This window comes from Lethenteron reissneri, chromosome 39, assembly GCF_015708825.2.
Source record: "Lethenteron reissneri isolate LAM-NWPU_2019-01 chromosome 39, ASM1570882v1, whole genome shotgun sequence".
Classification (NCBI taxonomy): domain Eukaryota; kingdom Metazoa; phylum Chordata; class Hyperoartia; order Petromyzontiformes; family Petromyzontidae; genus Lethenteron; species Lethenteron reissneri.
The window spans coordinates 5912965-6201322 of record NC_083817.1 but is presented as its reverse complement, the minus strand read 5'-3'; the positions used below and the strand labels follow the sequence as shown (position 1 = coordinate 6201322).

At 46.8% G+C, this 288358-nt stretch overlaps 2 protein-coding genes and 54 non-coding genes across 60 annotated transcripts; 12 read left to right on the top strand and 44 right to left on the bottom strand.

Annotated features, from left to right (window-relative positions):
• The first annotated feature begins 66253 nt into the window (after window positions 1-66253).
• LOC133352049 (phosphatidylinositol 3-kinase regulatory subunit gamma-like) lies at window positions 66254-216005 on the top strand. Of its 5 annotated transcripts, none has more exons than XM_061567769.1 (16): window positions 66254-66874; window positions 70685-71576; window positions 136034-136126; window positions 137151-137228; window positions 149745-149873; window positions 152802-153012; window positions 156136-156221; window positions 202565-202679; window positions 205098-205196; window positions 208029-208209; window positions 209549-209674; window positions 210882-211024; window positions 211268-211444; window positions 211570-211644; window positions 212415-212585; window positions 213527-216005. In XM_061567769.1, exons 2-16 carry the CDS (start codon window positions 71222-71224, stop codon window positions 213735-213737), a joined length of 2250 nt encoding a protein of 749 aa, XP_061423753.1. In that variant the 5' UTR covers window positions 66254-66874; window positions 70685-71221; the 3' UTR covers window positions 213738-216005. The 5 variants fall into 5 exon arrangements, with proteins under 5 accessions (XP_061423753.1, XP_061423751.1, XP_061423752.1 ...); XM_061567767.1 differs by having other exon boundaries at window positions 212412-212585; XM_061567768.1 differs by having other exon boundaries at window positions 66254-66901; window positions 212412-212585.
• A 5987-nt stretch (window positions 216006-221992) lies between these two features.
• TRNAQ-CUG (transfer RNA glutamine (anticodon CUG)) lies at window positions 221993-222064 on the bottom strand. The gene has a single exon. It is a non-coding gene; the product is annotated as a tRNA-Gln (tRNA).
• Window positions 222065-235433: 13369 nt separating this feature from the next.
• On the bottom strand, window positions 235434-286784 carry FBXO4 (F-box protein 4). The gene is given in 12 exon segments (XM_061567738.1): window positions 235434-235725; window positions 235728-235775; window positions 235778-235898; window positions 235900-236031; window positions 236033-236130; window positions 236784-237001; window positions 238382-238419; window positions 238421-238461; window positions 239315-239553; window positions 241004-241227; window positions 285810-286404; window positions 286477-286784. Coding segments are annotated over 11 exon segments (1494 nt in total). The 5' UTR covers window positions 286071-286404; window positions 286477-286784; the 3' UTR covers window positions 235434-235651.
• On the top strand, window positions 245055-245126 carry TRNAQ-CUG (transfer RNA glutamine (anticodon CUG)). The gene has a single exon. It is a non-coding gene; the product is annotated as a tRNA-Gln (tRNA).
• TRNAQ-CUG (transfer RNA glutamine (anticodon CUG)) lies at window positions 247288-247359 on the top strand. The gene has a single exon. It is a non-coding gene; the product is annotated as a tRNA-Gln (tRNA).
• On the bottom strand, window positions 248077-248148 carry TRNAQ-UUG (transfer RNA glutamine (anticodon UUG)). The gene has a single exon. It is a non-coding gene; the product is annotated as a tRNA-Gln (tRNA).
• TRNAQ-UUG (transfer RNA glutamine (anticodon UUG)) lies at window positions 248595-248666 on the top strand. The gene has a single exon. It is a non-coding gene; the product is annotated as a tRNA-Gln (tRNA).
• On the bottom strand, window positions 250734-250805 carry TRNAQ-CUG (transfer RNA glutamine (anticodon CUG)). Its single transcript has one exon. It is a non-coding gene; the product is annotated as a tRNA-Gln (tRNA).
• Window positions 251400-251471, bottom strand: TRNAQ-CUG (transfer RNA glutamine (anticodon CUG)). Its single transcript has one exon. It is a non-coding gene; the product is annotated as a tRNA-Gln (tRNA).
• On the bottom strand, window positions 251992-252063 carry TRNAQ-CUG (transfer RNA glutamine (anticodon CUG)). Its single transcript has one exon. It is a non-coding gene; the product is annotated as a tRNA-Gln (tRNA).
• On the bottom strand, window positions 252506-252577 carry TRNAQ-CUG (transfer RNA glutamine (anticodon CUG)). The gene has a single exon. It is a non-coding gene; the product is annotated as a tRNA-Gln (tRNA).
• Window positions 253145-253216, bottom strand: TRNAQ-CUG (transfer RNA glutamine (anticodon CUG)). The gene has a single exon. It is a non-coding gene; the product is annotated as a tRNA-Gln (tRNA).
• On the bottom strand, window positions 253637-253708 carry TRNAQ-CUG (transfer RNA glutamine (anticodon CUG)). The gene has a single exon. It is a non-coding gene; the product is annotated as a tRNA-Gln (tRNA).
• On the bottom strand, window positions 254134-254205 carry TRNAQ-CUG (transfer RNA glutamine (anticodon CUG)). The gene has a single exon. It is a non-coding gene; the product is annotated as a tRNA-Gln (tRNA).
• TRNAQ-CUG (transfer RNA glutamine (anticodon CUG)) lies at window positions 254725-254796 on the bottom strand. The gene has a single exon. It is a non-coding gene; the product is annotated as a tRNA-Gln (tRNA).
• On the bottom strand, window positions 255331-255402 carry TRNAQ-CUG (transfer RNA glutamine (anticodon CUG)). The gene has a single exon. It is a non-coding gene; the product is annotated as a tRNA-Gln (tRNA).
• Window positions 255828-255899, bottom strand: TRNAQ-CUG (transfer RNA glutamine (anticodon CUG)). The gene has a single exon. It is a non-coding gene; the product is annotated as a tRNA-Gln (tRNA).
• Window positions 256419-256490, bottom strand: TRNAQ-CUG (transfer RNA glutamine (anticodon CUG)). The gene has a single exon. It is a non-coding gene; the product is annotated as a tRNA-Gln (tRNA).
• TRNAQ-CUG (transfer RNA glutamine (anticodon CUG)) lies at window positions 257025-257096 on the bottom strand. Its single transcript has one exon. It is a non-coding gene; the product is annotated as a tRNA-Gln (tRNA).
• On the bottom strand, window positions 257522-257593 carry TRNAQ-CUG (transfer RNA glutamine (anticodon CUG)). Its single transcript has one exon. It is a non-coding gene; the product is annotated as a tRNA-Gln (tRNA).
• Window positions 258113-258184, bottom strand: TRNAQ-CUG (transfer RNA glutamine (anticodon CUG)). Its single transcript has one exon. It is a non-coding gene; the product is annotated as a tRNA-Gln (tRNA).
• On the bottom strand, window positions 258719-258790 carry TRNAQ-CUG (transfer RNA glutamine (anticodon CUG)). Its single transcript has one exon. It is a non-coding gene; the product is annotated as a tRNA-Gln (tRNA).
• On the bottom strand, window positions 259216-259287 carry TRNAQ-CUG (transfer RNA glutamine (anticodon CUG)). Its single transcript has one exon. It is a non-coding gene; the product is annotated as a tRNA-Gln (tRNA).
• On the bottom strand, window positions 259702-259778 carry TRNAQ-CUG (transfer RNA glutamine (anticodon CUG)). Its single transcript has one exon. It is a non-coding gene; the product is annotated as a tRNA-Gln (tRNA).
• TRNAQ-CUG (transfer RNA glutamine (anticodon CUG)) lies at window positions 260373-260444 on the bottom strand. Its single transcript has one exon. It is a non-coding gene; the product is annotated as a tRNA-Gln (tRNA).
• On the bottom strand, window positions 260964-261035 carry TRNAQ-CUG (transfer RNA glutamine (anticodon CUG)). Its single transcript has one exon. It is a non-coding gene; the product is annotated as a tRNA-Gln (tRNA).
• Window positions 261570-261641, bottom strand: TRNAQ-CUG (transfer RNA glutamine (anticodon CUG)). Its single transcript has one exon. It is a non-coding gene; the product is annotated as a tRNA-Gln (tRNA).
• TRNAQ-CUG (transfer RNA glutamine (anticodon CUG)) lies at window positions 262176-262247 on the bottom strand. The gene has a single exon. It is a non-coding gene; the product is annotated as a tRNA-Gln (tRNA).
• Window positions 262673-262744, bottom strand: TRNAQ-CUG (transfer RNA glutamine (anticodon CUG)). The gene has a single exon. It is a non-coding gene; the product is annotated as a tRNA-Gln (tRNA).
• Window positions 263159-263235, bottom strand: TRNAQ-CUG (transfer RNA glutamine (anticodon CUG)). Its single transcript has one exon. It is a non-coding gene; the product is annotated as a tRNA-Gln (tRNA).
• TRNAQ-CUG (transfer RNA glutamine (anticodon CUG)) lies at window positions 263830-263901 on the bottom strand. The gene has a single exon. It is a non-coding gene; the product is annotated as a tRNA-Gln (tRNA).
• Window positions 264421-264492, bottom strand: TRNAQ-CUG (transfer RNA glutamine (anticodon CUG)). Its single transcript has one exon. It is a non-coding gene; the product is annotated as a tRNA-Gln (tRNA).
• On the bottom strand, window positions 265027-265098 carry TRNAQ-CUG (transfer RNA glutamine (anticodon CUG)). The gene has a single exon. It is a non-coding gene; the product is annotated as a tRNA-Gln (tRNA).
• On the bottom strand, window positions 265524-265595 carry TRNAQ-CUG (transfer RNA glutamine (anticodon CUG)). Its single transcript has one exon. It is a non-coding gene; the product is annotated as a tRNA-Gln (tRNA).
• On the bottom strand, window positions 266015-266086 carry TRNAQ-CUG (transfer RNA glutamine (anticodon CUG)). Its single transcript has one exon. It is a non-coding gene; the product is annotated as a tRNA-Gln (tRNA).
• On the bottom strand, window positions 267272-267343 carry TRNAQ-CUG (transfer RNA glutamine (anticodon CUG)). The gene has a single exon. It is a non-coding gene; the product is annotated as a tRNA-Gln (tRNA).
• Window positions 267878-267949, bottom strand: TRNAQ-CUG (transfer RNA glutamine (anticodon CUG)). The gene has a single exon. It is a non-coding gene; the product is annotated as a tRNA-Gln (tRNA).
• Window positions 268375-268446, bottom strand: TRNAQ-CUG (transfer RNA glutamine (anticodon CUG)). Its single transcript has one exon. It is a non-coding gene; the product is annotated as a tRNA-Gln (tRNA).
• On the bottom strand, window positions 269369-269440 carry TRNAQ-CUG (transfer RNA glutamine (anticodon CUG)). Its single transcript has one exon. It is a non-coding gene; the product is annotated as a tRNA-Gln (tRNA).
• TRNAQ-UUG (transfer RNA glutamine (anticodon UUG)) lies at window positions 269963-270034 on the top strand. Its single transcript has one exon. It is a non-coding gene; the product is annotated as a tRNA-Gln (tRNA).
• Window positions 271319-271390, bottom strand: TRNAQ-UUG (transfer RNA glutamine (anticodon UUG)). Its single transcript has one exon. It is a non-coding gene; the product is annotated as a tRNA-Gln (tRNA).
• TRNAQ-CUG (transfer RNA glutamine (anticodon CUG)) lies at window positions 271768-271839 on the top strand. Its single transcript has one exon. It is a non-coding gene; the product is annotated as a tRNA-Gln (tRNA).
• On the bottom strand, window positions 272499-272570 carry TRNAQ-UUG (transfer RNA glutamine (anticodon UUG)). Its single transcript has one exon. It is a non-coding gene; the product is annotated as a tRNA-Gln (tRNA).
• TRNAQ-CUG (transfer RNA glutamine (anticodon CUG)) lies at window positions 272957-273028 on the top strand. Its single transcript has one exon. It is a non-coding gene; the product is annotated as a tRNA-Gln (tRNA).
• Window positions 273989-274060, top strand: TRNAQ-CUG (transfer RNA glutamine (anticodon CUG)). Its single transcript has one exon. It is a non-coding gene; the product is annotated as a tRNA-Gln (tRNA).
• Window positions 274721-274792, bottom strand: TRNAQ-UUG (transfer RNA glutamine (anticodon UUG)). Its single transcript has one exon. It is a non-coding gene; the product is annotated as a tRNA-Gln (tRNA).
• Window positions 275179-275250, top strand: TRNAQ-CUG (transfer RNA glutamine (anticodon CUG)). Its single transcript has one exon. It is a non-coding gene; the product is annotated as a tRNA-Gln (tRNA).
• TRNAQ-CUG (transfer RNA glutamine (anticodon CUG)) lies at window positions 276211-276282 on the top strand. Its single transcript has one exon. It is a non-coding gene; the product is annotated as a tRNA-Gln (tRNA).
• Window positions 277539-277610, top strand: TRNAQ-CUG (transfer RNA glutamine (anticodon CUG)). The gene has a single exon. It is a non-coding gene; the product is annotated as a tRNA-Gln (tRNA).
• On the top strand, window positions 278168-278239 carry TRNAQ-UUG (transfer RNA glutamine (anticodon UUG)). The gene has a single exon. It is a non-coding gene; the product is annotated as a tRNA-Gln (tRNA).
• Window positions 279021-279092, bottom strand: TRNAQ-UUG (transfer RNA glutamine (anticodon UUG)). Its single transcript has one exon. It is a non-coding gene; the product is annotated as a tRNA-Gln (tRNA).
• On the bottom strand, window positions 279978-280049 carry TRNAQ-CUG (transfer RNA glutamine (anticodon CUG)). Its single transcript has one exon. It is a non-coding gene; the product is annotated as a tRNA-Gln (tRNA).
• On the bottom strand, window positions 281277-281348 carry TRNAQ-CUG (transfer RNA glutamine (anticodon CUG)). Its single transcript has one exon. It is a non-coding gene; the product is annotated as a tRNA-Gln (tRNA).
• Window positions 282281-282352, bottom strand: TRNAQ-CUG (transfer RNA glutamine (anticodon CUG)). The gene has a single exon. It is a non-coding gene; the product is annotated as a tRNA-Gln (tRNA).
• TRNAQ-UUG (transfer RNA glutamine (anticodon UUG)) lies at window positions 283015-283086 on the bottom strand. The gene has a single exon. It is a non-coding gene; the product is annotated as a tRNA-Gln (tRNA).
• On the bottom strand, window positions 283918-283989 carry TRNAQ-CUG (transfer RNA glutamine (anticodon CUG)). The gene has a single exon. It is a non-coding gene; the product is annotated as a tRNA-Gln (tRNA).
• Window positions 286785-288358: the final 1574 nt, after the last annotated feature.

Below are 288358 nucleotides of genomic sequence, written 5' to 3'. Positions count from 1 at the left end.
TCAGCTTGATGGATAAATTATAAAATATACGAGAAACTATTTTATTCTACCAGGTAAGGCCCTCTTCTTGGTTCTTTCGGTAAAGTCACGTAGAAGGGAAATAAAAATTAAAAAAATAAAAATATTATTTCCCTTCTACGTGACTTTACCCTGCAGTCACGAAAGCTTTAAATCGAAATTCAGGTAAGGCCCTCTAAGCTCTTTTTTAGAAGTGACCTGGCCGCAAATGATTGCTCAACAAAGTGGTTCATCACGTGGAAATGTATAGCAGCCAAATACTCTAAACGCACCTTTCTAAATGTGAAGGGGAAAACCGGCGAACACGGGGGGAAAATCCATGCGACCAGGGGGAGAACATGCAAACTCCAAATATACAGGCGTCAGGATCGAATCCACGACCTCCGTGCATACCAGGCGAGAGAGTTAACATCTCGCCACCACAACACCCTCATTGATGGAGCCCACCGGGGTCCCGTTCTAGCCCAGCGTTGGGAAAAGCCTGCCATGCTCCCTGCGGTGGGCCAACCCCACTCACCACCCCAAGAGAGAGCTGGGACACACGCGATGAGTCTCCGCGAAGGCTTTAGATGAAAGCAAAGTGGTGCCTCACCATTTCTCACCGTTCGGTTAGATTTCATTACAGTTTAACACGTAGGCTTTTCGGGACCAATGTTATTCAAAATAAAGGGAGGGGGGGTTTGTTTAGATTGTGTCAATATACATGTGTCGTTAACCCACCACCAGGGGCGGTTTCTTCATTAGGGCGATTGGGCGACGCACCACCAATGTCATTCAACCACAGAGTCACGCTAGCCGTCACTGCAGCCTCTGGATATAGTCCAATCAGCGTCATGTCACGTTCTGTGGAGTACCGCCTCTTTTTGGGGATTTCACTCCGGCTGAGAATCGCCCCGAGTGGCCCCATAGACTTACATTCAAAGATGTTTTTTTCGACCGGGGGGCGCTGCAATGCATTCTCTATGGCTTCCGGGAGGGCTCGCCCTAATGTGCTTACGTCATCATACGTGCTTACGTCATCATACGTAAGCACGTTTCATCCAACAATATAATTTGTGGCCACCTAGTGGAATCTTTAATAAAATAAACTTGAGTGGTTTGTTTTAATAGTGAGTATTTTTCATTAATATTAAAGAAGTGAAGTTGCCTTTACATGCTTAAGCTGTTAATTTATCCATTGCATGGGTGGACCTTATCCTTATCAATCATCCAGACATTTGCCCCCCCTGAGAGATTTTGCAGGAGCCGCCACTGCCCACCACCACCCGACACAGCCAATTAGTAAGGGTTGTCGCGTAAAAAAAAACGTGCCAATTAATCATTACTTCAGCACACCATTGTGTGGCAGAGTAAACCATTTCCGGTGTGCTGAACTAGTAACTAACTGGCAATTTTTTGTTTACGTGACAAACCTCACTAATTAGCTGTGTCGGGTGGTGGCGGGTTAACGACACATTTATATTTACGCGGTCTCACCCAAAAAAAAACCTTCATTGCGAATATTGAATTACGATGCAGGCACACACACACACACTTCAGCGTGAGAATGAAGTATTTGACTTGTCCTCTGGAGTATTCCATGAAATGGTTTTTACTTAAGTCTGTTATTGCAGATGACGTGCCATCGATATGCGGCACCCACGTATCGGTGGCGTCGTTTGCTCGTACCGCGTGCCCAGTACAGCACCGCTGGCAAGCGGCCTCGTCCGATCACGAATCTCGTACCGGGCTGTTCCAGTACGGCTATGCGCATTGTGCCTCTCTACGGTGTGGAACAGAGGTCACTTTCAGGGATCTGGTTCTGTGATATCCGATTCCGTGGGCCATTCTCTAACACGATGGAGGGGGGGGGGGTGAAAAAGATACTTGTGAACATCTCCAGAACAGGACTTCCCTATTGGGCGATGTATTATGTCATATCGTAAAGGGTTTTTTTTTCTCTACAATAAAATGATGATGATGATAATAATAGGAGGGAGGTAGAAATATCCAGGCCGTTATAAATCCGCTGCTGTTTGAATGTCTCCCCCGCGCCGTGTCAGGCACGGAGGTTGTTTTTCACCATACTTCAGTTTGTTATTCTTCCCCGGCAACTCCAATTAACACGGTCGGCTGCGTGCAGTGCGAAAGAAGTTCACCATGCATACGTACACACAACATGCACCACTGAAAGCACACTCGGGATAACACTTCGATTATTTTATTTACGTTCAGCAAGGTCTAGCACAGCGGTTGGCCCGCTGGTGGTCAGTCAAGCCATGGGAAGTGGTCGTTGGAAATGTCGCAGATACATTTGAGTTTTTCACGAACCGCCAGATAATTTTTACTGCACGGCAGCCCATGTCCACGTGGGATTTTTTCGTGTCTTTTGGCTTGACAGTTGTCCGCGGGTCCACAATGTTTTGGGAACCTCCTGGTCAAGCAATTAGCGACCCTGAGTTGGAATTTACAAGCACAATTGCCCAGTGCTGTGAGCATTAAGCCGGGGCGGCGAGGAGGGAGATTTACGAAACAAAAGGGCAGGCAGCTCGAGACAACGTAGCAGAACATCGCTGATTGCGCTGACCACAATTGAGCTTTCTCAGGTGCGGCGCTGCTTGGTGGACTGACCAAAATCTCCTTGAGGGTCAAGGCCTTTTTCTCACACACGCTGTTAAGAAAATAAACCCTTCTCCCACAATCGGGGACATTGTTGTTTTGGTAATCCCCGGCTTGAGTGGCCTAATTGTTTGACAGTGCCTAACATCGCTAAGCTCGGCCTCAGGCTAAGCTCGCACGATTAATTATTAACCCGAAGTGCGTTTACCTTGACGGTGTAAATTGAATGTTACACGCGTTAACGTGCGACATTACCGTGGTTGAACTTTAGCGAAATGTTAAGCGGCGCAACTGTTGGACCTGCTCGTTGCCTGTTTAATGTCAACGCGGCGCATTGTGCGGTAATTTCGTGTTGATTGAATGTTAAAGCTGGCGAAGGCGAAACCATGGCCTCGGTTGGTAGAGTGGACGCATTGCGTTATTTGTTAACAGGTGGTTCGAGTCCGTTGATAATCATAATTTTCGTTTAAATGAAGACGTGAAACACCATTTCTATGTAGAAATAGGAAACACGTTTTACAAATTACAGTACAATATAATTATTTACATCCCTCTTGAATCCATTACTGGATGAATGGCTCTCCATTCTGTGGAGGTAGTGCGACTGTTTGACCATACTTCACCAACCTGGTGAGTGCAGGAATGAGGGGACGGAATCGGTTCAGATATCACTCGGCACAAATGTTGGCCGTGGGCGGGAATCTAACTCAGATCACAGAGTTTGCGGTGCACTGTGGAATCCACTGCATCATTGCTGCAGCCAGTTTTACAAATTATTTTAAAGGCCTCCACAAAAACCACCTGGAGTGTGCTCAGACTCATCAGATCCTAGAAGCTAAGCAGGCTTTGAGCCTGGATAGTGCGAGTTGAGCCACCACCATCACACATAACCACAGGTGTTATGTGTGGTGATGGTGGGGTACGTTATACGTTGGGATCAACGGATGAGATGCCCCTTGCAAATGTGAAATTATGAGTAATCATTCTGTTGCAGGAAGCGTGTAGCAGTGCATAAAAAAATCCGTGGTTGTAATGAACGCGAGACTAGAGCTTTTGTTAACACAAAAAGGTGCTGGTTCTAATCTTTAGCGATGCGTCGTGTATACAATTGTAAACATTTGCTTCCGCTTCAACATTCCTCCGATTTTGCCGAAAAAAACTCATCAATTGGGATATTTTCCCACGATTTGACACCTTGAATTGATTGGCTCTGTCGGGTGGTCGAGAGTTATTGATAAACATTTCATTGTACCTACACAACGATCTCACCAAAAATAAACGAATTATGAATCCATTGTAGTAGTTCATTATACGTCCACGTACATCCATGTTCCCCACCTTAACATACCCCAACTGACCGGCATGGTGAAGTATGATGTAAAAAACACAAGTCCCACAACGGACAAAAGTAACAATCCACGCAAAGGATGATTTCTGGACAGCAAGACACTCCATCGTGACGATTGGATCGGTCTTCCTATCATGCCTTGCGTGTCACATGGCATCACCATCCATATCGTATTAAAAGTAGCAATAGGAAAATGAGACAACTGTATGCCGATTTCATCCTCGTTAAGAATCATCAGCAAAGTATATCATTGCTTACTCCTGCTGCCTTGTCTCTTTGTGGACAGGGGCTCGCTCATCACTCAAACCCAACCGGGTCGGAATAACCGAGCAAGCATAGCGATAAAGCAGTAGAAGTGGAAACCACGCGTGAGTGGTTTATGAATTTGAAAATTTTAATTTTAATATTCAGCTCGATTAAATCTGTCCCGGCGATGAAAGTGCTCGCAAATTTAGGCCAACTCAGTGCGCCCTAAGACTCAAGAGAGACCGTCCCTCGCGCCCTTCATGAAATTCATCCTCCACCAGCGTCACAGCCAAATTAGCCACCCACAACCATCATGCATCATACGCGCCATGAAATGCAAGGTGTCGTGTGTGTGCGTGGGTTATATTGGGTTCATCAGCGATGTTGTCCATTAAGCTTGACAAAAGGCAATTGCAGCTGCAGGCTGTTGAACTATGCAATATGTAATATGCATTTTAATTGCATTATTTATCTTGTGTACAATGAAAATAATTCGAACGGCAGCCGAGGTAATTTATTTTTCAAATAGTCTTCACGTGATGAATAACAAATAAATAACTGTGACCAATAAAATAAATGTCGCGTAGATTTGCGCCGTTGTGCTGTGTGACTCGCTACGGTTTTCGGATTTTACCGCGCATTGTCCGGCATGGACGCTCGACGTTTCGCTGTAAGTTGCTGGGAGCTTCTGCAGGGACCGAAGGACCCGTAAACACACACCGGTGAACAATGCAATGAACGCACGCTCTGCAAGATTTGAACGGCAACTTTTTTTTTGCGCGCGCGTTTTGGTGCTGTTTTTTTTTGGTTGGCTTGCTCGTAACGCGGATTACTGCCAAGGCACAAAAGCCAACGGACCTCCTGTGTTTACATACTCGGGGAATGGCGTGCCATCTTTCAGATGTAGTGAGCCGTCGCGGGCACACGAAACAGGCTCGCGTTACAGGTTTGGTGTGCATAACTCGTCTGCAGGAACACGTATATATACATCCGTACATATACACATGTGATCATACAGCCACTTTTACGCACCATCATATATTTTTTATAGCTTCACGCGTATCCTCTGTGGGACGCTATCGTATCTTTCTCGTGACTGCAATTTAAACTTGTCCAGGATTACTTCCGTTAAAGGCGTGCGATGTAAAATGATGCCAGCTGCCGGGTTCATCGTTTTGAATGTGGGGTGCGCCTGTTCTGCCTGTGTAGAATTAGTAATACTTTACAGCCTCCATGCCTCTTCCACTGCTATATTCTTAGGTTTTTTTCTCGGTAAAGTCACGTAGGTAAAAAATTAAAATTAATAAAAGTAAAATAAAAATCACGACGTTTCGGAGGCAACACAAGCTTTCGTCTTCAGGTGGAACCGTCACAGCACGATAGCTGTATCAAGTGAGAGAAATTCCAAGAACACAGTATTTGTATATATACTGGTTGAGGGTGGGAGGAGCCAAGGTAGGCCCTGAATATTATTTTTGTGAGGTTCGATGCGGCTGAAGCACGCTGTTAGGAATGGGCCTTTGTTGTGTAAACTAGGTGCGGATGATGTAAAGGTGCGTGTTAAAGGGACTGAGCCTTTGTTTGTTATGTAGAGATGATGCGTTAAAGGCTGCATGTTAGACCTTCCCCGTGCCATTTTGGTAATTGGGTGAGGCTGCTCCGGGAAACCGGTTCAGGTGTCGCTCACCGACTGATATTGACCGTGAACGGAATCAAACACAGATACTTGCAAAGAGCAGGAGACCCTTCACTGCGATGGAGCCATGCGGGGGAAGAGGGTTCAATTAGCAGCGAGAGCAAAACAATATTGCCATCGACATTTGCACGTATTCTTGTTTAGAGAGGTTTTTTTTGTTACAGAGATGCTGCCGTGGGTGTAATGGTTAGCAACATCGGGCTTACATTCTAGACGTTTCTGGTTTTGATTTTATCTCTGCAGTGGCGGTTAGAATTAAATTCCACCACATTTGTCCACCCAGCAGTATAAATGGTGTACATACGTGTCCAGGAAAAAGCCTAATGTCAGATACCTAATTTAGGCCATGTTGCGAATTAACAATACTCTACAGCCCTTTGTCAATCCATCGTTGGATGAAGGCCTCCCCATGCTGTATCAGTAATCGAGGTTGTTTGACCATACTTCACCACACTGTTCTGTGCGAGTTGTTTAAGGGGACTTTGAGGAACGGTATGAGATATCACGCACCACTGATGTTAGAAGTGGCCGGGAACTAAACTCAGGTCACGGGTTCATGGCTCAGTGTGCTTACCACATACCTACTCTTTGGTTATTTTGGGAATAGTGACATAGGTAGAAAAATAAAATAAAACAAAAAATAATTTATCACGACGTTTCGATCGCAACACAAGCGGTCGTCCTTAGGCAGAAAAAAATAATCCAGCAGTGGAACTGCTGAACCAGCGAGAGAGCTGTTACAACAAGAGGTTATTGATGTGAAGATGGGCAAACAAGCAGGGTCTGAGCTGGAAAAGAATTCCATCCCCGAACGCAAGCACGTCAGTTGTGTTAATGGGGGAGATTAGGGAGAGATACTGACATACATTGTATACGAATGCACGTGTAGTGTCAATGATTCGGAGACGAGGTTTGTAGGAGGGCACCTTTTATTTAGAACATTCACGGCCTCGCCTGCGCACTCTCCACAGTCGCTTAGCCTCGCCTGTACACAACACTCGCCATCTAACACCGACGGCGCTGACTGAGACAGCCAACAACTATCAGACAGCGCAATATCTAACGAAGGCGGCAACGACGACGGCGACGAGACGACAGCAACGACGAGACGAATCCAATCCAGTAGGGTCACATACAAGACCGCCTGCCTCTGCCACAATGCCTTCATATCCGCCTGCCCGCCGTAGCTTTCTTCTTTATTGACAACTTGCAGCTCAGCACACGGCAGATGCCTGCGCAGCGCGACTCACGACCTCCTCTTGATACCAAGATCCAGGATGGTCATCGTGTCTATGCGCGCTGCTTCTCGGTGGCAGCCCCAACAGTCTGGAACAATATCCCTCTGCACATTCGCAGCATCACCTCAATCGCCTCCTTCAAGAGAGACTTAAAAACTCACCTCCACAATCATGCTTTCGAGCGACTCTGAGCTTGGCTCCGCGCCTCTGAGTTGTGGCCACTACTTCTGCAAATTTGCGCGCGTTACAAATTGGACTATTATTATTATTATCCCAGAACCGGCAGCCTCGAGCCCCCGCTCTCGGCTCCTTTTATCCTCCCAGCGTGGCCTGGCTCCACCCTGGCCGCGCCTCCCTTCTCGAACCCACCAGCAAGTTCCAGGGGCCTCCAGGCGGGGTCCTCCGTGATCCTTGCCCCAGCTCCTCCGCCCTGCCAACAAAGACAAAGCTCCCCCATATAGCCTTAACAGACTGTAGGGGCAAGTGCTGTTAGCGATCACCTAAAAAGGCCGGCACGGCACACAAGGGGGGTGGGTGGCCAACATCACGCCCGGCCGCCTTTGTCTTCCCAGTGGCGATGTTTACACATCGCAACAGGTACTCATTTGAGGCTTAGTCGACCTAGGGTAGACCCAAGACCCGTTCAGATAATCGTCACTGGTGTTGGCCGTGAGCGGGAATCGAACCCGGGTCGCCAGGTTCGTAGCGTAGCGCTAACCGCTACATTATCGCTCCCCTGCCAACACACCCGTGCACACCTCTCACCGGTGTTTGTGCTGTCTGTCCACCACAGTTGCCGCTACTGTCCACCAGCTGGCGATATTACACTACACACATAATAGACGAATGCGGTTGAGTTTGGTTTCATGGCATTGATTAGATATTCTCGAATTATTGATGCATTTCTATATTTCGTCCATCATTCACTATCGTCGATTGAATTCAGCGTTCGAAATCTGAAGAAGAAAAACATTTCCGACACAGCTGTAGGTGTGGATGATGACACAGCGGCATCAACGACACGATGTTGAAGTTCTTCAAGGTCCCTTGCTTTGCTAGTGTAAGACTTTACTTTTTAAAACCCTCCAGATATTCAAACCTTATGGTGTTAAGTCGGATGAACGGGCGGACTTGTCATTATGTCAGACAATGGGATTTCTCCTCAAACAGAAATAAAGTACCATTCAATACTCACAACAAACTAAAACGTATACGTCTAATGCATATATTCATATAAAATTTATGTCAACATCTCGAATAACAATTAAACTATTCAACTTTATTTTTGGTTTATTAATTTTCGGAGACCCTGTGTATGTAAAGTACGGTTTTCAAGGTCCAAGTAATTATTTATTGTTTCCCCTCACGTAATAAACGGCTCGTTTTTCTGCCAGTGGAATTAATGTCACTTTCGCAGCTTTCACGGGCATGCCAGCGTTTCCAGGAAAGCGGTTTACAACAATAACTAAAAATCTCCCGCGGCGAGCGAAAACAAGAGCGTTTTATGACATGCGGAGCGGTGAAAATCCACCACTTCCTGCGGAATTTTGGAAGACCCTGTCGGGACCTCCGTGGACGGGATGGTGAACAGGAATGGTGAACAGAGATGGTGAACAGAGATGGTGAACAGGGATGGTTAACAAGGATGGTGAACAGGGATGGTGGGCAGGGATGGTGGGCAGAGATGGTGAACAGAGATGGTAAACAAGGATGGTGAACAGAGATGGTGGGCAGGGATGGTAAGCAGGGGTGATAAGCAGGGATGGTGAGCAGAGATGGTGAACGGGGATGGTTAACTGGGATTGTAAACCGGGCTGCGCGATGCCACGCGCGTGCACGTGGCATCGTGCAGAGTGCCCACCGAGGATGCAGCAGTCACGCGCCGAATTGCCGAATGCGACAGCCGAACATTTGTGATGGTCTCCAGAACAGGCTTCCCCCACTGGACGATGCCTTACGCAATATCGTTAAGGTTGGCTCCCCCCCCCCCCCCCCCCCCGTTCTGTACAATAGAATAATAAGAAGACGAATGTCCAGGTCTATCCGCGACTGGTTGAATGTCTGCCCCACGCCGTGTCGGACGCGGAGTTTCGTTTGACCATACTTCAGTTTGTTAGTCCTCACCCCGCACCTCCGTTTAGCGCGGTTGGCTACGGTACGGCGCGAAAGAAGCTCAACGTGCATCCATACCACATGCCACGCTGCTCGGTACGGGTTGACGAAGGAGAGTTCAGGGGGAGATGAGACGGTGCGGCGGCTGGGGGTGTGCCGGACCGGTTCGGAACTTTCCCTCGCCGTGGGCAGTTTGCAAACTCTTTTCTTCATGCGGCATGCAAAACCACTGCACCGCCGACTGAATATAGTTCGATAAAATGTCATATCTTTTCGAAACGTGGCCTATGGATTACGCAACTTTCCTGTTGATCGATGTCCGTCGGTGCTGCGCCCAATTCCGATTGAAGGTAGGGGGGGGGCGCAGAGAATGAGCGACAGAATCGTGGGCCCCCCTTTTTGGGGGTACCGACGGCAAGGGATGTGCAGCGAGGGTTCTGAGGAAGGGGAAGAGGTCGCGGGTCGTGTTTGAAAAGTATGAGAGGCGTGCGGGGGTTTGGGGGGTTCGTCGTCGGAGCGGAGTTTGCGTCTCGCAGCTCAGGATTGGGGAAACGCACGGGCGCGTTGATTTAATTACACTGGAATTTGCCGAGGCCAAGGGTTTAATGACCAAAAGGCACCCCACCACCCCCCTCCCAACCCCGCTCCCCCTGAAATATTTTAAGCTGGCTGTTAAAGGTTTCCTTAATAAAAAAAAACGGAAGAAATATTTATGATGGGAATTTTGCACGAAAAAAAATCCACGAGAACCCTCGCTTTTTGCATCTCCCGTGGAGTTGAATGACTGCTTGACAGGACAAAGACAAAGATCCCCCGTATAGCCTGGACAGCCTGGACAGACTGTTGGGGCAAGTGCTGTTAGCGAGCACCTATGAAGGCACACGAGGGGGTGGGGGTTGGCCAGCACCACTCCCGGCCGTCTTTGTCTCCCCAGTGGCGATGTTTACACACCACCACCGGGTACTAATTTGTGGCTGAGTCGACCTAGGGGAAGCCAGGTACCGGTTCAGACAATCGTCACCGGTGCTGGCCGTCATCGGGAATCAAACTCGGGTTGCCGGGTTCGTAGCGCGGCGTGCTAACCGCTACACTACTGCCCCCTTGACAGGACACGGACACAAGAACACACACATCGACTGTTGCCTCGGCTGTTGAAATCACGCCTAAAGTTAGGTTCTATGGGCTGTCATCCCCAACACCGTTTTAACGCACGCGAACCCGAAATGTGCCAACGCGCATTCATGTATTATATATATTCGGCCCAGGTTAAATAAGGTAAGGTGGTCAATTAATACCGGCCCCGTGGCTAGTTGCATTAAATTAGAATGTGTTACATGTTGGTTACAGATTAACTGATATTCATGTTGGGCCCCATGAATGCGGGAACTACTGATTAACTCGGATGGTGCAAGCGGAGGTCTCTGACATCGCGTAAGACCCCGTGTTAGGGGATAAAATTCGCGCTGACATTATTTCAGTGCCGAGGTGCACTTTTGAGATAGGCATCTTTGGAAAAATATCTTCTACATCACGGCCGTATCATCAGCGTACATCGTGCCGCTCTCATGATATCATCCGTGACATTTTTTCATGCTTAGATTATTGTGAGAATTAGTGAGAGAGAGAGACGAAAAATTGCTCTAGCCGTCACTGTCAGATATGTCCTTATGCAGGGAAATTACTGAGCATGCAAATGCAATTTTACAAACAACTGCCACTTCGGTCTGTCTATTTGCAGATTTACAGACAGGTGAAAAACATGTCTTCGTTGTTTTCCAGATTGGCTACGTATTAACAGATGTTTGGCAACCTTGGGAAAGATCCTTTGCCTATTCAAATCGAATGTTTTTTCGTGCCCTAGTGCGTGCCATTTTGGACTGCAAGTATAACCAATTATTTTGTAACCTTTAAATTATTCAAGAGAAGTTTCTTTGCATATTTTTTGTTCCTTTTTTTTTTTACAAAATCCTAACCCTTGGGTCTGCAGTCACACGTGAGAGAGAATGCCATTTTCAGTTATGTTCAATCGTTGCTAATACATCTCACAATGCACCCAAACAAACCCTAAATCTTCCGTAAATGTTCTCGTGTCGTAAAACAACACTGTTTGACATCGATCACTTTGTGGTGTAGCTGTGTGGTCAGATATGTTTTAACCCTCCAGTGCTTGAATTATTAAACACCAAAAAAATGTTTTTATTGATGTCATGTGATTGTTAGTCAAAACGACCCTTGACAAATATGCTGAACATTGTTAATAAAATGTATTCGCAAAGTTCTGATCGTGTTCATTACAGTGAACACTGAACTTCAACCAGCTGCTGCCATCTCCAATGCCAAGGTCAGCGTCACCCAGTATTTTCTGCTGTAGGAGTCATACATTTCACACGAAATAGATGACACCTCATGGAGAGGACAAGCACACACCATGTGCACCGTTTGCCGAAATGACAAAAAATGAGAGCAGTCCATCACAGTGGACGAGATGCATGAGAGGGTTACAATATCGATTTAAAGCTTTCGTGACTGCAGGGATTCATCTTCTTGGTTCCTTCGGTAAAGTCACGTAGAATGGAAATAATAAAATAATAAAAATAAAACATAATAAAATAATTCTCACGACGTTTCGGCCACAACGCAAGCAGCCGTCCTCAGGTGAACCAAGCCTGGGTTGTGTCATTCAGACGCTGTCTTCTCGACAGACCTGTTCTTCACCTGAGGACGGCTGCTTGCGTTGTGGCCGAAACGTCGTGAGAATTATTTTATTATGTTTTATTTTTATTATTTTTATTCTTTTATTATTTCCCTTCTACGTAACTTTACCGAAAGAACCAAGAAGAGGGTTACAATACCTGAAAAAAAATGTTCAGGTATTGATGATATAATCAAAGTTGCACAAGCTGTCCGTAACTAAAAACGACAAGAGCCGTCGATCGATTGCTGTCCATGACAGTCGTGCCATCGACTGCCAAACCGATGCACGTTATACGATAAGTAACGATTCGCTGGCTATTTAAAAAAAAACGGTCATGACAAAACATTAACAACAACAAAAATCATTCTCCTCAGACCCCCACGGTGTTGTGTAACATCTCCAAACTGATTAACTCTCTCTGGCATCTCCGCTGTATGTTTTGTGGTGTAGATCCATTGCCAGAAACACCTACAGTTGTATATATTTGTGTTCTTTTGAGGCCAAAGTGCTGTTGGCGAGTGTGTTTTTAACTATTGTTGTTGTTCACGTGAGACGCGTTGTGTAAGAAATACTTTTCAAACTCCCTCGTCTCCCAGCGAGTCTGTGTATCTCAATCGGTATGTTATGTAATCTCCATTTACATACACACAGGCTAATGAAATCCACATTTACATGCATACGCACATTAAAATCTGCCAGTTGACTGTTTTTTTATTAATAAGGTTACAATATCGATTTAAAGCTTTCGTGACTGCAGGGATTCATCTTCTTGGTTCTTTCGGTAAAGTCACGTAGAAGGGAAATAATAGAATAATAAAAATAAAACATAATAAAATAATTCTCACAGCACGATAGCTGTATCAAGTTACTTGATAGCTGTATCAAGTTACTTGATACAGCTATCGTGCTGTGACGGTTCCACCTGAAGATGGAAGCTTGTGTTGCCTCCGAAACGTCGTGAGAATGATTTTATTATGTTTTATTTTTATTATTTTATTATTTTACTTCTACGTGACTTTACCGAAAGAACCAAGAAGATGAATCCCTGCTGTCACGAAAGCTTTAAGTCGAAAGAACATCCTTGCTTCAATTCCCGACTGGTCCGCCGATCCGTGTGGTGTTTGTATATTGGCCCGCCTCTGTTTCTGCACGGGTTTCCTCTGGCTTCTTTGCTATCCTCTCTTAGCTAAACACGCACCCACAATGTATACTGGTTTGCTGGTATAAGCTCAACAACCGCAAGTTTTTTTTTAAATTGGAGCAAGGCGAGCGCTTCCACCAGGGTATACTGGACTTTGAACGCCGCTACCAAAGACAGTATAACGAGAACATGATGGGAGACTACATTTGGGGGCTGATTCGTGAAAGTGATTTACAGGATAATCGTAAATCTCAAACAACTATTCACTTCTCATTCTTCTGTAGTCATTTGTGTATTACTTTAGTATAAATACATGTTAATTTGTATTAATATGTTGGGTTTTTTCTGACTTTATGTGAACGAAAAGACACAAATTCGCCCGTGTTCTCATTTAAAATAGGTACATTTCAAAATATCACTGTCCTGGTCACAAAAGCAAAGTTTGTGGGGAGTAATAGCCATTTCTATACTTTTTAGGCATAAGCAATTACGAAATAGCACTTACTACCCATAAACAACAATTGTGTTACATAGTGTAATCGTCAAGATCGCGGTTGTATCACAGTCGTTAAGACAGACAATGTATGCGAGTTTGTTGGGAACCAAACTGGGATCGCCGGCTTCGTAGCGCAGCTCACTAATACGGATGCTGCGGTGGCTCAATGGTTCGCTCAATGGACTTGTCAGAGATCCCCAGTTCGATTTGATCTCCCGGCCTGGCAGTTGCAACAATGTGGCAACGTTTGTTGAAGCCTTTTCCCCCTCTTCGGGAAGGAGGCCTAGGACCGATTCAAATATTCGGTACTGTCATTGGTCATTGAGCGAGAATTCGGGTTTGTAGTACAGCGCGCTAACCACTGCGCCCCCCTCCCCCCAGTATGTAATTACACACGCGCGCACACACACACACATATATATTCAGAGTAATCTGAAGCCTGGAATGGATGAGCGCCACTGCCCTGAAACGGATCTAATTTTACAGGTAAAACCTGGCGCGGGAACTCGGCTCCTGCTGGAATGGAGCCGTATTGACAACCGTCACCAGGCTGGCCTTGAAGCATTGTTGGGTCCAGTGTTATTCAACGGTGCAAGGATTTTTTTGTTATGTTAGCAATATAAATATATAAACAGTGGGGGGTTGGTAGGGGGGTTTGGCAGCAAACAAATCCCCATGAACTGGGATCGTTGTGTTTGGCCGGTCCCATAGTACAGTGCGCTAACGACTGCATCACTGCTGCCCCCCGTGTGTTTGTGTTTATATACAAATGAGGGTAGCGCTCAAAATATGTAACTGGCATTACAAAAAAACACAATAAACTTTGTAATAAAGCACATTTTCGAGCAATAAGTAAAAGTATAAATATATGCTGTACGTACACAAACACTGGCCGACTCACTGCTATGTTGACCTCACTTTCAGCTTGCTATTCCCATGGGGTATCAAGCTAGCCACAGCCACGGCTGAGAATTGCAGCAGCAGCAGCAGAGGAGCTTTGCGATAATAAAAAAAAGAGAAAAACAGGCCGGACCTATTCACATCTTGCCCTGGGACACGGCAAGCTGGGGTTAGCATAACCTTTCGTATGGGCATGCAAAATTCTCAGGGTGCCATGAGCGCAAACACAAACCCATTCCTCGATAGAGCGATCAGACTTAAATCACGCCCCTGGGGCGATTCACTGTAACTGTGAGAGGGGTGCACGCATCGCAGTGAACGCAAAACGTAAAGTGCAGAGCTCTCGCGTTGCCCGCCCACTCTGGCTTATGGGCGTTATGTAACGCCAAACTTGCTGATCGTACACAGCAGCTATGCTCAATGTAAACATGGCCGATTGCGTGCTTATCGCTAAACACAACACACACACACGCCAGACACTTTATGAATGAGACCCACATTTGCCAAAAGCATTGAGCTTTGGCGGTACCAGCAGCGTCGGATTAGTTGGGGTGTTTTTTGTGCAGCTTTTGGCCATGGTTGAAAAGTACAAAAATCCGCTCTGAAATTATTTCACTGATAAACTAGGCGGTGGGGTGGGGGGCGGGTGGTGGGCCGCCCAACACAAACCATAACAGGTGAGATGATACGAGGAGCAAAACTAAATAGGCATCGTGTTGCGTGTTATTTACAAAAAACAACCAAGGCGCCGTACGCTGCTGCGTATGTACCTTCGTAGAAGGGATTCAATGGACCGTTACACTGGCCACGATTAGAAGAAGGCGTCACAGTCACGCAAGCCCCAGCCTGGTGCGGACAGACGAACGGCGTTCAGTCTCCCACGCCAGCGGTCAAGCTCGTTCATCGCTGGATTCGCTCTTCGGAGTTCATGGGGTCAGATTCCTGCAGTCCCACTTGCGTTGTGTTTTAGTTTTCTCCTCTTGACCTTTTTGACCCGTAAATGAGTTGATGGTGAAATATATGTTCGAGGTAAGCGCCGCTGTGAACGGACGTCTTGTGGACCCCGTCTCTGATTCAGTGAAAAGTGCCGGCTTCGTTCTCGGCCCTGTAATAGTCAATCGGTTAAAATCGATTCTCAGACACCCTATCGAATTGTGGATTATTCTTAATGTATTTTTTTTAATGGATTGTTTTTTTTTTACGTTTAAAATACATAGAATGCATTGGTGGGCAGAACCCTGAAATAGGTGGGGCAACCCTGACATTTCTGCTTTTATAATAGGGCTCTAGAATTGTAATAATAATAGAAAAAAATACTTTTTCCGGTAAATCGTCAAGAAAAAACACGAATTGACAGAGTCTCAAGTGGGTGCGATCAAAGGAGGTGACATCGTTCGTATTAGCTCTCCGCAACCTTGGATACGGAGCTGAGCGTGATGTTAAAAGCGTCTTAACGTGACCGCATCTCAAAACGCTATCCGGTGAGCAGAGGAAAGACGGAAGCCAACTGCTCCTCATCCGTGACTGTGCACTTTTAAGTCGAGATTGAAAGACTCATGTTTCTTCAGAACTGCTGTTTTGTGCTGAGTTTGTTGTCCTTCCCCAGCACCTCCGATTAGCACGGTTGGCTACGTACGGCGCGAAAGAAGTTCTACACGCCCACGTATTTGCACAGGGGCCGAGAGTCAGCATGGCATTTTTTTTATTATTATCTACACTAAAAATAACAATGCCGTTTTTCAATTCACTGCTGAATAAACGCCGCCCCTTGCCATTCCAGTTCATGCGGGGGGGGGGGGGGGGTTGTTTGACCGTACCTCACTCACTCTGCTGGTCAGTGCAGAATGGAGGGGGAGCGAGGGAGGGCGGTGTGCCAGAACCGGTACAGATATCACTCCACTGACGTTACCTGTGGCCGAGAATTGAACTCGGTTCACGCGTCACCAAACCCCTCCAACGCAGCAACAACAACAACAACAACAAAATCATCGCGCACCCCAAATGGCCTTGTGCGCTCATTCTGTTTGCCCGTGTCACCTGCTGCGCCTGTGCTTGCTCCGTACAGAAATGGAAAACTCTCAAGTGGAGCAGCTGCTGACAGTGACATGCATGAGCTGTCCGTCGTCGTTTACTTGCACGCGAATCACCTCCGCGGTGTAGTAGGGGACAGCTGTTAGCGACGATCTGTCACCACTGCTATTGTTCAGCCCCCTGTGGACTGTCAGCACCTGCATGCGTGTGTGTGTGGGGGGGGGGGGGGGGGTGCAGTAGCAGCAAAGACAAAGGCGGCCGGGCGTGGTGGCTGGCCACCGAACACCCCGCGCTCGCTAACAGCACTTGCCCCAACAGTCTGTTAAGGCTACACGGGGGATCTTTGTCTTTGTTTTGTTTGCAGTAGCAGCAAATACAACACAAAGTCGCAGACAGGTACAGTTATGCACAGCGCGCGTGGGTGTGGGTGGGTGCGGGTGGAGCGTTGGCGCACTGCGCACAACGAACCCGGTGACCTGAGTAACAGATCCCGGCCATGACGAACGTCGGTGGCGAATATCTGAACCAGTCCTGGGCCTCCTTCAGGTCGACTCAGCTGTAAATGAGTACCCCGGTGCAGTGCGTAAAGAAATAAACACCGGGGAGACAAAGGCGGCCAGGCGTGGTGCTGGCCACCCACCCTCTCGTGTACCGTTCCGGCCTTCACAAGTTCTCGCAAATAGCACTTGTCCCAACAGTCTGTTACAGGCTATACGGGGGATCTTTGTCTTTGTTTGGCGAGTGGTGACACGGTAACGTATTGGTCAGTCTGTTTGCACCAATGCACTCCGAAACCGGCAACCTGGGTTCGATTTCCCGGGGCACGGATCACATCGGTGGCAACTGGGGGAGAGACAAAGGTGGCGAAGCAAAATGTGCTGGCCACACAGCACCCAGCCAGCTGCCTTAATAGGTGCTCGCTAACAGCACTCGTCCAAGCAGACTTCATGGCTCAACAGGGGCCTTGCCCCTCTGTGTGTTTGCGTGCGCGTGTGAGTAATGGACTGGCGCCTTTCTTTGCCGTGCCATGTTCCATCGGGGAGTTTATAACTGTTTTTCGTTGCGGCGTTACCAAGAGCAGAAGGAAAAAAAACACTCGGGCACAATTAATTTTTCATCGAATGAATTGCTTTAACGGAATTTCAATTAATTATGTGCACCCGCCCACCCTGCCCCCCTCCGCTTCCCCTATTGAAGCAACTTCTCTGACCTTCTTGAGTGCGTTCCTTCCACCAGCCTCACTCAGGAGCTGCACTAAATATGTTTGTTTTTGCGTGGACTGTTGGGGGCAATGGTTGTTAGCGAGCACCTATGAATGCAAGCACGTTGCACGCCCCGACCGCCATGCACAGAGACACCTTGACCTCGAAGCAAAGCGCAGCAACAACAGCCGCGGCGAGGTCACCCACGGACGCTTGTGCCAGGCTAAGTGCACCTTGGATTCATAGCGCGCACACGCGCGCGTGGACAACTATAATAACACTGGTCAACAAAAAAAAAATTCTGGCCTGGATTTTTGTATCTGTTTTAGACTAATTTCAGGGTGCTGATTCCAAATCTGATCTCAGATTTGCTCTATCACATCTCATTTTTATGCTAGTGTTAAAATATGGTGCTGTATTTTTAGGATAGTGTGTTTATAATATCATTTTATGTAGATAACCACATTTATTTAATATTTTTCTTCTGCAGTTTTTATTGAAAATGCAATATTTGATATCTCAAAAACCTGATGTGATGGACAAAAACTGATGCCAGATTTGGAATCAGCACCCCGAAATTACCTTAAAAACCGTTGGAATACCTTATGCCAGAAAAAGTGTGTTGACCAGTGTAATGTCATTTTTTACAGAATAATTCGTGCAAAATTGCATGTCAAAACCGCTGAACATTGCAAACTGCAGTTTTAGAATACGTAAATAAACAAATAAGGGACGAGAACACCAGAGCACTGAGCCGACTCTTATCAGGAACTCAGCTGCCAGTCACGAACTGTGCTGCCAAGATCCCCCGTTTCGCTTCGTAGACTGTTGCGATAAGTTAGCGAGCACCAATGAAGGCCAACTCACTCGCCAGTGATGTTGGCCGTGGCCTGGAATCGGGTTTGTAACCGCAGTGTGTTACGCCACCACACAAAGACGGCGTTCACCCCCCCTCCCCCCACTGCCACTCGCTCTTGAGGCTGAGTCGACCTAGGGGCGGCCCACGATCTCTTTAAACTAACTTCCACTGATGTTATCCGTTGCTGGGGATCGAACTGAGGTCATCGGGTTCGTAGCGCGACCCGAGTTTGATTCCCACTCACAGCGAACATGCAAAGACAAAGAACCACCATATTTTTTGGGGTCTTTCGGTAGAGTCACGAACGATTGTGAAACGTCGTAGTTTTTTTGTTATTTTTAGCTATTTTCTTTGAACCTATCTACGTGACTTTACCGAAAGACCCAAAGAATATGAATTCCTGCAGTCACGAAAGCTTTAAGTCAAGACAGTCTTAACAGACTGTTTGGGCAAGTGTTTTTTAGCGAGCACATATGAAGGCCAACACGGCACACGAGGAGGTGGGGTGGCCAACACCACGCCCGGCCACCTTTGTCTCCCCCACTGGCGAAGTTTTCACATCGCACCAGGTACTCATTTGAGGCTGAGTAGACCTAGGGGAGGCCCAAGACCGGTTCAGATAATCGTCACTGGTGTTGGCCGTGCGCGGGAATCGACCTCGAGACGCCGGGTTTCGTAGCGCAAAGCGCTAACCACTGCACCACCGCTCCCCGCAACATGCACACAAAAGATAAAGGATCCCCGTATAGCCTTAGCAGACTGTAGGGGCAAGTGCTGTTAGCGAGCACCTATAAAGGCCGGCACGGCACACGAGGGGGTGGGTGGCCAACACCACGCCCGACCGCCTTTGTCTCCCTAGTGGCGATGTTTAAGCACTGCACCAGGTACTCATTTGAGGCTGAGTCGACCTAGGGGAGGCCCAGGACCGGTTCAGATAATCGTCACCGGTGTTGGCCGTGAGCGGGAATCGAACCCGGGTCGCCAGGTTTGTAGCGCAGTGCAGCGTAGCGCTAACCGCTGCACCACCGCTCCCCGCAATGGGCACACGCACATTTTCGGGGTGCTTTGCGCGCATAGCAAAGTGAGACACCTCAAACACACACAGCTCCCTTCCACCGCAGCATTGAGGCCAAGTCTTATCAAGGACTCAGCCGCCTGTCACAAACTGTCCTGCCAAGTGCCCCCAAGCTGTTTTCTCTACAAAGAACGCGAGTGTTCTTCACCTGTGCTAAGTTGAATCCCCCCCCTCCCTCAGGCAAAGGACAGTTCACTTGCGTGCGACACACGGTGACCAGGAGAGTGAGAGAGAGAGACAAAAAAGACTTGCTTTTAAATGTACTGTACTTGTGTGCGTGTGTGTTTTATATTATTATTTTATTTTGAGTGCTTCTTGTAATACAAAGCACATGGACTCCTTTGGCTGGTGACCAACACTTGAGTCCCGATATTTAACATTAGCGGTTGAGATCTATAAAAAAAAACACGATGCCTCGTTAACTTGTGGCCTGTTGAGCAACGCGAGGATAACGAATATGCACAGCCTATAGTTTTACCGCTCGCGAAGGATTACATTTGTTTTATTAATGAGGCCTTCAACCCGTTTATGTTTGTAATTTTCCTATTTTTTTACCCGATTGTGCGAATGGCAATCGTGCATTAAGGTGAAGAAGCCATTCCGGATTTCGTGCAGATCAGTGAAAATCTTACGTATTCGAGAATAGCCCACCGAAGCAGACATGACAGAACTACGTTTGAACTCCCCTCGGGTGACCTCTGGTCCACAGAGGAGGGGGGCAGCACTTTCCCACCGCCCCCCCCCCCCCCGCTCCGTCACCGAGAGAATTGTTGATCGTGCGGCGGTCTCGAATTCGCAGAGGTGAATCGAGCCAAAAATCAAGTGCACAACCAAAAATTTAATACGATGGGTTTTTTTTTTATTGTGCAAATCATTGGCGACCAGGCTGAGCTCATCAAGAAAACTTGAGAGCCCAGTTGAATCACAGGCAACACAAATCTGGCTTCGATCCCAGGATCTCAGAAGTGCCGGATCAGCGCTCTGACACTATAAACTACACAACTAAGACTCCCCCTCGCCTCGTTTTATTTATTTATTAAGAACGTTGCATTGAACTCTGTTGAATTTGTCGGCAGTGTCTTTCCTGACGCCGCTCAGCGCACCGTACGGTACCTTCACCTGCGATTGCCTGCAGGTAACTCTTAACCGCTCCAGCCAGCTGTGGAACGGCTCCAACCAGTCAGGTCCGAAGCAGCTGACACTCGAGGGCGATCACATTTGAGAGAGATTAAAAGGCGTTACAATTGTGTAGTTAATTCAGTAAGCTTTGTTGGGGCGGGGGGGGGGGTGGAGGGCGCCCCAATAACCAGAGGCGATGCGAGCCCTGGCGATGTTTATCGCCATCCTCTTTGCTCCGGCGGGAGAGTGTGGGAACGATGGCGAGGCTTTAAAAAAAGAAACATTGGAAGGGCCCTACTACCGGCGTGGGTTCATATTTTGTTGGTCTTAATTGCATTTTCCAGCGTCCAAAAGCAGACGCCATTTCGCTGTCGGTGAAAGCAATCGGCGGAGTAAACCTGTTGCTATTAATCACGAGAAACGGAGGCCAATGTGTCCCGAGTGCATCGTCAAGAAACTATTAATTATTTCATCGATTAAAATTGATTCTCGTGCTCGCGGTACATGCAAAAAGATGATGAGTGTGAGAGTCAATTATTCATGTGCGCGAATTTCATGCAAAATGTTATCTTTCGGTTGATGGGATAAACAAGAGGAAATAAAAGTGACGGAATCATTGAGACAGAACGAATGAGAGGTGCAATCCGAATTCAACAATGGGAATGTATATTTTTTATTCTTGAATTTAACCATGATCCCGAATTGTGACAGTTCATATTGTGGCATGGGTGAAGTGCGTGACACTTGGCGCAACAGGTAAAATGATGACGATGAATGAAAAATAGCAAAGCAATAAGTGATGAGGGTTTGTGCAAAATTATATGAAAAGCAAGTTATAATGACGATGATGTAGATGCGTTAAAGATGACAAAGCAAACGATGACGATGGTGATTATGAATAATATAATTTTAAAAACAGTATAAGTAAATGATACTGATAGTGGTGGTATAGCAGCGACAATGATGATGCACGTGCAAAATGTAAAACGGCAACAGCAAAATGATGATGATGTATGCATGGAAAACGACTCAACAATGAAACGGTAATGCTGACCGATGATGCTGTGTAGAGAGAAACAAAAACGGCACAAGCCTGCAAATGATTACGATGGCGATGACGATCCGTAGCGAACACAGCGCCAGTAAACACATCGCATTACCGCCATCGCATCTAGCCCTGGCAGGCTGTGGCTTTTGTAACATGTCTGCGGGCTGCCACGTTTATCTCCGATACTGCAGCGCCGACCGGCTCTGCTTCTCGTTGTGCATTGCTGCGGCAAGGCTGCGTTGACCAATGCACTCCTAAGGTGGGGGGGGGGGGGTAGGGGGGGGCTGGTCTGGGTCTCTTTGCATTCCCGACGTGAGCGAGGATATCACAAAGATGTCATTTTTGGGGTCATGCTCGCTCGGGAGTGTATGGAGCGGCCACGGAGAGAAACTGATCGCTGCGGTAATGGCAGTTGTGGTGCACGTGGCGTGCTGTGTTGCATCGTGGGAAGTGTGCACACTGTGGCGGCAGCTTTTGGTGAGAAGGAGGCCTTTCATCCAGCGGTGAAGTGATTAGTGCTGCTGCTGATGTTGATGATGATGATGTTGGCAATGATAATATACGTGTGGTTTTGTGTAACGAAAAAAGAAAATAAATTGTATTAATAATATACATTTTAATAATAAAAATTTTATATAAAATAATTTTTAATAATAAAATTTATTTATTTTATACCTACGTGACTTTACCGAAAGAACCAAAGAGTATGGATCCCTGCAGTCACGAAAACTTCAAATCGAGATTTAACGAATGGATGTTTGTTAACTGTGCGACGGTCATTCCAGGCTAAATGGTGGACCGATGTTGTGTGTGTGTTTAACTTGATAAATATTACAGAAAATATTGGCAATGGAATTATTGCAGACAATATTGCCAATACAATTAATGCAGAAAATATTGGCAATACCCTGGCCAAATTAATTACTCGGACATCGTTGCTATATTCATTCATTGCACGCGCAATTTTACGTCGAAGTTGAACATCCCTTAAGCTAGATTTGAAGCTTTCGTGACTGCAAGGATTCATACTCGTAGTTTTGTCGGTAAAGTCACGTAGGTAAAAAAATTAAATTAAATCTGGCTGTGACGGTCCCACCTGATGACGGAGACTTGTGTTGCCTCCGAAACGTCGTGATTTTTATTATTTTATTTTTATTAATTTTAATTTCATTTTTTTACCTACATGACTTTACCGAAAAAACTAAGAGAATGGATCCCTTAAGCTGACAAAAAGCTCTGAATGTTATCACGTTTTATTTAACATCGTTTTTTGCCTTCATTTGCTCTACCGAGAAGAGGCGCCGCCAAGCGCGAGAAGCGGACCGGCGTACGAGCGCGCGCATTGAGAAGTCTTTGGCCGACGAAGACCCAAACGCACAATTCTCTCAACTCCCTTCTGGCGCGTTCACCTTCTGACCTAACTGAGCTCACCGCGTCTCTGACAACGCGACAGCTGCGGGCTTGCCTTGACCACTGCCGTCATTAAACCGTGCGCGCGTTCTCGCGCTCTGCCACCTTCTTTCCACACGACAGCAAAAAAAACAATGGCACAATAATCAGCCCCCCCCCCCTTCCCCTCGTTCTCAATGTCGTCGGAATGTGTCACGAAAAAGAGAGAGCACGGACGCCGCTTCCCGCACGGGTTTTGCACGAGATCTCGATTTGCCCGCAGGCGCGCATCGCTCGCGATGGACTTAATTGCGGCTAAGTTGAGTGCACGTAAATTATATTTTTTGTATTCAAACACCGTGAGTGCTAGATTTAGTTTTTGCTGCCACTCCCCCCACCACCACCACCACCACCGCCACTTGCATAGCCAATCTATAAGTGGTGCTATTGAGGATAATAATATTAAGGCATTTTAATCCTCAACTCACAGTGGCCCGGTGTGATCCCGCGCTCTTATGTGTTGACTCCATTAACCTTTTCGAGGCAGGGAGAGTTAATCCCCGTTTAATACTGCCTGGAATGCAGAGCATTCATTATTATCTTTAAAGGAATAAAAAAAACCCGCTCACTGTTTTGAAATGCGACTCGCGATTTTTATATTTGCATCGGCAGACATTCTCTCGTTGCGTATATGTCCCTTATATTTAATCTCATTTTTATTTATTTACGAAGATTATTTAAAAGTACCCGGACGTCGTGCATTTGTGTCTGTGTCACTGTCACAATGAATGACTATGTGGGTCTGCGAATGTTATGGAGAGGCAGTGTACGAATTTAAACGATCATTTACAACCATTTTCCAATTTATCAATCCTTGCCATGTCGACCATGGAGGCTGTTTTGTCATACTTCACCAAACTGGTCAGCGCTGGATTAGACAGTGGTTCAGGTAGCACTCACCATTTACGTTAACCGTAGCTGGGAATCGAACTCAGGCGGTTGCGTCTGTAGTACAATGCGCTAACCACTGCACCATCACTCCGCTCCTGAAATATTTGTATGTGCATGTACATATACAGCCATCTGTCAATCCACGGCTGAATGCAGCGCTTACCATGTCATGAAGGTCAGACTAATTAGCAGAATGCACTCTAAATATTGCCACAAATCTTCGGTATGATTGTGGTTATCATCTATGATTAATGTGCTGACCTAATGCTTTTTGCGGCTTACAGTCTGGATGATGGTTTTTTTGCCCGTATCGATCTTGTGTGTGCACATGCAGACATGGTTAAATGAAAAATAAGAGATAATCTCAGTGGAGCTGGGACATCTGTTATGGCAATGTGTGCACATTTCCCAGGCGTGTTTTCACCACAGAGCCGCGGTAATCTCATTGAAACTTGACGGCGACGAAAAATCGATAATTATTTTGCCACGCGTTGCGCCATTCGCAAGTTGTGTATACGGTGAAAGATAAACGCAGTGACACAGTACCACACACTGTACTATAAACTCCCCATGACCCGATTTCAGTGATGAGTGATATCTGAAAACGTTTCTGACATCCTCCATAGCCTTCCTTGCCAACTCGCACTAACCAGCGTGGGGAAGTATGGTTTTAAAAAAAACCCAAGATCGACATGGCATGGGGCAGCCTTCATTCTTTGCTAAATTGAAGATGTCTGGATACTTCTTATTACAATACAACACAATGCCTAGGTAATCCTCGGCAAAACTTACAATATTCATTGTCGGTAGGGGTTTTATTTTTTGCTTGAAACATTTCGCCAGCTTGTTTTCAGCAAGTTTTGCGCACACGTCAGAGGGAACTGGAGTGTACCTAAATAAAAATACGTGCCCGTGTGCACAGCTCTCTAACCAAATCTGCGCACAAAAAGTTCAGAGACCCTGGCTCTATCTCCGAAAATATGTGTGTACAGTACAAGTATGGTCCTTTGATCAATCCACTACTGGATGAGGCCCCCTCCCCCACACCTTGTGGGTTTTGCGGAGATTATTTAACAATACTTCGCCACGCGTGCCATTGGTCGATAAAAGCTGGGAGCACAGCCGTGGAAACATAGACAGATGTAGCTCCAATGCCTTCCTTCTGCCGATCACATAGACCCTGCTAGCCCTATGACAATCTGCGCCTGGCAGGAAGGCACCCACACAAACACTACCCAGGCACAAGCTGCCAAGGAATCCGAGAGCTGATAACCCAGTAAGCACAGAACGTTGTGCCGGCGTTCGTCCAAAGGTTCCGACCGGGTCAACGATGGCATGTATATTGGGAAAGATCCGATGGGTTGCATGTGATTTTGCGTGTCAATATACATTTAGTTTAACAAATATTCGGTAACTTTTTTCTTGCAGTCTTTACCGTCAGAGCAAGCGACTGTACAGTATATGAAGGGTTAAAAAATAATAATTCCCAAACCAATTTCCATCGGCCAAAGGATGGAAGCCTCCACGTTGTATGTGGCTTTTTGTTTTGGCCATACTTCACCACACTGATCATTGGTTGTAGGTCTGGTTATGATAACACTCGCCGCTGGCTGGCAATCAAGACTGTGATCGCAGAGTTCATGGTGCGGCTTGATAAAAAAAAAACAACCGCTGCACCACCGCTCAAAATGATCGTGGTTTTTTTTTGTTGTTACGCGGAGTTAAATAACATTTCTAAAGTTGAACAAAGTCCCCCGTACAGTAAAGGTATCACGGTCACCACTCGCAATGTGTGGCACGGCAGGTCCCGGTACGTTCGACACTGGACCACGTGGTCATGGTCTTGACCCTGCTACTGCAGGTACGGGACGAGACTGTCTTGCTGCGAAATCAGTGGCAATTTCGCAAACATTCCGGTTAGAACTGGCTCGCGCCTGCCATATTCTGGAACCGATTACCCCTCCCTGGACGCATTCTCCCTCTCTCACCCCCCACCGCCGCCAACCAAGAGCCCTGCCGCCTTGTGCCAAACCTCGTCCCCCACCCCACACCACCCCGCCCCAACCTCCCTCCCGCGCTGCCCTTCCACGCTGCCACCACCACCACCACCCCCTTCACGGCCAATGCTCTCAGTGCCTCCCCCCACACATACTGGAGCCGAAGCCCTTTGCTCACTCACCCGCTCACTCGCTTTCCTCTCCCTCTCTTCTCAGCCTCCCTTTAGCCGCCACCCCCCCCCCCCCCCCCCGTGTGTTTTACAGCCGTGAGGTTTCGACCAGAGCAGTATTTCTCGAATTCAAAGATTGCTGCCCTCTCTTCCACCTCCACCCACCCCGCTCAGCTCATGCGGAGGAGCTTTGACTGAGGTTGTATATAACACTCTGGGATACGTCTCAACGCACGCTCCATCCATCCAGAGTTATAAGCGATCGTGGCTGGCCTGCAGTCATAGCCCACGCTTAAACATCGCTCTTTGCTTTGCGGTTCATGCGCAACTTGCATTCCTTTACGTACGGGTACGGGCGATTGACGTCCATAAAGAAGCAGTGAACCAATTAATGCAGTAATATAAACAATAGCAGTGGTCGTAATGGCAGCGTTATGACGGTGATATTATTCGGAATGATGCTGTTGCATGCATACTGTACCTGATTAATATACGTTGTGAATCTAGGAGCCTGCTGCGTGTGATTTTGATACGTAATTACATGTGCATGCTCTCGATCACAATTATATATAAAAACTTCGAGGCAGGTAGAGGTCATCGATAACAGTCATGATCTATCCAATGCCACGGTCCTGCAATACAACCGTGCGTCTTGCTCCTGCATGCAAGACGGACGTCTACGATAAAGAGCTTCATAGCTCATCGGATTCCTCCAGCATAAATACATATTCTGAGTCTGATATCGTCACTCCATCTTGGCGGTGGATGTCCTCCCCGGCGTATTCCCTCCTGTGGCTGCCACGATTATTCTTACCCACCGGCCATCATAACTTTTAGCCAAGATGTGTTCCCTCTGCCAGTCGACTTTTATGAGCGGTATGATGTCTAGAACTTACGTTTGTTCTCCGATCCAGGTGTGCGAATTTTTTTATCAGTGTAATGTCAAGCATACACCGCCATATGTGCCTGTACATATGACTATAATCCAACGCCTTAAAGCTCGGGTTTGGTAGATTGCCCATAGATTGTGTGCGGAATACACCAACCTGCATAGCAGCCAACACAGCGGCGTCAACTTGAAGTACAGCATTGTTGCTGAGATTCATGCACAGCTTTAATTTTACCTCGTAACGTAACTTCCATCACGCAGCTCACTTCATGCATTAGTTCATCATCCAGCCATTTGAACGCACTGCGCTATTTTCTTAGAGACTTAGTGGTCATTTCAAACATTGGCTTGCGAGCCAGACCAGTACTTTCTCAGCCAAAAGGGATGCAAACGTTGATACAAAACCTACGGTGTGTGTTTTTTTTCCCGGTTCCATCCACACAAAAGTGACCAACACAATTTTAATTCACGTAGGGTCTGATGGCAATAAAATCCCGAGCTTAACACAATTGTGCGTTATGGTAGAAGGGTAGTGGGAAGGTTTAGTTGGGGAGGGGAAACGTGCGGGAGGAGAGGGAGAGAGAAAGTCTGTGGTATAAACTCTTAGTTATTTCGGTAAAGTCACGTAGGTAAAAAATGAAGTTAAAATTAAATTTCGATTTAAAGCTTTCGTGACTGCAGGGATTCATCTTCTTGGTTCTTTCGGTAAAGTCACGTAGAAGGGAAGTAATAAAATAATAAAAATAAAACATAATAAAATAAAATAATTCTCACGACGTTTCGGCTACAACGCAAGCAGCCGTCTTCAGGTGAAGAATGAAGACGGCTGCTTGCGTTGTAGCCGAAACGTCGTGAGAATTATTTTATTTTATAATGTTTTATTTTTATTATTTTATTACTTCCCTTCTACCTGACTTTACCGAAAGAACCAAGAAGAAGTTAAAATTAATAAGACGAAGCAACTGGGCCCAGCACCATCGACGAAAGCCAGGGACCTCTGTGCCAGGACAACCAGGACAGCACCACCAAATAGTGGGGCGTCCTGGCTCTCTTAAATTAGGAATTGGCCAAACATCCCACAAGTATAAACCTCCCAAACAAATGTCTTGAGACTGTTAGAATGTCTTTAGACGAAATACAATATAGTTCATAATTAGTTTCTTTTGGATTGTATTGTGTGGGTGTAATGCCAATTTTCAGCTATATCCTCCACCACCCGACAGAGCCAAGCAATTGGAGTTGTCACGTCATGGGCAAACATGCCAATTAGCTGATAATTTGCATTATACTTACACGATCTAACCCAAATTTAAACTATAACTCATAATACTGGTCGTGAAACCGTATGTTTAAAGTGAAACAATCACGTTTGGTTAGAAGTGGATTTAACATCTTTAACCTTCACACAACGAAATAATGGAACGTTACAGAGTCCAGGAGCTGCCTCACTCTAGAGTGAGGAGTGTGGTGGTGCGTATCTGTAATGAAACACTTTTGGAAGCAAGGGGCTAGTGAATCACATCGCTCTGTGAAGCCTCCAAACCCGCTGCGCTGTACAGTGGCCAAGAAATCAAAGTTGCAGTCAAGAAAAATGTGTTCATGAACCCACGTGTGCTGACTTTTTAACCGTCATCCCCGCGTGTGCGTGAGGTTTTTTTCTTCTCCAGGTACAGGGTAATTTCCTTCGACGCGCAAATTTTTTTTCACGAAAAAAAATGGCCAAATATACCAACACCGAATCCTCGTGGGAAGAGTATTGATACTCAGTGAAGCGTTTCGTGAACGGAACATCAAAGCGCGTTGATCGTTCTTCTCCCACAAACCTGTCACAATGGCACGTGACGACAGGTGACGTAAGAGAACGCACAGGAGGGAACGTTCATTCGGCGAGTTAAAGACGCAGCCACGCCACCGTCGGCGGAAGGGGCCTCCACTCGGGCGACATCTCGAGAGGGTAGTTTGGCGCACATTTCCACACTGGACCAAATCTCGATTTAAAGCTTTCGTGACTGCAGGGATTCATCTTCTTGGTTCTTTCGGTAAAGTCACGTAGAAGGGAAGTAATAAAATAATAAAAATAAAACATAATATTATTTATATTACTTCCCTTCTACGTGACTTTACTGAAAGAACCAAGAAGATGGACCAAATGTCATGGAAGAGGTGGGAGTTCCCGCACTCGATCGACCCCACCGCACAGAACCCTCCACATCAACTAACTGTGGTGAAGCCATTTGCGTTGTTGGGTGAACAGAGGCGGTGGAGGGGTATGTAACAAAGTAATTTTCTTCATTCTAGATTTGAAGCTTTCGTGACTGCAAGGATTCATACTCTTAGGTTTTTTCGGTAAAGTCACGTAGGAAAAAAATCTAACTAAAATTAATAAAAGTAAAATAAAAATCACGACGTTTCGGAGGCAACACAAGCTTCCGTCGTCAGGTGGAACCGTCACAGCACGATTGCTGTATCAAGTAAACTTGATACAACAATCGTTTGCTTTGCCAAGTAAACTTGATACGACAATCGTGCTGTGACGGTTCCACCTGAAGACGGAAGCTTGTGTTGCCTCCAAAACGTCGTGATTTTTATTTTTAATTAATTTTTATTTAAATTTTTTACCTACGTGACTTTAACTTTCTTCATCGTTTTCAACAGCCGCGGCAGGAGATCGAATGGCGCCACCAACCTCTGGATTGCAAGTCCAGTGCGCTGACCACTACTGTACTGTGGGAGCTTATAATTTGATATCCGCTGCTTAATTAACCCATTTCACAACAACCCCAGAAGGGGCAGCGGTGCCTTTAAATAACTGCCCGCTCTGCGGATGGGGATGGCAAGGATTAACGTCCGCTCTGCGGTTTGTTTGTATTACCCAGAGGTTTGGCGTCCAAACTTGCACCGCCGTGCATACACGGGGGGGCCTCCGTTGGGCCTCGACCCAATGCAGCTTGCGATGCAAGGACACCGTGCTCCCGTTGGGCTCCCGTCACGTCTAACGTTTGTGTACCGTGTCACGCACGGTTATAATAATATTTATAGTCTTTATTTACGGAGGAACGATTCAAGAGAACCTACGAAGAGATGGGGGTTTTTTTTTTTTGCACCCAGCGTCCTACTTTGGATGTTTGGCCAATTCCCTTTTTAAGTATTTTTTGAGCATTTGGAAAGCGAAGCGCCCAGGCAATAACCCAAATTTATGGGAGAGGAAAAAAATGCACGGTTTAATAAATAAATGAAAACAAGTACATTTCTTAACCGAAAATATTAAAATCTTTCGGGTCCTTCACCTCACGGGTGGAATATTTTCCTTCAGCAGGAAAATCCAGAACTGGCTTTGAACTTTCTACGTCTCGGCAGGGTTTGGACTGTTCAACAAATTCACAAGTCGGTCACAAACCTATGGGGTTATAAAGTCAGAATCAGAATTTGAATTCATACTGAAGGAATCAGATGAGCTATGAGGCTCTTTGTCACAGAAGTCAAGTAGTTTCACAAATGTCCAGTCGTAAAGGCACAGCCCTGAAATAACTTTCTCATGCCACTGCTGGCTGACAAAGCCTCGACTATCGGGAGCTCCGGAGAGCTGATGTAGAGGGTATATTGGCCTACTCTTCCACGCTGGCCAGATTTCTCAGAAGAGATGAGAGTACTCACACTCGACCCCACCAACACGCGAATTGCCGAAATACCAAACTGCGGCGAACCCATTTTAAATCCTTTATATTAAGTTCACTTGCTTGCTTGCGCGCTTACGACCGTGCAAGTCTTTCGGTCGTTTTTTAACCCACTTCCCGTGATCCAATCGAGCTGACATTTTCTACACAGACTCATTGTGCGTGACAATTAATTTTCGTGAGAAAAAAAAATCCAAAATTTTACACTTTTTAGGAAAATGTTTTAATATTTAATTACCAATTGCTTAATGGTGCCAGGCAATCATCTGACCCATAGGTGGCAGCCATCTCAAGCCAGAGGACGAGAGGACTCTAGCCGCCACGCATATAAAGGATTTATAGTGAAAAACTTAGTTTTTACGGGTACATTTTTTTACAGCTGGGTGGAAAGAAGCAGATTCAAGAAACTCACGGAACGTCTCAGCTGCCACGCAGGGATATATCGAACGGGCGAATTCATGGATCGCAAGCACAGTGCGCTAGCCATCACACACCGGGGTAGCATCCGCTTGCCTGTTGGTTGTACCGCTTGCTAAATGAACCTCGTTGCTCAACTGGTAGGAGGCTGCATCCGTTCAACACCCTATTCCTCATCACCCGCCTGCTCCCCTCCGCTCCCCCCTATTTGGCTGCGCTACAATCGTGCGCACCACACCACACCCGCCCCCCCCGTAATTACGCAGCCCCTTGACGCACGGGGCTCACAGAAGTTTGAGCTATCGATGCTTCTGGATCGAGCCTGCTTCCTTGCTCTCTAATTGATTTTTCCACTCAAGATTAGGGCAGTGTATCACCGGGGCATCGTGAGCTGGGGCGGGCGGGCGGGCGGGGGGGTGTAGACCCAGGCTCATATTTCCATCCAGCGGCAATTATTGGGTTCAGGCCGGGCACGCATGCACGCGTTTACAAAAAAAGCACAAAAAAATTGGTCCTGCTGGAAAATCCGCTGGCTGTTGCAATGACCGTTTCGACCAATGTGGTATGCATATGGATCCGTTTGTTGTTCCTTCCCCACCTCCCACCGCACCTCCGATTAGCGAGGTTGGCTCCGTACGGAGCGCGAAAGACGTTCAACATACATGTGTTGTACGCAAGCCACTTGAATCTTGTCCGTTTTGTATTCACGTGCGCATCCATTTTGGCTGAAAAAGTAGCCGCGTGGCTCGCAGGCCAATGTTTGAAATGGCCACGAATTCTCAAAGCAAATAGCGCATACACCCAGTGCATTGCAGTAGCTGGATAAAGAACCGACTGACGCAGAAGGTGATCTGCTTGATCAAGGTTACAAATAAAACCATGACAATTCACAGCCCTTTGTCAATCTACTGCTAGATGAAGGGGACCGTCCATAAATGACGTCACGCGATTTTGGACGATTTTTTACCCCCCCCCCCCCTCGTCACACGGCGTCACAACAAGTCAGACCCCCCCCCTCAAATATGACGTCACAAAGCTCTGCCCCCCCCCCCCAAACCATATTTACATTTTGAAAATAAAACATGCTTCAAATCGCTTTAAAGTATTGTCATTGTAGTGCGTATGTAGTGTGGCGCTGCACTCTGATGTTGTCGGAGTATTGTTATAACAATTAGTGTTGTTATAACAATTCTATATTTACTTAAAATTTCGCATTTTGATGTGACGTCACATTTCTCATCTCAACCCCCCCCCCCCCCTCGTCACACATCGTCACAAATGTTTGACCCCCCCCCCACCCCGAGGTGCGTGACGTCATTTATGGACGGCCCCAAGAAAATAAAAAACGTCCCCACGCCATGTCAGTCGTACGTCTTGTTTTGACATACTTCGTGCCACGATGGTCCGTGCGGTTTCACGGAAGGTGGAGTGCTAAAAGCACCGCTTGCGTTATCGCTCGCCACTGAGGTGAGCAGCCACCGCACCAGGAATCGAGCTCAGGTCGGCAACGTTCATACTCCATATTCTTAGGTTTTTTTCGGTAAAGTCACGTAGGTAAAAAATTTAAATTAATAAAAGTAAAATAAAAAATTAAATAAAAAAATAAAAATCACGACGTTTCGGAGGCAACACAAGCTTCCGTCTTCAGGTGGAAACCGTCACAGCACGATTGCTGTATCAAGTAAATGAGAGATTCCTTAGAGATACTACCCCGTATATATACTGGTTGAGGGTGGGGGGGACTTCACCGAAAAAAAACCTAAGAATATGAATACTTGCAGTCACGAAAGCTTCAAATCTAGAAGTTCATACTCCAGTCCACTAAACCACCGCGTCACCACTCGCGTGATAGTTAACGATGTCGTTATTTCTCTGCGAGTTCGTGCTGCACGTGCGGTTGAGTTACACATAATTAGCTTAGAGAACGCAAGGGCCATGTCCGTGCAGCATATTGCATGCTCATGAGCATCGTTGAATGTGTAACACTGCCATCCCACATATCCCTCGGGCAGAAGACGTACATATGTAGCTCCATATGGTGCTTCTAAAGGCATTACCATGGCAATAACATTCATTTTGTTGGCTGTGATGTGTTTGCCTGTTATTTGTTTATTTACATGGTTTATTTCATTTTAATTTTTCAGCTTGAAAACGTTTGATTGGCCACTGCGCAGTTAGTTTTACGGTTCGGGTTGTCGCCGCGTGTTGTTCGGAACGACGTCCGACGTTTCGATCCACGCGCTGAGAGATTCCTCGGGCACGATGCTGCGGACAGCTGTCGAGCACGACCGCGGAAACCTGCGCATCAGGGTTACGCCGCCACAGTACGTGGAGTGGATGTGGGAGGTGGCCCAGGATGGGATTGAGTGGAGAAAGAGGACTGGTAAGACAGAAGACAGCCCCCCCCCCCTACATGAGCACAACAAATAAAAAAAATTGGTTTATAAGATAAGGCCCACTGAATCTATATGGATTATTTTTCAGAAGCGACCTGACTTTCACAAATGATATCTCAACGAAGTGGCTTATCACGTGTACATTTATATCAACGGCCAAAAACTCTGAACGCGTGATGTTGATTCTAAATGTGGAGGGGAAAACCGGAGGACCCGGAGAAAAAAATGCACGCGGCCACGGGGAGAGAGACACACGCAAACTCCGAATATACAGCCGGCACCGTCAGGGTCAGGATAGAACCCACGACCTCCCGTATACCAGGCGAGGTAGTGAATACTCTCGTCACCGCGGCTCCCCCATTGTAAGGAACAAGAAAAGAACGAGGGTTGACAAATTGCTGATGCTGTTGGGTCGCTACGTGAGTGACATACCGTCCTTTGATTCTGGTTTCACAAGTTGAGTTGTGTGTGCCATTCACACACATCCAGAGGCTGCCTGTGTTTTGGAGAACTCTGATAAGGATGACAATTTCAATGCATTCATGTTTATCTATTTTGTTGAGAAACCTGGAGCAACTCATTTGTATTCCCAGATATATTACACTTGGAACAGAAAATAAACGAACAAATATGCAATTAAATTATTTGCGCAGGTTATGCAAGATAAGTCATGAGAAACGACGTAAATGTATCTTGTATATATCGTGCCTCACTGTGTGGCACATTGAGGTCCATGATATTGCTCAGCGCGTGCACGTAAAAAAGACAAAGGCAAAGATCCCCCGTATAGCCTTAACAGACTGTTGGGGCAAGTGCTGTTAGCGAGCACCTATGAAGGCCAGAACGGCACACGAGGGAGTGGGTGGCCAACACCACACCCGGCCGCCTTTGTCTCCCTCGTGGCGATGTTTACACATCGCACCAGGCACCCATTTGAGGCTGAGTCGACCTAGACCAGGGGTCGGCAACCAAAATAACAAGAAGAGCCATTTCTTTCCAATTCGGTACAAAATTCAGTATTTCAAGAGCCGCAATGCATCTGAGTACATACTGTACATACGTACATATCGTCAAGAAGCAGCCCGTAAAGAGCCGCATGCGGCTCCGGAGCCGTAGGTTACCGACCCCTGACCTAGACCCAGGGCCGGTGCAGATAATCATCGGGGGCCGTCCATAAATGACGTCACGCACCTAGGGGCGGGGGGGGTCAGACATTTGTGACGCCGTATGACGAAGGGGGGGGGGGTCAAAAATCGTCCAAAATCGCGTGACGTCATTTATGGACGGCCCTTCACCGCTGTTGGCCGTGAACGAGAATCGAACTCGGGGACCGCCGGGTTCGTAGCGCAGCGCGCTAACCGCTACACCACCGCTCCCCCGTGTGTGCATACGGACGCGTGTTAGGGACACATCGCTCCGAGGGGATGATGTGGTCAAGGACGGAGTGGCGGCCAAAGAGGAGGCATACTCCCCCGCTCCCTCTCCCCTCCCTACTCTGGAATCAGATACGCCGACGTCCAGGCCACGAGAGATGGCGACGGCTCGGGGGGGGTTAGACCTTCATCCAGCAGTGGATAGATCACGAACGATGACAATGATGTCATCTCTTGACCAATTCAAATTCTGTTGAGTGTTACATCCCCCCCCTCGCCCGCCCTCTCCTCTCAGAGTTTAATGTATTGCCTTCAACTAGGCCGGATATTACCAATGTACCCTATTCAAATTAATTGACTCGCCGTTTTGGCTGAATATGCTCGCTCTCTCTCTCTCTGCTCAGGGGGTGTAACACATGGGGTGGGGCAGATTTGCGTTCACTCGAGTGGTGTGTGGGTTTTTTACTCCTCCTTTTTGAACCCTCTGGCCTGTCCGCTGCCTTTTCCCCCTTTTTCTAACCCATTGATGCCGCCGTCACGGACCTAGCGGAGGGGGGCGGCCATCGGTGCGCTCAGGTGGACGTGAAGAGGTAAAGAAGAGAGAAGGGCTTTTGTCAACCGCGTTAATATTTTTTTTGTCGCTTGGGGGGAGGGGGGAGCGTGGCGGTTTGCTGAAAAAAAGGAAAAGATACACCAACGTGTTTGTACTGACAGAAGCGACGGGGTTTTTTCTTAGCAAATTTTATTTATTTTTGGGTTAAATCGCGTAAATATATAAATATGTCGTGAAACCCACCACCACCCGACACAGCCAATTATTTAGGTTTGTCACGTAAACAGAACGTGGCCAATTCGTCACTAGTACAGCACTAGTGTATAGTGTAGTGTATAGTGTAGCGTATAGCAGAGGTGTGGACTCGAGTCATGTGACTTGGACTCGAGTCAGACTCGAGTCATGAATTTGATGACTTCAGACTCGACTTGGACTTGCATAACAATGACTTTGTCCCACCTCTGAGGTGTGGACTCGAGTCATGTGACTTGGACTCGAGTCAGACTCGAGTCATGAATTTGATGACTTCAGACTCGACTTGGACTTGCATAACAATGACTTTGTCCCACCTCTGCCGTATAGTGTAGTGTATAGTAGTGTATAGTGTAGTGTACTAGTACAGCACTAGTGTATAGTGTAGTGTATAGTGTATAGTGTAGCGTATAGTGTAGTGTATAGTGTAGTGTACTAGTACAGCACTAGTGTATAGTGTAGTGTATAGTGTAGTGTATAGTGTAGAGTATAGTAGTGTATAGTGTAGTGTACTAATACAGCACTAACCGGTGTGTTGGAGAGCCAAGACATAACATTTACAATCCGAGTACGACGTTTCGCCAATAATTACAACTAGCTTCATCAGGCGACGTGTTAAACTAAAAATGAATTGTTACCGTCTTGTGGAGCTTTTGTTTGGCATTCCTCATGAGCCCGGAGGAGTTAAAGCCACCGTGGGATTGTTGGGCCCGTCCTCAGAGTCACTGTCAATTTTCACATTGAGCAACATTACGATTTTCTTCTTTCGGTTTTTTGTCCCTTTGTCAATGTCAGGGGCTTTTGTGCAGCAACAACAACATTCTTTGAAATGAACAGGCTTTCCAAGCATTCCAAATCGGTACAACCGTTCACGATGGGCGTTTTATTTTCCAGGCCGAACGTGACTCGTGACGCTCTTGCAGAGAAATCAGCGGCATCAATTATTGCCAAACCAAACAAACCATTCTGAGTGTAGATGGACCCAAGGCGATCCGGTGGACTTTAGCAACAACTCTTGAACCGTCTCACTCTTAACAGCTGCATGCGAGTTAATCTCGTTTTCACGTTTAGGCCTTAACAGATAATAAAAGAAGGGAATATATAAAAATATAACAAAATGTATACTTTCCAACAAAACCATCTGCAGTGCAGTCCTACGTGTTACTTGGCACATTGTTTTCTGTGGCAACGTCTGTTGAAAGTACTCTATTAAAATTGTGAGCTCTTTCGAGGAGACTGAAGCACAGCTGGTGCAAGCCCTCCATACAGACGACTGAAATAACATTTTATAACCGCATTGATTTACTGGTGATTTATGATCCCAGGAATTATAGCTGCTTATTGTGGTCACAAGTGGGTCTTTACGGAATGATGTGAATCAAAGTGTTTGCTTTGAAAAGTTTTTGGTAAAGTTTAAAAATGTGCTGTTTATACAGTAAACACACCTTTAAAATTAGACGTGTCGTGGTAGCAATGGCATTAACAAGAATTACCTGTGCTTAGCATTCTTTCCAGGGGTTATTTAGAAAGCACTCTCTTTCAGAAAGGTCTGGAATTCCGCCCTATGTTTATAGGTGCGTAGATTAATTTTACGCCCGTGGCACTCCAATGGTAGTTTATTCAGCTAAATGAACTAAAAGTTTAATACGATTCCGCTTATAAAATTTGTAGTTAATTCTGTAAATAATTCTTAAAATGTATTTATAATATTATGTTTATGCTGAGTGTCTACTGCCGCTGTGTCGTGTATAGTGGTCGGAGATCCTTGATGAAAACCTCTTTCTGAATGTAACAATGATTATTATTATTACCTAAACCCATAAAGTCGGGGTGTTGGGGACGCACGACTTTAATCCAACACTTTGAGGCAAGGGTTCACGGATCACGCAGGCGGCGAAGGGGGTACTAGTACAGCAAATAGGTTCATGAACACTGCCTGTGTGAATATTTTCAGTCGCATCTCCCTCGTATCGTACATCTTGCGTTTTGTTTTTGGCATACCAGTTTTCGCCTACGTGCCGACGCTCCTCAAAATGGGATTGGCCAAACTTCGATCGATAATGTAATTTTGGTTGTGATTATTATTATTGATATTAATTACATACTCAAATGAGTGTCTGTCTAAAAGAAAGTGTCAACAATTGTGCGAGAGAAATCGTGGCTAAATTAAATTTCCCTCGCACCAATGGAGCTAACACCGTTCATCAACTCAACGCTTTGCCACCATTTGCATTGGAATATTTGCAAAAACGCTGTTTTTTTTAATATCACAGTTGTTATGCAAAGGCTGAGCCATCCAGCCACCTCACACTATACAGGGGTGGCCTTGAAGTCAGGACACATAGGAGTATTTAATTTATATTAACGCTGGCCTTAAAACGCCTCCAGTTATATAAATACAGACACAATTTCAACCGAGAAGATTGGTACAAATTGAGCAATCGTTGCAAGGACGTTATTAACCAGTTTAAGCCACAACGGGCTGTGATGTTCCCAGCCTACCACCTTCCGATGTTAGTTGTTATTTTCAGCTCTCTGATGTTTTGCATTAACAGGTTAAATTTCTCTCACTAACGCAGCGACCTCGCATGCCATCCTCGAAGCTGCTGCTTCACGATCTCACATTAACATGCTAATCTCTCCCATTAACATACTCATCTCTCACATTAACATGCCAATCTCTCACATTAACATGCTCATCTCTCACATTAACATAGCCCACCTTGGCGCACTCGCCGTGAAGGAGTATCGGCGATCTTGCATTGCGATGCTAATGTTTGCCTGGCAGCCCTGTGATTGGTAGAAAGCCACCACCACCGCCTGCGGTCGCTACCCACCACTTGCATTGGCATTGGCTGCTGACATTTGGGCTAGGCCCATTTCAAACCTTTATAAGCAGTTTGTCTTTAGAAACTAACCCCACTTTTCCTGATGACGATCGCTTGTGTTGCGATGTGCCTGCCCGCCGTACCTTTCTTCATTATTGACGACTTGCAGCTCAGCACACGGCAGATGCCTGCGCAGCGCGACTCACGACCTCCTCTTGATACCAAGATCCAGGATGGTCATGTCTATGCTCCGCTTCTCGGTGGCAGCCCCAACAGTCTGGAACGCTATCCTTCTGCACATTCGCAGCATCACCTCAATCGCCTCCTTCAAGAGACACTTAAAAACTCACCTCTACAACCGCGTGCTTTCGAGCGACTCTGAGCTTGGCTCCACGCCTCTGAGTTGCGGCCACTACGTCTGCAAATTTGAGCGCGTTACAAATTGAACTATTATTATTAACGCCCTGATTTTTTTTTCTATCTACGTGACTTTACCGAAAGACCCAAAGAATATAGTTTATATGTATGCTAAAGAAGGCAGCCGTAATCTTTAAAAAGTCCTAAATTAATTTGAAAAGAAAATTCATGCATGCAGTAATGTGAATGTAAGTCGGTTTGAACATTTGGTATAATAAATCAATTAACCCTAAGTGATTTGTTAATATAGAGAGCCCTATGTACCCTGACTTTTGGGACACCCAGTATTTTAAGAACACAGACATGCTATCTGAAATTGTAATTCCCGTCGTGATGGAATATCTTGCCTCCTCAAGCTGGCTTGCATGATGAGTATAAACAAAAACATGGGTGCTACTGCAGTGGCAGTGGTGTGTACGCAGAGTAATAAAATAATGCATCATAAATACCCAAAGCATTCAAATATAACACTGGCCTAAAGTGGACAGAAATATAATTCGGGTAATGTTTCAGATGACGGCCCTTCTTCATAACAGAAAAAGGGTCATTGGCTGAAACGTTGCCTCATATGTATTTTTTTCATCTCTAGGGCGGTGTTATTGACAAACGGTGATGAGTCTACTCTTTGGTTCTTTCGGTAAAGTCACGTAGGTAGAAAAATAATAGATCACGAAGTTTCGACCGCCACACAAGCAACCTGAAGCCAGTTGCTTGTGACTTTACCGAAAGAACCAAAGAGTATAGATTCCTGCAGTCACGACAGCTTCAAACCGAGGTGTTGAGTATTCTGTCACACGGTGCGACGAGCCACTCCTGGGTGCGCGCGTGCAATCGTTTGGTCCCTCAGTCTCGGTCTGAACACAGCACTTTCGCTGCGGAGTCTGCCACCTGTGGCACTCACCACTCAAGGGCTGCCTAACATTGTTTGATTCTCGGTATCCCATTGTAGGGTTGAACACTTGCCAGCAGTCGTGCTGGCAAGTGTTCAAGAAGGTGATTGGCTGTAATCTACCAACCCTTGAGGACCTGCACACTTTGAGGACCCTGAAGCGAGCGAGGAAGATTGCGGACGATTCCTCGCACCCTGGATACTCTCTGTTCCAGCTACTCCCCTCCGGCAGAAGGCTGCGGTCCATCAAGACCAAAACCTCACGTCATAAAAACAGTTTTTTCCCATCTGCTGTTGGCCTCCTCAACAAGGCCAAGGGCTTAAAATGACTTTTACACTTAAAATGACTGTTACACTTACTATAACATTTTATCTACATAATTACACCTTGCCATACTTACAACGTGTAATCTTATTTGTATTTTTGTATTTTAAGATTGTTTAATACGGCTAATTAACATTTTACATTCGCATTTTATAAGGTCTACTTATTCATAATTTTAAAGATTTTAGCCCTTTGGTATTACTTATACTTTGTAACGTTAGTATAGTTAGAGTGTATACCTTTTATATAAGTTAAGATTCCTACTTGTTCCATGTATGCACCGTCCTGCCATAGTGAATTCCTTGTTTGTGCAAACTTACATGGCGATTAAAACCGTTTCTGATTCTGATTCTGATAATCAAATTGTGTTTCCAGAGTGACCGTCGAACATAATGCATGCTCAAATGCCCTTTCTTGCTCGAGCATTAATGTTTTCACTTTATTTTTTAAAATAATTATTTTAAATGTGTGTGCGCAGACATTTTAATGTTACATTTGCTATTTTAAATGTTACATTTTTTACTTTAATGCTCGTGCCATCTGGATGTGGGTTTTTTTTTTGCCGGCAGATTAGTTGGCTCTGTGATAACCGCTCCGTGACCTCGTTTCTCATAACCAGGAATTTTTCTAAAAATGTTTATCTTCCCAGTTGTGCTATTGGCATGGTGTCATCAGACGAAGCATCCATCCGCATTGCCAGTAGAGCAGTGCAATCCTTCATATAAGTAAAACAAGCCCACGGAAGCAGATTCCACAAAACTACCTCTTAGATCCCTTCATGTGACCTCTCATCCAGACAAGTGGCAGGGCAGCAGTTTCCCACTTTGCCCCATCACTGATAATCTCAAAGCACGGAGCTTACCAACTCAAGTTGCGCACCAAATTGAACGTGATGTCGTTTTTTCGTGCAATAATTCATTGGTGACTAGGCTGAGACCATCAAGTCATTTCACTTGAGAACCAGATTTAATCAAGCCAGCAGGTACTTGGATTCGAACCCAGGATCTCAGCTGTGACATCTCTGAGTCACTCGGACACACAGGAGCAGGCGACCCACGGGGGAAGTTGTCCTTCCCGTTGGGGGAGTGCACTCTGTGTGTGTGTGAAGGGGTCCTGAAATTGACTTCAGGACGAAGGAATTGTCCACATTTTACAGAAGATAAAACATTTGACAGATACCTGGTGCATTTTCCTGGCCACTGAGTTTGTTTCCCCGGAATTTATAGTAAAGCTACCGTGTAGTTGTGTATCTCCCAGAGGTGGGACAAAGTCATTGTTATGCAAGTCCAAGTCGAGTCTGAAGTCATCAAATTCATGACTCGAGTCTGACTCGAGTCCAAGTCACATGACTCGAGTCCACACCTCAGAGGTGGGACAAAGTCATTGTTATGCAAGTCCAAGTCGAGTCTGAAGTCATCAAATTCATGACTCGAGTCTGACTCGAGTCCAAGTCACATGACTCGAGTCCACACCTCTGGTATCTCCTGTGTCAAATCTTGTCCGATCTCATGAGCTCGGCTGGGCTGGGCCTGGATAGCCCTTGAACGGGTGTGTCCACCATGCAAAACAGGTGTTATAGGCTTGCAGGTACATGTTGCTGGCAGTGAAGCAAATCCATTGTTGTAGAGTACTTTAGTCTATGCGTCCAATGTTTATATTCGTGACCTTCACCAACCCACACCAGCGTGATGAACCCCCACGAGCAGCCGGTGCACAACAATGGGATTGACAAAGGGCTACACATGTTCATAGTTACATAACGTTGAGTTACGTAACGTTGTCCATTCTATGTTGAATGATATACAAAACATGTAAGTCTCATTTCGGTGAATGGTCGTTCTCACATCGAATTCTGCGGTCATTCCTTCATCCGCAAGAGCGATTCAATTCCGGGGCTTATCGGCACTTTCACTTTATATGCGAGTGACATGAAGATTTAAAGAGGTGTCCTGGGGGTTATCCAGGACTGCACGGAGTGAATTGGAGGACACTACAACGCCTATTTAATAATGCAACACCGTAGTTTGATGATCATTTTTTTCAAGACTGAGATGAAGCGTCGAGGAGATATATTTTGTTTCGTCGGCGTCTATGGGAAAATATATTACTGTGTCGGAAATAATACATCTGGGTGCGCTCTCGTATTGGTTAAATAAAGGTTATCCAATCTTAATTTTGGAGCTTTCGTGACTGCAGGAATTATTCTTTGGTTCTTTCGGTAAAGTCACGTATAAAGATAAAATAATAAATTAAATAATAGCATACGACGTTTCGATTGCAACACAAGCAATCATCATCAGGTATAATGAAATAGCGACACAAAATCTAACCAGAAAACCATAGACAGACATATAAGCAGACAGATATCACCAAGATACACAGAGAGAGCAACACAGGTACAGAGAAGGGTGATCGTCTCTGTGGGGTGGCCTTAAATAGACAGAGGGGGGCGGAGGCAGAGAGAGGGAGGGGTTAGAGACAAAATTTACATATCAATGAGTACGAAGAGACGCGTAGTAAAGTACGCAGGCTTAGAGGGAGAAAGAACACACTAAATTAAACAACCTAGCAAAGTATCGAAATGTTATGTTAACCAATTGTTCTTACAGTGTTTGATAGAATACTTGTCAGGCCATTGTCAATCCAATGCTGGATTAATGCCTTCTGATGCCATGTCAGTCATTGGGGTCGTTTGACCATACTTCACCACCCTGGTCAGTGAGAGTTGGTGAAGAGGACGGGCCCAGGACCAGTTCAGATATTACTCGCCCCGCTGATGTTAACTATGACCGGGGAATCGAACTCGGGTGGCCAAGTGCATAGCGAAGAGCGCTCACCGCTGATCAGATAAAATAGATATTTCAATAGCTGGTCAAATTAAAATATATCAGATAGTAAGTGAGGCTAGTGCCCAATGAGACCAGAAGTCTTCATCGAAGTTTATTTAATGAAACACCAGCGAAACGGCGGATTCCAAAGTGTAGAAAAAAATCAACGTTCGAAACATTTCCAGCGACCGAATTGCATGCGATCCAGTTTGAGGCCGAGGCACTGCGCTCTCAAATCTCATTACACGGGTTTTAGTTTTATATGTATATATGTTTATGCATGCTCTCGCAAATACGCAGCAGGCAGGACGTTGAGAAAGCTTTGCATAAATCAACGGCGCGCGCGCAAATTTTTTTATTTTTTTTTATTTTTTTTCTCATTCGCAGGGTGACGTGGCGGGTCACTGCTGCCTCGCCGCCTTCAACGCGAGCGCGGTCGTCAGCAGCCCGAGAGCGCGAGTCGCGACATTCACGTGAAGAGACCCAAATCAAACGCGTCCTCTCAATGTACCTTGAGCAGCAACAACAACAACAATGATCTCTCCGCTCACGCCCTTTTTGCTCACTCACGGCTGTGTGCGTGATGTTTTGTTTTTTATCGTTCGTCGTCGTCGCCCGCCTACGTCCAACGGCAATGGGAAATTAATTAGTTGGCCCTTTTGATTACGTCCCAGGTCATTTGCTGACGATGTGTTGAGTGTGGCTCCACACTGGCCCAATGAAGCGTGCTTTTACCGTGACGCCGACAAGCGTTCTTGAGCGTTCGGAAGGTAAAGGCGCGGCCCTGCAATTGCTTGCTCGCACCTCTGCTGGCACAAGGGACTCCACGAGAAGGGATATCTAAACAAAAAAAACAACCTCCCCACGGTATTTGACCTATTCTTCCATGCTGCTCATACATCTAGGAATAGGTGGTAGTTACCCACACTTTAGGCCGCCACGCAGAATCCCGCGATCAACTCACTGCGGTGAACGCGTTCGCATTGCTGGCTGGACAGAAGCAAAGCCCCGCTAACTGCTGGCTCACGCCACGCTGGCAGAAGGGCCTTTAGAGAGCCCCTCTAGAGGGTAGTTTGGCCTACTCTTCCACGCTGGCCAAACGTGGGAGTCTCCGCACTCTACCCCCACCACACAGAACCCTCCCTGTGGTGAACTCATTTAAGTTGTTAGGTGAAGGGGGGATTGAAACAAGTTGCTTCCTCGTTTCAACTGCCGCGCCTGCAGGAGATCGAATGGAGCCGGCAACCTCTGGATTGAAAGTCCAGCATGTTGACCATTCATTACACTCCTTTACTGTGGGAGCTTCGAATTTGGTAGCCGTGGCTGAATTAACCTATTTTTAAATCCTTTATATTAAGTTCACTTGCTTGCTTGCGAGCTTACGACCGTGCAAATCTTTCGGTCGTTTTTTAACCCACTTACCGTGATCCAATCGAGCTGACATTTTGCACACAGACTCGTTGTGCGTGACAATTTATTTTCGTAAACATTTTTTTCCAAAATTTTACACTTTTTAGGAATTTTTTTTTAATATTTAATTACCAATTGCTTAATGGTGGCAGGCAATCATCTGACCCATAGGTGGCAGCCATCTCAAGCCAGAGGACGAGAGGACTCTAGCCGCCGCGCATATAAAGGATTTATGGTAAAAAACTTTGTTTTTACGGGTTAATTTGTTACAGCCCCCAGAAGGACAGCCGCGCCTTTAAATAACTGCCCGCGCTGCGGATGGGCATGGCAAGGATTAACGTCCGCTCTGCGTTGCCGGAGGTTCGCGTCCAAGCGCACACACTGCACAAGGCCTCCGATCGGCAGACCACCTGCCAATCGACGAATTGCGGTGTCCTCATTGGTACTACTTGTTGGACAGAGGTGGCTGGCGGGGGTGGAGGCGGTGTGGAGTGCAGATTTCAGCAACATGTCGCATTGTTGCAACTGCCACGCCGGGGGTGGTGGGGGGGTGGGTGGAGTTGAACCGGTGACCTCTGGATTATTCATCGTGCTCACCATTAACACGACGGCACCACCCTGATTCACGGTTTCTCTTTATTAATCGCAAGTGATGAACGCAATTTAATTCAAACAAATGGGCGCACGTTAACGTTCAACTGCGCAAATGTCACGAACTGAAAAGTCGATTTTATTCGCGTATGGATACGCTGTAAATTGTATTTATTTAAAATTCACTCGTGAATTCAGAGGCGTCCTGGTTGTAAAATCATCCGTTATAGCAACGTTGATTGAGGAGCACAGTGCATGTTTACAACACGGCCGCACTGACACGCTTATGTGAGCCGACAGATGCGGTTTAAAGCGGACTTTAAGTTAATTCCAGAAATTTGAACCACGATCCAACATTTATTTGTTCCGAATATTAAATTTGACAACTTTTCCATTATCGCGGATGGAGCTGTGCACGAAAACGGAATTGGCCGAGCACCGCTGCGAGGTTTCGAGGTTACTTAGGGGTAATATATTTGATTGACTATATGAGTACATAAAATTGCTGCGAGCCTGTGAGAATAATGACCAGGAAATAAATGAAGTTCTTCAGAGGTTGAACGCGTGCTTTGCAGTGCGTGTGATTTATTTTCGAAATGCGCTCATGTTTGTTGTGACATTCGAAAATAAAACATGTTCTATACACAATACTGTAATGACCTTTGATAAAGATTAAGGTGCAGCCGTGCAATTGCTTGCTCACGCCACAGCTGATGGGATCAATTATGGCTTTCTCTTCCACACTGGCCAAATGTCTGAGAAGAGTTGGAAGTACCCACACTTTACCCTACCATATGTGACCTACCGATCGAATAACTGCGGTTTACCCGGAGTTTGGAAGATAAAGAAACGCTATATACACACACATCAGAAAACATTGTCAATGTTGAGTCGGATTTGTGTCAGCATGTGGTTTGTGTGTACGTGGAGAATGTAGAACCTTCTGAGAATGAGAAGCTATATTTACATTTGTCCTTATCATTATTATAAAATGTTTTGTGTTGACGAGTTGGTAATCGAAACTTGCGTGGAAATATGACACGTTATACGTATGTGAAAATGAATAAGTTGCGAGTCTTGTATACATTTGATGCATAATACGATTGCGTGAATTTTTTTCAAGGTTGCGCTGCGCGACTCTCCGACGGTGTATGTTGCACCGCGCGTTCGACGTTTCGATCCACGTGCTAGGGAGCTTTCCTCAGGCACGATTGTGCCGCATTTCCCGAAATAGCTGCCAGCACGTGGTGCTGGCAGATACTTCGCGAAACATGGCACACCGTGCCAAACAACACAGGGCAGCAGAACCCCGCAAACACTTCGGGGAGCGATCATTTTAATGTCCCTTTCATAAACCTTTTCACTACCCCCAAGACACCAAAGATCCCCCCGTAAAGCGTCACGACCCCGCACACGCACGCGCACATGCGCCCAATACAGTGCCTTTGTACGTTCCTTACACTTTCTAAAATCTGCCCCTTTTGAATGCGCGGTCTTTGCAGCTCGCAGCTAAGCCAGAGATCAGTCACAACATCGGTTGCGGCCGGGCGAGCCGGCCGAGCAGCTGCCACCCCCTTCCCCACCTAGCTGGGGCTCGTTCCCCGCGTCCCAGTCAGGCGGGTCCGGGCAGCCCTGCGGAGCCACGCGGGGGCCAAGCGCGCACGCCTGCGCGTGTGTCTGCCAATGCCAACGCCCCTCGCTTCGCCCCTTCACTCCGTTTTGTCCTCCCTTCACAATGCGTTTCGCTCGGATTCTTGTTTCTTCTTTTCATGCCTCCTTCTTTTTGTTGTTATTATTTCCCCCCCCCCTCCCACACACACACACCCCGATGCCCCCCCCACACCCGCCGCTCTTCTGTCTCGATTATTTCCACAGATGGCGCGAAAGGAGCTCAGCTAAACTTGGCCGACGTTCACCTTCCAGAATATACTTCTCTCGCCGATTGATTGGGAGTTCTTTTACAACTTTCCCCGCCGTTGTGTTTTGTGTCACGGTTATTTTCTACCTTGATATGCACGCCCTGGTGTATTTCCAGCCGCTGGCACATCAGGATCAGGACGGAATGTAGGCAGGGGCTCTACGGTTGTAACTACCTCGCTTGGTAAAAAAAAAGGAGATCGTGGGTTCGATTCAAATCCTGACACCTGTATATTTGGAGTTGTATGTTCTCTCTCCACGTGGTCACGTGAAAGTTTCTCCTAACCCTCCGGGTTTTCCTTCCACATTTAAAATCCACATGCGTTTAGAGTAGTTGGCTGCCGTACATTTACACATGATAAGCCACTTCGTTGGGATATCATTTGTGGCCAAATAGCGATATATCTCAGTGGGCCTTACCTGGTAAAAATTTTAAAAAAGAAATAGGTAGAGTGGCCACCTGTTCAGTTTTTTTTCTCTCCTTGGATTGTCCTACATTTGAGGCAGCTACTTAGTCCTGGAAAATGTGTACGTCTTCAAGATACATTAGGAGTACCGGCTTTTTTTGCAAGTTGCCTAATGATGCAGGAACCCAGAAAATAGGTAGGCTTTCGCGAACCAATATCATCCATCACCCAAAACACCTCTATTGTGAACCCAGATAATGTCACGCATATAAAGTTCTCCGCACTTCCGCTGTTGTGAAATATTCGTCGTATTCCCATGATATGTCCCGGTTTTGTTTGCACCTCAGGGGTGGCAACGGAAGATGTAAAGTTGCTCAGTTGGAAGAGCAGCCACTGCACCGCCTGCGTACCCAATGGTTACGCCACTGGTTCAAACGGTCATTTTAGAATGGGGAATTTTGTCCTCATGTTTCAACATCGGTCATTGTTTAATTCCTTTTTCTACAGGACATGTTTCAACATCGGTCATTGTTTAATTCCTTTTTTTAAACAGGACAGTCCGCATGTGTTATATTTTACAGTGGAGATTAATCGTGCCCATGCCAGGCTCACATTTTTTATATTAATCAAAATAATAATATAATTTGTTTATTCAGAAAGATGTTTGTCCAGTTCCCTCGTTTCGCGTTTGAGATAAACCGGAAAAACCCAACACGCATACGAAGGAATGGGACTCAAAAGTCTAGACAGATGTAGATCGGGAGCCACTTGCTCTACTGGCAAGTTCTGGCCATCTCACTACCCAGCATGCTTCGGGGTTTCACCTATCAGCATGATCCATTGCTAAATGAAACAATTCGTGCAAGTACTGTAATAATAAGAAAAAGTTAGTATGTAAATTGAACTCCTTTGGCACCGTACGGAGCCAACCACGCTAATCGGAGGTTATGGCCCTTTGTGAATCCATTGCTGAGGTTAAATGCGACATGAAATACTATTATAGAGTATTAAACTTTAGAATTAGGGTATATGAATCCTGGCCACAGCCAACATCAGTGGATATATGAAACAGTTCTGGGCCTTCCTCCCCCCGAACTTCACCAACCCGCATTGACCAGCATGGTGAAGTATGGTCAAACAACCCCCATAACCGACACAACATGGGGGGGTGGGGGGGCTGTCACCCAGCATTAAATTCACAACCGGCTGCGAATGACGTTGTTTCTTACGACGGATTGGACAAAAATGGAAGTGCATTTCTCAATACTGTAGACACGCACGAGCGTGGGTTCTGGACTGAGCACGGAGTGTTCAGTAAATATTTGAGATGTGCGCTGCGGCGAGCGAGAGATGTGACTCTGTTAACGAACACAAAGTGTGCCGTGTTCACTCTGAGCCGAGCGGGTCGCACGCATGGTCAGCGTCCGTGGCACCGTCCGTCTCGTTAGGGGGTTGGGGTGCCTCGCTCCGGCTGTCGGTTCGAGCCCAGGTGTACGTATGTCCTGTATGTTGAACTTCTTTCGCACCGTACGTAACCAACCGCCTTGAGATGTCTCTTACTATCGGAGGATTTTTTGGGCCAAGGACAGCGCCGCGCCGATGTTTTCGCCGGCCTTGCACGGAGACGATTTGAGCGGTGGCATCGCTGCCGTCGGCGTCGAACGCTCGCACGAGCTCGCGAGCAGCGGTCTACATCGGCGTCCGAATTATCGCCAGTGGCCATGGTCAATCCACTGCTGGATGACGGCCTCCCCCGAGCCCTCGCCATATATCATGGTCCCGCGGCGTAACAATCCACCCGTCACATGCACACGAGCTGGTTTCGTCCACGCTGGACATCCTCTCGGATGGGTTTAAATTTTTAAGGCCAAATTATTTTTTTCCACTTTTTTTCCATTCCTGACTGCAGTTGTACACAAACGTGCAAATGCTCCGTGCACGTGGAGCAAAAAAAAAACGTCGGACATCATCCCGAACAAAAATCCGGTCATTCCTCGCAGCAGCGGGGTATTTTGGCTCGTCATCAAACAAAGACGGTCACCGCATCACGAGCTTCCAGATGCGCTTCTGTGGCCGTCTGGAATGCTCTTCCTTCCGACATTACGAAGCCAATCATCTAGTTTGAAACCCCATTTCTTTACAACTGCGTTTTGTGTTTAGTTTGTTGTCCTTCCCCCGCACCTCCGATTAGCACGGTTGGTTACGTACGGTGTGAAAGAAGTTCAGCATACACACAACACGTGACACGACACCAAAAACGCATAGGAGAAGCGTACACGGCAGTGGTGATCGGCAGAACAGAGGTCTCGACGGACGGCTTTGTGCGCACGCGTAATTCATCATCAAGACCTGGGCACGACGTTGAGCATGCTTTGGGATAACGTAAGCGGTCATGGCGGGTTGCCATGAGCTCTGAGTGTATGTTTGTATTTTTACTTTGTATGGGGTTTTTTTTCCCCTGCAAGGATTCGCCAGCACACATTGCCATGTATGTCCACCATGTACACAACAGGTACATCGGATCAGATTTATACAATCAGGGCTCGTGCTTTATGCATTGCATAAGCTTGCCTTGGCTTACCCGAGGTCACAGGTTGTCATTCAGAGAACGAGGTCGAGGATTTGTTGACACACAGAGTGTGGGGTTGATTGTTTTTGGGTAATTTGCCTGTGCGTCCGCGCGTGTCTCTTCTGTGTGCCTCTGTGTGTGTCGATGTGTGTGGGGATCGGTAGTGGAGCGGTTAGCGCGCTGCACTACACAACCAGCCTTCAATTCCCGCTCACGGTAAACACCAGTGATGATTATCTGAACTGGTTCTCCCCTAGGTCGACTCAACCTCAAATAAGTACCTGGTGCGGTGTGTAAACATTGTCGCTGGGGAGACAAATACGGTCGGGGGTGATGCTGGCCACCCACCCCTCCTGTGCTGTACCGGCCTTCATAGGTGCTACTCACAGCACTTGCCCCAACAGTCTGTTCAGGCTGTAAGGGGGATCTTTGTCTGTGTCGGTGCGTGTAATATTGACGTTTCATTTCATCATGCGTTCAGTCTTTCATTAGTTCATGTCGTGTATTTATTAATGCGCAATTGTCAACGCAGATCTGTCCAGGCTTGCCGGTGTTGTGAGTGCTAATAGACTCTTTGATGGCTTCGCTACTGTCGCTCTTCCAAACACAGCCATGAGCAACCGAATGAACATTATTGCACGACTCTGTGCGTGTGTGCACACACCGACAGTGAGGCTAATACTCCGCCATTTAATGTCAGAGGCCGTAAGGGATAATTGCAATTCTCTAGGCGTGTAATGATTCACACATGTAACGTGTGCGTATCTTAAATGTACTCTTACACGTGCAATTCGCATGCACGTATCGTGACTGTGATGTCATTCCAAGAGGTGCATTGTAACATGCATTGTTGTTCGCGAGCACCTATTAAGGTCCGCCACAATATACTATACATATTATTCTTGGATTTTTTTCGGTAAAGTCACGTAGGTAAAAATATTAAAATTAATAAAAGTAAAATAAAAAATAAAATAAAAATCACGACGTTTCGGAGGCAACACAAGCCTCCGTCTTCAGGTGGAACCGCCACAGCACGCTTGCTGCATCAAGCAAATTACTTTACCGAAAAAACCCAAGAATATGAATCCTTGCAGTCACGAAAGCTTCAAATCTAGAACTATAAATATTGTACTGCTGTGTTGGCAACTGCATAATTAACAAACAATAACCCATTCGTCAATACCACTTTGGCCGTAAAAGAAACAATGTATCAAAGGCAACTCTGTAAAGTGTCGTTTCCAACTCTTATTAACTCTACCCTTATGTCGTCTATATTAATGTGCTATGAATTAGAATATGTATATATACTGCAGGAATCCGATGAGCTATGAAGCTGTTTTTTTCACAAATTAGGGATGAGCTGCCAATGCCAAAGATGTCACCTCATATGTATTCTAGTGTCCCTAAAAGCCACGGTGTTATTAAGTTGTACACAATACAGGAGGCCGTGTGGCCAGCACCACACGTGGACGCCTCGGTCTCCCTCGCCGCTGAGGTCATCACACCGCGGGAGACAGGTCACCGTTTTAGGCTGAGTCCACCCGGAAGACGCCGCTTTACACTTCGTGTGCAAAGCCAAGAATGTCACCCGGGTAGCTGAAATTCTACCACAAGGGTACACAAACAACCGCACACACACAACAACAATAATAATATTAAGACTAAGACACAGGCGTGAGGTCAATTTTGTACGTTCTGGAAGTGAGACATTCGAAAAAAATATTGCATCAAAACTGATTTTTTTTTATTGCAATTAAGTTTTTGTGGGGGAAGCGGTCGCACGGCCGTCTGTGCCTGGCTCTGTGAATCAAGTGACCTAAATTCAATTCCCGCAGTCAGTGATATCTGAACTGACTCACCCTTCACCAACCCCCGCACTGACCCGGGTGGTGAAGTATGGTTAAACAAAAAACTCCCATGAGCTACAACGCAGGGGAAGCCCTACATCCAGAAGTTGATTAATGAAGAGCAATTAATTCACGATCACATTTCACGTAAATTACTCCTTTCATACGACACTCATGAAAAGGCACAGCAAGACTTTAAGAGCTCCCAAATATTAGACGCGGAATACATCTTTCGCCTGCGCTTCGAATGCACGTATCTCTCGCGTTCCAGAAAGGTCCACTTACACTTCGCCATTCAGGAAATTTGGTGCGCAAAAAAAAAAAAGGATTTGATCGGTAAACAGCAGATGTTGCCATTCAACGGTGGGTCTCGGGGGGCGAACGTATGGCGAAGGGGGGAGCAGAAGAACATGCTGGAAAACTTGGGCATTTGTAGCTGGGGTGGAGGATGGGGTGTCAAGGAGTGGGGGCCAAAGCTGTGGGAGGGGGGTGGTAAGCGGCCGTGTGTTATTGTAGGACCGTGACAATGTATTTGTCCCCGCGTGAAGGGTGAAGCTGGGAGAACTCGGGGGCTAGAAAGGGGAGGGGGGGAGCTTCACACGCACCTCATGGCTTGCGATGGCAGCAGGGAAATGTACAAATGATGAGAGAGAGAGAGAGAAAGAAAGAAGAAAAATCTGTTGAATTTAGGAGCCTGTACCGCCGGTTCTGGCGTTCACACAACCCGAATAAGTCAAGAGTCTGCGAGGAAGCGGAGGGGGGTAATGGTTTATACGATGACAAGTTTTGGAAGTCCAAGTTGGGCGATTCGTTCATTAAACCCTCGTGACACATTTAGGTCAACCTTCTCATCCGTAGAATGAACAGCCGTAGCGTTTGCTTTTGATAGATTATTTTTTTAAAAAGAATGAATAAAAAAAGTAAATTCTTATTTTAAAGCAGGTCACAATGTGCCTTTTGCAAGAAACATCTCATTAGGATCTAAAATGTGTATAGATGAACAAATTATGTATTACATTTGAGCTCACTGCATTATTTTACCCTTTGCAAAGAGAAAGCTCCCGAGGAGCTAAAATGTCCATCATTCGCGTGCTGGTTTGAATATTATTGTTTACACACTCCTATTCTCCAAGATGCACATTTCGCCCAAAAATATTTCCAAATAAAAGTCGAGGGTTCGTCTTATAATTTAGAGAACATTATTGTCTCCCAGACTACGTGTGTTAAATCGAGCCGTTCAGAATCACATTCTGGAAGACTCTTCTCCATAGCAGTTCATTAGCGCCCAGAGAGGGGACACGAGACACATTCAGAATCATCTTCCAAAAGACATCTCTCCCCATTTTAAAATAGCGCGTTCATAATAGCCTCAAGGAAGATGGCCCTCCATAACACCATATTCTTTCCGCTTAAATATATTTTTTTAACTTCTTCTCAAAATAAACGTAAAAATATGGGTTGCATCTCGCTTTCCAGACAGTCTCGTAATCCAAAGAGTAACGTTTTTCGAGCCACAACATTCCGCAACAAAAAAAACCTCTGCGGCCTTGTGGTGGCTGATGTGCGTGACCCCGGTTTGATTTCCAGCGTCTTTACCCTAGAGAGGGCCTCCCCTGAGGACTGCTGGCATGCCGATGAGCACCCGGTCCCTTTGAGCGCCAGCTGGAAAAGGCATGAACGTGGGTGAGGCACGGGGCTTGCTGCATGAGGCTCTCCGCTCCCTTGTGCCGGCTGAAAAATATTAATATTAATAATAATGATGGTTTACCTTGGCCCACGGCTGCCAGGGTCATTAGCACAATCACGGAGAAAATGATTTACGCATACGCCGTCTGTCACTGATGTAAATGGATGGCTTAATTTTCCCTCGTGCAATTTGCGATGCATTAATTGAAATGAGAGGCAAAGAGAAAAACACATTGATTTGCTTTGTGAGCTGAATTGTATACCCTGCCGTTCATTATTACCGTCGTTGTATGGGAGGTCGCCGTGGTGGAATGGTCACGACGCTCGATTTGCAATCCAGAGGTCATCGCTTCGATTTGAACTTCTGGCACGGCAGTGAAAGGAATGCTGCGAGCTTCCTGAATTCCCCTGTCACTGTTCACCCAGCAGCGTACAAAGACAAAGATCCCCCGTATAGCCTTTAACAGACTATTGGGGCAAGTGCTGTTAGCGAGCACCTATGAAGGCCGGCACGGCAAAACGGGGGGTGGGTGGCCAGCACCACGCACGGCCGCCTTTGCCTACGTAATGTCGATGTTTACACACTGCACCAGGTACTCAAATTAGGTTGAGTCGACCTAGGGGAGGCCCAAGACCGGTTACGATAACCGTCACTGGTGTTGACCATGAGCGGGAATCGAACCCGGTTCGTAGCGCAGCGCGCTAACCGTTGCACTTCTGCTCTTCACACCCAGTGGTGTAAATAGGTGCACCTCCGTTAGCACTGTTGGCCACGCACGATCCTAAAGAAGCTCAACATACACGCACTCCAGTCGATCGGCAAGTCGCGTGTAGTGGAGTGAAGTGTGGGTACTTCCAACTTCTTCCAAAGACGTCTCGCCCGCGAGGAAGTGTAGGCCAAGTGCCTTATGGCGGGACGCTCTTCCACCGACAGTGGAGTGAGAAAGTAATTGCAGGGCCGCGCCTTTAGTTTAGGATAATGCTTCAGGAGCAGGCAGTGTTCAAAGACCAGGAAGACGATGTTCCTTGCATGAAAGCGTGTGCTGAGTCGTATTGCCACGTGCGCTGTTCCTTTCCTGCTTACTCGCAGTGCTAGGCTCCGATGTTACTTGCGCTACCTGGGCACTTGGGAGAACAACATTTTGCTGAAGATGCAATTCGATTGCCGTGTTGTTCCATTGTTCTATTCTTTTTTTAAAGACCTAATCGTACCCTCAGGAAATGGTTTTAAAGTCTCAGAGAAAGGTTAAGTCGAAGGTAGTCTCAGGGCAATGCATCTTAAATCTAGATTTGAAGTTTTCGTGACTGCAGGGATCCATACTCTTTGGTTCTTTCGGTAAAGTCACGTGGGTATAAAATTAAATAAATTAAATCACGACGTTTCGATCAGCAGGAGACTTGCTGACATATGTCAGCAGTTCTCCTGTTATATCTGTTCCACCTGATAACGGTCACTTGTGTTGCGATCGAAACGTCGTGATTTATTTTATTTTATACCTACGTGACTTTACCGAAAGAACCAAAGAGAATGCATCTTAACCTTCACTGCAGCCTGCATCCCTGATGTTTTTATTAGTTTAAAATGTACAATGTTAATAAATACGTAGGGGTTTGATGAAACAAAGTAGTTGTATTTCGATTTAAAGCTTTCGTGACTGCAGGGATTCATCTTCTTGGTTTTTTCGGTAAAGTCACGTCGAAAAGAAATAATAAAATAATAAAACTAAAACATAATAAAATAATTCTCACGACGTTTCGGCCACATCGCAAGCAGCCGTCCTCAGGTGAAGAACAGGTCTGTCGGAAAGACAGACGCTGTCTTTCCGACAGACCTGCTGCAGTGCATTGTGGCCGAAATGTCGTGAAAATTATTTTATTATGTTTTATTTGTATTCTTTTATTATTTCCCTTCTACGTGACTTTACCGAAAGAACCAAGAAGAAAAAAAGCAGTTGTACTTACGTGTCCGTTGCCTTAATTTGTGTTTTCCATTATTTACCTTCGAAACATATCTGGCCACGTCTCGCACCGCCAGGTCAGGAACCACTGTCCTCGTGAATGATGTCGTGAAGTTCAACGCGATGTGCACACATCTCTGCGGAGTAACGAGGGTTACCCGCCTCCTAAAGTTTGAATGGAATGTCCAATATCTGACCTGACAAAGCACGCAAAAGCATTGAATGAGAAAGTCACTTCCTGCCCAAAGTAACTTTTTTTCCCACCGTGCTCATCTCCAGTTTACAGCTTCAGAGCCAGTGGTGGAAACTGCAAAGTCCTGCGCCGCGTTGGCCGAGTCTAAGCCATAGGACAACCACTGTTGACTCCCCCCCCCCCCCTCCCAAAGTGGTACCCAATATATTGCCTCTCAAAGGAATGATCGGCTGAGTCAACCCCTACCAAACCAGGATGTTAACTCGTAACCTTCCAAACTATTGCGAGCCGCTCGCTCTAGCACTGGGCTACCTTTGCCTTAATAGGCCTGTATATATAAGAGGAGGGTTGAAGCATTTAGAGAATTGGACGCTGTTAAATTAAGGCGCATTGCGTGAGTCGTACTTACAATGAGTACAGTTATTAGACAATTCACTGCTGGATGAAGTTATCTCCCCATGCCGCAGTGGTCATGGAGGTCATTGGTGACGATGTTTTTAACTACACTGGTCGCACAACAATATAGCATTGCATCGACATGTCATACGCTCAATATTTAACACAGCCTTTAATTTTAACGTTTCAAATCTCCATAATCCGGATGTGAATTGCACCAGTAGAAATTTGCTTAAGTGTTGTCCAAAATGTATTTTGCATGCAGGGTGGGCGAGAATTCCGTATACTCCCCCTCCCCCCCGTCTGAAAGGATATCATGGCCCCACAAAGCTGTAGGAGTATAGGGACTTCACGTTCCATCCGGAGTGAAGAGGAGGGGATCCAGGACCGGGTCAAGATGTCACTCGCCACAGATGTTACCCATCGTGCGGTTTCTAACTCGACGTCGTTGGATTCGCAGCGCAATGCGCTCGCCGCTTTAGCCACTGCCTCCACCTGACTTCCCACGTGAGTAACGTGAACGGCGTATCGTCGTCTGCCGCATCATCTTGATGTGGCTGCTACGAGACCTCGTTGATTCACCTCTTTCTGCTCCGTCAACCTGAGTGCAATGAAGGTCGGAGCGCCGTTGCAAGTGCTTCGTGGAATGGACGGACTGCTGATCGCCTGTTGTCCAGACAACCCCAAACGCCATTATTTATTCATTAACATTTATTTCTTAATTTATCCCCCTCCGCGCGCACGCCACGACAGACGCACAAAAAAGTGCTCTTGTGCCGCCGCTCGGGCGGTTATTTTGACGAGCTTCATATTTTTCCACGTCGGATTGCGTCGCCTAGCAAATCGTGCCTTTGTTTTTTGGACTCTGACCTTGAAAGTTGGAACATAAAGGCCCTGCCGCGCACAGGGCGTATACCAACAGCGGTACACGCTGAGTCGCACAGGGCAGCAATAGCAGCAGCAGCAGCGGCAGCTTCTCGCCTCTACTTCTTTCGTAGGGATATGAATTGAGCAGCAACTATAACGAAAATGGAGTTGTCAATCCAGCTGCTGGCTCCCGAGGGCGATGAACGGGTGAAGCCAACTTTCGTGAGCCTCGGAGATCGCTCGCGGTAGACGCGAATTCGTGATGTCTTCCACTGTTCGTTGTTGTTGGGTGATCCTTTCAGCTTCCACTCAGGGTTAGGGTGATTGCACCTGCAGTTCAGATTCGATGTAATAAGACAGCCCGCTGCTTGTGGGGGGTCAGGTGAGCTTGCCGATGGCTTGGATGGTGGGGTCAACGATTAGATGTGCATGATTGTTATTGATGATGGTTGCATCCTCCCAATTGTTCCTCCACAAGTCTCCCATGCTGCCCGGCGTATGACCGACTTATTCTGCATTCTTACCGAATGGCTTTCTCAATTTCAGGCTCATTATTCTTGAGGTTGTTGAGCTCTGTTTGGAGCAGCAGCAGCAGCAGCAACAACAACACCCCACAGGCATCATAATGCCGTATCAGAGGGCCAACCTCCGGAGATTGGAGTTCGGTTTCAGACCCAACAAATATTGGACTCCAATGTGAACTCATTACCTCTGAGTTTGCCCAGCCGCCCGAGAGAAACGCGTGCGTGGGCTGTGATTACTCTTGTTAACGAGGCAGTGGGAGGGCGGAAAGGCAGGCTGTTACACGCAGGCAACACTGCTGACTTGTCCTGAACTTTTCAGAGCCGTACTTGGAGCGCGGTCCGCCGAGCTTTACAATGCATGCCGGAGGAAATAAATAATTTCCTTTGCTCCTAGCGCAGCAGTTTGCCAGGGTCTTTGGTAACAAAACTCCGAATTACATATGTCCCTCAACCATTTCACAGGGCTGTGTATGAAAATAATACCGAGGGGATATTTTAATAGCAAATACACCTATGTATATAGTATTTGGCAATTTCGTTGGTTATTACCGAGCAACTGCCAATGTTTAAAGTCACCGTGCAGCCCTCTGAAAGGGAGCACGCCTACCACGTAATTGAGTTGCATGGCCACCGTTTCATTATCAACATCCATGATCTCGCCACTGTTGGATGAATGCCACCTCATGCCGTTGCAATGCCCTTCAATCCCTCGACACTACGATCGATTCATCTCAGTCCTTCTTCACTTGGGCTGATCTCATCCCTCCACAGTTGCAAAGTTGGGCCTCAATGTAAATATTACCATAATAAAAGTCAGGTACAAGTTTTTGCTCAAGAAAACGCAGCTGTAAAACAGAGCAGAGTCTCTATGAAGACATGGGGCCACGCCTGAGAGCAAAATTATATTGCAACATTTGAAGGTGGTTGTAGTGTTTGTTATATGCTTATCCTTGCACGGCTCTGGCTTGTTAGCGCATATTTAGGCGGGTACTTGCACGCGCATATATTTTATGGCAATACTGTACAAAGGAGTTTATTCTCTCACGTGTAGCTCAAAGGGTCGTATTGATGCTGACGGGGGGGGTAGGACAACAAAGTAAAGGTGCAGCCCTGCAATTTGTTGCCCACGCCACTGCTGGCAGAAGAACCTCCACTGGACGGAGTTCTGGAGTTACTATAGAAGGCCGTTAGGCCTACTCTTCCATGCTGGCCATACATCCTGAAACAGGAGTACCCACAATTTAAACCCAATATACACGACCTGTCTGGCGACTAGTTGTGGTGTACCCCTTAATACTGATGGGTGGACATCGGCGTGGAGGGCGATGTAAGAATCCTGACCCACTGATTCAACTTCCGTGCCGGGAGATGGAACCGGCACCTGCGGATTGCAAATCCGCAGTGTGCCAAGCATTACGCCACAGCAGCAGAGGTGACGGGGGGGGGCTCACTTATTGGACTATCTTGCCCAACCTGGCTTTGGCTTTCATAAAACAAATGATAAGGAAGGAACGGATCCCATCTCCGAGTACGTCCTTTGATGAGATGATGAAATCAGTTTATGTGCTGAGGCCAGGAGTTGGCAACCAACATAACATGAAGTTCATAATCAACGTTTTTGGGTTTAGATCGCGTTATTTATAAATGTATCGTAACCCTCCACCACCCGACACGGCCAATCAGTAAAAAAGTGTCACGTTGACAAAAAACAAATAGTTCACTACTTTAGCCCACCGGTGTGTTGAAGCGTGAAACCACAACATTTACAATTTGAGTACGACGTTTCGCTGGTAATTGCATCCAGCATCATCGGGCAATTCGCCATTTTTTTTCGAATTCGGTAACAAAAAAAACCCTCAATATTTCAAGAGCCGCAATGCAATGTGAAAAACGTCACGAAGGAGTCCTTAAAGAGCCGCATGCGGCTACGAACCCGCAGGTTGCCGACCCGCCGTGCTAGGCGGACGAGTAACATCGCAGGATAATGAGAGATGGCGGTGGCTTATATTCTTAGGTTTTTTCGGTAAAGTCACGTAGGTAAAACATTAAAATTAATAAAAGTAAAATAAAATAAAAATCACGACGTTTTTGCTGCAGCAAATCTGGCTGTGACGGTCCCACCTGATGACGGAGACTTGTGTTGCCTCCGAAACGTCGTGATTTTTATTTTTTTATTTTATTTTACTTTTATTAATTTTAATGTTTTACCTACGTGACTTTACCGAAAAAAACCTAAGAATATGAATCCTTGCAGTCACGAAAGCAGCAAATCTAGAATGGCGGTGGCTTTGTTGTAGTTCATCATCCAGCAGTGGATTGAGCATGGCTGCCGACGACGACGACGACCACGAACACGATGAATGCATTTTACCTTTCTTTTCGCAACTTGACCGGGTTGCCCACTGGGTTGCGGCATTCCTCGCCCTTTGGGTCACGGTGGAATGGCTTGTCGGAAAGGGGAACGCCTCGGATAAGCCTCGCCATTTAGCGGCGGCAACCTGAGCCGCGATAACCCCTAATTGCGGTCGGCTTGCCACCTGCTCGGAGAGCCGTGGCGTGCTGAGCTCCACAATATGCGCATTATGAGCTGGCGTATCCGCAATTCCGCATTGTCAAATCGCGCACGGCATGGCCATTATAGTGGCCGTATGCTTGGAGACGCTGAGAGATGCACACACATACACACAAACACAACACGGGACGTGGAGTTGGAAGGATAATATCGCACAGTGCCACATCTTCAACAAGCAAGTGCGACGTAGGTGTTACTGTAGGGTTTGTAAACCTCTGGGGCGCAATAAACCCGGACATATATTGGGCGCAAGAATTTCTCACGTTGACTGAAGATGTCAAAATCTGATTATTATTTTATATTGAAGGAATTCAATGAGCTATGAAGCCTTTTTTTCCCCACATATGTCCGACAGTAATACCTCACCACTCAAGACTCTGCATGTAGATGCAGTGTCTTGAATAATGACGTATTATTACGCAACTGACAAAATACAGCACTGGGAAGACTTACAGATTTCCCAAGACAGCGACAACGACCTCGACATCAGGAATATCCTGGGAAAACCAGGAAAGGTGGGAAAACATAATGACCTGCCTGGGCATCGCTAGAGAGCTGTTGTGGTGGGTGTAGAGAGCCAAAGCTCCAATCAATTGATGTTAAATAGCCTAGAGTCCACCAACGAGACAATGACAAAGATCCTCCGTTCAGGCGGCAAGGGGCAAAGTGCGGTTAACGAGCACCGATTCTATTCGGTACGGAACACACAAGGGGTAGGGTGGCCAGCACCATCGGATGTTCGCACAACACACGGAGAACTCATTTACGTCTGAGACAACCTAGCGGTGACCCAGAAACAGACTGCATATCGATCCAGAGCAGTGGTTTACGGTTTGCTTCCATCACACAGCACCGCTTTAGATGTGCTAATGATAATTATAGCCTAATTATTTTATCAATATTTGCTATCTCCATGCCCTTCCTGCCTCTCCCGGCGTTTTCCTATTTTTAAATCCTTTATATTAAGTTCACTTGCTTGCTTGTGTGCGCGCTTACGACCGTGCAAATCTTTCGGTCGTTTTTTAACCCACTTCCCGTGATCCAATCGAGCTGACATTTTGCACACAGACTCGTTGTGCGTTGACAATTTATTTTCGTGAAAATTTTTTCCCATAACTTTACACTTTTTAGGATTTTTTAAAATATTTAATTACAATTGCTTAATGGTAGCAGGCAATCATCTGACCCATAGGTGGCAGCCATCTCAAGCCAGAGGACGAGAGGACTCTAGCCGCCACGCATATAAAGGATTTATAGTGAAAAACTTTGTTTTTACGGGTTAATTTTTTGGCTGTATGCTTTAGAGCACGCCTTGGTAACTCCGCGCAGACATCATTCGGCGGCTGCAGAAATTGCACGAGGATGGGGAAGCTGCGAACACCGCAGGCTTGGACAACTTTCCGCAGGACAAGAATCATACGCGGCGCAGTCGGGCGTTCAGCAGCTGCAATCGATACGCGGGGGTCCTTAACAAGAAAGGATCGCACCTGGAAGAAACCACGTGTTCGTTGATTGTAAGTCGCAGCCCCTGACCTCCCTGAAGCCAATGTGAAAATCGTGTTTTTCTTTTCCACTCCGTCTCAATTTTCCACTTTCTGCCCGTGCCCCTGAGCATTCCCCAAGCGCAAGGGAAATACAAAAAAAATCAAGCAAAACAAAAAGTAAATGTCGAGCACCCTGGTGCTTGTTTCAACCTTAATGTTCAAACTTAAGGAAGTAGGTATTAAATGTATAACGCTGTACGGTGATATTCGATCAATCAGCGGCAACTCCAAGGTCACCACGTGATTGCTTCCAAGCAACATCAAAGTGGAGGCGCTATCCCACATATTCACCGTGCTGGTTTTGGCACAAAAAAAATAGAAAACCCCAAAGCATGAGTCCGCATCTAACAGATGGAAATGAGGTGCGCGCCAATTAAAGGTGTCTGATTTCATTACTTAGCAGCGTAGTGCTCTGGAACAACAAAGCACTGATTATAGTGCAGCACTAAAAGTCAAGTGGCTATTAAAGAAAGGCAGCCTTTCTTCGTGGCGTCACCCTTAATGATCGCTATCAAATCGACTCTCGAGTCCCGATGGTGTGTAATGCCATTTCAAAAAACAAAGAGACGTATCAATACAATAACGATTAGCCACGTGTGTACAAATATACAAGGTCGATTCCATAAAAAAACAGAAGTACAGCATGGCACAGCATACCCTAAAGATCACAAAATATAACAAAAATCACACACTCATCATACTCGCTTCTCTAGTTTCTAAATGTGCTTGCACAGCCCTGTGGCGTGATACATAAAGGACTGAATTTCATTGCTGTATCCAACGTGCCTGCATTGTGTCTGTAATTGAGTTGAAGTGGAATTGCCTGAAGGATGCCGCTGTGGTGTATAATGGTTAGCACACATGACTTGAAATCTAGAGGAATGACTCTTATAACCTTACACCCCTTGGGTTCTAAATCGTAAAAAAAATGTATAATGTTAATAAATACATAGGTTTGATGAAACAAAGTCGTTGTATTTACGTGCTCCAGAAAAATTTGGCCATGTCTCGCATCCCCCAGAAAGGGCATCTCACACCCCCAGTTTAAGAACTACTGATTGCGAGAATCGCCGTTTTGATTTTCCGGCGAGGCAAATTTCTTAAATTCCTACCCCCCACGTCGCCTCTGTCCACCCAGCAGTAGAAATGAATTAGCCGATCGGCAAGTCGCGTGTGGTGGGATAAAGTGTGGCATACTCCCGCCTTTTCCAAGATTTATGGATAAATACCCTCTAGAGGGGCTCTCCAGAGCTCCCCCAAGTGGAAATCCCTCGACCAGCAAGTAATTGCAGGTCTACACCGAGTGCCGGATTAAGCTAGTTCGGGGCCTGTAGCATATGTTATAAAGGGGCCCTAAAACAGAAATATGAAAACACAAATGTTTTACTTGCAATGTAAAGCAATTGTATTTTTTCATTTGCTATGCAGCCAGATAATACGACAAATCGCTAACCTTAAACACACAGTCGTTCATTAAAGTTGAAGGCAGTATAGTACTATAGTAATAGAGCAAGTGCAGAATCACTCAACCGGAATTTATAGCTTGAAAGCATTTAGCGCGGGGCCCGTAGCATTTGCTACTTTTGCTCCGAGGATAATCCGACACTGCCTACATATACATCGCCGATGTATATGTATCTAATATACGGTATATTGTTCCTCCGCTACTGGAGAATCTCAACATAATTGAACTTACTGTTGTTTATGGAGCAATTGATTTCAATTCGCATTAAACAATGCTACTGGCATATATGTTTTATGTCCCATATGTGCCACCAGACAACAGTCTATTGTTCTGTTTTTTGGCAATGCTTTGAAGAACAATTGCATGTTTAATACGGTATCCGTGCTCCAAAAGCACAGGATATAGGCACGATGCGGTTATTGTCAACCATTACTAGAAAAGCTAAGGTTATAGTGGAACAGCGGTGCATTTTTTAGTACACTGTGCTATTAAACCCGTGGCCTGAGTTTGATTTCCAGCTACAGCTAACATCAGTGGCGAGTCATATCTGAACCAAGACAAAGATGCCCGAGTAGCCTTAACAGGCTGTTGGGGCAAGTGCTGTTTGTAAGCACCTATGAGGCCTGCACGGCACACAAGGCGGTGGGTAGCTAACACCACGACTGGCTGTTTATTTACACATCGTATTAGGTACCAATTTATGTCTGAGTCGATCTAGGGAAGGCCCAGGATTGTTACAGGTAATCGTCACTGGTATTGGCCATGAACTCGGGTCGCGGGGTTAATAGTGCAGCACACATGACTGACTGCTGATGAGTCCAGGAGGGTGAAATCAGTCAAGACTTTGAGTGGTTAAACTAATGCTACTACTAGTTGGCAGACGTTTGGAAGGCTAATAGGATGTGGACTTAATAACATATGATACTGTATGGAAATTGGCTGATGGTCTCAAAAAGCGAAACTAAAAAGTAGTTTTGAACGTTATGCATAACAGAAATAATCATATGTGTGTTCTTAAAGTGTACAAGCTGAAGGGAATAACATTTTAAATGAAAGTGTTAAGCTTTTTTCTACTACTTTAGCATAATAATAACTCGAAGGTCTCGTAGTAAAACTTTGCCAAATCGCGCAAGTTTATAAACAATAGTGGCTTTTAGTACCTTATTATACAAAAATGTAAATAATTTAAATTACATAAGGTTGGCTGATTTTTCCCACCAATAGTAACAGCCCAGCTTGAGGTGAAATCAGCTTGAATAGGGCACAGCATTCCTGCAGGATTATTATATATATTTTTTGCACTTATTCCAGATTCATGCTGTGCCCAGTGTTCACAAATACCGGGGGACATTAACAAAAATGTTCCCTTTTATGTCACTAAAGCCTATGGAACTGCAATTCAGTGACACACATTTCAGAGAACACTGGTTGTGTTGGTAAATTTTTCTTCGTCCTTTCAGCGGATTATTCTTATTAATATGAATGGTTATTTAGTGGTAAGTATGATTTTAAGTAACATGATCATTCATCTCAAACTTCGAAGGCGTGTGCGTTTGCGATGCCATATTCCGCGCTCCTCCGAGAGCGTAAGTTAAATTTCACCCAAGGAGCAGATGACCCGTAGACCGGCAGTAACAGATTATATTTATCAGAGCCTGCATAAGTATTTGAGCTTCTCAATAAAAATAATTTCTCATTCTGCTTGACCGTGTCTCGCGCTAATTTTAGTTTCTCGAGCACGGCACCAGACGCAGTGTCACAGACCACCCATCAACATAATCATCCACTGTTGGATGAAGGTTTCCTCACTGTCGTTGCCATCCCTCCACTGCCTCTATCGATGCCATCATCCGCCTCACCTCCTGCACAGACATCGCCTGATCTCATCGCTTCAACTACTCGGTGGTCATGCTGTCAGTCGCGTTTCCCTCGTTTTGGATGGCATTCCATCTGCAGTCCAATCAGCATACAGTATTGAGTTTAACACGTATGCTCTCGCCACCAATATTATTCCTGACAAAGGTTTTTGGGTTCGAGCGCGTAAATATAAATGTGTCGTTAACCCACCACCACCCGACACAGCTAATTAGTGAGGTTTGTCACGTAAACAGAACGTGCCAGTTAGTTACTACATCACCACACCGGTGTGTTGTAGAGTAACGCCACAACAAATACAATTTGAGTACGACGTTTCGCTGGTGATTACAACCAGCTTCATCAGGGGATTTGCCAAAATTATGAAGAAGTCTTCCTGCTTCCGGTATCAAACAGAACAGTATGATGCAATCAATGTGTGCCTACTCTTTGTTTTTTTCGGTAAAGTCACGTAAAATGTAATTAAATTAATGAAAAACAGAAAAAAAATTCCTACGTGACCTGACCCAAAAAACCAAAGAGTATGAATCCTTGCAGTCACGAAAGCTTCAAATCTACAATCACTGTGTGCCTATCAAGTACACAGATCAGAGGGTGGCTTAATGTAAATCATATTTATCAACCTTTTTTTTGAACGTGACAAAACATTTCTGCAATTAGCCCGTCCGCCCTTCGACAGCTTTTTAAATCCTTTATATTAAGTTCGCTTGCTTGCTTAGGACCGTGAAAATCTTTCGGTCGTTTTTTAACCCACTTCCCGTGATGCAATCGAGCTGACATTTTCTACACAGACTAGTTGTGCGTGACAATTAATGTTCGTGAAATTTTTTTCCCAAAATTTTACACTTTTTAGGACAAAAATATTATATTTAATTACCAATTGCTTAATGGTGCAATGCAATCATCTGACCCATAGGTGGCAGCCATCTCAAGCCAGAGGACGAGAGGACTCTAGCCGCCACGCATATAAAGGATTTATAGTGAAAAACTTAGTTTTTACTGGTTATACTTATTTTTTCTCTTTCTCATTTTGCATAAAATACCAAAAAAAAAATTTTAAAAAAATGTTCAGTGGCACTGCACGGCAGCTAGGGGGCATCGCGTGGTGCGTGAGAGCCACAAACATTCCGCTGCTGCAGATTGGCGTGGGGGTGGCGGTGGTTGGTGGTGGTGGTAGGCGTGCAAAGACGTAGGGGAGTGTCCCCGGGTGAAAAATAAAGGCGTGTTTCACCTTTATTTCTTTATTTATGCCACCGCAGCGGCAGCAGCAGCGCCTGTGCTACTGCCCGTGGCCCCAGACTCTGGCTCGGCCAGCCGTCTTCGCGTGCCTCTGTCGCTTGCGTGTGCGAGGCAGCAGAGGACATGGCGGTGGAGCTTTAGAGAAGGAAGACGCTCACAAAGAGAAGGGGAGGACAGTGGGGTTGGTGGAGAGGTGTGCGACGATACCCTGGGGAGCAACAACGAATATCGTCGTCGTTTCAAACATCATCATTATCGACACCGACGGAGCGAGCGTTGTGTGGAGGGGAGGGAGGAAGCCATCGACATCATCGACGGTGGCGCTTGCGAGATAAAGAAGCCGACGTCAAACACGAAATCGTGGAGATTTGGAGAGCGTTAAGAAGACGGGGAAGGAAGTTTTAGGTGGTTTAAATCACTTTTTAGTTGTTGGTGGTGGGGGTGGAGGGAGGGGGTTGGTGGCCACTCGCAACCCGCAAAGAAGGAATCCGAAAGTTTATTTTTGTTTAAATTTCGGGGTTTAATTCGACGCTTTCAAGTCTCTCGTCGATGTTATTAAGTTCCTCTCGATTCTGGGGACGTTTCGTTATTTTTGGTTGTCCACGACGAGGATTTCGCGGGAGTTGAAGGGCGAGGAGGGATCGGTGAGTGGAGTGAGTGCCGCGTGTGTGGTGAGTGGTGAGTGACGTGGCTGCCTCACCACCATCATCACCATCACTCACCACTACCATCATCAACATCATCATCACCATCACTCACCACCATCACCACTCACCATCACTCACCACCATCATCATCATCACTCACCACCATAACTCACCACCACTCACCATCATTATCACTCACCATCATCATCACTCATCATCACTCACCACCATCACCACCATCATCACTCACCATCACCACCATCATCACCACCATCATCACTCACCATCATCATCACTCACCATCATCACTCACCATCATCACTCACCACCATCACCACCATCATCACTCACCATCACCACCATCATCACCATCATCATCACTCACCATCATCACTCACCATCATCATCACTCACCATCATCACCACCACTCACCATCATCATCACTCACCATCATCACCACTCACCTCACCATCATCACCATCATCACCACCATCACTCACCATCATCATCACCACCACTCATTACCATCATCACCACTCACCTCACCATCACCACTCACCACCATCATCACCACTCACCACCATCACCACCACCACTCACCATCATCACCATCATCACTCACCTCATCACTTCGTGTTCTTGTTACAGGGACATTGAGGTTTGCAGGGCCATACGGCGTGACACACTAAATTGTGTCTATTATTTTGTGTGTGTGTTCACCCTTGTGATGGGACTTGGTAGGAGGCACGTTGAGATGTATATGAGGGGCGTGGGGTGAGCAATAATGTCTCAATTGTTATGTTATAATGTAGGGCATTCATAAGGCATTGACAGGTCATGCTACTGCTGGATGAAGTCCATCCTCTTCCCACATCCCCACCATCCATCACCCACGATTGTCCACCCTGACCCAACAACAAAGACGATGATCCGAACGCCGAATACCGACACAGACGAATCTAAATCGCTCCTACGCCGCCAACAACAACAACAGCAGCAGCAATGTTGCACATCCTCAGCAGCGTTTGTGTGTTTTGCCCCCGATTTTCGTGGATCGATGGTCCTGAAAAAATCACCACCTGACGTGTAAAGACGAGACATCGTCGCAACAAAAAAACACACGCGTAACAACGCGAACGGCTTGTAAAATAATTACAATTATGATGCCAACGCCACGTTCTGTTTGAATTCACGCTCGCCACCCAAGGGAATCTGTCTGTCTGTCTGTGTGCATCCGACCTTAATAGGCGCTCGCTAACATCTCCTGTAGCTTCGGAGCAGCTTATCAAGGCTACGTGACGAGACGATTACACATGTTTAGTGCGTGCGTGTGCACGGAGTGGACCAATTGCCTAGTCGGTATATGACACGTGTGTTCCGGCGTTAGCATGTAAACATACGTGGTGGTGATATGTATGTCGTATGCACCATTGTGTTTGTACGATGTTTTCTGTGTGGTCAAATAACCTCCCCAGACCCTTTTTCGAGCAGCATGGCATAACGTGGAGGCCCTAATCTAGCAGTGGATATGACACACGCGGTGTTCATATGTGATGCAGTACTGCTAAGTAACTATAGTATGTACAACACTGTGCATGGCACATGCATGTATTTTGCACATGCATGGACCTGTGTATTATTTTGCACATAAATGTAATGTCTTGTACAGTATGTAACAATAGAGTGCTGTGTTTGTGTGACGTGCACTGCGTGGGCGGGAAATCACTATACCCTGTTACCACTGTGGGCCCGCAATAGCCTATACGGCGGGGATATATGGACTTCTCGTCCACCCTGCAACGAACGGTGATTTAAATGCACGCTTTAAAGCAAATGCTTTGGCATTCTAAAACAGAATATAGATAATGTTAGGTTGTAATGTAAGCATTTATACTAATGGATGTGTTTTAAATGTTTTTTTATATTTTGTGTAACGCAAAATTAATGTATCATTGATTCTACACGAGTTGATGTAGCTATCACCAATGTGCGTTAATTCTATAATGCTGTACTTTTTTATTTAATCAGTGGCATTGTTTTTCCTATGTGTGCTGCACATTACGTAGTCAAACACACAGCACGAGTGATACCCAGCGGCAGTCTGGCGCGTGAAACTTGGATTTGAGCGCATATGTAGCCAATCGACAGATGGGAAATGTGGAATAACAACATCTATACATTGTAGGCAGGGGCGCCATGGTTAGAACACAGCACTATGAACCCGACTACTGAAGTTCCATTCACGGTCACGGCTAACATCAGTGGCGTGTGATATCAGAACCGGTCATAGGCATCCCCTTAACCAAGGTGGTAAAGTATGGGCACCCCCCCACCACCTCCCCCCCCCCCCCATGATCGACACGACATTTATCTAGTAGTGGATTGGCAAAGGGGCTGGAGATATTACGTTTTCAAATAAGCCAATGTATACAAATTCATATTGTCCTACATTATATTAAACTTGTATTCAATACGGTAGGGGCAGTAAAACATTTGGAGAAATAAATACTGTCAAATGTCTTAACATTTTCCAGTTTTTATTACGTAGAACTTGATTCTATGAATGCAATGCAAATATGTGCCTGTGAGAATATCAAAAAGTAAGATTTACATACCTGTTTTTTTTATATATATAAATGGCCACAACCTTTGTTTTAGCCTTTTCAACAAATTTACTTCTCAGCCCAGTTCCGAAAATAAATATTTTTTCCATGATAGAACATGCTTTCAAAAACCCACAGAGACGAAAACTACGAGCTTGGAACCTTCTGACCACTCGACTATTAAGGCAAATACAGTTTCAGAAATTAGGTTTGGACTGTTTAAAATACAAGTTTTTTAGTAAACACAAGTATTTTCTACACTGAACAAAACTGAAAACATTTCAACAAAAAATAAGCAGTTTTTGTGCTGTCAAATTTGGTGAAAAATTACCATTGCCAAAATGTTCTAATCATACGGAGTACGTTTTATACAATACTGTGCTAAAATGCTACATATAGCCCCTTGTAAGACCACTGCTGGATGATGGCCTTCCCATACCGTGTTGATCACGTAGGGCTTTTTTTCCACCATGCTGGTTTGTTTGACCATACTTCACCACGTTGGTCATCGTGGGTTTGTCAGCCGTGGCGAGGAATTGAACTCGGATCGCCAGATTCATAGCGCGGTGTGCAAACTATTAACACGTTATCCTTGTGAAATATGTTAACGTTCATAAGGTGTACATTGTTAAGCAGTGTGACGGGGTAAAAGTGGGTTTAATCGTTTGCATGAAGTCCTCAAGAGCACTGCAACGATTATTGCACTAATTGTGTGTTCCCGTAATTATGAGCAATCTTTTTGTCAAATAATTAACACAAAGTTTAGTGTACATTCAAACTAGTTCCATATTCTGTTATCTTTCATACACTTTGGTACTGAAACGCCAAAATAAGTATTAGACAAATACGCTTTAAAACATGCATTCATATACCATTGAGAATATTGTTAACGCATCATTCATATATACTTGTACAGCCCGTGCCGTGACGGACACGGCTGTTATTTGACCATTTCTCGCCACGCTGCTGAGTGCGGGTTTATGAAGGCGGGGGGGGGCGCATATAAGTTTAGTCCAACAATGAATTTAGTTGCTCTGCCCTCTGCTGCATATATGCATTGGGAATAATACGTTGATTAATCGAGTGTTGCTTTTTAAAATTCGTATTTATTTTAGCCCCGAGAGCGCTTGACGTAAAGAATACGATGCATGGCGTTTTCTTGTCTCTCTTTGCTTGGTTTTGCGTGGCCCCTCTGCTCGATAGGCTGGACGTTAGCTGCAGGAGACACTGGCTTGCGAGTACTATGCGCGAGTGGGACGGGGCTCTGGCACGCCAGACAGCGGGGAGCGAGCAGCGGAGATACCCCGTCCACCCAAGGGGACAGCACAGCGAGCCCAGCACCCTCACCCGCGCGCCGGCAACGCAGCCCGTGGCGCCACCCTGCATGTGGCCACAAACGGCGCCCGTGTGTAGTTAACTTTGTAATTTTTTTTTCTATATTTCTTTCCATCCTCATCCCCCTGCTCCTCTTCATCGTCGTTTTTTAGTGTCTTCTCGTTAGCACGTTCTCCAAATTTGCGTAATTTCTTCCGTTGAAGGAGGATCGACACCATCCCAAGTGGGGGGGGAGCTGCTTTGAGCGGCCGTGCTTCTGGAAGACAATCGTTTGTGGAGGAGAGGAATCGCGCAAGTTTTGTCGGTTTAGGTTTCTTTTCTTTCGGTTTATTTTTTGTTGCGCGAACCAACAACACTTGCATTATTCAAAGGCACTTGGACGCAGATTGTAAAACAGACGGCACAATGTCCAACGAAGGCTTCAAGTACAGGGCCCTGTATGCCTACCGCCGGGAGCGCAACGAGGACATCGACCTGCTGCCCGGGGACGTGCTCGTTGTCACCAAGGCCTCGCTGCTGGCCCTCAACTTCACCAAGGAAGGCGCCGAGCGCTTCCCGCAGATGATCGGCTGGATTTCGGGCATCAACGAGCGCACCAAAGAGCACGGAGAATTCCCCGGCACCTACGTGGAGTACCTGGGCCCCGTGAAGATGGCGCCGCCGACCCCCAAGCCTCGCCCGCCACGACCCCTGCCACAAGCACCACCGTCTGTCGCGTCCGGCGGTGTGGAGCAGGGGGCCGCTGCAGCAGATCCCAACGGTAAGAGTTGGCGCGCCCTGTGTTTTTTGCCATGACGAGTTTTGTCTCGATCGGTGCAAGCCAAGGGGAAATTGCTTTCGCTAAATGTTTTAGTCGCTAACAAAAAAATATAATTTGTGCGTTGTTATGTAATGTCCGGTGTTGCTTGGCATGATGCCCGGCGTTTCGCCGCATGGCCCTGGGAGCTTCAGATTTTGAAGGGGGATATTTTTTACGCAGTACCTAAAGTGAATCATCGGACCTTGTGTCGAACAATACGTGCGGTGCAACCCAAATACGCATCGGAGAGAGCCACACAGCGCAAATGCAAACACCTAAACAGCATTTGGCAAACATTGTCTGTACCCACATGCGAATTAAGACCTTAAACTTTAAAGAACCAAATTGTAATTGCTTAAGCTATTAAGCCGATTATCACGAGTAATAGCTAATGCAAGGGTCTTTGCCTAATTAGGAATACACCAGTGTGAAATGATCTCAACTCATCTTTGACCCACCCCCGAAAAACTTTTTACTTTTTGTGCCAAGCTCTGAACGGGTGTTATTTGACTCAGAGGTGACGATGTACCCACCAGTGGCTTTATCGCGCTATTGCAGCTCCTTTGCTGAGTGTAGTACTTGCCATACAGTGTGTGCATTGACTTTTCTCGCTGGAATTGGCCCCATTTCTTTGACCGGTGCTGGCCTCTGGCTACAACACTGTAACTACTATCAATGGTGTGGTGGGGTGGGTAGTTTGCTTTACAACCCACTACAGTATGCATTAAGCAATTTGACCCGACCGACAAAGCGTTGATAACGTTGATGGCAGCGATTTAAGTTTTTTTTTACGACAATGGAGACGACGATTATAGCTCCGGTTTGGTGGTCATTGCCCAACTTCCTCGCTGCGAAAAACGTTCTTGCACGTCGAGGAAGTCGCCCGTGTGTAGGTTTACCGTCGAAGCACCAAACGCGTTTCGTTCGAGCTGTGCGCCCCGCAGCAAACCTATGAAGCACCCATCTGGTCAGACACGCGTGGTCCGCTCTTTAGCAATATGTGCGAACCACCCACCCGCTCACCCTATCCCGTCTGCCGCTGCCGATGTTAAAATCCTCACCAGCTGGAAGATGTCACCTTCGGCGACGCGATGAACAAGAGTCGCCGCGAGGTGCATAGCTTAGGGTGTGCCGCTGCGCTTGCACCTTGAGTGGCGGGGCCAGCACGACGCGACAAAATTGAGGCACCCGGACCGAAGCAAATCCTCGCCCAGACTTGTCACGAGATGCAAAAACTGTACACGGCACTTAATGGTTGCGCGTTTTTCGTCGACGTGCCTTCATAGCAACTAATTAGAATGCCATTGAACACGCCTATACGCTCCTCCAACAGCTTGTATAATGTAGATCCTGGTGTGTGTTTAATGTGTATGCCCGGGCATGGTGTTGGTCACCCACCCCCTCGTGTGCCGTTCTGGCCTTCATAGGTGCTCGCTAACAGCACTTGCCCCAAATAATCTGTTTAGGCTATATGGGGGATATTTGTGTATGCACAGTGTTAGGTTCACTTAATGTAGAGTATGGTGTTTTCAAGGGATTGTTAGACATCTTGGGCATGCACACGAGCAGTGGTTACTGTCTAGGACCTAGCCAAGTCTTAAACAAAACTATTTTTATGTTACCAGTTAGGGCACACTGAGCCATATTGCGACCTGGCCGCAAATGATAGCCCAATGAAGTGGCTTACGTGGACATTTATAGCAGCCAAATACTCTAAGAGGACTAAATGGTCATTGCCTATCGGGGAAACAAAGGTGGCTAGGCCTTTGTCCCACCGCCACCTTGTGCAATGCACAGAAACTAAACGGGGATCGGTGATACAAAATTGCACTCTTAGAGTACTGCTGTATTATTTTCAGACTTTTCTCAATCAACTGACAGACGCATGAATAAAGATTGAAAAAAGTCGTGATGTTTTTATTCTAAATATTAGGTATGCAATGAGTCACTCCCAACAGTGTGGTGATTTGTTGCAATTCATGGTCACATTTAAGTTTAACCATTATGATATATCTTTATGCTAGAATTGTTCACGTGGAATGTAATAGCTGCTTGATTTAAAAAAATATTTCTTCTTATGCACCCATGGTTGGAGCCCGAGGAAATGTGTTCTGTCCAGTTCGCTTTGACCATTGCATCACTTTGGACCACTTTGCTCTGCATGCTGTGGTTGTGCATTTTTTTACGTACAGTACAGCCCTGCAGTTTGCGTTTAAACTACGCCGCCTCTGTTGCTGCTGCTGGGAGCAGTGTTGGACGTGATAAGCTTGTTTTTAAGCCTTCTGTGGTATGTGCTGCGGACACCGCAGACTGCTGAACTGCCATTTCTTCTGATAACGTGTTAAAGTTTTACGTGAATGAGGCTACGGGTAAGACGATCTATTTTTTGCTCACTTTGCGGAAAGTTTCCACCCCCTCTCCTTTAACCGAGTATTTTAGGTTTTTTAGGTAATAATGAGACCCGAGATGCTGCTCTTTCTCCCCTTCAAAAAGGGGGCCTCGTTCGGCCATTTACTGAACTTTTCATTAAATATTTTGAAGGCAAGTGGAAGTCTCGAAGAAAAAACACAAATAGGGGAGATGGATACTCAATCTTAACACTGATTGGCCAACAACCTATGTGGTGTACTTACCTTTTATAAATACCTGGCACAAAGCTGTCACAAGTCACATGTGCGTGCGGATTTGAAGATAGTATAAAAAAAGAGTTGTCTGTGCCGCCGGGCCTCTGAACGCTTGCAAAAAAAAGATTTGACTAGAACATTTTGTGAAAGCGGGTGAATAATTGTTTTTTAATTGTGGTCGGCAACAGTCCTCCTATGGAAGTTTAGCATAGACACCGCATGCCATTTTACACTTCAGAAAAATTGGCTGCATGTAGCGTGGCACACGTAGGTGATCTGAATGTGCCTTTCAGCATTAAATTCGCATGAAAATGTAGTGGAGTTTGTTTGGATAAAGCAAGACGCCTGCAGGCAAGAAAACCTTTGGCCTAGCGCAGCTTTCATGGGCTGTTTTAAATGGCGTGCGCTTATTTCATAACCATGGCGTGTGCTTCAGTTCCACACAGGCAACAATTGTTCACTGGGCCTCGGGTAGAGCAGGGTGAAGCTAAGGATAGCAAACGATCGATGGCTGCCTTTTGCTACAAGAAAGTCTCAATCTCTCGATTGTGCACGGTGACAAGAACTCTTGACGAGGGAGGAAAAAGCCATTTTTGCAAGCGATGGCCAATCGGCATTTGTGAATTTAGCACGCGAACGAGCAACTCCGATTGAACCCGGGCTTGCGTAAGGTTTATGGCAGTGCAGTTCGCTGTCTTTATTGCAAACTGTTTTACAGATACCGTGCATAGAAACAGAAATCGTATGGTTACGCATGGGTGGGTGGTTGAAGGACGGGCTGGTATTTTTACAAGCAGAAGTACGGGAGTGCGATGTTCGATCGGATGGGTGCGTCGGTCGGAGTGTGGGCAATACAGTGTGACTGCAAACTTGAGGTCTTGTCACATGCGGCTCTCTCTTGTCGTGTTCACGTACTTCTAATCCCCATCCTCAACTCTGGGGCAAGTGCAATAAAAATGCATTTCAGAGCCGGCAAGACCTGTTGCTGAGCTTTTCAAAAAGCTCTTCTTTGTTCTTGCACCTTCAGAGTTGCTGCCAACACTTTGCTGTTGCCTTCTCACAGCGATAAATGGAGCTCTTGTCTCTTGTGTGCCAATTACAACTATTTCAATAGGTTTTTGTTGGAGAATTAGTTTGGGTTTTGAGCAGTTTCAATTCTTTGCTGGATTTTAGTTGAGTGAATTCCTGTGAGTGAGTGTGTTTGAATCGGCTGGGATTTAGATTTCTCAATCATGTTGGACAAGTTTATTTAAATTGTCTCCCTGTTGCAAACGGAAATATAGGAAAGGTCATTTATTGTCAATACATTTAGGCAAGGTGACATATGCAGCAATCTGTGCTAATTAAAATTAAATATCTTTCCTTAGGTGCAGCCTGAACTTGTTTGCATAAATGAAGTCGGAAATTTGTATTTGTCATCGTGTGCCCTCTTCTTTACTTGAAGAATTGTGCTGTCAGTGGAACATTGCAACATCGGCAATCTTACATGCTGCGGTGTCTATATTATGTGTTACGTTTTATGACAGCTGTAAAATCATCGTAATGCAATATCTTATACAACATTGCTGTTCACCGGCCGGTCCTACGGTGCTTTTGAGGTTACCGACTGAATAATATCCAACCTGTTTATTTTATTCTTGTTTTCTTGTATTGCATTGATATTAATGCATTAATATTTTCACACTGGCGCTTCAGCGGAAGCTTCACTTTCACCTCTCCTGCTGAACGGTACCTTTATTGTAAAATTTAAGTTGCTATTCCAGCTGCGCTGGGTTTTCTGGGGTGCAAGAGAGTGCCCAGAATGCGGCGGTAATTTCTGGCCAATACCACTGTGTAGTACTACTGTAATCAGGTGCACTGTGTATTTAGTTTCGAGTATTTTGGCTGATATAAATTCCCACGCGATTAAACCTCTATTGTATGTATGCATGTTGAACTTCTTTCGCACCGTACGTAGCCAGCCGTGCTAATCGGGAGTGCGGGGGGGGGGGACAACAGACTTGACACAAAATTCAGTTCTGAAGAAATTAGTTTTCAATTTAGCTAACATTTGTGGCCAGGTCGCTTCTGAGAATGAGCTGTATAGCTCAGTGGGCCTTACCTGGTAAAAAAAAAGTGGTGCAACAAATCACCATCTGCTGCAGCCGCCTGCAAATAAAAAAGCGATCGAGCCATTAATATATTTTATTTGTGAATGGACACATTTCAAGCATTCGACATTTTACGCCGATGTGAACGTCACTGGTTAGTGTGTAAGATTACAATTGCTTGACCTGCAAATGTAAAGGATTCTTTGCACTAGGTTATAGTTTTTATTATATTTTAACTATATATGTGAGGATGGTGTACAGGGAGTGATGGCTTGTTGGTTGGAACGCTTTATTATCGTCCCAGCAACCTGTGTTTTATTATTTACCAAACACACGAGTGGCAATTGCAACATTATATAAACCTGGCCTCGGACTCATTTGTAAATGAGTACGTATCTTGTACAGTCTTACATTCTTTGGGTCCGCTTGATGACGATTGCTTGCGTTGCGATCGAAACGCCGTGATATTTGTATTTCTATCTACGTGACTTTACCGAAAGACCCAAAGAATATGAATTCCTGCAGTCACGAAAGCTTTAAGTCAAGATTTGTACAGTCTTGTCACCTTCAGCGATAGGAAAAAAAAAGGTGCCAGACCATGCGTGGGGTGGGTGTTAGCTCTACCACCATTTCATGTGCCATTGTGTTCCAAACCGTGTATAGAATCTCACTCAAAAGCCTGCTCCTAAAAGCCAGTATAAGATCGAACCCGTCTCTTTGTTGTGGTGTGTATCTATACAGTACACTAATGTTTGTAATAGCGATGAGCGACAAGCGGTTTTTTACACAATGACTTGAACGGCTTCCACCCCCCCCCCCCAGCCGAATGCATTGAATGGGGTGAAGGAAATGGGACCGTCTCCACAACTTGATTGTAGAGACCATACATGCCACGGTCTGTTGGGAGGACTTGGCTTTTGCTACGGTCTGTTGGGTGGACTTGGCTTTTAAAGGTACTCAGAGTGCAAGCGAAACGTTAGGGGCCCCCCCATCCAGGCTTATCTGCTGGGCTCAATGTTACTGGGTTCGTGCGTAGGCTGAAGCCGATCGCAATCGCTGGGGCTTTGTAGGGCATCTTAATTACAAATTATCACGGCTCTTCCCATTTAATGTGACTTCTAACGCGCCAGGAAGAAAACTCTTAATAAATTATCAGCTCTGGAGTGACACAAATGCGAAATGCCACTAGATTCTTTGTTTAATTTGTAACTTTGTATCCATGGGCTTAGAATCATTAACGAGGGCGCTGATGATTTTTAAATGTTAATGAAATAGAATACTGCATCTTTCTTGTTTGTTAGATGATGGCTGTTGCCTAAATGAATCTGGCAGAATTTCTGGGCGTGGGTTACGGAGCATAACCCATGGTCATAGTTTCATTAATGCTGCACAAAATGATGCAGTATTAATGACGTAGTATTTTTTACTTACGTATTTAATGTGTACATGCTCTGTTCATGCATGTTTGCCTTCATGTAATGATCACATGGGGTAATTTTTTGAATCATGCCAGTGTATGCGATGCGCTTTGAAGCTACAAAGTAACATACGTTGTACGTACTGTCCTGCAAGTTCAGCTACGCTCTTAAAATATAATTTGGCACGGTGAAAAACTGTGGTCAGAAAGCGGACGCGATGCGTGAATGCAACACTGGCGCCGTTTTCTCGTGGACACTTCGTTGTGACAACATTCTCGTTGCTCGGTTTTTCACTATACAAAATAAATTTAATTTTAGAGTAGAAAAAAATAACCTCTTGGAGATGGTTAGCGAATACCAGGAAGCCCCTCCCCCCCTATTGAGTGTTGTGAAGAGAGGCAATGTCCTCTTTGGGATTCGGGTGGGTTGCATACAGTTGTTGTTGCTGGGACATTGGGGTTTGCAGTGGTGAGGAAGTGGAGGGGGGCAGCCCTGGGGTTGCCACGCAGGGTGCTGAGTGATTTGGCCCGGGTGGGCGTTTGGAGTGAGCGTCGTCCCAAGCGGGGCTGTGGGGGGCGGCGAGGTGGCGTGTAATTACTGTTGCCCCCCCCCCTCTCATTCTCTCTGTCTCTCACTCACTCCATCTTGTTTTTCTCTCTGCAACGTAGCGCAGCAGCGTGTGCGCGCACGCGTAAATGTTAACGCGGGATACTCCGCTTTCAAACTTTTGAACGGTATAACATCCGATGCGTCGGTCGCGTGGAATGATATTACATCGAGATGTAATTTACATTCTTAAGTATCCGGATCAAATTTAGCATCACAGATTCAATCTATTGATTGACAATCGTGAATGCAGTGCCTTTTTGGGTTCATTTTTGTCGCGCACAAAATATGACCCGGTAAGGTAAAACGATTCTGCTCTGTATACATCTCAGGTCTCCGTTGAAAACCAATATTTATCTGAATAAGATCTCACCTACTAACCCAACCCTACCCTAGTTTAGCTACATAATTCCCAATGTGGCAGCTGTTATGGGAAGATGAGCACATGGAAATGCATGAATTAATCACTGTGACTTCAGGGTAAACATTGATATTAATATTTGCAAACGACAAGCTGCTTTGTGGCCAAAGGCAAACAGTGCATAGCAGACGAGTGCGAGTTTAATTTTGAGCCCGGGTTGACTATGGTGTCTGTCAATAAAATACCAATTATATAACGACAAACAATGCAATTGCACACTTTTTCTTACGTTATCTAGTTCACTCCCACCAACCCCCTCTTTTATTGATCGAATATTTATTTTGAAGGTTGCATGGCTGCGCCAGTAAAATACATTTTAAAAGATGTTAAACAAGTCAACAAAATAATGTTGACTTGTTTAAAATTGCTTTTCAAGTTCAATGTTGGACCCCCCCCCCCCCCCGTGCCAGTGCCCGGCCCCCAGTCGTATGAAAATGAAGAGCGTACGGTAGGGGAAATTGTCAGGTTCAGTAACATAAATCCATAGTGTGTTTCCTCTCGAATGCCTCAAACCACGTTGTGAATGTAACTGCCGCAGTGAAAGAAAACGCAGAGACCATCTGAAAGTCACACCGTGAATTATCATCACTATGTAACACGATTTTTGTTCCTGGGTAGTAGTAAGTGTTATTTTCTAATTGCTTATGCCTCTAAAGTGTAGAAAATGGCTATTATTCCCCACAAACTTTGATTTTGTGACCAGGACTTTACGTGAAGGAATGACACATTCGCCCGTTTTGAAAATAGGTAAATTTCAAACTATCACTGTCCTGGTCACAAAAGCAAAGTTTGTGGGGAATAATATGAATTTTTGTTAAACAGTGTAATTATGGTGATCTATGATAAACAGTCTCAGTGAAGTCGTCATTTATGTGCTTGCCTACCTCTTTAAATAAAACTTTTTATTGCACGGTGATTAAATCTCACAGTGGATAAATCTGTAGCAGGTCTTCTTCAGCCCTGACCTTGCGTCTTTCTCCAAGTTCACGTTTTCAAGTTCAGCTGTATTCTTCGTTCGTACACGACCTTGCCTGAAACGGCGATGTCTGAAAACGGTAATTACTCGTACAAATGAGAAGGATGTTGTTGTTTCGTCGTCAGCCGTGGTCAATCCACTACTGGATGAAGGCCTCAAATTTTTTTTGCCTTGTTTCATCATTCACGTGGCAAAGTAACAATTCACCCGGCACCTACACATGTTTACAGAGCAGTTTTACTCCTGCAGATTCCCACCCCCAGACAAGCATTGCGTAAACCAGGCTGCCCAAGCAAAACATAGCCTCGACAGCATGTCTCAGTTGATGCTAAAGCCGAGATTTGGCAATCCACCGCCATGTTGAACTGGTCTCACTGTGGGTTTATTCCATCGCTAGTCGGTGCATGGCTCGGTGAAGGCGGGGAACCAAGTAAAAGTTCCAGCCGATCTTGCTGCACTGTGTCCTCTGCTGACAAACAACGCGTCGCCTCGGCGGACCGACGGCACCTGACTTACGCGCGCGTGTTATGGTCGCTCATCTCGGCACAACCCAGACTCCAGCAACGCTTGGCTTCTGGGATCTCACAAGATCGGCCACATTCCTGGTGCTATGGTCATTCGCATGCGCGTGCGTGCGCGTGCATGTGTGCGAGCCTAGTACAAGGGGTCCGTTCTTCTTACGATTGTGCTACGCTTCACGTGCGTCTGCTGATCGAGCAGCTACCCCTTCCCCCCCCCTGCTATGGACGGCCCCCCTCATACGTCCTCGGGGTCAGCAGGGTCACTGTCGTTGCGCGGAGGCTACCCGCGGTAGCTGCATTGCGTCGTGTGCGCGCGTGTATGTGTGTATGCATGCGTGCGCACACACACACACACGCGCGAGAGTGTAAGCCCGGCCGGTATGTGAGGAATGGAACCATCTGCTCAGGGTAGAGTTCAGGGGCCCACGTGGAGGGGGTGGGTCGGGAGGGGATTGTCAGTGTCCTGGCCACAAGCCCTGGAGCGCCCTTGGAGCACATGGGGCGGGGGTGGAGCTGCAGGGGTTGCGGTGGTTGTGGTGGTGGCGGTTGTGGTGGTGGTGGGGGTTGTGCTGGTTGTGACTCTTCCGTTGAGTTGCGTTGTGCACTTTGTCATGGGGTGCCAACCAACAGTGTTGTACGCACAACTTAACACAGACTCAATGGGACAATCGTTCAAATTCCACTGGATATTCGCAGCTCTTGAGTTACACACAGACAGGCACTCAGTGTAACTAAGCATGGAATGGTTTATCCCTCATTCCTGGCCATTTTATGAATCGTCGAGATTCTGGGTCCAGATTTGATTCGGTTATTGATTTATTTATTTTATCCCTGCTATGTACTGTCTAGTCTGTTTGTTTTTTGTCTGGTTTGTGTGGTCTCGTTTGTACCTTCTCACCAGCCTCAAGGTGCATTGGGTATATAACTTTAAAAAATCGCATGCGATTTATTCTTGCACACAAATTGGTGTGCATCGTGAGCGCAAGTCGATTTGAATCGATGTGCTGTTGCACACAATCCCAGCAACTAAGGTAACGTTTCTGGACATTGTTGGTGATAATTGTTTGTTATGGCCAATGAAGGAGCAGAGATTGGAAATTTTGTACATGAATATCAGACTGGCATTGGCCAAGAGATGTAAATGAATGCCTATTAAAGCAACTTCATACATGTAATGTTCAGGGACACGTGAATTCTTTAATCATTACTGCTCTAATGTACAGGTACTATCTACAGCATACTGTGAAACAGTCGAAATGCTATGTGCAAGTAATAATTCCTCAATCTTTTAAACACAGAATATAATGTTCTTTAATTAACCGTACATACGAAATCAAATCAATCGTGTAACTTGCGATAGACTACTATATTTGCCATTGTAGTCCCTTTTTAAGTTACGAATGCAGTAATGTACTGGAGGATTGAATTATTCCATTCGTGTAACAGCACTTTATGATCCTCATGCAAATCTGGTTTCAAAATGGAAACCACTGTCCTTTATTTAATATCAAGTTATGCAAATGTTATAACCAAGGCTCACACGGGATACTTTCGTCACCCAGCAGATTTATGGAGACGTTGAAGTGATACTCTTAGATTATTTCGGCAAAGTCACGTAGGTAAAAATAATAATAATAAAATAATAATAATAAATGAAAATAACTCCATTAAATCACGACGTTTCGGAAGCAACACAAGCCTCCGTCATCAGGTGTAACTGCTCCAATAAAGTTACTGTCGCGTGATGACGGAGGCTTGTGTTGCTTCTGAAACGTCGTGATTTAATTTGGTTATTTTCATTTATTATTATTTTTTACCTACGTGACTTTACCGAAAGAACCTAAGAGTATGAATCCTTGCAGTCACGAAAGCTTCAAATCTAGAACGTTGAAGTGGGTTTGTGCTGCAGGTATTGTGAGCCGCACCTCTTAGGCTCGTGGCTTAATTAACACCAGTCGCGTTGCTTGTGACAACAAAATTACAAGAAAAATATGCAGCCTTGACGTACCTGCTGGGTGACTTCTTTTTCTTTTTGTACCCTTGAATAGTTAGTTGCAACTGGCTCGTCTAAAGCAGTTTTTTTTCTGTGTAAATATTTAAATGCAATTTGCATAGGTTGTGTTCAGGCTCCGAGAAGTTTTGACATTGGTTACGTTTGGTGATGGACGGATTTAATTCTTTCATGATGCCGGTTGTAATAGCTGGCGAAACGTCGTACTCGGATTGTAAATGTTGTGGATTTGCTCTACAACACACCGGTGTGTTGTACTAGTGACGAATTGTAATGTGTTTACATGACAAACTTTACTAATTGGCTGTGTCGGGTGGTGGTGGGTTTAACGACACACAATTACGCGATCTAACCCAAAAAAATCTTATGGAGGATTTTATTTTTTCTTCCCCGCTAAAATTGGTGCCGCCACTTAACCTTGCGAAGCTGTGTTGGGGGTAGAACAATTAGATCAGGCCACAACGGAAATGTTTCCGAGACGAGACACAACATCGGTTTTGATTTACATATTTTTATAATAAGCTTAAGACCGCACATAGTGTGAAAAAAGAACTTCGTAGCTCACCGGATTCCTCCAGTATAAATAAATATTCTGACTTTTGCCATGATTGTACGTTAAAATGTCAATGGCAACGATAACTTGATCGATGTGCATTTGCTTTCATTGGCCATTAACGATCCCAATGATGTGGGTGGGAATTTTTTTTTCTTTAAATGGCATTTATGATGACGTAATTCCCATCTGAGATTTTGCCAAGAGAAATGTTTCTGCAGCAGCACGGGCATTGATTCACATGTGTGCAATAATGCTGTGGACGTCTCTCTAGCCGTGAAGCTGACTTCATTGGCTCGAACACAGGGTCCTAAAATATTTACGCTGCATTATAGCACAGAGCTGCCAGTCCAGGAAGGGGGAGGCGGGTGGAGGGGTGGTGGAGAGGCGGGTGGGGGGACGTGGAGGTCAGTGATTAGAATTAAATAATTGAGCCAAGAAATGTGCTCTCAATGTACTCACGAGTATTGGGTAAGATGTGTAAAGAATTAAGGCCTTTTCTTTCCCCCCCCTACCCTTCTCTTCCCCACCTCGTACCGATGGTGCGAGTACGAGCCCGCGCAGCGTGCTAATCAGGTCCGGGCAGATTGCCGACGCAGCGCACAGACGTGAACGCACGCGCACGCATAGCCGCAGTGCGGCGTGTGTTTGCGTGCTCGAATGTTCTCGCGCGGCGTGTATGTTCGTGCGCGCGTGTACTTGCACGTCTCGCACAAATGTCACCGTGACCCCCTCCGTCTGTCTCATTCGAGCTCGGGGGGGCCAGCGGTTCTTGTCTCGACGAAGCTTCTTACCGGAAATGCCACCTTCCTGTGGCAGGTCCCAGTCTCTTCCTTAACACGAGTAGCCACTGTTGCATTTTAACCAAGTGGCGCGTGCAGTGGAATGAGCCCCGTGCTGTGGTTTTTTTTGTGAACTCCGAGGGATGATGGGGTTGAGTCGAGCCTGACCAGGATCTGAGCTCATGATTTTGGGATTCGTTTCAAGCTTGGCCCAGAGCAGCAGCCGCTGATGTGAACGTTTTCGTCCCTGTGGTGAATTGCCAATCTGGCCAAATTGAACGCATGACGGAACGGGCTTATGCACAACATGTGGCCTCTTTTGCTTTTGCAGTCTACAATGTGGAGAGTTTTTAACTACCTATTTCTAGATTAGAAGCTTTCGTGACTGCAAGGATTCATATTCTTAGGTTTTTTTCGGTAAAGTCACGTAAGTAAAAAATTAAAATGAATAAAAGTAAAATAAAAATCACGACGTTTCGGAGGCAACACAAGCCTCCGTCTACAGGTGGAACTGTCACAGCACGATAGCTGTATCAACTACCACCACTACAGAAAGCAAACTGAGGAGTGAGTGGCTTCACCAGCGTCAACTGATAGCCACAAAGCACGGTGCTGTAAATACAAGTAAAATGTTTCTTTTTAACATGGCTGATGTTCCTATGATGGTTTGTGGCACCACAAGACAGTAAGGGATGGTGATGGCATGTGGAGGCCTTCATCTAGCAGTCGATAGACCATGGCTGATGAGTGTATTCTATTCTGAAATATATGTGGATGTGTAATGCACCTATATACAACCACACTCAGTGAAATGCACTACATGCAGTATGAACAATCTATACTTGCAGGATAGTGTATAGGCGGTGTGGCACGCACTTAGTACGTTTCTTCTAGAAACATGAAAGTCATGCCAATTCGGTGTTAATTCAGTGCGTAGCTCGTACACCATGAACCCACAAAGACACTCACAGCCCAAGGCTCCATCTCTCCACCACCACGTGGGTCGAAGGTTACGTGTGCCGACACAGGCCAATCGGAACGCAGGAAGCCAGCCCTTCCCCTCGCTTCTTCCATCACTGCGCTGGGACTTTGCTCAGGAGAGTGCAGTTTTTATATAGAGCAGTGTAAATTGGTGTGCAGAATCTGCATTTTTGTTTGCAACTTGAATTTAGAATATATTTTTAAGCTTGTGGTAGGTTAAATATTGCGCCTAAAAATAGGCTCCCTGCCTGTAGTTGCATGCGTTTCTCTCTGAGTGGGCGGCTGATGTTTTAGAAAATGGACACGTAGTGTATGTTACAATGCTGATATCAGTATTGCATATTTGCTGGATTGCAAACAATCCTGCGGCTATGATTAATATTTCCTCGAGCTAGTCTCTTGCAACAGTAATTATGATATATGAACATATTGGTACCTGTTTTGAAGGAAGGGATTTGATTGATTATACCATCATTAGAAAAAATATATTTGGAATCGAATCTTATATTTGTATTATTTTCTAAATCTTTATTTTTCCTGGAGGAACCCGATGAGCTAATAATCTCTTTCACACAACCACTAAACTTTATTACTGTATATCATTAATTTCCCATGAATGTCATTCTGTTAGATGCTATCTTGAGCCAGGACACATTCCTTGAATATGTTATAGTGTATGATGTTCAACTATGGATCAGCATTGGAAATTGAAAGGAACAAATATGTATCATAAAGCATCTCTTAATTGCATGACCCTATCACCCCAGTAGTGTGCCTCGTGCTTTAAATGAGAAGACCGGTGTGTCGTGTGCATTTGTTTTTATCTGGATTTGTCAATTTATTTAAAGGAAGAGGGTTGTGCAGGAGTACAGTGGTTAGCGCCACTGTGACTACTATCGCTGGCAAGGGTTATCACAACCGGTCCAATACGCCTGCTGCCATTTCGCCAATTTGCACTGCTCACAACACGGTGACGTATGGTCAAACAACCCACACGAGCGACACAGCGTGTGGAGGCCGTCGTCCATCGGTGGATTGAGAATGGCTGGATTTGTAGTACTACAATAAGGGTAAGATAATTTCGCAGTCCTGGCAGTGCAGCTTTGTATAATGTGCGCCCTCTGGGTTTAGGACGGTGGGTGCACGTACAAAATGGTCTCTTCGGCAACCTTTGAAAGGAAAAAAAAGAATGCGCGGCGGTCGCGTTAGTTTAAAAAGTGAAACGGGCGCGGTGTACATTTGCAAAGTTTCTTTGGCAAGCACAAAAGCGCATCACCATTCCCCTGATTGTACAGCGCGGCTCTATCTTGTTGCAATCGCGTGTTCGTTACGTGACGGGAAGCGAAGGCGGGTGCGGGAGTCCTAGGTATGGCTGGTACAAACAAACGAGAGCGGGGTTTGTCTGTCCTTGAGTACGATGTGAAATGATTGTGGCCGCTGGAATTTTGCGACGGCCCAGTCATGGCCGCTTTGCATCACGGCGGTTGTTTCGCTATCGGGGGACGTTGGACCGCGGTCGGTTTCACGTTTGATGGGTGAGGTGATTAAGCGCAAAGGAGCCGATCGTGCCTGCGGAAAAAAAAGAGGAATCCCGTGGACACAACCATTATGCCTCCAGAAAAAACTTTGTCTGTTTGAAATTGCCCCTTTGCATTTGGAGTGTGCGAAAAATGTGGTTGTATAGCAGCACGTTCAACAAGCGCTAACCCTCCAGGCCATATTTTGCAACCGTGTGTATGCCCAAAGCTAACAATTCCAAATGTCCATTTGGATAGTGTGGAACCTTCCTCTCTGTTCCAGGGTCCTTGATTTTTATGGCCGGTCAAAATCTTTGGTGTGCCACTTGAAAAGAAACACCAGCAAGACGGAGCTGTACTTTGAGCGTGAACGGTAACGTGCCTTAGGAAGCGGGGTGTTCAGTCGTACTGACATTCGTTAGAATAGGCGCCCGCTTTTTTGACACATTGTGGATGGCATCGCAGCACTAACGATGACGAGCAAGAGGGTCTGACCCAACCTTGGCACTGCGACCCCTCGCTTTGCCTTGAGGAAAAGCGGGTGTGAGGAAAAGTGGATTTGTTACGACTTTACATAAATTTGCACGCTGCCATTCAACATTTGAGAAAATGCTAACAGAGTTCACTGTGTTCTCCTTTGCATATTGGAACCCCTTTTTTTGTTACATACACAGCACAGGATTGGGCATAAACAGATTTTCCGTGTGAAGTTTCAGACCTTCTGCCCCCGCTACTCTACTCTCATCCGATGCTAAGGTGCGACGCAACGCAGGTGCACACGTGCATATGTTGCGGTCACGTACGTACACGCATCTCTGCATACAAATGCCTTTGCGCATGCATCGACTCGGGCATGCATACACACACACACGCACACTCGCGGAACATTCAGCGGAGGCGTAATAATAATCGGGAGGGTCGTGATGAATAGCTTCGAACTCTGTTCACCAACATGGAGAGCGAGCGAGTGCGGGCCTCGGAGCGCCATGGAGCCTAGGATGCACGTAGGCGTGCGGACAACATGTCCTTAAAAAAAAATCCTGCCCTCGCATCAGTCGTGAACGAGAGGTGACGGTCGGTGCAGCGGGGTGGGTGCAGGAAAAAACGCGGGGGGCTTTCGGCGTGCGGGTGTTGTTCGGAGAGCCGAGGAGCGTTTCTCCAGCACGCGCTCGCGAGAGACGCGTTCTCCCACGGCGACACATTCCGACTGCCCACGGCACACGCTGGCCTCCCGAGCAACCCCCTCCCGTAGCAGGGCCTCCATGATGTAACACGTCCACAATTACAGAGCGTGTTAATCAATTGGGGTGGCCGGAAAGTGACACTGGCCTTTTTTTGGGTGCTTGGCATCGTGGTATGTTGGATGTTGTCCTTCGTGGAACCACATGGGGAGTCTGCAGAGAACAAAAAGTGTTTCTCTGAAACACGTTCCAGAAAAATCTCCTCGACACGTTTTTTCCAAGTCTCGCGTCCAAATAATCCAGTCCCCTAAAACATTTCATCTTAAGATTTAACTTTCCTGAAAGAAGGAAAGTATGGAACAACGCCAATGCTGAGCTGTATGGAAATAACGCACAATTTGAATGTTTTAAGTGCATAGTTTAATATACAAAATAGAGATATGTTAGGCCTAGAGCATTATACGTATTTCACACATGTCAATAATATTTTCATATTATCCAAGTAAAGTATCTACAAGATAAAAACTGATGGAGATAGAATAGTTATTAATGGTAGTGGACACACTATTGTTGTACGTGTGAGATGCATCGATCGTAAAATATAATGAGCTAAATTCAGAATTTGTTTTAGAGACGAGGCATAGCAACCTGTGTTCGTGAAGGATGTAATTGTTAGCTCTTTGGATTAACTTCCCCAGTCGCCTGGGTTTACTTCTTAGCCATCGTACATACAAACCACATCTGCCAACCGGTGTCCTAAACTTAAGCTGGGTCTTAGATCAACTCGACCTCAAATAAGGGTACCTGTGTCAGTGGGGCTCAAAAAAGTATCCGGGCTTGCTCGGCATCCACACCACCCCCTCTTTGCAACGTGCCGACCTTAATAGGTACCCGCGATTAGGGCCGTGCGACTTTTACGCGCTGGTGTTTCATTAAGCAGGCAGTGTCCAGGGAGCCCCCGGGTAGCATCCACCATCGCGGAATGTAACACTTGGGCCTGCCCCCAGGGGCAATGATTTTGCACAGTTCAGTTATGGTGTCCCCTCCGCAAATAAGAATTGCGGCATGAGCGTCTGTGGGGGGGGAGGGGGGGTAGCCACCGCTAACGCCCGCCCATCATCGCTAATCTGCTGAAGTGCTCCAGTTCCCTTGGGAATGGGATTACTCGCCAGGGAAGGAGGTGGGGGGGGGAGAAGTAGGAGAGGGACTGGTCGAAGGAATAAATCTTTGTGCGGTGCAGCACGTGGAAGACGTGGAAGGTTTTGTGCGGTATATGTTGTCATCATTATCGTGGGCCCACGATCTATCCACTGCTAGATGAAGATTTCTACAATGCTGTCACCGCCACTGGCGTGCCGCCGATGTAACGATCCATCAAGTGCCTGCGCACGTTGATTTGTTGTTTAGCTCCATCTCCACGGCGCATGCCCCCTTATGCGTCTTCTCTCCTTCGGCTGCCCTTCTGCCGTTAGTCTTGACCATCGACCATCTCGCCTTACAGTGCATGCACTGTACTGCATTAACTCTACTGTGTATTTCTATTTTACATGAGACAAAATGCTGCTCACAAAGAAATTGGCCAATTGTCGCATTACATTATTGATGCCCAAGGAGATGACCGCTGTGGAGAAGAAACGATGAACTCAGCTCGTGCGTGAGAGTGAGATGTGCATTGCGGCATTGACCATGCTGGATGGTGACGGCGTGGTGAGGCCTTGATCCAGCAATCCATTGATCATGGCTGGTAATGATTATAATGTACGGAATACCAATGGCTCAGTTACTAAGCGTTATTTATTTTTGCAGGTGAGGGCCCATTAAAACAAGTCAATTGCAAAGAAAACCTGGCTCCAATTCTTTCTTTTCCCCAAACCAGACTCGTAATTTGCTTGGAACTGTATTCGAACGCTGTACCGTGACAGTGTTTTCCTTTTAAATGTTTTAAACAAACATATGGTGTCCGCCCCTACCCGCCTTTCCACGTCAATTGCGTACCTGCCATTGCACTTAAAATGTCCCGGGTATTAGTGTCAAGAAGAAGACGACAACGCTGGGTAAAAAGATTGAAAAACAAATGTCGACATCTCCGGTGGTGGCGGCGGCCTGTGCGGTCTCTTTTTCCCCCTCGCTGTGCCTCAGCCTTCCCTGGCCCTCCCGCTGCTCGCTCCTTCCCAACAACACTTAACAGTTTCCCTCCCAGCAAGCCTACGCTACAGGAAGCCCCTTAATTGCCCAGCAACGATCCAAAGTTGCTGGAGGTCACAGGTCGGGGCAGAGAGCTGCCCCAATTGGAGGTGGCCATTGATGAGTACCTTTTTTTGGTGTTTCAATCAGGGGGTTGTTTTTCTCCCGTGTCTTTTTTGTTGCATTAGTTTGTCACTGTGTGCTGTGCATTTGCGAAAGAATCCACTGTGCTGGATTAAAATAAAAAAACGAAACCTCAAGTTTTATCTTGCTACCGTGGCTGCCAATCAGGTTCACGTACATCGCAGTAATGCAATTGTCCCCTGTCGTTCGCCAAAGATGAATCTGCACAAACTTCCAGTTGGGGCATTGCGGGTGGGGCGGCAGCTGGCAATGGCTGCAGCGGGACCCCTCTACGGTCGTGAAGAGAGAAAAAAATGACGGGGGGTGGAGGGTGCTGGGGAAATAAGGAGCCATTGTATGTGGCAGTATGCGTGCGTGCGAGCTTGATTGTATGCGTGTTCATGTGCGACCCACATCCTAGCACTCGCATGCTTTGAAACTCACTCTGCCCTGCCCAAGCCAAGCATCTCTGCCTCTCCTCAGCTGCCTCTCTCTTTGCCTCCTCCTTACTGTATTCCTCTGCCTGCTTTACCTTTAGTTGTTTGTTACTGCACTCACTTCCTTCCTTGTCCCCTGCACCTTCCCTGTACCTTCCTACTTTTCAGGCCTATTTTTTTAGTCTACATCGCTCACGCCCCCCTCCCCTTGCCTTGGTCACTTCCTAACCCCCCCTCCCTCTCTCTTTTCTCCTTCTCTCCCTTCGGTCTTTCACACTCCCTGTTTGTTGGAAGAAGGTTCTCACTCCATCTGTCAATGCGGCCTCAAAACAGCAGCCGACGCTCACATTTGGATACTTCAAATTCACGGCTGAGCGGTAATGGCGTTAGGCGGGGCGTCGGGGGCGGCGGGGGGGGGGGACCTAATGTGATTAGTCTTCGCGGGCAGTGTGTGCACTCACAAATCGTACAGCGTCCGCAAGCAAAGCAGAGAAACGCTACCAGAAATTACAGACCAGCAAGCTACCCCTGTATTCGAGGCACGCGTTATGATGTGTTCAAATGGATTATATTTCCATGATAAAGGACCATTGAATTGTGTGTTTTGAGAAGCTTAAATATATAGATACGAACTTCATATTTAGGCTAACGGAGTAAAAAAACAGCCCAAGCGAGATCATAAAAAACGAAGTAATAAAATAACGAAACAATGAAAGTACAACAATAAAGTTAGTAATTCTCGCATCAAACCGTGAGCCCCGAGTTGTGACAATTCATTGAGTAGCCTGGAGGGGCGAAGTGTTGAAATGTCAGTTTTTACAGTCTCTTCGACACGAAGGGCTTTAGAACTGTCATTGCAAAAGAGACGTGTTGTAAATGTTGTGGGTTGTGGATTTACTCTCCAACACACCGGTGTTTGACGAGTAACGAATTGGCATTTTTTTTTTTTACAAACCTTACCAATTTGAGCTGTGTCGGGTGGTGGCGGGTTTTAACGACGCATTTATATTTACGCGATCAAACCCAAACAAACAAAAAAATCTCTTCTGGATAAGTGGAAATCACTCAAGACGGAGACTATCCTCATAGCAAAACCCGAGAGACGCGTTTGAAAACATAACATCCTCTGCACTGCGATAACGCTTTGCGTCATTGTGTCCAGTTATTACAATGTGCTCATGTGCGCACCCACGCATGGCATTTAGAATAATGTTTTATGGTGGCTATTTCTGTTTCCTGTTCTAAAAACATTATGAGCGCTCCTTTAAGGTCATCGCTTTTTGGCCTTCACTTTGGATGCGTTGTAGTGCCTCTCGATTAGCATAGTTGGCTACGTACGGTGCGAAAGAAGGTCAGCATACATACAAACATACATACGTAGCTGCTGGGCCACCTCGGGTAAGAAAGAAGCTCTGTTTTTTAGAGTTCTCGGTAATTTTCCATCAGATTCAGGTCGGCAACCGCCCCTATTTCGGTCGGCAGTGGAGAGTGGCCTGCGGTAATCTGTGGCAGTGACCAGAACGAGAGGGGTGCTGCAGTGGTAGAGTTTGGCTGCGGGGGATGGCGGGGGGCGGGTTAGAATCGAAGCCTCGGGCAACGTGCAGTCACTCACTGCCCCCCTGGCAGTGCATGGGGGTTGAGGTGGGAGGAGGAGGGGGGTGAGCAGGATCCTCGTGCGGGTCCGACACGCGGCGATGCACTCCGCTCATCACTTGCCGCTCTCGTGCCCTCGGCAGAGGAGGCCCCCCCCGCCCCCACCATTCCCCATGTGTTAATTCCTCATGAACAGCGTTGACTGTGGGAGACGGGGCACCAAGGGGACACCCGCCCCTTATTAGGGGGCCAACAACAACAACGGCCGCCATTTGTGACGTCTCCACGGTACTTGTGCCAGGCTAGGTGTACTTTGAGGCCACGGGACAGACCCAGTTGTTATGGGGTAACTGACTTAGGTGACTGATATTGTTGCACCACCTGTGCTGCACACTGCCAATGTGGGAGTCGCCACTATATCTACACCACAAAGTAACATTTCACAAGCCGGATACCGTAAGAGCAGACCTTGCTGTGGGTTTTTCTTTAATCGTGTATGACACCTTCATGGAAACTCTGTGCTTTCGTGTGTGTCTGTAGAATATAGATTTAACGATTGGCACCTCCAAAGTTAAATTAATTGTCGCAATTTGAGGCCTCGATTCAATTGTTGAATCAATAGTTTTTTTTTGCTCTTGTGGTGAGTGTGTAATCTTTAGCCATCCTTGGCAATATATTGTATCGGTACGCAATTTTTGTACAAACCGTAATTGTAAATCGATTCTTACAAGCACCACACATTGCATGCGTCCAATGCAATAAATCATTTTAATTAAATAATTGATCAATCATAAAGTTCCTGCTGTACTGTAGGCTTTTATGAAAATACTTTTTTCTACCCCACTTTTGTTGACTTCTTAGTTTGTAAGGTAGGAGAAGTCTTTTTTTAACACGCGGCATGTTTGGGGCACTGATGGCACCACTTGGACATCCTGCGTTGCAATCCCAAGTGTCGGCCACCCGTGATTAAACCGGGTTCTAGAGGGTTGCGAATTGAAGGTTTCAGCCGGCAATGGCTTCACACGACAAACCGCGTGGCATTTAGATTTGGTGTTTCACTGTATCCGGCCAAAAATGCTCACCTCAAAAAAAATGTCTTCAAACACCTAGCTTTTATTTTTTGACTGCCATTGTGATGAATGTCTCCATGTGAAGGGATCTCGGCGAAAGTGCAGCGTTTTCCCCTGCTGTGAATAAGGGATCTCGCAGAACCAGGTCCCGTCCTCTATGCGTCTCTCCCCCCTGCAGACCGTTCTCGCTGTCGTCGCGCGTCATGCACTGCTCTGCGAGAGTTCCGCTTCGTGTCGTGATGCCGACACCACGATTAGAATGAACTCGGAATATAAGGACATAATTTTTCAACGTGCGGCGTGCTTGAAATCATCGCACGCACGCATTCTTCTACAGTAAATGTACGTAATTTGCCTGTGTGTATTTAGCATTTTTTTTTCTCTCTCTGCCTTTTGGGCACTCTGTGCTCACTGACTGTACCACTTTATCAAACACACATCAGTGATCTTTGTGTTTTTTCTAGCAGGAAGTGGAAACATCTGGTTTTGCAAGCAGCCCGTTTCAAACTCTTTTTTCGCTTTTAGCCTCTCTTCTGGCACAAACAGCAGCACTTTGGTTGGGCAGCTGTCAGGGCAGCCAGGCCCTTGCATAAATCCCGTGTCTCTCGAGCAAACGCTTAGACAAAACACTCGGTCACGCTTGTACAGCAGTATAGATATTACAGACCCAGCCATTAGTCTACGTTTTTTTTTAGTAAGTTGATTAAGTTTCTTACTGATGGAGAGCGAACAGCTCTAATCTTAACTTTATTCAATCGCATGAGTAAGTATTGTACGCTGTTTGTATCGTTATTATTTTCACACTTGGCTTGTTGCGATATTTAGTTGCGAGCTGTTAAGAGTGACCATTGGGAAAGATTGTGGCGAAGTTAAATTTCTATCCAAGGCTGTAACATCAGCGTCGATTGATCTCTGAACCGGCCTTGTGTGTATATTATAAGTAGATCACTTTGTCTCCCCCCTCGAGGTTCAATGAATTGTTACGATTCAGGATCACAATTTGATTCACAAATGTATTCTTAAAAAAAAATTGTGGCGAATGTTAGTGGCCTATCGTGGCTGGAGGGGTTCACGTTCGTGTAAACCAATGATCTCTCTCCATGCTCGCGCCTCCCCCGCATCTCTGCGCACATACGAACACGCACGCACGTACGTACGTATGGAGCTGCACGCCCGCAGGTTATAGACGCATGCCCTCCTTTGACCTCATGAGTCTGTTGTGCACTCGATCCCTTGACCGCCGGAAATATCTCCCGGCGCAGCAGTTGAAACGATAGGAAAGTTGCATAAATTCCCTGGCCACCTGCACCTGTGTCCACGCAGCAGTGGAAACGAGTATACCGTTGATTGGCAGGTTGCGTGCGGTTGTGTAAAGTTGTGTAGGTACTCTCATCTCCTGCAAGATGTTCGGCCAGCGTGGAAGAAGAGTCGATAGAGTACCCTCTAGCTCTAGATTTGAAGCTTTCGTGACTGCAAGGATTCATATTCTTAGGTTTTTTTCGGTGAAGTCACATAGGTAAAAAATTAAAATTAATAAAAGTAATATAAATTTTTTTTAAATCACGACGTTTCGGAGGCAACACAAGCCTCCGTCTTCAGGCTTGTGTTGCCTCCGAAACGTCGTGATTTTTATTTGATTTTTATTTTACTTTTATTAATTAACATTTTTTACCTACGTGACTTTAACGAAAAAACCTCAGAATACCCTCTAGCTTCTAGTTGAGGCTCCTCCGCCAGCGGTGGCGTTAGAAATAATTTGCTTGCGGGGAGCTGCGCCTTAACCTTCCAAGTTCTAAATTTCACCGTTGAGTTTCCCCATCCCCCCCCCACCAAGGGCGCAGACGCTCGGGAGTGTAAGCCACGGAGGGGCCTCGGCTGTCCCGTCTGCTTCCGGACTTCAAGGATCCCGTGACTCTCTTATTTGCCGGGTCCAGTGTGCGGCCGGCGTCGTGGCTAAATTAGCGGCCTGTAGTAAAGGGCGAGTGGACGCACGTAAAAATAGAAAATTAATTGGGGAGACGCGTTTTTAAAAGTCGGCGCCACGCCGTTGCCACCGAGGCAGCATTGCGACACAAAGCGTGCGACGAAAATCTTTATTTTTTTAAATCTCGAAGGAATTGCAAGCCCCCCCTTTTTTTGTGAGTTAATCGGTTTAACGCAGCCAAAATTTTTAATGAAACTTAATGATCTCTTTGGTGGGTTATGACTTGCACTGCTTTGGTAAATAAATCGCATTATCCTACTCTTATACAAATGCTTTGGCCAAATAGTTTATATATATATGGCGTTGATGTTAATTTCCATATAAAGGGCTTATTTGTCAACTGAGCAAACACCAGTGTGGCATCGCCACGCTTTCGGGAAGTGCTGATTACCAGTCGTGTTTGCAATTTTGTACTTCTCCCATTTAAGGGTACTGAATGTTTTCCTTTAAATCATCAGCACGTCAACTGCAGCACGTGCTGAGCGCACAGGCCTCTGACTCGTACTCCCTTTCATAAAACTGTGACCGAGCATGTCAAGCGACCCTAATAAGTCAATATTTTGAGATGCAGCTGCTGCATTGGCAGTGGTGTGCAAGCGCAGTTAACAAACAAACTCAACACGTGATAATATTTATTTGAAGCTTTCGTGACTGCAGGAATCCATACTCGTCGGTTCTTTCGGTAAAGTCACGTAGTTATAATATATTGGATATGTTTTTTTTAAGGCAGAATTATTGACAATTGTGAGTTTTTGTAATTGTGCTTCATACAATAAATAACACTTGATTCCGTATTAACTTTAATCTCCATTGTTAAACACCATTTAGATGTGATGAGATTATTGCCAAGACAAGTATGGGAGGGGGGGGGGATGGGGAGGGAGCGTGGTAGGGTGTGGGGCCGGCACTGTCGTAAACGAATACCGCAACTTCTGCTGTCCTGCGTTATTGCCGCCTTGGCACTTTTCGTGGAACCGCCAGTCACGTGCAGTATAGCGTGCAGTGCCTCGCGTGTGCGTGTGTACGTGGGAGTCTGCTCGTGTCTCGTTGCTCGTGTGGCCCGTACCTGACCTAGTAGGGCTTTGGGTGGGGGGGGTGCGGGATGGTGCTACACGCAGGGATTCTCGCTGCCTGTGACTTTGCACCGTCCAAGCCTGCGCTCGGCTCAAGTGTTTGACGGGTCTTGAGGTTTGCGGTTCAATAAGGGGAGTCGTCGGATGACATGCAACTGAACGTGATTTGTTTGGATAATGGCTTGTGAATTAAGATAATTTAACAACACTTTATCAAGCCACTGCTGGATGAAGGTCGATCCATGCTGTGCTGGCCATGAACAGACCTGTTCGGATATCACTCGCCGCTCATGCTAGCGTTGGCCAGTAATTGAACTCGGATCGCTGGGTTCGTAGGGCAGTGTACTTAAACAGTGTGCCACTGCTCCACAAGTGAGGGATAATAAGAGCAGTTAAAAGGCAGATTTTCTCCAAACAAGTGAGTGGAGAGAAACGTTTGACGGAGAAACCATCACCAAAATGTCGTCCCTAAGCTTAACAATTGCCCCCCCCACCCACCCATTCTAAGATTTCTGTGCCACTAAGTCGGCTTGTGATTTAGACAACTTATTAAAAGCGGACTTAGTGCGTGTCTAATTTTGGTTGACTAAGTTGGCCATCCCTTGTGGTTTTGTTTTACAGTAAATTGTATTTGTTAGACATTGATGCCTAACTAATGCTTATCTTTCACAAGATATTTCCCTACAGGAAGAGGGTAATGTTTACGCTCGTTTAGTTGGGTGTCCTTAAAGAACCTGCAGGAGTTGCTTTTATTTCGGTTTTTTTTTGCTGGCACATCACTCTGCAAGATTTAATCTGGCCCAGGTTTTCGGTTGCTTTACCGGTAACAATTCAAAATATAACGAAGCATTTTTAAATCACTTAATGTTCGGCACGCGCATTCAAAGTTTCAATTCTAGCAAATAAATAACTAAATAAGTGATAGGTGTTTGCCGATTGGCTCGATTATTTCCGGGCCATTTGCCACGACAAATAAAAAAAACCGGGCGATAGAATCAACGAAAATGCCACGGTCACGCTAATTGTGATGCAAATAGCGCTCGTGTGATGGTTCAGTGCAGGCCATTGATCCGCGTTTGGGAAAGTGCACAGTGCAAGGTCACCGGCAAGTTGGGAGGGTGAGAGGTTTTTTTTTTGGGGGGGGGGGAGGTGGTGGGGGGTTGGAGAGAGAGAAAAAGAAAAGAAAAATCTCGGCCCGAACCAACAAACGAGAAGCCATCTTCACTTGGCAGCCCCACGTGCCCTTGAGCTTGCTTTCCCATGCCCCCAGCGCGAGCGTAAAGTGCGTTGTGCATAACAATCGCTTCGGTGCTCCCTCCGTTCGGGCTCGTTGGGACCTCGACTTTGCGTGCGGGGGGGGGGGCAGAAACCACCGTATGTGACGTTCCCAAATGTTTTGTTTAACTGGGCCGTGGGCAAAGTCATCGTCGCCGTCCCTTGTGGTACATGGGGAATTTAGCTTTTTTTAAACGAGGGTGACGTTGACACACATTTGCTTCGCATACTGCCTGGTAAGCAGGTGGGTGGATAGCCAAGTCAGATGAGAATGCTGATTAAAGCCGATTAAAGACTCTTTTTCAAGGGTGACCTAGAGCACCGTTAAGAACGCCGTACGAGAATATGGCGTGGCAAACCAATGCAGATATTTCAACGACAGTTAACGTGAAATATAATGCATCGCTTTGATTCTCAACTCGCTTACTTGAATTTGGGCGGCAGGGTGGTGGCGCATTGCTTACACTCGTGCCTCACAGCAAGAGGGGCTTGGCTCTGCTTCCTGACTTGCGTTCCTTTGTGTGGAGTTTTGTATGTTCCGTGTGTGGAGTTTTTATGTTCCCATCCCTGTGTTCTGTATTGTTTTCCTTCAGGTTATCCAGTCTCCTCCCATAGCTAACTGGTATTGATTGGCCCAGATATCCGAATGCTGACAATGTTTCCCGCAAATTACTCCGTTGGGATTACACATTTCAACTTAGCCACAGATTGGAGAAAACTTGGCAGGACCCTTCTGAATTTCTTAAGACTTGGTGACGTTTTGCTGGATAAACTTTGGTAACAAAAAAATGTAACTTTTTTTTTTCCGTGCAAAGTTAAAATGTAAAACCACTTCAATTTTTATTTAAATGTTCAGTTGTAATTTGCACTGGAAACCCAACCACACCGAGTGGTGGTGCTTCTTTTATTAGTAACGTTACCGGATTTTTTTTATACACGTGACCCAGACAGCTCTAAAATGGAGTCATCCTTGTGCACACCGCGCGTCTCTCGTGCGAGTAGAGACGCGATTGTTCGTTACACATCACTAATAAAAAAGTCACGTGCAATCTGTCTCTGAGGGCCACTTCTCTTCAACGTACACACACCACCTCTTTATCCGTAGCCTTGCAGCGGAATTGTACAGCACCATCTTGCATCGGTGGCTGTATCACAAGGGTACAGCTATAGCAGCAGCAGCCAGTGGGTGCACGGCAAAGCCAGAGAAGTGCACGGGGCAGTTGCGCACGCATCCTTAGCTTTGTGGGTACACGCTGGTGGTGAATTTATATTTTTAAAAAATGTCGAACACTGCGCACGGAAAGAGATGAATGGGCTGCACGCTGCGTGTGTATACGGCAATGCTTTTCGCTAAGATAACTCTGTCTCCAGGATTTCATTTGTCTTTAGAACTTACTTGCTGTTTGACAATTCAAATGGTGCATAGCAAAGCAAATTTTAAGGGGGCTTTTTTTTTCTTGGATTCAGAAGACTTACGTCCCCATGGCTCTGTTTCTGGTTTGGACGGCTTCTGATGCATTTCTGTATAAAAGACCCTGGAAGGATGTTGGAGTCTCGGCCTATAAAATCACCTCTTTGTCTTGCCTCTCGACAAAGGGTTGTATGGGGCAAAGGGATGTATGGCTTTTGTAGGTCGATCCCAAATGACTTTCCCTTTGCTTTTCACGTAGATGCTGAGGACATAACTGGCCATAGTTGATGGAAAATTCAAACGAAAACCGTCAACCACATTCGGTAATGTCACAAGGCATTAAATAGCAGTCTATATTGTGGCCAAGTTTTCGGTGTCTTTGCTATAACAGACCTAAGAGGTTTGAGATGCAAGAGTGTATTATGTATAGAGAAAGATTTACTGATCCCTAATGATTGTAAGTTTGAAATGTTTACAATCGCACACCGAAATTATTTTTGATGGGTTGTGGCAGTTTGCCAAGAAAAGCGTCATTTGCGAAAACCTCAGAATTGTATTGATTTTAATTGTGTTTTGACTTCGCGCATCGAAGTTTGGCGTATCACACGGACATTAAATGCGTCAACCTTGAAATTAGGGTAATAAGAATCAAGGATTGCATCTGAATGTGGTCCAAATGCCCCCCCCCCCAAGCACCTGAACGTTTATTGATGAAGCTAAAATGCAAGCACCTCGGCTTGCAAGAGAGAGGCTTGCAAGAGAGAGACTCGCACGGTCCAAGCCCTCGCTTCTCTACCATTATCACCGCCCATCCGCACTGTCCCCGCCAAAGCTCCCACCCTTGCCGCAACTACCCCCACCTCAATGCCTACCCTTTCGCATTGTCATAGAATCCCCCCCCCGCTCCCTTCTCGTCTGCTTTTCATGCCCAAACCCACCACTGTCTGTCACGCGGCATTGCGATGCAGCTGTCCGTTTGGCAACGGCGCACGATCTGATCTCATCGCTCCATCTCTACGGTGGATGTTCTTCCAGGGCACGTTCGTGTTCTCACCTTTGGCCATTTTCACAACACGTCCTGCCCAGGTCGAATCGCTTAATTTGACATTCAATATATCTCTATCTTGCGTATGTTCTTTAATCCATGTTCCTCTTTGTCTCCCAGTGTAAATACAAGCATGCATCTATCCTTGCTGCCTTTGACACCTTTTACCTTTTCCATCCATTTATTCATGCGTCTATCCCTTGCCGCTTTGCACCCAGGGCAGACTGGGATCTCATCCCTTCTCTGACCCAAGCCCACTTATTTTTTTTGTTTTAGCAGCCTGCTTTTCCGCAAAGCCTGATTGGTTGGACTCTGCATATGCGCGCGTGAGCATGTGTATTTGCGCGTGCGTGCGCCGATGCGCGTGTACCCGACAGTCGGGCCCCGGCCTGGTTGTTTGGTTTAGCTCCGGGCATGCGCGCATGATTTATAGTCGGGCTGCCTCCGAGAGGCCCCGCGTTGCATACCAAGTGTGCGCGTTTCCTGCGCCAGGACTCGAGGGGGCCTCCGTTAGGGCTGCCCGTCGCTCGCGCCTGCCCTTCTCTTGCCTCCGCGATGATTTTTCACCTCCAGTCGATCCAATCTCTCTGACTCTCTCCTTTCTCTGGCTGCTATTTTGCTGCAAAAAGATAATCGTGCCCCATGCGTGCATCTGTGTTCAGTGTTTCTTGTACGTGGGAATGCGGGGGGGCGGGGGGCAACAGCATTTTAAAGACCTTCCATTAAAAGTTGTATTCATTTAGTCGATTCTAGAAAGTTGGCAAGCGTTGTAGTTTCACTGTAACTGCTGTGGGAGAGATGCAGTTTTACATTTCATATATGTATTGTCAGGAATTGACATTTGGAAAGTGTTGAGGCCATTAATAGAAAAAGTCTATGTAAGTAAGACCTCGGTAATTAAACTGATACAATTCTTGACAAAAAGATAAATAAACAGAAACAAGGCGAGCATGTATTTCAGATGTGTACACGTACACACATGCGCACATATGGATGGCATTTTTTGCACCAAAACGGCTAACCTTTAAAAACAACTAGTAAAAAAGTGATTCTAGATTTGAAGCTTTCGTGACTGCAAGGATTCATACTCTTAGTTTTTTCGGTAAAGTCACGTAGGTAAAAAAAGTTTAATTTATTATTTAATTTTTATTAATTTAAATTTAATTTTTTTACCTACGTGACTTTACCGAAAATACTAAGAGTATGAGTAAAAAAGTGACTAAACAAGTACGAAAATTCCTTCACTTCCGAGAAGCTGTAATTCTTTGGGCAAATTTTTTGTTGGAAGGGTGAAAAAACACTGAAAATTGTAACAGTCTATCGAGGAAAGATAGTAAAAAAAACTTGCGGCCACGGTGGTGGTGACGCGAAGACTTTTTTTTTTTACACTCCGAGTGGCTCTCACACGTGGCGTTCGATTTAAAAAGAGGTACACGGAGGCCCTGTGTGCGAGCAACTTCTGCTGCATTTGCTTTCAAAGTAACCAATCCGTGTCGAGGAGAAAAAAACTGCGTACGACACATGGCACGACCAGTGCCCGCTTTAAGGCCTTCCAGGGGTCCTGGCGCCAGAACGCTTCGGGGATCCATTTTTGGCAAAACTTTGCAATCGCCACCCAAGTGGCCCTGCTTCAGCCACGGCGGGGGGGCGGGGGCCTCCGGCGGGTGGTACCAGTTGCACTGCTGTTGTTTTTTAAAAAATAAAAGCTGTAACTTTCCTCCAATATAATCCCGATTGTGCAGTTGGCATCTTGTCATGAGGTTACAATAGTAATTTCAGACGTAAAAAACTGTGACTGATTCGCGGAGCCAAGCTCTGTGTTGCTTGAAAGCTTGGCGAAAGAAGTGGGAACTTTTGAAGTGTCTTAAAAGTCGGTGGAGATTGAATACTGCGAATGTCGTCCTGTTAGAATTCCCCTCAATTGGTACCTCTGGTCGACACAGTAGAGGGAAACACTTCCTACTTGCTCTGCACGTGAATGTCGTGTTCGCAAATAACAGTAAAACCAGTCATTCATTCTCAAGAGCTGGAATTATGATGGGGGCTGAGACCATCGGCTCACTCGGCTTGAGGACCCAGTATAAATACAGGCAGCTGCCTGGATACAAACTCAGGATCTCAGCCAGTGCCAGCTCAGTGCTTTGACGTCTTAGCCACAGGGCCACTTGGAACAGTTGTTTTGCACCGTTGTTAAATCGTCTCCGACTCAAAAGCTCACGGTCGTTTGGTGAAAATGACGGAGGCCAACATTTGTTCACGGTTTGCGTGTGTAGACACCACTTAAATAACATTGCTTTTTTTAACTGAACCCCCCCCCCCTCCCTTTAACACTTCGAGTTTTCTTTATAATTCCACTGCTGACACAGCAGTTAGCATTTCACATTTATTTATTTAAGAAACAGAAAAGGACTCGAGCTGGTCCTCCTCGAGGGCTTTAGAAGTGTCCACGGAGAGAGCGCTCCCGGTTGAATTCGGGAGAAACGCAATAGGTCACTGGTCATTCGAGGGCATGGTCACGGCAAACAGGGGCCGCTGTGTTTGTGAGGATTTTATCCCGAGAGGGGGGAGGGTGTGAGGATGGGGTTTGGGGGGGGGGGGGTTTGCACGTGAGACGTTTCAGGTGTTCAGCCAATGATGTACTAGCCTCTTTGGTGCCACGCTGGCTGGGCCTTGAGCCTTTGCATCACGCAGCATCGTTCAAATGGAAACTTTTGCAAGAATTATCTTTTTTTTCTTCACAAATTCCGATGGTGCGGTTGGTTGTTAGTAACATTGTCTGGGTTCCCTTTAATATTTAGATGAAAAAAAATTTAACCGCCAGTTTTGTATTATATGTTTATTAATAGATTCTTTGAAGTCTGTTTCAGTAAGTTTGATCATGAGATGCTGAAATTGTCTACTTTTTTGTGATTCGTTCCATTATTGGCCAGAATCAAACATTTAATCTAGGTATACAATTGCCTTTTTTTCAAAGCTATACATGAAAAAGGAATGTAATGCTGCACCGTATTTTGCAATAACTGCACATGTACAAAGTGAGAATTAAAAAAAATAGTGGGAGCAAATGCAGCCAGATGTTTGAGGGGGGGGGGGGGGAATGTGCTCTCTTTTGCGAAATGTTAAATGCCTCCGTTTTGTAAACTTTTTTTTTACCATTTCTTGGGAGAAGCTGCATTGGCCCATGGGCTGAGTTTAGGCGGATTTAGGCAGCACTGATTGTCTGAATGACAGGGACCATTGTTTAAATAAAACCTTCGTGCGACGGTGGATGGTCGACATGACCACAAAATCTCTTTACCCTTCCAACGCTGAGGTTGGGGGTGAAACGGGGAGGGGAAGGCCCATTGCTAGGTGACTATTATTATTTGTGCGACGTAGCGTGCGTTTCACTTATTTCATTATTTGCTACTTATTTATTTTTCTGCCCTTGTACAATTGTGCTCTCAGAATCGAGTGTCGTCGCGGCTCACGCAATCACAGGAATTACCCCCGCAGAGAGAGAGAGAGACGCAGTGGCTTACGAATGGTGTTCTCCACTCGTTACAGAGGTTCCCACGGTTTGAATCCAGCAGCCGGTACTGACAACTTGCGGGTGCAGCGTCCAAAATAATAGTACGCACGCCGTCTGCTATCACAGTGGACGTTAAAGATCACCTGACATCATTCGCAAGAGTTGGGCCACTGTCCGTGTCAGAATATTTATTTATACTGGTCGAATCCGATGAGCTACAAAGCTATGCTTTAAAGACGTCCAGCAGGGCGCAGACAATTGTGTGCCAGTGTCAGGGTTCAAACCTGCCAAATTAGAAAAATACCACCCCCTAATGGCAGACTAATTCCTCAGGTCACATGCAGGAACTAAACCAAACTATTTTTATTTATTTTTCCAGGTAAGGCTCACTGAGCTACAGAGCTCCGTTTCAGATGTAACCTGGCCACAAAGGATCGCCCAATGAAGTGGCTTATTGCGTGGAAATTTACAGCAGCCAAATACGCTAAACGCATGTTTAAATGTGAAGGGGAAAACCGAAGAACATGCCAACTCCAAATATGCAGGTGTCAGGGTCGGCATCGAACCCACGGCCTCCTTTATATCAGGTGAGGTAGTTAACATCTTGCCACCACGGCGCCCCATGCAAATGAAATCTTCCTGGTCCCCTCAGTTCCCACCTGTTTAAATAAAATAAGCTTGAAACTTCTGGCTTCGATAGGTCGCTATCTCAACTCGCCACAACCACAATACCGCACGCCACACCGCTGAGCGATTTTAAGCCGGGGAGAGCATTCACTGCAGCCTGGAGGGAGGGGGGGGACTGCAAGACTGAAGGTTGATGTGTGGGTGTATTCGTTCCTGACAGTGCTGCGCGCACTTGACATTAGATTGTGCATGGTGTTCGTCAGGGTTCTATTAAAGAATTATAATCGGACAGCAGTTTGAGCTTGGTTGATAAAACTACGCACACTTGGTAGTGTAAAGATAATATGGCATTAGACTTATCCCCCTCTAAACCTCTACGTGTCTCCAATGGCATTGGGTGACACACACATCACGCCGAAATTCGACTCAAAGGTGTTTGGCAACTCGCCAGCAGCGATTTATTTATTTATTTCGGTTTTTGTGCTGTGGTCGTTTTTTTGAATGCTTTTGTCATGTGCTGTTGAAGATCGCTCGCTATTTGTTTTTTTTTGTTTATTGGAAAACTATTTCTCCATGGACCCCCCCGACATTCAATAACACAGTTCAAACTGCTGTAAAATGCAATTCTATATAGGATGATACCTTTACATACACCCTGTATTTTACCGTTAAATAATAACTATCATCATGGAGCGGAATGCTGCCGAAGCTGTTTTTTTTTTTCCAGACTGCTCAGTGATGCGCGCGAGCCTTCGTACAGCTCAATAAAATACAAACAACCCTGAGCAATCCAAAGGTCTGCTTGCGTACAAAGTTCCACAAAGCAGGGCGAGGCGGACTCTTGGTCTGAGAGCCCCTTGAGAAGAGTTCTCGAGCTAATGATTAATGTGGGAATTGTGAGCATAGGACCCATCTCACCATTGCCAACACCACATTGCCTCTCGAATGAAGTGATGGCGAGAAAATCCATACAGGTTGTACAAAGCCTCCCGTTTGCTGCTTATTTGCCACGGTCATGAGCTTCGTGCGGTTTTTTTTGGGCACAACAATCACTGTTGTGCCCAATTACTGGGGAGAGACCGAGGCTCTTAAATATGTAAAGCTAGATAACAAAATATCCACCCAATTGCATCAGTTGCTCGATGAAAACGACCAGTGGGATTACGATGTCCTTCTTCTCCGTGTGTGTGCTCCGTCTCTTCACAAATTGAGAGATACAGTCGGCAAGAGATTTACTGCAGGTGATTTTTCTTTCGTGCAGGAGCGTGACTTGCGAAAGAGACTTTGAGCCAAGTGTGTGGGTAGTATCACACAGCCAGTGGCTTCAAGTACCCATTCAGGGCCCCCAGCCCCCTTGGATGACGACTCCGTTCGTATGACGGCATGTCCTGAAATATTGCAGAAAGATAAAAATTAGAACAAAAGTCTGGCGTGAATGTTCTCCATGTGTAATTCACAGGGTGGGGCATGCTACCAATATCGCGTACGATGGCATTGCCGCCTTGAAGTGGTCACCCCTGTCGCGATAGAGCGGTGCATGTAATTTGAGTGTCATGTCCCATGTTCGATTTGCTTCAAATCCACAAGATCGCACATCTTTGGCTCGGCACATGGGTCTTCTTTTTACTCTTAAGTTGAACGAAATTTCGGATTTCAAGTGCAGAGCAGTGAAAAAATACTCTAGTCGTTCATGTGGTAGGCCCGCATTGCTGGGACGTTTTTGGAAACGTAACCAAACCTGCCAGATGTTCAGAGTAAAAACAACATTGGCACACTTTTTTTTGCTTTTTGAAAGACCTGGAATGTACTCTGAGCTAAAGTTATCATATATTGAAAGTTAGGTGAGATGTATTGAGATGTGCACACTGGCCATTACAATTATTCATTTAAATTTGGCTTTGTGGATGGAATATAGCAGTCGGTTACATTGCTTTACTTCGTTGCCAATGTTACATTGCAGGAAAGTTGGACAGACAGTATTTATTTTTTTATTAACGTTTAATTCATTGCATGGATACCTCTGTCATCTAAAATAGTATCACTTGATGAGCTTTGAACTTGGTTATGGTGCAATGACACAGGGCCGAGGAAGTTAATGATTGGTTGTGAATTGTTGGCACCATTGCCCAAGCATGTGATGTGAAAATAAAGTCTTTATCTGCATGCGGTCCTGTACCACTGCAACTTGCTCAGACAATCCCTTGCTTGGTTAATTATCACCTTCAAACCCGTGATGTCTGTGACCTCATTCTCTGTGGGCAAGAACTTTACTGTCGACCTGATCACCACCACCAACTTGTGGCTTCCACAGAGGAAGTGGAGGAATGTCGGTGATTGCGATGCACTTGCTCGCTCTTTAGCTCCTTGTGTTAAACAAAAGCTGTGAGCCTACCTTTTAAAAATAATAATATGAAAAAAAAGATCTTGCAGATATTATATTGGGGTTTTTTTGTGGTATTTGAAGAGCTGTGCTTGCTTGGGACTTAAAAAAAACCCACTCCTTTCAGAAAACTCAAGCCTCTTCATAGACACGTCCGGGTTGTCATGTTTTACTGCTCCTTGTGCCCATTTAATATCGTCACTTGGTTGAATTTATGAGCGGGTGAACAGCACTGTCTGGAGAGAGCCTTCAACATCGAGCGCAGGCGCTCAAGTGACTCTCAGTGATCCACTGAGACAAGGAGAGATCATTCTTTTGCTGGCCATGGGGGTGTCTGAAATGGGGCAGGTGTTTTTATATCCTCATTCATGAAAGAAATCATAAATCCAAATCGTATGCCTTGTTGTGTAGTCACGCTAAACTTGGTATTTGTTCAGTGCTTCTGTCTTTTATATGTGCGGCTTGGATCTTTCATTGTTTCATTTCAAACCGGTTTACCCTTGTGAAGGGTTTTAGCTTTTGTGCACGTGAGAATGCATCGGTCGACAACACGACATGATGAGGTCTGTTGTCATGTTCGTAACATTCCTCCTGGGTTTGTTAATGAACTCTGTGGGGCTGATGATTTTCGCAGACGGTCTCCGATGTGGCCTGTTGCCTCCGCCTGCATCCGACTGATCCAATGTTCATGAACATCTTGGTGACAAAATGCTTGCGCAGTCATCCCAAGAGCCAGCTAAACTATAATGGATTTTTGTTTTTAGGGATGGGGGGAAAGCAATGCAATAAAAGGGTAAATGCACATTAGTTAATGAATACGCATAGTGGTTCATGGAACCTAATAAAATAACCAAATTTGATCCTGAAATACATACAACTGTTGGCATTTTTTTTTTAATGTGCGGAGTTTGTGAACGAGGCGCTAGCATCACGAGCTGATAACGATCTCTGCCCGCATGCCGTTTTTGCTCCGTCATTGTCAGGAGCACTTCAGTGTTATTTTTCTAAAATCCAAATAAAAAACCACCACCCGAACTTAATTCTCCCAGCCAGCAAGAAAATACTTTTCTTTCATTTCCAGCTTTCCGTAAAAACACTTTCGAATCAAAAATAGCGCGTTCTTTCAACGAGCGCAAATCAGTGGCGGCAGCGGCAGCGGGAACACGAGGTCAAGCCTTTGTCTCTAGGGCTAGTCTAAAGGTCAGGGAGTAGTCTCCTTTCAGGTCATGCATGTAGTCCTTTTAAGTTGCTGGGCCTCGAATGAAAAAATAATAATTTAACTTTTTAATAATATTTTTTTTCAAAGTTGCTGACGTTTTGGATTAGCCAGGCGGGTTGGATGGATGCCAGCTCTGGGTGTTTGACAGGGGGGGTCTCATGTGAGCCCGTTGGTGTCAAGTCCAGCACTGCCCCCCCCTCCCACTCCTTCTTCACGTGCCGCTAATGAGTCGAGCGTCGCCCGCAGCAGCCGCCCATAATATTGCATCAAAGTTATTGACACGTGGGCGGCGTGCACTGTTACGACTTGCGATTTCACGCCACGGAAATTTTGCTGGTTCTGCATTTTATATATTTTTTTCTTTTATTATTATCTTTTTTTTGCACAGCATGAGAATAACTTTTTCAGAACATGAATATGTAATTAAAAATTATTTTCAGTTCGAGATTTTTTTCTGTTTGTAAGTTTTGTCGTGTATTGCAGCAGCACTCAACATTTAAACTTCATAGATACCGGGTGCAGAGCCCACAGTGGTCAAAAAGGTCCTTAAGACCAATTGGTCTGATATAGAAAATTTCGGGATAACTGCTTTGCAGGAGGGTAAAAATTATGTATGCAATCATATATAACAACTTGCTTTTACGTAGTGGTTGTTGTCTTTGTTTTTACTTATAGCTGGAGAAACTTAATTGCATGTCTGAACACCGACTTAATCCAGCAACATGATGTTGGCTTATTGATGGGCGTAAAGTACAAGCATCATTGTACAGCGATGACCGTTCGTTATACTTTTGGTACGGGACTATACGTCCAAGCAAGTGAATAGTCATGCTTCAAATGAGTCCCTTGATCATTGCCAAGTACATTCAGAACCACCATTTAATTCTACACGATCCTTTAAATATGAAATGATCAGTCACTAGACTTGGTGCTCTCGCTCCCCCTCCGAGAGAAACGGGATGTAATTAATTACAGGTGGTTACCGTTGATGGAATCCCATTCCAGGATGGATGGCCGTGCGATGGGCGATGTAGGTTTATGAGCCGTGAAAATCGGGGTAGACGGACCGTCGTGGGTATTATCGTGAAATGGTACCGGCGGGAAACTGAGAGTGCTGGATTTTTTTTGTTGTTGCTTTTTTTTTATGAGCGCCACACAGATGGCACATTTAGTCCCCCCTGACACCCTGTGCTCCCATAACGGAGTCTCCTTTTACGAGGCCTTTCACCCCAAAAGCCATCACGCGCTTGCTCCCCCCACCGACCTTTCTCGGCCCCTTTTGACCCCCTCCTCCTCCCGCACAAGGGAAGGGAACAGCCCTGCCCACCAAGGAGCTGCGACTTGCTCTCCAATGCGTTTTCCTGGGTGTACCGCGTTTCGCAACGGGGAAAACACATCGGACGGGCTATACGGCACAACCGGCGAGAGCGTAAGCCCGGGGTCGGTAGTGTAGGCTGTGACCTGTCTGCCTGAACCTACAGCCACAGGGCAGGGCCGAGGAGCCTTCCTTGAAGGAGGGGATGTGACGTTGCTGTTCTCCGTTTAATTTGCAAGCACAAAAAAAACCGCTCGAGTCGTCAAAGGGGAAATGAACCCGGCATCCTAAGAAGGAAATGTCTGGAAAAAAGAAAAAGTCTTGAAAACGTTGTTTAGGCTTTCATGGACAAAGATTTTCAAAGCTGTGTTCTTTTTATTCAGAAATTGAGGTCAGGAGATTCGGCCCCGTCTCTTTTAGTGTCTATTTTACAACAACAAAAACGGCATATCCTTTTCGATCAAAGATGCTCTACATTTTGATTTGAAGCCTTCGTGACTGCAGGAATCCATACTCTGTGGTTCTTTCGGAAAAGTCACGTGGGTAGAAACAATAATAGATCACGACGTTTCAATCGCAACAACAAGCGACCGTCTTCTTACCTACGTGACTTTTACCGAAAGAACCAAAGAGTGTGCCGTACATTTATATTTCCAGAGTTTCAACGAACAAAAAATTCACTTGGGACGAAAGCAGGGCCATCAACTGAATGAGTTTCTGGACAACCCCCCAAGAATGGCTGCAGCCACCCAGCTTTTTCAACTTCCCAGATTAACTGTACCAGCCTCGGGGCCGTACTGTGCCATGAATGGCACTCGCGGCACAAGAGGCGTTACCCTCGTCCATTGAGAGGCGGCAGGATACCCGACAAATAGCGTAAATCTGTCGGCTCGCAAATCCGTGCCGAATTTTATGTTGCTGGGCTAGAGGAATGTTGATGCTGTGTTTATGTAAGGTTTGTATTTTTGCGCAGTGGAATTTTTCTGAAATCGATTATTATAGCCCCGTGTGCACTTTATAGTCTTGCATTTTTTTTTTGCTTCAATATTTTATGTTAAAAATGGCATGTGCCTTGTTGGAGTAAATGCAACGCTAAACTATGCTATAGTTGAGTTTGCAACCAATAATCGAAGATTGTGAAGGAATTCCGTTGTCAAGACGGCTTTGAAATCCTCACCATACAAGACCAAAGCCAAGGGACTGTAGGCCAGGTGATATGGATTAAAATTGGGCGAATCCATAAGGCAGTAGGGGGTGGGGGATATGAACCTTCCACTTATAGTTCAGATCTTTGGCTGTGTTTAAATACTTACACGCATTACTCGCACACACAAGTGACAGCGTGCAGACGATGCATGAATCCTGTGTGCGTGCTCTTGTTGCTAATTGTAACTTGCCTCCCGCCCCGTAGCATTTGCATGTACTCTGAAATACTGCAGAACTTAATTTTCTTCCGTGGTAAACACTAGCTTACGGGAACGTGCACCGCAGGCCTGCATTTTATCTCGCGGAGGGGAGAGGCAGGATGGGCCGGTGTGTCATCGCGGGTCCACCGTAATTTCGCAGGAGATTCTGCTATCAAAGCGGCTTAGGCCGGTGGAATGGAAAATTGCGGTATCGGTTCTCTGGAGCGTCCTAGATTACTGTGCCAGGCTTTGGTTAATCACGAAAGCAGCTCCCGGCCCTCAGTTTAGGCTTCATTACGAGACGATTAGTGGAGCCGCAGAGATTACGCAGGCTGCATCCCTGTGGTCGTTAGCAGTGGTGGTTGGTGACCAACTTGAGTGCCTCCAGAATTTATTCCTCCAAATTGCTCTTCTCTTCTGCCCCTTCTTGCAACGAGGAGAAGGTACGCCGCGAGACACTGACAAGTTTGCAGTACACCCGGGGCTCGTGGCCAATGACGATAATATTCCTCATTAAACGAGCTCTCTGTGATGTGTTTTCGGATTTTAACTTGCGTTCGGCATTACGTCCGCCGTTTCACTCCTCGTGCCGGCAGCTTCTTCAGAAACTGAAAAAGTTCCCGAAAAGCTCCCAAGCATGGGGGGGGGGGAGTGAATCGTCGGACGTCATCGGCGAAACAATTGCGCTGAAGTCGAACAAAAAAAAATACGTATCGGAGAGAGCTGTACAGCACAACCTCGAAAACCAACGCGGTAACCGATTTGAAACGACTTGGATTTAACATAAAGCAGAGATGGCGACGGCGCTGCGTGCCCGCTGACGTTCACACGTCCCCCGAGAGGTGCTTCTTAATTTAAGGGAGGCTCGGAGAGCAGCCAGACCGCCCCCCCCCCCCCCCAGAGAATAGAATTTTATTGGCCCGGCTGGCTGGGAAGGGCTCATTGTGGGCAGCGGTGCGGCGCCACGTCGTGCAGCACCATGCCCCTCGGGTGCGAGCAAGGAAGGCGGTTGCCGCTTGGCTGCGTCTGGCTCTTAACGTGCCAGCCAAAACAACGCCACCTCCAGAGTTGTTGGATGAGTTTGCGTTGGCCAGGAACACTTTCCATGTGTGGGCATGAATAAATGCTTGAGGAACCAAATTCGAATATTTTGACAAAGTTTTTGTCAAAATGTTTTGGTGCTAATGAAAACGTAACTTCTGCTGCTTTATTATATGTTCAGAAAATCAAATTCTGCAAGCTCGGAATCACACTTTGTATCCACTGCTGAATGAAGGCCTCCCCGTGCACCCCGCCACCTGGGTTTGTGACAGCTTGGTTTGATTATATGTTTCCACCGAGTCGAAATGCCCTTTCATCGTCTATTAAAAACCGAGCTTATTGGCATTTAATAGTCATTGGTCGATTTTTAGGATCTTATTGTGTTATACACACAGTGGTAGAAGATCCTCATTTCTAGGTCCAGCTTGCTCACAGTATTGGTTGGCTCTCAGAAGTGCCCATTATTCATTTCCATGCGATTTCCATGAACAAGTTACACAGTTTTGTCTCCCTTGTTAAATGAAACAACGATCGCGGAGGCATCATTCCACAGCTTGGGATACTTCACCCTGTGTGGCATGTATGTTTCTCCCTCCATTTCGTTAGAGTGCAAACCAATTCATTTATTCCGACTTTTCGTATCAGAAGTCCACTGTAAAAATTAAATTATAAGTGACTCATGATGTCATTTTTTTGGTTGGTGAGGAATGGCAAGCATTGCTGCAGCGAGTTGTGGTCTTGGCATACTCTCTGTGGCTGCCCTGTTGGAGGATGCCTCGAGTGGACGTGTGGCTTTTCGGAATGCACACCCCACTCTACTCTCCCGTGCCGCCATTCATGCGCAAGGTATTGCGAGTGCAGATCACGTTTTATTTACTTAATTTTGAAACCTCTTCCGCGATGGATTTACCCGCGAAGAGTTTACGTCTTGTTTACTGCGCGATGTTGCAGCTGCTTAAAGGGCAGGCGTATTTTTTTTTCATTTCCGAATTTTAGGATGCATTGCATTCTTAGTTAAACCTGTGGGCGAACTTGGTTAAGTGTAATTACGTTTTCATTTAAGATGCATTTCAGGCCATTGTTAATTGATTGGTGGATGAAGGCTTCCCCGATGCCATGTCGGTCATCAGGCTTGTTTGACCATACTCCACCACGCTGGTTAATGTGGGTTGCAGAAGAGGGTGGGTGGGTGCCCAGGACAAGTTAAAATAGCACTCGCCACGGATGTTTACCGCGGCTGGCAATCCAATTCAGGTTGCCGGGTTTGTGATCCACAACACCCCCCTTTGGGTACTTGCAGGTAACGTTTACATTTGGTTTGCGATTTTGGCAGCAGCAACAGCGTTTGTACACAATGGCCTCCTGTTTCAGTGCTGTCGGTGTCTGAGCATGTTTTACTCTGCAGCCATTGGGCAACGTGCAGTGGTAATTATCCATTGGTAATTTCGTCGGGCAGCATTGGCAAGCATCTACAGGAATCGAACGGTTGAAATTGTACAGAGCTGGCTGTGCCAAGAGTCCTAGACCACAAGCTTTGCCCGGAAGCCTTTTTTTCATGAAACAAAAAAAGTTTTAACGTCGCATGTCCACCGAGACCTGCGTGCAGATACTTACTTCCTGGAATAATGCAAACGGAAAGTAAAAATTGCATGCAATTTGGAAGTTCGCCCATGAAATATATATTTAAAAAATTCTGGAACTGCAAACGGAGCGACTTGAAAACAGTATAATCTCTTTTGAAGTGAGGATTTACACGGCGACATTGGCCGGCTATCAAAGGGGGCAATCGGCTTTTGATGAAGGTGACTCCGTGGGTTTGTGCATTTAAGGAAAAACGTCCCCTGAACGGTTCCTTCTACCCCAGTCGCTTGGGCCCCTTGAGCCCCGAGCCACGACCATCAACCGCTCATTACCAGAATGAGCGCCTGTGTCAAGTCTGGCCGACACCGTCAGATCTCGGAAGCTAAGCAGGGCGGATTGAGTCTCGATGGTGCTTGGATGGGGGGCGAGCACGATGCAAAACAAATGTTATAGGCCGCTGGCAGGGCGCGGGGGGTTATGTTATCGGCAGTGAAGCAAAAGCCATTGTTGTTCTGTATTATATGCACCCACACATTCGCATGGCTGTCGTCTCCCCAAGTGTGTTGATTGTGACTTGGGAGGTATAGAAGGCATGTGGAATAGAGGGAGCCTGAACTCGGCTCCTTCACTCTTTCTCGATTGCCACCATATTGTGTTGCAAACTCGGGCCGCGCCACCGAACCAAATGGGGAACAATTCGGTCACTGGTTTTCCAGTAGTTGGGGACGAGAAATAACTCGGATTATTCTCATCAATATTCTTTGGGTCTTTCGGTAAAGCCACGTAGATAGAAAAATAATACAAATATAATAAAAATAATAACAATATCACGACGTTTCGATCGCTGAGGCAAGCTCAGCAGCTCTCCCGCTATATTTTTCACCTGATGACGATTGCTTGTGTTGCGATCGAAACATCGTGATATTGTTATTATTTTTATGATATTTTTATCATTTTTCTATCTACGTGGCTTTCCCGAAAGACCCAAAGAATATGAATTCGTGCCGTCAAGAAAGCTTTAAGTCAAGATTTATTCGAATCAAATGTGTTTTGTTGCCAAAACAGAATTCTAGTCTCTTTAATGGCCACTACTGGCCTATGATTGATGCGTTTATTTTAGAGTAGCAGCATATTATGGCTATAATTGGATGGTATCCCTAACGTGTTGCCGATTTTGAGGTAGATATTACACTGTCTCCTAAATGCATTTATTTGACCAAATATAAGGGTGTGTACAGTTTCATCGTCTTGGCGAGTAGGTTTAGTTTTGTGGAAGGACGTTTACATTTTTTAAAATTCTTTCTGTGAACTTTCCAAACATTTTTGTTTTATCGAAATCGTAGCACTTGGTTGCACTGCGTGGCACGATGCTATCACAAAGTTCTCAATGTACTTTGTGAAACTTTTCAAGAGCCCAGCAAACCTCTTTTTTATACGTATCTAAAAAATGTAGACATTTTGCCAACGGTTTTGATCAAAGAAATGTTAATCTTCGGGAAATATTTTATATTTTTAAATATAATTACCATCACAGTGATAAAGTAAATATTTAGAAATTTTTATTTTAACCAGCAACGTATTTGCCTCATTACAAAAGCAACACTTTACCCTTCCTTGACTCCCTATTATATATCTGGTTTTTCTCTCTCTAGCTGTATGGCCTAACCATCTCCAAACTCGGGCTGAACGATTTGGGGGAAATATCTAATTGCGATTTTTCTGACAGATGATGCGATTGCGATTTGATTTGTGATTAAAATGTTTTAAGTCAAGCTTCAGTTCAATATTCACTGTGTAATAGATTTAAAACATGTGATGGAGCAATAGCACATGATACCATCAAAATATGAACTGCTCTATATATTATAATGCAAGGATGAGAACTTAAAAGATATGAATTGCTTCCAACATGTATTTATTAAAATGTTTGAATTGAAATAGAACAATCAAACATAGAACAATTGTTAAGTTAAATAAATAAAGTTATAATAATAAAATAAAACAATTCCAATAAGAAAGTAAAAGGACTTTTGAAATCGCAAAAAATCGCAGCCTTTGCGATTTGCTAATCGCATTGTTTCAAATTGCGATTTCGATTTCAAATCAATCGTTCAGTCCTACTCAATTCCATTGGCACCATCACTCCACACCACTCTAATCCACCCCTCCTCCCTTTCAGTCAACACTATTCCAGGCCGCCCCCTCCCCATCCTCCCACCCCCCCGTACCCGTGCGCAATGGTGCAGTCCAGGCGTGAGTTGCCTTCGCGTGACAGCGCCCGCATCTCCAAGGCTTTGGAGAGGAGGCAAGGGCGGGCAGGGGGGGTCTGGCTGCCGGCCAAGACGCGTGAAGCACGCCGCTCGCACGCTGCCTCGGCAGTGGGCGCGTAATCGCCGTCAAGTCCCGCAGAATGCCCTCCCGCACCGAGCGATTGTGTGTTTCATTTGCCCAAAGCACCACTATTTAAATAAAACGTCGAGCACGGCGTGCGTCTGCATACGTCGCATTGACACTGCAGTCGTCGTCATCCGGGTTCGATTCGCGGCCGTGGTGTTCTACCACCGATGGCAATGCTCCTCGTGATAGGCGCTCGCTAACAGAACGCGGAACCCATCAATGTAAAGTGCAAGACGGGAACTTTCTCATTTACTTTGGACAAATAGTTAAACGTTTTCATGCGTTTCAGTTGACAGGAGTGTGTGTGTGCGTGCGTGAGCGTGTGGCTGGCCTTTGACCTCGCTTATCATAACCAGATGCTTTTCGTTGTGCATTCTGGGTGCACAAAGTGAGTAGAGCTTCACTGAGCCATGCAACTGGGTCAGCAGTTCTTGCGTCACTGCAAGGCGGAAGAACATTTTAAGGAAAAAATAACTGAATGCATGAAACGAACAAAAAATCAAAAGAAAAAAATGTGCCCTTTGGTAAAAAGGCAAAGGAAAAGAAATAACTTAATAAAAATACTCTACTTTGCTAAGTGCTGCTTTTAAATGTCAGAGCAGGCTTGCATGTGTTTATGGTATTTACGTATTTAATAATGTTGCAGCATCGGCATTATTTATTAATGTAAATTACAGCGTGCCGGTGCAATAACTCGAGGCTTTGCGTTTGTTGGCTGGCACTGTGCTCACACTTGGCAGGCGGAGCGTGGGTGGAGGTGGAGGAGGGGGGGAAGGTGCAGTTCAGTGCACCGATTGGGATTTTTAAATCCTTTATATTAAGTTCGCTTGCTTGCTTGCGTGCTTGCGTGCTTGCTTGCTTGCTTACGACCCTGCAAATCTTTCGGTCGTTTTTTAACCCACTTTCCGTGATCCAATCGAGCTGACATTTTGCACACAGACTCGTTGTGCGAGACAATTAATGTTCGTGAATTTTTTTTTCAAAATTTTACACTGTTTAGGGAAAACAAATTAAATATTTAATTACCAATTGCTTAATACTGGCAGACAATCATCTGACCCATAGGTGGCAGCCATCTCAAGCCAGAGGACGAGAGGACTCTAGCCGCCACGCATATAAAGGATTTATAGTGAAAAACTTTGTTTTTACGGGTTATTCTTATTAAATCCTTTATATTAAGTTCGCTTGCTTGCTTGCTTGCGTGCTTGCTTGCTTGCTTACGACCGTGCAAATCTTTCGGTCGTTTTTTAACCCACTTCCCGTGATCCAATCGAGCTGACATTTTCCACACAGACTCGTTGTGCCAGACAATTAATGTTCCCAAAATGTTACACTTTTTAGGCAAAAAAAAATTATTTTACATATATTCAAATAGAACTCATTCATCGCTTTGGCTGAACGTCACAGTATAAGAGCCCAGAGCGTAACCCCTCCACAGGCCGAGGTGGAGTAGCGCAGTTGGTAGCGCCCTCGCTTCCCATGCCAAAGGTCGCGGGATCGATCCCCGCGTCCTCCACAGGCAAATATATTTTTAAATCCGTTATATTAAGTTCGCTGCCACGCATATAAAGGATTTATAGTGAAAAACTTTGTTTTTACGGGTTATACTTATTATTCTTCAGTGGTGGCTTCCCGCGTAGGTGCCTCCTCTGTAAGGTTTGCACCGCTGAGTTGTTGCTGTCGAGGGATAAGCGAGTGTATGCCATGCAGTCGTGCAGCATGACTCTCCTTAGTTAATTTCAAGTATGCATTATCTTCCCCACAGAGAATAATTTTCCCACTAGATTGGAACATTTCTGTTTTTATTGCAAATCAAACCAGCAATCACTGGGTGGTTGGCCCAATGTTTTGAAATGTGTACGGTAATGAGGTCTCCTATAGAGCCGCTGTGAAAGCTGCAGCCTTTGATAATGCAAGCATATGATGTCGGTCATTTGATATACACTGATATTTTCAACTCTTAACAGAAAAGTAAAAAATAAAATTCTCCTTTCCGTATTTGTAAAAGAATGCTGAAAAAAAGGTCTGACGTGTTTTCATGCAATGGCCTGTGTCCTGCGCCAAAAGAAACCAGCCACCTCAAACCATTTAGAATTTGTGCGTGAATTATCTCACATGATGTGGTTAAAAAAAAAAGAAATCCACATCCGAGGTAACCTTCAGAGGTCGGTTCCTCTCCTTAGGCTACAGGGTTGAGGAATCGCTGCCGAGTTCCAAAACCGGTGCACGAGTCTGAAAAAAGCGAGCCCTGTGTTCTGTGCTCCAAACGCTTTGAAGAGTCGGCGTATTTCGCAGCAACAACCCGCACCGCGCGCACCTGGCAGTAATTACATGCGATGAATTCCAGATGCATACGCCATCAAAATTCCAATTAAATACGTATCTGGCGAGTACGTGTGTGTGTGTCCCCTCTCCCCCCGTTTATCTCCTGCCTTCCCGGTGTGCCCAGGTCACTGCCGCTCTCAAGGTGACTCACATTCCATAATAATAAAGGCACTCTCGTTTTGTATCAACGCTTGGCTGTCTAACTTAAGAGAGGACCTCTTTGGGATGTAGCCAGGTGGCTCACAGGTCAGAGCGCTTATCCGGCACCACTGAGAGACCCTGTGGTTTAATCCGGATTTCAGCTACCTGTATTTAAAGCGGATTCACAAGTGTAGTTAGTTGATGGTACCAGCCAGGTCATCAATGACTTGGTTTTGTACTTAATTTGGCTAAATACCGGCTCTGAGAATAAAAAAAAAACTTATTTTGAAATTTATGCGACAATGTCATAGGGCAGTGCCGTGGCAAAGTTTGTCCCGTGCCGTGTGAAGGATAAAAAGTTCACTTGAAGGCTATTTTAGGAAATTCCCGTGCACATTTTATTCCACAGCCACTGTGATACGAGGGATGCAACTTCTCAGAAATTGTATGTCATGATGCCCGATAGCACAATCAGAATACATTGGGATGAAAGTAATGAAACACGTATTGGCAATTTTGTATCTACAAGCCCAGACCCAAAATCAACTTCAATAGTTGTGGTCATTAACACTGCCTTACAGCATACATTTATGTGGTATACCGAATTCGCTTTTAGCCATTCAGAAATGTTCACAAATGTTAGCCGACTGTTTACTGTCTTGAGAACAACACAAAGTCCTATGGCTGCACACCACTGCCGTTTGGATTTGGTTCCACATTGTGATGCATGTCCTTGCATTTAATATACATGTATCGTGCAAACAGCTGCAGAGGGAATTTGCTCCCATAATAAATAACATCATCAGCCATGGTTAAATCCACTGCTGGACAAAGGCCTCCCCACACTCTCAGTCCTGTTGTGTAACCGTCTAGCACCTGCACACGAACCAGAGGTCGCAAACGGGTTTTGATTCCTTACCCGTACCCGACCGCACCAGGGTCGCAAACGGGTACCCGTACCCGGCCGGGTATGGGTACCCGTACGCTACCTGTACCCTTACCCTACCCGAAATGAGTGACAAACGGTTACTCACCGGTGACTCACGGCCTACCCGTACCCGTACCCGGCCGCACCAGGGTCGCAAACGGGTACCCGTACCCAGCCTGGTACAGGTAGCCGGGTATCAGGTAGGGTATGGGTATCGGATACCCGGTTGCGACCTCTGACACGAACTGATGTCAATGCTCAACTTCCTTAGTGGACGTCCTCTTAAGTTCCTCTTAAGTTCCTCTTTTGGCTGCAGCGCTGTCGTTGGCCTGGACCTCTCCAACCATCGTCGTCGTTGCCGCTTATAGCGATGTGTCCTCGCCAAGCACCACTTTTCTTAAGTGGATACGATTTCTCTAACTTGCTTGTGTGTCCTCTGATCTCTTTATTCTGGTTTCTGTCTCTGGGTGTATTTCTAAACATGCCCCTCTCTCTTTGCACAGTTTTCTTATTTCATTCCAATTTGTTTGTCAGTGCCTTGTGTTTCTGATCAATATCTTATTGAAAGTAATAACTATACCCTGTTTCTTTAATATTGGAGGATTCAAGTCCGTCACTGTGCATGTGTGTGTGTGTGCATCTTTTAATGATTTTGTCCAACCGGTTCAGTGTACTAAACCTTGTTTTTTTTGTGAATCTCTTTTTTTTCTCGACCGTTATTTGCTCAAGAATAGAACTCAAGTGACCAATGCGCCACCCGTAAAGTTTGAATTCTTTGGCTAAACATTACGTGCCATCTGCTGTGTGCATAATGTCGGGCTGAGACGAGTTCGTGCAAACACACCGGGCGACAAGGAGGCCCTGGGTTCTTTTTTTTTGCCAGAGTCTGAAACGTCCGTGTCGCACGCACACGCACTGCTGACACTCGCACAATTCACGACGCCGTCACGGCTACCCGACGCCAAAGACCATGGCCGCCGGTTTTCTGTAGCGGCGGAATTCGCAAGTGTGAGATTGTGCGTTGAAATCCTCGTCCCAGGGTCAATTCGGTCCCATCTTGATGCATCTGTCCTGAGTCGGTTAAAATGAACACCGCATGGCGAGGCTGTCGGAAACTTAACATGTTGGTTGTCCGTCAGGGGGACACTGATAAGTTCTGTCTTTTCACCACTGGCTTTTTAAAAAAAAAGTTACCCTTATAATGCAACCCCCACCTTTCTTATGGGGGAAATTGTTTTTCGCCTCGTGCGTTTTCGCTTAACACGGCACTTTTCAGGAACGCGTTTACCGCGTTAAACAAGGAATTACTGTCTGCACTGATTTTTAAGATCAAAAAATCGATTTCAAAACTGCAAAAGTTTGCACTTAACTTTTTGTCAGCTATAATTTGCAGCCGACTAAAGTTTTTTCCCTCTGCTGCAGTTTGCAGCGGAGAGGTAAAACACAGGGCAATCCATTTTATAGATATCCACCAATTTCTCATAAACCCATCTATCTGTCTTACCTCCCAAAATGTGATTGAATATTGCCTATGCGATGGCTCTGAATATTACAGAGAAGGGAGGCGGTAGCACGGACGGAGATTCACGGATCCGTTTCCTCTTCATTGCTCCTCACTATTTTGGTGGGGTATCTATGAATGGATCGCCCTCGTACGTGACACATTGCTCGCAAAGTTGGGTTAGACCCGGTAAAAGGTGTGCTCCCACTCCCCTTCTCCCCCTAAACTTGCCACGCCCACCGTGGCAGGTTTGGGCAAGTCGTCGGTGGCGGGCGGGCGGACAGGCGGGCACGTGGCAGTCACTAGACGCTGAGCTTGCGGGCGGGCGCGCCGCGTGTTTGAGCGGCATTGAGAGCGAGACGCGATTATTCCTGTGGGCCTACCGCTGGCCTCGGGGGGGGCAGGTGGGGGGGGGCAGGTGGGGGGGGCGCGGCTCTTGCTTTGCGCGCGGTCGGGCGCGATGCTCGGGGCGACGGGCCAGCGCAGCACATTAGCGGCAACGGTAAACGCTAATGTAATCCGATTGACGCCACGGGTAATCGCCGGGGTCGCCCGCCACCTGTAAATCTCGGCTCGGACCCGTCCTGCCTCCCCCCATCGCCTCGCCGGTAAAAGGTGCACCCGTGAAGACGGGAGTTGGGGGGGGGGGGTGCATTTTCTCACCTCCGCTCGCAAACAGCCACTTGGTTTGTTTTTTTCTCACTTTTCTATTGCTCTTGGACCACAGCGGTAATGCTTCCGGGCAAAAGTTTTGTGTGCCTCGAAACAATTTACTCGCAAATGAATTATTTCATTATAATTCTGACTTGAAATAAATTTAATTGTCATGCACTTTTGAAGCCGTCACACTGCCCCCTGTGTGTATGTGTGTGTGTGTGCATTGTTGGCGGGAATGTATGTTGAACCTTAACCCTTATTTGTGGGTGGGGGTCGCCAGGGTTTAATCCCCAATCTACGTCGGGCACAGGAAAGCAGAATGGAGTGGTGTTCGTGAGATTGACGGGCAATGTTCTTTCCGGCACTTTCTTCGCTCCTGGGTTTGTTTCTTGTGAACTTTAGTAATGGCACATCTTCAAGCCCGGGCAGAGGTCTGCGTTCCTTTCGTCATCGTTCATGTGAGCGCAGGCCCGTAAACGACGCTCTGATTTCACGTTCGTGTACACGTATGTTTATTTTTAAGCACACTCGAGGAACTGACCATGCACTCCTCGAGAAAATCCTGCGGGGATGGATGACTTAACAGTTGAGAGTTTTTCGCCCGCCGAGGCTTTAAAATAGTTCCCCGAATCCCAGCAGGCAGGCAGGCAGCGGCATTGGCAGAAGCGGCGGCGATGACAGCGTCGCCACTGGAGGACGGCTGTGTAGGCAGCATACCTGGTACGGACCCCCTCTGCCAGAGTGCGGTTGCCAGAGCCAACTGCACTTATCGTTGTTCCTTCGCACGATCACTCAATTGATGGTGAACCCAAGTCAAGCTGTCAAGCATGCCACAGAGCCCTCCACGCCACATGGCCGCTTTCGGGTGGCCACCTGTCCTGGTTTTCCCAGGGCGTCGTCTTTTTGTGGAAGCCGTCCTGCGATTTCACCCAAGTTTTCCGGGGAGGTTCGACGAGTCTCAGTGTTTGCCAGTTACGTAATGAAATCCTCGCTCGTTACAATGCATCGATATGCACTTCTCCCCTCTTCCAGAGTTGAGATTTTCTCCTTCCCACGATACGTCCCCAGTCTTTTTTTGTACCTCCAAGATGGCAACCCGAGGCCACGCTCCGCCCACGGTGAACGTGAAAGTCTTGCTGCGTAGACTGCGGTTGTTGGCGGTCGTGGCTGGGCGAGGGTGTGGGGGGCGCGTGCAATAAAAGCGGAGGCCGGAGAGGAGGGGAGGTTAGAGGACATGCGATTAATCACCGACGACGGGAACACTGAGCTCTAACTTGCCTGGCCACAAGCGAACGCTTTTAATTACTTGCTATGTTGCCGCACGTCCACACGCTTTTGTGGAAAGCACAGAGGCCACAGTGCCTGTGTGGAACGCACGGGGGCCCCCCCGTGTCTTCTCTAAGCAGTAGCACTGTGTGTCACGAAGTACTGTGTTAATTTAGCGACACTTACCGCGATTACTTCGTGTAAGTGCCTTGATACTTTAATACTTTTAATTGGTTCAAGGTCTGCCAAAATACGAAATAACAGCGGAATTTTTTACATGTTTTTTTATTGATTATGAAATTCTGATCGTATTATTGATGGGCACTTATAATTCATGGGTGCTATCTCGGTCGAGGTGCGTCTTGTGTGATAACTCTGAGCTTGGTTTGACTTTCATTACATCCCATGTGTGGAATCTGGCACTGTACACGCTGGTGGATTGCAGCTCATTAATAAAGCATGCGAGTGCTTAAGCCAAGCGAAGCCACCTCCAGGACACGTTCCGAGTCTTGTCGTATATGCACATGCTGTTTCGTTCCACACTCATTAGACAAGTTGGCTATCTGGCAATACATTATGTATTTACACGTTCAACAACAACCTATGCTCTGAACTCATCACAGGCACTTGTTTGTGGATTATTTCTGCACGCTGTTTGTGCTGGCCCTGACTGACGGTGGCTTGACGGGACATTTGATTGACCATCATGCAACTTTAATTCAATTTGTGTCCACTTGCTTTCCCGCACGATTGACCCGTGTCCCTCATTGCATCCGCTGTGCAGTAATATCAAGGAAAGTCATTTCATGTTCTGTTCTCGCACAAAGCAATCCCCACGCCGATATACATTCCATCCCAGGGGAAATAAAATATAATGGTTTTGTTTACAGCGATTTATGCTTGACTGATAAACAGTTCAAAACCGCACAAGGGTCGCCTTTGGTCTTTGTTGATATGTAGTTAGGCCACGGTTTGCTGCAAACCTATAAAAAAAATTTGCTTGGGTTTGTGGAACAGCCTTTGGCCGCCGCCTGTGTGGGTGGTGGTTATACGTCGTGCTCCTTGCTTGCCTTAAAGATAAAAAAAGTAACATTTTTAAAAATTTCGACCTTTGATGCGGGCTTTCAGTGCACCCGCCTACCAACCCATGCGTGTGATGTTCAACTTGCTTGTCCACTCGTGTGTGTATAATCAGCCTGCGACCTGCAACGGAAGGGTTCACAGAGGCGCCCCGAGAGAGAGCCTCGTGTCCTGGAAAGGAACTTGGCCAGCATCAAATATGTAGATATCTTACCAGCAGTAAAATTATCTGAAATAAGCAAGTACTTTGTGTTTTTTATTTTTTTCATGCCTCCATCCCCCCCCCTCCTCCCTTTTTTTCCCCCAATTGTAGAATGTGTTCGACTTAAGCATTGTGCCTCTGGTGCCAGGTCATTTAACTATGAACAGTTGGAGCTATGTTTTAATCACCACCATAAGTGGAGACTGGATAGCTTTGTGCTCAGCGGTTTTATTTAACTTGATTCCTGTTTGTCGTGGTCAAATCTTGTAATCTAAATTTCGTCCACTTCCCGTTGTCCAATCAATTCCAAATTTTGCACACGTACTCAGATCCGGTGACAATGCATGCCTGTATCATCACTTAATCATCACTTAATCAATTAATTGGCTCCTTTAAAGCAATTAACATTTTGTATGGACGGCTTATTTATGATCAAAATCAATTTGCACGTAATTACGTGGTAACCTGACTTGCTGCTATCGGGACCCAAATCCACAAAATTTAAAATTACCCTTGCGTAAATCGTACAACAAAAAAACCCCGCTATAAATATCTGTCTGCTTTGCGAAAGGACATAATGAATTCCACGTGTCCCTCGCTGGATTAAATACCGCACAGGGTTTTCATACAACTGCAAGCTGAGCGATGCTGCAATGGGCGCACTGAACACTAGAGGTGCTGTACAATAAATTAGTTTTTTTGCGTATAATAAAAGTACAAACACTACATCATTTGTTGGGCATTACCTGGAATACTTTGATGTGGACTATAGATAGATTTTGATGTCTTCGCAATCGCTGCCTTTACAGTTCACTCATTGGATCCACGTCAGTGCCCATTTAATCGAATACGTTCCTTGAAAAATCTATGGAAAGGATAATAATGTACATGACCTACCAATAAGCCCCTCCTACTTAGAGGATTTTAAAACATGTATATGAACATGTACAGTCATTTTGTAAATCCACTGCTGGATGAGCCCCCCCTACACACTGCGTTATCGAGTGGGTTGGTGAAGGAGAGAGAGGGCAACCATATCCACGACATTGGCGCAACGAAAGTGCATTGCAAAAAATGAATTTTAGTGTGTCTTTCTCCTAATTTTCAAGCTTGCGTACCGTACCACGTCGTCGTCCACTCATTGACATGCAAATTTTTTCTCTGCCCCCTCTCTATATTTAAGGCCTCGTCACAGAGACGATCTTTCTCTTTGTGCCGATACATGTTCTCTCTCTGTGTATCTTTGTGATATCTGTCTGCTTATATGTCTGTCTATAGTTCTCTGGTTAGATTTTTGTTGCTATTTCTTTTATACCTGATGATGATTGCTTGTGTTGCAATCGAAACGTCGTAGTATGCTATTATTTAATGTATTATTTTATCTTCATATACGTGACTTTACCGAAAGAACCAAAGAATGAATTTTGTTGTGCTGCCCTCTGCTGTCCACCACGTGGTCCTGCGGCAGCGGACAACGACCTGTGTGCGTGTGTGTCCATCGAGCGTCTTTCACACCGTTACACATCCAGCCGTGCTCATCAGAGGTTGCGATGAGGTGTGCTCGCGTGCATTCACCTTTGGGCAATAACGCGTCGCGACGCTTTACATTTTATTGCGCGTTCTTTACCCCCCCTCCCCCCTCTGGCCCAGACGTAGATAACGTTGAAAACGACGCCGCTACTTTTCTTGTTCTTATGTAGGGAGGGCGGTGGCGGTATGGGGGGGGGGGGGGGTGCGAGCGAAGGAAAATCAAGCGGTTCTGTTATTGTCAACTGTTATAAGGCGGTGTTACAAACAACGCGTACGTAACCGTGCGTGCGCATGAACCTCGGCGCAACGGGGAGTGAGAAACACTGCTTCCTGTTTCAGCACAGAGGCAGCTTGATTATAATTATTAGAATATGAACATATATGTCTGGCACGTTTAAAATTAACGTTTGTAAGTGATGAATGCGAGCTATCAAAAGCTAGTAATGTGGGGCGCTGGCAGCACTTTATACATGTTTTAATGCCGCTTGATCAAATAACACTGTGTGGACCAGTCCGTGACACCTTGAAACCCATTCCCTGATCACAAGCCAATTTAAGTCGTCCCTAATTCCATATTCCTGAGTTTATCTCGGCTTTACTAATCTGCCAGCATCACAGTCGGAATCCAGCTTTAATATCCAGTGATAATTAATTGGCGTTAAGCAAGATCAGCTGGGAATTGCTGGTACAGCAATAACAAAAAAACTTGCTGCGTTTTTCAAATATGTGTTATTGCGTAGTTTAGGGGCGGATGATAACGCCACTATCTGTGATTGGTTATTTGTTTCAGATTGCATTAGGGGGGATAGCTCGGTGTAATTGTATAATAATCGTGAGCTCGTGTGAATGAGGGCCGTTCTGGCCTTTGGGGCCTTATAACCCTTTTCTGCCGGTACATCCGAGCCATGCCGGTGTGAGTGCCCTCACAGGACGAGCAGTTTTTCCACTGGCTTTTTGCCAGCCAAACTGGATCCAGACCGTGATACTCTTGACATCTGAATCTGGCGCAGGGCCAAGCAGGGATGAAATTAATAATTCTCATCACGAGTATCTTCTGCATGCGACTCGACTCGTTCGTTGACGTGACGTCATCGGCATGGCTTTGCCTCTGCAGTGGATAAACCACCTTTAGCCTCCTGTGCCGCACCAGGCTGGCTTCACATGGCCCTAGCGTGGCTCGGTTAAACAGTGGGAAAAGAGATTTGTGGTGAATTTGCTTTCTGGATTAATCTGCACAAAGCATAATCGGTAACGGTTCGATCCTACGCAAGCCGCTTGGTTTTTTGTTGTTGCAGAAAGTGGACATTAAAGATCCTGCGATGTTATTATTGGGCCATTGGATGTTGTATCATGTCAAATTGTCTCAAATCCAAATTTATAAATCTGTTTTAAAAATATTGCTATAAAAAAGTAACAACCTCCCCAAAATGCCTGCTCCTACGAGTGTCTTCTCTCGCAGGATTCGGGACATAAACTTGTTCCTGACAAATAAATTACATTTTCTTTCCTTAGAAAAACAGAACTTCCCTCTTGTGGAAACCTTGCGGGTGTTTTTGGCTGTTCTAATTTCAAGTTGCCTTGAGAGAGAAAAGAAGTGAAGCTGTAGCGGTTCTTTAGGAAACTGACACAGGGTGGTGACATATGGCAGTGGGGTCTCTTAAACGCCAGCGGGGTATGGAGCTTGCGACTTTTCCATTCTCCGTGCGGTAAAAATTGCAATCTGTGAGAGCGAAGCTTTTGGAGAAAAGTTGTGTTTCCTGAGAATGTGGCCTGCCGTGCACTCGACGTGCGCAGATCTCCTCCCTTAGACACCGTTTTTGTGTTATTCCACACCTAGGCGTACACGCATCCCAATGTGACGAGTTTAACTATTCCGGTTTCAGGATCTTGTCCAGATTCATAGAACCGAATTTTCTCATTGCTGAGAGCAATATAAAATGTTTGTCACCCAGAGCTGGCCACTACGAAAAGAAGTATTCCATGTTCTTCTGACGGTTTGACTGCTGGATCGTTTTTTACGCGATGGAAACATTTTTTGTTTTTTTAAATCGATACTATTTTATTTTCTGCAGAAGGGCAGTCGGCGATAAGGTCGGGATTTTATTTTCTTCTGATGAGCAAAACATTCCTCACAGCTAGAAGAGCACCGTTAACAATTCACCACACAGACATCTACATGAGCCTACTTGTGAATGTGCTAAATGACCATTAAGTCAATTAAAGATCTTCCTGCAACTAAGTTATAAATGAAGAGCATTTATTGGAATTTCCTTGAACCTAGGATGGAATGCGCATTATAAATTTGAAAGATTATTTATTGTGTTTTACACTTTTTTTTCACCCGATATTATCCACCAGTATTCTTTTGACGTTCGAGGAGGAAAATTTTTATTTTAATAATCCATTTCCAACATTGAAACAAGCACAATAGCGGCTAATTGATATTTCGGGTTGATGGTGGTAGCTGATACCGCCCAATGGCGGAGCCAGGATTTTCAGGTCGGGGTGGGAAACCCCTCCAGCAATGAAAAATTATAGGAGTTGTTAGTAAGTAAGGACTTGTCCCTTGCTTTTTATTCGACGCGTGTGCAGCGATGGCGCAGCAATCGATCGACGGTCGAATTCGAACCGCGTTGTGTGATCGGCATCGCACTCGCTGAAGGTGTTTGCCTTCAGGGAAGTCGTGTGCTGTATACGCATCTGCGCACAATTCTGAGTCCTTATAACTGCTTTGCCGTTACTTATTGCCAATTATGGACTCAGACTATTGTCCTATCATCTCATAGTTCCTGGCACATAATAATAGGCTACACAGTGGCAGTGGGGGTCGCAAAATGCCGATTTATTACTAATATAAATTAGGGATTTCGATCGGATCATTGGGGGGGGGCACGTGCCACCCCACCCCACTGGCTCCGCCAGTGATACCGCCCACACGGTAAAGCAGTATTTTGACGAATGAGCTTCTGCACAAAGAGTGGAAAGAAAAATCTTCCCCATAATTACATTCTTGCCGACGCAACTCTAATGTTACACCAGCTGTTGAATGCCTCGTTTTATATTTTCCCTGGCCGGCTGAAAAATACCCCAACTTGCTTGTATGTCGCAATTCTTCATGAACCGCGTCTGTTATGCCAATTTAATTGACTACGCAGAAATGCTAGAAATTTATGACGGTCGTAAAAAAAAACGCAGTGCGGGTTGTGTCGGTGTCATCGTCGTCGGCACAACAAAAAAAAATCCACAACAAGCAACACTTTATACAAGTTTGGAGCTTTCATGAGCACAGGAAGTTGCTTTTGCAAGGCTCTTGTCCTAATGAGAAGCAGAGTCCAGTCCCTCAAGTCCACGATGCAGCTTGTGCAACATTCGAGTGTTGCGCAAATCGTTAAGCAAATCTGCATGTTTTATTTTTGGTCGCCGAATTGGCTGCAAGTAAGTTGTGTGCAACGGGTGTGTGTGTGCGCGCGCGTGTGCAGATGCGTGCGTGAGCGAACACAGAGTGCGAAAATCCATACTCGCGTCTTGTCACTCGTTAAACAAAAAATCCTCCTCTTCTCAGTTTGAATTCGAATGGAACAGAATGTACTCTTGGCACAAAAAGCCTTCTGCGCACAGTCAGAGCTTCCAGGAGCCCCTAAATCTGCTAACAATCGGGCGGACGTGTTGGAGCCTGCTCGCGCGTACGCTCTCAATGGCGGCTTTCATTTGAGCAATCTCCACTCCCTGGCACGGAACGCTCGCAGCCTCCTGCCAAGAGCAACGCCTGGCCGGGCCACGGGGAGGACGGCCGGGCATGTGGGCAGGCGGGCAAAGGTGGGGGGGGGAGAGAGAGAGTTGCAGGGCGGGTGCCTCTATAAGGCTTCCAAATGAGCACCTACAAAAACAACGGGCACACAGAGTGCAGCGGTGAGGACTGCGGTGGTCGAGGATGGAGGCAGGGCGGCAGTAAACAACGGGCAGATCGGTGTGTAGGCGCGCCAGCTGTACTATTAAACCAAATAAACCCAACTTCTCTTTGGCCAACCATTTGGGGGAGGTGGGGGGGGCCTGTCAAAATGCTGTCACGAATTTTGTGTTTTTTTTGTTATTTTTTACGTGCAGGTTTTTCGAAGAGAGTGAATGCATGAAAAACCCTCCGTGTGGCATTTGTTTATTTCCTAAAAAAAAAAGACCCCCACGTCTTGAGAGTCTAAAAGAAGCCACTGCGGACCCTTGGGGTTGTACCTGCCGACTACCGTTTTGTGGAAGTTGGTCCGAGGCCGCCATTTTCGGCACATGAGTTTCTACTTATTGGAATGGCAGAGCTGAAAATAGCCGCGTGTGGACCACGCTCAGCAGGAAGAAGGTGGCTGAAGACCGCAGCTCGGACCACCGTCAGACGCACAGAGCGGCGTCTGTGGAGCCAGTAAAGGGAGCATCTTTGTTTGCCAGCTCGGAGGACTTTTTCGTAATTACTTCCTTGGCTATCCTTGACCCAGGGTTAAAGCAACACAGGGGTACGTGTCTGGTAATTGCTGCTGCGTCTGGCTTCGTATCAAACTTGAACCTTCGGTGCTCCTTGCCGAGGAATGTGACGCGGGTTCGAAAATACACACGTCCTCGCTCGCTCGCGCGTGCGTCCGAGCGTCGAGCGTGTGTCCACGTGCCAATAATCTTTGTGGGGGACAGTTATATTGTGGCTGCATTAATTGTGAAGGTTTTTTTCCCCCCCTCTAAACTGAAGCAAATTTGAATTCAAGTCAAGTAATTAAAACAACATTGAATTGCTGTAACCAATTACACATGACAGATTATGCCATGACGGCACTGTAAAGGATGGCATCAGCGTGGGGGAAGGCCTTCATACAGCAATGGATTGTCAATGGATTATGATGATGAAACGTATCAAGCCATGCTAAAATAAGGACCCATCCAAAATTATTTTGGTTTGAAACTATATTTACAAAAGGTGCTCGCGCGCCGTAAAGTTGAGTGCCAATCCAGTGCTTCATGCCAGCGTATTTAATTTCACAATTAGCAGGGCCCGCGTGGCACTCCACGTTGCATAAACGCGCCTCCAAATTGCATCAGTCTCCGATTTAAAGCGCTTAGAGAAGCAAGTACAAAAATAGGCACAAATAACCAGAGCCCTGAGCTTTTAGGCCAAGTTAATTAGGGCTGATGGGCTGTGAGACACCAATTAGTGTAATAATTTCAGAAGAGTGGGAAGAGCGGCTGCTGGGCTGGCCGCAGCTTCGCAGGTCAGCGCGGTGACAGACGTGGACGCGGGCGGGCAGGCGGGCGGGCGCATCAAGGCATCGTTTACCATTCTCTCCGTCCTGTTACCCGTCGTGACCAAACGACATCAAAACCGGGCCATTCGTGTCCTGCCACGCGGGGCTGCTTTCAAGTGCCGCGCCACTGCCGAGAGAGATAACAGTCGGGCGTGTGTCTTTTTTCTTGTTGAGAAGTGAACTTTTTGGCGACACCCCCATTGTTTTTAACAAATGTTTAGTGGGCAGTATTGCACGAGTAGTTTGCTGACCGGCTAATTTTGTGTCTGGGGTTTGAGTGTTCTCTGGGTTTAGCTGGGGGTTTGGTCCGGATGCTCATGTTTCCCCTGGGGGTAAAACAAATATATTTAATAAAAGAATTGGGAAGATTTTTTTTATTGGGATCCTCCTAACAAGCCTTGGCATTCTGTGATAGATTTTTTTTTATAAGTGTATATATTTTATCGTTACTGAGCGCACTTTTAAAAGTCATAGTATAATTATAGACTTTTAGGAATAAGTGCTTTCAATGTGGTATCTTATATATAAATAAAGGCCTTAATCTGTCTCAACCTCTAGGGTACTTCCTGATAAGGTAGAAAGCTGAAATGTGGTACATAGGTAACTTTTAGGATACAAACAACAGGGGAAAAAAATCTGAAAATCCGAGATTTTTCATATTAAGGCCCCCAAATATCGATTTTAAGTTCCCCATAAACATGTTTGTGCGTGGCATTCAGAAACCGTTCAAAGTACAAGATTGTGGTTGTTTTAGTTTGATAGATCGTTAAACAGCAAATTACATTAAAGTGGATAACCATTGTTCTATCTTTGATTGTTTTTTAGATATTTCGGATTATGATGTGAATAATTCGAAAACGTTAAAAGATAGGAGCTTCCCCCCAGAATATTAAGTTAATTCATGTTTGTTCTTTCGAGTAAAAAGAACGGAATCTTTAAATTGAGTGGTTTCCGATGGGTACATCTTTAAATAGAAGAAGTTGAATCAAGTCGTCAACAATTACATTTTTGCAGGAAAATACAACATTTTGGAGTAGTTGTTAGTGTCTGATCGTAGATAAAAATTGCAAGAAATCATATCAGGCTAATTATATTTATTTAAAACTTTTGCCTGGCGAAGCCAGGCTTCGTGAACGAGTATAATATCAAGTGGTTGCAACGGCCAAACCATAAATTAGCACACGGCGCTCTTAACTATTTGGTGATTCCTGGTCAAGGCTACAGCAGCGACTGATGTGTGTGAACCAGTCCTGGCCCACTCCCCTTTACCAACTCAAACTGGCCGCCAGCATGGTTGATGTATGGTCAAACAACCACCGTCACCAACAATGCAGTTGCTGTGATGTTCTCATTTATCGAGTGCCCCTTCAAATGTATAGATATAACGAGAAAACATGAATACAGTATAACCGAACCAACAAACGGCAAAGACGTGTTAACACGTATGCCTGGGCCAAATGAATCTCATGGCGGTACCCAGCGGTTCCAGAGTACCCCGGCTCTCGCATAATGTCCGTGATGCGGTCATTTTTAGTCTGTTGATGGTCGGCGACGCGGCAATCGACTCATCTCGACGAGCTGTACTCCATGTACCACTACGGTGCGTACTGCGAGCGTTCAAGGTTTCGGCGCAATCGTCCTCGCTGCGTTTCGACATCGCGGAGTGGCACCACCGATTTCGGATTGATTGCTACCCCAGTCGCGGAGTTATGTACACCCCTGGAAAAAAATTGTGTCCCAGAAATAACATATTTAATTGCCTCGGCCATTTGGTATTATTTGGTACCCCCGGGGTACCGCCATGAGGATAAAATTATGAATCGGTAGCTCTTGCACATTAATCCTTCAGGTTTCGCAAGCAAGAAAACGAGATGTTTATATAAATAAACAATATCCATGCGCGCTGCAAATGCCACAACTGGTGGCCTCGCCGAGTGTGGAGCGGGCGCCCTCCGCAGGCCGCCGCGGGCGACGCGCGGAGTGGCCAGGCCGAGCCATGGGGCGGTGGGGGGGCCTCGTTCGCGCGATGGTGCGGAATGACAGGCGCACATGCGCGCACACGTGGTGGGAGACTTTCCTTCCTCCTCCTCCTCCCACCAGACCCCTTGCCCTTCTCCACCCCCCAAACTCACAAAGACAAAGACCCCCCCCCCCACACACATAGCCTTAACAGACTGTTGGGGCAAGTGCACCGATGAAGGCCGGCACGGCACACGATGGGGCGGTTGGCCAGCACCACGCCTGGCTGCCATGGTCTCCCTAGAGGCGATGTTTACACACCACACCACCTACTTGTTTGAGGCCTACTCGACCTAGTGGTTCAGATAATGGTCACTGGTGTAGGCCGTGAGCGGGATTTGAACTCGGGTGGCTGGGTTCATAGCACAGCACGCCAACTGTTGTACTACCGCTCCCCAACTCGTGCATATACACACGCACATGAAGACAAAGACTATAACCCATATAATCATAACCATACAGGCTTTTGTACCAATTAATTTTAGTGAGCACTTATGAAGGCTGGGACGGTGCATGGCAGGGTAATGTGGCCAGTGTCACACCTGGCTGCCTTTGTCTCTCCGGTGCTCATGTTTACATATTGCACCAGGTACTCATTTAAGGCCGAGTCGACATAGAGGAGGCTCAACATTGGTTTAGATATGCATCACTGATGTTGGCCATGAGCGGGATTTGAGCTCGGGTCGTCGAGTGCAGTGTGTTAACCACGATGCAACAACCCACTTAAAATAGACACATACGTACTGGCACTGTGCACTTTTTTACAACTCATCCCTGCTCGCTTCCCCCCCCACCTTGCCACCTCTTATTTATTTTTCCTTCCTCCTGTCTCCCTCGGCCTTTTGTCGAGCAGATGTTCACCACCAGGGAAACGTTTGCCGAGGGTTTGGGAGTACTAATGAAGCCGTTGTATCTCTCGACGTTGGATCCTTCAGTGACTTTAGTCAGCGGAGCGGCGTTTACTTTACAGCGACCAATTCATTTTAATTAGTTTTTTTTTATATTTCTCAATCACATCCTCTTGCGCAAACATGGCCTGCTGTCCACCAGCTCTCTAACGGAACTGATGAAATGGCTTAAACTAACTGCAGAGGTTCTTTCCACCAATGGCAGTGGCACGCCATTCCAGCCCACGGTGTGAAATCAACACTGTCGAGTTCTTTCCGCGTCGCAAGCACTTGCGGCTTTGCTTTGTAACCAAGGCATTCCACGGACGATCGTCGATCGCAGTTGACTTTGCGCGGTGCCAGGGCTCGCCTCTCCCGTCGAAATTGGCGACCGCTCGTGACCCAGCGGGGCCCCATTGTGCGTAGCCAGCGGGGTGGAACGAATGAAGCCCGCCGCGCTACTGGCAACAAATTGGGCGTTTTTGCAATAATTTTTTCACTTTTGCAAATGGCTAACGGCAGCGGTGGCAGTGTTCACTGCCAGAGCACGCAGGCGGGCGGGCAGACAAGCGGGCGGTCGAGGGCGAGCACAGATGCTCTGGCCTCCGCAGGCTGAAAAGCGGATTAAGTGCTTTTTGGGTTTGCATCATGCCCTAAGCCATTGTTTACCCCATTTTCCAAAAGAGAGAAGATTACGTATTTAAGATTGCGTCTGTCACCCCAAAATTATAAACCGTTGGCGGTGCCAGCGACGACGGAGCTTTTCCCAAAAGTGGACCCCTCGATTTTCAGCTTTGCTTGAGCACAAAGTGCAAAGCTGAGCAGCCACTCCTATACGTGTGATTAAAAACTCAGTGTCACAACGGGAGAGGGGCAGGGGATACACAGTGTGCGTAATTGCACCACCGTTTGTGTTCTCGTATCCTGCATGAAATTCCATACCCAGGGATTCTCAAATGTGATTATCTCTTCGATGACGTGAGCTGTAAATGTCCTTTTTAATTTAGTGTCAATTTCGAGTAGAACTAAGAATGCATGAGTGTATTGGGTTTTTCAAATGTTTTGATTCAAAGCCGAGTCCCCCAATTGTTGACCCTGAACTGCTCAAGCTGTGCCGTTTATTTCATTATTTAGTTCTTAGTATTTGCTAACAAAAAAAGTAGGAATCTCTGCGGAATCCTTGAAATCCCTCAGGTGCCTTCATTTGGCTCTCTAAGCTTTCGGCATTTCCCATAATCCTAAGGGTGCCTGGGTTTGACCTCCTGAGCCTCGGACATTTTCATTAATCCATCGGGTACCTTAGTTTGACTCTGTTGAGCTTTGACTATTTTCCACTCACTCATAAATCCAGCGATTTGCCTTTGGTTTGGTTCCACAAGCCACCATTGACTTCCGCCAAATGTTTAGCAATCGGAAGATGGTCCACAGTCTGCGTTCTAAAACAATGCAGTCCTTGATGATACCAAGCATCCCGTCAATTACCCCAATGCCGGGCAACATTCGCGCTTGGAGCACTATTTTGAAGTATTTTATGTGTTCATTTAAATTTCCATGTTACCCCCACTGTGTGGGTGCTGTGTGCCCTGCAAAATAACTCTCGGCGGTCAACATTGCGGCCGATTGGTACCCCTTGCCTAACTCTCACTGCAATTTTTTCTGATTTCTGGTAATCAAAAGCAGTTTTTTGTTACAAAATATATAAAAAAACAAAACCGAATCGGATTAAATAGCCAACAAAATACCATGGCGTGATCCGCGTGGAATTTTTCATTTGACGAACTGGCTTCCGTTTTAAATTGTTACATATTTATTTGAGTAAAAACACATTAGCACGCCGTCAGCATTATCGCAGAGTGCGCTTCTCGTACCAAGCATTGAATGGCCATTTGGCAGACCGTTTGGGCCCTGTGACTTGTAAGCTAGCCTCTGGGTCACAGTGTCTCCCGTCGGGTCCACACATTTTCAGACATTGCACATGGCTTTTAAAGATCGCTGTCCTCCAAGCCATGTGTTTTGTAGTGTATCAGCTACAGATTTTTGCTGATGCGTTGTTGTAGAGTAGTTGTATTTTCGACGTATCTATGTTTAGTGGAGTTATTTGAATTTACTAGTTTTTGATAGCATTACCATTATTATTTATGTACATTTCGCATCATGAAAATATTAATTATTTAGTGGTGAAAAGCGATCACATGTGTAGTTCACTGACTGGTCCCAGGAATCTGAGCTCATTTCCTGGTCACGGCTAACACAAAACTCGCACTGGCCAACTTGTCGAAGTATTGATAAGACAAACCTTCATGGCCAACATGGCTTGAGAAGGCTGCCATTGAGTAGGTTGACGGAAAAACTTTTTAAAAATTCAAGCTTTCGTTGCCCGTTGCATTTTCTTAATATGGTGGTCACCGACACACTCCGGCTCTGTGCCAATTGAACTCAGGCCTGCGCTGCTGAGCACTCAGAAAAATGTTAAAATGTAATCAAATGTCGCCAAGCCAATAGCATGTCAGTGACCACCTAAGAAAAGCAGGTTTAACATAAGTGAGCCAAACTTGTCTTGCGGTCAGAAAGCAGTAAATGTTAACTTAACATTTGTTGCAAAGGATTTATACGCCCCAATTCGGATTCTAACGAACTTTTTGACATTGTCTCAAATCTAAAGATCACGCGAGTACAAACACTTGCTAATATGGCACGTTGAAATGCGTGCCAGTGTGCTCACAAGTCTCTCGCATGCCCAGCCAGAGCGCTAACGTTTCCTCCCTTCATTAAGAAGCATCGCGGCGTGACTCAGCAACCTGACCCGCCTGATGCCCTACTGAAATTGAATGCTAAGCAGGGGGACGGCTTGTCCTTAACTATTTTAAGGTCTTCGTTAAACCACTTGGCAGTCTCCATGGCTCACACCGCAAAACCAGCCCGGCATGGCCTGCAGGGTTGCCGAGTTCACCAATCGACGGGCAAGCCATAATTTAAGAAATGCTGTAAATATTGCCACGCCCGGCACCGAAGTAAACATTAAAAGGACACAAAACAGAAACCAGTGAGTGGGGTGGTGAAAAACAAGGTTCAAAGTTATGACTTTTTAAAACTGCTGTGGGGAATTTTTTTTGTCGGGCTATTTGTGAATTGTGCTTTAATATTGTTGCCATTTTTCTCCTGCCCTGTCCCCCCACCTCGTTTTCTCCACCCTTCTCCACCATTGCCGAACCCCCTCCCCCACCCACCTCAAAACCCCCGTTTTTATTTGTAGCCTACGTGTGCCAAGACCTCATGGAACAGTTTGGCCCTACGGAAAGGGCCCCTCCCATATTGGTCAAGCTGGTGGAGTCGATCGAACGTGGAGGTGAGAGCGGCCCGTTGGTTGTTACGATCGTGGGGATGCGAGAGGGATTTTTAATTGTGTGGGAGAGATCTCGAGGGGGGAAATGGGGGGGGGGGGGTGCCACAACGTTTGAAGCAGCGCAGGGCTTGAGGGAGGGATTTTTTTGTCATGCGGCAGGCGCGTAATGGACACCTGTTAGGTCACGCTGGAGTTTTGTGCCAAACCCCCGTGGCGTGTTGAGTGAAGATTTAAAAGTTGAGTGGGGGGGCGCTCTTGCTCAATTGAATGCACAGTATAAAGGATGTGGTGTGTGTATATAAGGTGCATTGCTACGAGAATAGTGGGCGACCGATGATTCTCCACTGAAGGTGTTGAGCATCCAATGTCATGAAGAAGTTCTAACACGCCTAATAAAGAGGAGCCTAAATGTTGTTTAAAGGTAATGTTGTTGCGATAGCTAATCCGGCTGATTTTTACATGGTTGTTGTTGTTCATTAACTGCATGCTAAATTGAAATGCTCGACTGTTTTATATAAACATCTAATGAAGTTAGTTTAAACACGTAATGATGCATTTATAGTGTCTTAAAACTAAAACCAATAATATTGCAAGTGTATACTTGAACTTGTTCTGCTAGTATGATTTAAAGCGTAATTTTTTTGTACATTTAGACATCCACCAGGCACCGACATTAGAGCTTGGGTTATTTGTGTTGCATACAACAAAGTGCCAAAAGACCGTTTTAAAAGCTACATCCTACAACATTAATTAACATGTTCATTATAAACGATATATTTACATTACAAACCATAAAGCGCTTTGAGATGCGGTCGCATTTAGACGTTGTTTACAAGCAAATCTTCTTATATCGTCCGTGAACAAGTATGCACCTGTCTTTGCCATCGTCACTGACTGTCGCGTGTGTCTGTGTGTCTGTGTGTGCGCGTACGTTTTCGTCTCGCCCCCTCTATCGTTTGTCTCCCGCTTCACTCGTCTGCCCGCGCGTCAATCCCTGATGCACGGTCATCCGCGGTGGGGGGAAAAGGTCTGGACTGTGAGGGGGTCTACCGCCACCCGCTGGGCTCCCAGGGTGGCATGGAGCTCTTGCAATCCCTGCAAACCGGTGAGTGTCTCGCGTGCTCAATCGCCGCCGCCGATGTACTCGTGGAAGTTTGCTTAAGGTGCCGACGTAACGTTCGCTCAAAACTACTTGGCCAATTCTACACTTGCACTTGTGTTTGTTTTGTGTCTTGCCAGACAGCAACAACTTGAAATCTAATTTCGTTTCATTCTGGTGCCTTTTTTTAGCACGTGAAATGTTCGCGAGCACACGTCCATTTTGCGCGAGCGTATACTCTCAGCACTTGACAACGGAGATGCAGAGAATTTGACATGTTAAGCCGAGATGTCGGGAGTGTTCCACAAGATCATAATGTTCTCGAAACAGTATTATTTATAGCTCATTGATTTTGGAGGAAGGGTCATAAGATTATATAATATTGTGTCACATCATCCGTATAAAATGGTGACTGCAAACATGACAACTGCACTCAGGGAAGCGGTGTAACTTGTGTCGGTACAGACTTGCGATGTTCGTATATTATGCAGACCAGTGGCCTAGTGTGCTCTTAGTATGGGCCATGGTGCAAATAATTAAACGGAGCCCCCCTGTCCAATAAAACCCCCTCCAGCCTTTGGGCCCACAGTACAATTGCACTGCCTGCACTCAATAGCTACACCACTAACACAGAAAAAAAACGCTGTACAGAAAACGCTCCGTCAACCATAAAGCAGTGCTCATTGCCTTCAAATCCACCTTTTGAAAAACTGTTTGAGATCCATACTAGCTTGGCATTAACGGTGGTGTCCACTCACGGAAATGAAAACCGTTTTTTAAGTAGCATTTGTACCAATCTGATGGGAATTGCCAAACCAAATGTAATCACTAATGAGATAGTACATACTCAGTGTTTTTGTTAACATTACACTTAAACTAATTCTAGCATGGCCCAAATTCGATGACAATGAGAATCTGATTTCACCTTGGACTCCCAATGGTTGACCTGTCCTTAAACGAGTACCGAGTTCAGTCTGACTCGCATCCGACAGAAGCAGCCGTGTGTGGTGTTAACCAACACTCCAACACATCCCGTTGCGTTCCATGAGATTTGATGGCTGTGACGTACGCTCACATTTATCTTCGCAAAGACACCCACGCACGCGTGCATAATGTATTTGAAATGCGTCTACAACACGAACGGTAAACAAAACAAAAAATCGAAGCTGTTAACTTTGCTGAGCTTCCCATGTAAGCACTCGCACGGCGTGGGTGAGCAGTTGCGTCGTGGTTAGCGCGCTACGCAACGAACCCGGCGACCCGAGTTCGATTCCCGTTCACTGCCAACACCAGTGACGATTACCTGAACCGGTCCAGGGCCCCCCCCCTCCTGGTTGACTCGGCCTCAAATGAGTATCTGGTGCGGTGTGTAAACATCACCACTGGGGAGACAAAGGAAGCCGGGCGTGGTGTTGGTCATCCACCCCCTCGTGTCCCGTGTCGGCCTTCATGGGTGCTCGCTAACAGCACTTTCACCAACAGCCTGTTCAGGCTACACGGGGTGTCTTTGTTTTTTGTGTGAGAGCAAGTGAAGTCTACTCCCACCGCCTACAGGAGTAGAGTATTGCAAGATGTAAACAAAACTGCCTGTGGACACTGGGTTATCGGCTGCGTCTACTGAAGTTCTGGGCGCCGGATTGCTTAAAACATCTCCAGTGTAATTTCTCCGAGCCACTTTTTGATGTATGTATGTATGTTGAACTTCTTTCGTACTTTGCGTAGCCAACTGTGGTCAACACAAATCAGTGTCGAGCGAGGTTTTCACTTCAAGTGTTCTATGCAACTGTGCTTTAGGGGCTGTAGAATAGACGTGCACGTAAAAAGCTGCGTGTGGTCAGTTCCATGGTACAATAATTGAGATGCAGAACGTGCTAATTATTACAATTTCACATCACGATCAACATTTGGTGTCTTTCGATTTAAAGCTTTCGTGACTGCAGGGATTCATCTTCCTGGTTCTTTCGGTAAAGTGACGTAGAATTGAAATAATGAAATAATAAAAATAAAACATTATAAAGCATCGTGAGAACTATTTTATTATATTTAATTTTTATTATTTTATTATTTCCATTCTACGTGACTTTACCGAAAGAACCAAGATTTGGTGTCTTTTTTTAAATCCTTTATATTAAGTTCACTTGCTTGCTTGCGCGCTTACGACCGTGCAAATCTTTCGGTCGTTTTTTAACCCACTTCCCGTGATCCAATCGAGCTGACATTTTGCACACAGACTCGTTGTGCGTGACAATTTATTTTCGTGAAATTTATTTTCCAAAATTTTCCACTTTTTAGGAAAAGAAATTTCATTTAATTTAAAATACGAATGTGATAAAAATGAAACTCTTACTCAAGAAAAGCAGAAATGCATAATAAAATAAAACCGATGCCACGCATATAAAGGATTTATAGTGAAAAACTTTGTTTTTACGGGTTAATTTTTTGGAGTTTCAGCGTGGCGGGGATCGCAAGACCTGTAGTTTTGGGGGAAACTGCGGATTTAGTTCGCCCCCTCTGAGTTCTCCCATCCACGAGGGGGCGACACTGTCGATGTTTCGTGCTCGCGAGAACCTCAGCCCCGGCGTGCGGCCGTGGCACTGCCGCTGTGCAGCCGATGCCACCAGTGGGCAGCACTGGCACACAAAGCCCTTGCCACACGGCGGCGGCGGCGGTGGCATTCATCCTTTTGAATGTGGCTTTGTGCTCTTCCGTCCTGGGGCTTTGTCGCCACTGCCGTGGAAGGTGGTTGCCTCGTGTCGTGTCGCTGCTATGGAGAGAAGAAGTGTGAAATTAAAAAATTCGATTGTGTACTTTTTTTAATTAATCAGCCTCAGATTCACGTGTGCGCGTGCGTCGTTGTGTGCGCGCGTGGGGCGATCGTCACGTGCATCTTTACCCCCCCCCCAACCCATCTTACCCGAGGGGCATTACATTTAAATATGTATTCGACCAAGAAACAATGCAATAACGCAGTAAGTGAGACAAATGCCATCGCAGCGGGAAGTATAAATGTCTTCAAGGAGGATGATGATGAACACGGGGGTCAATTTTTTTCTTTGCTCACTCATTCGTAGACCACTGCTGCCCCCCCCCCATCCCCATCCCATACATGCACCTCGCCAACGCAAGACAATCCCAAGCACGCGGTCTCATCCGTGCTCCTGATTGGTCCACGGAGACTCCGCGCGCGTCCAATCGGGAGAGGCGGCGTGCTCCGCCGCGACCAATCGCGGCGAGGGAAAGGAATTCGTGGTCGCCGTGGCAACTGCAGCTGCCTCTGCCTCGTGGCCTTGAGTGGTGGGGCCCTCTTGAGCAGATGAAGCCACCCACCCACCCACCACCCACCCCACCACTTCTTTCTTTCAGCGAGAGCTGCAACGCTCTAAATAAGTGAATAAGCAAATTATTATTGAATGAAGAAATAAATTAGTAAATAATACAAATGGAGGGCGATACGTGACAGCCCCAGGATGGTGCGGAGTTGTTTTTTTATTTAAATCTACAGTAAAGGATTTCCGTAGGCGGGGGTGGGTGGTTCAAAGCATAAGTTCAAAAGCGAAGGATGGTTCCGTTAGTGTGTCTGTGTGTGTGGTGTGTGACTGTGTCTGTGTGTCTGCGCGTGTGTGCCTGCGTGAGAGCGTGTGTCTGAGTGTGAGTGTGTGTGGCTGTGAGTGTGTGTGGCTGTGAGTGTATGTGTGTGTGTGCGCATGTGTCTGTGTGCCTGTGTGCGTGCGTGTGTGCCTGTGTGCGTGTGTGTACGTGCGTGTGTGTGCCTGTGTGTGTGCGTGGGGAGCGGTGGTGTAGCGGTTAGCGCGCTGCGCTACGAACCTGGCGACCCGAGTTTGATTCCAAAATCAGTGACGATTATCTGGGCCGGTCCTGGGCCTCCCCTAAGTCGACTCGGCCTCAAATGAGTGCCTGGTGCAGTGTGTAAGCATCGCCGCTAGGGAGACAAAGGCGGCCGAGCGTGGTGCTGGCCACCCACCCCCCTCGTATGCCGTGCTGGCCTTCATAGGTGCTCGCTGACAGCACTTGCCCCAACAGTCTGTTAAGGCTATACGGGGGATCTTTGTCTTTGTGCGTTGTTTCTAAATCCGTGTGCTACAGCAAGCCACCGCAAGACAGGACAAACCAAATGCCGCCACAAACGTCACGTGTTTATTGCTCAACATTTTTTGTGGTCAAAATGCTATAATTCACGTGTATTAAAGACCCCTTATTAAATGAGCCTTTGGTTTTTTAAACACATGTTCGTGTAGCATACAGTGCACACGTGGAATATTCGGGTGTAAATTATAGCACGAAAAAGAAGGCCGTGGTGCCGGAATCAAACGGAGCAATGTGGATGTTGTGTTCCTCCTCTGTAGGACGATTGACATTGATTTAAACTAAACTCAACCTGATTTGAAGCTTTCGTGACTGCGGGAATTACTCTTTGGTTCTTTCGGTAAAGTCACGTAGAACGAAAACTAAATAAATATTTATTTTACGCAGAAATAAAATAAATATTTTTTTTAAATATTTATTTCCTTTCTAGTTATTTATTTGCTTTCTACGTGACTTTACTCAAAGAACCAAAGAGTAAACTAAACCTATAAACTATTTTTTTTACCAGGTGAGGCACACTGGGATATACAGCTCTTTTTCAGAAGTGACCTGGCCACAAATGAAAGCTCAACGAATCGAATTTGCTCAATGTGGAAATTTATAGCAGCCAAATATTCTAAAGGTGTGCGTCTTCATGTCGAGGGAAACCCTGGAGGAAGCGGAGAAATATCCACGTGATCAAGGGGAGAGCAAACACGCAAACTCCACACACACAGGCATCAGGGTCGATATCGAACCCACGACCTCCTCCGTACCAGGCGAGGTAGTTAACATCTCACCACCGCGGCACCCCATTTACCACCGAGTCCTGTAGCCTGAGCAGGCGGTGCAGATTTCGATGATGGCAGTCACATTGATGATTATGACGTTAACCTTGGTTTAGAGTTAGAACTCGTGATTAGCGGTGCTGCTGCTGCTGCTCTACCAGGCCAAACTTGTTTCCGGCCAGTTAATGCAGTGTTCATCAAGCGGGTGAATCGTATGCTGCTGCTGAGTTCATGTCAAATTATTTTCTGTGCAGGTAGACCCATATAAAGGTCGTTATATTTATTGAATTCAATACAATTTGGATTTATATGGCATCTAAATGCAACTGCATCTCAAGACTTTGTTTTTTGACGTGTGCATGATGGCGAACGAGGAGACGATTATGTAATAGGCAGTGGAGAAAAGTAAGATCTTCGACTTGGACATTGAGTGGACAGCAAGGATGGTTTGGTTGGAGGGAGTTCCAGACAATGGGGGCAGCAGAGCAGAAGGAGTATCCTCTCACAATAGCAAAAGTTCCACACGTTACAAATGTAACCAACGATCACCACCGTCTTGTGAACCCGAGTCACTCGCATTGGCGCCCCCGCGCAGGCCTCAAACCGCGTGCAGGCCTCGACAGGTCAGATCCCCGTGCGAGGTAAACCTTTGGCAAAGCACGGGAAAGAGAGAGCGCCGGGACGACACCTCGGCATTAATCCCCTTTACCTTCTCTCGCCATTCTCGCAGCGAGAGGGGTGGTCGGCTATGGTGCACATTTGTGGCCTTCTGTTTTCCCGAGGGAGATGTCGAGCGAGCCAGGTGGACACGCTGGGCTGGCGCTCACTCTCACGTTTCTGGAAACCGTTTGCTGTTACGCTCAAACCCCCCCCCCCCCACCTCCCCATTGTGGCGTTATTAATGCCGCATCTAATTTTGCGTGATTTAAAAAGAATAGAGTCGAGAGTTTACATGACGTGTTACATGTCTTGGGTTTTATTATTCCCCTTGAATGGCTCGCGCTCAGTTACTCTGCCATGTGATGGTGGAAGATTTTATTTCCGGCTGCGTTGAGAGCAACTGGGCGCTGGGACTCGCCTGTTACGCCCTGCCGGGATGAGAATAATTTTTTTCTTTTCTTGGCGGGGTCCACAATTTCCATTGGGCCATGTCCATACAGCACGTTGCGTAAGCATGAAATGCGCCACACCAAAATGACACAAGAGGAAGGAAGTGGTCGGACCTTGTTAAAAAATTGGACCAGCAAAAACGCTTACCATGTGGTGGTAGTAAATGAAATCTTTGACTTGGACTTGGCCACCGTACCACTCTGCTTGGCAGTCACAACGACCGTAAAAAAAAAAACGAAATAGAGTAGCATCCTGAGCCGTGTACGCATATTTATTTTAAAAAAATTGGTTCGCAGAGAAAACGTTTATTTGTTATTACCTAGAAGTGATTGCCTAATAAAAAGTTTGCCAGAGAATTGCCACACAAGAGTTGTAAAATAAATACGTTATGAATACTTCATTTCAGTAATTAGTTTATTTAAACATTGATTCCTGCGTGGGCAATAAATAGAACGCTACCGAGGCCTGCGCCGAACTCTCGCCGTCCCTCATTGTCTGGGTTTATGCTTTTTGGTCAATGGATTTGGTTTAGTGCACCATCTGATGGGCGATCACCGGGAATCCGCAGCGATTGCGTTTACCGCACATTGTCCATAGCGCCCGGTCGAAGTTCATTGCTGCTTAAAGTGTCATTATGAATGCGATGGAGTCTGATGTGGAATTGATCACTGCCGAAGCCTGAGTGGTATGGCTGTTGCTTTTTTTTCTCCACACCCCTCCCCACCCTGTCCTCCTTGATCCTTCCTCTTTCTGCTCTGACCTCGGCTAAGCTAATAACCCAGGTCGCTAGGGATGGCTGTGGCTGATAACCCAATCCCACAGGTCCCCATGGGGGATCTGGAAGGTCAGCTTCGCCGCATATAGGCCGAACCCAAAGTCTCGCACACGGTCAGATGCCCTCTTGGCTAATAGGAACGCTGGCAGTGACCCTTTGACCTGGGATTTTCCTTGGACAGCCTGAGATTCGCCGTTATCCTTTAATGTAATTTGGCTGCTTCCCCATACCCTTTGTAATGGCATCTCTTAAATCTACTTGGAATCGATCAGCTTTTTAATAACTCATTAAGGGAAACACTAGATACTGCATTCTATTTAAGGTGGGAGTAAAATTGGGAACGTGATAAAGCAGCAGGCCTTTCATTTAAACCAATTATGTGGAATAGCACCTGTGATGCTTGGTGTTAGTATTCCTTTGTTTGTGTGCACTGGTTAGAGAAGGAAGCCTTGCTTGACAGCCTAGCGGGGTGGGGTATGCCTCCAGTGCCGTCTTCTTTCAGTATGGACCGTACCAGGAGATCAACAGGGCCATGTCCGAGGAATTTTGACGACGCCTGTTGCAATCACGAGTAGTAAGAAGGATCGGCAGGTGGATACGTCGACCGGGGCGACCACGCGAAAGTTACCATCTTGTACCCTGCCTGCAGCGTGACCTGCATAGACACGTCACTTGAATAACGACGAACCGAACATGTTGCATTTTTTTTCTTTTTTGAAAGCGAGTAATCCCAGAACGATCCTGTCCCGACGTGTGCCCTTATCGGTATTGGCCCCTGAGGCCTCACTTGAGCAGACACCCCGAGTCGACCATGGTGCTTGCCTGCGAACGGCGCTCACGTGACAGAGCCCCGAATGTCTCTCGCTCGTTGAGGCTTTGTCTGAACAATGTCTGTGCTCTTTTGCGCGCACATCCTCACACACACACGGCAGCCAGTCTGTGCTCAACTGAGGCTGCGCCCGCATCGCCTGTGCGCAGATTTTAATCTCTGAGATCATAGTTCCTTGCCCTTTAGAGGAGGACCACCGGAAAGTGCTTCACAAAATCGTATGCAACCCGCCATGTGTAGTCCCACGCACAAATTAATACCTAACACTATTAATAGTCCGTGCAAAGTGGATGTTGGGAATATATCTCAAAGAGAAAGGAGAAGGAATTAATAGGTTAGAGCCTTGACATAGGTTATTCGTGGACTCTAATGCCAGAGAGACTGGAGTTAGATGGGTTTGATCACGTGTTGAGAAGAGACAAAACCAATTGAAATTAGAAGGGCATTGGAGATTATAGCACAAAGGTTGTCGCGAAGGTGCAGTGGGTACTTGTTTAAGGTTAAGTCAACTTGAGGGGGGGGGTGGCCAGGGTTGGTTCAGTCGGATATCGCTCGCCACTGATGTTACCCATGGCCAGGAATTGAACTCTGATCACACGTACGCACAAAGGCATTGCGTGCTGACGTGGGGGCGGGCGGGGGCGGGCGATTGCAGTGCCAGCAGTCGGTCATGACCCAGAGAAGAGGAGGAGGGGGAGGATGAATGGTTCTCTGAGCGGGCGGAGGAGTGCTGATATTCCTGGCCAGACCTGCGCTGTCGTAGGCTGGCTGATCTATGGGCCCAAGATGACTGTGCCCGGGGCCTTGGTGGCCCTGATAAGACTGACCGGGTCAGCGGTGATAATTCCCACCACCACCTTTCAGCCGTGCGGTGCGTGCGTGAAAAGCAGGCTTAAACGAATAGCCATAAAATTGGTAATCGAATTTTAAAAAGCCTCTGATGTCCGCCCGAGAGAGTGCCGAATTACTCATGCTTACCCTTATTGGGTTTGTATCGATTCTTTCTTTTTGTCGCATAAGGGTGCCATAAAAAGTCTCCAAATGTAGGAATGGTCTCAAGTAAATTAGCAATTAAAAAAATATTATTTTTCATAATGATATGCTGGCTAACAATCTGTTTTATTCCTGTAAATATGAGATTGCAAACTTTTTCGAGAAAGAACGCCCCATTTGTGGTGGTATTATAATAACCGTTTGGTGGTAATTTTGACAAGTTAATTATGGTGGACATATTAGCTTTTTTATTTGTTTTGATTTGCATTTATTTACATTCCTCGCCTATGACAGAACAGGCACATTTACATCCCACTGCTACCATTCACAGGTTTTTGCGATTTTTATTTGAATTTGTAAAAAATGCGTAGGTGGGTGTGGATTTTTCTTTCCATTGCCGCACTTAACAGCCCCACCGCAACTTGCGTCCTCGTACCGTTTACGTCACGAAAGAAAACCGCAGAAACAAATATTCATTGCGCGTGCCTGTTATCCTTAAAACCCAGTGTGTGTCTTTATTTTTTATATCTATATATTTTTTTATTTCTGGAAGCACATGGGCACTTTTGTGCTGGGATTGGTGGATAAGGAACAGGCGAGCTTTGCAGGGTTATTTCAGTTCGCTCTGGCTCTGTGCCAGGCATGGCAGTTGCCGCTGCACTGCCGAACGCTGGGAGCCGGGGATTACAATGTCTGGATTATGCCTGAGGAATCCCTGAATGTTCTTTAATGAGTCACCGCCAATTCGTGCAGCACTCCATCATGCACAGCGCTGCTTTTTTTGGACCATTCTTTAATCCCAAATTCTACGGCCATTACCTTTTTTTATCTCCTTTGTTGTACTGGGTGGCTGTGGGCATACCTGTGCATTGGTGTAAGAGGTGTGTACTGTCCTCTTACATTTTTTTATTTATCTCTTTACAGCACTTGGCCAGTCTAGCACAGTCACATGTTTTTTACGGGACGATTTTTGGCTTGTAGTCGCCTCCCATCTCCCCATTACTTTTGCATGCCGCTCGGCCGCATGCACAATTTATCAGCGTGATGTTATGGAAGCTGAGGCTCATTAGGGCCTCCGAGGGCCATACGGGCCACATGTTCCTGGACTCTCGACCGCGCCGCTTTCAAAAATAATTGTGGGCCAAATGTTTGGAGGAACAAAGCACACGTGGTCTTGTTTCACAGTTTGGTGCGCGTGTACGGTCGCGTGGGAGCATGCGACTGTTTACTTGAAATGCCAGAATTTGTCAAAGGAGCGGCAAATAATTTATAACAGTTTTATGTTGGCTATGCAACTGCATAAAATCAAATATTTCTTACTGACAGCTGAGAATTGTGGGGTATATTGTTTGAATTTAAAATTTGTCAAAAATACCACAATAAAAAAACACGTGCCGAGCGGTTATAGAGTAATCTGTGTGAATATTAGAGTGCAGTGCCTTGAAGACTGCGATTGCAAGAAGCAAAGTATGTTTTACAAATTAATAATGGACTTAATGCATGCCAGAAAAAAATCAATAAAATAACTGTTACAGCGTGTCGTATATAAATGGTTACGATGCAGTCCAACCACCATCTATAAAATTGTCACCATGATTGAGTCTGTAGCACGAATGTCATGCTCAAATTTAAATAATTAAAATGGCAATTATTCATCTCCGGCACCAAATGCGAAGAAAGAAAGAAAAAACCCAAGCCTTTGGTTACCGTGAGTGGCAAGGACATTGTGTGAATAGGGGAGAGAGTTCTGTTGCCGAGCAGGATTGCAATTCCTGTCCTTCGAGCGGACGAAAATGGCTTGGGGAGGAGATGCCTGGGCTAACTTTGGGCGCCCTAATGAAACTCAATCACAAGGGGTCGGACAGTTCGAGCAACACGGCATCCACGTACAAAAAAAAAACACATTTAATCTACATGATAAGAGTTTGAGTTTGGTAAAACGGGTGCTAGTTAAGGGGAGCGGTAATTCAAAGCGCTCCGGTAGACTGTAGTGTTGGCGTAGTAACGAGTTTTTTTTTTGTTATAAATTGCGCAAACTCACCTGCACGTTGCAGTGCGAAATGGCACAATGGGTATACTGTGGCGGTTATCGGTGATAACGGGCTGGATGTGGGACGGGGAAGATATTATAAATGAATGCATTGAGCATCGGCACACGGTCGTAGTCTCACGTTGCCCTCAAGAATACGCCCGTTCACCCCGCACTTTTAATTATACATAGTCTTTTAATAAATAATTAAGCCGCCCGCTGCCAAGATATTTCAGGCAGCTTAACCTGCCCCCCCCCCCCCCATCAATCCCCTCTTGTACCTGTGCTCAGGTGTCGTGTGAGGTTCTGCAAAAAGAGAAAAAAAAACCTTCTTAACTCTTTCCCTTTAATCGCGAAGTGGCGCAACATAGCAAAGGGAATGGACGGGGTGGGGGGAATTAGTCGAGTCAGTTGATATGGTAGCCAAGGCCTGGGTAATTCATACGCGAGGGCAACGCTGAAGCAGAGTAGCGCTGCGGTGTGTTTTCGAGTCGCAAGTACATGCGTGTGTAGAACTTCTTTCACACCGTACATAGAACAACCATGCTAATCGGAGGTGCTGGGGAAGGGCAACAAACTAAACACAAATAGCAGTTCCTAAATAAATGAGTTTTTAGCACCGTGTGTTGTTCAGTTTAAGAAGAAGCTTCTGGCTTATACAGCAAAGCGTCAGGCATCATGATGAACAACGCCAAAGGTACAGCCCAAAAACAGTCAAAACGTGATGTAACTTCCAAGTGATTTTGCTCGTAACGTAACTTCCGAACGCGATTACAACAGATACAAATTGAAAATAAGCAATTCTCAAGCATTGCGAGCGATGCGTAAAGATCAATTCAATCAATTCGATTACATAATCAATTCTACAATAAACTCCCATTTTTCCGCGCTAGTCCTCCTGATCAGCATGCCCTCCTCCTCGTGTCTCTGTGCATGCGACACGGTCACACGTAGGCGCTTTATACATTCAAATTGTGAAGCATTAACGGAAATTAACTGGACACGGCACTTGCTATTTATTGAACAGCTAAATCCAGATTATCAATTGATTTTCTTAAAAGCGGAGCAGGAGCCCATTAAGGAGTCCGTTATCGCCACCTGTCCCAAATGAAACGCAGGAGATAGCAAGGCACGCCTTTTCCGTTACATGTTTTGTGATCTCCGTGAATTACGTGGCAAAAGTTTGATAGCGGAGGTCAAGGATAACATGACTGTGATGCCACATTCCTGCTCTTCCTGTTGAAGGCATGTGCATTGGGAGTGTTGCGGATGCTGGTTTTTTTTTAGTTTAGAAACATACTCGCAGGTATTCCCATGGCGGGAAGGCAAGAAGTAGGCCCTGCCGTTATTGGCCAGGGTTGGCGTGAGTTTGCGAGACCTGCTAGGCCACAGGATCCGATGGAAGGCCCAAGGAAAATAACCGCGTGCCAAAACGGCAGGGAATTTCATTTCCGTTGGGGTGAACAGCATTTCTTTAGAAAAAAATTAATCTGGTTAACGCGTTTATATTCATTTTATTTTCACTTGTACCGTATTTTAGAAATTGTTCTTATACTTATCAATCATCGTCACATACATTATCTTGTAAGTGTTTCGAGGCTACTGAATGCAAAACTGTGTGCGAGTGTAGATTTTTTAGATATACTTAAAATTATTCGTGCCGTTTTTATACAGTTATAATGGCTTGCAACAAAAACACAACAGCCAAAAGAGATATTGAACTACAAGCCTCTTCCTCCCGCCTGTATCAATGAACATGGGAGGATCACCCGAGTCAAACTTCGTGAATTCGCAGTATCAAGGCGCAGGCCGGCAGAGAGAAGTGCTTGCTCGGGCAGCTCATTGTGAGGCCCGTGACCTTGATCTCCATCGCGACCATGACGTTGTCTCTCCTTGCGCTTTGTCGGCCTCTCAGACCTGAGTGCGGTGGACGTGGACCAGCTGGATGTGAACGCCGTGGGCGACGCACTGAAGTGCTACCTGCAGGAGCTGCCCAACCCACTTGTGCCCACCTCCGTCAGCGACGTCATCTTCAATACGACAGGTCGGTCCGCCCGTTATTCGTGATGTATGCAAATCTCCGCGGGCACGGGACAGGGACCATCGTGATACTTATCTCTCCCCTAGGATCCGTCACCCACAATTCACTTCCATCTGTGCATCCGGAACAGGGTACAAAGGAGGGTTCAACCACCTCGTCAATAATTTCAAAATGAATATTATTTAATTGTTTTATGATTCTACTTTTGCATCCCATTGTCTATCTACTGCTGTATGCAGTAAAAGCAGCGTACAGTACCATTGTTATTCTTTAAATGGGCAAATGTAACAATGGTGATTTGTCTCCACAATGTTACTGCTGCCTCCACCAGCAAACTATTCTGAATCCAAGAATGTAACAATAATAATGTATGGTTTTTTGTCAATCCACTGCTGGATGAAGGTGTTTTCATACCGTGTATGTGATCAGCATTTTTGATGATACCTCACGAAGCCAGTCGGTACAACGTTGTGAAGGGTTGTGCCCATGACCAGCTTGGATACCATTGGCTGTGGATTTTAACCGTGGCCTAGAACTCCAGTGCTGCCAGTATTGGCACGAATACACTCACAGATGACATCTTCTCCGTGTTTTTTCGAGTTACTTTATCTCTTTCTTCATGAGCCAGTATTTTGTTTTCAGGGCCGAAACTCAACCCGTGCCTCAATACCCGATACCATTTTGTTATCTATCCCTACTATCATTTTATTATTTTTCTGACATCCGCCACCGCTTGGCAGCACACGGTGAAAGTGATGCACAGCATCTGGTGCTGCCGTGCCGTGGCTAGTACTGACGAGTCACATGATGCGCAGGGGCTGCAGTCGGTGCCAACTATACAGCTGATATCAGAGAAGCAGAAACTTTGGCTTGTTCTCGGCACAAACAAAAGTAAAGGTGTAGCCATGCAATTGTTTGCTCGTGCCTATGTTCACGGAAGGCCTTGGAAAGAAGGAACTCCAAAGACACCCTCCCGAGGGTATTCAGAAAACTCTTCCGCACTGGCCAAAATGTCTTAGCTGGCCATGATGTAAGTTTATTTAAAAACGCGCAACTCTTATAACCTGAGGTTATCATGACTTTATTAGCACGGTCGGCTGCGTACGGTGACAAAGAAGTTGAGCATACACACGTAACAACTATATAGCTCAAGCTCGATGAAGTCGTTCCTGCCGGAGTTGTGGCTCATGGCAGGCACCGGGTCCATCCATTGCCGTGGCGTTTGTGTGATCATTTTCGTTGCCGCTCGTCACTACAGTCGCCAAGGCGGTAACACGATCGCGACTGCACGTTGAAAATAATAAAAGCAACCGCCGTGATGCTCAGCACATTCCTTGTGAGTTATTACGACTCTATAATAACCAAAAGCCTATGACCAATTCACCCGGAATTCGCCCGCTGTCATCCAGGTCTTGGATTCGAAGCACTGTTGAGCCTGAGTAGTGCTTCGGTGGATAAGCGCTGTACAGAAAACAGATGTTACAGGCTGCAGGGATGCAGGGAACAAAAGGCGCAATGCAAGCAAAATCCAGACTTCTTCACTCCCACATCTGTACTCTTCCTAATTACTGGCTAGAGTGGTGAAACATGGTCAATTAACCCCACACGGCCCGCGTGGCATGGGGAGGGCCCTCATTCAGCAGTGGATTGACAAACGGGTCAATACAAATACGTGCACTTAATTTTTGCAAGTACATGAACTGAAAAATTAAGTGTCTCTTTTTTGTATTGTCACGTGTGCTCTCTAAAGCCATAGTGACCCAAAGTCCCCCCGAGTAGTCGATTCATTCCACAACTTTGTTGCGATGTACATTTTCTTTTCAAAGGAGTCGCCTTAACGCGTGACGGTTTACGTGTTGCTGGAAAATTGTCTACCCCGGCAGCTGGCAAAGGTTGCGTGCCTTTTTGACACAATTTAGCGAATCAGAAATGTGGGGCTATCTTATAAGCTAGAGGAGAAGCTGGCATGTGAGAGGAGAGAGAGAGCCCCCCTTCTCCTGATACCCCCCCGGCGCCAATCGCCACGTGGCCGAAAACTCGGCTTCAATTCCATGGGGGACGAAGCCAAAATCTCACCGTTAATTATTCATCGGTGTGCCGTCCCTTGTTGGCCTGGCTCCTCCCACCGTGGGTACCCAGTTTTCTTCATTTGAATGACGCGACGGTGAAAAAAGACCACCGGGGCTTGCTTCCCCGGTCGCCCAGCCTTGCCCCCTAAGCTTAACGCAAGCTGCGAAACAACCGCCCGCAATTAGAGTCATTTCGTAGGGCCGTTTGGCTTTGTGGAACCTTCCATTTTTTTACCTAATTTTCGCAGGAAATCCTTTCCTTGAATGTTATTGCCGTACTTGTTTTTTTGTGTTTGTCGTTATTTGTCATTGATTTCCTTCCTGCCCCAACGTGATTCCAGGTGGCTGTGTACAGTTGGTAGGCCGTGTTGTTATACATGCGATATGTGTGCGTTCACACTCTACTGGTCATACCTTTATATTTGTAAGCCGAATGTTTATTAAATTAGCCAAATATTCCAATGCAGGGCCATACTGAAAGAGTATTGACACTGCATGAGTATTTCATGGATTAATAAAATATTTTATTATATACGGATGGAGCAGTGGCGCAGTAGTTAACGCACTGCCCTATGAATCGGTGACCAGAAGTAAATCCCTGGACACAGCTAACATCAATAACGAGTGATATCTGAACCGGTCCAAGCTGCCTCTGTTGGTAGACTCAACCCCTGACCATCATCCCTATTCGTGATGTCTCCTGCCCAAGTGCATTTTTGTTAGCAGCCAATATCTCTGAAACTTTCCGCCACTTTCTTCCACAATGCCGTTGCTGTCCCATCGTCTGCATTGACAGTCTGCAGGGCTAAAGCATGTGGATCCCTGATTTGTGTTCTCCTGCCATTCGGTGTGTGCGACACAGAGGCGTTCAACGCGAGCGATTGCGCGGAGATGGTGCGGAGCCTGCTGGAGGGAGGCGGTGGCGGTGGCGGCGGCGTGGACGTTCCGATCCAGCACGGCCTGGCCCTGCGCTACTTACTCCGCCACCTGGCGCGGGCTTGCCACGCGGCGCGCGGGCGCATCACCCAACGGGCGCTCGCCCAGAGCCTCGGCCCGCTCGTCTTCCGCGCCAGGTCAGTCACTCGATCTTAGGCTCGTTTTGCCATGAAGCCGGAGAAAACGTTTCCACTGGCACATCTAATCCAAACCAATGCAGGGCTCTCATGGTACGGATGGTTTTTCCACTGCCATGCCAACCTGGAACCAAACCTTGATGCGCCAGCCTCGCGGTACACCTGAATCTGACTTGGACCCAAGTAGCACCAGAGCCGGGGCTAATGAAGCGTTCATCGTGCGTGTGAATTTCGTGAGTCCACCAAGTCATCTACATGCATCTTGGCTCGTTTATGGCATGTGATGTCAGTGGCATGGCTCTGCTCGGCTTCTGCAGTGGGAAAAAACAACCCGGCTCGAGCAAAGCCAGGCTGGCCACGTCGCGGCTCGTTTGTGCAGTGGGAAAGACTTGCGAGCTAAGTGGTTGGCTGGAAGTTAGGGGGTGTTTGATTCGACTCAGGGCTGTTGAATGTTCGTTGGGTTGTACCGCACCCTAACGAACCTCTGGCAATAAGAGCCCAAAAGTAATCGTTTTGGCAGAGTGGAGCCTCAAATATAGCACGCATTTTTATGAAAATTTATTTTATAAATGTCACAACCGTAAAAATAAATACCCATTTGTGTGAAAAATCACACCATTTTGCAGCACTGGTTCTCAGCTCATCGATTCGGTTGGTGGTGTGTGGCACGTCAGACTGTGACTGGTCTAGTTGGTGGAGTGACCTTGCAAGTTAATGAATGGGCCAGGCGTCAATTTCACTATGGGGCAGGTTTCTCCTCTGCAGTGGTTGTGCGAAAATATTGAGCGTGAAGGTTTTTTTAGCGGAGACGTGTACATATATGCATGTGTGTGCGCCGTATGAATACATATGCCGTGTTGTCTGCATTTCACCTACAATATCATTCCCTACTGTGAAGATAATATTTACCCAACAATGTAATCCATGCCAGAAATGTTCAGCTATTTAATATGTTAAGACCATGCATTTGGTTTCGTTTTGATGAAATAATATTAGTTCTGCAATATTTGAAATACATTTAACAATTTATTTCCCCATTTTTAAATTGCCATTCCTTCGACAAAATCTTTCCCTTCAGCGGCGTTCACCACTGCAGTAGCAGGGTTTCGCTCATCATCGTCATCACACATCATCATCGGACGCGATCAAATATCATCACCCTTCTCCGTTCCCGACTGCTCGTCCTTCGACGCGCCGTCCCTGCGCAGCGTAAATCTCATTCGCTCGGCGGCGGGCAAGGAGTGTGTATGACAAGAGCTCCTTCTCCACACACTGAATGCCTGCCGATACACAAAAAGAAGGCAGAGGGAGGAAAAATAATACCGATAATAAAATAAGCCCAATCGATACATTTCGGAAAACCCAAAACCTCCCCCATGCGCACGTGCTATCGGCTGAAAGCATGACAGATTGGCCTAATTGGTTTTGATTTTTTATTTAATTTATCCATTCCCTCAACGGACTCCTGTCTCCCGTTAATGCTTCTTTCCACCCTCCACTTCGCCCCCACCCCATCCATCCCTATATCTCCCTCCCTTTGCCGCTTTACTGGATGAGGTCACCTTTCTGTATAGCGTAGTATGACATCATGCTCTTGGCCCAGTGCCACCCCTCACGCACCGCTCTGCGGGCTGCTCTGAATCAGCAGATGGTTGCCCATGGCAACCGAGCGGTCGCCAAGGTACCCAGATAACCCCGGGCACTGGTTTTCCCCACGCTGGGTAGCTGTGCAGGATAAGCGGGTGAGCGGGCAACGAACGCAAGCAACTCCTAGCCGCCTCGTTCTTCCATCCCGGATCCTAGCATCTTGTCGGTTGCCCTGGCAGCTGAGGCAGGAAGCGACGGGTCGACCTCCAGCGCGAGGCTTATATTCCTAGGGAGCTCCTCGGGTTTGAGCGCTGGCATGGCCGCTGGGAAAGGGTGTGGCACCGAGTGAGATGAACCATCTTGCCGTCTAAACCGAGGCTGGCGCCGTTTTGTGAGCGGCGCAGCAGGTTTACCACCTGCATCTTCCGCTTCTGGATGTAGCTGTCTGGGAACATGAAACATAATTCATTGTTAGCTAGTCTTGTTCACATGATGTGTTGTGATTTTTTTTTTATGTCTATCACAGAGGTGGCAACCCTGCCCTGGCAGTGGCTAAAGCCAGAATTGTTCTGACACCTGTGCAGTACGTGGGCATCTGCTAGGGTTAAGGAGGAATTTGAGAATTGGGACCATATTCTTGGTTCTTTCGGTAAAGTCACGTAGAAGGGAAGTAATAAAATAATAAAAATAAAACATAATAAAATAATTCTCAAGACGTTTCGGCCACAACGCAAGCAGCCGTCCTCAGGTGAAACGTCGTGAGAATTATTTTATCATGGTTTATTTTTATTATTTTATTATTTCCATTCTACGTGACTTTACCGAAAGAACCAAGAAGATGAATCCCTGCAGTCACGAAAGCTTTAAATCGAAATTGGGACCATGTTTCCCGCGCTTGCAGTGCAGTGTTGTTTCCTTGTTGCCCCCCTTGAGAGAGAAGGCTGATGGTGGAAAGTCTCTCCCTTGCGTCCATATCCCCCACGTAATGTTCCATATTGGGCCCACGGTGACTAACACAGGCTGAGAATCGGTGTCTTGTTAATGGCCCATTGTCACTTTCTTGTCTCAATTGTCACTGCATTCTGTCCGAGTTACAGGTAAAAATTAAATAAGGGTGCACTTACCTGTATTTCTGAACAAACGTCATCATTTATAACATACATACATGTGACTTCTGACAATGCAATTGCTGCCAACTTGCACTGATATATTTTTCATAAATTTTTCATGATTCTGCATTATTTATTTGTAAACTGTTTTGCCTCTTCAATCTGATACAGCGGAGCAACTTAATGGCAACGCATTACCTTCAAATCTCCTTCGAGTAGCAAGAAAATACAAACTTAAACAACTGAAAGATTTCGGTGATGTACAGTAATCTTTGGCAACACGGAATTACATGTGTTTTTTCCCTCCCTGTGCATGCGTGCCCCTGTGTGTGCGTGTGTGTGTGCGTGCCCATGTGTGTGAATACGTGCAAACTCGTGTGCACCCCCATCAACCTCCTCATCCTCCACTGCCCGGTCCACCCGACAGCGACGAGTCCAAGGCCGACCATCCGGCGCGCATCCTGGAGGCCCTCATCCGGTCATGTGAACACGAGGAGACACCAGCTGCTCCAGGTAACAGCTGCCACCCACCGTGCCGCCCTCCTTCCCATTCCCGACTTCCCACTCCCGACGCACGCCCGAGCATTCCAGCACCACCACCACCCTGTGTCCACATCCCAGCACGTCGCATCCCGTCCCCTAATAGGTCCAGCGGCTGCTCTTGTGGCCACAACAACGGCAGCGTGTAATTACCTCGTTAAAGTATCGGACGGTCCGCGTGGATTTGAGCACCGCCCTTTGTGTGTAGGCCGTGCTATGGCCGCTAGTTTTGCGACCGCGTGGGAGGGTCGGTGGCTTTGATCGTTTGATCGCCACCTGTCCTCTCAAGTCGCTGCGCCGTAACCCCAACTCGCTTAGCAAATTTCCACAAAAATCTTGACAAATCCACGTTAGTATGTACGTAATGATTCTTCAACTAAGATCGACTCTTATAACCTTAAGGGCATGCATTAAGGATTGCTTGTGAAAATGTGTTATTTTCAATTCTCATGCGCCTCTACAAATCATATGTCGCTATTGATTCGATATATTTATAGATGTACCATGAGGGCAAATACAAAATCAATTCGTCAATTAAATCGTGACCCTGAACCGTGGCCATTCGTCGAATCGCAGCCATGCAGAATCGTTACTTTGCCCGTGTATTTTTTAGGTGTTTGCAGTGCGTTTGTTCTTTTTGTTGCATCTGTGTGGTGGGTGCTTTGGCTGCTGGGAGAGGCATTGGGCGACTGTAATCGGGGAGAGGGCATTGGTGCGGTGCTGGGGACGGGATTAAAGGAAAATCTTTCATTGGAACGCTGCGCGTGCAGCGCGTATGTGCGTGCGGGCACCAGGAAAAGGGTCGCGGGGGTCAGCAAGTCATTGCTGATATCAGGCCGGCCTCTCGCACGCTCCACAATGATTTATGAGGCCTTGCGTGCTGCTGACCATGATTTATTAGTTTTTTTTCCTCCTCCTCCTCAACGTCTCTTACTCCCCACTTTTTGGCCTGTCTCCATCTCGTCAGCCTTGTTCGTCTTTGAGTGTCCCACCTCTGTCTCCCTTCTTTCGTGTTTTTTTCTGTCTCGCTGTTTTCTGCGCGTCTTGTCCACGTCCGGCCTGCTGATCATGTGTCCGAGTAAGGATGCGGGTTTGTATTTCACTGTCGAGAACATCCTTGTCAGTTGTACCCATTTTCTTCCCCCCCCCCCCCTTTCAACAACCAAGCATCTCTGCTTTGTTTGTTTCCCCCTTCTCTATGTCTATATCCAAGGGCCCTGAGCTGGCTGTCTGCATGTCTGTCTCCTGCCTGTTTACACAGAAGGCTGGCATCCCTTGCATGTCCCTCGTCTGTCTCGAATACTTCAGTCTGGCTGCCTATCCCTGCCTCGTCTGAATGTGCACGCATGTCCCCTGCGACTGCCAAGGGAGAGGAGGGCAGAAACAGCTGTTTTGTTAATTGGCAGGGGTTGGGAGCGAGGGGTTGAGCTTTTGAGGGACGGGGGTGGGTGGTGGGAAAGGCTGAGTGGCAAGCAATCCTTTAAGGCAGATGCGGCGGTGACCTGTGTTCGGCACAAGCTAGCTCTCGGCCAGACGTAAACAATGGGGCCTGCCGCGGTTTGCATAATTTGACCCGTTTCTTTGCCGGCGTACGGTTATAAATACCCGCGCGGGCACGGCGGGGAGACAAGGGCAGGCCCTGTCGCGATCCTGAGACGCCATAGTGACGGAAAGTGGCATCTCCCTGCCCTGTGTTGAGTGGCACCCGATGATCGTTCGCCTTGCCAACGCGACAAGTCGTGGGCTCTATTTTCGCTGCAAAGCATCCGCCCGCTCGTGCCGTCCCTGTAGGGGTTGAAGGTTGCAGTGAGGAGGTGGTGTGGGTTTGGGGGTTGGGGGGGGGGGTGCAGGGGGCGCGCTGGTCATCCGAGGCTCCACGAGCACAAACTGGAGACATTAGTGCACTCGAATGCACCCTTTCAGCTCCTCTTTACGAGCAGCCGCAGTGCACAATGGCCAGCCCGGAGGCCGTTTTGTGGCGCGTGGGGAAATATATCGCGCTGAATTCGGTAATTGGCGCCCTTCAACTTGAGCCGGATTTGTTTGGGAATTCTAAGGCATTATAGTAACGCGAATGTGGCGCCTGGCAGCACGAAGCGGGTCTTCCGGCCTTCGCCTGCGATATTCCTATCGCGCAGAGCTTTTTTCCTATTCCTGTTTGCATCAGGCCCGATAAAGCATGCGTTTTGTTAACATGGGATGAGCCTCTGTAGCGCAATGTCAAATTTTTACTCTTTCACTTCGAGTGATTTTTCTCCCCCTCACCCTTTCGCACACTGGTCCTCACTTCTCCACACCCGCACCACCCTCATCATCTTTCGCCTTTCTCCCTCCTCCGTGCATCTCCATCTCGTCGTCCGCTCCCCACACCCCACCCCCGTGCTGTTTCCAACGGGTTTCTTCGCACGCAAACTGCAGCCCCTCGCCCGTCGGGGGGGGGGGGGGGGGGGGGGCAACCGGCGTTATCGGCGTGCATCCTCGGGCCCGCCGATCTGATTGGCACTTGAGCTCGAGTCCCAATTATTCCAATTTTGCATCGCATTCCAATTCCGCAGTGTCAAGGTGGACGGGATTTGTGTGAAACAAAGCGCGATCGATTTGTCGAGCGAGAGGACCCTACTGGGATTTGAGGGAGAAACATTTTTTTCCATACTTTCTTTTAAAGGGAGAGGGTGCAAAATGGGGCACGAATGATCGACGGCGGGAGGAGGTTGGTGCTCCAATTGTGGGAGGTGGAGAGGGGGGGGGGCGGCGCTTTGTGGTATAGGGGGCGGTTTGGGAGGAATTATTGTGAACATGTCGCAGATAAATATCTGTAGGGCCCCGTGCGCGGCACGTGCGGAGGACGGCGAGGAGGAGGAGGAGGAGGCTGTAGCGGGTTGCGTACGTGCCTGCCCATGGGGTGATGTCATCGACGCAAGGCACATGCTGCAGGGAGGCACTGATGGGGAGCCGGCGGGGGCGGTGAGAGCTGGAGAAGGGAGGGGGGGAATAGATGGGGAGAGAAAGCGGTAAAGTATGGGGGCTACTGTGGATGCAGGGAGGGGGGGGGGCATCAATTCATTTTTGTTTGCTTGCATACAATATTGTGACATTTCCGTATATTATCAATACACGGAATTTATAAATAACCTGATTTGCGCGAATTAAAAAAAAAACTCCGCTTAAACATTAACACTTGCTTGTAACAGAATCCATGAAATGTGCAAATGTTTTAGGCAGTGGTGGTGCTCTCGAGTCAAACATTAGCCTTATGTGCATATATACAGTATACAGTGCTGTACAGTATTCTGTGCTAGGACAGCGTTGAAGATGAACGTGGTGGATTTTTTTTGGGTACGTGCTCGTGCACCACAGCCGACGCGCAGTCCCTTAATTCCTTACTTCATCACTGATGTGTTCGCTTAAATGTAGTTAATAATGAGAAAGGCTGCTCTCGTTAAGGCTGCCGTCATTTAGCGCGTGGGCTCTGCCTAAACGAGGAGCAGCGGCAAGAGGAGGCGTAGGTTTTATTTGGCTTTTAAAAATAACCACATTTATAATTGCCCTGTGCCGTCTGAGGAGTTAGATTGCCCCACCGCTGTCTGAAATTCAGGACCGAATGCCACTTGTAACCCGTGATTGGGCTGAGCGTTCATCGGGGAGAGGAGGGGGGGGGCGGGTGGGGGGAGACGCATCCTCATTCGTATGGGGTACAAACCCTTGCTGCACCCACGCACTCTGCCTCACGGCCGTGGGTCTCAGTGACTGAAAAAAAGAATTAATCCGAGAACCGTCGTGACGGCGGGGCCACGCATGACCGGGCGTGTGTCGACAAGCCTCCAGCATCCCGTCCCCGCCACCCGCGGTCTGGGATTGGTGGACCACGTGAAGATGGCAGGGCAGTAGCACAAGCGTTACGTGCGCGCGTGTGTGTGGACCAAAAAGCCCTGACTCTGCAACCGCAGAAGTCAAGTGCGTTCAGAGTCGAGAGGCACAAGCCTGTGTCAAGGTAGAACAGCAAATGTCTGATCCTCCCAGACCCTGGCAATCAGAGTAAGTGGGATAAGATAAGGGATGCCATGGAGACAATCGGGAGCACGCCGGAATGTTGAGTAATATGGAACAAGATACTTTGACAATGAGAGTATTAGAAACCCTGTTCACAAACACACGCCTCCTTTTATAAATAAAAAAGATACTCTTGTAGAGTAAATAGCGTCGGCTCAATACTGGCGCTAACAGATAGGGCCCGCGTGTTTGTTGCAAGTGTCCTGTCTGCTGGCTCTCCGGGGCCGTATATATAGGTCCCTGTCTGGTTTTATTTCGTGGCAGTAGAAATCTAGGGAAGCTGCAGTAGAAATCCAGGGCAGCAGCAGCTTCGTACACGCACTGCCAATTTGCTCGCTCACTTGAAAAACCAATAAAATGGTTATTCCGAAAAGATAGTTGTCGCCGTTGGTTTTGTTTCCTATTTCATTACTTTTTTTTAAAGGCATCAGCCCCTATGCCCATTGTCAATGCAAGTCGTGCGACTAATTAAATCATTGTAGGTGGCTGCCAACCACACATGACTTGCTGCATGTGTGCACTTGTCCGCAACTCTGCATTTACATTCTATTTATAGTCGAACTTTTGTAAATTTGCATTTCAGCGAAGCAGGTGTAACCCTGCGGCTGAGAAACACGGGCGCTTGGGTTCACCGCTTTAATGTGTTTATTGCACGCTCTGGTTGTGTGCAGCAGCAGCAGCAACCGCTCCATTTTCCTCGAACGCTTCTTAGTTTCCGCAACAACTGGGGGGGGTGGGGGGGGTGGAAGTCGCGAGCGTGTTTGTGTTCACAGGTGGAGCGTTACGGACCGCAGCATGGCACACTGAGCAGTCGTTATCGTGAAATCTCCAAACATTTTGACACGACTTTGCATTGTGCTTAATCGTTGCCATTTTATCACGTGAGAGCCCGTCAAGATTGATGCTTCGTAAGAGACCTTGGACATTTTGGTTATGTAGGAGCAGATATTTTCCTTAACTTAGTTGCAGGTAATTTTCAAATTTGACATTAGGGTTGCATACACCACACAATGGGCCATTACAAATGGCAACACCGTTGGCCTTTTAATGTCTATTTTAATAAAGCAGACCCCTTTGCCGCGGTAGTTTCTGGGCATCTGCTGAAAAAATTCGAACGATACGGTTCCATTCGAGCAGCCCTCGTGGTTAGCACTCTGACTGCCGAGCCACTCAGGATCCACTAGGATCAAAATAAAATCGGTGAGGAATCCATACGCGGCCATCGTGCCATTGGAGATCGATACTGGCTTTCCCAGCCATAGGGAAGCCATTCCAGTCGTCATATCAATGGCGTTCCATACCATTCACTGATATGCGACCGTCCACATGACTCCCATCATTAAAGAGCCTTGCCATTTTTCGATTTAAAGCTTTCGTGACTGCAGGGATTCATCTTCTTGGTTTTTTCGGTAAAGTCACGTAGAAGGGAAGTAATACAATAATACAAATAAAACATAATAAAATAATTCTCACGACGTTAGCCGAAACGTTGTGAAAATTATTTTATTATGTTTTATTTTTATTATTTTATTACTTCCCTTCTACGTGACTTTACCGAAAAAACCAAGAAGATGAAGCCTTGCCATTCCCTATCAATCGAAAGGAAGACCCACCAGCCAACAGCGCGTTGTTAGAGCGCGGCGCTCTTTGACAAGACATTAAGCAAACCACGCCGAAGGATTTCTAATGCTCGCAAGCACTTTGCTGTGGAGACGTATTCCAGTAAGTGTGCAGCTTGCATTCTCGTAACTCGTGCGAGGAAAGCGTCTCCCTCGGTTCGTTCGTTAAGAGCCCACCCCACGCACGAGGTGAGTCGTATAAAGACCCATCAATCGCATGAGAGTAGAGCCTCGCCATCCCTGGCCGGAGCATCGCAAGTAGCGTGCCATCAAGGCTCCCTTGGGCCCGGCATGACGTAATTCATTCTGTGTGCAGTACTTCGATGGGCCCCGAGTAACTAACACTCTCCCTGTAAGTTTTTTTTTCAGAGGCTGTGATCAATACAAAGGATTTAGTTCCTAGGGGGGGACGGACCAATCTCAGTATAGGACAGTCATTGGTAACTTAACACGAAGGTGTGCAGCTTAACCAACTGCGCTCACTTTAGCGAGCCTAGCGGGATTGTGACGGCAATTAATGATATAACGGCTGTTTGCAATATTCAATCGTGGTGATTGATGAAGAAAATTATGATCACGATTGATCGTTATTTTCACTGTCAATCGTGAATTGTGTGATTGTTGCTGATGATGGCAACGGAGAACCAAGTTGAATCCGGCTGGGGTTTAACTCGGTGTGCCTTGTGTTTGGGAGCCTCGCTGGTACTGCCAACCAAACGGTGCCACCTCGGCATATATTTTCATGTCGGGCAATTTTTTTTTTAAATAAACCAAATATCCCCCACGGGCACCCATTCTCAGCGAATTAGTTTTAAAAAAATTATTTTAAAAGGAGGTGACCTAGTTGCAGTGCCGTAAATCTTCACGATATGAATGTGTGGCACTTAATGAAACTCGTCCCGGTTTTATTGTGAATTTTAATCGTTTCGGTATCAGTCGGTGACCTCGAGAGATGGCTTGCGCTCAGGAGTGGTGGGGTGGGGGGGAGCTGCAGGAGGGGAGGAGAAGGCGGTGGTGGTCGTGGTGGTGGTGGTGGGGGGTGGACCCGGTGGGTTGCAGGGATGGAACGCTGGGAGAAAAAAAATAATGTTGCATCCTCGCGTGGCTCATAAATTGAAGCCGTTATTGGCAGACAGTTCTGCAGGCACGCTCTGCGGCCTCGTGCGGAAAAAAAAAAAATTCTCGGTTTTTCTCTCAAAGTACTGTATGAGACGTAATAAAAATAAAACGAGCCCGCGGTGTCCTCAGCCAACCCCCTCTTAGCGGCGTTCTGCAGTTTTCTTTAGGAAGCTTAAGAGAATTATCTGCGCCGCTCTGTGTCACTCCCTTCCACGCGTCTCCCACCGGGATTGAATTCGCGACGAGGGTTCTGCCGTTGCCCCTATTTTGGAGGGCATCGGTCCTGGCCTACCCCGAATGCAATAAGGGGGTGAGGTTGGGGGGGGGGGAGCTGCCCCCGTTTTTTCACCCTGGCCGTGTTCTAACGGAGCGGCCCGTGAGCATTTCTCCCCAGGGGCATTCGAGAAACCCGCGACGCGTTTTCTCACCCCCCCCCTCCTCCTCCTTCTCACCACCTACACACCCCGGTCCCTCCACAAAAACCTCAGCTTCTCATAAAATAAATCATCGTGGCGTTTCCCCCCTGTTGGGACTGGTAAAGTTGTGCTGGTTCTTTTGTGTCGATTTATGCCATATGTCCTTCCCTGTTATTTATTTTTCTTCATTAAAACACCTTTATTTGACTGCCTGATCCCTGAGCGTTTCTACTGCATCTAAGAAATAGTTACCCGGTACGTTTTCGCCCCGACCCATCCGTCTCTCGCACCCACAACCCACCGTCACCTCTTGTAGCGTGTTACCACCCACTCTCTGCCCCACCTCTCTTCCCCCCCCCCCCCCCTCACTTACCATTGCGAAGTATGCAGATTTTTTAGTGTCTTGCAGGTTTCATCGTACAAATGAACACTTGATTCTATGCATGCGGTGTTGTAAGCCATCGATTTTAATCGATGAATAGATGATGCCCCCCCCCCCCAACCACGTGGCATCCCTCGATATGTGCCCGTTGCCTTCTAGCAACAGCTGGCGCTCTATAATTGGTCTCGAAGCCGTCACGTGAGCGCAAATGCTCGCACGGGATTGGCGGTGCCCTCCGAACGCGACGCATCTGGTCCGCTCTGCTCCCTCCCCCTTAATCATCGATGGGGCCGGCGCTGGATTTTTTTGCCGAGTTTTTGGGTCAATTATTCATCCGTCTGTCTGTCTGTCTCGCTCATCGCGGAAGAAGAGATGCGTCTCGCTGGCGCAAATGGACTCCCGGGCATTTTGCGTGGGTTGGCGGGGGGGGGGAGGGGGCGTTTGCGCTGTGGGCAGGTCGCCCTGGGCAAAAGCCCCGGTCATTCCGGCTAGCGCTAGCCTTATAAAGCGACCCGTGCGTAAAAGAAAAAAAACGAGCATTAAATCACTCTCCGCTCGTTGAAAATATAATTGGATGAGTGTTGATACTGCCCGCCCCCGGGCAGCCGTAGCCTCAAGACATGAATAAATATGTAAGCACTAAGCTTTGCCGTATTATTATAATACTGTTGCCTATTTAGTTTTTGTTTGTGCTATATTTGGAGTGCGTGCATGCGTGCACACGTGGATTGCATGCTGGGGCGCGATGGCGCAGCAGTTAAAAGTAAGTGCTCTGCGCTACCAAAGCCACAACCCGGGCTTGTTGCCTAACGAGTGTCTCCCCCCTAAGTTGACTCGACCTAAAATCAGTGCCTGCTTCGGTCTGCTAACAGCATCAGTGGGGAGACGACGCCTTGGGCAGGCATTGTGCTGGCTCCACTACCTCATCCTGCACGCCTCGCTTGTCATAAATACCCACTCGCCAAACGTGCCTCTGCAGCAGTATGATAGTTATTAACCACATGTAAATGAACCAACCAGCATACACAGAGGGCATTCGGTGTACATTTTGTTGAGCAACAGATAAATATGAGGGTAGCATACAAATAATGATCTGCCCCCCCCCCCTCCCTCCCCATTCGTCTCTGCGTGCGAGTAAGCTTTGATTGGGAGAGGGCTGTGGTCCTCAGTGCCTTCCCCTGGAGATGCGTTAATGAAGACAGCCATAAACACTTGTCTTATCTCCAGCGGCTTGTATTGTGGATGTGAGGAGGGGGTGGCACCGGTGGGGGGGCTGAAGAGGGATGGACGGTGAAGAGCAGTTCAGTTCGTGTTCGTCTGGACAGGCCAGGCAGCCGCCTTGCGTGCTTTCTACGAGGCTGCGTGAACGGCGTCCAGGACGATGCTCTGTGGCTAAAGCAGAGATCGCAACCGGGTACCCGATACCCGTACCCTACCCGATACCCGGCTACCCGTACCTGGCCAGGATACGGGTACCCGTTTGCGACCCTGGTGCGGCCGGGTACGGGTAGGCCGTGAGTCACTGGTGAGTAACCGTTTGTCACTCATTTCGGGTAGGGTACGGGTAGGGAACGGGTACCCGTACCCGGCCGGGTACGGTTACCCGTTTGCGACCCTGGTGCGGCCGTGAGTCACTGGTGAGTAGCCGTTTGTCACTCATTTCGGGTAGGGTACGGGTAGGGAACAGGTACCCGTACCCGGCCGGGAACGGGTACCCATTTGCGACCCTGGTGAGGCCGGGTACGGGTAAGGAATCAAAACCCGTTTGCGACCTCTGGGCTAAAGCAGTCGCTGAGCCGACCGACACAATGTCACCCACACGCATCTCTGTGTGTGGGTGACATGCGTCAGTGTGCTGTTGTAGTCCAGGGCATCGCCCGCATAAACCCCGGGTTCATTTATTTGCCGGTGATAATTCGCAGTTAAACCTGGCACGGTGGACTCTCTCGGCCTAGGTCGAATTGGCCTTTAAGATATTGGATGGTGGCACTGTGGTGTTAAACAGCAGCGGGGGTGACGAAATCAGCTGATGTGAAATGGGCACAGGGATTTGTCATTTAGTGATAATTTGGGAGTCGCTCATCCAAGAATCCATTCACTTGGGACCATCTCCTGAAATGGGGGGGGGGGGGGGGAGAAGGAAGGGAGGTGCATTATGAGAGCAAGGGAGAAAATGGGGCTTTTTTTTTTGGTTACTTTCAGAGAACGAGAGTGAGGAAGAAGGCACTTTATAGAGAGAGTCGTAGGCAGATGGGAGGGGGAAGTGCTTGAACTTAGACTGAAATAGCAGAAGGGCCTCAGGTTTCAAGATTATTTGTTTAACCAGGTGGTAACTCAAGAGAGTAAGCAGGTTCACCAAAAAGACAAAAGAAAAACAAAATAAAGTACAACATTAAAGTAGATAGAAATCTGAGCAAAAAACAACTGTCGCATTTACAAATAGTTGCATGAACATTATAATCGGTGGGGGATGGCCAATATAAGTATCTGGATAGTTTTCCTTAAGCCAACGCATTACTACACAAAAGCACCTTACAATAAAATAATGCTAATGCATTAATGCCTGTGCAGAATCAATCTCTAAAACATTCCACATCATTCGCTGAACCCTGATCTGTTTATCCCCTCCCCCCGCCCCACGATATATGTTTACCAACCGTGTCTTCTTGACCTACCTGAAACTTGGTGTCATGAACAAAAAAGCGAGCACCTTGAAACGCTGCTGTATATGTGGCGTTAAATACGGCCCTTGGAAGAAAAACAAATCAGTTTGGCGGTATTCGGCGAAGGAGCAGTATGCAAATCATGAATTTGCATTGTATTTCAATTAATCATCTCGTAACGGCCAACCGCGTTGATCGTCCAGGGCATTAATATGCTGGACGCGCGCACTCGCTCACGCACGCAGTTTACACACACTCGTGTCACGTTTTTAGGGACAAATATTAAACGGAGCACAAACTAAGAGCAGCAGGCGAGAGACTTTATTGCTGCTCGCAAGAAATTATGTCATAATCCCCCTCTTATATTTAGTGGGAGCAGCTGTTGTGACCAGGGCAAAGCGATCCTGAGTTTTTCTCTCTCTCTCTCTCCCTCTGCGTTGTCCTCAATTGCCCTCGCTATTCGGCACGTCTGCCTCTGCCCCGTCTGTAGTTATCCTTCAACCTTGACGCTGCTGTGCGGCGGTGGCGACGTATCAGCTCGTGTGCACGAGTGTACCAACACGGCCGCCCACATCCACCGCCCCCTCACACGCACATCGTGTACCCCGCCTACTCCTTCAATCCCACCACCCCGTCCGCTCCCCTCCTAATAATAATGAGAAATAATCCCCCACTCAGCTGCCCGCCCGCCCGGTGATGAACGCTACTTATCAAAAGCCCTCGCAGTACACGCCACCGCCGTGGCTGGCATGCTGCAGTTGACGGCCCACAATCGCTGGGGCTATGTATATATAAATAAATAATGCCGTGCGATTTTTTATTAATAACTGAATGGGACCGCGCAATGCATTCTCGCTACAATTTTCCCAGCGTGAACTTCGATCGCGTATTCACCGACGTCTTTTCAAAACTCGATTAAGTGTTCCGCCTGAAAAACGTTAAATATTTAAATAATGGTAAGCACAATAATTTTGGAAAATTGCACGTTCGTGCAAAATGTTGGTATATAATAATATACCAACGTGTTTGTATATACGCGAAAACGTGTATACACGTATGGGTTTAATATGTGCAACATATTTAGAACATGTGACTTTCATGATTGTCAGAATGGGAAATGACAAAGAAAACGGTTGACGCTGCAGATGAATGTCTCAAAAGTGCTCGGTGAGTGGGGTTCTTGTGTGCGGGGGGCAGGAGGGGTGGGGATGGACACGGTCGGTATTTCTGCTTCTCGGCTTGCGCTCAACGGTGAGATTGGGGGCACAAAATAAAGCAACGTAATGGGGGGAAAAAAGTAACAAACGAAGGGAGGAGTCTAAAGATAGCCGGGCCCGCGTACGTCAAAGCTCTATTGTGTTGCCCCCCCCCCCCTTGACTTGCAGGCTCTGAGCCAAGTCGTCGGTTTTTGCCATGCATCTGCACCACCAGCACAGCCCCCGCTTTCATGAAGCCCCCTGTGCGTGCGTGCGTGCGTTTGTGTCTTCTTCCAGTTGCCACCGAGTCAGCCGTTTTTCGGTGCAGCCTCGAACTGCACAGAAGACGTTACTCATTGCGGTTGTAATCGCCAATGGTGCATCTCTCTGCTCAAAGGGGGGGAGGGGGGGATACCCTTTTCACAGTGGCTCTTTGTCCGGCGTGGACGCGAGACGGTCCAACTGCTGGCGCTGGAGAGTCGCCTGATTTTCTTTTTTTTTAGGGGATGGTTTCTTCGTTGTGGTGGGCACTATCGTTGGCACGCTGGTTTAATAATCGGCCATACACCCAAGCTTAGATTAAGGCCAGTCACGTTGGGCCTTCGCCCGGGACCTTGTCCAGAGCCACCTTGTTCCCTTTATTTTCGGGGTACTGCCATTAAAGCATTCAATCCGTTGTGAAACACATGTGAGGCACACAAGCTCTGGCTTCTGAGAAATTGGACCCTGATGGCTGTGGTGGGATGCAGCAGATCCTCATTGTGAACCTGGTCTCACCCATTGCCAGCAGCAGAAAGCCCCGAAGCTTTGCATATGCGGGACCTCGAGGGGAGCTGTCACCTCTCATCAAAGTGGACGAGGCTCAATGCTAACTTCCAACTCGACTCCCGTTGCGTGTTACAGAGCCAACTCCATAGGCCTGTATGTTAAGAGTTGTCAGACAGTTGTTTTGCTTCAAATTCAGAGTCGTTAGGGCTTTAAAATTCCGAAAGCCACAATGCGAAGAAGAGTTAGGCCAATGTTGGAGTAGGTAGTGTGAACCACCGGCTCGCAGGATGTACAGACGGAGTGTGGATTTGCTGCCCGCGGGACAAACACTGCCACGGATTGACTCCCCTGACCGGTGCCGCGTAAAAGCCACGCAGTGCAACATGGCAGCACAGAGGCCTTTGGCTAAAATACCCAGTCGCCCTCGTGAGCTCTACACAAAGACTTTGCGTAAAGTTCCTCTCCAACTAGAATAATAATCGTCCGCATGACTGCTTGACCAGTGGCCTCGTTAGCCAGGATAATCACATTGTGTAGTACGAATAGGAGGAGGACTTCCATTAATCCCACCTCTCCAAGACCGTACTGAGCACAGCAAAAGTACAACCAGCAGGCACTTGTTTTGTGTGACGCTGGCACATAAGGGTGGAGGAGGTGGATGTGGGGTGTGGTTGGATCAGGAAGAGGCGGGCAGTTTTTCGTGATCGACCAGCAAGACGGCCTCTTACCCTGTGAGTTGTGGTGCTACGATGGCGAGATATTAACTACCTCCCCTGGTATACAGGAGCGCGTGGGTTCGATCCCGATCCCGACGCCTATATATTTGGAGTTTGCGTGTTCTCCCCGTGCTTGTCGGGATTTTGTCCCAGGTGTCTCTGGTTTTTCCATCCACATTTAGACTCGACAAGCCTTTGTAGAGTATTTGACTGCTGTAAAAAGTTCCACGTGATAAGCCACTTAGTTGAGCAATCATTTGTGGCCAGGTCACTTCTGAAAAAGAGCTATATAGCTCAGTGGACTTTACCTGGTAAAATAAACAAGAGTTAAATTTCTAGTTTATTTTATACTAGGCGCACCTGTAGTCCGTCAACTTGACGCGGGGGGGTGGGGGTCACTGGATCACTCATAGATTGAGCTGTCACGTGTAACACACCCACCTGGAGGAGAGTGATTATTTTACTTACGCCAAAACTGTAGAGTTGAAGTGTTCTCCCCTGGTATTTGTGGATTTTCTCTTGGACGCTCCACAAAAAACTTCACCCCCTATCCATTGGTCAAACTTAACAAACGGGGAGCCCTCTTAGAAAAGGTGTCTGTAGACTTTGCGAGGCTTTTGCGAGTGAATAAGTTATTTATTTTGTTAGCAGCCACTTCAAAAAACTGTATTCCAAGTGTTTAAAGTTGATGAAGAGAAGTGGAGAAGAAGGTGCAGTGGGGGGGCGTGGGAGGATGAGTGGTGTTGGGAAGTGGTGGTGAGTTGCTCAACAGTTTGCTGGATGGGCCCTTCATAAAACGAGAAGTGGGGGTTTCTGTCACATTGGTCCTGTTTAGGGGTCAGTTTGCCAAAGGTAGCTGCAGTTTATGATTGTCTGGAAGTTCCAGAGAACAAAGGTAGGGGGGAGATGATGTTTGAGTAAGTTACTCAATTAGGAAATGATTATAGACCAAACTTCAAAACGAATGCACAGACAATGTACACAGCGAGAAAACTTTTACTGAATTGAAAAGTTAAACTGTGCTCACAATCTTATCTCGTTTACTCAGACGCTTTCTGAAAATAATGTCCGCAATTTAGTCTAAAATCGATGATTTATTGGTGCATTCATAATGTTGCCAAGTAAGCCGTTCCACAACTTTGGTGCCAAAATACCAAATTCCCACTTTTGTTTCATCTGCCGTGCTTATAATAATTAAAAAGAAAATATATATAATGGGTACTATGCAAGTTACAATTCCCGTGCCTACCCAAGCTATTTGTAAAATTACCATTTGAAGTCACAATTCAGTGCATGAATCGGGTGGACTTTTGTCTCGTTTCACCATCTCATTTATATTGTCTCTCTCCTTGTCTTGTTTGTACCATCCTGTTCGTATTGTTACCACAACCAGTAAATTCGCATGTAACTTGCATACAATTTGCATACATTATGAAATATATTATTCAAAGCTCAAATCAGTGTACGTACCTTGAAATAAGAATCGCTGGAACATTATGTGCCCGTCATAGTTACAGCTGCCCTTTTCTCAACGCAAATTTTCCTCTTTTCTTGGCAAAACGACCACTCACAATCCACGAGCAGCAGAGAAAACATTTCCTGTGTGTACATGTACAGTTTAACATATGCCTCACTTGCGAATGAGATAACCTATCCTATAAAGGGCTCTAACCTGGTTGGCTAAAGGATGCATATTTATCTTTCGCCCGCGTTATTTCAAACCTATCGCGTTTCTGCGTACACGTTTGGTTATTGTCATTTTATTTGCCCGCGTGCAGCGAGCAGCACAACGCTTCTGAGGGTGACGTAGCTGGACTCCTGAGCGCCGCTAATGTTAAATCAAGACAAGGGGGGGGAGCAGAGAAAGGAGCTGGCTGACCTGAGCCTCTTTGTTCTCACAGTTAAACCCTTTGTCCCCATGACAAAGCGGTGGCGACCGTTGTTATTTTCAGGATGCCCACTGACAGGTTTTCCACGTGTTTTATTTTTTTTTGCTGGGGGCAATGGAATGCATTTACATTTTTAGCAAATGCCATTTTACAATTCTAGATTTGAAGCTTTCGTGACTGCAAGGATTCATACTCTTAGGTTTTTTTTGTGACGAAAAAACCTAAGCGTATGAGCCATTTTACAATATTAGCTTCACGTCACTTGTTGTCGAATTCCGCTACGATTGATTGTGTTATCTCATAAATGTGAGGCTTTAATAATAATACAGGCCTTTAATTGCCAAGGAAATTCCTCACCGAGTCTCAACTCCAGTTTTTCAGGAGGGTCCTGCATTGAGATGTTGGGCCAATTGTAGTATTTCGTCAGTTTAACACGTATGCTTTCGCGACCAATATCAGGCGAGTTGAAATCGTAGTACCTGGAGAAAAGCCACAATATTCATGAGGAGGTTGCATTCGAGGCTCCATATTGATATATTCAACAATCCATTTCTGTACCACCATCTCCGGACCATCTTCTAGGCCAAGCTTTACAGTACCCGGTATTCCCAGATGGTCACCGATTTAAACACTAACCGGGCTCAAACTGCTTATCCTCGGAGATCTGACACGATCGGGTGCATTCAGGGTGATTGGGTCCCTTAATAAGGGGTGCGAAGGACAGCGGGATGGGATTGGGAAAGAGGAGGAGGAGAGAGAGAGAGGGGGGTTATATGGGGGTGTGAGGCGCGATGGGGGGGGGGTGTTTCAAGGAGGTGGGGGACAGGGAGAGAGAGGCAAACTGATGTCGGGTTATCTGGCCCAGGCAGCAAATCTGTTGGCCACTGGCTTGTTGGCCCGATCTTGGCATAAAGCAGGATTGAAGCAGGCAGAGTGTGGGGGGGGGGGGGTACAGTGGGAGGAGGGTGCATGTGCGCGCAGGGAGCAAGGGGGGAGGACTGCAGAGAGGGAGGTGAGAGGAGGAGGAGGTGTAGGATTGTGGTTTGCGGGAAGGGCTGCCAAACAAGGCCAGGGAGGCGGGTGAGAGAGAGGGGGGGGGGGGAATTGCCGTGCATTTGGACAAAGCCCTTGGAAGTGCTCCAGTTATAATCGCCGTTCAGTGGCACCACACGCCTGTGGTTCGTGCTCATCGTGTTCGAGCGAACTTTTCTAATATTTCTCGCGTGTTTTCGCCCGAGACCACGAGGGCCTCGATGCGTCGGTTTGACTCCAGAAGATGACCTCTTCCTAGGAATCTTAAACCGGCGCCCTTAAATTGCACACTCCGCTCTGCTAAAAACGTATCTCGTGAAACGTGCAGCGAGTCTGAGATGACCCTGGCCTTATCAACGCCCTGCCAATCCCCGCTTCCCCTTAAAGCCCTCGACGTATCTTATCGTATTCGCGTGCATTGAGCTGGAAGCACAATGAATTTATACGGGCACTGGACTGAGTTCACGGCGATAATTAGAATTATCTGGTGTGGGTGCCTATTTATAAAACAAAAAATCTGGAAGAGTTGACGTTTGTATAAAAGGCCTCTTTGTGCGAAACGATCGTTTAATTCTAGTGTCGTGAGTTTCGACACCCGTGCACAGTCGCTAAAACAGTGTCGGCTCTGGCTCGCCGAAGCTATTTCTTTTTCGTGCCCCCGTTTGCACCTACGGAACACATGCAAGGGGGTTATTTTGATAATACATAAATACATACAGGTTTAGTTTATACAGTACGGTACTGTAAATTGCTCTGTTTTGCTCAATTATCACCATTCTTTAAGACTCCTGGGTAGGCGATGCCATCTTCGACTTACGATATTTTCGACTTACGATGGGGTCGTCGTAACGCATCTCCATCGTAAGTAGAGGACTACCTGGAGTTTGATCATTTCTGCAATGCAGATTTGCGCACCTGTTGCTCACTCGCGTTTCCGTGAACCCAGAGGGGTGGGGGGAGTTGGGTTGGGAGGGGGCAGTGTGCGCACTCGTGTGTTTGCATCATGTGCAGAGGAAGATTTAATGGCAAGTAAGTGACAAAATCCCTTGGCAAGTTTGACGTCATTGTTCAACGCCACACGCTGGTTTTTTATTTATATATAAGACAAAGATCCCCCATATAGCCTTAACAGACGAGGAGCAAGGGCTGTTAGCGAGCACCTATGAAGGTCGGCATGGCACACGAGGGGGTGGGTGGCCAGCAACCACGCCCGGCCGCCTTTGTCTCCTTAGTGGCGATGTTTACACACCGCGCCATGTACTCATTTGAGGCTGAGTCCACCTAGGGGAGGACCGGTTCAGATGTTCGTCACTGGTATTGCCCGTTAGCGGTAATCCGAACTCGGGTCGCCGGGTTCGTAGCGCAGCGCACTTACCGGCACACTACCGCTTTCCACTTTATATACACGCTTACACAAATGCATTGTCATCGAAAGTCTTTCAGGACGGTCCCTGTGTGTTCGTTCAGATTCTTGCATGTAGCAATAAACCGGATTGGCCAGGGGAAACCCTAGAAGCATACGAGTGGAGGTGCGGCGGGGGCGGGGTGGTAACACTCAAAACTCCACGCAGATAGATTCAAGCGTTCACTGTTGTACTTCCACCATCTGATAGGCCAAGCCTTGAAAGCTTCGTCATTATCCCATCTTGGTCCTAACCAGTCTCAATTCAGCTAGGAATACCAACACCTGATACAGTATTCCTAGTCAGTCTGCCATCCAGGTCCTAGCCAGTCTCAACCCAGCTTAACTTTCGAGATCACACAGAATCGGTGCATTGGTTGATTGTTGATCATAGGCGAACCTTTGCCGATGGCCTACGTCTCTAATTCTGGCTGTTGCCCCTCTGCAGTCTAGCTGCCGATCAACTCCTGCTGATTGACCTTTGAAGAGGGGCGGGGGGCACAACACAGTCGATGTTAAACAAACTTTAAAGTAATGAATAACGATGTGATTTACTTTTATCTGTCACGTGTCTCTCTCTAGCTTGCACCGTCCGCGTTAATGCTCGTTCCAACATAGTTTTTATTTTACTGGAAGAACATAGAATGCGGTGGAAGGAAGAAGGGGGGGGGGGACAGCGGTTTGGGCCGGCTCCTGATGGAGCCAAACATGTCTTGCCTGCACAATGAATAACAAATCTACAGTAAAAATAGCCTGGCGTGTTGCTGTGACTGGCAGCGGTGGCGGCGGCCTTCGGTAGTTGCTGGCTGTTTGCTTTCATTTGCATTTTAACCGCCCTCACCGCCACCGACCCCTTTGCGTGCCGGCAGCCGCTTAGAGATGCACGGGAGTTATTTAATCTGCGTCTAGCTTTGGGCCCTCTCTCGCCTCTACCGTCTCAACAGTGGCTTGTGGTTGATCAGAGGCGGCGGTCTCGCCCATCAGAAAAGCCTTAGGGCCCACGGGGGCGGTGTTGGGAGAGAGGGTTTCGTGTCTGATTTGAGAGGAGGATGGGGTGGGGGGGGTCTCTTGCCTGTTGCATTGGGGGTGGCTGTAATAAAACCCTGTAGTTTATTTACCCATGTTTATTTACTGGTGCATTGGTTAGCAACAATGCACCGTGAACCCGCTGGCCTGAGTTAGGTTACCAGCCACGGCTAACGGTGGCGAGTTTTATCTGACCCGGTCCTGGCCCGTTTCGCTAAGCTACACTGACCAGTGTGGTGAAGTATGGTCAAACAACCCTCGTGGACCACACAACATGGAGAGGCCTCATTCGGCAATGGCTTGACGTACATGTGCATCCAAGTGCGGTGTGTGTACATAAAGTTAAGCAGCGAGTGGCATGGGAGACCCAAAAAGCTTATGACAGCCGCTGGCTAAGACACGCACCCTATGTGTGCATTCTAATAATAATTTCACCGAATTTCTTTTTTCCTGTAAAACAAACAAATTCACGAACTTTCATCTACAGTTTGTTAGTTTTGTGAACGTAAAAAAGCGAATTATTTTTCAAATTTGCCTCGTCAACCACAATCGGCCAACTTAATTCGAGAAACTTGGGCAAAAAAATACGCATTTATTTTGACTTGCTCTTTTCAAAAAGTGTTAAAAAGTACTCGCAGTCTCAACCCAAACCGACCTCCACACCACCAACAAACTAACCAAGCTGGACCACATCCCCCAACTTGTTTCACCCATGCCCCAGCTTGTTCTCGCATCTCTGTACACACATTTCCATGCACATCTCTCTCTCTGCGCTCAGGACGCGTGCGCAGAGACGTGTGAACACGTCATACGTCTTTGCGCGTGTGGGCAGTGGCGTGAAAATGTGGCTCACGCACACAATAGGTTATGCAGTGCGCATGCCCACGTGCGTGTCCGTGTACGCAGCAGTCAGCCCTGATGGTTAGCCCTCGCCACTGAACGTGCTTAGCTGGCAAAAATCAAATCCCCCCACAATCTCTTGCAGTGCGGCGAGAGTTCCCGTTGCTTTCCGCCTTGTTTTTGTGCATTGCGTTAAACAAACACCGCTTACTTTTCAACTCTGCACTGCTCCCCTCCCGATTCCCGTACATACCCACGAAGCTAACGTAGCCTAGAACGCAGGGAAAGCCTCTCGCTGGCGCCTGTACATTTTTTTCCTTCAATCCCCCCCTCCAAAAACCCTCTTTTCTTTGTGCTCTGCTGCTTTCAAATCCCCGCCCTGCTCCGTTGAAGCCACCCTCCTCTCCCCAGCCAACCGCGCTCGTTTGCCCTCGCCTCCTCCACCCCACCTCGCTCCTCTCTCCTGTGTTGCTGGGCACGTGACTCGAGTCAGTGGCGGGATCAAACCAGTCAGATGCAGCCACTCGTTTGTACCTGCCTCTTTCCCCGCTGCTGTCTCTCGCTCTCCTTTGTCCGTTTCATTGTTCACCACACACCCCACCCGCCCTGCCCTGCCCTGCGCTCTGTCCATCTCTCTCTCTCTGTCTGTCACTTTGTCCCTCTGTGGGTTTTCCTTCCTTACAACCTTTGTGTGTGTTTCGCAGCCCACTTTGGCCGTCCGTTTTTCGCCGTTAACATTTTTTTTGTCGCTGACCCCGTCGTCGTCTTCTTCGCTTTGAATTAAAGCTAGGGCTCGAAAAAAATGAAGCCAGTTTTAAATGTGCGTGAATGGCAAAAACGTGTTTCGTAAACGGATGCTTAATATTGGAACGTCAATCATTTCCAGTGGAAATTTTTGTTGGACGTCTAACTTGTTGTTTTTTGTTCAAAGTGTGACGATTTTTTCGTGTATTCGTTATGGGCTCCGTTTGCCATCCGCGGTGCGCATCGAGAATTTAAGACGATCGTAATTTTTTTTGCTGGAGGCAGCTCTTCTTTCTCAACACGACAGGACAAACGTTGCCGAGCTGAGAGAGAGCGAGAGAGAGAGGGCCCTACCTTTGAATGCGAGAAGGCGTGGTGACATCTTAGCGAATCAAAAAGTTGGTGGTGGCGGGGTGGCTTGGTGAACGTCGCCAACCCCTCTCCTCTGTTCTCTGCCACTTAAATCTACGGTCAATCTTTGGCACGGCTTGAGTGTTGCTGGACAGTGGTCCTAAGCCACAGCACACAGCGTACTTTTGAAAGTTTGAGCCACATTGTTTCTACGCAACAACAAAATATAAGCACATTTATGCGCTTGTATAGTTACGTTTGCTGTTGCTTATTGAATTAAAAATTGTGCTGTCCACTTACCAAGGGTGATTACAACACTATGAGTCGGGCTATTGAAATTACTTGCCAAATCACGATTCCCTTTCTTATCTTGGGCTGCTAATATCTGCAAATGTATTCCATCGTATCAGTTTTGTGAACGTAAAAGTACAGCCCTTTTTCTCGATCCACTGCTAGAGGAAGAATTCCCTGACACGGTGGTTGTGCATGGAGGTTGTTAGGCCGTACACTCCCCGTGCTTGGTTAGTGCAGATTTGAAAAGATGGGAGGGCCCAGGATGGGTTTGGATATCAGTGACGCTTAGCTGTGGCCAGGAACCACTGCATGTTGAACTTCTTTCGCACCGTACGTAGCCAACCATGTTAATCGGAAATAGTACAAATATTGCACATCTCTCAACAGTGTTACGTTCATTTCTGTAATTCCTCTAAAACTACCACAGTTTTAACTGCAAATATACCTTGCTTATGAAATATCGGTTGCCTTCAGATGACCCCTCGATGTAAAAATCAGGACACAAAGTTACGGTTTAAGTGTCTCGGTCATCAAAAAGCCCATGTGTGATTTGTTTACGCATTGACATGGCACAGGCCACGGTCTCTTGGCAAAATTACGGCGTGCTACTTGCGAGCGAATTAATTAAAGGGATGCTTTGAAGTCGCCATGCCCCCTTGCCCTTGTGTTCATGGTACGCGAGCCAAACTGGGGGGGGGGGGGGCAGAGCAAAAAAAGTTGTCTTAAGCTGTGATGATGAAGTACAACCAGCAACTTGAGATCAGAATACAAATGATTTCGGCTTGCGAAAATATTGATAGGCATTTTTCTGCCTGTCGTTTTTGGCATGGCTTTGAGGACATATATTTAATAGACACACTCGTGGCGTGTAAAATGGTCAGCACACTCGAGCTTGCAAATAATCCAGAGGTCCTTCGTATCGCTACGGCCTCCCGGTGCAGCAGCAGCTGAAACAATGGAGCAAGCTTCTTCAATAACCTCCCCCCCATCCCAGCAGCACAAAGTGGCCGATGGGCAGGTTATGTGTGGTGGGTAAAGTGTGGGTATTCTCACCTCTGCCAAGATGTCTGACCGGCATGGAAGAGTAGACCAACACCCTCTAAAACGCCCTCGAGTGGAAGCCCTTCTGCCAACAGTGGCATGAGAAATTAATTGGAGGGATGAACCTTTACCTTTTCCACACTTGAAATAAAATAATAAATACACACTGCATATTTTGACTGCAGTGTTCGTGAATCTCCTGCTGCATTATTTTTTTTTGGCATCGGCAGAGATATACGCGAGGCTATCGAAGAGTTATTTTGCATGCATGATGCTTATTAAATCGCCCTAAAAATGTCAGCACTTCATTAATTTTATTGTTGGAGGTTGGTTGCGGTGGGGGGAGGGGGTGGCGGGGGGTGTCGTTTTGATGGGTTCTGTAGGAGGCCTCGTCGCTTTGTGCCGTTAATGCAGTCAAGTGCCCATGGGCAGGGATCCCATGAACGCACAGATGAGACGTTGACGCGTTCAACCCATCCCCCCCTCTCCCCCCTTGCCCACCCCCGCCTCTGCCTGTGCACGGAGGACTTGTGTGGTGGCGGGGCCGACTTTGCAGCCAAGGGTCAAAGGCAATAGGGGTGACTGACCTCTTGTAACTCGGTCTCCGCCCAGGTCAACCTGCCCTTCCCGAAGGCGGCGTTTTCCTACCCCCATGTCTCACCCCCCCGCCCCTCTCTCCGGGCCGCACCACCCCGTCTCGCATTGTTCCAGAACACCGCTTCGCGCCCTCATCGTAAGCCCGCACAATGGAGGGGCCAGCATGCCCAGCTGACCACGCCGCAGTTAGCTGCTCTTCCCCCGCTTTGTTTTCCTTGTTCGTGGCACGACCGGCCTTTGTGTGCGCACGGCTTGCGCTGACCCAGACGCATTGTACGTCCAGCCAAAGGGTCAGAGTGCACGCCCTCTCGCTCCACTACTGCCGCCGCCACCACCACCACCACCACCACCGTCGCCTCACATACCCGACTGCCCTCCCGGACACTCGTGAACAAACCTTCGAGGTTGAGCGTAAGCGGTGAAACCTCAAGCGCGCTAGTCAGGAGTTACCGCTCGCGGTTTCCCCAGGTATCGCACAAGTTGCAGTTGCCCAGAATGCCTGTGCCAGTGGCGTGGTTTATTTCACGTCGTCATTTTTAGCAACGTGAATTTATAACGCCAGTGAAAATGGGTGCAGTTAAAGCGTGACGTAATTAAAGTGCGCGCTTTTTTCATACGCTCCCAGTTGAGGACAACGGATGGCTTTGAAGAGTGTAGGTGGGAGGGTGGGAGGGATTTTATTTATATCCCATGTTTTATAGCCGAGACTAATGTTTATGAAAGCTACTTTTTGTCAACAGGACACGCTGACATGGGTCACCCATTTCCCTCCACTCCTCACTCATTAATTTCGCAAGATCTATTTCTTAAAGTAAATAATAATGACTGGAAACCTGCATTTTATATCACCACATATTGCTCTTTGTGTATGGCTTGTCGTTAAAATCTGTTGTGTAGTATTTTTTAATAAGCATCGATTTTCTCCGTATTTATTTATTTATTTCTGAGACGGGAGGCGAGAGCACGAGAAGCAATGGGAGACACAGCGAGCTAAGTGTCGGGCTCCCGTCTCTGATGATGTTGTGCCTGGAGCCAATAAATAATGTTTAAGAAGTCTTTAAGGATGACTTTTGTACTCGCGGCCTTCCCAGGATTAACGCCTTCGTTCGTCTTCAGTTTGCGTCTGATTACGTGCCAGGATTTAGACATACGGAGGGAGCCGCAATCGATTTTTATTTATTCGTAGATTTATTACGTGGGGGTTGCCCAGGGTGGTCCTATTCATTAGCGAGTGCCATTAGGAATACAACCTTTGCCCTGTACATTTGCACCCGCTATCTTCATCGCCTCCACCGCCCAATTGCCCTGCACCTCTGCAGGCGTTTCTTTGGCTTAATTTTGTTAGGGGGCAGGGTGTTAGAAACATGGACAAATCTTTGCGCAAAATGGAAACAAACGCCACGGCACGTTGTGACGATGGCGCATCCCCACGTTGACGCACGCGGCGCTGTCCCGAATGTTGCAGTGATAATTTTTTTGTTATCAGATTTGCGAGAGAGAGAGAAAAAGAAATGGAGAAGAATAAGTATTGCAACTAAAAATGCATGGCGGTGGACTTTTTATTTATACATGCACACACACTTTTGGTGCTAATGTGTTTTTTTTTTAAATCATCTCTGAACAGGCATTAGCATATAGATGACAGAGCAGTAAACGCGCATTGTTAATCCGCACCCATTACCACCTACCTGTAACAATATGTAATCGCGCTCATTCCGTAGGGGTATATATATTTTGCATTGAAGGAATGGGGGATCAAATTAACACATAGGCACGACAACCTTCCTTCTTGCCCCGGTGAATGAATTTTCACAAGAGAAAGTGGCGTGCAATCGGGAACCACAGATCGAGTTGTGCGGCATGACGTAGGTTAATCCGAAGTGTCTGCCAGGGTAGCGTGCGCCCCATCGTGCAGGCCTCATGCTGGCCCCCAGTCCCTGTTGAGTTGGCGCCTACCTGCACGCGCGCACGTTTTCTCTCTCGCACGGGTGCCTTGAACAATTTGATGCTGCTTTCCCAAAGCCATACTTTGTCGGCTTTTGTCGAAGCTTAAGTTCGTTTCACGTGGTCGGCCCTCGCTGGTTGTCGTGTCCTCTCCAATTCACTTTCATAAAGTGACCGCCGTTCACTTGAATTATTTTTAAGCGACCTCCAAGCATTCTGTTGCGTTGACATTGTGTTAAATTGACTATTACTGTTGCACTAACATATAATCAGGGTTCTTGGAACACGAAAATAATTAAAATACTGCCAATCAGTGATATCTGAACCGGTCCTATGCACACCCCCCTTGACCAACCCGCACTGATCAGTACGGTATTCCGCAGTTGTCAAACAAACCTCACGATTTCTTTCTTCAGCAGATTGGCAAAGGGCTGTAAACGAATATAATAACTTATTGTATCGTAATTTTTCGGAGACCTCTCTTGACAGATTCTTTCCCAAAAGTGACTGGCAGTCAGGTTAATGGATCCCAACCAATGTGAATGGCACTCGGTAAGTGGCACAGAATTTAGCGGTTTGGCAGATTTTCGCCTCTTTACAGGGGCGCCCGTCCAGCGGCCGGCGGTCAGGTTACCGTGGTTATTGAGCCGAATTCCTTTGATGTGCGTAGCACCATGGTTCGTATTCCGCTACTTGCCAGTGTCACAGAATCCGATGGTGTGCGGAATTTTTGTTTTTTGTGGGGGGGGGGGGGGGGGGTGAGGAGAGATATCAAGGCAGTGAGCAGAAAGTGTTTTGGCCGCTCAAGTGAGAGACTGTGGCTGGATTTTAAATCCCGGCCGGGTAGGAAATTGGACCTCCGTAGAACAACGCCATTTACTTTTTCCTTTAAGGCGACCATATTTGTGTGCGTTTGTTCACTTTATGGTTAAATACTGAGCTTTAACTTATTTTATTTACAATAAAAACTCATCTTATCCGCCGCGGTGATATGCAGGCACGAACATTACGGATCCTATTATCCACAATGTTCCCCTAGAATTCTCTCGACTTGTCTGTGAGATGATTGCAAATAATAGTTGATAGTAGAATGAATAATCGTAGTTTTTGCAGACTGTAGAGCTCCCATGGTTCTTAGGAGTCATGGGCTAATGTGTTGAGGATAAGAGGAAGTTCTGCTGTACTTAAGTCTGAAAATACTGCGTAATTATTTTGCTTTGGTTAGCTTTAAGAATATTTCAGCGGTAAAATGATGAGTTCTCTCATTATAGTCCTATTTGCATCCTGGCAACAACGATTATATTTTAGGTCAGCAGGCATATAAACATGGGGAAAAGAAGCCATTTTAAGGCCGGATTGTTTGAAATGAATGCTGAATAATGGTATTAATGAAGGTTCTTTGGGTGTGTTAAGGCCTTCGTGAAGGCCGAGGGTTATTGTGGCCTCGAAAAAGAAAGGGCAAAAAAGGAGTTTAAGAAAAAAAACGTTGGCATGCGTGCAAGACGTTTCGAATCTGGACTGCGGCATAAATTGAAATAAATCCCAGTGATGTAAAAGTTAAATTCTCAAAGAGTATGAAAAACCCCACTGCTTTTTTTTTGCTTAGGCGTTTAAGCAGTCTCCTAACAGAGGCAACTTTTCATTTCCTTCACTTTTAGGCAATGAATACAATATCCTGTGCAGGCACCTCAAACACTGTGGATTTTGACAGCATTTGCTTTATGTTTGTTTATATAAACTATTTATTTTGTTTGTTTCACATCTCTGATTTTTTTTCTCCCGAATTCCTCAATCAAGAACTTTTATTTGTATGCCCGCACATTGCTTTAACAGTTTGCACAGCTGAGGGAGGCCCACAGACACGAATATTCAACCTCTGTAAAATCTGCATCACAGTTTGTTCGTGTTTTTTTAGACGGGCATCTTAAATGCTAAACTCGAAATTCACACCGCACCACGATCCACACTGTGACTAAATCACCGAGAATGTGTCCGATCCCATCAGAACTCGGAAGCCATGCAGTTTGAGCAAGGATAGTGCATGGTTGGGTGACTAACATGCACACAACAGATGTTATGGGCTGCAATGGGCTATATTGTTGGTATACTGTACTATGCCTCCACATACATGCTTCCCACCTTCACCAACCCGCACTGACCAGCTTAGCAGTATGGTCATATAACCTCCAAGACTCACACACGTGAAGAGGCCCTCATCGAGCAGTGGACTGACAAAAGTGCAATGCTTACATGTGCACCATGATACTGAAACAAAGAAACCACTGAGTTTTTGCCCCCCCCCCCCTTCCTCCCATACCCCAGCGTCTCCTGTCACTGCATCATCGTTTATCCCCGGGTATTATGTTTTAATTGCTGACGGCGGCCGTCAAGATGTGCTGGGTGGGCCACGCTTTGGGAGGTGCGCCAGGCAGCAGTTGCGTTCCCCATGGCGCGTGCATACGCGCGTGCGCGGGGCGCGCCGTGTCGCACTTCCCTTCGTCCGCAACTGCTCCGGCACAGGTGGCGGCAAAGGAGGGCGACGGAGAGAAGCCCGCGCAGGGATTAATTTCTCATTGAATATTTTCTAAAGTCGCCGGTCGATTGGATTAGGCGGCACGTGACCAGTAGCCGCGGCCATAGCGAGAGTTGCACTTGAACACGTGGTTGTTCCGGGTGCAGAAATATCTACAGGGTCCCCAACCGGGGACAAGCCCGGCTCTGGAAGTATGGCTATTGAATGAATTATGAACGACATTGCCGTCATTTACGTTGAATGCCCGGGTAGCAGAGTTTTGGCTCGGGGAGGCAGCCAAGCCTCGTGAGCTCACATGTGGTGCAATATCCTCGGCTTGCACTCACCCTCGCTGTGCTGTTTTTGGGCTTCGTGGAAGTCCATCCGTCACGCAGAGGAACACAAGCGTTGATGGCCAGTGTGCTATTTGTGTTTCTGGGTCATGATTGAGCCTGGCTGTTTGATATAGGAACAGTTAATATTGTAAGTTAACCAACTTTCCAGGGATTAAACTTTAAAGAAATAAAAACAGATCTCTGCATCTTAAAACGTATAGCGTCGTGTGCCGGAGTGCAGCGATATTTCACGTTTGTTGCGAATATCGGCAATAATTTTCTTAGCAGTCTCACATATCGTGTTTATTTCTCGCAGTCTGAACTCGGAATGAGAAAGACCTTGAAGCATATATGTTACGAGAAGGCTGAATAAACAAGTTACGTGCACGCTCTCACGCTACCCGAAATGTTTCAGCAGAGTAATTTGATGCAACTGTTGGAAATCATTCGAGTGTCGTGAGTCATAAAACTCGAGTTTTGTGACGCACAAAACTGCCGTCTTCCTTTCCAGCACCCTCTAACCCCCTCGTCGTTCCCAACCCTGCCAATTTGCCCGGCCAACGTGGAAGAGTAGAAAAAATGCCCTCTAAAGGGGCCCACTTGATTTCCCTCTCGTGGGAAGCCCTTCCACGAGCAGTGGCGTGATCAAGCAATTGCAGGGCTGCAACATTTATCTTTCCGTTGACAGCGCTGCGTCGGTCCTAAATCTACGATTAGTACGGTTGGCTACGTACGGTGAGAAAAAAGTTGAACATACATGCAACACGGCACGATTGCACCACCACTACGGGCCACGACCAGCCCCGCTGAGAGACTCGGGGGACTCTAGTTAGGACAGGCGTGGGGAGGGGGGGGGAGAGACTGCATTTATTTAATTAACACGCCCCAAAAAAATTAGACATTGCTCAGGGTGGGGAAAAACCCCAGCCGGAGGAGAGAGAGGAGGAGAGGCATCGGTTAGGAGAATGAAGGGGGAGGAGGAGGAGGATAACTGGGGGACGTTTCTGGGAGGTGTAAGAGAGGCGCATGGAAGGCTGGGGTTGGGTTGGGGAGGGCTAGTCGACAGCTGCGGGTTAATCTGAGCCACTCAGCGCACAGAATTAGAGCGTGGGGGTTCCCCGGGCCCTGGCTTCATCTGAGACAGGTCTCAGCTTGTTGAGGCCCTCCATTCTCACAGCTGCCCCCATTGTACGGCTGCAACCCCCCAAACTTGTTCAGGCAGGCCTTGGTGTTTAGAGGGCAGTAGGTAACAAAAACATATTTCTCCCCCCCCCTCCCTTTTTTTATTTGTTTAACAAACTGTGTCAAATGTATTTAGCTAATGGAAGCAGAAGGTCTCGGTGCAAAGCGGTGGCTATCGAATTGCCAAAACGTGCAGACGTGCGGCATAAAAAAAATCAAACGTTATATAACACCGTATATGCCCAATGATGAGGAGGATATAAAACACGTTTAGTTGTGTTTTGGCTTACGGTACAAGAGAACAAATATTAGGAAAGAAAGATGTGTTAGACTTTAAAAAATATTATCTAGGCCATTTTTTTTAATAAGAGATCCGTATTGTAGTGACGCAACCTGGCATCATTTAGTTAGTCATCCACCCTCAGCCTGGTCTCTCAAATTGCCGAGTCAGCAGTCTCCGCTCTTGAATGTACCCACTTGATACAGCCCCCCCCCCCCCCCCCTAGTGCCCTGCCATCCGAGTGAAAGGCTGACCCCGGCTGGTATGCCTGACAAAACACTGCTTTGGCCCGGCTCGTCTTCCATTAACTGCGCATTGCAAACGTAATATCAAACAATCCGGGAGAGTTTTTATTTTGAAGATGGCACGTCGACGGATGTTAAAAGTTTTTAGGCCATGCTGTTTGCCTGAGCAATGCCGGCATGTGCCAATGCACGTGCACATTCTCGGACAGCGAATTGATTGACCCTGAAAAAACGGGAGTCTGCCGCCAGTAATTAGGTGACTTAAATGCGTAGCCCAATGCTTTGTAATTAATTTTCAACCCCCTTAATAATCTGAACCGTTGCTATTTATAAGGACGAACAAGTTTGAGCCAGTAGCCCAGGTTTCGGTTTAGTACTTCCGAGAAATTGGAAGAGGTCCAGCCACACTCTTCCCCTCCCTAGCCCTCATTAACCCCATGCTGCCACGCATACATCAAAGCTCAACCCTGGCGACGAGTAAGGTACAGCCGTGCTCCGGCCCATCCTTTAGTCGTAGTCCAAGCCACAGTCGCGACACACTTTCCCCAGGGAGTCAGACCCCCCGACTAGACACCGTGGTGGTGTTGGCAATAACAAAAAAACGTAAACGGGTTTCAGTAAAGTGGAACAAAAAATGCGTTCTAGCGACATGCGGCGCGATATCTGTAGACGAGGTGGTTGAGGCATCCCCAGTATTGCGGGAGAAATGGCCGTCGCTGCCGCCCTGAAGTAGTACAATCTTGAACGATGCTGCGCGGGAGGATTAATGTTCTTTGTTCCAGTTGGTGCGTGGAACGGCCGCTATTGTGCGCACGGCATGCGCAGGCGTCCTCAGCTGCAGCGCGCTCCTTCTGCTCCGCATTGTTGGCCGATTATGACTTTGAGGCCCCATTGTATTTGGTATGTCGCAGTGGAACAGCGTACGGCCGCCTATTAATCCTCTACACTTTGCCTTTTCTGGGGGTGTAGTGGTGGGCGCAGTGGTTACCAAACTGCGCTATGAACCCAGTAGCCCGTGTTTGATGTCCAGCAACGGTTAACACGAATGGTGAGCGATATCTAAACCTGTCGTCCAAGGTGAAGTCCACGCTTGGCCAACCCATACATTATGGAGAAGTATGGTTAAACAGCTGCATGACCAACAGGGCGTGGGAAGGATTACATCCAGCAGTAGATTGACAAAAGATTGTAAATTACGCTCACATTTTTGTCATTTTAAAGCGGCTAGTGCTATTTATAAACAACGTTTTCAGGCCGTTTTAAACAGTGGTCATTGTGAAATATGACTTGTTTGCTTAGGGAGTTCAGAGCAATGAGCTAGGACCACCTTAGAATGCTTACTTTCAATCTTGGTGGCCATCTACGATTAAACCAAGTTCCCAGGTGCGGTAAAGTTGATAAGTTTGGCTAGGGTATTGATGAGTGCAGAAAGAATATTCATATAAATTTTATGTTCAACTCGGTTTGCTCTTTGCCAGCTCTGAGCAATTAATCGGCAAAAAGGCACCATGGACTTCTGTACAGCTGAAGAGCATCGAGGGTAGAGAAAGATCGACCCTTGAAGAGTGTTAGGCAAACACTTGTAGTAATATCTAGTCCAGGTTGTTCCCAGTATCATGCGAGCCACTGCAATGTATTGAAACTCCCAAATAAATTATATAAACCCCCACCCTTGCCCTGGATAACAGAGGTACATTTTCTGTATATTTGCTTGAAAATGCAAAGAATCCTACACATTTCCAAAAAACAAATATGAAATAAGGTACTTTCTGTGAACAAAAGAGTCCCTTCTGCCTTCTGCTGCTGATCACCCAGCCACCAGCACCACTCAGCCACAGCACCACCCGGCCTCCCCCGCAGCCCGTGCATGCAAGCTTGTACATTGTAATGAGTTGAAGCCAGAGGTTATCTGGTCGAGATAGAATCTGAGTGTCTGGACGGCGCTGTAACCCCCGTGACGGCGGTTAGCGGTCAGCGGGGTAATTACTGCTGGCCAAGCGGAGGGGTCAGGACACAAGCAAACACAGCGGTGGCTCCTCACGCCACGACCTTTTCATACTCGGGGTGCGGGCACTCCATGCCCCCGCGGTGTTTGCGGTCAGCCTTTGTCCTCGGCGTGTGCATGCGTTTCATTCGTCTACTTTCATCCTCCGCGTGTATGTGTGTGATCAGCCACTGGGGGTAATTTACTGCCACGTTGACTTACGTATATGCAGCGCCATGCGCCAGTTTGTTTTGTGTGTTTGCGTAAAAGAACCATTATATATGTGCGGCCCTTTGTCAATGGGATGAATGCCCAATCCCGCACCGTGTTCGGTCGTGGAGGTTGTTTGACCATACTTCACCATCCTGGCCAGCGAAGGTTGGTGAAGTGGAACACCTAGCACCGAGTTCAAATATCACTGGACACTGGTTTTAGGTGTAGTTGGGAATTTAACTCGGGTCATTGTATGTGCCCATCATATTAAATGTGCTTGCTGCTCTTGAAAAGTGGATCACTGATCTAAATGAACTCTCGCTGAGTTATAAATAAAAATTCTGCATGTGTTTGCTTGTCCACTAATGCATTGTTGTAGTGAAGTGGTGAATGTTTTGTACTGCAGGTCAGGGAACTTGCGTTTGGTAACTAATCGTGGTATATATAGGGAACTGGTAGTGAAGTCTTAAGCCGATTTGGGATTGATCCTAGGTGACCCGGGTTCAGCACCTGGTCGCGATATGGTGGGAATCTTAGTGGGGTGGTTAGCGGATTCCTCGATCACCCTGGGTGCGATACCTGGTCACGATGCATGGTGTCAGATGACACTTTGGAGGAAACTTGCAGAGCTACCACCACTGCAGACCGCACCAGCAGCAGCAAAACGTGCAGACCCCTCGACTGCCCCAGCTGGCTTTCAAGTGGAGCCGAGCCACTCAAGATTTCACGGTGACGTTAAGTCGGTCAGCTCGAGAGAGGAATCTTGACGCAGACTGTGCGTCACAGCGATCGAGTCGGAACCTGCCACGGGGTCGAAGCGTCCCGTGTATCAGGCAGCCCCCTTTTTCCCCCCAGCTTAACCTGGCTCGGCTCGGGGAGAACCAGGTGTCGTGTTCGCGCCACGCCGAAGCGAATTAAACCGCGCAAAGAAGAATCCGCCGCGGTGCGCTTTCGTGGCAGCTTCTGCTACACCCGTGGCGTGGTGACGAGTGGGATGGTGGCAGTGCGAAGGTCGGTGTCGACGTTGTATTGGTTAGAAGGCGAAACGATGCCAAGTCGTTCGGTATTTCTAGGCGGTGCACGCATGGGGATGGCAAGGCGTGCTGGCCGGGGTGGTGAAACGCACACACGTGCTCACACACACACACAATGAAACCGACCCCCACTCCTCAGCACCTGGTTTACATTCGCGTCACCAGCTCGTGTGGCCGAGAGCCACATAACGATGAGTGATGACCAGCTCGTACACTCCCTTACGTCGGGTGTGTGTAGTACCGCTCACCACCGCCGAGCCGAATGTGACTTACTCTGCAAAGAGCGTGCGTGCGTTTGCTTGCATGCACGTGTGTGTGTGTGATTTCCGCTCATGGCTAAACATTATTTGGCGATCATCTGAATCGGTTCCTGGGCCTCCCCTAGGTTGGCTCGGCCTCAAATGGGTACCTAGTGCTGTGTGTCGTAAATATTGCCACTGGGGAGACGAAGGCGGTCGGGCGTAGTGCTGGCCACCTACTACATCCTCGTGTGCCGCGTGGGCCTTCATAGGTGCTTATTAACAGCACTTTCCCCGACAGTATGTTAAAGTTATATGTGGGATCTTTGTCTGCATATTTGTGTACATTCCTTAATCAGTGTTTGCTTTACGAAACTTCCTCCAAATAAGTTGCAATGTATACACGAGGGGAGGGTCTTTGTCCATGTGTTGAATAGATAATGCATTTATTTAAAGTGGGATACATGCTTCCCCAGAGAGAAAATTACATATTATTTTCTTTAATGAGCTTGCGTGCAGACACTTAGCAACAATATTTAACTTAAACAGACTCTAACCATATATATAATTACAGTTATACGTGAATAATAAGCTTTGTAAATGCAACAATGCGTTTGTGGCAGTACTTCTGGATAGTTCTATTTTGTTTCTATCTGTAAAGAAGTCTGCTCCCTTCCTGCTACACAATCGCTGCATTTTTGAAAACTCGTTAGAGACGGTTTTTTTTTGTAAATAACCACTCGTGTTTCAGGAATTTAGTTTTAATGGCCAAAGAACAAAAAGCTTCACTTTTGCAAGTAGCATTGAAATGGTAATGTTATCCTTTTTGTTGTTGTTATGGGAGGGACACTGAAATGAAAACGCTTCCCCAAGGCCATGTGATAGATATGTGGTCGTCGTGGTGGTGGTTGCATTGGCTGGGCCATCGAACAAAGACGCTCACCGCATCGCGAGCGCTTTCAGATGCGCTTCTGTGGCCGGCTGGAGCGCTTTTAAGTAATTTCGATAGAGAACTCATTTTTTTAGAACTGCTTTTTGTGTTTCGTTTGTTGTCCTTACCCCGCACCTCCCGATTAGCACGGTTGGCTGCGTACGGTGCGAAAGAAGTTCAACATGCATACATTGTTTTTGGGTGTTTTTTTAATTGCCATTTAAAATCTCGTGTAACTTCATGGTGACTGTGCAAAAGGCGCGCGTGCAGTCCTCGTTGCATTAAATGGAGACAACGCGGCTCGGAGACTTTACACATTGGGCAATGTGACCAATTACACACGCGGGCCAATTCAGGTCGCTGCAACTGGCGGTATCGTAATACTCGGGGACATGCAGCTTTAATTGTGTCTGCTAGTGTTACACCGCTGGTTTAATGCGTGAGCAAAAATTTCATCTTGCAGAGGGATAGGGGTATAAAGCAGCAGAAAGGAAGAATTGGGGAGAAGGGCTGGCTCTGCTGTGTGTCACGTGCTTTTAAAGTTTGAAATACGTTCCTTCGGAGTGGGCAGATAAGAATTTGGTTGGACAGACAGACAAATAATCCCTGGTGGGCAGTGTGGAACCTGTTGTTCCTACCTGTATTATCGTTCGCACGTCCACGCTCAGCAAAACATTGTCCGCATTTGTGCTCCTTAGAGGGCTTTTCAGGGGCCCTCTCTTTTTATCCCTGAAGCGTTGTGCACTACCGCAGGTGAGACAGGCGGTGTGCACTACTGCAGGTGAGAGAGGCGGTGTGCACTACTACAGGTGAGAGAGGCGGTGTGCACTACTACAGGTGAGAGAGGCGGTGTGCACTACTACAGGTGAGATAGGCGATGTGCACTACCGCAGGTGACAGGCGTTGTGCACTACCGCATGTGACAGGCGTTGTGCACTAGCACAGGTGACAGGCGTTGTGCACTACCACAGGTGACAGGCGTTGTGCACTACCGCAGGTGCTAGGCGTTGTGCACTACCGCAGGTGACAGGCGTTGTGCACTACTACAGGTGACAGGCGTTGTGCACTACCGCAGGTGACAGGCGTTGTGCACTACCACAGGTGACAGGCGTTGTGCACTACCACAGGTGACAGGCGTTGTGCACTACCACAGGTGACAGGCGTTGTGCACTGCCGCAGGTGACAGGCGTTGTGCACTACCACAGGTGACAGGCGTTGTGCACTGCCGCAGGTGACAGGCGTTGTGCACTGCCGCAGGTGACAGGCGTTGTGCACTACCACAGGTGACAGGCGTTGTGCACTGCCGCAGGTGACAGGCGTTGTGCACTACCACAGGTGACAGGCGTTGTGCACTGCCGCAGGTGACAGGCGTTGTGCACTGCCGCAGGTGACAGGCGTTGTGCACTACCGCAGGTGACAGGCGTTGTGCACTACCGCAGGTGACAGGCGTTGTGCACTGCCGCAGGTGACAGGCGTTGTGCACTACCGCAGGTGACAGGCGTTGTGCACTACCGCAGGTGACAGGCGTTGTGCACTGCCGCAGGTGACAGGCGTTGTGCACTACCGCAGGTGACAGGCGTTGTGCACTACTACAGGTGACAGGCGTTGTGCACTACCACAGGTGACAGGCAGGTCCTGTGGCGGTCTCAAATCTATGATTTGTCTTTGGTGCTGTCACCTCCCCACCCTCCCCCCTCGTGCGTCGTATCGGCGAGGCAACGAAGCGACAACCCACGCGTTCGAGGAAGGTTTGAATTGGGAGAAAATTGCGTTTAACAAATGCGGCGTTTGCGCGATTTCGCCCAAATCGCCTGCTCAATATTTAGCTCCTGAGAGATGAAAACAGGGCCGGACGGGTTGTCAAAACGTTGCCAGACCGTCTATTAATACCCGCTCCGTTATACTTGTTGCGGTGGATACACATTAGCAAGACCACAATTTGAACCCCCGAGGCCTCTGTCCCACATCACCGCCTTTGAATAAACACGTGCCCATTGTCTTAAATTCTATTCCAAATGTGCATCGCAAACGCTGCCTTGGTGCGTTCTCGGCTTGAGAATGCCACCACCGCCAACCAACCAACCAACCGCTACTGCCGGTCACTTGGAACATCCCTCTCGCCACCAAACCCCCCCCCCCCCCGTCTCACGGACCAGTTGGTTCAGTACGACCGCCCGCCAGCCAATGGGGCTTGCCGGAGCGCTGTTACCATTCCAAAGCTGTTCTTGCCTTCGCTCCCTCCTAGCAACCGGGTGGCCAATGAGAAGGCAGGCGGCCGCCGCTGCTCTCTTCCCATTGGCTGGAGGTTTCACTTCAGTCGGCTTGGTTGGGGTGGGTGGCGGAGACCAACTGAGCGTTTGGGTAGGGGGGGGGGTGGACGGGTTGATCGGGGTGTGTGTGTTGGCGGGTGTGTTACATGAAATGTGCGGCATTATCCACTGCCTGCAATTTGCACAAATGGTGCATGTGGAAGGAAAGTACGACACGAACAAAAAAAACATTCCCAGCGCGTGTATGCATTTTATAAAAAGGAGAGAGATTTATATATTTTTTTGTATTTTATACGTCACGAGTAAAGCCGTTGACTGGTTGGTTGGCAACGTTGTGGACTAATCTTATTCGTGCGTTCATCTTCCCCCCCCCTACCCACGTGGCCCCGCCTGCTGTAATCGAAGGCTACGTGCTGGATGGGGGCACGGGCAGCCCCTGGCAGGCCTCTGAAGGGCCACGGAATCTACCAACTGCACGCGTGGGGAAGGGGGGGGGGGAATTGTATCGTTGGTTTATTCATTCCTTTATCGTTTGTCCTGCGTTAGTAATCAGCTTGTTGGGAGATGAGAGATGTGCAACGTCAAGTCGTAAGATCCACGTCGTCATGTTCATTGTCGTCTCGCGTTATTGTTTTGTTTTTTACACGGTGGAGGAAGCATTGGGATGGGAGTGACACTTTTGTGTAAGGTTGACCTGGTTTAGTATCGCATGCACATTTAATGTGGGTTTCGTCATCTGTATGCGGTAATTCAGAATTGATTAAAATTTGCAAAGTGAGTAAATGGGAATTTCGTGCCGTTAGGTCGGGAAAGTATGGTGCTGTAACCTGCCACTGCACGTTAACATTACCTATGCATATATAATGCATCGCTGCTGCATGTGAATTAACAATGGGCGTGAATAAATAAGTACAACTCTTAATAGAAATTAAGTTCAGATTTAAGACCATGCATTGTACAATCAGAGACCGGCTAATTTTTCATATATTCTACAAACGTAAATTCTGCAAAAAAATGTTGGTGGATCATTCACATTTTTTTGGGGAACCACTTCTGAGCCCGTTCCATCCTTTACCGACGTCCACAATCCATCCCGAAAGCGCGCTCCTCTTTTTTTTCTCAACGCGAAAACTAAACGTCATGCGAAAACGAGAGATGGCTTTCGGGCTTTATACCCATCCCCCAGAAACCAACCACCCCTTTCCTCAAACTCACAATGGACTTTCCCGATGATGTAATAGGTTACTGGCTGACACCCCACCCCCATTGCCCGCCCTCCTCCCCCCCTACTCGGAGCTCTTGAGATGAAGTCGCCCGGGCCGCTGTCATAAGCCGGAGCGTGGCGGGCCGACGTGTGTCTCTATGAGTTTGTGCCGAGGCAGGATTATTACAGAGGGGGATCTTAGCGCCGGCTGTTAGGGGCCCCCCTCTTTATCCTTCAACACTTGAATCGTTTGCACTGCTGAAACCGGTTCAGCTTTTTTTCTTCTATCGATCGATCGCTAGCCTAGCTAGCCGAGCTCTCTGCGTTGTTCTAAGATTTTTTTGTAATAGTAATTTAAGAAACTGAAGATTTTTTTGTACTAAAACAAAGCGAAGCACTTTTTTTCCCCTCTCTTCCTTTCTTTCTTATCTCCACCCCCGTAGTGAATTTGTCGCGTCGTTTTTTTTTTTCTACCGCTCTCCCAAATCCCTTTTTTTAATGTTAAGTTGCGTTATTTAATTAAAAACAAAGATGTACAACACTGGCTTGAGAATGGACGAGTCCGAGGACGAATGGGGGCTGGCGGGTCTGCCTTACTGCACCGAGCCGATATTTTACATGGAGATGGACCCCCCAGGTAAGAATGGTTTCGTGTGCTCGCTTCCCTACCCCCCCATTGTTCATTCAGCAGCAGCAAAGCCTCACGTTCATTCACTGCCCGTGTCTTGTAGCCTTTCGTGTGCGCCACAGCGATTCCGACTCGTTCACTGCCTTCGGACGGTGCAGTCTGCTTCACGATCGTGGTCGTAGACCTCCTTTATAATCGCTAATTCACTCTTGTGACGACGACTCACACATTACGTCTCTTCTTGTGCGTGCATATTTAGTGCGCACGTTTTTATATTCGAATGCGTGTGTGCGCCTGTGTGTGTGTGGTCATGTTGCAAATGTGCAGTATATTTGTATGTGCAGTATCCCTGCGTTGAAGACGCTTTTGTTAAACGGGAATGGAGATGAGTTTTGCACAGCTGATCTCTCTGTGGCAGAGCGTGGCCAAGCAAAGATATGGCTCGGCACTGTATTCGAGAAGACCATGACATCACTTGCAAGCAAATTGGCCTTTCGTGGTGTCGCTGTTCCAATTGCAATAGAATCTCAAAGTTATCCGCAGCTACATTTTAAAGAGATGCGTTCTAAAATGACAGTGTTATAACAAAAAAACATGTGTTCCTGGGTTAGTGAGTGTTATTTCCTAATTGCTTATGCCTCAAAAATGCAGATAATGGATATTATTCCCCGCAAACTTTGCTTTGTGACCAGGGCAGTGATATTTTGAAATGTGCCTATTTTCAATGAGAACGCGGTGTGCATTTGTGTCTTTCGTTCACGGAAAGTCCTGGTCACAAAAGCAAAGTTTGTGGGGGAATAATAGCCATATGCTATACTTTTTAGGCATAAGCAATTAAAATATAACACTTAGTACCCAGGAACAAGAATAGTGTTACACAGTGCAATGCACGTGACCTGCAAAAATGTGAGCTTCCAGATCGCATCGTTCCACATCGGTGTTAACATCTTGCCTTAAATATCGAGATAAAGGATTTCGCCCAAAATGATTAAAGTCTTGGCTTTCTCTGATAGAGAATATTTCATTGTCGCACGCAGAAAAGTGCAGAATCTCAGGTCTGGGTTACCAGGTTCGAGCCGAAGCGGCTTGGGACATTTATCCAAAGATTGCAAAGAAGAGCGCAAACTCATTAGCAAATTGGACAATGTTACTGTGCGTTGCTAGCTTGCCCTGTGTGGCTTTGGCTCGTATAAGTGAAACGATTTCTGTTGCTAAATTATACAGCGTATTGGTTATAATACATTTCTGAGCGAGTCGGGACAGAGCCTGATTCCCTCAGGTTTCGATGGACTTAGTCCAGTTTTCAGACCGTTTTTTGTTCAGTAAAATTAAATCCATTGATATTTGCGTGACGTGCTTAGGCAATGATTTAACTGGACCAGTGAAGGTGTCTTCTTAAGACCAGGGGGGAGGGAGAGGCTTTCTCAGCTTGCGTTAATCTCTTCATAAAACTTGGCACCTGTGAATGGCCATTAAAACGACCTTTAGACCATCATAGTTACACGAATTCTTGATCATTCAGGTTCGATATTGAATCTTAAATATGAATGGGCACGTTCGATGGCGGATGCCAGATTATTAATATTATTACCTTCCCAATCATAACTGACAGTCGCGCTTTCCTTCCCTTGGGAGGAGAGGGGGGGGTCTTCTGCTTAGAAAAGTTCACTCTCAGTTTGGTTCGACAGGTGTTAAGTTTATTCGGACAAGGTTTTTTATTAATATGGGTTGCGCAGTGCAGTGCAACGTTGGGTGCCATTTTGCTTTGGGCTTGCTTCTGGGATAACCCCACCACCACCACCACCACCCCTGTGCCATCTCGATCCCGAATTCCCCCCCCCCCCCTCTCTCTCCCAAAAAAGATAATGCCACAATCTTGTATTTCTCCTCATTGATTTGATCAGGAGGGATGGATCCTGCGAGTTGTTGCGTCCATTTCTCAGACATTCCTCCTCGGCAAGGGAGATGACTTTTTATCCGTGCAAAGTAATCATGGCGCATAGTTGTTCGGCTTAGTAAATGTGGGTCACGGTGCCCACTCACAAGGGCCTGCTCTTGCAAATCACAAAACAGGATCTTTGACATCCACTCCACGGCTCTCTCGCCCTTGGTAATGCTTTGGTAGTTTCGTTTCGAGAGAAAAGTCGTTCAGCTTTTTTTTTGGTTTCAACACTTTTGGCCTTGGATAAACTTACTCGCTAAAACCTTACGAGGCCTCATACACCTTCTCGATTGAAGGGTTCATTTCTACCACTTCCAGTTTGTGAGTACGTCAACCCCCACCACGAACGGCGGATAACAAAGAATATGGCAAGGGGGGGGGGCGGATTTTGGGCAAACATGGCCGAGGAACGGTTCGTGATGTGATGGCACCACCAAGGCTTCTTGGAGAATCGTGCCATCAAACTTGTCGAGAGAGAAGGTGGTGGTGCCATCACAATCGCAGCCCTCCCTTCTCGGCGATGGATGTACACGGGCTCCGTCGACGTGCATGACGATATGGATGAAAGATTTGGCGTCTCGTCAATGTTGAGTGTAAAACTGCCACACTCACCTGGATTCAGTTTGCCCGCACCTGGCAATGGCGATTATTTTAAAGTGTTTAAATATTATGCGCGACCTAGAAACTGGCAAACAAAAGTTCGTCACACTCTTTCAGAACGAATTACAGAGAGATGGATGTGTGTGTGGTGGGGAGGGGGGACCTCGCCATCTCCATGCTTGCCAGAGAATTATCCAATGTTCATGCAGAACTCGACTTAATACCAAAGAAAAGTAGAAACGCCAGCGGTTTTTTCAACCTCTTGCCAATCCTCATGGCAAGCTGGGAAGCTCCTTTGCCCAATTTCTTAGAATCACGGTGCAGCAGAGCAAGTAGGTGGAATCTTGGATATCCAGAGATGATCAGATATTTCGACTCGGACTGTAACCAGCCAGTGGATTTTTGTAAAAACCCAGGGACTTCCCTTGTGGGATTAGGATGCGGTGGCCTCATGTCTGTGAGAAGGCCCACGGCCGCCGCTGTATATTTTTAGCCTTTCCCATCTGCGAGCAACGCGGCCCTCCGGAGGTTGTACAGTAGATTTTTTTTTGTTCGTGACGCCGATAAGCCAGGCCGTTCAGGGGCGCGATAGAAATCAGAGATGCAGCTTTTCACAATTACCTATTTTGACAGTTAGTCGAGCAAGAAATCTGGTCGGCATTTGGCTTTAATTCTCTACACATGAAAGCGTCCGAGAGCCGGCGTGCACATCATCAGTGCGTCAGATTCCAGCGCGTTTTACCGGTGGAATTTTGAATGCCTTACAGTATGCGTTCAGCTTTAAGCCAAAATGTGTGCGCGCCGTACATTGTGTTAAGGGTAGGTATTTCCCTTCAAACTGTGTTTTCCCCTATAGTGAAAGTGGGTCGGTCCATCGGCTTGTCGTGAAACAGAATTTGTACGTTGTGTGGTAAAATGACCGAGTGGATTTTTCTTTATTTCAATAAGGCTAAGCAAAGCCTTTATATAAAATGTGTATATATACGAGTATACAAATTTTAAACAATTCATACGTGAAGATTTAATTGGTTTCCATATGCACCTTTAGGCATTCGCATCTGGAAAATGTCCCTTGCGAAAGAACAAAAATCCCGTGCATGCTAAGAATGGCCTTTTTGTGGCTCAGCTGTTGAAAGGTTGGTTTTAATCTTGGCACGGGCATGCTTGTTCATTGGCGTGTGCGGGCGTGATGTACCCAGCAGGTTTTCAGCACGGCCACACCGCATTTAATACTGAAGTGGAGCTTTTCGTTGTCAGATGGCTTGTACTTGTGGCAGACAGGATTACGAGTTTGTATGCGAAGAGACATACTTTGGGAGCCTTGACGAACAAAGCATCTCGTGTAACTAGGGCCTATCGACAGCAGCAACCTCTAACTGCGGGTAAAGTTCTACAGCGCGCCCTCTTTTTAAATTAAATGTTGCATATTTTCAGCTTCACGCAGTTGGCGACGCACATCTTCCGCAAATTATTTTATGTTAAGCTCTGTAAATACGAGCAAACTTACGGCAGCTGTCGTTTTGCGCAAAACGAATAGACACATGGTTATATTATTTATTTTGTAAGGCCACTCTTCCCAGTTTCACTTCCCTAGCGCGTGACTGGGCTGAGAATGGAGCTTTTATCACTCAGCACAAACTACACTCAGGCCCATGGCTACAATCCACATGTGGTTCGTTGTATACGTGCCCAGAGGGTGACCATAATTAAAAAATTCTAAGAGCAAAAAAAGGGTCTTACAATGTTTTTTACTTTCAATTCTATTTTACTACTGCAACTAAAAGGTTGAAAGTTGGGGGGAGAGGAAGGGAATTGGGGGGGGGGGGTGCTCAGGGTGAGGAAGAGGACTTGGAGCAACCGTACACCTGGCTACAATGGCTCTTTCATTAGCGTTACACCTGCACCCTCCTAGCTCCCCAGAACCTCACACCTGGTACTTCCTGGAACGTGAGGTTAAAAAAAAAAACGCCGCTTTTATTTATTTTTCCTCATTTTCTTCTGGGGGGGCCACGCCCGGTCCGCTGGGCTTAGCACGACTCCTGAGGGACTTTTCTGCAAACAGTCGGCCTTGTGTAAGGATTTGTGGCCTAGCTGCTTAAGTTCGCCTTTTCGAGCCTGTGTGGTATGTGGAATCGTTCTGCAGCCATCTCCTGGCATAGAGTAAAATTCCCACGCTTGATCCTGCTGGATTTATTTATTGCGAATGTGCCTGGCTGCTTTTAATTACAGCTTTAATTATCTTTTTTTTGTGACTTTTGAGGTAAAATAATATTGACATATTTCGGCTACAGCCAAAGCCTTGTTTTATTGAGCGCTGTGTCCGACTTTAGGTGCGTGTGGTCACATGCCTCTGCAGGGTCATTGGGAATGAAGTCTCATTGAGGTTGTGCACATGTAGGGAACAGTTTTCCCTCTAATGTCAATACGTTGGAGCAACCGGTTGACACATTTCCTGCCATACGATTGAGTTTCAGCATTCGGCGATACCGTTGCACTTTCGGAATTGCTGCCCAGAGGCCTTCACGTCGAAAACAGTGCGTTTCTTTATTTTATCACGAAAGTCTGTGTCCTCATTAACCTTTGAGCCCTCACAGTGGTTCAGAATTCTAACAATTAATGTATTGGTTAATTTGAGGAATGGGTTACTGGTGCTATGTGGACATGCCCAGGATGTGTAGGGGATGTCTCGTCTGCCATTTAGTAAATCTTCACAGAATTGGCGAAATGTTGGCTGGTCCATGGCACGCAGTTGTGATTTACAAACTGTTACGGCACTTGTGTGTAAAACCGCAGTGTTTTGCTTGCATAAACTTGTCTCTATCGATGTTACATTTCTCAAACTTCCCGTCATTTCAAGTGTTTGGTTCATCTCGGTTTGCATGTGCGGTGGTGTCGTATTGCGCATTAGTCCGATGAGTTGCATTGTATGTAGAAATTAATGAGGGATTTGTCTAAGATGTTTGTTCTCAGCATTTTACATTTCTTCCCCAGAACTTACATTGCACAAAATGAATGTTCCAACGGCAGCACCCACAGAACAAAGCAAACCAAGAAAACAAAAGTTTTTTAGAAGCGGTGAACAACTAATGTCGTTACATTTTTATGTTAACAAAGCAAGCCACGTGTGGCGATCACTTGCCTGCAGTGAAAATCTGCGAGTTTACTACGGCCCAGGGCATTGGAATCGTTGAGCCCAGTGGGTGATTAGAGAGCCGAACCATCTCGATAGCAGCCTTTGTCATTGCCCAGCACTCGCCCACTTTTCCTCTCGGAACCAGGATTCTAAAGTAAAACTATGGCGGCTAAAGGCTGGAAGGAAGTTGCTGTGGGGGATGGGCAGCCGGTAGCGCACAAATTGGGCAGCGCTTCGTTTACAGGGCCACTGGTAGCATATCCAGGGATCGTTAAACAAAGGGGCACACGCAGGGGATGCACACACACGGGAAGGAAAATGCTTCTTATGGGCAAAGAGGTGGGGGGGGGCAGTGGTGGCGAGGGAGGGGAGTGCACGGCATTGCTCAACTCACAGGAGGCCCCATTAACGAAGACGTAATTTTAGCTGCTGCTGCTGCTTGTCTGGCCAATGCGCGAGCACTCCTCCAGTGCCTCTCCCACAACCCCAGACACGTCACCGGTGGCCTCAGTCCCTAGGATTTACCTCCGGGTGGAGTCGTCGTTTGAACTTTTAATCTCCTGCCACTTCCTCTCGACGAGGAGCTCCTCCTCACCCAAGTTAATCGAGTGGAATGAATGTTAGCTGCCTTTCATCGCTAGACGTGGCAATGGCCTGCTGCACTTAGTACACTTGGCCTACATTGTCATTCCCCCCCCCATTTCTTGTGAGTTCCAGTGAGGCCACTTTAATATAACGTCACCAGGAGACAGAATTCGCTGCCTTCAAATTACTTTGTTTGGTGCCCCTCTTTGAGTAATTTCACAAGTCATGCTCGAATTGCTAATATGTGAAATTACAAAATGCAGGACACATTTGGCCTTAACTACTGTGGAGACATCGGTAAACCACACATTACTTATTAGAACAGATGTGGTGTGCTACCTGAATACCTTTTAACTATGATGACGCGTAACAAACTTGGAACCAGTTGCAGTGATCATTTCTTTGTGCGTTTGGGTCATGTGCGTGCTGCTGAGCAGTTGGGTATTAATGTGGCAAAAGCCCTGGACCGTTATTTATTATGGTGTGCGGATGAGGGAGGAGAAATGGGGGCAGTGGGTGCACGAAAAAAAAGCTGATGGCAGCACGTAGACATTGCGCAAGTCCATCGCGTGACAAATTACAATAATAAATAAATAAATCTCGCTCAGCTGGTGCCAGGAACCACAGGCTTAGTGAGTCAGTGGCCTGAAAAAGATTCTTCAGTGGAAAGAAAGAGGCGGGGATGTAAAAAAAATCACTCGTGTGCTTCGTTGAATGGGGGCTCTGTGAGCGCTTTGGCTGAGTAACGGGCGCAGTGCAAGGTGGAGTGTGTAGCGAGGCGCAGTGAGAACTAAGCTCGGGTTCGCTTCGCTTTCAACGTTACCACGAGCATCTCTGGCCTGGGAAGTGCGGTGTTCTAGGCCAGGCAAAGTGAAACGAATGGTGAATTGGAATGAATTAATGAGTGGAACGACCAATCGAACAAATGAACATCCAGTGAATGGACGGATGAAATGCAACGCAAACTCGCAAGAGTTTAGTTTGAGAAAGGTCATCATACAAATATTTTGTTTCTATACTTAACCTTACTAAAAAAAGGGAGCGGCTCGTGGCCAGATTACATAATAATGGGAAAAGGTACAAACTGTACCACACGCAGAATTGTTAATCACTTAGCAAAGCTGTACATGGAGTTTTGTAAATTTCGGCGGCGGCTTGGCCACATTCGCGCACCGCCCTTGTGCAGACTTCGCCCTTTTTGCCCTTTTTTCCCTTCTCTTCGCTGCCGAACGTGAATTAATGAAATAAGCGAGACGACCGGCGGAGGAGAACCACGTGTTCCGGCGTAACGAAAGCCAGCGGGTCAGGCAGGGAGATCCGTCGCAAGCCAAGAGGCGCGCTTGGACGCCATGCCAAAACTTTTGAGCGCTGTTGAGAAAGAGGCGTCTTTTGTGCAACTGGTTCATGGGTGGAGAGTACTCCCCCCCCAACCACCCCTCCACCCATTGCTTTCCGCCCTTCTTTGTCCAGTTCCGTACCCAGTACTGTATGTAAAATGAGAAAGTTTATGAAATCCCCCCCACCCACCTCAGTTCACCTGGCAGAACAAATGGATACGTCCAAGTTAGTCGATCAGCGGGATGTGTGCGGTAGGTTAAAATGTGGGTACTCTCACAGCTTCTTCCAAGACATCTGGCCTGCTTAAAAGAGTAAGCCAAATACCCTCCAGAGGGGGCTTCGTGGAGCTATTGGAGATCGTTCTGCCAGCAGCAGCATGAGCAAGCATTTTCTGGGCTGTTGCCTTTTATCGTACGCACATGCGCATGTGCGTGCAACAAAGTATATCTTTGAATAATCGTTCTCGACACATGATGGCAAGTTGCGTGCAAACTGTTGTTTCCTTCTCCAAATTCACTCAATGCTACATGTTGTTGGCAACTGGTGAGGTCTTTATTTTTGCGTTGTGGCCATTGAATAAAGAGTGGGCAGATTAAAGTTTCCGAGACGTTACAGCGATTTACGGCAGCCCATGTGCCCTGGGTCTCGCTCCAATACCAGACCAACCTAATTAACCATTTCATTATGGTTTCGTTTTGAGGAATTTTTGGTGCAATATCCAATAAGGGACACTCAGCGGTTTCAGCGTAATTGAAAGCTGGCCTGCAAGCCTGTGCGACATCCTGCAGTGCAAACGAGAAGAAGCGAGTCCCAGTGCTCAACCGTTACTCAGGGCAGGTATAATTAGATGGGTAAATCAAATGGCAAGTCTCAACCGCACCTGCATAAGGCCGCAGTCGTGAAGCCTCAACTCAGCTTGACCCCTAGCCAAGCTTCTATCTTCATTCCCCCCTTTCCTTTTGGCTAAACTTAAGTCTGTTAAAGTTTCCATAAAGTGGAGCCAAAATAAAAAAAGTTAGATGTTGGGGGTGGGGAGTGGTGGGGTCTGAAAGGAAAATGAGACTTCTTTTTCAGTCCAACTCCCGACCGATGGTTTTGATACAAAGCAGACAGGCCAGGATATGTGAAAAAGATGCGCATCTCAAAGACTGGTACCGAGTGGAATGAAATGCTTTGCCGTACAATGAAACGCTATGGTGGACCGTACGACAAAAAGTGTTTTCGCGTGATGCTTGTTATAAAAAAAAGTGCGTTTAAGCATGGCTTGTCCTGTATTCCCACAGCTGGTGAACACCGCTAATGGGATTGGGTGGCAGCCTATGTTTGCATAAAAGTGGCCAAAACTTTTTGCCTATCACGAGAACCTAGAGGTGTATTCTGATCAGTTCATGTAGCATATGACAAGACCAACGCCTAACCATTTTACTCCACTTTGTGTGACCTCCAATCGGTGTTCTTTCCAAAATGTTTTGTGCCCACACCATCAACTCTTTCTGCAACATAGCATTTGTATCAATGTTTTCCTGTTGATTAACGTACTGCGTGCTTGGTCTCTGCTTATTTCCCACACAGCGCTCCCTCCGAAGCCGCCAAAGACTCCAGCACCGCTGCCAAACAGCAACGGCATCAAGGAGACGAGCAGCACTTTGCTACAGGACGCCGAGTGGTACTGGGGCGACATCTCCAGGTGAGCATCTTCGCACCCGCATCACTCCGCTCCCCTGCCGCCTCCATCACACTCGCCGGCCATACGACACCACCACACACTGGTGTTCATACACCAGTGTGTGGTGGTGGTGTTTATACACCATGCCACCTACAGTTATGTGTCCTCAAAAAGGTTTAAAAAAATATGCCACTGAAAAGCCAATACTAGAACATAAAATCCAGTGGTACAATACTGTACAGTCCTCAACTGGGACTGCGTTGCGTGTGAAGTTTCCACGCGGCATGATGACACAGCCTCCAAGTCCCGATTGCTTTGCATGCTGTTCAGTTATCTAGCTTTTCATTTTGATTCTCCATTTTACAAAATTAGCTCGACTGTTAAGCATCCCCTATTTCTGCGACATTTTGGGGACACAGTGTTCTACCACAATTTCCCCATTCTCCCCACCAATGTCTGCGCAGTACATTCACAGCATCCATTCCCTGTCGAATTAAAAAGAAGATTGCAAGTGCCGATAAAAATCGGTTTTTTTTCAAGCCAGATTTTGAAGTTATGTTTTCTTCCCCCGCTGAAATTTTCATCAGTGTTTAACCGAGAAGACGTTTGGAGTTTTTCTTAGCATTTAGCAAAATAGATTACTCTCTGTAGTAGTTGCACAATACGAAAAGTGTCCCGACATCGTTACATGCCGACACGATGCAGTAGCTGTTATGCAAAGGTTTGGGGAAATAAAAGTTTCTCCCATCACCCGCAAATAAAAGGTTTTCTGGTTTACACATGCTTAGCATTCTCAATTGAGACAAGAAGCCAGTACGTTTCATCTACCATGTTGCCCCGGGCTTTGAGTGACTTGTCGTTTGTAATGACAATAGTGGACACCATCATATAACAACACTGAGCAAGTGGAAAATCTTGATGGCACAATAAGCAAATCCTTGATTAAGAAACAATTACTGCGTCACTTCATTGCAACCGCTTACTTATGCGTCTAAACGCGTAAAGGAAAATAGTTTTGAAACTAACTGTGCTTTATCCTTTTTTGTATTCGACGTGCGTGTTTTAAAAAAGAGATGTGGGCTGAGATTACTTTTAGCGCAGTTGTTTTTTCGCTCTGTGCTTCTGCACTGCCACCAGCGCAGTCCTGTCAAGTTTTATTTCAGAGGAAGTTCATTGGTTATTTTTTTCAAGTCAATGATCGAGTTTAAAACCGAACTCCAGACTCAACGACTGAAAACGAATGAACGGTTTTCATGGTAAATTAATAATACGCTGAACGCAAACGTTTGATTGTAGCTTGTTGGCAAAAATGAACTACTTTGTTTATGTGACAAATTAATGATAAAAGGTCAGTGGGAAGAGTGGTGGTGCAGTGATTAGCACAATGTACTATGAACCCAGTTTTGATCCATAACATTGGCAAGCTATATGAACCAGTCCTGGTCCTCCCCTTCACCACTCTGCACTGAGCAGCGTGGTGAAGAATGGCCTAACAACCCCCATGAACGACCATAGGGAGACATTCATGTGGTAGTTGATTGGCAAGACGCTGCCATCCGTTCTTATTGTAACAGCCTGCTAATTTGTAGTCTAAAAGCATCCTAACCGATATTACAGTATCATTATTATAAGAGTTTTATTATCATTATTGATTTGTTTGACTACAAGAGCGTTTAAAGTACTTTTTGACTGCATTGAGTGCAATTCACCCCGCGCTCTTGCTGGGTCAAAGGTCGGCCGATCGATGCGATTGCCGCATGCTAACCAGCCCATTCCCCCCCCCCCCTCCTGATCGTAGTGCAGACGTGCAGCACTTGCCCTTTTTGTGCCATGCTCCTGCAGCCAAGGAGAACGAACCAGACGTGCTAACTGTCCCCTTTCGCTCACCTCTTGACTATAGCTCTTTTTACCCTTGGCCACGCGTCCCTCTCAAAATTCCTTCCCTTAGGCTGACGTGTGATTTGATCCCGTGACGATTTGCGCCATGAAACCTACCTCTAGCCACTGCTGGATGGAAGGCCGCCTCCCTAAGCCGTTGCCAAACCTCGTGGTCTCGTGATGCAACAATCCATAAAGCTTATACACGTGAGCCGATTTCATCGCTACATCTCTGCAGTGAACTGCTGATCGTGATAGTGATGATGAAGACTTACCTCGAATACAGACATCTTATCACCCCTATGTTTCGGCTGTAATTTGTGTGTGTTGTGAAAAGGGTAAAAATTATCTGAACATTTTGTAACTTGTTACAAAAACAACAGCTTTGGATGCGGGGATGCCAAAGTTCGCTTATCATTTACAAACTTCGCCTCCCACTGTCCAATCTTATTCCCATCATATTTCCGCAAGTAACCATGTGTGTGTGCCGGTCCCTGCGGTGAATGTAATCTTTGTCTTTTTTCTTCCCTTCGCGTGTCCGTGCGTGCGTGACGCCCGCAGGGAGGAGGTGAACGAGAAACTGCGGAACACTCCCGATGGCACTTACCTGGTGCGAGATGCCTCCACCAAAATGCAGGGCGACTACACGCTAACGCTCAGGTACACTTCAGCACCGCGCCACAGTCACACCGTAAACATCACCCCCATCAGCCTAACTCCCAGGAGGGCCCTGCCTTGTACAGATCCCAACCACAACCACCACCCTAACTAATGCACAGGTCTCTGTCTGTTGCATCAAACAGCTTGAGTGACGTTTTCCTTTCAGTTTCCTCCCAATGTTCTCTGTGCTTTTGGTGTTTAATTTTCTCCAAGTCCACTAACGGGCGGCCAAACATGTCCATGCGCAGCCCTTTTGTCAGTTTTCTGCTGGATGAGAGCTTTCCCGCGGTGCGCCAGTTGTAATTTGACCGTACTCGTCAACACGGAATGCGCCCAATCTCCAAAGCTAAAGCCGGGTTGTGCCTAGATAGAATACTTGGATGAGTGACCCCCATTCATAAAACTACAGGCTGTTGCAGGACTACGTTGTGGGCAACGGGGAGGTCATTGTAGCAAAATACATTGTTGCGCTGTACTATCCTCCTACATCTGTGCTCCCTCCACACCTTTACCAACCCAAAATTTGTCTCCTAACACTTTGCCCGAATTTCAACGTGATTGCGCACCCATCCTGAATGAGAGCGTGCCTTTCCCTCGTTCTCATTTACCAGTTTTCCATGAGCTTAATCCTGGCTAACTGACCTTTACCCCCTACCCTCTAACCCTTGAAGTCTCCCCTCATTCGCGTCCTGCATTGCTCCGCGCCGTGACCGTGCTCTTTCTCTGTGCGCTTTTCGTCCTCGCGCTTGTGACTTCGGTTTCCTTTGCGACAGTTGCCCAGCATATATCTTGAGGCACCTTCCGTCGGGACAATAATTTCACACAGTGCAGAAATTAACTCGGTGTCCTGTAGGCAATGAGGGTATTGTATCGGTGCCTTTTGTCGCACGCAAGAAAGTCAACCGCAACGCTTGCTGTTGGAGCCCTGCGGCTTTCCCCCGCTTTAACCTTTAATTCGTTTTTTTTTTAAAACGCTTAGGCTCTCACCTGGCAGATGCTCCAGTAATATCTCAAGCATTGTCTCTACGCCGCTCTGGTTATTGTGTTCCAATATTTATTTAATTCTCTGTTTCGTTGCCCCCGGGGCCAAAGAAACCTTCCAGATGTTGGAAAAGGGGATTGGAGCTGTTGCAGGAGATGAAAGCAGCGAGAGCAGTCGGCGGCGGGTTTGGGGAGGAGGTGATGAGAGGTGCAGGGCAGACAAGGAGCTTTGTGGCAGTGCCAGCGTGGAGTTAACCTGTGGGAAGATGGCCCCGGGGCTGGCAGATGCTTCGCAGACACTTTGCTGGTGGCTCAAACAGCACCCTGGCGTCCAAACTAGTTTGCGTGCGAGCGCTCTCGCCATGTTTGCAACAAAATTAGTTTAGGAGTGGAGCAGGTTTCCTCGGGCGATGCCACGCCATATCTGCTCCAGAGGAAACATCTGCACAATGTTGATGGGGTTCAAAATGGAGAAACTCTGTGCCACGTGTGATGCCACCATGCTGACGTGGATGCGCTTCAACTTGCGAGTGTGTGTGTCTGTCTGTGCTTGTCTGTGTGTGTCTGTGGGTGGAGCAGTAGCGTAGCGGTTATCACGCTGCTGCGCTACGAACCTGGTGGCTTGAGTTTTATTCCTGGCTACTGCTCGCAAGAGTGAAAAATATCTGAACCATTCCTGGGCTTCCCCTAGGTCAACTGAACCTTAAATGAGTAGCTGTTGCAGTGTGTAAACATCGCCACTGGTGAGACGGAAGGCGGGCCCAGGGTGAGCTTGGTCTCACTACCCCCTCGTGCGCGTCGTCGTCCTAAGTAGGGGCTCACTGACAGCTCTTGCCCCAACGGCCTGTTAAGACTATATGGGGGATCTTTGTGTGCGTGTGTCTGTGCTTGTTTGCATCTGTATGTGTGCACTTTGATTAGAAACCGGTTGGTTAATAGTACTTGACACAGGAGCCACGATGAAATGAGGCCAGGATCATCTTACAAATTAAAGCCATCACAATATACGGTCTCGGTGATGCATGCGTTCGTGTTCCAGTCGCTTTTATCACAGCCGTTTCTCCAAAAACTGAAGGAAAAAAACCTGAAAGCAAATACCGTTTTGATACTTTGACCATTCTATTTTTAGTTTTCACCAATGCTCTTTGTGTGTATATATATATAGAAACGCCTTCTAATTGAGGCCTGTCAGCCCGAATGTTTACCCTCTTGTATTTGGTTACCTATCCAAGAGACTTATCGTGCGATTGTGTTGGTGGCACTGTGCACACACGCGCACTGTGCAATGGTCACGTGTACACACGTGACCATTGCACATTCTCATTCAAGTCATCATTTAAACATATATACATTAAGGGCCCATTATCCATGCATCGTGAGCACATGTTACAATGCCTATTCCATATGCTTAATAGCGCGACCATGGAAACAAACGTGTAAGCACATCTCTGGATTTGAACCATAATCAGTGAAATAGGTCTCGTGATTGGGCCAACAAAAGTTTTATGCAATGTGATCAGATATCAGCCCATGAGTCTTCTTCTTAAGAAATTGCCATGAACTTTCTGGTCAGTTTTACACACTGCCATTCTGTCTTACTGGTGAAACACTTGCATTATGTTTCTTAATAGTTCACAAAACAACCTAAAGCAGGAATCTCCTGAATAAGAGCTTTAAGACTGAGGTTAACAAAACGTGTGAATAACATTATTACATCTTGGAATATTATGCACATGATCACAACTGTTTTTACTCTACTCTCACACTCGTCGCATGTTAAAACGGTGCGATCTCTTAACGTTTTTGTCCTGTCTTCGTTATCTCTCCGACCTCCCCTTTTAAACTTCACAGAAAGGGCGGCAACAATAAGCTAATCAAAATATTTCACCGCGACTCCAAGTACGGCTTCTCGGAGCCGCTCACGTTCAACTCCGTCGTGGAGCTCATCACCCACTACAGGCACGAGTCGCTGGCGCAGTACAACCCTAAGCTCGACGTGAAGCTGCAATACCCGGTCTCCAAGTCACAGCAGGTGCCAGACACATGGCCACATGCACAACAACAACCGCCACCAAGTGGCGTCACCACAGTGCTTGTGACAGGCTAGGTGCACCTCGAGGTCACATGAACTGTCGAACGCTCGCTGGCAGGAGCTCACTGGACACACCCAGGTGCCATGTCTTGACTGACCGAGATGACTGGCAGATGCAACACCTTTGCTCCCCACTGTGCCAATTACCGCGAAGGGGACTGAGGCACATTCACACACACACGTATGCAAGCAAACAAAAACGCACGCACACACCAACTTTTTTACCTCGTAGAATTATGATATTACCTTCAGTCAGAATATAGAATACATGTATGAAGTCATACATGCTTAGCATGCAGAAATATACACACTCCTCATTACTCTTTTATCGTTAATACCGTGATTACTGTTCCCGTAAACTTCAGTTAAACTGATTCCTCTACCCATTTTGAGGACTGCCTACCAGACTGACTTTCACTCTTAACCATACTGCGTGACATCATCACACTTGCAGGTCAAAACACTTGGCTTACTGCTTATCCCTCGCACTGATCGACTTTGGAGTTCTGTCCCATTGTCTGTGTTTTTAAAGGTCTTGGAACCTTTCATACTTCATGTAATATGTTAACTCTTTTTTGTTCCAACTCTTTAACATTGCTGGGGGTTTTTTGACGTTTTGGGCCTTTGGTATTGTAGTCAGCAATTTTATTTATTTTCAAACCCAGTGTAATCACTCCACAGTCTTATTTATGCACCTCTACGACACCGTCACAAGGCCCAGAAGGTTGTCATAAGGTGGAAGGGTCGTAAGACAATTTTTATTTAGTTACTCTTGCGAGCTCTTCAAATCTACTACATTGCTGCCGGTCATAATCCACCCGGTCTGCACGGACGGTGCGTTATGAGAAGAGCTTTCGTGCCCACGCATGCGCCAAGACTCGCGCTCGCACCGCCGTGGCACGAGCAATAAGAATCCTTGCGCTCCCACACTCCCGCGCGTGCAAACCGCAGTTGAGACGTGACTTCCCCTTTGTCAAACTAGCCGCACCAGAGCAGGGTTTCCTGCTGACCTCGGCCCCCCAGTGCACGCGTAGGCCCCGTGCGTAGAGCGATGGGAAGTCCCGTCAGAGCTCGTCCTGCGCAGCAGCAGCAGCGCATTGCTTCCGCCCACAAGAGGAGAGGTGGCTCAACCGTGGCGTCATTGCCGACCGCTGCGAGAGTCAGCGACCGGTGGTTTAAATGGTCTGCGAGCGTGTTGTTGCAATTGTGGTACGTAATGAATTGAGAAACTGAACTTGACGTTTGTTGCGGTCTGTTTGTGTTGGGCACGTGACTACAGGACCAGGTGGTGAAGGAGGACAACATAGATGCGGTTGGCAAGAAGCTCCAGGAGCTGCACAAAGACTACCAGGACAAAAGCCACGATTACGACAAGCTCTACGAGGAGTACACTCGCACGTCACAGGTACGCGGCGCCGGTCCGCACAGCCACCTGCGCACGCCATACATTTAAGCAACGTTCCCGTGTGGCCCAACAGTTCAAGCCGAGTCGGACAAGGGCAAGCACAGACCTGCGTCACATGCCGATGGTGGCTGATGTGCATTTCCGAGACTCAAATGTGGGACGACGGGATTGTAGTACACTATGGCAACCCCCTGCACACCGCCACTCGCGTGTGCACGTGGTCACGTACACACGGTCACGTAGCAATACCCCCAGCCATTCGCCGCTCGGTGACGGTGACGTCACTACGGCGCCTGTGCCAGGCCAGGTGCACGTGAAGTGTCGAAGGCTCGCTGACAGAGTAGGCCACGGGACAGACCCAGGTGCCATTGGATGACTGGCAGATGCACCAGCTGTGGGCCCCGACTGTGCCAATGGTCACACACACACACGCGAGCACATACACACGCACAGAATCGTACATAGTGCACCTGTCGAACGTTCGCACAGCACACCTGTTCAACGGGCACGCAGTAGAGGTTCCCTACGGATCACCACAGCATGTAATGGTGCGCAGCACCTGGCGTGCGTACCCATATACGCCGCCGCTCTCGCAACCCTCCCGGGCTCGCCACAGTACCTGGCCAACTCGCACGACACCTGTCCAGCGCAAATAGACAGCCCTGGATCCCAGCCCCCACACAGCATGCTTGTCTTACCCGCATTTGTTTGTTTAGTGGTCAGGCGTTTTGTGTGTGTAAATATGACGTTGGGGGGTGGAGCGGTGGCTCAGCAGTCAGGGCACTGTGCTATAGACCCGGTGACCTCAATTCGATTCCCGGCCACAGCTAACATCAGTGGCTGGTGATATCTGAACTGGTACTGGGTAGCCCTCCCCACTTCACTAACCCACACTGACCAGCATGATATATGGTCAAATGACCAGTACTGGTTTGTGGATGTGCTTTCTTCTAGCGGTAAATTCACAAAGGGCTGTAATTTATTATAATATTTTTTTTATATTTATATATCCTGTGCATTCGTTTAGGTTTTGCCATCAGATTTCTTACAATTGCAGTTACTGTCCAGTCAGGGAATTTCCCTGGACTACAAGCCACCTGAGCCAGTAACCCTGCACACACACCACACTCTCCATTGCTGCTTCATGCTTTGATGGGCGATTCGTTTAATGTTGCCTCCCCCCCTCTCCCCGCACACCGTTCCACAGGAGATCCAGATGAAGAGGACGGCAATCGAGGCGTTCAACGAGACGATCAAGATATTTGAGGAGCAGCGGCACACGCAGGAGCGCTACACCAAGGAGTACATCGAGCGCTTCAAGAGGGAGGGTAACGAGAAGGAGATCGAGAGGTGAGCGCCGGGGATACGGGCGGTGGGGGGCATCCCACGCAACACAGCGTGTTTTCATTTACAGCTTGTTCGTATTGCGTGCCGTGTTCTCTTGATAAGCAGCATGTCCATATGCGGCATGACCTCTAAGACCATTGTGGAAAGCCACCCACTCACCCCCTTCTAAACTTTAGGTCCCCCCCCCCCACGCATGTGGTTCGCGGCTCGCTTACATGCGAGTATGGTTGTGTTTCTTCTTCGCAGGATCATGCTCAACTACGAGAAGCTGCAGTCTCGGCTGAGCGAGATCCGGGACAGCAAACTCCGGCTCGAGCAGGACCTCAAGAAGCAAGCGACTGAGAACCGAGAGATCGACAAGCTGATGAACAGCATCAAACCGGACCTAATCCAGCTCAGAAAAATCCGCGACCAGTACCTAATGTACGTACGCCGCTACGCCAACTCTTGCTACCTGCACGCCCGACAGTTTCGCTCAAAATAACTAAAGTGCACTGCTCCCCCCCTTACTTACCGCTGTACTTACGGGTCCGTATTTTGCCGTGCAGGTGGCTCACACACAAAGGAGTGCGGCAGAAGAAAATCAACGAGTGGCTCGGCATCAAGAACGACAACACAGAAGAGTGAGTGTCGCGCCACCCACGGCCACTCCACTGCAGTGCCCAGCGACACGCACACATGCAGACACTGCTTCGCTCCACTCGTGTGTGGCGCAGACATCCCCAGCGAATAGTCTGCATAGGTGGTTGGGGTTGGTGCCATGAATAAGCGTCTCATTAAGGCCGACACGGTGCATGAAAGGGTAAAAGGGTAGTTTGGCCAGGACCACTGTCTTCTTATTGCTGGTGCTTTCACATAACACTAGGTACTAGTTTAAGGCTGAGTTGTCCTAGTCAAGGCCCAGGACCTATTCAGATAATCGACACCGGTGTTAGCCGCGGGATCCAAAGCAAAGTGCGTTAACCAATCCGCTTCACCACATGAACTAGAACAACAACAGCCATTCGCCAAAAATTAGTAGTGACGTCACTCTCAGCGTGTTGCAACCACATGAAGTTCCAAAGCACACAGGGTAGGAAGGACCTAGGTGTTATGGGTTAACGAACAAATGTCACACATTGTACTCGAATTGTAAATGTTGTGAGTTGACCCTCCAACACACCGTTGTGCTGTACTAGTAACAAAGCTTACTAATTGGCTGTGTGGGGTGGTGGCGGGTTTAACGACACATTTCTCTTTATGCGATATAACCCAAAAAACCTCTTATGGATAACATTGGTCGCGAAAGGCTACGTGTTAAGCAAACGTCGCGCACACACATACGTGCACGCGGATGTGACGTCGCACGTCCACTGCTAACCGAGGCCGGTTGTGTGCGCGGCCCTTTTAGCAGCCCATACTCGATCATCGACGAGGAGGAGAACCTGCCCCACCAGGATGAGAAGAGCTGGTACGTGCCCGACATCAACCGCGAGAAGGCCGAGGACATGCTCAGGGACCGAGCCAACGGCACCTTCCTGATCCGCAAGAGCAGCAAGCACGGCTTCTATGCCTGTTCCGTCGTGTGAGTGACACGCACACGCGCACAAACATACTCGCGCATTTGATACACGTAGCCCTTGGCCCCTCGATGAACCCACCAAGCCACAGATTATTGCGTTATTTTTCGTTTGTAAAAGAATACCTCAGCAAAATGTTCTGTCTCCACATAAATACACTTTTTTTTTTAGTACGTCAGCTTATTGGATATCTAGACCAATGTTATCAAGCTGCGTTTGTTTAAGCAAGTTAACTGGACCAGTTTGAACCTTTTGGGTCTCGGCAGTCAGGCTTTTTGAACACATACTGCTGGGTTACCAGATGTTATTGGAAAACGCACTGCATATTTTTTTTGTTTCTACATGCCAACATTAGCCCGGGGGTAGGTCACTCAATCTCCTCCGATATACCCCGTGCATAATCTGGAAATCCCTTACTCCAGCCATTTGTGCTGTCAAACTCCCTGCCCAGGCTCACAGATATTGCTTTTTCTCCTCTCCTTATGACTGTGTCCTCTGTCTATAAAATATGCCCACTACTTTGTATACAGCTTCCTTGAGATGTGTCACCATATTATTTTATTGTTCCAAGCTACTTGCAATTGCGCCGTAATTTTTGGAGGTGGACAAAAATCCTCGAGTTCGGCCCGTTGGAAGGCGCAAACCAAAAAGATCGTTTGATTGTCTGAGGAGTTACCAAGCGTACACCTTGATCTCCTTTACAGAAATGATAACCTCATCGCTTATATATGTCCGATAATCGTTTCGTAGAGGAGAGTTTTTTTTGCGATAGCAGCTATGAAACCTCGTGTCACGTCGGTGATGTGCGCGTCATCCTTAACTTATACCCGTTGTGTTGTCTGTGTCTTCCGTTGCGTGTTGTCTTGTGGCGTGCTTCCCCCCACCCCCCCGGTGGCATCTCTCTCTACCGCTGGCCCACGCTTGGCCCACGCTTGGTCCTGCGCAGCGTGGACAGCGAGGTGAAGCACTGCATGATCTTCAGCACGTCCACTGGCTACGGCTTCGCCGAGCCCTACAATCTGTACGGCTCGCTGCGTGAACTCGTCCTGCACTACCAACAGACCTCGCTCGTGCAGCACAACGACTCGCTGAACGTGACGCTAGCGCACCCCGTGCACTCTCAACCCTCGCAGCAGCCTGCGGCGGTGCGCAGGTGAAAAGGTCGTGCGCTGGATTTTTTGAGGAAAAAAAAAGAGGGTCGCGCTGACCACCGGATGATCTATTTGCCCCACGCGACGGGAGGAGACCCCCCTTCCCCGAGTAAGCCAGCGAGTGTTCTTTCCGAAATGACACGCCTGTACATAGTTTCTTTTGCTTTGTTGATAATTATTTTCATTTTTTTAGTTGTTTTTTTTTATAATCGTACAATTTTTTTTTTTGCACAAGCAAGCGAAACACAGAAGAGAAAGGCTTTGAAAGACAGGCGAGAAACATTTATTGGCGTTGGGAATTTTGATTCCCCTTTCGGAAGATCGCGGCTGAGAGTTCGGTCGGGCTCGTTTTGTCGTGGGACCTAAAGCGACGTGTGTAAGACGCGCACCGTGATGCGAGAAAGAGAGAAAAACCGTAACGGTAACGTTAAAGCAAAACCAACGTACGCATTTCTCTCTGTCTGGAACCCGTCCCGTCGTGGTAAGCGTGCGACTTAAAACAATTGGATTGTTCCAGATGCCTTGCCTATGGTGCTACAATCCTGTCTTACAACCTGTGTCTGGGCTTTGTGAACACTCTGCAGGGTGATTAGGACTGGCACTAGCAAGTGGACAAGCAAAAGCAGGATAAAAAAAAAAGGCAACGATATAATATCTCATGTAGCTCTTTTTATTACTAAAAGAATAAAAAATGAAACTTAAAAAACGGGCCACTTACATTATATTTTTTTCTGCGTCTCAACATCGATTCAGAGAGCACTTGTGCATCCAGTGGAGCCCAAACGGAGAAGTTTTGACTGAAACAGACGCATTTATTGTGAAATGTTTGTCTGCGATGGCGGAGATGGATGTGGGGTGTGGAGAGGGTCAGACATTTTTTCTCGGTTATAGTTTTTTGCGTCGTTATTTTTGGTTTTCTTGTAATGACAAACCCTGACGTACTGTAGCTATGAGCAGTGTTTGAATGCTCGGTAGAATTAAACGAGAGACAAGCGCGTTTTAGACGGTACTCTGGCAGAGCTGGGTTGATAAACTCATTGTAAATATTTTTCAGATGTTCCCGTTTTTTTGTTGTGCCGACAGCTTTCGGCATACTTTTAAACCGCTTCCCCCCCCCCCCCACAGACAACCCTAAAACCCGCATGTACGTGTAAGAAGCCTGCTGCGTTTGTCGTTATGAGGACTTTTCTTTTGTCGTCGTCGTCGTTTTTTTATTGGTATATTTTTTCAAATTTTTTTTTTTATAAACTGATCAAGAGACGTTAGAGTAGAACTCGACAGTATTTGTTTAAAAGTTTTGCGTGTGCCAGTGCTACGGGAAAAACCCCCGCGTACGCGACACGTAACTTGCTCTTCAGCTCTGAGCTCGGTGCTAGATTCGCTAGCCTTAAATACTCATCTAGTGTGCAATGACTGAGTGCGATCGTTTTTTTTAGTCTTGGTTCGTGTTCACGTTTTGGAGGAGCTAGGGACGTTTAAAAGACCGAACTTTAACTCTTTGCGTTAGGGGGGGGGGGGAGGTTTGGCCATTGTGTATATTTTTTTTTTTCCCTGCCAAACTCTAACTTCAAGCAAAACATTTCAAGTTATGATTGAGTTCTTGTTGAAATGTGACTTTTGCAGGAAGTTAAGTGGTGCTTACCTTGGCTCTTAGGTATTTTCGTATGTTGATGTTTTTTTTTATTTGTTGTCATTGTTTATTTTGTTCAATTCCAAAACTCCTTCAATGGCCATTCTCAGCCTTAAAGATAAGGAGTCTTGGAACAGTGAAGTTGAACCATATCACTTTAACCTTTAATACGTTAACCTTTGCTTTATTTTTTTTTGTTATTAGTGCACTCTTCTCTGTTCTGGTGCGTCTGTTGATTTTGAGAAAAAGAAATAATAATATAAGGTAAAAACAGAAATCTAAAAAGAGATGAACTTGTGGCAGCGATGATGACAACGGCGGAGGAGATGATAAGAACAACAAAAGCAAAAGTGTTAGCCGCGACTTTGCGACTTCCTGGATGCCGTGCGTCACCCCAAAAAGAAAAACGGCACCCGCTTTAGCAAACGGGCCCCCCGTAGCCACTCGGCCACACAGAACCTGTTCCAAAGACATGAAGGATCTGCTTGCTATAGCACCCAGCGCTTACAAAAAGGATCACTGGTGCACAGCCATTGGCAAGGTGATTTATGGCAAAGGATAAAAGAAGACGGCGATTTTAATATTGATACTTGCACAGGTGACATCGGCACAGAGAGAGAGAGGGTGCGAGGGAAAGAGATTGGGTTGGGGTGGGAGGGAAGTCGGGAGGGGTGGGTGGGGGTGGGTGTTAGGGAGTAGCGAGGGTGTGCGGAGGTGGGATGGGAGGGAGCAGGGATGGGTCGTGCAGTTGTACATCATGTTCACAGCAACTGTTAAACTGGCACCAGGCACATGGCACACGCGCACGCACACACGCGCACGCACTCACGCGCACGCACTCACGGACCCAACGCTTTGAATGTGTTCTGTCTCCCACTGCGAGGCAGGCGAAAAATCTGGAATGTACCTTGGGGGGGGGATGATTAAAGACTTTTTCTGTTTTTTTTATTTGTTTAATATAAGATTTGTAAAAAATTAAAATATAAAAAAAATCCTAAAAAAAACAAAAAAAAGAAACAAAAAAGTTAAAAACAAAAAGCAGAGCATTATGGGGCAATCAGAAATATAAGATATTAGCAATACTGTGACTTTGCATGAACGCTCTTGCATCTATTCATTTTTTTTGTATTGTAGCAGAAAACATTGTTTTGTCTTTCCCCGTTCTGAGTCTTGCGGGTGATTAAAGTTGTTTTTTTTTGTTGGCAGCGTAAAAGCCTCTCTTGAAACGCACTCGCTTACGTTTAGCAGATGTACTGGACCTCAAGGCTGATGTTTCTGGACTGTTTGGATCTAATCAGTTTTGTAAACATAAAAAAAACTATTTAAACCACATCAAAGTTGTATTTTTAAACAGAACTTTACTGGAGATTAATTTGTCCTCAACATTAGAGCAAAGTTCGTTTTTACAGTGATTCCAAAATATTACCCCATTGAAACTAATTAAATTTGTCTTGGGTTCATATCTATGATTATAATAAAGCAAGGCATTACAATTTGAAATAAATACCAAGCATTTCAGAATGTAACCAAAACGATTGCTAATACATTTCACGACGAACTCTCAACCGCGTTGCCACGATGGCTCTGCGCCTATTTGCCGGTGTCGGCTAAATGTTGCCCGCGATATCCAGTACATCTTTTGCTTTTTACCTGGGACCTCTGGCCACTGGGATAAAATTCGCGAGACTCACAGTTACTTTTATGTTGTTATTTTTTTTTCTCTCATTCATTCGATGCAATCACGGCTTAAAAGAGGCGGCGTGGCCAGGCGGGTTCAGCCATTTACGCATGACATTTTTTCCCAACTTGCGTAAAAATTACCGGGGCTAAAAACGAGACCACGTTCGCTTTCCAGTGCCGCGGCTGTCGCGTTTTTTTGTAAAGCCGCTCGTAGGTGAACGGGTCGTCGAAAACGCAAGGCCCCCCAAAGGCGCAGTAAGCATTATGATGTTGCAGACGTGCACTCCTAATTCCGCCAAGCTTATTTGACGATGAGGCTACTGCTATGGCCTCCTCTGTCGTTTGGACCGAGGAGTTAGGGGTAGACCTAGCCGAAGCTCTAGCCCCTCGCCCCCCCATGTTTTCCCATATTTAGCCTTTCAAATAGAATATTGAGGCGCTTGAACCCTTGGTAAATGAGGAGCCGGGATGAATGAGGTGCGTGTTCACGCGCTGTGGAGCAGAAGGAACGGCCCCAGCTGCTCGCTCCTGTCGCACATTTGGCGCCCACGCACTTGCCTGTGTCCACAGTGCCGTTAACAGGACGTATCGGGCTCGTGCCGTTCTTAATCGGGATGTTTCTTTTTAATTAACATTAATGAACGTTAATAAAATAACATAAAAAATATATATAAAATGTCGTGACAAACAAGCGCGTTAAGTCAACGGATACAACTTTATCCGCGGCCTGGAAACGCTCGCGTTTTTGAAGCGGGGGGGGGGGGGGGGGTGACAGCGTAGGTGTTGGACTGGATGCGAAATGAAATGTAATTTTTGACGACAACTGACACCTCAATCGGTGCGTTGAGAGCAAGCATCGAGGATTTTTGCGATTGGTTCATCGGAGCCTCGCCCATACGTCCTGTTAAACTGAATACTTGCTCATATCGGTGAAAAACAAAGAGAGAGGGCTGGCTGCCATTGAGTTATTATTACTGAGACTGCAAGGGCATGAGTGAGGGCGGGTTCCTTTTGAAGTTGCGGTCTCCTAGGTGTAATTTTCTTTTGGTTGCCTTGCGCGAGAAAGGCACGCGCTTGTGTGCAAAGTTCACGCTTGTGTACAGTGCAAAGAACAGCTGTGGCTTGCAGTGCTCTGCAAAACAAAGTCCATCTGTATTGCTCGATTACTTGATTTTTTGCTTTTAATAAATGGTACGTTGTTAAATAGATAACATTTTTTTCAGACGATTTTTTTTTGTTTCTTTTTGTCCTCTTCTTACGTTTTTGCTCTTTAAAAGTAAAACAAAAAATCCTTTAGCTGTGCACTAGAACCAGCTCGGGATTGATTTCAATTTTACTTTTCTTGTTACAAATTTCAATGCCGCCTCCGCTTTCGGAACCCTGTATCGCACCTCAGCAGGTATACAGCATCACTAAAAAAAAAACTGGCATTAATGGCTCGTTCTGTTTTTGTGATGTAGAGGTTGCAAGACTGTTTAAAAAATTATATTTAAGAGAGCGCGTGTGACTTCATGCATACCATTTTCTTTATACGTTTACTGTTGCTTTCCCTTCTCGTGATGCTGTTGTGCTCTAACCGTTACATGATATAATAATTGTCTATACCTGCTTAAACAACAATAAAGACTACAATATTTTGTTCATTTACAGAATGCTCTGCTCGTTTTGTATGCTTTTTTTCCACACACCCCCCTCCCCCCCACCTGGGCGGAATTGAAGGCGTGAGTGTAATTCACATTGCATGCGCCTGTAGTCATTAGGGACCGAAACGAAAATCTGTTGCGTGGAGGGTTGAACGCATTGCATTAATAATTGACCGCAGGGTCCCCAGTCCCACACATGTGATGTCATCGCAAACTGGCAGTCGGTTTGGCTCTGCGTGGTAAAACCAGGGTAGGCCCCACTGGTGGCTATGGCTCTTCCCCAGCGGTGCATGGGGCAAGGTCAAGCGAGAAAGGAAGACAATCCACATTTTAACTCGCGTGCATTCGCTGCCATGGTGTGTGATGGGTTAGTGCACTGAAATTGCAATCAAAAGGTCGCCGGTTCAATCTCCTGGCGCGGCCGCTGAAATAAAGGGGCACGTTTCTTAAAAAGCCCCCTCATATCGGTCGACCTATCAGGATGCATGTGTGCACCACTGACGATCAGGGTAAAGTGTAGGTGCTTCCACTTCTTCCAGGATGTCTAACCAGTGTGGAAGAGTAGGCCATATTCCCTCGAGAGGGGATTTCTCTGCAAGTCTCCTCTAGTGAAAGCACATCTCCCAGCAGTGGCTTGAACAAGAAATCGCAGGGCTGCACTTTTTTCTGAAACACAACGGATATTGGAATTAAGTGGTAACCTATTGGTGGTTCAATGAGAATGTCGTACTCCAAATGTCCCAGCTCCGTGTCCAAATAAAGCAGAATGTAATCTACACATTATTAGTTGTTGCTCCATAACCAAAAGAAGCCGTCTCAGTTTGTGTTGCAAAAGTAACTCCTGAGCAATGCATTTTTTTGTCAATTGCTATCAGCAAAATAATAAGTTTTTAGTAAAAACTCACGTAATTTTTTTTTATTGGGAAAATATATAATGCCACTTGCATGGGCATGGCTTTTTAACGAACACAAACACATTAAGACAGTGGTACTCAACTTGGGGTGCGAGATGCCCTTTCTGGACGTGCGAGACATGCCCGATTATTTTTAAAAGGATAAATAACACTGGTCAACACACTTTTTCTGGCATAAGGTATTCCAACGGTTTTAAGGTAATTTTGGGGTGCTGATTACAAATCTGGCATCAGTTTTTGTCTATCACATCAGGTTTTTGAGATATCAAATATTGCATTTTCAATAAAAACTGCAGAAGAAAAATATTAAATAGATGTGGATATCTACATAAATTGATATTATAAACACACTATCCTAAAAATACAGCACCATATTTTAACACTAAAGCAGTCACTGACTCGCAACAACTTGCAATCATAAGTGACAGAGTTAGTTTCGGGTAAAATCAATGAAAATGGAGTATGCCGATAGCATAAAAATAATGTGATAGAGCAAATCTGAGCTCAGATTGGGAATCGGCACCCTGAAATTTGTCTAAAACAGCTGCAAAAGTCCAGGCCAGAAAAACATGTTTTTTTTTTTGTTGACCAGTGGAACAGAAACACAAATTAAGCACGGGAACGTAAAGTACAACTACTCGTTTCATCAAACTCCACGTATTTATTCACAAAACGTTGTTAACGACAGAACCAAAGGGGTTGCAAGGCTGCACTAAAGGTTAAGAACCCACTGCATTAAGACATTGAGTGCACACACAGATCTTGGTCTCGAGTCCACCTGCGAGGGCGAGTGTCCTCGGGGAGGAACAATGAGCCACAACGCAAGCCTTCAACTCCTAACGTGGCATTTAAAAGCCTTTGGATGGAATGGATGGATCAATGAATTCTTGTATTTATAATCGGGTGGGAGCTGTGAGGTGCAAGGTCACATGAAACATGGGAGACCCTGAATTCTCAGCGGCAAGATCTCATTTCTCTTCCCAATCTGCCATGCCAGATCAGTGATGGATGCGTGGGGGTATTTAGCAAAGCACGCAACCGCCTTCACAAATTTATACCGTGATTTCCTATTCACCCGTGAAAGGAAATTGCACAGCGAACACCCCGTGAACGTGTGAGCTGTCACTCAGGTGAAGTTTACATTTAATACAGGTTAAATGATCTGCCCAGTCGCGTGGTTCAATGGTGTCATGCATGTTTAGCATTCAGGACTGAATCCTGTGATCTGAATTCAAACCTCGGTGGGACCTGGTAAGAAAATTGTAAAAGACGTTTTACTAAGAAATCGACTCTGCCCCCACCATAGGAATGTGGAATGTATCCTCCCTGGCTCAGAGATGTTAGCAGAAGATGACCAGAAGATGACCGCTGTCCTCAATGCTCACTTGAGCAAGAAATCACTTTGACTTAAAAGACAGGTCCCGGTATGGTTGACATCAGCTGAACCCAAATAAGTATAACCAGTAAAAACAAAGTTTTTCACTATAAATCCTTTATATGCGTGGCGGCTAGAGTCCTCTCGTCCTCTGGCTTGAGATGGCTGCCACCTATGGGTCAGATGATTGTCTGCAGTATTAAATAATTGGTAATTAAATATTTAATTTGTTTTCCCTAAACAGTGTAAAATTTTGGAAAAAAAAATTCACGAACATTGTCTCGCACAACGAGTCTGTGTGCAAAATGTCAGCTCGATTGGATCACGGGAAGTGGGTTAAAAACGACCGAACGGTTTGCACGGTCGTAAGCAAGCAAGCAAGCGAACTTAATATAAAGGATTTAAAAAGGAATTGCTCTTGTTTCGTGGCTCCACGTCTGGGTGGTGTCGTGTCCGCCAGGCTATCCTGACGCAAGTGATGTTTTCTTTTTTAGATCCAGTCTGATATGAGTACCCAACGTGGTGCAACGTGTCAACACCACCACCGGGGATACAAAGGTGGTCGGGCGTGGTGCTGGTCACACAACACCCCTCAAGGCACCCTCGTGTGCCATGACGACCTTAATAGGTGATCGCTAACAGCCCTTGCCCAAACCGTCTGTAGGACGATAGGTTGTGTGTACAGTAACACGTGATGGCATGTGCTTTATAGACTGGGCACTGTTGGGGAGTTCCACGTGTATTGTACTGTACTTTTTGTTGTCGACCGTCAGAAGAGAGGTTGTGTGTTTGGACAGAGTGGGGGGGATTCACGGTAAGAGATGGGTTCAAATGTAATACAGTTTACCTTCAAAAGGAAACGTTTTAAAAACAAGGCAACGTACACTAGGCCCTTTGGCCAAGGCCTCTCCACGGCTTATTCGCGTTGGCTTATTTAACGTAACATGCGAACACTGAAATACGATTTTATAAACAAAAATAAACGCGGTGCGGTTTAAAAAAAAAATTATACTTCATGAAGGTCCCACCGAGATTTGAACTCGGATCGCAGGATTCAGAGTCCTGAGTGCTAACCATTACACCATGGAACCGCCACACCTTTAACGCTCGCTACGCAGTCTTTTAAACCTCTCACCTCACGTGCTCGGTGATTTACAGTCTGTAACTTATACAACTTTTATTATCGATGTATTATTATTTGTGAATTCGTATTCTAATATAGTTCCTTGCAAAAGTATATGGCGCCCACCTCGACGTTTAATCACTTTATATTAACGTGTATTGTAATGTACAGTAACTGTGCATGTTGAACTTATTTAGCAACGTGCTCGCATCGAAAGAATCGCGGTGCCCGTGGCGAGCCGCGTTATTTGTGGGATCGTCGGGATAGCGTCGCAGAGCAGACGAACTCTCCGTGCCGTTCAGTGGCCGATACACCACCACCCCTCCCATCCACCACCCGCTCCCCCTCCACCACCCCCTCCTCTCCACCACCCCCACCCCCTCCTCTCCACCACCCCCTTCCCCTCCTCTCCACCACCCCCTCCCCCTCCTCTGCACCACCCCCTCCTCTCCACCACCCCCACCCCCTCCTCTCCACCACCCCCTCCTCTCCACCACCCCCTCCCCCTCCTCTCCACCACCCCCACCCCCTCCTCTCCACCACCCCCTCCTCTCCACCACCCCCACCCCCTCCTCTCCACCACCCCCTCCTCTGCACCACCCCCACCCCCTCTTCTCCACCACCCCCGCCCCCTCCTCTCCACCACCCCCACCCCCTCCTCTCCACCACCCCCACCCCCTCCTCTCCACCACCCCCACCCCCTCCTCTCCACCACCCCCTCCCCCTCCTCTGCACCACCCCCACCCCCTCTTCTCCACCACCCCCGCCCCCTCCTCTCCACCACCCCCTCCCCCTCCTCTCCACCACCCCCACCCCCTCCTCTCCACCACCCCCTCCTCTGCACCACCCCCTCCTCTCCACCACCCCCACCCCCTCCTCTCCACCACCCCCTCCCCCTCCTCTCCACCACCCCCTCCTCTCCACCACCCCCTCCCCCTCCTCTCCACCACCCCCTCCTCTCCACCACCCCCTCCCCCTCCTCTCCACCCCCCCACCCCCTCCTCTCCACCACCCCCTCCCCCTCCTCTCCACCACCCCCACCCCCTCTTCTCCACCACCCCCACCCCCTCCTCTCCACCACCCCCACCACCCCCTCCTCTCCACCACCCCCACCACCCCCTCCTCTCCACCACCACCACCCCCTCCTCTCCACCACCCCCACCCCCTCCTCTCCCCCTCCTCTCCACCACCCCCACCCCCTCCTCTCCACCACCCCCCTCCCCCTCCTCTCCACCACCCCCCTCCCCCTCCTCTCCACCACCCCCACCCCCTCCTCTCCACCACCCCCACCCCCTCCTCTCCACCACCCCCACCCCCTCCTCTCCCCCTCCTCTCCACCACCCCCTCCTCTCCACCACCCCCACCCCCTCCTCTCCACCACCCCCACCCCCTGCTCTCCACCACCCCCTCCTCTCCACCACCCCCTCCCCCTCCTCTCCACCACCCCCACCCCCTCCTCTCCACCACCCCCTCCCCCTCCTCTCCACCACCCCCTCCCCCTCCTCTCCACCACCCCCCACCCCCTCCTCTCCACCACCCCCTCCCCCTCCTCTCCACCACCCCTTCCCCCTCCTCTCCACCACCCCCACCCCCTCCTCTCCACCACCCCCTCCCCCTCCTCTCCACCACCCCCCACCCCCTCCTGTCCACCACCCCCACCCCCTCCTCTCCACCACCCCCACCCCCTCCTCTCCACCACCCCCACCCCCTCCTCTCCACCACCCCCTCCCCCTCCTCTCCACCACCCCCACCCCCTTCTCTCCACCACCCCCCTCCCCCTCCTCTCCACCACCCCCTCCCCCTCCTCTCCACCACCCCCTCCCCCTCCTCTCCACCACCCCCACCCCCTCCTCTCCACCACCCCCCACCCCCTCTTCTCCACCACCCCACCCCCTCCTCTCCACCACCCCCACCCCCCTCCTCTCCACCACCCCCTCCCCCTCCTCTCCACCACCCCCACCCCCTCCTCTCCACCACCCCCACCCCCTCCTCTCCACCACCCCCACCCCCTCCTCTCCACCACCCCCTCCCCCTCCTCTCCACCACCCCCACCCCCTCCTCTCCACCACCCCCTCCTTTCCACCACCCCCTCCTCTCCACCACCCGCTCCCCCTCCTCTCCACCACCCCCACCCCCTCCTCTCCACCACCCCCACCCCCTCCTCTCCACCACCCCCACCCCCTCCTCTCCACCACCCCCACCCCCTCCTCTCCACCACCCCCTCCCCCTCCTCTCCACCACCCCCACCCCCTCCTCTCCACCACCCCCTCCTCTCCACCACCCCCACCCCCTCCTCTCCACCACCCCCCCTCCTCTCCACCACCCCCACCCCCCTCCTCTCCACCACCCCACCCCCTCCTCTCCACCACCCCCACCCCCTCCTCTCCACCACCCCCACCCCCTCCTCTCCACCACCCCCTCCCCTCCTCTCCACCACCCCCACCCCCTCCTCTCCACCACCCCCTCCTCTCCACCATCCCCACCCCCTCCTCTCCACCACCCCCCACCCCCTCCTCTCCACCACCCCCACCCCCTCCTCTCCACCACCCCCTCCCCCTCCTCTCCACCACCCCCACCCCCTCCTCTCCACCACCCCCTCCTCTCCACCACCCCCACCCCCTCCTCTCCACCACCCCCTCCCCCTCCTCTTCACCACCCCCACCCCCTCCTCTCCACCACCCCCACCCCCTCCTCTCCACCACCCCCACCCCCTCCTCTCCACCACCCCCTCCCCCTCCTCTCCACCACCCCCACCCCCTCCTCTCCACCACCCCCTCCTCTCCACCACCCCACCCCCTCCTCTCCACCACCCCCCACCCCCCTCCTCTCCACCACCCCACCCCCTCCTCTCCACCACCCCCACCCCCTCCTCTCCACCACCCCTCCCCCTCCTCTCCACCACCCCACCACCCCCTCCTCTCCACCACCCCCTCCCCCTCCTCTCCACCACCCCCCCCCCTCCTCTCCACCACCCCCACCCCCTCCTCTCCACCACCCCCACCCCCTCCTCTCCACCACCCCCACCCCCTCCTCTCCACCACCCCACCCCCTCCTCTCCACCACCCCCACCCCCTCCTCTCCACCCCACCCCCTCCCCCTCCTCTCCACCACCCCCTCCTCTCCACCACCCCCTCCTCTCCACCACCCCCACCCCCCTCCTCTCCACCACCCCCTCCCCCTGCTCTCCACGTGGCTCAGGCGACTTTGACGGACTTCTCGGGGACCGCGAGTTAAACCACCAAGTTGTTGACAATAAAAACGTCGTTTTATATTTAAAAAAAATGTTTAGAGGAGTTTATTACTGAAGAAACGGCCGAGCGAGGAGGGGTCGCCACGCGGAACGTCGGGCGACATCGGTGAAGCCCCCAAATGAAAAGCCCCCACACTGGAGAACCTCCCCTCCCACCAAACCCCCCCCCACCAAACCCCCCCCCCCAATTACCAACCCCCCCCCCGCACCAAACCCCCCCCCCCACCAAACCCCTCCCCCCCCACCACCAAACCCCCCCCCCCCGCACCAAACCCCCCCCCACCACCAAACCCCCCCCCCCCGCACCAAACCCCCCCCCCCCCACCAAACCCCCCCCCCCCACCAAACCCCCCCCCCCACCACCAAACCCCCCCCCCGCACCAAACCCCCCCCCCCGCACCAAACCCCCCCCCCCCCACCAAACCCCCCCCCCCACCAAACCCCCCCCCCCGCACCAAACCCCCCCCCCCGCACCAAACCCCCCCCCACCACCAAACCCCCCCCCGCACCAAACCCCCCCCCCCCACCACCAAACCCCCCCCCGCACCAAACCCCCCCCCCCCCACCAAACCCCCCCCCACCACCAAACCCCCCCCCCGCACCAAACCCCCCCCCCACCACCAAACCCCCCCCACCACCAAACCCCCCTCCACCACCAAACCCCCCCCCCCACCACCAAACCCCCCCCCCGCACCAAACCCCCCCCCGCACCAAACCCCCCCCCCCCACCACCAAACCCCCCCCCACCACCAAACCCCCCCCCACCACCAAACCCCCCCCCGCACCAAACCCCCCCCCCCGCACCAAACCCCCCCTCCACCACCAAACCCCCCCCCCTCCACCACCAAACCCCCCCCCCACCAAACCCCCCCCCCACCACCAAACCCCCCCCCCCGCACCAAACCCCCCCCCCCCGCACCAAACCCCCCCCCACCACCAAACCCCCCCCCCCCACCAAACCCCCCCCCACCACCAAACCCCCCCCCGCACCAAACCCCCCCCCCACCAAACCCCCCCCCCCACCACCAAATCCCCCCCCGCACCAAACCCCCCCCCCCCACCAAACCCCCCCCCACCACCAAACCCCCCCCCCCGCACCAAACCCCCCCCCCCACCAAACCCCCCCCCCCCCACCACCAAACCCCCCCCGCACCAAACCCCCCCCCCCACCAAAACCCCCCCCCCACCACCAAACCCCCCCCCCCAAACCCCCCCCCCCCGCACCAAACCCCCCCCCGCACCAAACCACCCCCCCCCGCACCAAACCCCCCCCCGCACCAAACCCCCCCCCCCGCACCAACCCCCCCCCACCACCAAACCACCCCCCACACCAAACCCCCCCCCGCACCAAACCCCCCCCCCCCCGCACCAACCCCCCCCCCACCACCAAACCACCCCCCACACCAAAACCCCCCCCCCCGCACCAAACCCCCCCCCCCACCACCAACCCCCCCCCCGCACCAAACCCCCCCCACCACCAACCCCCCCCCCCCGCACCACCCCCCCACCACTACTAAACCCCCCCCCCGCACCAAACCCCCCCCACCACCACCCCCCCCACCACCAAACCCCCCACACCCCCCTCCCCCTCCAAATACCCCCACACCCCTCCCCCCCCACCACCAAACCACCCCCCCCACCACCAACTCCCCCCCCCACACCTCCCCCCCACCAGGCGAATTGAAGACGAGTGTTGGAGCGCTCCCCATGCGGCAGCTTGCGGCGGCGAGCGGCCAGTCGCCCCGGGCTCTCTGCGCGGCTCCCGCCGCCGTGGTTCCCCGTGATTCTCGTGGTTCTCGTGGTTCCCCGTGATTCTCGTGGTTCTCGTGGTTCCCCGTGATTCTCGTGGTTCCCCGTGATTCTCGTGATTCTCGTGGTTCCCCGTGATTCTCGTGGTTCTCGTGGTTCCCCGTGATTCTCGTGGTTCTCGTGGTTCCCCGTGATTCTCGTGGTTCCCCGTGGTTCTCGTGATTCTCGTGGTTCCCCGTGATTCTCGTGGTTCCCCGTGGTTCTCGTGGTTCCCCGTGATTCTCGTGGTTCTCGTGGTTCCCCGTGATTCTCGTGGTTCCCCGTGGTTCTCGTGGTTCTCGTGGTTCCCCGTGATTCTTGTGGTTCTCGTGGTTCCACGTGATTCTCGTGGTTCTCGTGGTTCTCGTGGTTCCCCGTGGTTCGCGCGCCGTGCAAGTTGAGCAGCAAAGCGGCGAGGCGTCATCTCTCCAGATCCCTTCGCAACCCACGCGAACCTCCACACAACAAGCCTCCCCAGCCCCACCCCGACATAGACCGATAGCAGGGGGAGGGGTGGGGGAAATGTTTCTGGAGCTCAGCCCCCCGGGCAGCTCCGGCTGATGGCTGCACGCTTGCTTGGGTTCTTTGCCAGAAGTCGGAGTCTCTTTGCCCGTCCCACGTCGATGGCGATGTTGAAGGGCTTCACTTCTCCAGGTCCACCTCCACCCACAGCACCCCAGCCCCGCCCCTCCACCCACAGTCCCGCCCCTACTCCAGCCCCCCTCCTTCAGCGCCCCCCCCACCAGCCATCCCCCCCACCAGCCCTCCCCCTCCCACCAGCCCCCCCACTAGCGATCCCCCTCCTACCAGCCCCCCCCCCATCAGCCCTCCCCCCACCAGCCCCCCCCCATCAGCCACCCCCACCAGCCCTCCCCCACCAGCCCCCCCCACCAGCCCTCCCCCCACCAGCCCTCCCCACCAGCCCCCCCATCAGCCCCCCCCATCAGCCCTCCCCCCCCACCAGCCCCCCCCCCATCAGCCACCCCCATCAGCCCTCCCCCACCAGCCCCCCCCACCAGCCCTCCCCCCACCAGCCCTCCCCACCAGCCCCCCCCATCAGCCCCCCCCATCAGCCCTCCCCCCCCCACCAGCCCCCCCCCATCAGCCACCCCCACCAGCCCTCCCCCACCAGCCCCCCCCACCAGCCACCCCCCCCCCCCACCAGTCCTCCCCCATCATCCCTCCCCCCATCAGCCCCCCCACCAGCCCTCCCCCAATCAGCCCTCCCCCCACCATCCCTCCCTGTAGTGCAGCGTCAGCGGTTTGCGATTCGTGTCACGAGGTTGGTTCATCGGTCTCGCCTCGTTGGTTGAGAGGTGAAGGCGCAGCCAGCACTGCGATTGGAGTTGCTGTTGGCCTACTCTTCCACCAAGCCGCAGGCGCCCCGGAGCAGGACTCGTGGACACTGCTGGATCGACACGGGCGGCAGGCGGGGGAGGCTATTGATGTTTCAACTGCCGCGCCTGGGGATAGCATCGAAATGGATTGCAAGTCCAGCTACCACCATTAACACCACCACTGACTGCCTCCTTGCTACAGAAGCGAGAGTAACCGCGTGGTGTCTGCCACGGGTCTTACTTCAGATTGCTAAATCACGTGCCCCCCTCTGCTGCTGCTGCTGTAGTGAGGCTAGCTTTAGCCGCCAGCACACCCCCCCCCCCCTGCTCCTGGTATGCGCGGTTCAAGCGTTTTGATTCGTTTGACTCTCCTCGAAGAGTCGCGCTCCCAGTTTATTTTGTCTCGTCCCCCGCTCTCTCTCGCTCGCCCTGACCCATTTCCACTGCTTTTTAGTCGACAAATGAGACGCTGGATCCTCCAAACGGAATAACATTTTTTTTGATGATGCTGCTGCTGCTTTGGCAGCGTTGCACAAGCAGACATCGCTGAAACCTAACACATTGGTCAGTAACGCTGCCCTAAGCAAGAAATGTAGAAATATGTCAAACAGGCAACGTTTCTGGCATTGACCCTTCTTCAACAGCCAAACAAATCATTGGTCAAAGAGAACCATGTGCCAAGTATGTCTTAGTCCAACAGCCAATTCGCTTCCCTGCTTCCCAGACCAATGTTCGTATTTGCATTGCACGGTATTGCATTTTGCGTTTATAATGCAGGCTTCTTGACAATGACATCTGGCAAACCAGGAACATGATTTAGCAAGCTCGACTGCTGTTGAGACCCAGAACGTCGAGACGGAGCCAGTTCGCTTGGTGAGACATGGTACCCAATATTCAAATATGCTCAAAATGTCCCCCCAATATATTGCTAATAAAATAAAATTGCTATGCTATGTAAATAAAAACAATTTGCTAAACCTTGGTCACAATATCTGGACTTGTCTTCATATAAATCAATGCATAGATTTATGTTTATATGATTGTGGTTTTGGTTGTACTTTATTAATCCCTAATCTCTGCCATTACATACAAAGAAACAAGAAATGTTAAAAAAGTAAAAACAGAGCAATGTAATACAATCCACTATTAGACATTGTAATAAATAAAATTAAAAGTCCATCCCATGTGTTCGTTAATTTTATTTTATTTTAGGCAGGAAATGAGTGATCAAATTTAGATATTTTTCTGGGTTGGGACCCCCAGACACCCTGGAAGATTTGGTCCCCCCCCAATGTTGACTCCATGGCTACGGCCTTGGTACCTGGTATTGATCTGGGTATCTGTGCGAGTCTATAGGTCTCGCCGTGGGTCTAAGGGTTTCTATCAGTGTGAACCTATGGGTATCTGTGTGATAATTTTATGGGTTCTGTGTGAGTCTATTGGTCTCTTTGTGAGCCTATAAGTCTCTGTGAGTCTATAATTGTCCGTGTGATATATGGTTCTCTGTGTAAGTCTATTGGTCTCCGTGTGTCTATGGGTCTCGGTGTGAGTCTATGGGTCTCAGGTCTAGCAAAACTGTATAGTAGACTGCACTAATGTTTAACACAAGACCGGTACCAAACCTCGGTTCAAATCAATTCCTGCCACCCCAACACATCCCAATTCTCAGACTGTCCAGGGCAAGCCTGGGCAGGCGGCAACCCCTACCCAAGAAACATTTAATTGTTGACCTTGTCTTGCCCACATGCAATTGCTACAGATATTTACTGAAGTTGGAATTCGAGCAAATGTTTCGAATGGACGATGCACCCCAATTATTGCTGCCTCATTCTGAGCCTCGCGAGATCGCCGGGCAGCGAAATATCAATAGACGCAAAACATCAAGTATAATGCCAGCTTCATGGAGAGGCATCGGGTTCATATCCATCATTATTGTTGTGACTGTTTGTATGAAGTCGCTAATTGGGTCTTGCTTGGTTTGTTCAAACCCACGCGTGGTTCACAGTAGGAGGCAGAAGCCGGCGCGTGATGTTCCCTGCGTCACTAACCACAGGGAGCGCGTTTGAGGAGCGGTGGCGCAACGGTTCAGCGAGCTTGCACTACGAACCCGGCGCCCCTCGAGTTGGTGGATTATCTGAACCGGTCCTGGGCCTCCCCTAGGTCGACTCAGCCTCATATAAGTACCTAGCGCGGTGTGTACTAAAGATTGCCACGAGACAAAGGCGGCCGGACGTGGGTATTGCCAACCCCCTGTGCAGTGCAATATCTTCATAGGCGTTCGCTAGCAGCACTTTGCCCCCCAAAGAATGAATCTGTACGGGGGATCTTTGTCTTAGTATCTGCACCACCACCACCACCAGGTGGGATAAAGCGCATCGCGGGGTGCACAACCCACGGCAGTGGCACCGTCCGTCCGTGTTGTCCGCACGCCGCCGGTGAAACGTGGCCCGTGGTGACGGAGTGGTTGTGGTGACATCCCAGGTTACCACGCACAGCGGCGGGTGACGAACCCCTTTGACCTGCGGGTCAGAATATTACTGAATTTCATACGGTAGCTGTAGCCACATGAGGCCTTACACTTTGAAACGGCCCACGAACAGGAAGTGTCCTTCAGTGCAAAATATCTTAGCCGCACTTAATCGCCTACTTAAGGGCAATATAGCCCATCTAGCAACACCGTTAAGAATTTTAATTTGCGCACTCGGTCACCCGTTGTCTCACAAGTCATTCTGAGGCTACGTGGTCAAAGCACAGTCCCAGCGTGATCAAAGTTTATTCTCAACTAATGTTGGCTCCATCAAAGATATCATCATCATCATCAAGCACCAATCTCTCGCGATCGTGCGATGTAACCTCATCGAGCACCTCATTACTCCATCTGCATGGTGGGCGTTACGGGCTTCTGAAATGCGTTGCATTCCGTGGTTTAATGGTACAGGAGAATTCTAGATTTGAAGCTTTCGTGACTGCAATGATTCATATTCTTAGGTTTTTTTCGGTAAAGTCACGTAGGTAAAAAAAACATTAAAAAGTTAAATAAAATAAAAAATAAAAATCACGACGTTTCGGAGGCAACGCAAGCTTCCGTCTTCAGGTGGTACCGTCACAGCCACGACAGCTGTATCAAGTAAATGAGAGATTGCAGGAGCTACCACTCTGTTTATATAATGGTTGGAAAGGATGGGCAAGGGCCGCATACTTTTTTATTAATATGGTAAGGTGAGGCTTAAGACTAAGAACAGGAGGTACAGGAGAAGTCCCAGCCTCGGGGAACCATCTATCACTCTTGGTCCGGTACCCGTGAACAGCGATCGGTAGCGATGCGGGGGATGCGGAACGCAAAGTGCCCGTGCTTGGTGGCGGAGTTCACGGCAGCGATGAAGACGCGCAATGGGTGGGCCGTGCGAGGTGTTGGCCCGACCAACTCGTCAATGCGCCACGCTGGTCGTAGCAGGTGCTCGTTAATGACATTCTTTTCCACACGAGTCTCTCAGTCCCCAGAGCAAGGAGGGGTTGTTGGGTATAGCCATCCGAGTGACAGACCCAGAACAACAACCAGTTTGCCACGGTTTGTGATGTAGAACACCCTGTACCGGGCTTTGATGGTGACTTGTAATTAATCAACTGCGGCTGCTGTGCGTTCTGACTCGAGTAGACTTTTTCGATTGTTTGATTTTGTTTGATTCATCGTTTTTTTGTGTTCGCCTGGGTTTTTTTTTTGTTAAACGCGCACGAGTTCCCAATGCGATTGCTCATTTGTCAGGCGCCGTGCTCTGCGCGGCTCATCGCTCCACGCCGCACCCCCCCCCCCCCCCCCGCTTGTTAAGGGCTTGGAGGCTGCCCCTGGGCCAGATGGTGACTCCACGTCCAGAGACCCCCCCCCCCCCTTCCCGACCCCCGATGAGCAGACGGGACAGATGCCCGGTTTCGGGGTGGCAGTGCCAGGTTTGCTCCTCCGGCTTTGCCGCGTGATGCAGTCGCAACATATTTGCACTTCCTTTCAACTCAAGTCACTTTTGGCCACACCGATTTTTTTTTTTACCCCACTTGATTTTTTTTATATATATAAAAGGCCTGCTGGTACATGGAGTGAAATTATTGACACCTGGGTAGGATTTCACGGGCTGTGCCATGCTGCTCTCTGTTGCGTGCGGCAGTGAGCGTGCAACTCAACTACGGGGGCAGCTTCTCTCAGCCTCCGCTTTGCCTCTCGTTGCACAGACGACGCCTCCTTCGATTCGTGAAGTTCCCAGCACGTGGAGAGAAACGGCAAAAGAACTACGGGGGGCAACCCTAAGCCACGCTATATATTTGTTTTATCTTGATGTTGGCTATAATTGGCGCAAACGTGTTCACATAATTGTTTCATACATTTGGCATTTATTTTTTCATAGTCTGAACGTGCAATTTATAACTTTTATAAACTTGAATAAATTATTGCCAAAAGAATCAACAGTTTAAATTGTTTCGGGGGGGGAAACAAAAGTGATTATAATCGGCCGGCCTAATATTTAGACAATACAAATCCGAGCATCATGCTGCCACACAAACACAAGGCATGCAGTCAACCCCAACGAACTAATCTATTACTTTATTGCAAAGTCTCACAACATTTCAGCGTCACACCATTCGCATGGGCCTGGAAGTTGGAGAGTTCACGTACCCGCCGTGCATATAGCGTACTTTCTCCCCTGAGAAGCGAGGACCGATGCCCCCATCGCGTGCCCGGACACTTTGCGTGTCGTTCTCTTCGCCGCAAGCAGGATGACGACGACGACGTCCAGACACCACCCCGCGTGCGATGACCACGTGCCGCTCCCTCGGCGTCGTGCGCGTCACAGTCGGTGGCTCTGCCGCCACGTGACCCGCTCAATTTTCCCGTGACGGGCGACCGCCTCCCTGAGACGCCGTAGGGAAGTTGTCACCGAGACGAAGCGCTTCGTGTTGGTTTCATTCAACTGCCGTTACCACCACCCCCTTCGAGAGGGTGCCATTGCGGAATACGGCGAAGATGTTATCTTCCTTGCCCGGTATGCAAGAGGTCAGGGGGGTTCGACCTCCCCCCCCCACCGCTGACGCCTGTTGTATATTTGGAGTTTTCACGTCTTTCCTCGTGGCTGCGAGGGTCCTCCGGAATTTAGAATCAACATGCGTTTAGATTTATATGGCTGCTATAAATGTCCACATGATATAAGCCACTTCGCTGCGCTGTCATTTTTGGCCAAGTCGTTTCTGAAAAAGAGGCTAATAGCTCAGTGCGCTTTAACTAAAGAGAGGGTTTGTTAGTTTTTATGGTGATTTGCTTACTTTTTCTATACTTTGCACTCCGTGTTTTTGTATTGTTTGTTGTTGTTCTGACCCACCCCTACTGGACATCTGTGAAAAAGAGCTTCATAGCTCATCGGATTCCTCCTCCAGTATAAATAAATACTCGTTGGTTATTTCGGTAAAGTCACGTAGTTAGAAAAAAAAACAAGTATAAATAAAGTTTCTTATTCTGAAAACCACAGCATTATTCTGTCCACAATTTAGTTTGAAGACCATCTTCCAGTTGTGGGGGTTGTAAGACACACACATTGTGGTCTGCCTTTACGAATCATGTCAATTCGGGTCTTTAAGAGCAGACGGCACAAGCTAACAATGCCCCACAGCCACGGGTGGAACGTGAACCGGCGACTTGCACAATTTGGCCAAAGATGAGCATGCAGGCTACTGGACCAAGCCCCTACTTGTTTGACCACAAGCATTCAAGCGGAGCAGTCTTGCTCGACTTCCAGAGCCACACGCGGCTCTTTAAGGACTGCCGTGCGGCCTTTTGGAATAAAAAAAAGAATGTCCCTTCTTGATATTTTGGTTGCCGACCCCTGACCAAGGAAGTCCATCTTCTTGGTTCTTTCGGTAAAGTCACGTAGAAGGGAAATAATAAAATAATAAAAATAAAACATAATAAAATACAATTCTCACGACGTTTCGGCCACAATGCAAGCAGCCGTCCTTGCATTGTGGCCGAAACGTCGTGAGAATTGTATTTTATGAAATAAATTTTATTATTTCCCTTCTACGTGACTTTACCGAAAGAACCAAGAAGATGAATCCCTGCAGTCACGAAAGCTTTACATGGAAGTCAGTTTCACCGTGGAAGTTCAGTTTACCATGGGCAGGCAACCTATGGCTCCGTAGACGCATGCGGCTCATTCAGGACTGTTCCATGACGTTATTTATTAAGTACCACCGTCTCGTATTCACAACATGCGGCTCTTGAAATACTGAAGTTTTTATTTTACCGAATTCGAACCAAGACGGCTCTTCTTCTTCTTGTTTCTGGTTTCCGACCCCTGTGCAACAAGTAACATGTCCTGCAAGTACCGGCCATTCACTCCACCATGGCTTTGCATTATTCTCAGTTTTATTAGCACGCATTAAGTAGTCGCACGTTGGGACAGCTCGTGATTGAATCTCATTACCGTGACGGTTTGCGATGCCCTGCATCAGAAGTGCTTTATGCGTAGTTACCGTGGTGCGTTGCATCGGGTGACAATGCGTTGGAGGTGTTGTCGTGATGTCGTATGTGACCTTATACCCCGTATTACATTCCACACCCTAGCCACTCTGATGCGATATTAAGAGAAACATTTTTTCCGAAAATGGTAATGCTCATTGCGCACGTTTCTCCCAATGAAAACTACCTTCTTCTCGTGGCGGTGCTTGGAAGCACAAGTGGAAGATAATCGAGAGAGAGAGAGAAAAGGAATGTCATAAACGTGAAATGGATAACAAAAACAAATGTAAAGTTTGTGTGTTTTTTTTATGTTTTCCTTTCTTTTGGAGACCCAGGATGCAGCCCTCTACGTTCAGTCTCCCGACAGCCAATCCCCGCAGCTCAAGCTGTGCAGCAGCCACGAGATGCCCTCCCGCACGCCTCCCAGCGAGCTCGCGTCCGCTGCGCACACCTAAAGTCCACGCACAAAGACAAGGATCCCCTGTGTAGCGTTAACAGACTGTTGGGGCAAGTGCTTTTAGCGAGCATCTATGAAGGCCTGCACGGCACACGAGGGGGTGGGCGACCAGCACCACGACCGGCCGTCTTTGTGTCTCCAGTGGTGATGTTTACACACTGTGCCACGTGCTCATTTGAGGCCGAGTCGACCTAGGTGAGGCCCAGGACCGGTTCAGATAATCGTCACTGGTGTTGGTCGTGAGCGGGAATCGAACTCGGGTCACCGTGTTGGTCACGCAGTGTAGCGCTAACCACTACACGTAGGCAACAGTGAGTAGGTGCGAGTTGATGGTCAGTGAAAGAGATACACGGAGAGCAGTTTCGGCAATTGCAAGTGACAGAAAGACGCCTGTAAAACCAAAAGGTGAAAACATCTACGAACGGTGACAAGACCGGTGCCGTTACAGAGCGCAGAGAGAGGTGTGCAGTAATGGATTGGCACGGGGTACCAGCCAGGCCCGAGGCAGGGCCTGCAGTCGCAGACGATGTGCCAGGAGCAGGGAAGGCACGCGCACGGTGGCCGGCTCGGACGTGCAGGCCAGCACCAGCAGAGGGCTGCCAGGGCGGACCGGCCTCCAGCATGGCCGACACGCGCGCCGTCTCATCCGCGCTGCCGCCACCGTCTGCCTTCTTCTCTTCCGCCGTCTCCCGCTGCGGCTCCCCTGTAAGCCGCATGGCAGATTTGCGCGACAATTCACTCGGAATGGCAACGCGCGTAATCTCAGCCGATCTCACGGTTAGCCGTGTGTGCCCAACGAGTGTGGACCGCACACCGTGAACAAGGACAAGGTCGTGGGGGTGCGCGTGACGTGGACGTGGTTTAGAGAAATCTATCAGTTTTTAAATTTCTAGCTGCGTGAAAATGACACGGATTCACGATGTACCTTCACAACGCAAGGCTCCGCCAACTTTAAAGGAAGATGCACGCGCGTGTCGTGGCTGTGTGCCCTAAGCAATGATGTTTCAGGACATTGCGACGATTGTAAAATCGGGATGTCACTCGGGTAAACGACAAAAATATGTTTTACTATGTATATTTGTACGTTTTTATTGAACCCGCAATACGAACACAACAGAGGTTACACAAATTCGCGTGCAGGAAACAGGTGGACGGAAGCCGCCCCCCCTCTGCGCGATTCTCCCCCGAAAGGGGGCCGGTGAGAGTTCACTTCCCTACAACGGTGGGGTCAACGATCGGAAGCGGGAGATGAACGGAGGGAGGGGGAGGGGTAGAACGGGGAGGGCGAGAGGGGAAAGAAGAGGAGGGAACAAATGTATGTTTTTAGCGATTTACAAGAATATGCTTTACAAGTACCTGGCCCAGCTTCTGCGTTGGCGACGTAAATGAAGGCGTCCACGTGGCGGCACGCGTCCTGCACGTGCGCTGTCGGGCGGTAGCGACGAGAGGCGCGGGAGGGCGGCCGCTCGCTGTCCTCTTGACCTCTGACCCAGCTCGCCCCCACGTCCAGCACCAGCAACTTGTCAGGCGCCACGCCGCCATTCGCCGCATCCGCGCCGCGCTCGCGCTCGCTCCTGCGGGGTACGTGACAGGGCAACGTCGGTTCCCCTCCGAAGAGATACCCCCCCCCACACACCCTAAACTTCCAAAGTTGCACAACAGTGGTCAGTCGACCTTCTTCATCATCTCTCCCATATCATCGTCATTGCTCTCATGCGCTCCACTCATTGGTTCGTCCACCCGTGTTGTAGACTTGATCTGCCGGGCTTACCGCGTTGTCTCGTCCGTACTGTGTTCAACCACCGCACTTCGCTTCTCTTTCCGTCTCTTCCCTCGCACTGAATCCACGTGGAAATTCCCTCCTCATCGCCTCTTTTCTAAAGTTTTTATAACCCTGCTCAAATTAAGAAAATTATTAACCCCCCACTATACAGCTTCGAAAGCGCTGTTTGTTGAATAGCGCTTAATCGTTTTGGGGCCGTTCAACAACTGTGATTTTTTTAATCGCTTAAAATTCGCCCATGAGACAAAAAATGTGACAAAATATCACATTTAAAAATTCGAGGACATTATCTACATCTGTGACGTGAGCTTAAACTAACACCCTACAGTTAGACGCAAAGCATGTGTCTTCTAATAGGCTAGTATGCACAAAAGCATCCATAACAAAACATTGTTTGGTGATGCTGCTTCTGTTCACGTTGGCAGTGGAGCACAATTAACAACAAACTCAACACGTCAAAAACACTGTGGCCTTGAAAGGGAATATATATTTATAAAAGGCAACGTTTTGGCCAAGGGACCTTTTTCACGGCACAGAACACCTTCATCACGTGCTATGACGAAGGGCCACTACCCGAAACGTCACCTACTATATATATTTTTACAGCGTTATTATCGAATGTGTTGCGTTTTGTACGTATCCGCAGGGGGCCTTGCAGCCTGCGTACAGTATTTAATCTGAAAGTGTTGCTCCCTGCGTATGTTACGCATGCATGTGCCGGGAGCTGCTCTTTAAGAACCGAACTGAAGAAGCTCTCGACACCACGCGGAGCGAAACGTCGGACGTCGTGCCCAACAGCACGCTGGCAACATCGCGAAAACGCGTCACAGGGCTATGGTCCAAGGACCGATTTTAAAAAGCAGGTCAGGCCAAGGCACGCAGCAGGTGCACGGGAACCGGTAGAGATGGTGACTCATTTCTTGGAATTTCTCTCACTTGATACAGCTATCGTGCTGTGACGGTTCCACCTGAAGACGGAAGCTTGTGTTGCCTCCGAAACGTCGTGATTTTTATTTTATTTAACTTTTATTAATTTTAATTTTTTTACCTACGTGACTTTACCGAATAAACCTAAGAATATGAATCCTTGCAGTCACGAAAGCTTCAAATCTAGAAAGAACGCGTGGGTTCCACCGTTCGGGCGTAGGGACGAGTGGGTGCAGGCCCTTACTTGGTGGCCGAGTAGAGGGTGAGGATGTTGAAGGTTCGTGCCTTCGTCGAACACAAACGAGATTCCGGATCCCGCACCGGCTGCCGGGGGACGACACGGGCAGCAACGGGCGATCGGACGAATCAAGGCCTCAGCCCAAAAGTCACCCTCGAAGAACTTTCACGTGTCTCAAGACTCAGGTTTTTTTCAGGTTTCTGTAAATTTGCTACGTTTTGCCGAATGCCAATTATAATATTATTTTCTTGTATGGCATTTCAAAAGGAGTCGGCAGAATTTAAAAGCATTGTGTTGAGTTTGGGAGAAGCCGTTTGATGGGCGTCTGGGATTCCGTTTGCACCTCTGGCAAAAGCGAGGAGTCACTGACCCTTGCAGAGTCACGAGCAGCATCTAATTCATCTTCATAATAAAAATGTTGCAATGACGGTTCACCCACAACCCGGTTAATTCCACCCATGGATAATCTCGAATGACCATATCCTCCGGATTATTAGATACTCTGGAGTGTAAGATGGTACCCAAACTTTGGGATCATATTGAAATATTTAATACATTCCAGAATGTACATCCCAGGAAAGCGGAATACGTTGTAAAATACAACCTTACGGATGGACGGATGGACAGCAGAGGTCGCAAACGGGTTTTGATTCCTTACCCGTACCCGTACCCGGCCACACCAGGGTCGCATATGGGTACCCGTACCCGGCCAGGTATGGGTACCCGTTCCCTACCCGTACCCGTACCCTACCCGAAATGAGTGACAAAAGGTTACTCACCAGTGACTCACAGTCTACCCGTACCCGGCCGCACCAGGGTCGCAAACGGCTACCCGTACCCGGCCGGGTACGGGTACCCGGCCGGGTACGGGTAGCCGGGTATCGGGTAGGGTACAGGTATCGGGTACCCGGTTGCGTCCTCTGAAGGAGAGTCACTCACCGTGAGAGTGTTGCTGCAGTGACGGCGCGACGCGGAACTCGTTGGGACTGCTGAGCAGCTGGCGCACCAGGGACACGCGCAGGCGCTCCAGGCCCGGCCCGAACATCGCGAAGCGCGGCTCGACGCGCCCAGCGCCCAGCGCCGCCCTCAGCAGCTGCGGCAGACGGGCAACGACGCCCGGCGCAGCCCTGCGCGACCCCGCCGCGCGCGACGGATTCTCCGCGTGGCCCCGAGCATACCTGCGCGGACAGAGTGGCAAATTGCGCTTCGGCCGCGATCGATGCTGCTTGCCGAGTGACGGTCTCTCATCAAAGAAGGCCGCGGTTACTCTCGCGGTCTGGCGATTACCATTTAAACTATGAAAATCGATTTTTTTTATTTTACCAGGTAAGGCCCACTGAGCTATGTAGCTCTTTTTCGGAAGCGACCTGGCCACAAATGATAGTGGCTTATCGTCGTGTGGAAATGTATAGCAGCCAAATACTCTAAACGCACGGAGGGAAAAACCGGAGGACCCGTATCAAAATCCACGCAACCACGGACAGAACATGCAAACTCCAAATATACAGGTGTCAGGGTCGGGGTCAAACCCATGACCTCCTGCATGCGAGGCAGATAGCATCTCGCCACCGTGGCGCCCCTACATAACGGACCATGCGATACCCGACTAAACATCCGGCGCCTGCGAGCGTGCTGGTCTCGTCGTGGCGTGACGTCATCTCAGGCGCGCTCCCTCCTTTGACTGCCACTCCATCGCGAATCCCGACGACTGACCATCACCCCCTTCCCGTGAAACGTCCTGCCTCTCACAGAGCACTTAGTGCAGGGGTCGGTCAGCAACCTGCGGCTCCGAAACCGCGTGCGGCTCTCTAAGGGACTGCTTCGTGACGCGTTCTTTATTTAGGACCACCACCGTCTCGTATTCACGCGCATTGTGGCTCTTGGAGTGTTTTTTGTTGACCGAATTAGGGTCCGTCCATAAATGACGTCACGCGATTTTGGACGATTTTTACCCCCCCCCTCCCTCGTCACATGGCGTCACAAAAAGTCAGACCCCCCCCCTCAAATATGACGTCATAAAGCTCTGCGCCCCCCCTCCAAAATAAAACATGCTTCAAGTTGCTTTAAACTATTGTCATTGTAGTGCGTATTGAATGTGACGCTGCACTCTGATGTTGTAGGAGAAAACATTTATTAAAAAGTCTATTTAATTAAGTAGAACGTGTTGTCTATATTTATTTAAAGTTGCGCATTTTGATGAGACGCCACATTTCTCAAACCCCTCTCCCCCCCTCGTCACACATCGTCACAAATGTCTGACCCCCCTCCCCCCCAGGTTTGTGACGTCATTTATGGACGGCCCCTTATAACAAAACGGCTCTTCTTATTTGAGTTGCCGAGCCCTGACTTAGTGTAATGATTGCCTAATGACAGTCAAACCGCTATTTTCTCAAAAGATAGAATGCATCGAGAACACATGTCATGGATTTTTCTGTGCCTTCACTGGTGAATGCACAAACGTTGTTATTTCAAAAACCTGCTTTATTTACAGGGGCAGCTGAAACCCAGATTCAAACGCAGAGCGTCACCTGCCAACCTCACATCAGATCTAAGAACTGCAAGGTGATTGTGCCCCCCTCCCCCCACTCCTGCAGCCACCCCCGCCCCCCCCCCCTCCGATGCACGCACATGGCCTTGAAGTCGGCGGCGACGGCCAGGTGGGGCCGCGTGAGTGCACGCACGTCGGGCATGCCGACGCGGCCCACGCATCGCCACGCCAGCGCGTCCCTCAGCAGCAGCCGGCGCCACAGCAGCGGGTCGGAGGCCAGGCAGCGCCACAGGCGGCTGACGGAGGCCAGAGCTGACAGGTCCCGGGCGCCCAGGAAGGACATCGTGTAGAGCTGCACGCCCAGCTGCACGGGAACACGACGCAAGAACATTTGGAATCGTGAAGCGAGCGGTCGAGATGAACGGTGTTGGGGGGGGTGTGCGGGAGTCAAATTGGAGGAACCGCCGCAAGAGATGGAGCGATGAGATGAGCTCGGATGGATTCTTGCATCATGACAACGGGATCGGTGCGGGTGCCCTGGGTAGGTGTTCGTTCAACAGTGGATCGATCGCTTGAATGCAACGCATCTCAAGATTCGGCAGAAAAACAGCACGGAAGGGAGATCATTCCAGTGCACTTGTACAGAGCTCAGTCCTCCCATTTCGAGATTTTAAGTTTTCGTGACTGCAAGGATTCATACTCTTTGGTTTTTTCGATAAGGCACGTAGGTAAAAAATAAATAAATGAAAAACAACTCAATTAAATCACGACGTTTCGGAGGCAACACAAGCCTCCGTCTTCAGGTGGAATCGTGAAGCGAGACAAATTTTGGCTGTAAGGGTTCCACCTCATAACGGAGGCTTGTGTTGCCTCCGAAACGTCGTGATTTAATTTAGTTGTTTTTCATTTGTTTATTTAGTATAGACCTCCCATTGTTTGCTGTTAGAGGAAAAATGTGAGGTACGACCAAGACTTCAACTCGGATCGAAAGGCTTCAGAGTCCTGAGTGGCAACCATTTACACGATGCATCCACCGCACCTGATCACTTTGCGATGCAATCTCTCTACCGCAGTCTCTCTGGCTTAAATTGTTTCAACTGTGTTAGATTAGCACCAATTTGTAGTTTCCTAGAGTGCTTGAGGACTCAGCGTGTTGGCTAGTCATAAATACGCCGAGGTTCCCACTGAAAAAGAATAGTGTAATGACTACATTATACCGAGTACAATATTCACTTATGGTATTGGTACTTTAATTCAAATAAAATAATGAAGTTTCCACCAAGACTTGAACTTGGATCACGTGATTCAAAATCACGAGTGCTAACCATGACACCGTTGAACCGACTGATGCCTTCCCTTTTCAACCACTCACCACACAATCTCCCCCTAAATGTAGCAAATGTTCCGCATGAATGCTCATCGGGCCTGATCGCGTTAACAGTGCCTAAGACACTCGGTGGGTGAGTCATTAATCCATTGAAGGTTCCAACGAGCAAAAACGGACTGCGGTTATTGAAATTGTTACGTGGTATTGAGCACGGATTGTAGATCGTGGAAGAAAAAAAAGACGGCGTTTCTAATTTTACTGAGATTCGCATTCCGCTCGCTGCATCCAGAATCCAGCGTGCTCCACGGTACACCGAGCGTCAGAGGTCGCAACCGTGTGCCCGATACCCGTACCCCACCCGATACCCGGCTACCCGTTTGCGACCCTGGTGCGGCCGGGTACGGGTAGGCCGTGAGTCACTGGTGAGTCACCGTTTGTCACTCATTTCCCAACGTCTTGTCTCTTCTCACAATTCAAGTTCCTAGAATCAACCCACCCGCGCCTACAACATGGCTTCATCCCAGAGGTCGCAATCGGGTACCCGGCCGGGTACGGGTAGAGTACGGGTATCGGGTACCCGATTGCGACCTCTGGGACGGGTACGGCCGGGTACGGGTAACCCGTTTGCGACCCTGGTGCGGCCGGGTACGGGTAAGGAATCAAAACCCGTTTGCGATCCTCTGCCAAGCGTCGGCTTCGACCTCCTCACTGAGCAGGAGAGAGCATCAGGGAGGCGGGCCCGCTGAGATCGTGGCAAAACACCACTCTCTAGCTCAGTGTTGGGGTGCAGGTCGGTGAGTGCAGATTCAAGCGAGCTCATGTCCTTCCCACTGTTGACTGGGAAATCAAACTGCCTTAGAGAGACAAAAAACACGATCATCTTCACCGTTAAAATCTTAACTCACGATTTTATTGATGAAGAAACTGTGAAATTAAGAGTTGCAAAACTCAGTCGAAGTTAGCCAGGGGGTTGAACTCAGATCGCATGATTTAGTACTGAGTGCAAACCATTACATCATAGGACCATCACACCGCATCGCCATGCAATGTGATCTCTGTTCGGCAGTGTCTCGAGCTACATTATGTTAATAAAATAAATTACCTGCCGGTTTCATTGCAATTTGAGCTACCAGGGTACAGGAATCAAAGCCCTGATTGCTAACCACGACACCACTGACACCACAAACTTTTGGCAGAAGTTGCTCAGCTTAAGTGTAGCAAACGTTTACATCCTGATTCTTTGACGAGTGCTTGAGAACGAACCAATGTTAGTAATTAATCCGCCAAAGGTTCTAATCAGAAAAAGTAATTGCGGTTGTTGATGAAACTTTACAGAGCAATGTCGAACTCCAGCTGTGAAACATTACTATTCTCAGGCACCGCCAAAGTTTGAACTAAGACCCCCCCCCCCCTAGCAAATGAATGTTGTGGCCAATCGTGTTGTTGTTGTTTGGCAAGTGAGAGGACACCAGAGAGCCTGGAGAAAACCCAAAATCGGAGGTTATTGATAGACAGCCAGGCTTGTTTTACCATGTTTAGTTGTTTTCTTTTTTCACACTATTGTTATGTAGGCCAGGCTTAGTCACAAACCGTACCTCTCCATAACAAAGGCTCAGCCTTTGTTATGGCTCAGCCTTTGTTATGCAGTCTATTCTTAGTCTTAAGCCTCACCTTACCATATTAATAAAAAGTGTGCCTTACTTGGCCCTTCCCCTCTCCAACCATTATATATACGGAGTGGCATCTCTTGTAATCTCTCATTTACTTGATACAGCTGTCGTGGCTGTGACGGTTCCACCTGAAGACGGAAACTTGTGTTGCCTCCGAAACGTCGTGATTTTTATTTTATTTACTTTATTAATTTTAATGTTTTACCTACGTGACTTTACCGAAAAAACCTAAGAATATGAATCCTTGCAGTCACGAAAGCTTCAAATCTAGAATTAAGACTCAAAAGCTGAACACATTTAGATGTAACCCATTGCTCTACTGCCGTCTCCTGGTCAGGAATATATTAGCACGTCAAAAGGGGCTTGCTGCGTTGAACTAATTCGAGAAGACGCCTTTTGGCGTCATCTGGTCCAACCCACATGTGAGACTAGGCTCTAAGGAAAGCTGTCTCGGGTGTGGACCAATCAACTTCAAGGACATCAGAGTTGTGTTTTTTGTTTGCATTATGACTGCAGGTATTGTGGTCTATGCAAACATGACCCCTCGTAAAAAAGGTGTCCGTTTTGTTGCCAGATAAAAGGGTAAAAAAACCAAATATCAAGACGAAAAGAGTGACACTTTATCACGATCCAGTAAGACTTAACTAGATTTAAATTAAAAATTCAACCTTTTTTAACATAGCGTAAAATATAAAACCAAGAGGTCACGCTGAAACTTGAACTCAAGATTCAAGGGTTACAAAGAGAAAATAATCTCACGTTGGACTAATTGAAGATTTTTCTGAATTGCACCCGAATGATTGAGCAATGGTGAGTGCGTTGATTTCTTGATGAGTGTGCACTCATGTCACGTGCGGTTTCTGTTGGTAGCCCCTGTGATTGTGCCAGGTGTAAACATTTTAGTAGCGTTTTAAATGGAGAGTTCCATAAAAATAACTCAAAAGAAAACTCAATAAAAGAACAAAAAATTCGAGTTAACGTTTTTCAATTGAATTCATGGAAAAGTAATGCCCCTTCACGTGTTTGATATTAAAATGAATTATCTTTGTGAAACTGGCCAGGAGATGGCAGTACAGAAAGGATATGCAGTGTCAGGAGCAAGTGCAGATGGCTTGGTTCTCAGAAAAGACTTTTCTAAATTTGGGCTCAGCAGCTGCTGCCAAGAGATTGTGCAATGAGGCAGCTCTACGTGGAGGTTCCATGGTGTAATGGTTAGCACTCAGGACTCTGAATCCTGCGATCCGAGTTCAAATCTCGGTGGGACCTACAAATAATTATTTTTTTCTCTTTATACGTGACTTGACCGAAAGAACCAAAGAGTAATTCCTGCAGTCACGAAAGCTCCAAGTTAAGTTTTTGTTATACTCTTAGGTTTTTCGGTAAAGTCACGTAGGTAAAAAAAAATAATTAATGTAAATAATAATATAAATAAAATAAATGTGATTTATTTTTTATTTTATTATATTATTTCTATTATTTTTTATTTTTTACCTACGTGACTTTACCGAAAAACCTAAGAGCATGAATCCTTGCAGTCACGAAAGCTTCAAATCTAGAATTACGTTTTTTTTTTACCGACAAAGAAACTTATTTTAAGTTTTAGTAAAAAAAAAAATCAAAAATTCAATTGCATAAGCTGACTGGATCGAAATCAAATGTTCAGCTTTTTGTCCTCTCGAATTTAGTTATGAGGCAAAGTCACCTCCTGGGTACGCATCTGCATGTGAAATTATGCGTTTGCATGTATAATGGTGAAGTTGCGTGTGAAGTCACGTAGTTGCATGTGTCATGGTGTATTTGCACGTGTCCAGTAATGATCCATTGAATGTACATGCGAAGGTGCTATGGAGATGTTAGTACAGAAATTAATTGAATCTAAATTTAGCTGAACTTTGGGTATTTCCCTCCTCGTATTGCATGGGTTTTCTCTGTACACTGGTTTCTTACCATTTTTCAAACATCCCAAAGCAGTACCCTTCTGAAAGAGGATCTTTGATAAAAGGGAAATATTATTTAAATGAAAAGGCCACGGTTAGAAATGTAAGAAGTTAGTTTGTTTAGACAGTAAAAGTATTATTGTGACTGTATTCAATGTAAATACTCGTGCTTGACTCCTCCATGTGGCTTGTTCCAGTCACCCAAACGTTCCTCTCATCGTGATAAATTAAAGAATCTGAGCTGTACCATTCCCCTGTCAAACACACATTATGACATATTTCCAATAGCCATTATAATAAATACTGTTTCCATCACAAGTAAAAAAAAAAAATGAAAACTCGTGATTTTCATAATGATGGAACGATACATTGGAATCCATACTGCAGTCACGAAAGCTTCAAATCAAGATTAAAACATTGTAAGTTTTGCAAACGTATGCCGACGTTTTGGAAGAACCCGCTGAGACTGGAACTCAAATTGCAGGATTCAGAGCCCTGAGGGCGAACCATAACACAATGGAACCACCTCGTAAACACGACACACGACACAAGTGGGAAAGCAGAGAGAGTTGCGACACACGACAGGAGGGATATGGGAAGGTGTCATCGTGGAAAATAACAATTGAGCTAATTTCTCTCACTTTTTACTGAGCAAGCAGGATGTCTTAGAAACTGAATCATGTTGAGTCAAAATCAAAACGCAAATCTCCTGATTTTCATGAAAAACCTATGAATTTAAGATTTTATTAAATTTAAGATTTGATCAAATTGCAGTATTCAGATTCCTGAGTGCTAACCATTACACCAGGAACCACCTTATGAACTAGTTTTATGACACGAGTGAAAACTGAAAAAAAGTGAAGGCAAATCGAGCCAAACGACAGAGGGGACATGGGCAGGTGTAACTGTATAGTAATTCAGCACGATGTTGAAATTCAGATCAGTGATTGCAGATTTAGTGATTGTCATGCGGAGTGATTTTGGGGGGACAGAACTCAATGTTGACTCATTATTCAGGCTGCCTTAGAAGCTGAAACATTCTTGATTTGTAGCTTTCGTGACTGCAGGAATCTATACTCTTTGGTTCTTTCGGTAAAGTCACGTAGGTAGAAATAAAGAAACATTATCACGACGTTTCGATAGCAACACAAGCGATCGTGTTCAGGTGAAAATCGCGATTGCCGCGATGTCTGCTGCCAGCAGCACGATGTCTGCTGCCTCACCTGAAGACGATGGCTTGTGTTGCTATCGAAACGTCGTGATTTATTTTGTTTTATTTCTACCGACGTGACTTTACCGAAAACACGTTCCTTCGGAGTGGGCAGGTAGGAACTTGGTTCAACCAATCCGAGAGCGTACGTGTTTGGGCGGGGGCTATGCACGACAAAGAGCCACGGTTACACCTAACCCATCGCCCCTCCGAAATTGGGATCTATTTGTCTTAACTTTTTCTCAATTCTCACTTGTGTAATGAGTCCATTTCATCAGTTGGTTCCATGGTGTAATGGTTAGCACTCAGGACTCTGAATCCTGCGATCCGAGTTCAAATCTCGGTGGGACCTTCCCATAATTTTACGAATATTTATATTGTACTTTTGTTACAATTAAAATCTTGAGTTCTGAATTAACGCGTTCCTTCGGAGTGGGCAGGTAGGAACTTGGTTCAACCAATCCGGGAGCGTACATGTTTGGGAGGGGCACACCTCTGGTTGGCTGCTGGCTCGCGGTCACGTGACGCACTTCAACCAATCCGAGAGCATACATATTTGTGAGGGGCCATGCACGACAGACAGACAAATAATTCCTGGTGGGCAGTGTGGAACAGTTGTTCCTACCTGCTGTATAAACGATAACTTGACTTTAGGTCGCCAGGTAGCCAGCCAGGTAGCCAGCCCCCTTAACTATCGGCCCCTCCCTTAGGCTCCTCCCCTGACCCCCCCTCCCTTAGGCCCCTCCCCTGACACCCCCCCAAATCCTTAGGCCCCTCCTCTGACCCCCCCCCCCCTCAGGCCCCTCTCCTGTTTCCCCCCTTCCTTAGGCCCCTCCCCTGACCTTCCTCCCTTAGGCACCTCCCCTCTCCGTACCCGGCAGTAGGTCTCCACCAATCAAAGAGCTGTTTATATTATATATATTTATGCACGACAGACAAAAAATCCCTGGTGAGCAGTGTGGAGCATATTGTTCCTACCTATATAAGGAAAAATCAGTTTAAATAATTACTAAGAACTCGTGATCCCAATTATTGAAACAACTACCAAAAGCATTTGTTTAACATGACTTGGTTCCACCGAGATTTGAACTCGGATCGCAGGATTCAAAGTCCTGAGTGCTAACCATTACACCATGGAACCTTCACAAAGAAATCTTGTTACACAGTCAACACAAGAGTGGGTTCAATCAATTGTATTAAATCATTAAAACAATAATGCTGCTTCCAACTTTTTTTTTAAGAATGAGTGGTTGCTGTTAAGAGATTATGAAGTTAGTAGGGCAAGTGTACCATTATAATGGTTATTAGCACTCAGGACTCTAAATCCTGTGAACTATGTTCACGTCTCGTTTGTAACCTCGCCAGGATCTAAGGCAGCCTGACTGTTGAGCCAAAAGTGAGTGCTGTGCTCCCAAAATCACTCCACATGACAACCACTAAATCTGCAATCAATTATCTGATTTTCAACATCGTGCTCAATTCCTATATGCCACGGTTCCACCTGCCCATATCCCCTCTGTCATTTGTCTCGATATGCCTTCACTTTTTCTCAATTCTCACGTGTGTAATGAGGCTGGTTCATCAGTTGGTTCCATGGTGTAATGGTTAGCACTCAGGACTTTGAATCCTGCGATCCGAGTTCAAATCTCGGTGGAACCTGTGGATGCATTTTTTAAATATTTGCTTTTAAATAAATTATTGGGGAGAGAAAAACGGGGTTTAACACGCACATTATTCACACATTTGGTAATGTTTTATGATTGTGTAAACGTAGGACCAGGAGGCAGTACATCCATAAATTAAATCGAAGTGTGCTGGCTCAGGTTTGAGTGCCGGAGAACATGTGCACCAGAGATGGAGTCATTAAATCATCACGCATGCAGACGCTAAATGGATAGTTGCTCCACAATCGATTGTTTCTTCACCCGATGTGAATTTGCGGCAATGTGCGGATATCTTCATCCAGCGGTGGATAGATCGTGGCCGCTGACGGTGGAGGTTTTTCTTTTTTGCACCAATGAAGTGTTCTCAATAAAAAATGTAATCGATTAATCACTGACCAACAAGCAGAGCTTAAGCCCTCTAAGGAGTTAGTGCAGTAAAGACTTTTATTGTCTGAAGGCCGTTGACGTGGCACTTTTCAGGGCGTTAAAGGCGAACTAGAAAACGGCGCGTATTAAGGAATTGTGAACTGAGCTGTGGTGGGAGCTGTAGCATTGAAATCAGCTCTTGTAAGAACAAGATGGATTTCACGAAAAATTACTAGACCCAAAAAAATTTAACTTGTCAAATGAGAACGAATACATTGATTGAACTCGACATACGGAGGATGTATTTATTGCAACACAAAAATACACTTGGTTCCACCGAGATTTGAACGCAGAACACAGGATTCAGAGTCCTGAGTGCTAACCATTACACCATTGCACCCACCACAGCTCAGTTCGCAATTCCTTAACTCGACATGCGGAGACATACGAGTGACTTAATAAAAAGTGAAGGCAAATAGAACCAAATAAATAGGGGATATGGGCAGGAGTAACCGTGGCATAGAGAAATTGAGCACGATGTTGCAAATCAGATCAGTGATTGCAGATTTGGAGGTTGTCATGTGCAGTGATTTTGGGAGCACTCACTGCTGACTCAACAGTCAGGCTGCCTTAGATCCTGAAGCATATTCCGTTAAAATAAAACAGGTAGGAAGAACAGTTCCACACTGCCCATCAGGGATTATTTGTATGTCTGTCGTGCATAGTCCCTCCCAAAAATGTACGCTATCGGATTGGTTGAAGTGCGTCACGTGACTGCGAGCCAGCAGCCAACCAGAGGTGCGCCCCTCCCAAACATGTACGCTCCCGGATTGGTTGAACCAAGTTCCTACCTGCCCACTCCGAAGGGACGCGTTAACTCAGAACTCAAGATTTTACTGGTAGGAACGAAGTGGACCAGCCTACAATAGATTATATCGTCCGTCCGTCCGATGTCCGATTACGTGTAGCAACATCGCCCCCTACTGAAAACACTTGGCATGACCCTACAAAAACCTTTAGACTCTGTGAGGCTTTCCTGGCTAAACAAGTGTAACATTCCCTTATAATTCCCTCAGATAGCTTTTAATTAAAACATTTAAATTAATGAGGCTTTCCTGGCTAAACACGTGTAACATTCCCTTATAATTCCCTGAGATAGCTTTTAATTAAAACTTTGAAATTAAATAAAAAAACTCACAGCGCCCTAAAGCCTACAGCTAGGCCTAAAGCCTAGAACTAGGCCTCAAAGTCTACCTTCGTATCGTACCCCCGCGTGTGTGAAAGGGAGTTAATGTTTAACAATGTTACATTCCCGGATGTTTTAAAATAGAAACATTTACATTTAAAGCTTTTACATTAATAATTAAAACATTTAAATTATACATTAATAATTAAAACATTTAAATTAAAAATTAACTCACAGCGCCCTAAAGCCGACAGCTAGGCCTAAAGCCTAGAACTAGGCCTCAAAATCTCCCTTCGGATCGTCCGATTAGGTGTAGCAACATCGCCCCCTACTGCAAACATTTGGCAGGACCCTACAAAAACCTTTAGACTCAGTGAGGCTTTCCTGGCTAAACAAGTGTAATAATACATTATGTTTCTATTCTTTGGTTATTCGTTCCGACCAGCCCACCCCGCAGGGTCCTGTTAATTCTAACAAAAGTACAATATAAATATTCGTAAAAATATGGGAAGGTCCTACCGAGATTTGAACTCGGATCGCAGGATTCAGAGTCCTGAGTGCTAACCATTACACCATGGAACCAACGGGTAACCTGTGCTCATTACACGAGTGAAAACTGAGAGAAAGAGAAGGAAAATAGAACCAAATGACAGTGGAAATGTGAGCAGGTATAATCGTGGCATATAGTAATTCAGCACGATATGGGAATTCAGATCAATGATTGCAGATTTAGTGATTGTCATGCAGAGTGATTTTGAGAGGACAGGACTCACTGTTGACTCATTAATCAGGCTGCCTTAGAAGCTGAAACATTCTTGATTTGAAGCTTTCGTGACTGCAGGAATCTATACTCTTTGTTTATTTCGGTAAAGTCACGTAGGTAGAAATTAAGAAAAATAATCACGACGTTTCGATAGCAACACAAGCGATCGTGTTCAGGTGAAAATCGCGATAGCCGCGATGTCTGCTGCCAGCAGCACGATGTCTGCTGCCTCACCTGAAGACGATGGCTTGTGTTGCTATCGAAACGTCGTGATTTATTTTGTTTTATTTCTACCAACGTGCCTTTACCGAAATAACCAAAAAGCTGACTCATATTCAGTTGAAATAATAACTCAGAACTCAGAAATTGAATTATGACAAAACTTTTAAACAAAGTTTTGTCAAAACATGATTAGGTCCCACCGAGATTTGAACTCGGATCGCAGGATTCAGAGTCCTGAGTGCTAACCATTACACCATGGAACCAACTGATGAACCGGGCTCATTACACAAGTGAGAATTGAGAAGACGTTAAGACAAATAGAACCCAATTACAGAAGGGCGATGGGTTAGGTGTAACCGTGGCATCTAGGAATTGAGCACGATGTGGGAATTCAGATCAGTGATTGCAGATTTAGTGGTTATCATGATGAGTGATTTTGGGAGCAATCACTGATGACTCAACAGTCAGGCTGCCTTAGATCCTGAAGCATATTCAGTTAAAATAATACAGGCAGGAACAACAATTCCACACTGCCCACCAGGGATTATTTGTCTGTCTGTCGTGCATAGCCCCGCCCAAACACGTACGCTCTCGGATTGGTTGAAGTCTGTCACGTGACCGCGAGCCAGCAGCCAACCAGAGGTGCGCCCCTCCCAAATATGTACCCTCCCGGATTGGTTGAACCAAGTTCCTACCTGTCCACTCCGAAGGAACGCGTTAATTCAGAACTCAAGATTTTAATTGTAACAAAAGTACAATATAAATATTCGTAAAATTATGGGAAGGTCCCACCGAGATTTGAACTCGGATTGCAGGATTCAGAGTCCTGAGTGCTAACCATTACACAATGGAACCAACTGACGAACCGGGCTCATTACACAAGTGAGAATTGAGAAAAGGTTAAGACAAATAGAAACCAATTACAGAAGGACCGATGGGTTAGGTGGAACCGTGGCATCTAGGAATTGAGCACGATGTGGGAATTCAGATCAGTGATTGCAGATTTAGAGGTTGTCATGTGGAGTGATTTTGGGAGCACTCACTGCTGACTCAAGTCAGGCTGCCTTAGATCCTGAAGCATATTCAGTTAAAATAATATAGGTAGGAAGAACAGTTCCACACTGTCCATCAGGGATTATTTGTCTGTCTGTCGTGCATAGCCCCTCCCAAACATGTTCGCTCTCGGATTAGTTGAACCAAGTTCCTACCTGCCCACTCTGAAGGAACGCGTTAACTCAGAACTCAAGATTTTAATTGTAACAAAAGTACAATATACATATTCGTAAAAATATGGGGAAGGTCCCACCGAGATTTGAACTCGGATTGCAGGATTCAGAGTCCTGAGTGCTAACCATTACACCATGGAACCAACTGGTGACCTGTGCTCATTACACGAGTGAAAACTGAGAGAAAGAGAAGGAAAATAGAACGAAATGACAGTGGAGATGTGGGCAGGTAGTCGTGGCATATAGTAATTCAGCACGATGTGGAAATTCAGATCAATGATTGCAGATTTAGTGATTGTCATGCGGAGTGATTTTGGGAAGACAGGACTCAATGTTGACTCATTAATCAGGCTGCCTTAGAAGCTGAAACATTCTTGATTTGAAGCTTTCCTGACTGCAGGAATCTATACTCTTTGGTTCTTTCGGTAAAGTCACGTAGGTAGAAATAAAGAAAAAGTATCACGACGTTTCGATAGCAACACAAGCGATCTTGTTTAGGTGAAAATCGTGATAGCCGCGATGTCTGCTGCCAGCAGGACTATGTCTGCTGCCTCACCTGAAGATGATGGCTTGTGTTGCTATCGAAACGTCGTGATTTATTTAGTTTCATTTGTACCAACGTGCTTTACCGAAATAACCAAAAAGCTTAATCATATTCAGTTGAAATAATAACTCAGAACTCAGAAATGTAATTATGACAAAACATGATCAGGTCCCACCGAGATTTGAACTCGGATGGCAGGATTCAGAGTCCTGAGTGCTAACCATTACACCATGGAACCAACTGATGAACCGGGCTCATTACACAAGTGAGAATTGAGAAAAAGTTAAGACAAATAGAACCCAATTACAGAAGGACCGATGGGTTAGGTGAAACCGTGGCATCTAGCAATTGAGCACGATGTGGGAATTCAGATCAGTGATTGCAGATTTAGTGGTTATCATGATGAGTGATTTTGGGAGCACTCACTGATGACTCAACAGTCAGGCTGCCTTAGATCCTGAAGCATATTCAGTTAAAATAATACAGGTAGGAACAACAGTTCCACACTGCCCACCAGGGATTATTTGTCTGTGAGTCGTGCACGAATGAGCTATCCAACCAAGTTCCTAACTGCCCACTCCGAAGGAACGCGTTAACTCAGAACTCAAGATTTTAATTGTAACAAAAGTACAATATAAATATTCGTAAAATTATGGAAAGGTCCCACCGAGATTTGAACTCGGATCGCAGGATTCAGAGTCCTGAGTGCTAACCATTACACCATGGAACCAGCTGGTGATCTATGCTCATTACACGAGTGAAAACTGAGAGAAAGAGAATGAAAATAGAACCAAATGACAGTCGAGATGTGGGCAGGTATAATCGTGGCATATAGTAATTCAGCACGATTGAGCACCATGTCGGGAATTCAGATCAGTGATTGCAGATTTAGTGCTTATCATGATGAGTGATTTTCGGAGCACTCACTGATGACTCAACAGGCTGCCTTAGATCCTGAAGCATATTCAGTTAAAATAATACAGGTAGGAAAAACAGTTCCACACTGCCCACCAAGGATTATTTGTCTGTTTGTCGTGCACGAATGCGCTATCCAACCAAGTTCCTAACTGCCCACTCCGAAGGAACGCGTTAATTCAGAACTCAAGATTTTAATTGTAACAAAAGTACAATATAAATATTCGTAAAATTATGGAAAGGTCCCACCGACATTTGAACTCGGATCACAGGATTCAGAGTCCTGAGTGCTAACCATTACACCATGGAACCAACTGATGAACTGGGCTCATTACACAAGTGAGAATTGAGAAAAGGTTAAGACAAATAGAACCTAATTACAGAAGGGCGATGGGTTAGGTGTAACCGTGGCATCTAGGAATTGAGCACGATGTGGGAATTCAGATCAGTGATTGCAGATTTAGTGGTTATCATGATGAGTGATTTTGGGAGCAATCACTGATGACTCAACAGTCAAGGCTGCCTTAGATCCTGAAGCATATTCAGTTAAAATAATACAGGCAGGAACAACAGTTCCACACTGCCCACCAGGGATTATTTGTCTGTCTGTCGTGCATAGCCCCGCCCAAACACGAACGCTCTCGGATTGGTTGAAGTGTGTCACGTGACCGCGAGCCAGCAGCCAACCAGAGGTACGCCCCTCCCAAACATGTACGCTCCCGGATTGGTTGAACCAAGTTCCTACCTGCCCACTCCGAAGGAACGCCTTAACTCAGAACTCAAGATTTTAATTGTAACAAAAATACAATATATATTCGTAAAATTATGGTAAGGTCCCACCGAGATTCGAACTCGGATCGCAGGATTCAGAGTCCTGAGTGCTAACCATTACACCATGGAACCAACTGGTCATCTGGTCTCATTACACGAGTGAAAACTGAGAGAAAGAGAATGAAAATAGAACCAAATGACAGTCGAGATGTGGGCAGGTATAATCGTGGCATATAGTAATTCAGCACGATTGAGCACCATGTGGGAAATTCAGATCAGTGATTGCAAATTTAGTGGTTGTCATGTGGAGTGATTCTGGGAGCACTCACTGCTGACTCAACAGTAAGGCTGCCTTAGATCCTGAAACATATTCAGTTAAAATAATACAGGTAGGAAGAACAGTTCCACACTGCCCACCAGGGATTATTTGTCTGTCTGTCGATCGTGCATAGACCCTCCCAAAAATGTACGCTCTCGGATTGGTTGAAGTGTGTCACGTGACCGCGAGCCAGCAGCCAACCAGAGGTGCGCCCCTCCCAAACATGTACGCTCCCGGATTGGTTGAACCAAGTTCCTAACTGCCCACTCCGAAGGAACGCGTTAACTCAGAACTCAAGATTTTAATTGTAACAAAAGTACAATATAAATATTCGTAAAATTATGGAAAGGTCCCACCGAGATTTGAACTCGGATCGCAGGATTCAGAGTCCTGAGTGCTAACCATTACACCATGGAACCAGCTGGTCATCTATGCTCATTACACGAGTGAAAACTGAGAGAAAGAGAATGAAAATAGAACCAAATGACAGTCGAGATGTGGGCAGGTATAATCGTGGCATATAGTAATTCAGCACGATTGAGCACCATGTCGGGAATTCAGATCAGTGATTGCAGATTTAGTGCTTATCATGATGAGTGATTTTCGGAGCACTCACTGATGACTCAACAGGCTGCCTTAGATCCTGAAGCATATTCAGTTAAAATAATACAGGTAGGAAAAACAGTTCCACACTGCCCACCAAGGATTATTTGTCTGTTTGTCGTGCACGAATGCGCTATCCAACCAAGTTCCTAACTGCCCACTCCGAAGGAACGCGTTAATTCAGAACTCAAGATTTTAATTGTAACAAAAGTACAATATAAATATTCGTAAAATTATGGAAAGGTCCCACCGACATTTGAACTCGGATCACAGGATTCAGAGTCCTGAGTGCTAACCATTACACCATGGAACCAACTGATGAACCGGGCTCATTACACAAGTGAGAATTGAGAAAAGGTTAAGACAAATAGAACCTAATTACAGAAGGGCGATGGGTTAGGTGTAACCGTGGCATCTAGGAATTGAGCACGATGTGGGAATTCAGATCAGTGATTGCAGATTTAGTGGTTATCATGATGAGTGATTTTGGGAGCAATCACTGATGACTCAACAGTCAAGGCTGCCTTAGATCCTGAAGCATATTCAGTTAAAATAATACAGGCAGGAACAACAGTTCCACACTGCCCACCAGGGATTATTTGTCTGTCTGTCATGCATAGCCCCGCCCAAACACGAACGCTCTCGGATTGGTTGAAGTGTGTCACGTGACCGCGAGCCAGCAGCCAACCAGAGGTACGCCCCTCCCAAACATGTACGCTCCCGGATTGGTTGAACCAAGTTCCTACCTGCCCACTCCGAAGGAACGCCTTAACTCAGAACTCAAGATTTTAATTGTAACAAAAATACAATATATATTCGTAAAATTATGGTAAGGTCCCACCGAGATTCGAACTCGGATCGCAGGATTCAGAGTCCTGAGTGCTAACCATTACACCATGGAACCAACTGGTCATCTGGTCTCATTACACGAGTGAAAACTGAGAGAAAGAGAATGAAAATAGACCCAAATGACAGTCGAGATGTGGGCAGGTATAATCGTGGCATATAGTAATTCAGCACGATTGAGCACCATGTGGGAAATTCAGATCAGTGATTGCAAATTTAGTGGTTGTCATGTGGAGTGATTCTGGGAGCACTCACTGCTGACTCAACAGTAAGGCTGCCTTAGATCCTGAAACATATTCAGTTAAAATAATACAGGTAGGAAGAACAGTTCCACACTGCCCACCAGGGATTATTTGTCTGTCTGTCGATCGTGCATAGACCCTCCCAAAAATGTACGCTCTCGGATTGGTTGAAGTGTGTCACGTGACCGCGAGCCAGCAGCCAACCAGAGGTGCGCCCCTCCCAAACATGTACGCTCCCGGATTGGTTGAACCAAGTTCCTAACTGCCCACTCCGAAGGAACGCGTTAACTCAGAACTCAAGATTTTAATTGTAACAAAAGTACAATATAAATATTCGTAAAATTATGGAAAGGTCCCACCGAGATTTGAACTCGGATCGCAGGATTCAGAGTCCTGAGTGCTAACCATTACACCATGGAACCAGCTGGTCATCTATGCTCATTACACGAGTGAAAACTGAGAGAAAGAGAATGAAAATAGAACCAAATGACAGTCGAGATGTGGGCAGGTATAATCGTGGCATATAGTAATTCAGCACGATTGAGCACCATGTCGGGAGTTCAGATCAGTGATTGCAGATTTAGTGCTTATCATGATGAGTGATTTTCGGAGCACTCACTGATGACTCAACAGGCTGCCTTAGATCCTGAAGCATATTCAGTTAAAATAATACAGGTAGGAAAAACAGTTCCACACTGCCCACCAAGGATTATTTGTCTGTTTGTCGTGCACGAATGCGCTATCCAACCAAGTTCCTAACTGCCCACTCCGAAGGAACGCGTTAATTCAGAACTCAAGATTTTAATTGTAACAAAAGTACAATATAAATATTCGTAAAATTATGGAAAGGTCCCACCGACATTTGAACTCGGATCACAGGATTCAGAGTCCTGAGTGCTAACCATTACACCATGGAACCAACTGATGAACCGGGCTCATTACACAAGTGAGAATTGAGAAAAGGTTAAGACAAATAGAACCTAATTACAGAAGGGCGATGGGTTAGGTGTAACCGTGGCATCTAGGAATTGAGCACGATGTGGGAATTCAGATCAGTGATTGCAGATTTAGTGGTTATCATGATGAGTGATTTTGGGAGCAATCACTGATGACTCAACAGTCAAGGCTGCCTTAGATCCTGAAGCATATTCAGTTAAAATAATACAGGCAGGAACAACAGTTCCACACTGCCCACCAGGGATTATTTGTCTGTCTGTCATGCATAGCCCCGCCCAAACACGAACGCTCTCGGATTGGTTGAAGTGTGTCACGTGACCGCGAGCCAGCAGCCAACCAGAGGTACGCCCCTCCCAAACATGTACGCTCCCGGATTGGTTGAACCAAGTTCCTACCTGCCCACTCCGAAGGAACGCCTTAACTCAGAACTCAAGATTTTAATTGTAACAAAAATACAATATATATTCGTAAAATTATGGTAAGGTCCCACCGAGATTCGAACTCGGATCGCAGGATTCAGAGTCCTGAGTGCTAACCATTACACCATGGAACCAACTGGTCATCTGGTCTCATTACACGAGTGAAAACTGAGAGAAAGAGAATGAAAATAGAACCAAATGACAGTCGAGATGTGGGCAGGTATAATCGTGGCATATAGTAATTCAGCACGATTGAGCACCATGTGGGAAATTCAGATCAGTGATTGCAAATTTAGTGGTTGTCATGTGGAGTGATTCTGGGAGCACTCACTGCTGACTCAACAGTAAGGCTGCCTTAGATCCTGAAACATATTCAGTTAAAATAATACAGGTAGGAAGAACAGTTCCACACTGCCCACCAGGGATTATTTGTCTGTCTGTCGATCGTGCATAGACCCTCCCAAAAATGTACGCTCTCGGATTGGTTGAAGTGTGTCACGTGACCGCGAGCCAGCAGCCAACCAGAGGTGCGCCCCTCCCAAACATGTACGCTCCCGGATTGGTTGAACCAAGTTCCTAACTGCCCACTCCGAAGGAACGCGTTAACTCAGAACTCAAGATTTTAATTGTAACAAAAGTACAATATAAATATTCGTAAAATTATGGAAAGGTCCCACCGAGATTTGAACTCGGATCGCAGGATTCAGAGTCCTGAGTGATAACCATTACACCATGGAACCAGCTGGTCATCTATGCACATTACACGAGTGAAAACTGAGAGAAAGAGAATGAAAATAGAACCAAATGACAGTCGAGATGTGGGCAGGTATAATCGTGGCATATAGTAATTCAGCACGATTGAGCACCATGTCGGGAGTTCAGATCAGTGATTGCAGATTTAGTGCTTATCATGATGAGTGATTTTCGGAGCACTCACTGATGACTCAACAGGCTGCCTTAGATCCTGAAGCATATTCAGTTAAAATAATACAGGTAGGAAAAACAGTTCCACACTGCCCACCAAGGATTATTTGTCTGTTTGTCGTGCACGAATGCGCTATCCAAGCAAGTTCCTAACTGCCCACTCCGAAGGAACGCGTTAATTCAGAACTCAAGATTTTAATTGTAACAAAAGTACAATATAAATATTCGTAAAATTATGGAAAGGTCCCACCGACATTTGAACTCGGATCACAGGATTCAGAGTCCTGAGTGCTAACCATTACACCATGGAACCAACTGATGAACCGGGCTCATTACACAAGTGAGAATTGAGAAAAGGTTAAGACAAATAGAACCTAATTACAGAAGGGCGATGGGTTAGGTGTAACCGTGGCATCTAGGAATTGAGCACGATGTGGGAATTCAGATCAGTGATTGCAGATTTAGTGGTTATCATGATGAGTGATTTTGGGAGCAATCACTGATGACTCAACAGTCAGGATGCCTTAGATCCTGAAGCATATTCAGTTAAAATAATACAGGCAGGAACAACAGTTCCACACTGCCCACCAGGGATTATTTGTCTGTCTGTCATGCACGAATGCGCTGTCCAACCAAGTTCCTAACTGCCCACTCCGAAGGAACGCGTTAATTCAGAAGTCAAGATTTTAATTGTAACAAAAGTACAATAAAAATATTCGTAAAATTATGGGAATGTCCCACCGAGATTTGAACTCAGATCGCAGGATTCAGAGTCCTGAGTGCTAACCATTACACCATGGAACCAACTGGCGACCTGTGTTCATTACGTGAGTGAAAACTGAGATAAAGAGAAGGAAAATAGAACCAAATGACAGTGGAGATGTGAGCAGGTATAATCGTGGCATATAGTAATTCAGCACGATGTTGTAATTCAGATCAGTGATTGCAGATTTAGTGATTGTCATGCGGAGTGATTTTGGGAAGACAGGACTCAATGTTGACTCATTAATCAGGCTGCCTTAGAAGCTGAAACATTCTTGATTTGAAGCTTTCCTGACTGCAGGAATCTATACTCTTTGGTTCTTTCGGTAAAGTCACGTAGGTAGAAATAAAGAAAAAGTATCACGACGTTTCGATAGCAACACAAGCGATCTTGTTTAGGTGAAAATCGCGATAGCCGCGATGTCTGCTGCCAGCAGGACCATGTCTGCTGCCTCACCTGAAGACGATGGCTTGTGTTGCTATCGAAACGTCGTGATTTATTTAGTTTCATTTGTACCAACGTGCCTTTACCGAAATAACCAAAAAGCTTAATCATATTCAGTTGAAATAATAACTCAGAACTCAGAAATTTAATTATGACAAAACTTTTAAACAAAGTTTCGTCAAAACATGAATAGGTCCCACCGATATTTGAACTCGGATCGCAGGATTCAGAGTCCTGAGTGCTAACCATTACACCATGGAACCAACTGATGAACCGGGCTCATTACACAAGTGAGAATTGAGAAAAGGTTAAGACAAATATAACCCATTTACAGAAGGGCGATGGGTTAGGTGTAACCGTGGCATCTAGAAATTGAGCACGATGTGGGAATTCAGATCAGTGATTGCAGATTTAGTGGTTATCATGATGAGTGATTTTGGGAGCAATCACTGATGACTCAACAGTCAAGGCTGCCTTAGATCCTGAAGCATATTCAGTTAAAATAATACAGGCAGGAACAACAGTTCCACACTGCCCACCAGGGATTATTTGTCTGTCTGTCGTGCATAGCCCCGCCCAAACACGAACGCTCTCGGATTGGTTGAAGTGTGTCACGTGACCGCGAGCCAGCAGCCAACCAGAGGTACGCCCCTCCCAAACATGTACGCTCCCGGATTGGTTGAACAAAGTTCCTACCTGCCCACTCCGAAGGAACGCCTTAACTCAGAACTCAAGATTTTAATTGTAACAAAAATACAATATATATTCGTAAAATTATGGTAAGGTCCCACCGAGATTCGAACTCGGATCGCAGGATTCAGAGTCCTGAGTGCTAACCATTACACCATGGAACCAACTGGTCATCTGGTCTCATTACACGAGTGAAAACTGAGAGAAAGAGAATGAAAATAGAACCAAATGACAGTCGAGATGTGGGCAGGTATAATCGTGGCATATAGTAATTCAGCACGATTGAGCACCATGTGGGAAATTCAGATCAGTGATTGCAAATTTAGTGGTTGTCATGTGGAGTGATTCTGGGAGCACTCACTGCTGACTCAACAGTAAGGCTGCCTTAGATCCTGAAACATATTCAGTTAAAATAATACAGGTAGGAAAAACAGTTCCACACTGCCCACCAGGGATTATTTGTCTGTCTGTCGATCGTGCATAGACCCTCCCAAAAATGTACGCTCTCGGATTGGTTGAAGTGTGTCACGTGACCGCGAGCCAGCAGCCAACCAGAGGTGCGCCCCTCCCAAACATGTACGCTCCCGGATTGGTTGAACCAAGTTCCTAACTGCCCACTCCGAAGGAACGCGTTAACTCAGAACTCAAGATTTTAATTGTAACAAAAGTACAATATAAATATTCGTAAAATTATGGAAAGGTCCCACCGAGATTTGAACTCGGATCGCAGGATTCAGAGTCCTGAGTGCTAACCATTACACCATGGAACCAGCTGGTCATCTATGCTCATTACACGAGTGAAAACTGAGAGAAAGAGAATGAAAATAGAACCAAATGACAGTCGAGATGTGGGCAGGTATAATCGTGGCATATAGTAATTCAGCACGATTGAGCACCATGTGGGAAATTCAGATCAGTGATTGCAAATTTAGTGGTTGTCATGTGGAGTGATTCTGGGAGCACTCACTGCTGACTCAACAGTAAGGCTGCCTTAGATCCTGAAACATATTCAGTTAAAATAATACAGGTAGGAAGAACAGTTCCACACTGCCCACCAGGGATTATTTGTCTGTCTGTCGATCGTGCATAGACCCTCCCAAAAATGTACGCTCTCGGATTGGTTGAAGTGTGTCACGTGACCGCGAGCCAGCAGCCAACCAGAGGTGCGCCCCTCCCAAACATGTACGCTCCCGGATTGGTTGAACCAAGTTCCTAACTGCCCACTCCGAAGGAACGCGTTAACTCAGAACTCAAGATTTTAATTGTAACAAAAGTACAATATAAATATTCGTAAAATTATGGAAAGGTCCCACCGAGATTTGAACTCGGATCGCAGGATTCAGAGTCCTGAGTGATAACCATTACACCATGGAACCAGCTGGTCATCTATGCACATTACACGAGTGAAAACTGAGAGAAAGAGAATGAAAATAGAACCAAATGACAGTCGAGATGTGGGCAGGTATAATCGTGGCATATAGTAATTCAGCACGATTGAGCACCATGTCGGGAGTTCAGATCAGTGATTGCAGATTTAGTGCTTATCATGATGAGTGATTTTCGGAGCACTCACTGATGACTCAACAGGCTGCCTTAGATCCTGAAGCATATTCAGTTAAAATAATACAGGTAGGAAAAACAGTTCCACACTGCCCACCAAGGATTATTTGTCTGTTTGTCGTGCACGAATGCGCTATCCAAGCAAGTTCCTAACTGCCCACTCCGAAGGAACGCGTTAATTCAGAACTCAAGATTTTAATTGTAACAAAAGTACAATATAAATATTCGTAAAATTATGGAAAGGTCCCACCGACATTTGAACTCGGATCACAGGATTCAGAGTCCTGAGTGCTAACCATTACACCATGGAACCAACTGATGAACCGGGCTCATTACACAAGTGAGAATTGAGAAAAGGTTAAGACAAATAGAACCTAATTACAGAAGGGCGATGGGTTAGGTGTAACCGTGGCATCTAGGAATTGAGCACGATGTGGGAATTCAGATCAGTGATTGCAGATTTAGTGGTTATCATGATGAGTGATTTTGGGAGCAATCACTGATGACTCAACAGTCAGGATGCCTTAGATCCTGAAGCATATTCAGTTAAAATAATACAGGCAGGAACAACAGTTCCACACTGCCCACCAGGGATTATTTGTCTGTCTGTCATGCACGAATGCGCTGTCCAACCAAGTTCCTAACTGCCCACTCCGAAGGAACGCGTTAATTCAGAAGTCAAGATTTTAATTGTAACAAAAGTACAATAAAAATATTCGTAAAATTATGGGAATGTCCCACCGAGATTTGAACTCAGATCGCAGGATTCAGAGTCCTGAGTGCTAACCATTACACCATGGAACCAACTGGCGACCTGTGTTCATTACGTGAGTGAAAACTGAGATAAAGAGAAGGAAAATAGAACCAAATGACAGTGGAGATGTGAGCAGGTATAATCGTGGCATATAGTAATTCAGCACGATGTTGTAATTCAGATCAGTGATTGCAGATTTAGTGATTGTCATGCGGAGTGATTTTGGGAAGACAGGACTCAATGTTGACTCATTAATCAGGCTGCCTTAGAAGCTGAAACATTCTTGATTTGAAGCTTTCCTGACTGCAGGAATCTATACTCTTTGGTTCTTTCGGTAAAGTCACGTAGGTAGAAATAAAGAAAAAGTATCACGACGTTTCGATAGCAACACAAGCGATCTTGTTTAGGTGAAAATCGCGATAGCCGCGATGTCTGCTGCCAGCAGGACCATGTCTGCTGCCTCACCTGAAGACGATGGCTTGTGTTGCTATCGAAACGTCGTGATTTATTTAGTTTCATTTGTACCAACGTGCCTTTACCGAAATAACCAAAAAGCTTAATCATATTCAGTTGAAATAATAACTCAGAACTCAGAAATTTAATTATGACAAAACTTTTAAACAAAGTTTCGTCAAAACATGAATAGGTCCCACCGATATTTGAACTCGGATCGCAGGATTCAGAGTCCTGAGTGCTAACCATTACACCATGGAACCAACTGATGAACCGGGCTCATTACACAAGTGAGAATTGAGAAAAGGTTAAGACAAATATAACCCATTTACAGAAGGGCGATGGGTTAGGTGTAACCGTGGCATCTAGAAATTGAGCACGATGTGGGAATTCAGATCAGTGATTGCAGATTTAGTGGTTATCATGATGAGTGATTTTGGGAGCAATCACTGATGACTCAACAGTCAAGGCTGCCTTAGATCCTGAAGCATATTCAGTTAAAATAATACAGGCAGGAACAACAGTTCCACACTGCCCACCAGGGATTATTTGTCTGTCTGTCGTGCATAGCCCCGCCCAAACACGAACGCTCTCGGATTGGTTGAAGTGTGTCACGTGACCGCGAGCCAGCAGCCAACCAGAGGTACGCCCCTCCCAAACATGTACGCTCCCGGATTGGTTGAACAAAGTTCCTACCTGCCCACTCCGAAGGAACGCCTTAACTCAGAACTCAAGATTTTAATTGTAACAAAAATACAATATATATTCGTAAAATTATGGTAAGGTCCCACCGAGATTCGAACTCGGATCGCAGGATTCAGAGTCCTGAGTGCTAACCATTACACCATGGAACCAACTGGTCATCTGGTCTCATTACACGAGTGAAAACTGAGAGAAAGAGAATGAAAATAGAACCAAATGACAGTCGAGATGTGGGCAGGTATAATCGTGGCATATAGTAATTCAGCACGATTGAGCACCATGTGGGAAATTCAGATCAGTGATTGCAAATTTAGTGGTTGTCATGTGGAGTGATTCTGGGAGCACTCACTGCTGACTCAACAGTAAGGCTGCCTTAGATCCTGAAACATATTCAGTTAAAATAATACAGGTAGGAAAAACAGTTCCACACTGCCCACCAGGGATTATTTGTCTGTCTGTCGATCGTGCATAGACCCTCCCAAAAATGTACGCTCTCGGATTGGTTGAAGTGTGTCACGTGACCGCGAGCCAGCAGCCAACCAGAGGTGCGCCCCTCCCAAACATGTACGCTCCCGGATTGGTTGAACCAAGTTCCTAACTGCCCACTCCGAAGGAACGCGTTAACTCAGAACTCAAGATTTTAATTGTAACAAAAGTACAATATAAATATTCGTAAAATTATGGAAAGGTCCCACCGAGATTTGAACTCGGATCGCAGGATTCAGAGTCCTGAGTGCTAACCATTACACCATGGAACCAGCTGGTCATCTATGCTCATTACACGAGTGAAAACTGAGAGAAAGAGAATGAAAATAGAACCAAATGACAGTCGAGATGTGGGCAGGTATAATCGTGGCATATAGTAATTCAGCACGATTGAGCACCATGTCGGGAATTCAGATCAGTGATTGCAGATTTAGTGCTTATCATGATGAGTGATTTTCGGAGCACTCACTGATGACTCAACAGGCTGCCTTAGATCCTGAAGCATATTCAGTTAAAATAATACAGGTAGGAAAAACAGTTCCACACTGCCCACCAAGGATTATTTGTCTGTTTGTCGTGCACGAATGCGCTATCCAACCAAGTTCCTAACTGCCCACTCCGAAGGAACGCGTTAATTCAGAACTCAAGATTTTAATTGTAACAAAAGTACAATATAAATATTCGTAAAATTATGGAAAGGTCCCACCGAGATTCGAACTCGGATCGCAGGATTCAGAGTCCTGAGTGCTAACCATTACACCATGGAACCAACTGATGAACCGGGCTCATTACACAAGTGAGAATTGAGAAAAGGTTTAGACAAATAGAACCTAATTACAGAAGGGCGATGGGTTAGGTGTAACCGTGGCATCTAGGAATTGAGCACGATGTGGGAATTCAGATCAGTGATTGCAGATTTAGTGGTTATCATGATGAGTGATTTTGGGAGCAATCACTGATGACTCAACAGTCAGGCTGCCTTAGATCCTGAAGCATATTCAGTTAAAATAATACAGGCAGGAACAACAGTTCCACACTGCCCACCAGGGATTATTTGTCTGTTTGTCGTGCACGAATGCGCTATCCAACCAAGTTCCTAACTGCCCACTCCGAAGGAACGCGTTAATTCAGAAGTCAAGATTTTAATTGTAACAAAAGTACAATATAAATATTCGTAAAATTATGGAAAGGTCCCACCGAGATTTGAACTCGGATCGCAGGATTCAGAGTCCTGAGTGCTAACCATTACACCATGGAACCAGCTGGTCATCTATGCTCATTACACGAGTGAAAACTGAGAGAAAGAGAATGAAAATAGAACCAAATGACAGTGGAGATGTGAGCAGGTATAATCGTGGCATATAGTAATTCAGCACGATGTTGTAATTCAGATCAGTGATTGCAGATTTAGTGATTGTCATGCGGAGTGATTTTGGGAAGACAGGACTCAATGTTGACTCATTAATCAGGCTGCCTTAGAAGCTGAAACATTCTTGATTTGAAGCTTTCCTGACTGCAGGAATCTATACTCTTTGGTTCTTTCGGTAAAGTCACGTAGGTAGAAATAAAGAAAAAGTATCACGACGTTTCGATAGCAACACAAGCGATCTTGTTTAGGTGAAAATCGCGATAGCCGCGATGTCTGCTGCCAGCAGGACCATGTCTGCTGCCTCACCTGAAGACGATGGCTTGTGTTGCTATAGAAACGTCGTGATTTATTTAGTTTTATTTGTACCAACGTGCCTTTACCGAAATAACCAAAAAGCTTAATCATATTCAGTTGAAATAATAACTCAGAACTCAGAAATTTAATTATGACAAAACTTTTAAACAAAGTTTCGTCAAAACATGAATAGGTCCCACCAATATTTGAACTCGGATCGCAGGATTCAGAGTCCTGAGTGCTAACCATTACACCATGGAACCAACTGATGAACCGGGCTCATTACACAAGTGAGAATTGAGAAAAGGTTAAGACAAATAAAACCCATTTACAGAAGGGCGATGGGTTAGGTGTAACCGTGGCATCTAGAAATTGAGCACGATGTGGGAATTCAGATCAGTGATTGCAGATTTAGTGGTTATCATGATGAGTGATTTTGGGAGCAATCACTGATGACTCAACAGTCAAGGCTGCCTTAGATCCTGAAGCATATTCAGTTAAAATAATACAGGCAGGAACAACAGTTCCACACTGCCCACCAGGGATTATTTGTCTGTCTGTCATGCATAGCCCCGCCCAAACACGAACGCTCTCGGATTGGTTGAAGTGTGTCACGTGACCGCGAGCCAGCAGCCAACCAGAGGTACGCCCCTCCCAAACATGTACGCTCCCGGATTGGTTGAACCAAGTTCCTACCTGCCCACTCCGAAGGAACGCCTTAACTCAGAACTCAAGATTTTAATTGTAACAAAAATACAATATATATTCGTAAAATTATGGTAAGGTCCCACCGAGATTCGAACTCGGATCGCAGGATTCAGAGTCCTGAGTGCTAACCATTACACCATGGAACCAACTGGTCATCTGGTCTCATTACACGAGTGAAAACTGAGAGAAAGAGAATGAAAATAGAACCAAATGACAGTCGAGATGTGGGCAGGTATAATCGTGGCATATAGTAATTCAGCACGATTGAGCACCATGTGGGAAATTCAGATCAGTGATTGCAAATGTAGTGGTTGTCATGTGGAGTGATTCTGGGAGCACTCACTGCTGACTCAACAGTAAGGCTGCCTTAGATCCTGAAACATATTCAGTTAAAATAATACAGGTAGGAAGAACAGTTCCACACTGCCCACCAGGGATTATTTGTCTGTCTGTCGATCGTGCATAGACCCTCCCAAAAATGTATGCTCTCGGATTGGTTGAAGTGTGTCACGTGACCGCGAGCCAGCAGCCAACCAGAGGTGCGCCCCTCCCAAACATGTACGCTCCCGGATTGGTTGAACCAAGTTCCTAACTGCCCACTCCGAAGGAACGCGTTAACTCGGAACTCAAGATTTTAATTGTAACAAAAGTACAATATAAATATTCGTAAAATTATGGAAAGGTCCCACCGAGATTTGAACTCGGATCGCAGGATTCAGAGTCCTGAGTGCTAACCATTACACCATGGAACCAGCTGGTCATCTATGCTCATTACACCAGTGAAAACTGAGAGAAAGAGAATGAAAATAGAACCAAATGACAGTCGAGATGTGGGCAGGTATAATCGTGGCATATAGTAATTCAGCACGATTGAGCACCATGTCGGGAGTTCAGATCAGTGATTGCAGATTTAGTGCTTATCATGATGAGTGATTTTCGGAGCACTCACTGATGACTCAACAGGCTGCCTTAGATCCTGAAGCATATTCAGTTAAAATAATACAGGTAGGAAAAACAGTTCCACACTGCCCACCAAGGATTATTTGTCTGTTTGTCGTGCACGAATGCGCTATCCAACCAAGTTCCTAACTGCCCACTCCGAAGGAACGCGTTAATTCAGAACTCAAGATTTTAATTGTAACAAAAGTACAATATAAATATTCGTAAAATTATGGAAAGGTCCCACCGACATTTGAACTCGGATCACAGGATTCAGAGTCCTGAGTGCTAACCATTACACCATGGAACCAACTGGTCATCTGTGCTCTTTACACGAGTGAAAACTGAGATAAAGAGAAGGAAAATAGAACCAAATGACAGTGGAGATGTGAGCAGGTATAATCGTGGCATATAGTAATTCAGCACGATGTTGGAATTCAGATGAGTGATTGCAGATTTAGTGATTGTCATGCGGAGTGATTTTGGGAGGACAGGACTCAATGTTGACTCATTAATCAGGCTGCCTTAGAAGCTGAAACATTCTTGATTTGAAGCTTTCCTGACTGCAGGAATCTATACTCTTTGTTTATTTCGGTAAAGTCACGTCGGTAGAAATAAAGAAAAAAATATCACGACGTTTCGATAGCAACACAAGCGATCGTGTTCAGGTGAAAATCGCGATAGCCGCGATGTCTGCTGCCAGCAGCACGATGTCTGCTGCCTCACCTGAAGACGATGGCTTGTGTTGCTATCGAAACGTCGTGATTTATTTTGTTAGATTTCTACCTACTGTTGAAGCAGGCTCATTACGTACGTGAGAATTGATAAAAAGTGAAGGCAAATAGAGCCAAATAAATAGGGGATATGGGCAGGAGTAACCGTGGCATATAGAAATTGGTCACGATGTTGCAAATCAGATCAGTGATTGCAGATTTAGAGGTTGTCATGTGGAGTGATTTTGGGAGAACTCACTGCTGACTCAACAGTCAGGCTGCCTTAGATCCTGAAGCATATTCAGTTAAAATAATACAGGTAGGAACAACAGTTCCACACTGTCGATCAGGGATTATTTGTCTGTCTGTCTGTCGTGCATAGCCCCTCCCAAACATGTTCGCTCCCGGATTAGGTTGAACCAAGTTCCTACCTGCCCACTCTGAAGGAACGCGTTCACTCAGAACTCAAGATTTTAATTGTAACAAAAGTACAATACACATATTCGTAAAAATATGGGAAGGTCCCACCGAGATTTGAACTCGGATCGCAGGATTCAGAGTCCTGAGTGCTAACCATTACACCATGGAACCAACTGATGATCTGTGCTCATTGCACGAGTGAAAACTGAGAGAAAGTGAAGGCCAATCGAGCCAAATACAGAGGGGATATGGGCAGGTGTAACCGTGGCATATAGAAATTGGTCACGATGTTGAAAATCAGATCAGTGATTGCAGATTTAGTGGTTGTCATGTGGAGTGATTTTGGGAGCACAGCACTCACTGTTGACTCAACAGTCAGGCTGCCTTAGATCCTGAAGTCATATTAAAACTCACATCTCGTGATTTTAATGACAAAACTACAACAACAAAAATGTTTCTAAACATGGCGAGGTGACAACCGAGATATTAACTTAGTTCACAGGATTCAGAGTGCTGAGTGCTAATAACCATTGCACTCTGGAACCGGCACACTTGCCCTACTAACTTCATAATCTCTAAACAGCAACCAGTCATTCTTAAAAAAAGTTGGAAGCAGCATTATTGTATTAATGATTTAATACAATTGGTTGAACCCACTCTCGTGTTGACTGTGTAACACGATTTCCATGTGAAGGTTCCATGGTGTAATGGTTAGCACTCAGGACTTTGAATCCTGCGATCCGAGTTCAAATCTCGGTGGAACCAAGTGTATTTTTGTTGCAATAAATATATCTCCGTATGTCGAGTTCAATCAATGTTTTAGTTCTTATTTGAAAAGTTAAATTTCTTCGGGTCTAGTAATTTTTCGTGAAATTTATCTTGCTCTTACACGAGCTGATTTCAATGCTACAGCCCTATGGAAGACATCGTTTTCTCCTTTAGTTTTCACTGCGTAATTATCAGTCTCTACCAAGCATATAATAGGATTCATTTGTCAATAAAATTTACTTTAAACCTCAACAAATGCAAATGATTTAGCACCTACGGACTAGAGTCACTAGACTTCCAGGTGCAGCTCTTATGCAGAAAGCATAATTAGAACGATTTTTCTGTGGTGCAACGGGGACTTATCTATTAGAGAGGGTGGATAATATGGGTTTTTGAGGTTGTGTATTTGAAGAGTTTCACTGTCATTTTACTAAAAGTCAATTAGCCGTTTACAAAATGTATTGTTTGATCCTACCAAAGTTTGTATTTTCCTTCGTTCAAGAGATTTTGAGTTCCGAATCATATTTTAAAAATGCATATATTTAGCCAGGCTCTACCGAGATTTCAACTCAAAACGCAGGATTCAGAGTCCTGAGTGCTAACCATTACACCATTGAACTCACCACAGCTCAGTTCACAAATCCTTAGCAGGCGCCGTTTCCTAGTTCGCCTTTAACGCACTGAAAAGTGTCACGTTAACGGCCTTCAGACAAATCAAAGTCTTTACTGCACTCACTCCTTGGAGGGCTTAAGCTCTGCATGTTGGTCAGTGATTCATCGATTCAGGATAATATATGGTGCAAAAAATAAAAAACCTCCACCGTCAGCAGCCACGATCTATCCATAAAGATATCCCGCACATTGCGCAAATTCACATCGGGTGAAGAAACAATCAACTATCCATTTAGCGTCTGCATGCGTGATTATCTAATCACTCCATCTCTGGTGCACATGTTCTCGGGCACTCAAACCTGAGCCAGCACACTTCGATTTAACACAGGCAGGAACAACAGTTCCACACTGCCCACCAGGGATTATTTGTCTGTTGGTTGAAGTGCGTCACGTGACCGCGAGCTTTCTGTTGTGCCACGAATGCGCTGTCCAACCAAGTTCCTACCTGCCCACTCTGAAGGAACGTGTTTTATGGATGTACTGCCTCCTGGTCATACGTTTACACAATCATAAAACATTATCAAATGTGTGAACATTGTGCGTGTTAAACCCTGTTTTTCTCTCCCCAAGAATTTATTTAAAAGCAAATATAAAAAAAAATGCTTCCTCAGGTTCCACCGAGATTTGAACTCAGATCACAGGATTCAAAGTCCTGAGTGCTAACCATTACACCATGGGACCTTCAGACGGAAAACTTGTTACACAGTCAACACGAGAGTGCGTTCAACCAATTGTATTAAATCATTAATAATACAATAATGCTGCTTCTAACTTTTTTTAAGAATGAGTGGTTGCTGTTAAGAAGTTAGTAGGGCAAGTGTGCCGGTTCCAGATTGGAATGGTTATTAGCACTCAGGACTGAATCTTGTGAACTAAGTTCATATATCGGTTGTAACCTCGCCATGTTTAAAAACATTTGTTGTTGTAGTTTTGTAATTAAAATCACGAGATGTGAGTTTTAACATGACTTAAGGATCTAAGGCAGCCTGTGTATCTGGCTCGATTTGCCTTCACTTTTTCTCAATTCTCACTTGTGTAATGAACCCAGTTAATCACTTGGTTCCATGGTGTAATGGTTAGCACTCAGGACTCTGAATCCTGCGATCCGAGTTCAAATCTCGGTGGGACCTTCCCATAATTTTACGAATATTTATATTGTACTTTTGTTACAATTAAAATCTTGAGTTCTGAGTTAACGCGTTCCTTCGGAGTGGGCAGGTAGGAACTTGGTTCAACCAATCCGGGAGCGTACATGTTTGGGAAGGGCACACCTCTGGTTGGCTGCTGGCTCGTGGTCACGTGACGCACTTCAACCAATCTGAGAGCGTACGTATTTGGGCGGGGCTATGCACGACAGACAAATAATCCCTGGTGGGCAGTGTGGAACTGTTGTTCCTACCTATATGACTCCATCTCTGGTGCACATGTTCTTGGGCACTCAAACCTGAGCCAGCACACTTCGATTTAATACAGGCTGGAACAACAGTTCCACACTGCCCACCAGGGATTATTTGTCTGTCGTGCATAGCCCCTCCCAAACATGTACGCTCCCGGATTGGTTGAAGTGCGTCACGTGACCGTGAGCTCTCTGTCGTGTACGAATGCGCCGTCCAACCAAGTTCCTACCTGCCCACTCCGAAGGAACGTGTTTTATGGATGTACTGCCTCCTGGTCATACGTTTAGACAATCATAAAAAATTATCAAATGTGTGAACATTGTGCGTGTTAAACCCTGTTTTTCTCTCCCCAATAATATATTTAAAAGCAAATATAAAAAAAATGCATCCTCAGGTTCCACAGAGATTTGAACTCAGATCGCAGGATTCAAAGTCCTGAGTGCTAACCATTACACCATGGAACCTTAACATGGAAAACTTGTTACACAGTCAACACGAGAGTGGGTTCAATCAATTGTATTAAATCATTAATACAATAATGCTGCTTCCAACTTTTTTAAAGAATGAGTGGTTGCTGTGAAGAGATTATGAAGTTAGTAGGGCAAGTGTGCCGGTTCCAGAGTGGAATGGTTATTAGCACTCAGCACTCTGAATCCTGTGAACTAAGTTCATATCTCGGTTGTAACCTCGCCATGTTTAAAAACATTTGTTGTAGTTTTGTAATTAAAATCACGAGATGTGAGTTTTAACATGACTTCAGGATCTAAGGCAGCCCTGACTGTGTATCTGGCTCGATTTGCCTTAACTTTTTATAAATTCTCACTTGTGTAATGAGCCCGGTTAATCAGTTGGTTCCATGGTGTAATGGTTAGCACTCAGGACTCTGAATCCTGCGATCCGAGTTCAAATCTCGGTGGGATCTTGGAGTCATTTTTTTGTGGTAAGTTGCAATTCTTCATTCAATAATCGTAATAGAAATTGAGTTTCGTGCTTGCTTCGGAGTTGTTTTCTTCTCGGGTGTTACAAGTTCAAATAAGTTATTGAATGTTTAAAGATGGCCAGCATTTGCACGTTTAAATATGGCCAGATGTCAGTACAGTGATGCATCGAGTCTATTGTGCTCCAGGAATGAGTAGTTTTCTCTAAGTACGGACCAATCGTTTCGTTTCCTCTCACTTGTTGGACACTTTGAACACTCAACGATAGTTGGACTAAAGTAAGCAATGTCTCATGTCCACCGAGCTGAATAAAGGAAACAGATTCACGGTGAAATATCCCTGCTCAGAATCTTAACAAATAACTCGGGAAATATCCTCCAAGAAAAACGTACCTGTATCTTATGCAGTCCATGGTTCAATAGAGTTTTGCTGTGAGTGTATAATTCCAGCAGCATTGATTCATAACAAACAAACTCTGGACCGGTTTCAACCCGGTGTCTCCATCAGCAAAGTCATGTTTAAATCAATACTGAACTGATGAGGCAGTCCAGAGTTTGCGTGTACTTAATGCTGCTGAAATAACCAGAGGATTATGTAAGAAATAGTTTCATTTTTTCACGTGGTATTTATATTCTTCACAAAGAGGCTAATTATTTATCCTAGATTTGAAGCTTTCGTGACTGCAAGTATTCATACTCTTTAAGTTTTTTCGGTAAAGTCACGTAGATTAAAAACTACATATTTTTATTTATTTTTATCTACGCGACTTTACCGAAAAAAATATTTTTATTATTTATTGTATCTTACGTGACTTTTCCGAAAAAACCTAAGAGTCTAATTATTTATCCCCATATGAAAAGTATTACCACGTTAATGAATGGATTCCTTCGAGTTTGATGGCTCACACACACTGGGGTTGGCTTATCGGCCCAGCAATGCATGGCGGTTCCATGGTGTAATGGTTAGCACTCAGGACTCTGAATCCTGCGATCTGAGTTCAAATCTCGGTGGGACCTTCCCATAATTTTTACGAATATTTATATTGTACTTTTGTTACAATTAAAATCTTGAGTTCTGAGTTAGCGCGTTCCTTCAGAGTGGGCAGTTAGGAACTTGGTTCAACCAATCCGGGAGCGTACATGTTTGGGAGGGGCGCACCTCTGGTTGGCTGCTGGCTCGCGGTCACGTGACGCACTTCAACCAATCCGAGAGTGTACGTGTTTGGGAGGGGCTATGCACGACGGACAAATAATCCCTGGTGGGCAGTGTGGAACTGTTGTTCCTACCTATATGACTCCATCTCTGGTGCACATGTTCTTGGGCACTCAAACCTGAGCCAGCACACTTCGATTTAATACAGGTAGGAACAACAGTTCCACACTGCCCACCAGGGATTATTTGTCTGTCATGCATAGCCCCTCCCAAACATGTACGCTCCCGGATTGGTTGAAGTGCGTCACGTGACCGTGAGCTCTCTGTCGTGTACGAATGCGCCGTCCAACCAAGTTCCTACCTGCCCACTCCGAAGGAACGTGTTTTATGGATGTACTGCTTCCTGGTCATACGTTTAGACAATCATAAAAAATTATCAAATGTGTGAACATTGTGCGTGTTAAACCCTGTTTTTCTCTCCCCAATAATATATTTAAAAGCAAATATAAAAAAAATGCATCCTCAGGTTCCACAGAGATTTGAACTCAGATCGCAGGATTCAAAGTCCTGAGTGCTAACCATTACACCATGGAACCTTAACATGGAAAACTTGTTACACAGTCAACACGAGAGTGGGTTCAATCAATTGTATTAAATCATTAATACAATAATGCTGCTTCCAACTTTTTTAAAGAATGAGTGGTTGCTGTGAAGAGATTATGAAGTTAGTAGGGCAAGTGTGCCGGTTCCAGAGTGGAATGGTTATTAGCACTCAGCACTCTGAATCCTGTGAACTAAGTTCATATCTCGGTTGTAACCTCGCCATGTTTAAAAACATTTGTTGTAGTTTTGTAATTAAAATCACGAGATGTGAGTTTTAACATGACTTCAGGATCTAAGGCAGCCCTGACTGTGTATCTGGCTCGATTTGCCTTAACTTTTTATAAATTCTCACTTGTGTAATGAGCCCGGTTAATCAGTTGGTTCCATGGTGTAATGGTTAGCACTCAGGACTCTGAATCCTGCGATCCGAGTTCAAATCTCGGTGGGACCTTGGAGTCATTTTTTTGTGGTAAGTTGCAATTCTTCATTCAATAATCGTAATAGAAATTGAGTTTCGTGCTTGCTTCGGAGTTGTTTTCTTCTCGGGTGTTACAAGTTCAAATAAGTTATTGAATGTTTAAAGATGGCCAGCATTTGCACGTTTAAATATGGCCAGATGTCAGTACAGTGATGCATCGAGTCTATTGTGCTCCAGGAATGAGTAGTTTTCTCTAAGTACGGACCAATCGTTTCGTTTCCTCTCACTTGTTGGACACTTTGAACACTCAACGATAGTTGGACTAAAGTAAGCAATGTCTCATGTCCACCGAGCTGAATAAAGGAAACAGATTCACGGTGAAATATCCCTGCTCAGAATCTTAACAAATAACTCGGGAAATATCCTCCAAGAAAAACGTACCTGTATCTTATGCAGTCCATGGTTCAATAGAGTTTTGCTGTGAGTGTATAATTCCAGCAGCATTGATTCATAACAAACAAACTCTGGACCGGTTTCAACCCGGTGTCTCCATCAGCAAAGTCATGTTTAAATCAATACTGAACTGATGAGGCAGTCCAGAGTTTGCGTGTACTTAATGCTGCTGAAATAACCAGAGGATTATGTAAGAAATAGTTTCATTTTTTCACGTGGTATTTATATTCTCCACAAAGAGGCTAATTATTTATCCTAGATTTGAAGCTTTCGTGACTGCAAGTATTCATACTCTTTAAGTTTTTTCGGTAAAGTCACGTAGATTAAAAACTACATATTTTTATTTATTTTTATCTACGCGACTTTACCGAAAAAAATATTTTTATTATTTATTGTATCTTACGTGACTTTTCCGAAAAAACCTAAGAGTCTAATTATTTATCCCCATATGAAAAGTATTACCACGTTAATGAATGGATTCCTTCGAGTTTGATGGCTCACACACACTGGGGTTGGCTTATCGGCCCAGCAATGCATGGCGGTTCCATGGTGTAATGGTTAGCACTCAGGACTCTGAATCCTGCGATCTGAGTTCAAATCTCGGTGGGACCTTCCCATAATTTTTACGAATATTTATATTGTACTTTTGTTACAATTAAAATCTTGAGTTCTGAGTTAGCGCGTTCCTTCAGAGTGGGCAGTTAGGAACTTGGTTCAACCAATCCGGGAGCGTACATGTTTGGGAGGGGCGCACCTCTGGTTGGCTGCTGGCTCGCGGTCACGTGACGCACTTCAACCAATCCGAGAGTGTACGTGTTTGGGAGGGGCTATGCACGACGGACAAATAATCCCTGGTGGGCAGTGTGGAACTGTTGTTCCTACCTATATGACTCCATCTCTGGTGCACATGTTCTTGGGCACTCAAACCTGAGCCAGCACACTTCGATTTAATACAGGTAGGAACAACAGTTCCACACTGCCCACCAGGGATTATTTGTCTGTCGTGCATAGCCCCTCCCAAACATGTACGCTCCCGGATTGGTTGAAGTGCGTCACGTGACCGTGAGCTCTCTGTCGTGTACGAATGCGCCGTCCAACCAAGTTCCTACCTTTCGATTTAAAGCTTTCGTGACTGCAGGGATTCATCTTCTTAGTTCTTTCGGTAAAGTCACGTAGAAGGGAATAAAATAATAAAAATAAAATAATAAAATATATTTATATTATTACTAAGAAGAAGTTCCTACCTGCCCACTCCGAAGGAACGTGTTTTATGGATGTACTGCCTCCTGGTCATACGTTTACACAATCATTAAACATTACCAAATGTGTGAACAATGTGCGTGTTAAACCTTGTTTTTCTCTCCCCGATAATTGATTTAAAAGCAAATATTTAAAAAATAAATCCTCAGGTTCCACGAGATTTGAACTCGGATCGCAGGATTCAAAGTCCTGAGTGCTAACCATTACACCATGGAACCTTCACACAGAAATTTTGTTACACAGTCAACACGAGAGTGGGTTCAATCAATTGTATTAAATCATTAATACAATAATGCTGCTTCCAACTTTTTTTAAAGAATGAGTGGTTGCTGTTAAGAGATTATGAAGTTAGTAGGGCAAGTGTGCCGGTTCCAGAGTGGAATGGTTATTAGCACTCAGCACTCTGAATCCTGTGAACTAAGTTCATATATCGGTTGTAACCTCGCCATGTTTAAAAACATTTGTTGTTGTAGTTTTGTAATTAAAATCACGAGATGTGAGTTTTAACATGACTTCAGGATCGAAGGCAAGCCTGACTGTGTATCTGGCTCGATTTGCCTTCACTTTTTCTCAATTCTCACTTGTGTGATGGGCCCAGTTAATCAGTTGGTTCCATGGTGTAATGGTTAGCACTCAGGACTCTGAATCCTGCGATCCGAGTTCAAATCTCGGTGGGACCTTCCCATAATTTTACGAATATTTATATTGTACTTTTGTTACAATTAAAACCTTGAGTTCTGAGTTCACGCGTTCCTCCGGAGTGGACAGGTAGGAACTTGATTCAACCAATCCGAGAGCGTACGTGTTTGGGCGTGGCATCTAGGAATTGAGCACGATGTTGAAAATCAGATCAGTGATTGCAGATTTAGTGGTTGTCATGTGGAGTGATTTTGGGAGCACAGCACTCACTTTTGGCTCAACAGTCAGGCTGCCTTAGATCCTGAAGTCATATTAAAACTCACATCTCGTAATTTTAATGACAAAACTACAGAAAAATGTTTTTAAACATGGCGATGTTACAACCGAGATATGAACTTAGTTCGCAGGATTCAGAGTGCTGAGTGCTAATAACCATTGCACTCTGGAACCGGCACACTTGCCCTACTAACTTCATAATCTCTTAACAGCAACCACTCATTCTTAAAAAAAGTTGGAAGCAGCATTATTGTATTAATGATTTAATACAATTGATTGAACCCACTCTTGTGTTGACTGTGTAACAAGATTTCCGTGTGAAGGTTCCATGGTGTAATGGTTAGCACTCAGGACTTTGAATCCTGCGATCCGAGTTCAAATCTCGGTAGAGCCTGGCTAAATATATGCATTTTTAAATATTATTTGGCACTCCAAATCAAGGGCAATACAGACTTTGGTAAGATAAAAAATACATTTTGTAACGGGATAATTGACTTGTAATAAAATTACATTGAAACTCCTCAAATACACAACCTCACAAAACCATATTATCCACCCTCCCTAAAAGATAAGAGAAAAATCGTTCTTATTATGCTTTCTGCATAAGAGCTGCACCTGGAAGTCCGTAGGTGCTAAATGAGATTCCAATGGTGTAAATGCTTACTCCAAGCTCTCATACTCTGATGGTGCATTGTCTTTGAGTTGTGCGTCATCTGGTCCAACCCATGTGAGACGAAGGAAAGCTGTCTCGGGTGTGGACCAATCAACTTCAAGGACAGTGCATATTATCAGTTATGTTTGTTGTTTGCATTATGGCTGCAGGTATTGTGGTCTATGCTAACATGACTCCTTGTAAAAAAAGTGTCAGTTTTGTTGCCAGATAGAAGGATAAAAAACCAATGATCTGATTTGCATTTGTTGAGGTTTAAAGTAAATCTTATTGAAAAATGAATCCTATTATATGCGTGGTAGAGACTGATAATTATGCAGTGAAAACTAAAGGAGATAACGATGTCTTCCATATAGCTGTAGCATTGAAATGAGCTCTTGTAAGAGCTAGATGAATTTTACGAAAAATTACTAGACCCAAATTAATTTAACTTTTCAAATAAGAACTAATACATTGATTGAACTCGACATATGGAGACGTATTTATTGCTACACAAAAATACACGAGGTTCCACCGAGATTTGAACTCGGATCGCAGGATTCAAAGTCCTGAGTGCTAACCATTACACCATGGAATCTTCACACAGAAAACTTGTTACACAGTCAACACGAGAGTGGGTTCAATCAATTGTATTAAATCATTAAAACCATAATGCTGCTTCCAACTTTTTTAAAGAATGAGCGGTTGCTGTTAAGAGATTATGAAGTTCGTAGGGCAAGTGTGCCGGTTTTATAGTCCGCCTTTAACGCCCTGAAAAGTGCCACGTTAACGGCCTTCAGACAAATCAAAGTCTTTACTGCACTAACTCCTTGGAGGGCTTAAGCTCTGCATGTTGGTCAGTGATTAATCGATTCAGGATCATATTTATATATGGTGCAACAACAAAAAAAACCTCCACCGTCAGCGGCCACGATCTATCCACCGCTGGATGAAGATATCTGTACGCTGCCGCAAATTCACATCGGGTGAAGAAACAATTGATTGTGGAGCAACTATCCATTTAGCGTCTGCATTCTTTTTCTCTCAAAGGCATGAGTGCTAACCATTACACCATATAACCACCACACAACCTGTATGCATTACATATACTGGACACTGTTAACATCACAGCCTTTTAGTTAACAAAATACTTCACTTTTTTCCTAAGAGAGCCTCACCAAGTCTTAAGACTCCCCATACAGAAGTGTTTGGCCAGTGACATGAAGTCAGACGAGTTGGGGGAGAATGCTCAAAGCTCAGCACCGTTTGGATTCAACCCATTGTAGTGCTGCCCTCTGCTGGTCACCTTAACAAGTGCAATACATGCACTGCACATCCGTATACGGTACAGGAAACGAATGTTGACCAAAAACGAATTCAACAAGCCAAACAAGCGTGAGCCTCTCAATTTCCAACGACTGCGCCAATTTATCCAACTATTATATGTCAAGAATCACAACTCGTAAAAAAAAATATTAATCGCAGGTCCCACCGAGATTTGAACTCGGATCGCAGGATTCAGAGTCCTGAGTGCTAACCATTACACCATGGAACCTCCACACATGCCCAAGCTGATCAGTCAACCCGTGTGTGTTCAATCAAACTCGAAACGACAACTTTCCATTGACACGGTGACTCACTTGATCTGGGGCCGTTGTCCAGAATATAAATACCAAATAGATAAGCAGACAATCGGTCTCCTTCATATATCTGTAAACATTAAACATATTCTCACACACCCCCTCGGTCCAACGGACTTGTGGGACTGTATCGTTTAAGCAGCATTGCTTCAGTACAAGGCCGGTTGACCAGTCGAGTATTGATTTCAGCATGGCTTTGCTGATGGAGGACACTGATCGATGTTGAAAGCAGAGTTTGCGTGTTCTGAACAAAGCTGCTGCACGCGGACACCCCAAGAAGGCCGTTGGGCCGATGGGTTGTGTAGGAAAAACCTTCATCTTGGAAGATATATTGCCGGGTACTGTGTTAAGATTCTCATCAGGCTCCTGCATTGCAATATTTCACCGATAATCCGTTTACTTGATTTAACTGGCGGGTCAAATAACCCCATTGATAGACGATTGTACGGTACTCTACCGAGAGAAACCACTCAATACAGTCGATGCAATGCATTGCTGTACCACCATTTGCTGGCCATCGTAACACGTGAAAATTGTAACGAGCGCAGTCTTCGCTCACCCGAGAAGAAGAGAGAGAACGACTCTAACCAAGCACGAGGAGGAACTCCAGGCAGCCACGTGGTGAGCCGATGCCAAATCCCCGCACTCGGCTCTGCGATCCTCGACATGTTAAGGTGTTATCGGCCAATTCGTGAGTGTTTTACATCCTTGAAAGGAAACCGGTCCACCCGGAGAAAATCCACGCGTGCGAGGGGGCAACACTCGATAACCGTACAGATGGAAGGGGTGGAGTGTCCAACATTTGCTGTACCGACTTCTATTGGATAATGGGAGCTCGACGCCCACGGATATCTGGACATCTGTGAAAAGGAGCTTCATCGCTCATCGGATTGCTACAGTCTAAATGAATATTCTGATACTGAGTTTCGCAACATCACCACACTCGCGGCCCCCACAGTGCTGGATTATATTATCGGTGTGCGTAGCCACCACCGCGTGGCTACGAAATATACAATTACAGTATACAGAAAAGGGCACCAACGTTTACAAATAACTAATTAGAGAGCACATGCGGCAATTTCTATTCGGATTATTGAATTAAGAATTAAAACTTACACAAATAAAAAAAAATATATTCCTCAAGGTCCCACCGAGATTTGAACTCGGATCGCAGGATTCAGAGTCCTGAGTGCTAACCATTACACCATGGAACCGCCACGCATTGCTGGGCCGATTAGCCAACCCCAGTGAGTGTGAGCCATCAAACTCGACGGAATCCATTCGTTAACGTGGTAATACTTTTCGTATGGGGATAAATAATTAATTCCAGATTTGAAGCTTTCGTGACTGCAAGGATTCATACTCTTAGGTTTTTTCGGTAAAGTCACGTAGTTAAAAATAAATAATAAAAAGTATAAAAGTAATAATAGAAATAAAAATTAAATAATATTTATTTATTATTTAGCCTGTGTGGGGAATATAAATACCACGTGAAAAAATGAAACTTTCTTACTTAACCCATCGGATATATTTCAGCAGCTTTAAGTACACGCAAACTCTGGACTGCCTCATCAGTTCAGTATTGATTTAAGCATGACTGATTTTGCTGATGGAGACATCATGTTGAAACCGGTCCAGAGTTTGTTTGTTATGAATCAATGCTGCTGGCATTATACACTCACAGAACTCTGTTGAACCATGGACTGCATAAGATACAGGTACGTTTTTCTTGGAGGATATTCCCGAGTTATTTGTTAAGATTCTCAGCAGGGATATTTCACCGTGAATCTGTTTCCTTTATTCAGCTCGGTGGACATGAGACATTGCTTACTTTAGTCCAACTATCGTTGAGTGTTCAAAGTGTTCAACAAGTGAGAGGAAACAAGACGATTGGTCCGTACTTAGAAAAAACTACTCATTGCTTGAGCACAATAGACTCGATGCATCGCTGTACTGACATCTCCTGGCCATATTTAAACGTGCAAATGCTGGCCATCTTTAAACATTCAATAATTATTTGAACTTGTAACACGCACAGTATTTGCTCACTCGAGAAGAAAACGACTCCACAAAGCAAGCACGAAACTCAATTTCTATTACGATTATTGAGTAAAGCATTGCAACTTACCATAAAAAAATTACTCCAAGGTCCCACCGAGATTTGAACTCGGATCGCAGGATTCAGAGTCCTGAGTGCTAACCATTACACCATGGAACCACCACACTTGTGGCACGGATTACCACAATCAACACCACCATGGATTCACTTGTATCTTGCATTGGGACGTTTGGTTAACTCTTTAATTGAGTATTGTACATTATTTGGCGATGGCCTTGAAATGAAAATCAGGCGACGTTTCAGGCTGTGAAGAAGGGCAATTGCCCGAAACGTCGCCAATTATTTATTGAAGGCAACAGTGGTATTGACAAATGTATTACGTTTTTTTTTTGTCGATTATTGAGTGTTTGGAAAGTCAGACGGAAGCATCACGACGTATGGATATGGAGAAACACTCAAATTCTAGATTTGAAGCTTTCGTGACTGCAAGTATTCATACTCTTTGGTTTTTTCGGTAAAGTCACGTAGGTAGAAATAAAACAAAATAAATCACGACGTTTCGATAGCAACACAAGCGATCGTGTTCAGGTGAATATCGCGATAGCCGCAATGTCTGCTGCCAGCAGCACGATGTCTGCTGCCTCACCTGAAGATGATGGCTTGTGTTGCTATCGAAACGTCGTGATTTATTTTGTTTTATTTCTACCTCCATGACTTTACCGAAATAACCAAAAAGCTTAATCATATTCAGTTGAAATAATAACTCAGAACTCGTGATTCCAATTATTGATAAAACTACAAAAAAAGTTTTGAACATGGCTTGGTTCCACCGAGATTTGAACTCGGATCGCAGGATTCAAAGTCCTGAGTGCTAACCATTACACCATGGAACCAACTTCTGCACCAGGCTTATTACGCACGTAATGAGCCTAGTTCTGACTGCAAGGATCCATACTCTTAGGGATTTTTTTCGGTAAAGTCACGTAGGTAAACGAAAAAAAATCAATTGATTTATTATAATTTATTTTTATTTTAAAAAAGCAATTTATTTATTTTTTTACCTACGTGACTTTACCGAAAAAAACCTAAGAGTATAAAACACTCAAAGGTCAACACTCGAATCAAAACACATGGGCTGTGCTGCCCTCTCGTGGCCACATTAGCACGTACGATCTATTCACCACGAGAAAATACACCCACAGGCCAGCAAGGGGCCATCCGTGCAGTGCGTACGCATGGAGGGGGGAGGGGAGGGGGGTTAACCCAAATGCGTAGCTTGCGTATGGGGGGGTCTACTGACAATGTCCGCATAGAAAACGGAGGGAGGGGTGGTGAAGCCTCGATAATAATTTGTCTACATTGGCCCACAATTGAGTTTGATAGTCCGGCGGAGGACTATCCGTTTGCTTAAACACGTCAATATTATTAATCCTTGATCGTTTCTGCGTGGATTAAATATGGGCCGTTCTATAGGATTCTGGGGGGAGGGGGGGGGGGTCAAGCGAACGTACGCAGGTGGAGGGGGGAGTGTAAAAAGTACGCGTATGTATAGGGAGGGGTCAAGTTTTTACATTTTTTGCGGACTAAATGGATGTCCCCTAATTAACTCTCAACTAAAATTATTCCAATTTACATCAACATGAAAAATATTTTTTTCCTCTTCTGAAAAACGTGGCAAAAATATCGCAACTTGCCGAAAAATAAAATAAAGAAAAATTACCGGAAGGTCCCACCGAGATTTGAACTCGGATCGCAGGATTCAGAGTCCTGAGTGCTAACCATTACACCATGGAACCGGTACGCCCTGACACCTTCACGCAGCCTTAAGTAGCCTACGCTATGCGCACTCGCGTCTTCCATACAACGACTTTTGTTAATTTAGAACTCTGTCAGGTCTTTTAAACCCAAATTAAAGTCGATCTAACCTGGCGCGTTTCCACGTCTTTGTTAAAGACGCTCAACCACCACCCAGCGAATGACCTGGGGCACGTCATCGGCGACGCGCTTGCGGTGACCCGGATGTTACAAATTACGTCATTGCAACAACCAAGTGACGTCACAAGCCTGCCCGTGTGTTTAAGCACAAGCACGTGACGTCATCGCAAGAGTTTAGATTGACGTATCAGTAATCAGGTAAACGATTACGTCACCCAGGGTTACACAAATGACGTCACCTTTGTTTACACTCGTGATGAAACGTGCGTGACGCCGGCCGCCTACATAATTAGATTAAATCAGTGAATGGAAATCATTTTCTAACTTTAGTCACATAATAAGTAATCCGATATTATCCACTGCTGGATGAAGACCACCCTCCTCCTGGCCACCTTCACAATTGTAATGTCATCATCATCAGCATCATCATCAGCAGCTATGGTCAATCCACTGCTGGATGAGAACACATTCCACGGATTAGATCGAATTGCTCCATCTCTCAACTTAACCTCACATTAATTATCGACAGAAACTTTCACAGGAATAACAATCAGCAAGAACAACAACAACAACCACCACCATCCGCCACCTGGTGGCGGTGACGTTACCACCACGCCGCTTGTGCCAGGCTAGGTGCACTTTTGAGTCCACGTGAAGTGTCGAAGGCTCGCTGGCAGGAAGTCAAGGGACAGGTGCAACACAAAGACAAAGACGCCCCGTATAGCCTGGACAGACTGTTCGGCAAAGTGCTGTTAGAGAGCACCTATGAAGGCCGGCACGGCACGCGACCGCCTTTGTCTCCCCCAGTGGCGACGTTTACACACCGCACCAGGTACTCATTTGAGGCCGAGTAGACCTAGGGGATGCCTTAGGACAGTTTCAGATAATCGCCGCTGGTGTTGTCCGTCAGCCGCGAACCGCGACACTCACAACAACAACACTCACAACAACAACACTCACAACAACACACAACACTCACAACAACACACAACACTCACAACACTCACTCACAACACACTCACAACAATAACACTCACATCACTCACAACAACAACAACACTCACTCACAACAACAACACTCACAACAACACACTCACAACACACAACAACACACTCACAACAACACACTCACAACAACACACTCACAGCAACACACTCACAGCAACACTCTCACAGCAACACTCACAACAACACACTCACAGCAACACTCTCACAGCAACACTCTCACAACAACACACTCACAACAACACCACTCACAACAACACTCAACAACACACTCACAACAACACACTCCACGCACACTCACAACAACAACACACGCACAACAACACACGCACCCACTTACACAACACACTCACAACAACAACACACGGACAACAATAACAACAACACACGCACACACTCACAACAACACACGCACACACCAACAACAACACCACACAACACCAACACATTCACACTCACAACAACAGCACACGCACACACTCACAACAACACACAACAACACACGCACAACAACACACGCACACACTCACAACAACAACACACGCACAACAACACCACACGCACTCACAACACAACACTCTCACAACAACAACACTCACAACAACAACAACACTCACAACAACAACAACACGCGCCGCGTAGCCGAGTGTTTCACTGCGACTGTAGAGACACGCACTGGCAGCCAGTCCAAGGCGCTGTCTGGTTGCCGGGCGTCCCGCTCCTCCTGCTCCTCCTGCGGTGGTTGTTGTTGTGGTTGTTGTTGTGGTTGTTGTAGTTCCATCTCCTCCCGGACGTCCGCCGTGAACCTCCTCCGGTACGCGTCCCGCACGCCCAGCAGGCTGGCGAGCAGAGCGCGCTCCAAGCGCCTCCACTCCGGCAGGCTGGCCTCCTGCTCCTCGTGGCCCCCATCGCTCATCTCCTCCTCCTCCTCTGCCATGGACAAGATCTACTCACTGTTGTTGCTGTTGCTGCTAATGCTGCTAATGCTGCTTCCGCTACCTGTGCTACCAACTACGACTGTAGGCAAGCTACCAACGCTGTTGCTTGAATTGACGACGAGAGAGGAGCTGCTGCTGCTGCTGCTACAACACGTACAGCACTTATTGCTGCTCGAAGCGACAATAGCTCACAATGACAGCAACTGTTGTTGTTGTTGTTGTTGCTGCTGCTGCTACAACACGTACAACACTTATTGCTGCTCGAAGCGACAATAGCTCACAATGACAGCTGACATCAACTGTTGTTTGCTGCTGCTGCTGAATGGACCAAATCTACTGCAACTCTGCTGCTGCTGCTGAATGGACCAAACTACTGCAACTCTGCTGCTGCTACGTAGACAAAACTACTGCAACTCTGCTGCTGCTACATAGACAAAACTACTGCAACTCTGCTGCTGCTACATAGACAAAACTACTGCAACTCTGCTGCTGCTACATAGACAAAACTACTGCAACTCTGCTGCTGCTACATAGACAAAACTACTGCAACTCTGCTGCTGCTACATAGACAAAACTACTGCAACTCTGCTGCTGCTACATAGACAAAACTACTGCAACTCTGCTGCTGCTACATAGACAAAACTACTGCAACTCTGCTGCTGCTACATAGACAAACTACTGCAACTCTGTTGCTGCTGCTGCTGCTTCGCTCTTCCTGCTACCGGTTGACCACAACGCGTGCTGCTCCACGCACGCTGCTTTATGTAGCAGGCGGTGCCGTGACGTCACGCGCCGGCTCGCCGGGTGACGCCGCCGCCTCCACGTGGCGCGCGAGACCCACCGGTGACGTCACCGCCAGCCCCACGCTGAGCACGTGGGGCCGGGGGGGGGTTCAAGTTCATGTATTAGTACTCTTAGTTCTTTCGGTAAAGTCACCGTGTAGGTAAAAAATGAAATAAAAATAAAACAATAAAAATCACGACGTTTCGGAGGCAACACAAGTCGCCTCGACGGACCTGGTTTTCACCTGAGGACGGCTGCTTGCGTTGTGGCCGAAACGTCGTGAGAATATTTTTTTTGTTTTATTTTATTACTTCCCTTCTACGTGACTTTACCGAAAGAACCAAGAAGAAGAAGTCTCCGTCATCAGGTGGGACCGTCACCTGATGACGGAGACTTGTGTTGCCTCCGAAACGTCGTGATTTTTATTGTTTTATTTTTATAATTTTTTATTAAATTTTTTACCTACATGACTTTACCGAAAGAACTAAGAGTATTAATCATTGCAGTCACGAAAGCTTCAAATCTAGAATTCATGTATTAGGTTTAGCCCTGTGAGCCGCTCATTCGGCTCTTGAATCGGGTGCAACCGCAACAAACAAAAAATGAACAAGAAAACATCTTAAAGTGACTGTGTGACTAAGTGCAAACAGAAAATCCAAGAAAAGACAGCAAAATATTGCAGAAAAAGCACCGTACACCAACGCAATGTGCACAAATCCCAGTTCGATGTCACTTTCACGTGCACGAGAGTTTAGTGACTTAAAGCTTTCGTGAATGCAGGAATTCATATTCTCTGGAGCCTTTCGGTAAAGTCACGTGGATAGGCCCAAAAATAATTAAATAAAAAACGACGTTTCGATCCTAACACAAGCTACCGTCAACAGGTGGAAAAGGGGGGAGGGAAGCCACTAAAGGGAAGCTCTTTTTATTATTATATTTTACACGCTTTTTATTAACTCACTCTGTCTGTTGTTGTTGTATCCTCAAATCTTGTAACTCAATTTTTATCCACTTCCCAATGTGGTATCGACTGCAAACTTGATATGCAGTGAGGGAAAAAGTATTTGATCCCCTGCTGATTTTGTATGTTTGCCCACTGACAAAGAAATAATCAGTCTATAATTTTAATGGTAGGTTTATTTGAACAGTGAGAGACAGAATAACAACAAAAAAATCCAGAAAAACGCATGTCAAAAATGTTATAAATTGATTGGCATTTTAATGAGGGAAATAAGTATTTGACCCCTCTGCAAAACATGACTTAGTACTTGGTGGCAAAACCCTTGTTGGCAATCACAGAGGTCAGACGTTTCTTGTAGTTGGGCACCAGGTTTGCACACATCTCAGGAGGGATTTTGTCCCACTCCTCTTTGCAGATCTTCTCCAAGTCATTAAGGTTTCGAGGCTGACGTTTGGCAACTCGAACCTTCAGCTCCCTCCACAGATTTTCTATGGGATTAAGGTCTGGAGACTGGCTAGGCCACTCCAGGACCTTAATGTGCTT

Excerpts from the sequence above, each read along its gene's own strand:
- LOC133352049 (XM_061567767.1), top strand. The coding sequence starts at position 71,222 with ATGTCCAACGAAGGCTTCAAGTACAGGGCCCTGTATGCCTACCGCCGG. Across the intron at positions 149,874-152,801 it reads CGTCATCTTCAATACGACAG|AGGCGTTCAACGCGAGCGAT; the intron begins GTCGGTCCGCCC and ends TGTGCGACACAG. Across the intron at positions 208,210-209,548 it reads CGGTCTCCAAGTCACAGCAG|GACCAGGTGGTGAAGGAGGA; the intron begins GTGCCAGACACA and ends ACGTGACTACAG.